Below are 271,654 nucleotides of genomic sequence, written 5' to 3'. Positions count from 1 at the left end.
TTTGGTCAGGGCAGGGTGTTAAATGTTCTCCTTTATGTCTGTCCTCCACTGGACCAGACATCGTTCTGACCTCCAGGCTCCTGTTTGTCCTCTAGAAACAACAAGGTTCCTGATCCTGGATCAGCAGCATCATCCTCCTCCACTGAGCTGACCGTCAGAGAGCTAACCCTGGCAGACACAGCTCTCTGCTACTGCGCTCTGGAAACACAGTGATACAGAGTGGAGAAGAGGCTGTACAAAAACCTGAACACAGATATCTGACTCCTCTTCAAAGAGGAGGGAAGTGGTATTCACAGCTCGGCTTCATATCAGATGATTCTGATCATTCCTGCCTGATCAGAGTCGCTGTGGTTGCAGCTGCTAATCACTGAGGAGCTCAGATCCCTCAGTCACAGGGCGTGTGGGGGAACAAAGACACCGACAGAAATGTGACTCTTCCTCATTCAGTCCAGTCAGATTCATTCTCCTTCTGTAGACCTTCGTCCTGATCATCAGACTACAACAGTTTGAAAACACTTGTTGGGTCACAATCTGATAAATATGTGTATCATAATTAATACCTTAGCATATGTACATTTACAGTCACTGCTCACTTTAAATGTAAAACAGTTTGTTGAGGGTTTGTCTGTCCAGTTTGGATTTATTGATTCAGTTCTTCCTCTGTTTTATCTGCTCACTATGAAAACTGAGCAGAACCAAGAGATTTGCTCTTCTTACAGATCTACGTTTTGTCTTACTATCAACTCTGACAACAGTCACACAGCAGCCTAGAGAGGAAGCAGAACCTGTGGGACAACCTTTACTTCGCTTGGTGTCAGCCCTGAACTGGTTGAAGACCAGCGCTGGACGGTGGAAACCAGTCACTCTGCTCCATCTGCATGGTTTGTAATATTTGATCATCTTTCTACTTAACCAAATCTCATTATTTATCAAGGTGACAGTGAGGGGTTTTGGTCGGGTTGCTGCTAAACGGACCTGGGAGATGAAGATGGGTGAAGCAGCCACATCCAGATTTAAGTCATTTAACAGATCCTGACTGGTTCTGACTGGTTCTGACTGGTCCTGACTGGTCCTGACTGGTTCTGACTGGTTCTGACTGATTCTGATTGGTCCTGACTGGTCCTGACTGGTTTTGACTGGTTCTGACTGGTTCTGACTGATTCTGACTGGTTCTGATTGGTTCTGACTGGTTCTGACTGGTCCTGATTGGTCCTGACTGGTTCTGACTGGTTCTGACTGGTTTTGACTGGTTCTGACTGGTTCTGACTGATTCTGACTGGTTCTGATTGGTTCTGACTGGTTCTGACTGGTTCTGACTGGTTCTGACTGGTTCTGACTGGTTCTGATTGGTTCTGACTGGTTCGGATTGGTTCTGACTGGTTCTGACTGGTTCTGACTGGTCCTGATTGGTTCTGACTGGTTCTGACTGGTTCTGACTGATTCTGACTGGTCCTGACTGGTTCTGACTGGTTCTGACTGGTTCTGACTGGTCCTGACTGGTTCTGACTGGTTCTGACTGATTCTGACTGATTCTGACTGGTTCTGACTGGTCCTGACTGGTCCTGACTGGTTCTGACTGGTTCTGACTGGTTCTGACTGGTTCTGACTGGTCCTGACTGGTCCTGACTGGTTCTGACTGGTCCTGACTGGTTGTGACTGGTCCTGACTGGTTCTGACTGGTTCTGACTGGTCCTGACTGGTTCTGACTGGTTCTGACTGGTTCTGACTGGTTCTGACTGGTTCTGACTGGTCCTGACTGGTCCTGACTGGTTGTGACTGGTTCTGACTGGTTCTGACTGGTCCTGACTGGTTGTGACTGGTTCTGACTGGTCCTGACTGGTCCTGACTGGTTCTGACTGGTTCTGACTGGTTCTGACTGGTTCTGACTGGTCCTGACTGGTCCTGACTGGTTCTGACTGGTCCTGACTGGTTGTGACTGGTCCTGACTGGTTGTGACTGGTTCTGACTGGTCCTGACTGGTCCTGACTGGTTCTGACTGGTCCTGACTGGTTCTGACTGGTTCTGACTGGTTCTGACTGGTTCTGACTGGTTCTGACTGGTTGTGACTGATTCTGACTGATTCTGACTGGTCCTGACTGGTTCTGACTGGTTCTGACTGGTTCTGACTGGTCCTGACTGGTTGTGACTGGTTCTGACTGGTTCTGACTGGTCCTGACTGGTTCTGACTGGTTCTGACTGGTCCTGACTGGTTCTGACTGGTCCTGACTGGTTCTGACTGGTTCTGACTGGTTCTGACTGGTTCTGACTGGTCCTGACTGGTTCTGACTGGTCCTGACTGGTCCTGTCTGGTTCTGACTGGTTCTGACTGGTTGTGACTGGTTCTGACTGGTCCTGTCTGGTCCTGACTGGTTCTGACTGGTCCTGACTGGTTGTGACTGGTTCTGACTGGTTCTGACTGGTTGTGACTGGTCCTGACTGGTTCTGACTGGTTCTGACTGGTTGTGACTGGTCCTGACTGGTTCTGACTGGTTCTGACTGGTTCTGACTGGTTGTGACTGGTCCTGACTGGTCCTGACTGGTCCTGACTGGTCCTGACTGGTTCTGACTGGTCCTGACTGGTCCTGACTGGTTCTGACTGGTTGTGACTGGTTGTGACTGGTTGTGACTGGTTCTGACTGGTTCTGACTGGTTGTGACTGGTTGTGACTGGTTCTGACTGGTTCTGACTGGTTGTGACTGGTCCTGACTGGTCCTGACTGGTCCTGACTGGTCCTGACTGGTTCTGATTGGTTCTGACTGGTTCTGACTGATTCTGACTGGTCCTGACTGGTTCTGACTGGTCCTGACTGGTCCTGACTGGTTCTGACTGGTTCTGACTGGTCCAGATTGGTTCTGACTGATTCTGACTGGTCCTGACTGGTCCTGACTGGTCCTGACTGGTTCTGACTGGTTGTGACTGGTTCTGACTGGTTCTGACTGGTTCTGACTGGTTGTGACTGGTCCTGACTGGTTCTGACTGGTCCTGACTGGTCCTGACTGGTTCTGACTGGTTCTGACTGGTCTTGATTGGTTCTGACTGGTTCTGACTGGTTCTGACTGATTCTGACTGGTCCTGACTGGTTCTGACTGGTCCTGACTGGTTCTGACTGTTTCTAACTGGTTGTGACTGGTTCTGACTGGTTCTGACTGGTTGTGACTGGTTCTGACTGGTTGTGACTGGTTCTGACTGGTTCTGACTGTTTCTGACTGGTTCTGACTGGCTGTGACTGGTTCTGACTGGTTGTGACTGGTTGTGACTGGTTCTGACTGGTTCTGACTGGTTGTGACTGGTCCTGACTGGTTCTGACTGGTCCTGACTGGTCCTGACTGGTCCTGACTGGTTCTGACTGGTTGTGACTGGTTGTGACTGGTTCTGACTGGTCCTGACTGGTTCTGACTGGTTCTGATTGGTTCTTACTGGTTCTGACTGATTCTGACTGGTCCTGATTGGTTCTGACTGGTTCTGACTGGTTGTGACTGGTTGTGACTGGTTGTGACTGGTCCTGATTGGTCCTGACTGGTTCTGACTGGTTCTGACTGGTTCTGACTGGTCCTGACTGGTCCTGACTGGTTCTGACTGGTTGTGACTGGTCCTGATTGGTTCTGACTGGTTCTGACTGGTTCTGACTGATTCTGACTGGTTCTGACTGGTTCTGACTGGTTGTGACTGGTCCTGACTGGTCCTGACTGGTTCTGACTGGTTCTGACTGGTCCTGATTGGTCCTGATTGGTCCTGACTGGTCCTGACTGGTTCTGACTGGTCCTGACTGGTTCTGACTGGTTGTGACTGGTCCTGACTGGTTGTGACTGGTTCTGACTGATTCTGACTGGTCCTGACTGGTTGTGACTGGTTGTGACTGGTCCTGACTGGTCCTGACTGGTTCTGACTGGTTCTGACTGGTCCTGATTGGTCCTGACTGGTTCTGACTGGTTCTGACTGATTCTGACTGGTCCTGACTGGTCCTGACTGGTCCTGACTGGTTCTGACTGATTCTGACTGGTTCTGACTGGTCCTGACTGGTCCTGACTGGTCCTGACTGGTCCTGACTGGTTCTGACTGATTCTGACTGATTCTGACTGGTTGTGACTGGTTGTGACTGGTTCTGACTGGTTGACTGGTTGTGACTGGTTCTGACTGGTTCTGACTGGTTCTGACTGGTTGTGACTGGTCCTGACTGGTTCTGACTGGTTCTGACTGGTTCTGACTGGTTCTGACTGGTTGACTGGTTCTGACTGGTTCTGACTGGTCCTGACTGGTCCTGACTGGTTCTGACTAGTTGTGACTGGTTGACTGGTTCTGACTGGTTCTGACTGGTTCTGACTGGTCCTGACTGGTTCTGACTGGTTCTGACTGGTTGTGACTGGTTCTGACTGGTTCTGACTGGTTGACTGGTTCTGACTGGTTCCGACTGGTTCTGACTGGTCCTGACTGGTTGACTGGTTCCGACTGGTTGACTGGTTCTGACTGGTTCCGACTGGTTCTGACTGGTTCTGACTGGTTCCGACTGGTTCTGACTGGTCCTGACTGGTTCTGACTGGTTCTGACTGGTTCTGACTGGTTCTGACTGGTTGTGACTGGTTCTGACTGGTTCTGACTGGTTCTGACTGGTTGTGACTGGTTCTGACTGGTTCTGACTGGTTGACTGGTTGTGACTGGTCCTGACTGGTCCTGACTGGTCCTGACTGGTTCTGACTGGTTCACTGGTTCTGACTGGTTCTGACTGGTTCTGACTGGTTCTGACTGGTTCTGACTGGTTGTGACTGGTCCTGACTGGTCCTGACTGGTTCTGACTGGTTCTGACTGGTTCTGACTGGTTCTGACTGGTTGTGACTGGTTCTGACTGGTTCTGACTGGTTCTGACTGGTTGTGACTGGTTCTGACTGGTTCTGACTGGTTGACTGGTTGTGACTGGTCCTGACTGGTCCTGACTGGTTGTGACTGGTTCTGACTGGTTGTGACTGGTCCTGACTGGTTCTGACTGGTTGACTGGTTGTGACTGGTTCTGACTGGTTCTGACTGGTTCTGACTGGTCCTGACTGGTTGTGACTGGTTCTGACTGGTTCCGACTGGTCCTGAGTGGTTCTGCTCTGATGTCTGTAACAACCCACAGCAGGCGGTACCAGCTGAATGCTGCATGGGATTTCTGACTGCAAAGGATCAACCGATCAGTGAGTGATCAATTTTACAGCGAGGAGCAGAAACGACAGTAAAATGGAGAGAGGAGGAAGCTGTAAGGCTGCAGGAGGAAGTAGAAATATGAAGGACTTCAGAAAGGGAGGGAGCAGTAAGGCTACGATTAACTTTGGATTTATGCAGGAAGTTTTGATGTGTATTCTGAATTTAAGCAGAATAAGGCTGATGAGGTGACCAGGCTGAGGACAAGAGTGGATGTGGATTAGTGACGAATCCTCGTTGGGTGTGTGGAACGTTTCCCAAACTGTGTTGAAACTCTCTTTAACATGGTCAGGAGAAGGAAATCAGCTGCTTTCTGCAGAGCTGCCATCGTTATTGGTTTCTCTTACAGTCCAAATCAGTAACTACCTTCTACCACAGTGTTGTTGCTGCTGCCATCTTCTTTGCTGCTGTGTGTTGGGAAGCAGCATCAGAACCAGCGACTCTATCAGACTGGACAGAATCATCAGGAAAGCTGGTTCTGTACTGGGACTAAGGCTGGAGTCCCTGGAAACTGTGGTGGAGAGGAGGACACTGAGGAAGGTTCTGTCTATCATGGACAATAAACAGAACCCTCTCCACCACAGAGTGGACAGACAGAGGAGAACCTTCTCACATAAACTGCTGCAGCTCTGCTGTCGTAGAGACAGAAACAGGAAATCCTTCCTGCCACATGAAATCTCACTGTACAATAAAAGATAAATCATTGTTCTAAACTAATCAGCCCAGTTTTGCACAACTGCACTGTGGCACACTTGCTGTACATATATTACATATACATATCTGCATTTTTTGAATCTGTAAGGACTGCTCTTAAGTTGCATTTTATATTTTATATTTATTTTATTTTATCTACAACTAGTTGTTACTGTGTCTTGTCTTTATGCTGGAACTGTGAAGTAATTTCTCTGCTGGGATGAATAAAGTACTTCTATCCTATTCTATTCTAATAATTGACTTTTTTAATTTTAACTTTGAGGAGCAAATGTGTGAGCAGGTCTCTGTGATGGATCGTCTCACATTAATGACCAAACAGAAAATGCAAAGAAAAATCCTCCCCATTTGCAGTAGAAATCTCCTCACTGGCTGAACCTCACCTTCAGCAACAACCAGTTTCTCTCTGGCTCCTCCCACCACTGCTGAGCTCAGCCAATGAGAAGGCTTGTCTCTGCAGGGTTAAAAGCAGCTTGATGATGATGATGAAGGTCTGTTAGTCTTCCTTCTGCTGCAGTGGATCATCTCTGTAGATCTGCTGTCTGACCTGAACTCCTGGAACATGTTGCTTTACCTCCTGCTCTTCTCTCTCTACATCGGTGAGTATCAGAGCAGAGAGAAGCTCTGGTTTTCTCTCTGAGTCTCACTGCGACCACATGTGGATGGAAGAGCCTCTGAGCCTCCTGATTCCTGAATCTGCTGCAGACTGACTGACATGAACTTTCATTTTACAGCCCTGGGCTCCATGAACACCGTCACACAGGAGCAGAGGGAACACGTCGCTTCAGAGGGAAGCCCCACCAGTTTGAGCTGCGGATATACTGGTTCTATCTATAATGTCCAGTGGTACCGACAGCAGCAGAGATCCAGACCAGAGTTCCTGCTCTACGTTTCAGAGTCGGGATCGATCCATCCAACTCGCTCCGATTTCTCAGCTCACATCAATAAAACTCAGAAACGAGGAACTCTGCTGATCTCCTCTGCTGCAGTGACAGACTCTGCTGTGTACTACTGCGCCGTGACGCCCACAGTGACAGGAAACACCAGAACCCTGGACAAGAACCTGCAGTACTCCACAGCAGCCACTAGAGGGCCTCACTCCCTGGTTGTTGAGTCCTTGGGCTGAAGACAGAGAGATCAATCAATCAATCAATCAATCAATCAATCAATCAATCAATCAATCAATCAATCAATCAATCAATCAATCAATCAATCAATCAATCAATCAATCAATCAATCAATCAAACTTTATTTGTATAAGACATTTCAGCATCAAGGCATTTCAAAGTGCTTCACATCAAATCAAACACAAAAACACAATGCAACATAGAATCAATAATCAAAACACATTAAATCAGATTCCGTCAATAAATTTATAATTGATTACGTTTCTAATAAAACTCTAAACAAGTGGGATTTTAGTGGAGATTTAAAGGAAGTCAGTGTTTCAGCTGTTTTACAGTTTTCTGGAAGTTTGTTCCAGATTTGTGGTGCATAGATGCTGAATGCTGCTTCTCCTCGTTTGGTTCTGGTTCTGGGAATGCAGAGCAGAACCAGAACCAGAACCTGAGAGTTCTGGAAGGTTGATACAACAGCAGCAGATCTTTAATGTATTGTGGTGCTAAACCATTCAGTGATTTATAAACTAACAACAGTATTTTAAAGTCTATTCTTTGAGCTACAGAGCCAGTGGAGACTTTAAAACTGGTGTTATGTGCTCTCCTGGTTTTAGTCAGAACTCCAGCAGCATTCTGGATCAGCTGCAGCTGTTTGATTGATTTGTTGGACAGACCTGTGAAGACGCCGTTACAATAATCAATACAACTGAAGATAAAGGCATGGATGAGTTTCTCTATATCTGGCTGAGACATTAGTCCTTTAATCCTGGAAATGTTCTTCAGGTGATAGAAGGCCGACTTTGTGACTGTCTTTATGTGGCTCTGAATGTTCAGGTCAGAGTCCATCACTACTCCCAGGTTTCGGGCTGATCGCTGGTTTTTAGTTGTAATAACTGAAGCTGTGCACTGACGCTAGATCTATAGCTCTAGATCTATAACTCTAGAATTATAACTCTAGATCTATGATTCTATATCTATGACTCTGTTCTATATGTTCCTCTTTAGGTCCAAAAATAATAACTTCAGTTTTGTCTCATCCACACATTTATCTGTTCTAAGCATCTGTTCAGTGATTGGATGGGGTCAAAGGTCACCTGGTGACATCATAATGTAGAGCTGTGTGTCATCTGCATAGTTATGGTAGCTGATATTATTTCCTGTAATAACCTGAGCCAGTGGGAGCATATAGATATTGAATAAGAGGGTCCTTGTCAGGATTCAGGTTGGAGTGATCTCAGAGACAGCTCGATTGACAACACCTGCTGATTCCGAATCTGTGCCTTCTTGAAGCGGAGGAACCACCAGCCATCGCTTTGATGTTACCACTTGTTGGTCAAGTCAGCCTTATGGTCTCAAACCAAAGTCAATCAAGCCAGTCATAGTAATTCATGTCCTTTCTCTCTGTACTTCACAGACCTGATCTGTTCAGAGCCAAGCCTGGATCTTCACTGTTGTCTAATAAGCCGTTCAACACTGTTTGAGGACCTACCTGGACCCTCGTTCTCCTGCAGAAACTCTTCCTTTCTGAGCAATCATTAATGATTAAAGACTATCATTATTTCACAGTCTAGTTCTTGACCTGCATGTCAAGAAACTAAATCAGCATGACAGTCCTAGGATTGAACCTTGGGGTACCCCACATGTGACCTTTGACCTCTTTGATGAGAAGTTTCCAATTGAAACAAAGAAATCCCTGTTCTTTATGTAAGATTCAAGCCAGTTAATCTCTGGACCAAACTCTCCAGTCGATTCAGTAATATGTTATGGTCAACACTGAGGTCCAACAGAACCAGAACCAGCACTGTGGTTCTCCCACAGTCTGTATTTATATGGATGTCATTGAACACTTTCTACAGTCTCTGTGCAACCATGGAAACCAGACTGGAAGGAGTCAAAGCAGTTGGTTATTATTAGGAAGCTATTTAACTGTTTACACACGTCTTCAATAACTTTACTGATGAATGGGAGGTCAGAGGTCGGAGGTCAGCCTGTAATTCTGCAGTCGTGATTTGTCTAGATTGTTATTTTTTATCAGTGGTTTGATTCCTGCTGTTTTCAAAACCTGATGAGAAACGATGAGTTACTATTTGGATCAGATCAGTAGCAACAACAGGCAGAACTTTCTTAAAGAAATGTTCTAGAGTTATAGATCTAGAACATCCAGACAGCAGGAACTGGAGCTTAATTGACTTATAATTTCCTGTAGGGTTTTATAATTAACTAGTTGAAATTGGGTAATTTTTCCTGTATTTGTTTTGTTTGGGTTCAGTGTTGGTTCTGACTTTATAGTGGATGTGCAGATTAATCCTCTGATTTTTTGAATTTTCTCTGAAAAGAAACTGGAAAACTGGTTGCAGGCAGCAATAGACTGAAGTTCAGGTGGTAACGTGATAGGAGGGTTTGTGAGTCTGTCAACTGTTGCTAATAAAACTGGAGCATTGTTAATGTTTTTGTTTATGACATCTGCAAAGAAAACCTGTCTTGCATGTTTGAGTGTTAAATGATAGTAACGTAGATTTTCTTTATAGATGTCATAATGAACGTGAAGTTTACAGCAGAGTTGTCTTGCAGATCTAACTGTTTGTGCATTTCTCCATGGAGATTTCTTCTTACCAGACACAACCTTCATTTTAATGGAATCAATGAAATCTGAAACTTTAGACTGAAAATCTTTTACCAACTTATCTACGTCATTACAGCTTAAGAGTGAGGAAGAAGAGTAGATTTGATGAAATGTTTCTGCTGTGTTTTCAGTGAAGAACGTTTTGTGATGGTTGCTGTTTGTCCAAGTGGATTAAAGGATAAACAACTTTCAAAGATAACAGGAAGTGATGTGACATCAGTTACAGAGACATTGGAAATATTCACACCCTGACTGATAACCAGGTCCAGTGTGTGTCCTTGAGTGTGTTGCTTGTTTGACATGTTGTGTTCGACCAAAAGTCTCTAAGATATTAGAGATTTTTATCCCCTCTGTCTTAGGGTTTGTCAACATGAATGTTAAAATCACCAACAATTATTAAACATTCATAATTAATACATACGAGAGATAGAAGTTCATTCAACTCAGTAAAGAAATTTTCCACATATGTTGGAGTTTTGTATAAAGTTAGTGTTAAAGTCCGTTTGAGGCCTTTAATCTCAATTCCAAGAAACTGAAAAGAAGTAAAGTGACCCAAAGAAATTTTACTACTATTTACTGTTTTCTTAAATATTGAAGCCACGCCTCCTCCTTTTTTATGTTTTCTATTCTCACTTAAGAAATTGTAGTTAAGAGTCGCAGATTGAATTAGTACAATGAAACAGATCAGCAGACACTGAGGACTGATGGCCGACCCGTTTTCAAATGTTCTGTGCTGTTCTTGGTTCTGAACCAACCATCATCTTCCTCTGGGCACAAGATAATCAGTCCAGTTGTCAGCAAGACTTCACCTCTGAGTAAAAACAGGTGAAGTGTCTCGTGTTTCTTGAGTCTGAAACACAAGAACGTCACAGTTCTTGTGTTTCAGACAATGAGAAACTTCATGAGTTTGATATTTCTGAACTTATTCACTGAGTTTAAGAGAAAAAATGTTTCTAGAGGAAGAAAGCAGCTGAAGGAGAGAGGAAGAGGAGGAAGAGGAGGAAGAGGAGGAGCTGATCTGTTCCTGATCTCTATAGAAACTCAAACTTCCTCCTTCAGTTCAGTTCAACTCTCCAACATTAACTCTGATCAACATGGACTATTATGGTCTGTTTCTGCTCATCGTCTCTCTACTAACAGGTCACACTGTCTCTGTTTTTCAAAAACACATTTTAAAGTTTTGTTAATGTTAATTTATTTCCAGCAACTGAAACTAACAGATTTCTCTTCATCTAGGAGTCGGATGCCAACAACTCACTGCACTTCAGAATCAAGAGTTCGCTGTAGAAAACAGCAAAGTTACTCTGTCCTACACTTACTCCAAACAAGCTACTGGAAGTGATTATTTCTTCTGGTATCGACAATATCCTGGAAAACCTCCACAGTTCCTGATCTCTCACTCAGGAACAGGAGCTCCGATGTCAACACCGCTTCCTGGTTTCTCCTTCAACGTGAGTGATGATAAAACCCAGATGGACCTGCTGATCTCCTCTGCTGCAGTGACAGACTCTGCTGTGTACTACTGCGCTGTGAGGCCCACAGTGACAGGAAACACCAGAACCCTGTACTAAAACCTGCAGTACTCCACAGCAGCCACTAGAGGGCCCCACTTCCTGTTAATCCACTAAGTAATAAAAGAGTAACAGGTAACAGAACAGTTAAATAATTGTGATTAATTCACAAACATCCTGAGGCCCCAACCAGATTTTTTTTAAAATAATTTGACAGCCCTAACAATTACGTTTGCTGTTTTATTTGTATTAATATTTGTGTGGTCGTTTTTACTCTGAACATTTTGTTCCGATACACTGAGCAGCCTTCCTCGGTTCTGCTCAGCCATTCAGATCCACTAGAGGGCAGCGTTACCAGGTTCTGAGCTCTGCTGTGGTTCTGTGTTCAAGCACTCGTCACTCCACAGACCAAGTCCCATCAGGTGTTCTTGTCTCCCCGGCAGAACAAATGAGAAACATTTATCCTGTTGTTGAACAGCTGCAGCGTTCCCTCCAGATCCTGTTCTGAATCATTCCGACTGGTTCTAGCAGTTTGGAGTTTGGACTGGTTTTAATGGGACGGCCCGTCACCAGGCTCAATGAGGGGAGGAGCTCAACTCTGAGAGACTTTGTGTTGGAGCTGAAGAGCTGCTGCATTCTCTCTGTTCTTCTGTCAGTACCAGGGAAAACGATGCTGCTGCTGCTTTTCTCCTGCATGATGATGATCTTCTGCCTTCAGCCAGGTAAGACATCTAAAGACGCAGCAGGTGGAGAAGAAGACAGAAGGCAGGAAAACATTTGGAGCTTTGAGGTTGTTAAAATTGAAATATCAATCTGCTGTTTGCAGGATCCTCTGAGGATTTACTGACACCATTTAAAGATGATCAACTGGATTTGGAAGGAAACAACGTGACTCTGTCCTGCAACTATTCAGGAACAGTAAACCTGCTGCTGTGGTACCGACAGACGTCCAGTTCATCTCCACAGCTGGTCACCTCAGGATATTCAGACACAACAGGAAGGCTTTCTTTGAGACACGAGAAAACAAAAACGACGTTTCATCTGCTGATCTCCTCTGCTGCAGTGACAGACTCTGCTGTGTACTACTGCGCTCTGCAGCCCACAGTGACAGGAAACACCAGAACCCTGTACAAGAACCTGCAGTACTCCACAGCAGCCACTAGAGGGCCTCACTCACTGCTCTGCTTCTATGGTTTGTTAGGTTTCAGTCTGATTGTTTATGAGACAATAAAAAACTGAACAGAGAGAGAAAACAATCCCTCTGATAAGTCGGTCTAGTTGGAGGACATTTGCATAACTATTTCTATGAAATATTTTCATTATTGATCACTGGATCAGCTCCATATTTTATAATCAGCAGTGTTTTATTAATTGCAAGATGCTATAAAGTTGCTGCTGGATACCTGCATGGCATCTCCATCTACACTGTAAAATGTAATAAGTTCACTTTACTTAAAAAAAGTTAGGAAACCGATTGCCTCAAAATCTCCAAGTAAAGTAGCTAATTCATTTTAAGGTGTTCTTGCTATAAATAACTATGTTTAGACCACTCAGATAAAGGCAGTAAACCTGGTGGTTAACTCAAAATCATTAGTAAAGTTGACTATAAAATGTCAATTATGGCGACTTCAAATTGTGAGTTATGTCAATTAAGCATTACTCATAAAAATAAGTTATACTTGTTTAGAGTTCACATTACTTGGAAAATATCAAAACCAATTGCCTTGTATGTTCAAGGATGAATCAAAGTGTTAAGTTATTGGAACGAAGTCAACAGACAGTTTGAATGAAATAAATGTTTAATAATTAAACAAGTTTATCTTAAATACAAGGTTCTCAAGTGTGTTTACATACACTAACCTGGAAACAAAGTTTTCCATGACTTTTTTAGGGAAAAATGACGACCTGAGGTAGCCTTCAATCTAATATTGAATCCTACATGGCCCTCAGTCTTTAAAACTTTGAGAATCCTGCTTAAATGTCTTTGTTGACTGTGAAACAAACTCAATTCTCAATACTAGAGAACATTCATCCTTAACATTGATAAAGTAAATAATGTAGTGAAGTGAAGTAATGTTTCTCCTCATTAACATAAAACCATTTAGTAGTCTGCAAATGCAATGATGCTCTCTCCAACAAAAAAGAATCAAACAAGAAATAAAATCACTTTTCCAATAAGTAAAAATTATCAGCGTTGATCCATAATGTCATCACATTCCTCATTGCATCAGTTTTGAGATTGAAAGCGGCAGAAACAAAAAAAGCTGTCAGAAAACAAAACGGAAAAGGATAAGGATAAAGATGTTGGCGTTAAAGCCGCTGTACTTTAAAAAGGCTTATGATGAGTAGACTGCCATAGGTGGTCTGTAAACTGTGGAGAAGCAGCCATGATGAAGAGTGTTATGTTGATATGTAATTGTGTTTATTGTTGTTAGGACTACAAGACAGACATTCTCACACATTGGGATCTGACCATCATTCCTGAGGACAGGCTGCCTCCACTGACTCCTGCACCTCCAGTCTTCAAGTACTGCCATCATTTTGGAAGGAACTTGTTGAATGATCTTGGAATCTTATGCCATGTGCTCTTTGGACTTATTTTCTCTGAATTTGGAGTATCAACAACTGAAGTACATTTGACTTCATCCAAAGGGTGCTTCTCTCAGGATATAAATCCAACAAAAATACAATCACTCAAAATCTTCTGATGCAATGAGTGAATGTGATGTGACATTATGGATCAACGTTGATACCTTTACCCTTATTGGAAAAGTGATTTTTATTTCTTGTTTGATTCTGTTAGAGAGCATCATTGCATTTGCAGACTACTAAATGGTTTTATGTTAATGAGAGAAACATTACTTCCTTCACTACTTCATTATTTACTTTATCAATGTTATGATGAATGTTTCTAGTATTGAAAATTGATTTTGTTTCACACCAGTCAACAAAGACATTAAGCAGATTCTCAAAGTTTTGACTGACATTTGAAGGATTCAATATTAGATTGAATATGAAAAAAAGTCATGTCATTTTTCAAAAAAGTCTATGGAAAACTTTGTTTCAGGTTTAATGTAAAACACTTGAGAACCTTGTATTTAAGGTAAACTTGTTTAATTATTAAACATTTTTCCATTCAAACTGTTGTCTGTTGCTTAGTTCCAATAACTTCTTTTGATTCATCTTACTTGAACATATCAAGGCAATTGGTTTCTGATATTTTGCAAGTAATGTGACTAACAAAGTATAACTTATTTTATGAGTACTGTAATTGACATAACTCACAATTTGAAGTCGTCATAATTGACATTTTTATAACTTTACTAATGATTTTGAGTTAACCACTCAGGTTTACTGCCTTTATCTGAGTGGTCTAAACATAGTTATTTATAGCAGAACACCAAAATGAATTAGCTACTTTACGATTTTGAGCAAGTTTCCTAACAAGTAAAACAAACTTATTACATTTTACAGTGTAGGTGTTTTCCTTCACATCTCTGAGATGTTACAGACAAATCCATATCCACTCTGTCAGAATCTGTTGATAAAATCAAACAAATTAGTATGACGTTTTGCCCTTAAAGGTTCTGATAAGTTAGAAAATGGGGAAAAATCCTGTTCAGCTGCAATAGTTTAGAAAATGTTAAGGATCAGATAATCTGATGTTTTAGCACCTAAGTGTGTGTTCAAGAGTGTGTGTGTGTGTGTGTGTGTGTAGTCTTGTACTTGGTGCTCAATAAGGACCATTTCACTATGTTGTTGTGACCGAGTTGTTGGGATGTAAGTCCAGTCCACAGGAAGTGATGTTTAGAGTTGGGCTGGAAATTTATGTAAAGCCTCTGCAAAGACAGAGAAACAAATTATGTGTGTGTGTGTGTGTGTGTGTGTGTGTGTGTGTGCTGGTTTAGGTATCGTTATGAGGACTTAATCTTGACAAACGACTAACATTATGTGGACATTTATAGCTGTGAGGACATTTTGTCATGTCCACACAATAAAAACATTATTTTTGAGTTAGGAGTTGGGAATAAGGTGGGAATGAAATGGCTCAGGGGAAATATCAAGATTAGTTAAAGAAATGAATACAAGTGTGTGTTTGTGTGTAGTTCAACAAATGCTTACTCAGGCATGACTTGGCTGTGAAGAGAACAACAGTCCGACTGAATGTTGAACATCAGCTGCTTTCTCCTGCTGATTTAAACCTTGTTGGACAGATGGAACATTGGCTGTGGATTATTCTGGCTGCTCTTTTCTCTGGTAAGATACAAAGATCAACATGTTTCCTCTACATGGAGTACAAGTCTTTAAAGCTGCTGATTGTTCTCCTTTAATCAATCATCTTTATTTATCCATCTCTTCCTCTGCATGTTCTGTTCTTCCCCAGAGTGTAAAGGAGATTCAGTGAAGCAGACAGAAGGAGAACTTGTTGCTGCTGCAGGACAATCACTGACTCTGGGATGTACCTTTAAACCCAGTGGTGGAAATGATGCCTTGTTCTGGTATAAACAAGATAAAAACAGTTTCCCAAAGTTCATGCTCAAGCAATACTTCACATCGAGAGAAAAGGCTCCAGAGTTCAACAACTACAGATTCAATGCAGAGATCAATGACAAATCCTTCAACCTGACGATCCAGGATCTCCGTCCGTCAGATTCTGCTGTGTACTACTGCGCTCTGCAGCCCACAGTGACAGGAAACACCAGAACCCTGTACTAAAACCTGCAGTACTCTACAGCAGCCACTAGAGGGCCTCACTTCCTGTTATATCTTTACATTCAAGATTAAGTCTGATTTTGTATGTGGGGATAAAAATGTGAGAGAAAATGATTTCCTTCTGAGTAAATCCTGTTCAGTTTTCCTTAATGCTTCAGAATCAGATTGAGTTTGTTTCCACTGCCAATAAACACATTCAGCTGCTACAAAACCCTTTTTGATGTTATCATGCAAAAATAAATAGATAGAATATGAAACATAAAGAAGAATTATCCACCTGCAGAGTAGCAGGAGGATAATGAGGCAGTTGTTTCGGTTTAATGGCTGAGACACTCTCATTTTGTAATGTTTTAGTTTCAGACCATCAAGACTAGAACCCAAAGTTAATTACAGCATTAAAGTCTGTTTTCTCTGTTTCGTTTGTTTGGAGTTAATACAAAGTTCCTTTTTGTTCCAACTTTGTCATCATAGAAACAAAGCATCAAGTTTCACTGTTTAATATGAGAGTTTACAAAAAATCATGAAAATCACATGTGACTTTCACAAAATTTACATGTGAATGATGTGAATCACACACATGAATCTGTGATTTTGAATGTTTGTGTAAAATCACCTGATTTTCATGGGATTTTTTTAAATTTGACAAAAACTGTTTTGTCTCACACACACACACACACACCCACACACACACACACTCACACACACAGCTAAAGATTCTCTCTCATACACACACAGAATACTAAAATTGCACATATACTCTGCTAAATTATCACACACACAAACCATACAGACAAACTATTCTGAATCGTCGGTCGAGAATGAATGAATTAACACAAGCTCAATGAATGAATGAATGAATGAATGAATGAATGAATGAATGAATGAATGGGGATAAGACTGATCTCTGTGAGTTGTCCCAGAAGAGGCGGGGCATAATTTGGAGATCAGGCGTTTACGTCTCACTCAGTTGCTGGCGCCATCTTTAAAGACAGACCAAAACAAACTTTATTCGGTGTTTTATTGTGTTACCAACTGCATTGAAGTTTTTCAAGTTGGATATTGGATTTTTGCTCCATGCAGTTCAGCTCAACGATCCGATTCATGATTTCTCTTCCTGCCAGGTGTTCTAAATCGCTCCTCCTCAACTCTCAACTCTCTGTCATTCTCAGCAACACTTATTACTTTAACTTGTACTTTGTAATAATTAAATATGTTATAGAGCTATTTGCATAGATTATTAGTGTGCCTCTTGTCTAGATATTTCTTCTAAAAGTGGTTGTAACATCAGAATGATTTCTGTAGTTTCAAATGTTGTAAATCTTAACATTTAATAGAATAGAGTATAGTTTATTGATTGCAAAGAGGAAACTGTTTATATTTCAGATCTTTGAATATTCTCAGTCCTAAAACTAAATGGATCCTTTGATTTGTCAGTCCTCTGCAACATCAGCGTGAACCTGACAGTAAACCCACTGAATGATGGAGATCAATGACAGCAAAGTCTAACTATTCAGTAAAAACATCCCATAATCCAACGAAGCTCCTAATGGTTTCTGCAAACAAAATAAAATCTACCTCTAAATATTCTACCTGATAATGCTGAAGCTGAGAGGAAGAGGAGGAAGAGGAGGAAGAGGAGGAGCTGATCTGTTCCTGATCTCTATAGAAACTCAAACTTCCTCCTTCAGTTCAGTTCAACTCTCCAACATTAACTCTGATCAACATGGACTATTATGGTCTGTTTCTGCTCATCGTCTCTCTACTAACAGGTCACACTGTCTCTGTTTTTCAAAAACACATTTTAAAGTTTTGTTAATGTTAATTTATTTCCAGCAACTGAAACTAACAGATTTCTCTTCATCTAGGAGTCGGATGCCAACAACTCACTGCACTTCAGAATCAAGAGTTCGCTGTAGAAAACAGCAAAGTTACTCTGTCCTACACTTACTCCAAACAAGCTACTGGAAGTGATAATTTCTTCTGGTATCGACAATATCCTGGAAAACCTCCACAGTTCCTGATCTCTCATTTAGGAACAGGAACTAAACTCCAGGATCCAGTTTCTGGTTTCTCCTTCAACGTGAGTGATGATAAAACCCAGATGGACCTGCTGATCTCCTCTGCTGCAGTGACAGACTCTGCTGTGTACTACTGCGCTGTGAGGCCCACAGTGACAGGAAACACCAGAACCCTGTACAAGAACCTGCAGTACTCTACAGCAGCCACTAGAGGGCCTCACTTCCTGTTAATCCACTAAAACCTGCAGTACTCCACAGATGAGGATGCTGCCTGGACCCCCATGAAGAGATGCAGAGACTGTAGCTCTTTGGGAAACTCTCCATTAGCTTTGTTTCCTCCAGATTGTGCACCGGTCTGTAAAATGGGCTTGTGTTTAATAAAAATGTTCTTTTTATTCATCTTAGTCTTCCTGTAGGTGTTTTCACTTCCACATCTCACAGAGGGATGTTACAGACAAATCCATATTCACTCTGTCAGAATCTAGTTGACCTAAAATCAAACAAATTAGTATGACGTTTTGCCCTTAAAGGTTCTGATAAGTTAGAAAATGGGGAAAAATCCTGTTCAGCTGCAATAGTTTAGAAAATGTTAAAGATCAGATAATCTGATGTTTAAGCAGCTAAATGTGTGTTTAAGAGTGTGGGTGTACGTGTGTGTGTGTATGGGTGTGTGTGTGTGTGTGTATGGGTGTGTGTGTGTGTGTGTGTGTATGGGTGTGTGTGTGTGTGTATGTGTGTGTAGTCTTGTACTTGGTGCTGAATAAGGACCATTTCACTAACATACTATGTTGTTGTTGTGACCGACTTGTTGGGATGTAAGTCCAGTCCACAGGAAGTGATGTTTCTGAGTTAATTTAGAGTTGGGCTGGAAATTTATGTAAAGCCTCTGCCAGTGTTGTGAAGCACTTAAGTACAATCTTCGTGTATCTGTACTTTACTTAAGTATATTTAATAATGGATACTTTCGACTTTTACTCCACTACATTTTACAGTAAGTATCTGTACTTTCTACTTACTACATTTCTACAAAACCGTCCCGTTACTCGTTACATCCAAGTGCATTCTTTTTTTTCCCGTTAAAATATGAAGTTCAGGGACTTAACAAGGCGCTGTAAATCCGCAAACTTGACCTACTAATTACTGTCGTCACCCATCGCCTCCTCCTTTCAGTTGCGCCTCCCAGACATGCGCAGTGGTTTCCACTAAGCGGAGATGATTGTGTCTAATCGTCAGTAATAGAATTTGCTACATAAATCATAAGATTTGGCAACATGTAAAATCAGCAGCTTCACTTTCTGACGGTGGAAACTTCGTCCAACTTTTAATCACTTGAAAAAGCAGGAAGGTAAGCTAAGTGGACGGATGTTAGCAAAGCTAGCTGTACAGAGACACATGTGGTGCATCTGCGATGACAAACGTTGTCAGTCATGCGTTTAATTATTGTGAAGTGTTGTTTTGTGCATATATGGGACAGCTGCTGACCAAAATCTGCTATATAGTGATAGTGATCATCCGATTCTTCTGGACGGATTTACTAAGTCCTATAGGACTGAAGCCTCACAGACGTTCTTTGTTCTTGTGGCTCTGCACACTGCAGTAGCTATTATTATTTTATTTAATTAAAAATATATAGATTTATTTAATTGGCCAATAAACAAAACAGAGTTCAGAGCTCATTGCTCTTTGATTGTGTTGGTAACATGGTGGCAGACAGGGTCAGAACCGTCACTGTCCTTCTGCTTGGTTACTTCTTGCTTCTTGCACCTTGGACAGTATTCATAGTTGAGTGTTGTTTACCATTGGGGCATTGCCTTAATTTCTATGTTTAATGGAGCAGACAGTTGTGGTTTCTGACTTGGGTGATATGGGCAAACGTCCAGGGCGGTAGCTTTTAGGGATGGTAGGAGACCTCCTCGGATTGCCACAGAGATGGAAGCAAAGCAGAATGAAGAAGGTTTGAATTGATAATGATGCTGGTTAAATTTCAGCTCTCAGTATTTAATATCAGGTGTTTTTATGGGAATGTGGTTTTCAAATCAATTTGAGAAGCAGTTTTGAAAGGTGCACTTCATTTTATTGTGTCATGTAGCACAGGGTGCTGGTCTTTGTCTTGACTACAACACTGCTATGTGGCTCCTTGGTTGCATGTTCTCCCTCATCCACCTTCTTTCCATCCCCTTTCTGTTGGATTTCTTTAAAAATAAATGCCATTAGTGGCAAAAAAGTGAAGTTCATGCTATGTGAGGACAGGAGATGAGATGTTTCCATCCCTGAAATCATGATGCATAGAATCACAAATCTAAATCGTCACAGAGTAAACACAATAAAAACATGCTCTATCTGTGGCATTGTTCATTAAAATGGCACATTACTGATGTATTAAAATTAAATATGATAGGCACGCTTAATGATATTGTATTAGAAATTAAGTAATGCATTCAGGAAGTACTTTTACTTTTAATACTTAAGTATTTTTAAAAGCCAGTACTTTTTTACTTTTACTTTTACTAGAGTACATTTTTGTCCATGTATTTGTACTTTTACTTAAGTACATTTTTTTAGTACTTTCTACAACACTGTCTTCTGCAAAGACAGAGAAACAAATTGTGTGTGTGTGTGTGTGTGTGTGTGTGTGTGTGTGTGTGTGTGTGCTGGTTTAGCTATCGTTATGAGGACTTAATCTTGACAAACGATTAACATTGTGTGGACATTTATAGCTGTGAGGACATTTTGTCATGTCCACACAATAAAAACATTATTTTTGAGTTAGGAGTTGGGAATAAGGTGGGAATGAAATGGCTCAGGGGAAATATCAAGATTAGTTAAAGAAATTAATACAAGTGTGTGTTTGTGTGTGGGGGCGGAGTTCAACAAAGGCGGTGCTTACTCAGGGCGGCATGCACACTGGAGGCGCCACTGGCTGTGAAGAGAACAACAGTCAGACTGAATGTTGAACATCAGCTGCTTTCTCCTGCTGATTTAAACCTTGTTGGACAGATGGAACATTGGCTGTGGATTATTCTGGCTGCTCTTTTCTCTGGTAAGATACAAAGATCAACATGTTTCCTCTACATGGAGTACAAGTCTTTAAAGCTGCTGATTGTTCTCCTTTAATCAATCATCTTTATTGATCCATCTCTTCCTCTGCGTGTTCTGTTCTTCCCCAGAGTGTAAAGGAGATTCAGTGAAGCAGACAGAAGGAGAACTTGTTGCTGCTGCAGGACAATCACTGACTCTGAGATGTACCTTTAAACCCAGTGGTGGAAATGATGCCTTGTTCTGGTATAAACAAGATAAAAACAGTTTCCCAAAGTTCATGCTCAAGCAATACTTCACATCGAGAGAAAAGGCTTCAGAGTTCAACAACTACAGATTCAATGCAGAGATCAATGACAAATCCTTCAACCTGACGATCCAGGATCTCCGTCCGTCAGATTCTGCTGTGTACTACTGCGCTCTGCAGCCCACAGTGACAGGAAACACCAGAACCCTGTACAAAAACCTGCAGTACTCCACAGCAGCCACTAGAGGGCCTCATAATTCAGACTGCATTAACATGAGCGGGCTGCACAGTGGCGCAGTTGGTAGAGCTGTTGCCTTGCAGCAAGAAGGTCCTGGGTTCGATTCCCGGCCCGGGGTCTTTCTGCATGGAGTTTGCATGTTCTCCCTGTGCATGGTGGGTTCTCTCCGGGTTCTCCGGTTTGATCCCTGATCCAAAACATGACTGTCAGATTAATTGGTCTCTCTAAATTCTCTCTAGGTGTGAGTGTGTGTGTGAATGGTTGTGTGTCTCTGTGTTGCCCTGCGACAGACTGGCGACCTGTCCAGGGTGACCCCGCCTCTCGCCCGGGACGCAGCTGGAGAGGAACCAGCAACCCTCCCGACCCCATCAGGGAAGAAGGGTGTTCAGATAATGGATGGATGGATTAACATGAGGTGCAGCTGCTGGAACCAAACTAACTTGAAGCATCATAATCTTCCCCTGGCTCCTCTCCAAGTGTTCAAAATGGGAGAAGTCAGTGGAAAGCAGTGGAGCCAGTTAGGCCACAGGTGTCAAACTCCAGTCCTCCAGTCGCCGTCCCGCAGGTTTTAGATGAGCCACTGGTACAAAACCCTGGAAGGAAACGTCTTAATGACCTCCTCCTTGTGTGGATCAGTTCTCCAGAACCTTAATGACCTCATTATTCTGTCCAGGTTGTGCAGCAGAGAATCTTGAAGTTGCAGGCATCGAACCTCCGGGACTGGAGTTTGACCCAGTGAGGATGACCAGCTGGTTAGAACCCACTGGTCCTAACCAGCAATCGTTTTGGAGATAAATGTCCGTGTATTTATAAATTGTTTTAATGATTAATAATTTATTTTTTCTTCCCTATGGGGTGAACTTGGGTTCACCCCCTCTGGTAAGGTGCTTACCCTAGCACCTTAAATAATATGTATTTGCATTATTATTATTACTAAGCCAAGGTAAATGCTGCAAAGGCCTATAGTAATTGTAATTGTCACTTAGTGATTATTATTATTATTCCATCTCCTAAAGTGGCCTTCTGGAGACCTTAACAAATTAAAATACTCACTAAACTTCATTCACAATCGTCCCCCTTGTGAAATTTTCAGACTCCAGTGGAATCAAAAGTTGGCTTTAACACACTGCTCTACAGCGCCCTCTGGTGTGAGCTGGACAAACCGTACATCATAAAGACCTAAAATTCAGTATGTAGGTAGGGCCACCCAAATCACGAAAAAATGTTTCTTGGAGGTGTGTCCTAAAATGTAGCTGGAGTTTGCCATTTTGGACCAAAGGGCAAGTTTTGGCCATATTTGATATTTAAACACCTCGAACTTTAACAGACTCCTCCTTCCCTCAGTACAGGAAGTTACTTTTTTCTTGGAAAGCTTCATCTCTGACCCCCTTTTACCTAATCAAGGTGATCTTGTGTTAGAAGACAGATAACTAGTTGGGCTCACTTGCTTTAATGCTCAAAGAGTTTTTGGTGGAGGTTGTGGGTGTGGTGGCGGTGGCGGTGTGGTGGAGTCACTATCATACGTTTGAGTCTGAATTCCACATATTTTAGCTGAGCTAACTAGCATTGATCCTAGTCCACCCCCAATACAAATCCACTCTAATATTTGGTGGGCGTGGCCTAATTCCCCCACAGCGCCCTTTAGAAACCTTTGAAAGAAATCAACCCCAAGCCATGGTTTGGCCGAGAATTACATAATTCCGTACACGTTTATCTTTTAAGGAGAAACCAAAAAGTATCTTGTAGTTGTGGTCCAAACCTCACAGGAAGTTGGCCATTTTGGATCAAAGCTGCCATTTTGTCTCTTCTACACAGAAAGGAACAAACTCCTTCTACAGCTTTTGAGAATCGCTTAGCATTGTGTGATGTGCTCAATACATGAAGGTTAATAGTTATCAAAAAATGTGGGCGTGACCAAGTCTCACAGTCTGACCATGAAACATCGAAGTCTGGCTGCTGGCAGGAGCATGTGGGCGTGGCAGAGCGGCGAATTAAATCCCTCACTGTTTGCGTACGATTGACCCTAAATCACACATGCATCATCTGATTTGCATCAAATTTCACATGATTGACCTTTGTTAACCTCTAAAGAGGCCAATAGCATTAAACTGAAATCTGACTCCACTGCGCCCCCTGGATTGTTTCAACAGCTATATCTCTCTCCCTAATACATGAACTGATCTGCACCAGATTTTCTGTGCATCTCTAGGGAACATTGTTCAACACATTGATGTGCACCGCCTAGTGGACCGGTGTGAAAATTACGTGAGGGGGTTGGTGAGTGGGTGGCGTAGCTGGAGCTCACACGGTCGCCATGACGACGGAGTGGCGCTGAGCTACTCATCATAGCTGTATTTGGTTTGTGGATTTGTAGTGAGACTGCTGGCTCTCTCCTTTATGTTGTTAGGTACTGATCCTGTACCCATCTACATGAAGGTGGAAGACTTTATTTTTAAATCGGAGATCCTCTGACCTCTGTGTGTGTTTTCTTTTGGCCTCCCTGTTATTCTTGGCTCTTATTTTCTCTTTCACCTTTAAGTTAGCATTCATTTTAATGTTGGCTGTTTTTCCCCTCTATACTTGTTTTCTTGGTGTTTAGTTTTTCATATATTCTGGGAAATTATACATTTTCTTTCTGTTCTAATTCATCTCTCCTCAGGTTCTTAGTCCTGTTCTCTCACTGCTAACATGCATCGTTTTCATTTACCCACCTGAAGCATTTCCAGAAAGTTTTGCCATTACCTGCTAGGTTATTTTCTTTTCTCACAATTTCTGTTGTGACTTCAGTTTTTAGGTGTTTAAGATTTATGCACCTAGAACATAAAAATACAGAAGCAAGGAAGGACAAGAGAGGGTTAGTTTCTTTAAACTCACGAGGAGAAACGAACAGAGATGTATTTCCGATTACAAATCTCATACCGCTCTGAAAACACATTTCGCCGCACCTCGCTTTTTATTGAAAATCATTCCTAGTTACAATGCACGTTTAAGCTCTTATCAAAACATATGCAGCTGCAACATGATTGAGTTTCATAAGATAAACCAGAACACTTACTACAAACAGTAAGTAAATGTGCTGAATAAGGCTAATCAGCACCATTAAGCTACTTCTTGTTATAAACATCCATCCATCCATTTTCTTTACACCCTTCTTCCCTAATGTGGTCGGGAGGGTTGCTGGTTCCTCTCCAGCTGCGTCCCGGGCGAGAGGCGGGGTTCACCCTGGACAGGTCGCCAGTCTGTCGCAGTGCTATAAACAGGAATTGTCTGATTAGAACAAGCTGTCTCTGAATCCTTCAACATACTGATTAGTATTTATATAGGTTATTATGTTAATTCTATCACTGCTTTGTAGTTGAACACCTTGTTAACTGGCTGCCTGCTAGTCTGTATTTGTGTCCCACTGAGAAAAATATTTGACACGTTTGTAACGTATTTCCTAAGACTGCACATAGAAACAATAAGAATCCAAGTGTGACACCCTGGGGTGGATTTTCTTTGTTATGAAACCCAAATGTTAGATGTTAAGGTTAATATGGGAAACCAACAACAATGCAACAATGTTTACAAGTCAGCAGAGGAATGAGGACAATGGAGGAATCTCCATACACCGAGGTCCTCCCTGTGTTTGAAACTATAAAATTTAAATTACTTTCTCGTAAACATTCCTTTAAAAGAAAATTCCCCAAGAAGCAAACAAAACCATGAGTCTGTTAGCCAGGAAGAAGAGGAGGAAGAGGAGGAGCTGATCTGTTCCTGAACTCTAAAGAGACTCAAACTTCCTCCTTCAGTTCAGCTCAACTCTCCAACAGTAACTCTGATCAACATGCTGTCTCTGCTCACATCTGGATTCACTCTGCTGGTTCTGATCTCTGGATCAGGTTGGTTGGAGTCTTTCAGAGAATAATCTGATCCTTCTTGTTCTTCACTTATATCAGTTTTTTCTTCCTTCAGGTGTAAACTGTCAACAACTCACTGCAGGAAAGACTGAGGAGTTCAGTTCAGAGGGCAGCTCTGTTACTCTGACCTGCAGTTACTCCAACAAGATAGCTCTTGGTGATGATTTCTTTTGGTATCGACAAAATCCTGGAAAACCTCCAGAGTTCATCTTGTACATCTCAGGACTCAACAACTCAAGATCAGCAGAGTCTCTGAAATCATTAACGAGATTCTCCACTTACCTGAGAGGAGAGAAACAGATGGACCTGCTGATCTCCTCTGCTGCAGTGACAGACTCTGCTGTGTACTACTGCGCTGTGAGGCCCACAGTGACAGGAAACACCAGAACCCTGTACAAGAACCTGCAGTACTCCACAGCAGCCACTAGAGGGCCTCACTCACTGCTCTGCTTCTATGGTTTGTTAGGTTTCAGTCTGATTGTTTATGAGACAATAAAAAACTGAACAGAGAGAGAAAACAATCCCTCTGATAAGTCGGTCTAGTTGGATGACATTTGCATAACTATTTCTATGAAATATTTTCATTATTGATCACTGGATCAGCTCCATATTTTATAATCAGCAGTGTTTTATTAATTGCAAGATGCTATAAAGTTGCTGCTGGATACCTGCATGGCATCTCCATCTGGACCTCAGAGAACAGAAAGACTCTGGCTCTTTCCAAGCTCCCAGCTCTCAGTGCTTTGGTACCAAAACCCAACCTGGGGATCGGTTGGACCACCAAGACTGGCACATCGGACTCCTGCCAGTACCAGATTTTGAAAGGTGCCATGAACAGACAGCTTTCTTTTACACGCTACTTAAAACCTGGAAAGAAATCTAACACCTAAAAAACTTTTCAAAAGTAAGGACTTTTTAAAAAGTCCTGTTTGTTATCTGATGGACAAACATTAGAATAAAGAAGGAACATGTTTATTATCCCAGACCCCAGACAGGACTCCTACCTGGACTCTGGCAGCCTCACCTGACTGCAGCTTACCAACATGCTGACAATATTTTAGTAGTTTATCACGAGTTAATTCCTGGGAGAAGTCAGAGTCTCTCTCCAGGGAAAAGGCCAATATTTAAACCATGAGGCTGTTTGTGAACAAGCAGCAGATCACTTTTTAAATGATGATGAAGGTGATAAGCTGAGCTGAAGATGCTGCCTGGACCCCCATGAAGAGATGCAGAGACTGTAGCTCTTTGGGAAACTCTCCATTAGCTTTGTTTCCTCCAGATTGTGCACCGGTCTGTAAAATGGGCTTGTGTTTAATAAAAATGTTATTTTTATTCATCTTAGTCTTCCTGTAGGTGTTTTCACTTCCACATCTCACAGAGGGATGTTACAGACAAATCCATATCCACTCTGTCAGAATCTAGTTGACCTAAAATCAAACAAATTAGTATGACGTTTTGCCCTTAAAGGTTCTGATAAGTTAGAAAATGGGGAAAAATCCTGTTCAGCTGCAATAGTTTAGAAAATGTTAAGGATCAGATAATCTGATGTTTTAGGACCTAAGTGTGTGTTCAAGAGTGTGTGTGTGTGTGTGTGTGTGTGTGTGTGTGTGTGTGTGTGTGTGTGTGTGTGTGTGTGTGTGTGTGTGTGTGTGTGTGTGTGTGTGTGTGTGTGTGTGTGTGTGCTGGTTTAGCTATCGTTATGAGGACTTAATCTTGACAAACGACTAACATTGTGTGGACATTTATAGCTGTGAGGACATTTTGTCATGTCCACACAATAAAAACATTATTTTTGAGTTAGGAGTTGGGAATAAGGTGGGAATGAAATGGCTCAGGGGAAATATCAAGATTAGTTAAAGAAATTAATACAAGTGTGTGTTTGTGTGTGGGGGCGGAGTTCAACAAAGGCGGTGCTTACTCAGGGCGGCATGCACACTGGAGGCGCCACTGGCTGTGAAGAGAACAACAGTCAGACTGAATGTTGAACATCAGCTGCTTTCTCCTGCTGATTTAAACCTTGTTGGACAGATGGAACATTGGCTGTGGATTATTCTGGCTGCTCTTTTCTCTGGTAAGATACAAAGATCAACATGTTTCCTCTACATGGAGTACAAGTCTTTAAAGCTGCTGATTGTTCTCCTTTAATCAATCATCTTTATTGATCCATCTCTTCCTCTGCATGTTCTGTTCTTCCCCAGAGTGTAAAGGAGATTCAGTGAAGCAGACAGAAGGAGAACTTGTTGCTGCTGCAGGACAATCACTGACTCTGAGATGTACTTATGAAACCAGTGATACAAATCATGCTGTGTTCTGGTACAAACAAGAAGGAAACAGCTACCCAAAGTACATGCTCAAGCAATACTTCACATCGAGAGATAAGGCTTCAGAGTTCAACAACTACAGATTCAATGCAGAGATCAATGACAAATCCTTCAACCTGACGATCCAGGATCTCCGTCCGTCAGACTCTGCTGTGTACTACTGCGCTCTGCAGCCCACAGTGACAGGAAACACCAGAACCCTGTACAAAAACCTGCAGTACTCCACAGCAGCCACTAGAGGGCCTCACTTCCTGGTATATCTTTACATTCACTTCCTCTGTTCCTCTGTTTTGTTGGGTTTCAGTCCCATCCTCTGTCAAATCAGGTAAATTTTTATTAAGGAATATTTTATATGATTCTTTGCTGGGATCTGAATCAAAACAACTTTTGAGTAAAAGAGGAATATTTAAAATAACAGAAAATCTAAATACACATTTAATTTTAGGTATGAAATAAAAGCTTTACAACGCTAACAATTTTAAAAATTGCAAGAATGTGTAATTATTGCACAAATATTCAAATAAATTATATTTTATTACTGTCATATCAGACATGATTACAGTTCATTCAGATCATTCATACACTGCAAAACCTCACATATAATGAAGTGCAAGATTGTTGCTTCTATGTAAAATGATCACAATATGCAATAAACCATTTCAGCGAAAACACTAGAAGCTTTTATTCTACGCTGGTTTGATTGATGGGGTCAGAAACACCCAGTAATAATTTAATAAAATAGTTCTATACATCACGACTGTTGTAACTGATGGTATCAGATGTTCAGTGTTCTCATCTCATGTGTCCAAACAGAGCAGGAATCCTGCAGAACCTCTGGAGGAAACGCCCACAGTGTTTGTGTCTGAATTAGCAAAGCTCAACTTTGCAAGGCAAAAGTAAAGGGCAGACTGAATAGTAAAACTTTTCATTTTTCTATTACTCTTGTACGCTTCACACCATTACAATTTGGTTAGATCGTAATTTTACACAATCCAATTGGATCACAATGGAAAAGGAAGACTGCAGCCATTATGAAATTAGCGCTCTTATTCTGTCACCAACAGCTATAGATGCCTTGGCATACAACAATAACTGCATCATCCACAGTACTATACGTTTTTGGAAACAGATAAAATCCCAGTTTGGTATTGAATCTATTTCTACCTTATTACCAATAACAAAGAATCCTTCATTCGTTCCTTCCACTTTAGATTCAGGTTTTACACACAATGGAAAGATTTAGGCATCAGGACTATTAGTAACTTGCTGGTGGTAATTTTGCCTCTTTCTCTCAACTTCAGGCCAAATTTGGTCTCCATAAACAATCATTTTAGATATCTACAGGTCAGAGGTTATGTCAAAAAACACACGCGCACTTTAGAGAATATATTACCTAATGAATTTGACGAACTCTTTAAGCTGGGTGGTGGAGAAAGACATCTAATCTCCCAGATTTATAAAGTGTTATTGTCCAGATCCTGTCTGTCCATGCAGGCCTTAGATCAGGCTGGGAGCAGGAATTAAAAACAGAGATAAGTGACAAACTCTGGAAAGCTGCACTGGAGAATATTCACAAGTCTTCTGCCAATTCTAGACACTGTCTTATTCAATTTAAAATTATTCACAGGCTTCATTACTGTAAGGTGAATGTGCATAAATTTTCCCTAATACATCCCACTGTGTGACAAATGCCATATTGCAGAAGCCACAATTCTCCATTCTTACTCTTTGTGTACAAAATGAACCCCATTTTGGTCGGGCATATTCAAAACTTTATCAGATTTACTCCGTATAGAGTTGAGGCTGGACCCATTTCTGATTGAAGATGATTTGTTTTGATTATCGGTGTGATCAGATGTAAGTCCCAGGAAAAGGGGAGGAGGTTGAGAATGTCCTTGTTTATTTATGTCACTCTTGTATTTCTTTATGTTCACATAAAAAAAGAGAACAAACATGTATTGTTGAGGTTGTAATTCTCATGTCTGATTTCTCAATAAAACTGTTTGACAACAGAGTGTTTGTGTTTGTTATAACATTTTTGTTACATCAAGTTAAAGAAGAGAAAGAAGCAGCTTTGGGGAACCAGACAATCTAACCAGTTTTGTTTTTATGTCTGGTGCTGGTAAATATTATCTGCAGTTTGAATTAGTTGTCTTGTAACTAAGTAGTAATAAACAGTGTTTTTTTTCATGTGAAAGGTTTAAAGCAAAGCTGTAAAAATTAACCCAAACAAGCTGAATTTAGGACACACATCATGAAATCACACATCAGATGAATCAAACCTTTTCTCCAGTCACATAAACCCACTGATGAAGGTTTTCTATTCATCCCATGTGTGAATCACTACAAACAATAAAGTTTAAAATGCACTTAAACCCATTTAATAAAGGAAATTACTTTAAACTAAACATGTAGATGAATTATACAGTTGAATGTTTCAAAACTTTTCTGCTTTTATGATTTTTCTTTTGCAGTGAAATAAGTCATAAAAACATAACAAAATTAGAAAGTTGCATCACAAGAATAAAACTATGTTTAATGCAGAAATGGAGTTTTAGTGAAATATGTTTAATGCCAGCTCAATTATCAATAATATGGTGTTACGTCCCCAGGGCAGTCTAGGGGTTTTGGGAGGGGAGCTGTAACAATGGATAAACCCAGGAAAAAAATGAGGAGACAAAACCAGGAGGGTAAGGTTAAAGGTTTATTGTTTAAGGGGGATGGGAAGACATCTCCAAAAGTGAAAGAAAGAGACCCTAAAAGGAAAAAAAAGAGGGAAAATGACAACCAAACCAGGGTTTCCAGCAGAAGAATCCTCCAACACCGGTATCACCAAGCTGCAGCACACATGCTGCCCAATTGGCCAAGAGGCCCCGAACCTCAGTTTCCCAGCCAGCTTTATACTCTGCTGATCAGGAGGCAGAGTGAAACCAGCTGGGCCTGCTTAACCTGCCGGAGCTCAGCAGCAACCTAATTGGGGGGGGACTCCCACATGCAGCCACCACTGCATGTAACATATGGTAATTTATTGAATGTGACGTAAATAACTTTGGGCTCTCCTGATCTGAATGGATCCGAATCGTTAAGCTGCTTGTAATCAAACGTCTAAATCAGGTCTCAAACTGCAGTCCTGGAGGCCCGCTGTCCTCTGCTGCACCACCTGAAGAGAATAATGAGGTCATTAAGGCTCTAGAGAACCGATCTACACCAGGAGGAGGTCATTAAATGGTTTCTTTCCAGAGTTTTGTACCTGTGGCTCATCTAAAACCAGCAGGACAGCGACTGGAGGACTGGAGTCTGATGTGATCTAAAGGGTTTGATGTCAATCCGGAGCATGAACAATGCTAAATGCACCATGGTACCCAAAGTTTTGAAATCAGGGAACATTTTATTTTACTTTGGTTACCTCTGTACTATTTTAAATTATTTGAAATCCCAGATTAATTAACATAAGAGCAACTCAGAGGAGCAAAACCACAGTAAAAGTTGAACATCAGTGACTCTCCAGAGAACATGAAGCTGAACTGGGGAGGGTGGGAGGGTCCAGGCCAGCCTGCAGCAGTGAGGCAGAGCAGGGATGTGTTGAGGTCAACCTGCCAGTAGGGGGAGTACCACAGGGCTCCTATCAGCACATGAAGACTGAGCACAGAGCTGCCAGCTCTGTTTCTGCTCACTCCTCAGATAATGGCTCCTCTGTTGTTCTCAGTGCTGCTGGCTGCTTTCAGCCTCGGTATGAACTCAGCTCTTCATCTGACATCAGAGCAGATTGTTGTTGAGCTGACACTGATCCTGTTGTTGGTGTTTTACAGAATGCAGAGCGCAGACCGACAGCGTGCTGCAACCAGAGAGAGACGTGATGGCTGTAGAAGGAGGCAGTGCAACACTGAAGTGTCTCTATAACACCAGTGCATCCAACCACTACCTCTACTGGTACAGACTGGAGGGAGGCAGCAGCCCTACGTTCATCCTGAGTCGCTTCAAGATTGGAGACGGGAAAACGACAGAGAAGAGATTTTCCTCCAGCCTGGACGCCACTGCAAGATCGGTTCCTCTGACGATCCAGGATCTCCGTCCGTCAGACTCTGCTGTGTACTACTGCGCTCTGCAGCCCACAGTGACAGGAAACACCAGAACCCTGTACAAAAACCTGCAGTACTCCACAGCAGCCACTAGAGGGCCTCACTCCCTGTTAAACCATTAAAACCTGCAGTACTCCACAGCAGCCACCAGAGGGCCTCACTCTCTGTGTTTGGTTGAATTCAGTCAGTGAGTTTGGTGAATCATTAAAGTAAAAAGATATTCTAAAAGAATCAATGAATTTGACTTGAAATCCTATCAACAATTTCTGAAAAATGTGACCTTTTTATGATAAAATATCATCCATTGTGTTGTATGGAGTCTTTCTGCTGTCGAATTAATACTGAGGGATGAAAAACAAACCGCTCATCCTCGCCTGTCCTCTGTCAGGGCAGGGTTTGGTCAGGTGTTTATGTCTGTCCTCCCTTTATGTCTGACCTCCACTCCTGGTTCTGACCTCAAGGTTCCTGATCCTTGTCCTCTAGAAACAACAGGTTCCTCATCCTCCTCCACTGAGCTGACCGTCAGAGAGCTAACCCTGGCAGACACAGCTCTCTGCTACTGCGCTCTGGAAACACAGTGATACAGAGTGGAGAAGAGGCTGTACAAAAACCTGAACACAGATATCTGACTCCTCTTCAAAGAGGAGGGAAGTGGTATTCACAGCTCGGCTTCATATCAGATGATTCTGATCATTCCTGCCTGATCAGAGTCGCTGTGGTTGCAGCTGCTAATCACTGAGGAGCTCAGATCCCTCAGTCACAGGGCGTGTGGGGGAACAAAGACACCGACAGAAATGTGACTCTTCCTCATTCAGTCCAGTCAGATTCATTCTCCTTCTGTAGACCTTCGTCCTGATCATCAGACTACAACAGTTTGAAAACACTTGTTGGGTCACAATCTTAGAAACTGTCGGTTATCATCTAAATAAATGATTGTTTCAATAAGACAGAGGGGAAAACATGTTTCACACTCAACAGAGGACAAACTCTACAAACATTTCCTGTTGGAGTCGCCCCATCTGACCTCTGTCTGTTATTTTCAAACGATTTCCAGAGAAACTATTTTTAAGGAGAGCACAGCTGAAACTTTTCGATCATATCTACTCTTTCCTCGCTTCTGTCCTGAAACCCAGAGAACTGGTAGATATTTTCCAATCATATTTGACTCCTTTGCCCCATTAAACTGAAGGGAGTGAAATAAATCTCAGTGGAGAATCGTAAACCCTTCTCCGAGTTCATTATGAAGAGACAGAGAAGTTTCGGTCCGGACTGAAACAAACCTGGGAAAACCATCAGCTTGGTTCCTGTTTGCCATACTGACCAGCAAACCGTCCAGAGACGGAACCACCTGAAGTCCAACACGGCAAATTTACAAACTTCTTAACTGAGAAAATGTAGAAATGCTTTTTCTCACATCAACAACAAATCTGATGTCAATGAGACAATTCTGTCAACTCCACCATGGAAACCCAGACTTTATGACTGACAGGTTTCCATGGTTACCACAGTACTGAGGCTGGCCTAGTCAAAGCCTTCAATGACATAGATACAGACTGTGGAAGAACACAGTGCTGGTTCTGTTGGACCTCACTGTTGACTATGACACATTACTGAACAGCTACAGATCTCTGGTTCTGGGTCTGGACTGGTTCCGGGTCTGGACTGGTTCCGGGTCTGGACTGGTTTTCCTGGACTGAGTTGGAGGCTGACTGGTTCCGGTCTGACTGGTTCCGGTCTGGTTTTGACTGGTTCCGGTGACTGGTTCATCTGACTGGTTCCCACTGGACTGGACGGTTCCGGAGTCTGAGACTGGTTCCGACTGGTTTGACTGGTTATGCACTGGTCTGGACTGGTTCGGTCATTTCTTTTCAGTTGAACTGAAGGGAGATTGTTTAATGTTTTTGTGTTTCTATTGTCTGGAAAACTATAAATAGGATTTTAGAACCCCCCCCCCCCCCGGCCCCCACAGCCTCCAGGTTCTGCGTTACGGCCCTGTGTCTGCTGCCACAGCACAGAGTAACGCAGCTCCTCCTGTGACTCCACAACTCAGATGGCTGCACAGATTTGTGACATTAATCTTAATCTTAATAATTATAACGGCGTTTAGTCACAACTTTACCGACTCGTTCATTCGTGGCTGTTTTCACGTTTATTGTTGTTCATATTGGTCTCCATGTTTGCAGTTTTCTGGAGCTCAACGTGAAGCTCGACGTCATTCAGAGGTTTTATATTAACTTGACATTAACAAAGACGCAGCGGGACGGATCATCCAGGAAACGATGGACAGAGAGAATCTAAAACTCACTGGATGTCAGACTAATTCTGGGTTTATGTCTGATTATTTCCAAGCCCAAAAACTGCAACCCGCCACTCATTAAATCTGCAAGTGACTTTAGAAAGAAAGAAGCCCAAAGCTGCTTCTAAAGATCAGACTTTACGACAGAAACTGAAAATAGTTCCTGTTTTTCTACCAACAAAATGAGCATCTCCCTCCATTGTTTACATTTCTGTCGCATAGAGACGTCGGTCACTCGACAAGACGAGTAGAGGAAATAAAATAAAATTACAAAAGAAAATAGTAACAGTAACGCAAAGTGATTTTGATAAGTAACTGTTGTCCGACTACTGGACTACTGGTTACTGATAAAAGGAACTGACCTCACTGGACCTCAGCCAATCACAGATGGTCACAGATAGATGTGTGGACGTGTTTACGTGTCTCTCTTCATTCTGCCGTTTCCATCCGGTTGTCATGGAAATAGTGAACTTTAATGTGTCACAGAGAACAGAAAATGTGATTTAGATCTTTCAGTTTCCTGGTTTGGAGCGAATCGACCGGGTTCTGTCAGGTGTTCATGTTATGAACGGCTGTAACAAACAGGAAGCTGAAGCAGCAAACCAAGATGGACAACAAATCTAAGAAACACGTCGTGGCTCTGGTAAGGCCCAGACCCACCAGAGGAATGGCAGCTTTTGCTGCAGCAGAACTTATTCTGAAAACTTGTTTCCATCTCCCTTTAGGACAGGGTGTCAAACTCCAATCCTCCAGAAACGTTTAGACTCTCTGCTGCACCACCTGGATAGAATAATGAGGTCATTAAGGTTCTGGAGAACCGATCCACAATCATTAAGACGTTTCATTCCAGGGCTCATCTAAAACCTGAAGGACTGCAGTTTAACATCTGTGCTTTAGAGCATCAAGTCCTTTAGAAAAGCCAATGATAATAACAATGAAACTGAGGAGCTAATTTTGAAAGTCAAACTGTGCATAAAAACTGTTGAAGGAAAATCTGTTGGCGTCTCTCTGCTTTGTCTCCTTCATGGTGATAAGTCACGTTATTTGGCCAAACAGACTTCAGAATCAACTGAGACATTTAAGGAGGAGTCTTGATTCATTTTAAAAATTTCTGAAGTTGTTAAGCTCTGCTTTTGGTTTTCTGTGCTCTTATACCTGTGACTGAAACCCATCTGAACGCGCACCAATAAAAGGAAGCTGTGGCGGTTCACACCAAGCAGAGTTATGTTTCTCTGCCATAAACTGCTTATTGGTTCTTTAAATGGCTTTCATGTGGCGCCCCAGGAGGCAAACATATTTCTATCTTGGTTTATCTAAACAGACAGAAAAACAAGAAGTGAGGTCAGGAGAACATTAATTGTTTTACTAAACCACCTTTAATCAGCTGGAAGGAGAATTTAAATCCATCCTCTGGACTAAATCACAGAATCTTAACCATTTCCTGCTGAACATGCAGACTGGGTAACTTTTTTCTAAGATTTGTAACAAGCAGGAAGTGCAACATTTGATCCACCATCATTCTAGCCAAACTTGTTTCCTCTCCACCAGGGGGCGCCATGCTCCAGTAGGCGGCGCTCTCCTGGTGCTCTGTGTTCCAGCATTGTGTCAATAAGAAGTGGTGCTGTGAAGAGAACAACAGTCAGACTGAATGTTGAACATCAGCTGCTTTCTCCTGCTGATTTAAACCTTGTTGGACAGATGGAACATTGGCTGTGGATTATTCTGGCTGCTCTTTTCTCTGGTAAGATACAAAGATCAACATGTTTCCTCTACATGGAGTACAAGTCTTTAAAGCTGCTGATTGTTCTCCTTTAATCAATCATCTTTATTGATCCATCTCTTCCTCTGCATGTTCTGTTCTTCCCCAGAGTGTAAAGGAGATTCAGTGAAGCAGACAGAAGGAGAACTTGTTGCTGCTGCAGGACAATCACTGACTCTGGGATGCACTTATGAAACCATCTCTGTGACGCCTACATTGTTCTGGTACAAGCTGGAGGAAAACAGTTTTCCACAGTACATGCTGAAGCAACAAACATCAACAACTTATAAAGCTCCAGAGTTCAACAGCAGCAGATTTGATGCTGACCTCAATAAAACCAACAAATCCTTCAACCTGACGATCCAGGATCTCCGTCCGTCAGATTCTGCTGTGTACTACTGCGCTCTGCAGCCCACAATGACAGGAAACACCAGAACCCTGTACTAAAACCTGCAGTACTCCACAGCAGCCACTAGAGGGCCTCACTTCCTGTTATATCTTTACATTCAAGATTAAGTCTGATTTTGTATGTGGGGATAAAAATGTGAGAGAAAATGATTTCCTTCTGATTAAATCCTGTTCAGTTTTCCTTAATGCTTCAGAATCAGATTGAGTTTGTTTCCACTGCCAATAAACACATTCAGCTGCTACAAAACCCTTTTTGATGTTATCATGCAAAAATAAATAGATAGAATATGAAACATAAAGAAGAATTATCCACCTGCAGAGTAGCAGGAGGATAATGAGGCCGAGTTGTTTGTCGGTTTAATGGCTGAGGGAACGAAACTCTCATTTTTGTAATGTTTTAGTTTCAGACCATCAAGACTAGAACCCAAAGTTAATTACAGCATTAAAGTCTGTTTTCTCTGCGTTTCGTTTGTTTGGAGTTAATAACGCAAAGTTTCTTTTTGTTCCAACTTTGTCATCATAGAAACAAAGCATCAAGTTTCACTGTTTAATATGAGGAGCTGCCCTTACAAAAAAATCCCATGAAAATCACATGTGACTTTCACACAAAATTTACATGTGAATGATGTGAATCACATGTGAAAGCACATGAATACGTGTGATTTTGGAATGTTTCGTGGTAAAATCACCTGATTTTCATGGGATTTTTTTGTAAGGGTGTTTAGGACAAAAACTGTTTTGTCTCACACACACACACACACACACACACACACACACACACACACACACACACACACACACACAACTAAAGAATACTAAAATTGCACATATACTCTGCTAAATTATCACACACACAAACCATACAGATAAACTATTCTGAATCGTTGGTCGAGAATGAATGAATTAACACAAGCTCAATGAATGAATGAATGAATGAATGAATGAATGAATGAATGAATGAATGAATGAATGAATGGGGATAAGACTGATCTCTGTGTGAGTTGTCCCAGAAGAGGCGGGGCATAATTTGGAGATCAGACGTTTACGTCTCACTCAGTTGCTCGGCGCCATCTTTAAAGGCCACAGACCAAAACAAACTTTATTCCGGTGTTTTTATTGTGTTACCAACTGCATTGAAGTTTTTTCAAGTTGGATATTGGATTTTTGCTCTCCATGCAGTTCAGCTCAAGGACGATCCGATTCATGATTTCTCATTCCTGCCAGGTGTTCTAAATCGCTCCCTCCTCAACTCTCAACTCTCTCGTCAATTTCTCAACCAAACACTTATTACTTTAACTTGTACTTTGTAATAATTAAATATGTTATAGAGCTATTTGCATAGATTATTAGTGTGCCTCTTGTCTAGATATTTCTTCTAAAAGTGGTTGTAACATCAGAATGATTTCTGTAGTTTCAAATGTTGTAAATCTTAACATTTAATAGAATAGAGTATAGTTTATTGATTGCAAAGAGGAAACTGTTTATATTTCAGATCTTTGAATATTCTCAGTCCTAAAACTAAATGGATCCTTTGATTTGTCAGTCCTCTGCAACATCAGCGTGAACCTGACAGTAAACCCACTGAATGATGGAGATCAATGACAGCAAAGTCTAACTATTCAGTAAAAACATCCCATAATCCAACGAAGGAAGAGGAGGAGGAAGAGGAGGAGGAAGAGGAGGAAGAGGAGGAAGAGGAGGAAGAGGAGGAGCTGATCTGTTCCTGATCTCTATAGAAACTCAAACTTCCTCCTTCAGTTCAGTTCAACTCTCCAACATTAACTCTGATCAACATGGACTATTATGGTCTGTTTCTGCTCATCGTCTCTCTACTAACAGGTCAGATTTACTTTGATTTCACTAAAATAATGATAAAAAATTAAAACCTGAGCCACTCTGGAAAACGTCTCTTCCTTTAGGTGTGAACTGTAAAGACCTTGTTCCAGTTCAGGAGGAAGAGTTCGCTGTGGAGGGGAGAACAGTTTCTCTGTCCCACCCTAAAGACTCCTCTGGGACGTACTTCTTCTGGTACCGACAGCTTCAGGGAAAATCACCAGAGTTTCTCATTTCTCACTCGCCTTCAGGAGAAGTAGGGCTGCAAAGAACCACTGGGCTGAAGATCCAAGTGGACAAAAATGAAATAAAGCTGCTGATCTCCTCTGCTGCAGTGACAGACTCTGCTGTGTACTACTGCGCTCTGCAGCCCACAGTGACAGGAAACACCAGAACCCTGTACAAAAACCTGCAGTACTCCACAGCAGCCACCAGAGGGCCTCACTCTCTGTTAATCCACTGGTTGTTGAGTCTCTGGACTGAAGACAGACATGAAGCAGTAAAGATCAGAGCTGCTGAGGAAGCAGAAAACTGTGATAATTCATTTATTACGTTTCTATATTTATTTTGTTGACACAAATAACTTTATTGAGTTATTTGTTCAGGTTACCATTTCTTGAACCTGACTGAGGTTTGATCCAGTCAGTAGAGCGAAATCCTGTGGGGTCCTCTGGACCTGATGAAGCACAGGAAGTTTAGCACCACCTGCTGGTGAGGAGTTTGGACCAAATGTGACCCAAAGAAACTCGTATCTTTGTCTCAACAAACAGAAATTGACCTGGTAGCTTTTCCTTCTTGAGTCTTTCTGAAATTAATCACCAGATGTAGTTTTGGCTGTAATTGGTTGATACATGAATCCAAATAAAACATACAACAAATATACCCCCATTGATTTATTGATTATTTACTGTAGTGAGTCATGATGAAGTGATGCAAAGTTTCACACAGCATCAGCATGCAGAGCCTGCCAAGAGGAGGATTTGTCCCCTTTCATCAGCAGCTCTCTTTAGGTGTGTTTTGTTAATCATCTCATTTAATTGAAGTAAAAATGGAAGAAAAATCTTTATTTTTAAATGTCAGAAAGTCTATTTTCTAAAATAACATGTCTGATCATCCCCTCCATAGAAATACAATCTGATAAGACAAGTTATTAATATTAACTCGGTTTAATCTCTGTCTTTAACTTTATACATATTGCTTTCTCTGTAATGCTAAGAAATGCAAATACAATGTAAGAGGGTTAGGATACATTTATTTACATACTTAACAGGTGAGAGTGAGAGATGGAGCAACACTGGGACGTTTCAGTTCCAGTTTCCAGAAATGAAAGTAAAATGAGTGAAGAACAGCAGAGCTGCAGTCAACACTAATTTCTCTCTGTGTTCATTTCTTCTTTCTCAACATGCGACTCAAACAGCGGCGAGTACAGCTGATATTATTCACTGTTCCTATTTGCAGCAAACTGGGAAGAATCTTCTCATTGCTTTCAGAAATACAAATTTTAATCTAATCATTTATTTTCCATGTTGTTCTTAACCAACATGAAAACTACATTGTTCATGTTGTAAAAGTGGATCCCACTATTTCATTCCAACTAAAAATAAAGAATTTTCCCATCAGCAGTTCAAATGTCAGTTTAATTTAGCTTCAGTTGATGGAATAAGGAAGTGGAAGTGAGGATACAGTGAAAGAGCAGCTAAGAAGAAAAATGGTAATGAAGGCAGAAGAGGCCAAACAAGGAGAGGAGCAGTTAGGATGAAACATGGAAGGCAGTTGGTATAAATGGGAACCTGTTCAATAAGATCAGAGAGAGTGAAGAAACACCTGGAGGCTGGAGGAGGAGTGTGCTGGTGCCAGTTTTCAGGAACAAGGAAGATGTACAGAGTTGGTGAAGCCAGACTGAGGTTTGAGGTCTGTGAGCAGCAGTAGCATTTCATATCAACAAAATGTTGTATAGATTCAATTTTTGCTTTGTGGATGTTGATAGAGATGTCCAGAGATTGTCAGAGGAGCTGTGTTGTGTTTTATTTTATCTAGAAATGACAGGATTTCTAGAGAGGGGCTGTGGTTCTGCATGAGGAAGTCTGGAGTAGGAGAGAAACATGATAGAGTGGTGAAGGTCATGTATGTAAGACTGTGGTGAGGTGTGCTGTAGGAGGGACAGAGGAGAGCGAGGTGGAAGTGGGACTTCACCAAGGATCGGCTCTGAGCCTTTCCAGTTTGCTGTGGTGATGACAGGAAACAGGTGTAACCTGATCCACCTGATGGACGGGTGGATGAGGTTAGACAGGAATCTCCATGGACTGTGATGTTTGCAGATGACACTGTGATCTGTGGTGAGAGCAGAGAACAGGTGGAGGAAAATCTCAAGAGATGGAGAGGAGTGAAGGTTAGATGCATCAGGACAGAATACGTGTGTGAACGAGAGGGTCTCAGGTGGAGAAACGGTCACATGGAGACGGTTTGACCTCCGTGGCCTAAAGGGAAAAGCCGAAAGGAAAAGAAGAAAGAAGACTGAGCTTCAGTTGATAACAGGAAGACTCCTCCCAGTTTAAAGGTTACAGAAAGACTCTCCCTGTTGGAATAATCACAGTAAATAATTCTGATGAGATAAAATGTTATTTTATGATATATTAGACACTTTATTGGTACAGACAGAAGGCCAGTCATAGCAATCATATCGCAGAGATAAAGACTGATTTATAAAAACAGGGAAAAGAAGTCAGACCAGCCAACTAAGAGTCCAAAGAATTATTGTCATTTTAGAATTGCCTTTGACAAAATAATTAATTTTCCTGAATTTTAGGAATACAAAAGAGAGTACATAGCTTTGATGGAAAGATATTTGTGAAAATGTAAAGACCCCTTATGATGAATTGAACCATTGGAAACAGTGTTTCCTCACCCAGACAGGGTCACCGGGGCCCCTTTCTGGAGCCAGGCCCCGCCTTCTTGGAGTCCCCAGGATGGGGTGCTGGAGAGTTCCCCTCCTGGGGACTCCCTTCCTCTACTGAGGGACTTCTGCACTCACTTGGGGAATAGAAATGAGCCCTGGGAGGGCTGTGTTTGGGAGGATCGGCCCCCCGGATCTGAACCAGTGTTGTTCTGTTGTTGGACTTCTGTGCTCGCCAGGGACTGACTGTAGGGAACGCCACATTCAGGCATAAGGTTCTCCATACGTACTCTTGGCAATCCTGCTCTTCGAGGGCTGGTGTCCTGCAACTCTAAGATATCTGGTCCAACACACTTCAGTTAAACAGCCGAATCACCTCCTAAGTGAACTCAAGTTCTCCAGAGCCTTGAGAATGACCTCATTATTTGACTCAATATTTGAAGTAGAGACGTATCATATCTAAAGGTTGCAGGGCCTTGGCTCTTGCAGCCTGGACTTGCACACTTCTGCCCAATCCACAGAGATTTTCTCTGTTTCCTAATGTTTTAGGACAGCAGAGTTTCTCTTCAGGCAGATTTTACTTTGAGGTTCAGGTTAAAGGAAAGACTAAATGGACTTTAGGAGTGGCCAGAGAATCCATCAACAGGAAGGGAAACATCAACCTGAATCCTCAGGACGGTTTCTGGACTGTTGGGTTGAGAAATGGAAATGAGTACTTGGCTGCTGCTGGACCTTCAGTCCGTCTCCATCCTGGTCCTCAGAAGGTGGGGGTGTTTGTGGATTATCAGGAGGGTCTGGTCTCCTTTTATGATGTAGATGCTGCAGCTCTGATCTACTCCTTTACTGGCTGCTGCTTCAAGGAGAAACTCTACCCATACTTCAGTCCTGGTCTTAGTGATGGAGGAACAAACTGTTCTCCTCTGATCATCTGTCCTGTTGACCAGGCTGGTTGTTGATCTGATGAATCTCAAGAGGTGAGCTGGGAAACATCCTCAGTTCAGATCATTTTCTGCAGCTCTTTCTGATTCTGTTTCTGCAGTTTTTATCTTGTCACTTCAGATTTCTAAAACTACCAGCTCATTATTTCTTCTTGGATTTTTCATGTAAGAAGTTGAAAGTGCCAGTTTGAGTTTGAATCTTCTCTTTGTTTTGTCTGCTGACTGATGATGAGATGCTGCTGCATTCAAAATATTTAATCTGGAGATTAAGTGACTTTAGAATCCGAACTATTAATTTTCATTTTTTAACTATTTCTTTCTAATACTCATTCTGATCTATAAAAAGAAAACTACTAAGATTTTATAAGACTAATCTGCTGATCAGAGTTGTGGTTTGGAATGTTTTGGGTCTGAAATAAAATGCCATATAATCCAACTGAAGTTCATTTAATCTTAATCCTGTAAATTTGCAGCTGTAGAATCTTCAAAATGCAGATCAAGATGAAGAAGCAACTCTGGGAAAAAGGTGCCAAATTATTTTGGATCACTGACTTTTCAGTTCGTATGACAAATGGACAGTCACAGCTTTAGGTCCAACACTTTGGACCTAAAGGGGATGTTGGATCTCCAGTTTACTCAAATGGACTGATTGGGCTACATCTGCCAGCATTCATTGCACTGGAAGCCATATTTATAGATTTGACAACTACAATAAATGCCATAACTGCAGAGTTAAGGTTTTCTTTTGGAGAATCTCCAATGAAGACATCTGTGTGTAACTTGTTTGTAGCACTTTCTGTCATCTAAGCTAGATTTAACGCTTTGGGTCCATAAAGCTAACGGTAACACCCCATGGTCCTGCCAGTGAAACTGAGTATGTCTGACCCAGAAATAAGGACACTTTATAAGGATAAAGAATTTATTTACTAACTCAAGAATGGAAATTAAACCATACCACAGGTATCACTGTGGGAACCATATTTAGACCCAAATGTCTTTTTGTTACCCTTACAAATATTAACACAAATAACAAATAAAAGTACACAAGGTTTTATCCACCTACAGGTTGATAAATAGGGACTCTCCCTCTGTGTTAAACACCTCAATAGTTCGGAAATAACTTATTTATAACATTCCGGAACACTTATGAGTTCTTAATTATAATAACATTGTGCATACCATAATTGGCAGTGTTTAATTGGTGGGCCCACCAATTAGAAAACAAATAAAGGCCTGCAAAATAGTCATTAACACCCCCGTTGCAGGCCTGTTGTTGACGCCACTCACCCCGGGTCCTCAACCCAAATGATGAAGGTAAGTTCTGTTAAGAAAGAGATTTCAAGTTAGCTTAATTTTGGAAAAAAGCTTGGCTCTCTCTTCCTTATGGTCCCGGGTCCTCTCAGCAGGCGGCGTGAGTCGACAAGAAACAACGATGCGTGATGACGTCACAGAGTTACAGAGTTTATTTCCCAAAACAAAGCAGAACAACAGAGATACAGATTCATTATCTGAGACAAAAGAATTAAGAAAGAACAATGACAGAGAAAGAAAAGGCAAAGACATGTCTTTGGAGAAAGCTGATGCTGAAAAAGGCAGAATAGGGCAGCCATCTGAATTATTATTATTGTGGATGCACTCTCATAGTGGTGGTGTGTCCTTCCTTTTTAATGTATTCAATTAAGGCGTACCTCTGTTTGACCAACCAGAAGCTACCTTAGACACTCAGAAAAACTTAGAACTTCCCCTGATTTCACGCCAGAGATCAAAGGCCATTTTGGTCTCTGGTAGAACAAAGGAGCAAGCAGCTGCATCCTGGTTTTCTGGGCTCTAGGGCCACCTGGGCAAATAAAACCATAAAATAAGACTTCACAAATACCTGTGAAATTCGGAGCGTCTCCCGTTATCTCAGAACAACTTAAATCCGGTAATTTGGTTCAAGGAAAGATTACCTTCACAAAACCTAGTTTTTGCTCATCTGCACTCAGCATCTCAAAAGATTTGAATCTTTGCCTTATCACATAAATCCTGAACAATTTTCTAATACTAAACAACACATTTTCATTCAAACAATTTCCATTTGATTCAGAAATTATCACAGATAGTACAATTTTCAAATACATTCATCATTTACTATTCTAAACTTAGATAATACCCTCCGATTCAGCTCACCGAAACGCGTCGCTCTCGGTCCTTCAGCGGTCCTTAGTCGGTACAGGTGAGCAAGCTTTTTTTTTTTTGCACAACTCTCACCCAAAGTCCCAGCGGGACTCCGCCAAGTCTCCTCGTCGACGTCCTCACCTCACGCTCTCCCCAATCCTTCTTCTTCTTCTTCTTCTTCTTTCGCTCTCCTGTTGTCCCGCCCCCGAGCCAATCAGATTTCAGGAGAATAGCAATTACCCAATAGCAATTGTCCACACAGCATCCTTGTCTGTCACACCTCGTGTTGAGGTGTACTTTCCATATAAACTACACCATATTTGTTCTCTCGTAAAGAAACAGAACACCACATTTTAACAACACATATTAACCAGTTTTTTACTTTACTCTTTTTAACTTTTTAAGTTATTTTTCTCCCACCATAAGTCTTGGAAATTATTATATCTTACTTTAAGATATTAAATTACATACATTAAATTTGTTAACCTTGTCATTTTTAAAACAACAATAACACACACCTTTCTGGGAACCCAGAGGGTTACTTGTTCTTTGACCTTTTGGGCAGAAAACGACATTTAGACCTTCAAAGTATAACCTGATCAGTTTGTTGCTGTTTGTGCCTCTGGCATTTCTCAGTTCCCTAATGGTCCAATGGACACACCTGAACCACCTGCCCTCCATGTCCAGCATGTCATGGAGGATCATTTGAAGCGGCGTTTGCATAGTTGACGTTGCAACCCAGCAACGGTCAATGGCTCCAGCTGTTGGAGCCATTGACCTGTTCTTCTGGACATTATTCCCAATCTGAATGGGAGACTGATGGACTCACAGCAGGACAGGACTTTCTTTGAGTGTCTTGGCAGAAACAAATCAGTTTGAAAATAGTGATTCTTGCATTGTTTCCTATGTTGCTGATTGTATGTCGATCAGCAGTCAACAGGCCAGTGGCCTACTTCCTGAAAACTTCTGGCATCTGTGAGATGGCGCTGTGTGAACAAACACATTTCACAATGGCTTTTTATTGCATCCAGCCTGACGCACACCTGTGCAATAATCAACACAGGTAGCAACTGGTATACAACTGGACAGTAGACGACTGACAGAAACGACACCAAATGAGACGAGGAACAAAGAACACAGTGGGGTTAAATACACTGAGGGTAATCACGGAAACAAGACACACCTGGGAACAATCGAGGGAGACAGGACAACACGGAGGCAAAATAAACATAGAAAAACACAGATCATGACAATTTTGTATTTATGAAAATGTTTTAGATCCAAGAGTTCAGCTGATGAAGAATGGAGAATGAAGAAAGTGTTACATTTATTTTATGTTCAGATTTGAGAAAAAGAACTATCTGATCAGCAGAAACATATCAGAATACAAAATGATTTCCACTGTCAGGTGAATTCAAGAAGCCATGCTTACAGAACTGAAATTTTGAGGAAGATGTCACAGCATTTCTGGGTCACGTTTCCTCTGTCGTCACAATCGTTCTTAAAACAGGAACAGTAACTCTTCAACAATTCATTTGCTAGAAATCCCTGGAATAAGAAGCACCAATGTGATCCACTTTAGCAACATTTTTCACTTCTTTTAGAAGTTAATTGTGAAAAACTCACTGCAGTCCAGGATGAAGAGACCTGTTGAGAATACAGCAGCTGATCATCTATTCTGCCAACAGGATCCAGTAAAACCAGTAAAACCAGTTCCTCCTCAGCATCTGGTCCACTGCCCAGCTGCTGCAGCCTCGTCTCCTCTCTGGTGAACGGCACCTCTCCTCTCCACCAGGGGGCGCCATGCTCCAGTAGGCGGCGCTCTCCTGGTGCTCTGTGTTCCAGCATTGTGTCAATAAGAAGTGGTGCTGTGAAGAGAACAACAGTCAGACTGAATGTTGAACATCAGCTGCTTTCTCCTGCTGATTTAAACCTTGTTGGACAGATGGAACATTGGCTGTGGATTATTCTGGCTGCTCTTTTCTCTGGTAAGATACAAAGATCAACATGTTTCCTCTACATGGAGTACAAGTCTTTAAAGCTGCTGATTGTTCTCCTTTAATCAATCATCTTTATTGATCCATCTCTTCCTCTGCATGTTCTGTTCTTCCCCAGAATGTAAAGGAGACTCAGTGAAGCAGACAGAAGGAGAACTTGTTGCTGCTGCAGGACAATCACTGACTCTGGGATGCACTTATGAGAGCAGTGTGAGTGTCACATTGTTCTGGTACAAGCAAGAAGAAAACAGCTACCCAAAGTACATGCTGAAGCAGCTGTCATCATCAAAATATAAAGCTCAAGATTTTGACAATGACAGATTTGATGCTGACTTCAATAAAGACGAGAAATCCTTCAACCTGAAGATCCAGGATCTCCGTCCGTCAGACTCTGCTGTGTACTACTGCGCTCTGCAGCCCACAGTGACAGGAAACACCAGAACCCTGTACTAAAACCTGCAGTACTCCACAGCAGCCACTAGAGGGCCTCACATCATTGTCTAGTTCTTTAAATTCCTAGGATTGAGTCTGGTTCTGGTTCTGTGTCAGTTTCTGGCTGGTTTCCTTTAGCAGTGTTTCCTTTGTGCTGATTGGTCCGTGTCTTCATGTCCACCTGTTTCTAAGCATTCAGACCTGAGACTGTTGAGTTTCAGCAGCTGCTCTGTTCATCAGACGCTCCTCCAGGAAGCAGCAGCTCTTGGTTCATCACGATCCTCTGATTCTCCAGTAGTTTGCTTTCCCAGCGGCTACAGCTAAAGCAGTCAGAACAAAACATTTGCTGTTTCACTCAACATATTTACTATTCTAACTTGGTCCTTGGTAGTTTTCTACCATAGATTGAACACTGTTTATAATTCTACAATCTTAGTAGATCTTTATGTTTAATAATTTTAGGCATGAAGAAAAACTAAAACCGATTCACTCATGTAGTAAATCTGGATGGTAGAAGGAGAAAAACCTCAAACCCAGATCTGCAGAACCCTGAACCTCTAACTGACCTGATCACACACTGACCAGAACCAGAACCAGAACATACTGGAACATGTCGGCTGGTTTGTGGGTCGTTCAGCAGGTTGGATCATAATTTGGTGAACCTTCAGAAACTCAGCTGCATTGTGAACAGTAACTCAGCCTGGTGGTGGCAGCAGCATGATGTGGGACTGTTGTCATCGTTTCACCCTCGCAGTCGCCTGACCATTTCTGACCATTTCTGACCATTTCTGACCATTTCTGACCATTTCTGACCATCTTCATCCCAGTATGACCACAGTGGATTCATCTGGAGGATATTTCACACTAAGTCATCTGATGTCAAACTGGTTCCTAAACTGGGAGGATCACCAGTTCACTGGATCTTAGACCATCAGAGCCGCTGAAACCTCATCCTCATCACCATAATCAGTCTCAGTGGTTTCTGGTTCTCTGCAGCACCGACTCAATAACTTTAACTGGTTTCTCAGTCAGAAATCTCCTCACTGGCTGAACCTCACCTTCAGCAACAACCAGTTTCTCTCTGGCTCCTCCCACCACTGCTGAGCTCAGCCAATGAGAAGGCTTGTCTCTGCAGGGTTAAAAGCAGCTTGATGATGATGATGAAGGTCTGTTAGTCTTCCTTCTGCTGCAGTGGATCATCTCTGTAGATCTGCTGTCTGACCTGAACTCCTGGAACATGTTGCTTTACCTCCTGCTCTTCTCTCTCTACATCGGTGAGTATCAGAGCAGAGAGAAGCTCTGGTTTTCTCTCTGAGTCTCACTGCGACCACATGTGGATGGAAGAGCCTCTGAGCCTCCTGATTCCTGAATCTGCTGCAGACTGACTGACATGAACTTTCATTTTACAGCTCTGGGCTCCATGAACACCGTCACACAGGAGCAGAGGGAACACGTCGCTTCAGAGGGAAGCCCCACCAGTTTGAGCTGCGGATATACTGGTTCTATCTATAATGTCCAGTGGTACCGACAGCAGCAGAGATCCAGACCAGAGTTCCTGCTCTACGTTTCAGAGTCGGGATCCATCCATCCAACTCGCTCCGATTTCTCAGCTCACATCAATAAAACTCAGAAACGAGGAACTCTGCTGATCTCCTCTGCTGCAGTGACAGACTCTGCTGTGTACTACTGCGCCGTGACGCCCACAGTGACAGGAAACACCAGAACCCTGGACAAGAACCTGCAGTACTCCACAGCAGCCACTAGAGGGCCTCAGACTGCATGAACCCGAGGTTTCTCTGTAGAAACTCACTGAACCTCATGACAAAGCTGCTCCTGCTCCAGTTTGTCCAGCAGATCTAAGTGAATGGGAGGAACCGTTGTAAGCTGCAGGCTGATGAGCGTCTGGACGTCCGCTGGTTCCCACAAGCTGCTGGATTAAGACAGAAACTTAAACCTCAAGACATGTTACCAAAATTAACTTTGCTAAACTTGGTATTTAGATTCTTTATTAGAAATACCAATAATTAAAATTAAATGCATTTTTTATCTAAAATTTTATGCAAACTGATGGTTTTTTGTTTGTTATGTTTTCCTAAAGTTTAAACAGAATCCAAGGTCTCTTAATGTACTTGAGGCCATTTTTATTCAGTTTCTAAATCATGTTTTAGCAGGTTAGTCTCCTCTGTACCTGTGTTGGTGTGTTCATTATTTCTCTTCTATTTACCATATCATATTTAAAGTGGGTTTATGTATCTGTGGTTTTATGATTTGCATTCTCTGTTTTGCTGCTGTTGGGCAGATTCATCTTGAAAAAGAGATTTTTAATCCCAGTGAAATTTAGTTGATTCAATAAAACAGACAGAATGAAACTCAACCTATTCTGTTATTTGAGCTTCATGATAAATTATGTCCCATATTTAAATATAAATCATTCTGACCTGTGAAAACAACATGAAGCCTTACGATGAATAAACAAGTAAATGATGTTTGATTCTGAAACATAAATTCTGATTCTAGTTTTAATCTGTTTGTCAGGTTCAACCTCAATAAAAGAAGAAGAAAGACGAATGAATTGGATTTTACTGGTGAGGAGAGCAGAGAGGAGCGTCGGATTGTCATCGTCTCCAAACTGGCTCTGAGAATCCTCTCTTGCTTCTCCTCCTTTATTTTGCCCTAATTTACATTTAGCCACCAGTTGGTCCTGAAAGGGTGGAGAACAAAACCCAGCTGCTAACACACAGTCATAAATCTTCTCTATACAATGAATCTCCTGCCTTAAGTACATGTGAGGGCATCTAAACAGTTCCTGTATCTTGGGGTCGCAACCTTTGACCCTTTAGCCTTTGGTGTTTTCCTGCCAGGTCAGTTCTCAGTTTGGCAAACTCATCACTTCCTGCAGACATCTATTCCAGAAACAGACATAGAATCCAACAGTCCTTAAATATAATAATTAGTATTTATATAGGTTGTTATTTTAACTCTATCACTGTTAGCATGAAACAACGGCAGAGAGTTGACTGGCTTGTTACTCTAACCAAGCTCACTAGGGACAAAATGACATTATTTATGATTTGGCGACCAGTTAGTATCGTTTCACTACTGCAGAATTACAGGCCGACCTCTGACCTCTGACCTCCCATTCATCAGTAAAGTTATGGAAAAAGCTGTTTAAACAGTTAAATAGCTTCCTAATAATAACCAACTGCTTTGACTCCTTCCAGTCTGGTTTCCATGGTTACCGCAGCACAGAGACTGGCCTAGTCAAAGTGTTCAATGACATCCATATAAATACAGACTGTGGGAGAACCACAGTGCTGGTTCTGGTTCTGGTTCTGGTTCTGTTGGACCTCAGTGTTGACCATGACATGTTACTGAATGGACTGGAGAGTTGGGTCGGACTCTCCGGTCCAGAGATCAACTGGTTTGAATCTTACATAAAGAACAGGGATTTCTTTGTTTCAATTGGAAACTTCTCATCAAACAGGTCAAAGGTCACATGTGGGGTACCCCAAGGTTCAATCCTAGGACCCTCTTATTCAATATCTATATGCTCCCACTGGCTCAGGTTATAACAGGAAATAATATCAGCTACCATAACTATGCAGATGACACACAGCTCTACATTATGATGTCACCAGGTGACCTTTGACCCCATCCAATCACTGAACAGATGCTTAGAACAGATAAATGTGTGGATGAGACAAAACTGAAGTTATTATTTTTGGACCTAAATAGAAACGATCTAGAATTACAGATCTAGAATTACAGATCTAGAATTACAGATCTAGAGTCATAGATATAGAGGTATAGATCTAGAGTTACAGATCTAGAGGTATAGATATAGAGGTATAGATATAGAGTTACAGATCTAGAGTCATAGATCTAGAGTTACAGATCTAGAGGTATAGATATAGAGGTATAGATCTAGAGGTATAGATCTAGAGTTACAGATCTAGAGGTATAGATATAGAGGTATAGATATAGAGGTATAGATGTAGAGTTACAGATCTAGAGTCATAGATCTAGAGTTACAGATCTAGAGGTATAGATATAGAGGTATAGATCTAGAGGTATAGATCTAGAGTTACAGATCTAGAGGTATAGATATAGAGGTATAGATATAGAGTTACAGATCTAGAGTCATAGATCTAGAGTTACAGATCTAGAGGTATAGATATAGAGGTATAGATCTAGAGGTATAGATCTAGAGTTACAGATCTAGAGGTATAGATATAGAGGTATAGATATAGAGGTATAGATGTAGAGTTACAGATCTAGAGTCATAGATCTAGAGTTACAGATATAGAGGTATAGATATAGAGTTATAGATATAGAGTTATAGATATAGAGGTATAGATCTAGAGTCATAGATATAGAGGTATAGATCTAGAGTTACAGATCTAGAGGTATAGATATAGAGGTATAGATCTAGAGTTACAGATCTAGAGGTATAGATATAGAGGTATAGATCTAGGGTCATAGATCCAGTCCTGGTTGTCCTGCTACCTGTAGATGTTTCTCCACTTCAACACACCTGAGTCCAATCATGAGGTCATCAGCAGAACTCTGGAGAACCCGACTGAACTGAGGAGGAGATCCAGGTTGTTGGACCAGAGAGACTCTAAGAGCTGCAGGACTCTGACCCCCCAGGACCAGGACTGCCCCCCCCTGGGCTATATATTCCCTTACAATATGATTAGAAGATTTGTTACATGATTTCTTGTTGATTAGATTCATGTCAGAGTATAATGGCGGATCGGTTTCAGCATCATTAATCCTCAGATTATAATTTTGTACAGAAAAATAGCAAATGAAACAGAAAGGCCTTTCTGAAGAAACTCAGGGATTCACAGATGTTTATAGTAAACTACTTTAACTCAACAGTTCAGTCATAAGAGGGTAAATCAGCTGACATGGGATATTTTTCTGATGAATTTAACTGTTTTTTGTTGTTGTTTTGTTGTTGTTTTAGTTTTGTTTTCCCCACCAGGGGGTCCCTTTTGTGGGCTCCAGTGTCCCCTTTTTCATAGTGGGCTGACAGGGAAGGGGGAAGGAGAGGGGGGAAGACATGCGGCAAATGTTGTCGGGTCCGGGATTCGAACCCGCAAGGGCCGCGTCAAGGACTGAGGGCCTCCAAACGTGGGGCGCGCTGACCTCTACGCCACCGGAGCACGCCCCAAATTTAACTGGTTAAAAACAAGCAAATCCAAATTAAATCCAGGTTAAATCCAGGTCAGGTTGTCAGTGGAAGCAGAGCTGACTGTCTGCTGAAGAGGAGGAAGAGGAGGAAGAGGAGGAAGAGGAGGAAGAGGAGGAGCTGATCTGTTCCTGATCTCTATAGAAACTCAAACTTCCTCCTTCAGTTCAGTTCAACTCTCCAACATTAACTCTGATCAACATGGACTATTATGGTCTGTTTCTGCTCATCGTCTCTCTACTAACAGGTCAGATTTACTTCGATTTCACTAAAATAATGATAAAAAATTAAAACCTGAGCCACTCTGGAAAACGTCTCTTCCTTTAGGTGTGAACTGTAAAGACCTTGTTCCAGTTCAGGAGGAAGAGTTCGCTGTGGAGGGGAGAACAGTTTCTCTGTCCCACCCTAAAGACTCCTCTGGGACGTATTTCTTCTGGTACCGACAGCTTCAGGGAAAATCACCAGAGTTTCTCATTTCTCACTCGCCTTCAGGAGAAGTAGGGCTGCAAAGAACCACTGGGCTGAAGATCCAAGTGGACAAAAATGAAATAAAGCTGCTGATCTCCTCTGCTGCAGTGACAGACTCTGCTGTGTACTACTGCGCTCTGCAGCCCACAGTGACAGGAAACACCAGAACCCTGTACTAAAACCTGCAGTGCTCCACAGCAGCCACTAGAGGGCCTCACTCCCTGTTAAACCATTAAAACCTGCAGTGCTCCACAGCAGCCACCAGAGGGCCTCACTCCCTGTTAATCCACTGGTTGTTGAGTCTCTGGACTGAAGACAGACATGAAGCAGTAAAGATCAGAGCTGCTGAGGAAGCAGAAAACTGTGATAATTCATTTATTACGTTTCTATATTTATTTTGTTGACACAAATAACTTTATTGAGTTATTTGTTCAGGTTACCATTTCTTGAACCTGACTGAGGTTTGATCCAGTCAGTAGAGCGAAATCCTGTGGGGTCCTCTGGACCTGATGAAGCACAGGAAGTTTAGCACCACCTGCTGGTGAGGAGTTTGGACCAAATGTGACCCAAAGAAACTCGTATCTTTTCAAATGACTTTGTCTCAACAAACAGAAATTGACCTGGTAGCTTTTCCTTCTTGAGTCTTTCTGAAATTAATCACCAGATGTAGTTTTGGCTGTAATTGGTTGATACATGAATCCAAATAAAACATACAACAAATATACCCCCATTGATTTATTGATTATTTACTGTAGTGAGTCATGATGAAGTGATGCAAAGTTTCACACAGCATCAGCATGCAGAGCCTGCCATGAGGAGTTTTTGTACCCTTTCATCAGAATCTCTCTTTAGGTGTGTTTTGTTAATCATCTCATTTAATTGAAGTAAAAATGGAAGAAAAATCTTTATTTTTAAATGTCAGAAAGTCTATTTTCTAAAATAACATGTCTGATCATCCCCTCCATAGAAATACAATCTGATAAGACAAGTTATTAATATTAACTCGGTTTAATCTCTGTCTTTAACTTTATACATATTGCTTTCTCTGTAATGCTAAGAAATGCAAATACAATGTAAGAGGGTTAGGATACATTTATTTACATACTTAACAGGTGAGAGTGAGAGATGGAGCAACACTGGGACGTTTCAGTTCCAGTTTCCAGAAATGAAAGTAAAATGAGTGAAGAACAGCAGAGCTGCAGTCAACACTAATTTCTCTCTGTGTTCATTTCTTCTTTCTCAACATGCGACTCAAACAGCGGCGAGTACAGCTGATATTATTCACTGTTCCTATTTGCAGCAAACTGGGAAGAATCTTCTCATTGCTTTCAGAAATACAAATTTTAATCTAATCATTTATTTTCCATGTTGTTCTTAACCAACATGAAAACTACATTGTTCATGTTGTAAAAGTGGATCCCACTATTTCATTCCAACTAAAAATAAAGAATTTTCCCATCAGCAGTTCAAATGTCAGTTTAATTTAGCTTCAGTTGATGGAATAAGGAAGTGGAAGTGAGGATACAGTGAAAGAGCAGCTAAGAAGAAAAATGGTAATGAAGGCAGAAGAGGCCAAACAAGGAGAGGAGCAGTTAGGATGAAACATGGAAGGCAGTTGGTATAAATGTTCAATAAGATCAGAGAGAGTGAAGAAACACCTGGAGGCTGGAGGAGGAGTGTGCTGGTGCCAGTTTTCAGGAACAAGGAAGATGTACAGAGTTGGTGAAGCCAGACTGAGGTTTGAGGTCTGTGAGCAGCAGTAGCATTTCATATCAACAAAATGTTGTATAGATTCAATTTTTGCTTTGTGGATGTTGATAGAGATGTCCAGAGATTGTCAGAGGAGCTGTGTTGTGTTTTATTTTATCTAGAAATGACAGGATTTCTAGAGAGGGGCTGTGGTTCTGCATGAGGAAGTCTGGAGTAGGAGAGAAACATGATAGAGTGGTGAAGGTCATGTATGTAAGACTGTGGTGAGGTAGGAGGGACAGAAGAGAGCGAGGTGGAAGTGGGACTTCACCAAGGATCGGCTCTGAGCCTTTCCAGTTTGCTGTGGTGATGACAGGAAACAGGTGTAACCTGATCCACCTGATGGACGGGTGGATGAGGTTAGACAGGAATCTCCATGGACTGTGATGTTTGCAGATGACACTGTGATCTGTGGTGAGAGCAGAGAACAGGTGGAGGAAAATCTCAAGAGATGGAGAGGAGTGAAGGTTAGATGCATCAGGACAGAATACGTGTGTGAACGAGAGGGTCTCAGGTGGAGAAACGGTCACATGGAGACGGTTTGACCTCCGTGGCCTAAAGGAAAAGCGAAAGGAAAGAAGAAAGAAGACTGAGCTTCAGTTGATAACAGGAAGACTCCTCCCAGTTTAAAGGTTACAGAAAGACTCTCCCTGTTGGAATAATCACAGTAAATAATTCTGATGAGATAAAATGTTATTTTATGATATATTAGACACTTTATTGGTACAGACAGAAGGCCAGTCATAGCAATCATATCGCAGAGATAAAGACTGATTTATAAAAACAGGGAAAAGAAGTCAGACCAGCCAACTAAGAGTCCAAAGAATTATTGTCATTTTAGAATTGCCTTTGACAAAATAATTAATTTTCCTGAATTTTAGGAATACAAAAGAGAGTACATAGCTTTGATGGAAAGATATTTGTGAAAATGTAAAGACCCCTTATGATGAATTGAACCATTGGAAACAGTGTTTCCTCACCCAGACAGGGTCACCGGGGCCCCTTTCTGGAGCCAGGCCCCGCCTTCTTGGAGTCCCCAGGATGGGGTGCTGGAGAGTTCCCCTCCTGGGGACTCCCTTCCTCTACTGAGGGACTTCTGCACTCACTTGGGGAATAGAAATGAGCCCTGGGAGGGCTGTGTTTGGGAGGATCGGCCCCCCGGATCTGAACCAGTGTTGTTCTGTTGTTGGACTTCTGTGCTCGCCAGGGACTGACTGTAGGGAACGCCACATTCAGGCATAAGGTTCTCCATACGTACTCTTGGCAATCCTGCTCTTCGAGGGCTGGTGTCCTGCAACTCTAAGATATCTGGTCCAACACACTTCAGTTAAACAGCTGAATCACCTCCTAAGTGAACTCAAGTTCTCCAGAGCCTTGACAATGACCTCATTATTTGACTCAATATTTGAAGTAGAGACGTATCATATCTAAAGGTTGCAGGACGCCGGCTCTTGCAGCCTGGACTTGCACACTTCTGCCCAATCCACAGAGATTTTCTCTGTTTCCTAATGTTTTAGGACAGCAGAGTTTCTCTTCAGGCAGATTTTACTTTGAGGTTCAGGTTAAAGGAAAGACTAAATGGACTTTAGGAGTGGCCAGAGAATCCATCAACAGGAAGGGAAACATCAACCTGAATCCTCAGGACGGTTTCTGGACTGTTGGGTTGAGAAATGGAAATGAGTACTTGGCTGCTGCTGGACCTTCAGTCCGTCTCCATCCTGGTCCTCAGAAGGTGGGGGTGTTTGTGGATTATCAGGAGGGTCTGGTCTCCTTTTATGATGTAGATGCTGCAGCTCTGATCTACTCCTTTACTGGCTGCTGCTTCAAGGAGAAACTCTACCCATACTTCAGTCCTGGTCTTAGTGATGGAGGAACAAACTGTTCTCCTCTGATCATCTGTCCTGTTGACCAGGCTGGTTGTTGATCTGATGAATCTCAAGAGGTGAGCTGGGAAACATCCTCAGTTCAGATCATTTTCTGCAGCTCTTTCTGATTCTGTTTCTGCAGTTTTTATCTTGTCACTTCAGATTTCTAAAACTACCAGCTCATTATTTCTTCTTGGATTTTTTCATGTAAGAAGTTGAAAGTGCCAGTTTGAGTTTGAATCTTCTCTTTGTTTTGTCTGCTGACTGATGATGAGATGCTGCTGCATTCAAAATATTTAATCTGGAGATTAAGTGACTTTAGAATCCGAACTATTAATTTTCATTTTTTAACTATTTCTTTCTAATACTCATTCTGATCTATAAAAAGAAAACTACTAAGATTTTATAAGACTAATCTGCTGATCAGAGTTGTGGTTTGGAATGTTTTGGGTCTGAAATAAAATGCCATATAATCCAACTGAAGTTCATTTAATCTTAATCCTGTAAATTTGCAGCTGTAGAATCTTCAAAATGCAGATAAAGATGAAGAAGCAACTCTGGGAAAAAGGTGCCAAATTATTTTGGATCACTGACTTTTCAGTTCGTATGAGAAATGGACAGTCACAGCTTTAGGTCCAACACTTTGGACCTAAAGGGGATGTTGGATCTCCAGTTTACTCAAATGGACTGATTGGGCTACATCTGCCAGCATTCATTGCACTGGAAGCCATATTTATAGATTTGACAACTACAATAAATGCCATAACTGCAGAGTTAAGGTTTTCTTTTGGAGAATCTCCAATGAAGACATCTGTGTGTAACTTGTTTGTAGCACTTTCTGTCATCTAAGCTAGATTTAACGCTTTGGGTCCATAAAGCTAACGGTAACACCCCATGGTCCTGCCAGTGAAACTGAGTATGTCTGACCCAGAAATAAGGACACTTTATAAGGATAAAGAATTTATTTACTAACTCAAGAATGGAAATTAAACCATACCACAGGTATCACTGTGGGAACCATATTTAGACCCAAATGTCTTTTTGTTACCCTTACAAATATTAACACAAATAACAAATAAAAGTACACAAGGTTTTATCCACCTACAGGTTGATAAATAGGGACTCTCCCTCTGTGTTAAACACCTCAATAGTTCGGAAATAACTTATTTATAACATTCCGGAACACTTATGAGTTCTTAATTATAATAACATTGTGCATACCATAATTGGCAGTGTTTAATTGGTGGGCCCACCAAACAGAAGAAAACAAATAAAGGCCTGCAAAATAGTCATTAACACCCCCGTTGCAGGCCTGTTGTTGACTCCACTCACCCCGGGTCCTCAACCCAAATGATGAAGGTAAGTTCTGTTAAGAAAGAGATTTCAAGTTAGCTTAATTTTGGAAAAAAGCTTGGCTCTCTCTTCCTTATGGTCCCGGGTCCTCTCAGCAGGCGGCGTGAGTCGACAAGAAACAACGATGCGTGATGACGTCACAGAGTTACAGAGTTTATTTCCCAAAACAAAGCAGAACAACAGAGATACAGATTCATTATCTGAGACAAAAGAATTAAGAAAGAACAACGACAGAGAAAGAAAAGGCAAAGACATGTCTTTGGAGAAAGCTGATGCTGAAAAAGGCAGAATAGGGCAGCCATCTGAATTATTATTATTGTGGATGCACTCTTATAGTGGAGGTGTGTCCTTCCTTTTTAATGTATTCAATTAAGGCGTACCTCTGTTTGACCAACCAGAAGCTACCTTAGACACTCAGAAAAACTTAGAACTTCCCCTGATTTCACGCCAGAGATCAAAGGCCATTTTGGTCTCTGGTAGAACAAAGGAGCAAGCAGCTGCATCCTGGTTTTCTGGGCTCTAGGGCCACCTGGGCAAATAAAACCATAAAATAAGACTTCACAAATACCTGTGAAATTCGGAGCGTCTCCCGTTATCTCAGAACAACTTAAATCCGGTAATTTGGTTCAAGGAAAGATTACCTTCACAAAACCTAGTTTTTGCTCATCTGCACTCAGCATCTCAAAAGATTTGAATCTTTGCCTTATCACATAAATCCTGAACAATTTTCTAATACTAAACAACACATTTTCATTCAAACAATTTCCATTTGATTCAGAAATTATCACAGATAGTACAATTTTCAAATACATTCATCATTTACTATTCTAAACTTAGATAATACCCTCCGATTCAGCTCACCGAAACGCGTCGCTCTCGGTCCTTCAGCGGTCCTTAGTCGGTACAGGTGAGCAAGCTTTTTTTTTTTTGCACAACTCTCACCCAAAGTCCCAGCGGGACTCCGCCAAGTCTCCTCGTCGACGTCCTCACCTCACGCTCTGCCCAATCCTTCTTCTTCTTCTTCTTCTTCTTCTTTCGCTCTCCTGTTGTCCCGCCCCCGAGCCAATCAGATTTCAGGAGAATAGCAATTACCCAATAGCAATTGTCCACACAGCATCCTTGTCTGTCACACTCGTGTTGAGGTGTACTTTCCATATAAACTACACCATATTTGTTCTCTCGTAAAGAAACAGAACACCACATTTTAACAACACATATTAACCAGTTTTTTACTTTACTCTTTTTAACTTTTTAAGTTATTTTTCTCCCACCATAAGTCTTGGAAATTATTATATCTTACTTTAAGATATTAAATTACATACATTAAATTTGTTAACCTTGTCATTTTTAAAACAACAATAACACACACCTTTCTGGGAACCCAGAGGGTTACATGTTCTTTGACCTTTTGGGCAGAAAACGACATTTAGACCTTCAAAGTATAACCTGATCAGTTTGTTGCTGTTTGTGCCTCTGGCATTTCTCAGTTCCCTAATGGTCCAATGGACACACCTGAACCACCTGCCCTCCATGTCCAGCATGTCATGGAGGATCATTTGAAGCGGCGTTTGCATAGTTGACGTTGCAACCCAGCAACGGTCAATGGCTCCAGCTGTTGGAGCCATTGACCTGTTCTTCTGGACATTATTCCCAATCTGAATGGGAGACTGATGGACTCACAGCAGGACAGGACTTTCTTTGAGTGTCTTGGCAGAAACAAATCAGTTTGAAAATAGTGATTCTTGCATTGTTTCCTATGTTGCTGATTGTATGTCGATCAGCAGTCAACAGGCCAGTGGCCTACTTCCTGAAAACTTCTGGCATCTGTGAGATGGCGCTGTGTGAACAAACACATTTCACAATGGCTTTTTATTGCATCCAGCCTGACGCACACCTGTGCAATAATCAACACAGGTAGCAACTGGTATACAACTGGACAGTAGACGACTGACAGAAACGACACCAAATGAGACGAGGAACAAAGAACACAGTGGGGTTAAATACACTGAGGGTAATCACGGAAACAAGACACACCTGGGAACAATCGAGGGGAGACAGGACAACACGGAGACGCAAAATAAACATAGAGAAAAACACAGATCATGACAATTTTGTATTTATGAAAATGTTTTAGATCCAAGAGTTCAGCTGATGAAGAATGGAGAATGAAGAAAGTGTTACATTTATTTTATGTTCAGATTTGAGAAAAAGAACTATCTGATCAGCAGAAACATATCAGAATACAAAATGATTTCCACTGTCAGGTGAATTCAAGAAGCCATGCTTACAGAACTGAAATTTTGAGGAAGATGTCACAGCATTTCTGGGTCACGTTTCCTCTGTCGTCACAATCGTTCTTAAAACAGGAACAGTAACTCTTCAACAATTCATTTGCTAGAAATCCCTGGAATAAGAAGCACCAATGTGATCCACTTTAGCAACATTTTTCACTTCTTTTAGAAGTTAATTGTGAAAAACTCACTGCAGTCCAGGATGAAGAGACCTGTTGAGAATACAGCAGCTGATCATCTATTCTGCCAACAGGATCCAGTAAAACCAGTAAAACCAGTTCCTCCTCAGCATCTGGTCCACTGCCCAGCTGCTGCAGCCTCGTCTCCTCTCTGGTGAACGGCACCTCTCCTCTCCACCAGGGGGCGCCATGCTCGAGTAGGCGGCGCTCTCCTGGTGCTCTGTGTTCCAGCATTGTGTCAATAAGAAGTGGTGCTGTGAAGAGAACAACAGTCAGACTGAATGTTGAACATCAGCTGCTTTCTCCTGCTGATTTAAACCTTGTTGGACAGATGGAACATTGGCTGTGGATTATTCTGGCTGCTCTTTTCTCTGGTAAGATACAAAGATCAACATGTTTCCTCTACATGGAGTACAAGTCTTTAAAGCTGCTGATTGTTCTCCTTTAATCAATCATCTTTATTGATCCATCTCTTCCTCTGCATGTTCTGTTCTTCCCCAGAATGTAAAGGAGACTCAGTGAAGCAGACAGAAGGAGAACTTGTTGCTGCTGCAGGACAATCACTGACTCTGGGATGCACTTATGAGAGCAGTGTGAGTGTCACATTGTTCTGGTACAAACAAGAAGAAAACAGCTACCCAAAGTACATGCTGAAGCAGCTGTCATCATCAAAATATAAAGCTCAAGATTTTGACAATGACAGATTTGATGCTGACTTCAATAAAGACGAGAAATCCTTCAACCTGAAGATCCAGGATCTCCGTCCGTCAGACTCTGCTGTGTACTACTGCGCTCTGCAGCCCACAGTGACAGGAAACACCAGAACCCTGTACTAAAACCTGCAGTACTCCACAGCAGCCACTAGAGGGCCTCACATCATTGTCTAGTTCTTTAAATTCCTAGGATTGAGTCTGGTTCTGGTTCTGTTTCAGTTTCTGGCTGGTTTCCTTTAGCAGTGTTTCCTTTGTGCTGATTGGTCCGTGTCTTCATGTCCACCTGTTTCTAAGCATTCAGACCTGAGACTGTTGAGTTTCAGCAGCTGCTCTGTTCATCAGACGCTCCTCCAGGAAGCAGCAGCTCTTGGTTCATCACGATCCTCTGATTCTCCAGTAGTTTGCTTTCCCAGCGGCTACAGCTAAAGCAGTCAGAACAAAACATTTGCTGTTTCACTCAACATATTTACTATTCTAACTTGGTCCTTGGTAGTTTTCTACCATAGATTGAACACTGTTTATAATTCTACAATCTTAGTAGATCTTTATGTTTAATAATTTTAGGCATGAAGAAAAACTAAAACCGATTCACTCATGTAGTAAATCTGGATGGTAGAAGGAGAAAAACCCAGATCTGCAGAACCCTGAACCTCTAACTGACCTGATCACACACTGACCAGAACCAGAACCAGAACATACTGGAACATGTCGGCTGGTTTGTGGGTCGTTCAGCAGGTTGGATCATAATTTGGTGAACCTTCAGAAACTCAGCTGCATTGTGAACAGTAACTCAGCCTGGTGGTGGCAGCAGCATGATGTGGGACTGTTGTCATCGTTTCACCCTCGCAGTCGCCTGACCATTTCTGACCATTTATGACCATTTCTGACCATTTCTGACCATTTCTGACCATCTTCATCCCAGTATGACCACAGTGGATTCATCTGGAGGATATTTCACACTAAGTCATCTGATGTCAAACTGGTTCCTAAACTGGGAGGATCACCAGTTCACTGGATCTTAGACCATCAGAGCCGCTGAAACCTCATCCTCATCACCATAATCAGTCTCAGTGGTTTCTGGTTCTCTGCAGCACCGACTCAATAACTTTAACTGGTTTCTCAGTCAGAAATCTCCTCACTGGCTGAACCTCACCTTCAGCAACAACCAGTTTCTCTCTGGCTCCTCCCACCACTGCTGAGCTCAGCCAATGAGAAGGCTTGTCTCTGCAGGGTTAAAAGCAGCTTGATGATGATGATGAAGGTCTGTTAGTCTTCCTTCTGCTGCAGTGGATCATCTCTGTAGATCTGCTGTCTGACCTGAACTCCTGGAACATGTTGCTTTACCTCCTGCTCTTCTCTCTCTACATCGGTGAGTATCAGAGCAGAGAGAAGCTCTGGTTTTCTCTCTGAGTCTCACTGCGACCACATGTGGATGGAAGAGCCTCTGAGCCTCCTGATTCCTGAATCTGCTGCAGACTGACTGACATGAACTTTCATTTTACAGCTCTGGGCTCCATGAACACCGTCACACAGGAGCAGAGGGAACACGTCGCTTCAGAGGGAAGCCCCACCAGTTTGAGCTGCGGATATACTGGTTCTATCTATAATGTCCAGTGGTACCGACAGCAGCAGAGATCCAGACCAGAGTTCCTGCTCTACGTTTCAGAGTCGGGATCCATCCATCCAACTCGCTCCGATTTCTCAGCTCACATCAATAAAACTCAGAAACGAGGAACTCTGCTGATCTCCTCTGCTGCAGTGACAGACTCTGCTGTGTACTACTGCGCCGTGACGCCCACAGTGACAGGAAACACCAGAACCCTGGACAAGAACCTGCAGTACTCCACAGCAGCCACTAGAGGGCCTCAGACTGCATGAACCCGAGGTTTCTCTGTAGAAACTCACTGAACCTCATGACAAAGCTGCTCCTGCTCCAGTTTGTCCAGCAGATCTAAGTGAATGGGAGGAACCGTTGTAAGCTGCAGGCTGATGAGCGTCTGGACGTCCGCTGGTTCTAACAAGCTGCTGGATAAGACAGAAACTTAAAACTTAAAACTTAAACCTCAAGACATGTTACCAAAATTAACTTTGCTAAACTTGGTATTTAGATTCTTTATTAGAAATACCAATAATTAAAATTAAATGCATTTTTTATCTAAAATTTTATGCAAACTGATGGTTTTTTGTTTGTTATGTTTTCCTAAAGTTTAAACAGAATCCAAGGTCTCTTAATGTACTTGAGGCCATTTTTATTCAGTTTCTAAATCATGTTTTAGCAGGTTAGTCTCCTCTGTACCTGTGTTGGTGTGTTCATTATTTCTCTTCTATTTACCATATCATATTTAAAGTGGGTTTATGTATCTGTGGTTTTATGATTTGCATTCTCTGTTTTGCTGCTGTTGGGCAGATTCATCTTGAAAAAGAGATTTTTAATCCCAGTGAAATTTAGTTGATTCAATAAAACAGACAGAATGAAACTCAACCTATTCTGTTATTTGAGCTTCATGATAAATTATGTCCCATATTTAAATATAAATCATTCTGACCTGTGAAAACAACATGAAGCCTTACGATGAATAAACAAGTAAATGATGTTTGATTCTGAAACATAAATTCTGATTCTAGTTTTAATCTGTTTGTCAGGTTCAACCTCAATAAAAGAAGAAGAAAGACGAATGAATTGGATTTTACTGGTGAGGAGAGCAGAGAGGAGCGTCGGATTGTCATCGTCTCCAAACTGGCTCTGAGAATCCTCTCTTGCTTCTCCTCCTTTATTTTGCCCTAATTTACATTTAGCCACCAGTTGGTCCTGAAAGGGTGGAGAACAAAACCCAGCTGCTAACACACATAAATCTTCTCTATACAATGAATCTCCTGCCTTAAGTACATGTGAGGGCATCTAAACAGTTCCTGTATCTTGGGGTCGCAACCTTTGACCCTTTAGCCTTTGGTGTTTTCCTGCCAGGTCAGTTCTCAGTTTGGCAAACTCATCACTTCCTGCAGACATCTATTCCAGAAACAGACATAGAATCCAACAGTCCTTAAATATAATAATTAGTATTTATATAGGTTGTTATTTTAACTCTATCACTGTTAGCATGAAACAACGGCAGAGAGTTGACTGGCTTGTTACTCTAACCAAGCTCACTAGGGACAAAATGACATTATTTATGATTTGGCGACCAGTTAGTATCGTTTCACTACTGCAGAATTACAGGCCGACCTCTGACCTCTGACCTCCCATTCATCAGTAAAGTTATGGAAAAAGCTGTTTAAACAGTTAAATAGCTTCCTAATAATAACCAACTGCTTTGACTCCTTCCAGTCTGGTTTCCATGGTTACCGCAGCACAGAGACTGGCCTAGTCAAAGTGTTCAATGACATCCATATAAATACAGACTGTGGGAGAACCACAGTGCTGGTTCTGGTTCTGGTTCTGGTTCTGTTGGACCTCAGTGTTGACCATGACATGTTACTGAATGGACTGGAGAGTTGGGTCGGACTCTCCGGTCCAGAGATCAACTGGTTTGAATCTTACATAAAGAACAGGGATTTCTTTGTTTCAATTGGAAACTTCTCATCAAACAGGTCAAAGGTCACATGTGGGGTACCCCAAGGTTCAATCCTAGGACCCTCTTATTCAATATCTATATGCTCCCACTGGCTCAGGTTATAACAGGAAATAATATCAGCTACCATAACTATGCAGATGACACACAGCTCTACATTATGATGTCACCAGGTGACCTTTGACCCCATCCAATCACTGAACAGATGCTTAGAGCAGATAAATGTGTGGATGAGACAAAACTGAAGTTATTATTTTTGGACCTAAATAGAAACGATCTAGAATTACAGATCTAGAGTCATAGATCTAGAGTTATAGAGCTAGAGGTATAGATCTAGAGGTATAGATATAGATGTATAGATCTAGAGGTATAGATCTAGAGGTATAGATCTAGGGTCATAGATCCAGTCCTGGTTGTCCTGCTACCTGTAGATGTTTCTCCACTTCAACACACCTGAGTCCAATCATGAGGTCATCAGCAGAACTCTGGAGAACCCGACTGAACTGAGGAGGAGATCCAGGTTGTTGGACCAGAGAGACTCTAAGAGCTGCAGGACTCTGACCCCCCAGGACCAGGACTGCCCCCCCCTGGGTTATATATTCCCTTACAATATGATTAGAAGATTTGCTACATGATTTCTTGTTGATTAGATTCATGTCAGAGTATAATGGCGGATTGGTTTCAGCATCATTAATCCTCAGATTATAATTTTGTACAGAAAAATAGCAAATGAAACAGAAAGGCCTTTCTGAAGAAACTCAGGGATTCACTGATTTTTATAGTAAACTACTTTAACTCAACAGTTCAGTCATAAGAGGGTAAATCAGCTGACATGGGATATTTTTCTGATGAATTTAACTGTTTTTTGTTGTTGTTTTGTTGTTGTTTTAGTTTTGTTTTCCCCACCAGGGGGTCCCTTTTGTGGGCTCCAGTGTCCCCTTTTTCATAGTGGGCTGACAGGGAGGGGGGAAGGAGAGGGGGGAAGACATGCGGCAAATGTTGTCGGGTCCGGGATTCGAACCCGCAAGGGCCGCGTCGAGGACTGAGGGCCTCCAAGCGTGGGGCGCGCTGACCTCTACGCCACCGGAGCACGCCCCAAATTTAACTGGTTAAAAACAAGCAAATCCAAATTAAATCCAGGTTAAATCCAGGTCAGGTTGTCAGTGGAAGCAGAGCTGACTGTCTGCTGAAGAGGAGGAAGAAGAGGAAGAGGAGGAGCTGATCTGTTCCTGATCTCTATAGAAACTCAAACTTCCTCCTTCAGTTCAGTTCAACTCTCCAACATTAACTCTGATCAACATGGACTATTATGGTCTGTTTCTGCTCATCGTCTCTCTACTAACAGGTCAGATTTAGTCTAAATGCTTCGATCTACTGAAATGTTCATAAAAACTTTTGTAACTGAACAGATTTTCCTTCCTCCAGGTGTCAGATGTGATCAACCGACTCCCCGGCAGAATGAAGTGTTCGATTCAGTCGGCAGCTTTGTTCCTCTGAGCTACACTTTATCCAAACCAGCAGCTGTTAATGATTATTTCTTCTGGTACCGACAATATCCTGGAAAACCTCCGCAGTTCCTGATCTCTCACACAGCAAAAGGAGGAGAATTATCTCAGCCGCTTCCTGGTTTCTCCTTTAGAGTGAATGAAAATCAAACCCAGATGGACCTGCTGATCTCCTCTGCTGCAGTGACAGACTCTGCTGTGTACTACTGCGCTGTGAAGCCCACAGTGACAGGAAACACCAGAACCCTGTACAAGAACCTGCAGTACTCCACAGCAGCCACTAGAGGGCCTCACTCACTGTTAATCCACGGGTTTTTGAGTCTGTGAAGACAAACAGTGGCATCATGTTGCGACTGAACTTGGTGCAGAAATACTCCAAGAAGTCTGCAGACATGAGTAACGCCTGACATTCTGCATCCCAGTTGATGCAGAATGTCAGAACATTATGGATGAAAAGCTCTGCTAGGCAGAGAAACACCAGAGTTTTATACCAGAGATAAAGAATTAACAACAAGTGGAGAGACAGTCTGGTTCTGATGCAGCTGTAGAAAAACAACTTCCAACCTTCTACATGAAACCCAAATAGTTCTTTTGGTGAGAGTTCATAAACATTTCATATAACATGACTAGCAGATGTCTTTCCTCTTCTGTTGTCTTTTGTCATGTGTCCCTTCAGGCATGCCGTATGGAGAAGCTGGCTACCTTCATGGGCCATGAAAAGGATTTCAGGAGATTCTATCTTGATTGCTGAATTGACTATCAGATCACAGAGGCATCAACACAGGCAGGTTGCATTAATAAAATATCAACGCGGGTTTCAACGTTTTAGACTTTTTGCATAGACATGAGTGTGAATGTGTTTCTGGTTGAAGAGTGAGAATATTGGTTGCCTGGAATTGCAAAAATGTGACCAGGAAGAGATTAACAGAAATCTTGCAGCATGAAGTCCAAGAGCAGCCAGAAGCAGTTTGGCGTTGGATCCTGGAGGCAGCAGGAAGATTTGATATGAACTGGTTCAGGTGGGCCAACAGGAGTCTCACCAGAACCTCCATGATGTGGGTTGTCATGGCAACAGATCTGCAGTCATTGATGACTAAAGTCCATCAGAAAGCAGCTGAAGGTGAGAGGAAGAGGAGGAAGAGGAGGAAGAGGAGGAAGAGGAGGAAGAGGAGGAAGAGGAGGAGCTGATCTGTTCCTGATCTCTATAGAAACTCAAACTTCCTCCTTCAGTTCAGTTCAAGTCTCCAACATTAACTCTGATCAACATGGACTATTATGGTCTGTTTCTGCTCATCGTCTCTCTACTAACAGGTCAGATTGGATCGAGATGCTTTGAATTGTTAAAATTTAAACGTTTCCCTATAAAAACCTTTGCAACTTCAAGACTGAGAAATATTTCTTCTTTAAGGTGTCAGCTGTGATCAACTTACTCCTCTTGATAAGGAAGTCTTCAGATTAGACGGCAGCTCTGCTAAGGTGTCCTATAAATCTTCAAAACAAGCAACAACTGATTATTTCTTCTGGTATCGTCAATATTCTGGAAAACCTCCAGAGTTCCTGATTTCCCACACAGGAAATGGAGCAAAACTCCTGAATCCGGTTTCTGGTTTCTCCTTCAACGTGAGTGATGATAAAACCCAGATGGACCTGCTGATCTCCTCTGCTGCAGTGACAGACTCTGCTGTGTACTACTGCGCTCTGCAGCCCACAGTGACAGGAAACACCAGAACCCTGTACAAGAACCTGCAGTACTCCACAGCAGCCACCAGGGGGCGCCATGCTCCAGTAGGCGGCGCTCTCCTGGTGCTCTGTGTTCCAGCATTGTGTCAATAAGAAGTGGTGCTGTGAAGAGAACAACAGTCAGACTGAATGTTGAACATCAGCTGCTTTCTCCTGCTGATTTAAACCTTGTTGGACAGATGGAACATTGGCTGTGGATTATTCTGGCTGCTCTTTTCTCTGGTAAGATACAAAGATCAACATGTTTCCTCTACATGGAGTACAAGTCTTTAAAGCTGCTGATTGTTCTCCTTTAATCAATCATCTTTATTGATCCATCTCTTCCTCTGCATGTTCTGTTCTTCCCCAGAGTGTAAAGGAGATTCAGTGAAGCAGACAGAAGGAGAACTTGTTGCTGCTGCAGGACAATCACTGACTCTGGGATGTACTTATGAAGCAAATTCCTTTTCAAATCCATATCTGTTCTGGTATAAACAAGAAGAAAATAAACTCCCAATCCATATACTGTCACGTGTTAAAGGAACAGGCGTGAACTCTAAGCTGTTCAACAAAGACAGATTTGATGCCAGTCTTGAAGATGCTTCTATTCCTCTGAAGATCCAGGATCTCCGTCCGTCAGATTCTGCTGTGTACTACTGCGCTCTGCAGCCCACAGTGACAGGAAACACCAGAACCCTGTACAAAAACCTGCAGTACTCCACAGCAGCCACTAGAGGGACTCACTCCCTGTTGAGTCTTTGGACTGAAGACAGAGAAGAGATGATGTGACTGAGCTTAGTCTCAACCATCATCATTATCTGCTTTAGACTATGGAAACTGGACAGGATGAAGACAAAAACAATAAGAAAACAAAGTTCTACAATAAAAGTCTTTGCTGTTAATGTTCAACAGGTTGAAGGTTCAGATCCATGAGCTTTAGTTGCTTTAATTAGAAGATTGTGAAAGTGTTTGACCAAATATCTCAGATTCCCTCAGTACATAGACTCAGAGGAAGAAGATTAAATAACATGAACTTTATTTAAAGAGGTAGAAATTACAGACCAGATGAGTTTTGGTCTGCAGCAGTGAAGTTTTGTTGAACAGTTGATAATGCATTATAATCTGCAGTGACTCTTAGAGGGATGAATATAAAATGAACAGAAACCTCTGAAGTGTGTGTGTGTGTGTGTGTGTGTGTGTGTGTGTCCTAGGGTGACCATATTTTCATTTGGGAAAACCAGGACACCTTGGAGCGGGGTGGAGGGGGGGCCTACAATAACATGATTTCGCTTTACCATGTTGTTGGCGTATTGACAGCCATGCTATCTATCTTCTGATTAAGAACAGGGCTGCCCGCACTGACGCGGCTCAGGGATTACGTCACACGCAGCGCCGTGCGCAGGGCCCTAGTGCCTGTAAATTTAATGGTCCAATGGAGGTAATTTAAAAAACAGGATATTTCCTCACTTTCTAAAAAAAACCCGGGACGCCCGGGACGCCCGGGACAGGACGTGAAATACGGACGTTTGGTCACCCTAGTGTGTCCATACTGACAGCATTAAATGAACATTATAACTGATTATGTACAGAAACGTTTCCTAATGTTCATCCTGCAACTTTTAGATGCATCTCTGCTCCATAAGATGATGGATGGATGGATGAACAGATGCATGGATGGATGATGGATGGATGGATGAACAGATGGATGGATGGATGGATGATGGATGGATGGATGATGGATGATGGATGGATGGATGATGGATGGATGGATGGATGGATGGATGGATGGATGGATGGATGATGGATGGATGGATGATGGATGATGGATGGATGGATGGATGGATGAACAGATGGATGGATGGATGAACAGATGGATGGATGATGGATGGATGGATGATGGATGGATGATGGATGATGGATGGATGGATGGATGGATGGATGGATGGATGAACAGATGGATGGATGATGGATGGATGGATGGATGGATGGATGGATGGATGGATGGATGATGGATGATGGATGGATGGATGAACAGATGGATGGATGGATGGATGGATGGATGATGGATGATGGATGGATGGATGGATGGATGGATGGATGGATGATGGATGATGGATGGATGGACGGATGGATGAACGGATGGATGATGGATGGATGGATGATGGATGGATGATGGATGGATGGATGATGGATGATGGATGGATGGACGGATGGATGAACGGATGGATGATGGATGGATGGATGATGGATGGATGGATGATGGATGGATGGATGAACAGATGGATGGATGATGGATGGATGGATGATGGATGGATGGATGAACGGATGGATGATGGATGGATGGATGATGGATGATGGATGATGGATGGATGAATGGATGGATGGATGGATGATGGATGAATGGATGATGGATGGATGATGGATGAATGGATGATGGATGGATGGATGAACAGATGGATGGATGGATGATGGATGGATGATGGATGGATGGATGGATGGATGGATGAACGGATGGATGAACGGATGGATGATGGATGGATGAACGGATGGATGAACGGATGGATGATGGATGGATGGATGATGGATGGATGGATGGATGGATGGACGGATGGATGATGGATGGATGGATGAATGGATGATGGATGGATGGATGGATGAATGGATGGATGGATGGATGATGGATGAATGGATGATGGATGGATGATGGATGAATGGATGATGGATGGATGGATGAACAGATGGATGGATGGATGATGGATGGATGGATGAACAGATGGATGGATGGATGATGGATGGATGAATGGATGGATGGATGGATGATGGATGGATGGATGAACAGATGGATGGATGGATGATGGATGGATGGATGATGGATGGATGGATGGATTTTTAATGGATGGTAAGCTAGCTGTCTAGCACCGTGGTCAGCAGCAGCAGAGGTCAGAGGTCAAACAGAAAGTTCATGTTCTCTGGTTCCTGGAGAACTGAAAAGTGATCTCAGTTTGTAACATTTACTGATTAAATATTTAGAAACTTTTGACTTAATTAATCTGGAAATGAACTGCAGTTTAGTCAAATATTTTATAAAATTAATCTACAGACAAACTTACTAGAGATTAATGAAGCAGAAGAAGAACAAGATGAAGGTTTGGTGATATTTAATAAAACAAAAATAAATCATTTCAATGTGGGGAATCTTTAACGTAATAAACATTTGATTCCTCTGTCGGAGCAGCAGGTGAAACAGATCAGCAGACACTGAGGACTGATGGCCGACCCGTTTTCAAATGTTCTGTGCTGTTCTTGGTTCTGAACCAACCATCATCTTCCTCTGGGCACAAGATCATCAGTCCAGTTGTCAGCAAGACTTCACCTCTGAGTAAAAACAGGTGAAGTGTCTCGTGTTTCTTGAGTCTGAAACACAAGAACGTCACAGTTCTTGTGTTTCAGACAATGAGAAACTTCATGAGTTTGATATTTCTGAACTTATTCACTGAGTTTAAGAGAAAAAATGTTTCTAGAGGAAGAAAGCAGCTGAAGGAGAGAGGAAGAGGAGGAAGAGGAGGAAGAGGAGGAAGAGGAGGAGCTGATCTGTTCCTGATCTCTATAGAAACTCAAACTTCCTCCTTCAGTTCAGTTCAACTCTCCAACATTAACTCTGATCAACATGGACTATTATGGTCTGTTTCTGCTCATCGTCTCTCTACTAACAGGTCAGATTGGATCGAGATGCTTTGAACTGGGAAAATGTGTCAATGAGTCACGATGAAAACCTTTATAACTAAACAGATGTTTCTTCATTTAGGTATCAGCTGTGATCAACTTACTCCTCATGAGGAGGAACTCTTCAGTTTAGAAAGCAGCTTTGTTAATCTGTCCTATACATTTTCAAGACGAGCTGCAAATGATTATTTCTTCTGGTATCGACAATATCCTGGAAAACCTCCACAGTTCCTGATCTCTCACTCAGGAACAGGAGCTCCGATGTCAACACCGCTTCCTGGTTTCTCCTTCAACATGACTGCTGATAAAACCCAGATGGATCTGCTGATCTCCTCTGCTGCAGTGACAGACTCTGCTGTGTACTACTGCGCTGTGAGGCCCACAGTGACAGGAAACACCAGAACCCTGTACAAGAACCTGCAGTACTCCACAGCAGCCACTAGAGGGCCCCACTTCCTGTTAATCCACTGGTAGTTGAGTCTTTGAAGACAAAGTCAACAGACATGAAGCAGTAAAGATCAGAAAGCTGTCTGATTGGTTGAGTAGAAGTGGCCCCGCCCCCTGACCTTCAGCTCATTCAATGACATCATTTCCTCCTTCTGCTGCAGTGGAAGAACATTGTTGATCTGCCGTGTGGCTCTAAGGACCCAAAGACATGTTGCTCTGCCTGGTTCTGCTTCTGTCTCTCAGTAGAGGTGAGTTTAGGTTTTTTCTTCTGCTGCATTAATTAATAATCTTTTCACCAGTTAATTTCGTTGAGCAGGTTGATAGAATATTACTGTTCATGGGACATTTTTCCACTTTTTCTTCTTCTCTCACCCTCATGGACGATGTTTGTCTAATGGCTTCATTTTTTCCAGGTCTATCAGCTCAGGGTCAAGACTTCATCTCTGCGGTTGTTGATAAAGTCACCGGGACAGAAGGACAACTCGTCTCATTCAGCTGTAGCTATAAGACGGGTTCTGAACATGCCTACCTTCACTGGTACAAACAAGTTTCTGATGTTGAGGCTCCTGAGTTCCTGCTGTGGAAAGGAGCAAATAACCGAAGTGAGATGGAATATGTTACCAACGATCATTACAGATCAGTAACAACAGATTCATCAACTGAACTCCGGGTTGAAACGGCGACTCTGGCAGATTCAGGTTTCTACTACTGCGCTCTGGAAACACAGTGGTGCAACATGTAGAGGAGGCTGCACAAAAACCTGACCACAGACACCAGACCCAGGTTCAAAGATAAGAGAAACCACAAACCACCGCTCCTCATCCAGGCTTTCTGCTTCTTAAGAAATGGAAGTTCACCTTCTGAGTGTCGAGGGAAAATCCACAAGTTTAACTCCTGACAATTTTAATTTTCAGAATTAAAAGAACAATAAAAGTTAACTATGAGCAAGAGAACATTTTCAGAAAAGTCAACCATTTTCTAGTGAGGCTTAAAAGTTTTGTGCAAAGAGATTTTATAGATTTAAGAAATTCTGCAAATAATTTATCACCTTATTTTCAACATTCTGATTTCAAAACTTAGAAAAATTTACATCTGAAACAAAACTTCAGGACGACTCAGCATCAGAAACCTGCAGGAGCAAAAGGTCAATAGAAAATGACCAACAGCCACTAACAAGACCGAAACAAGATAAATTTATTCTGAATGAAAGTTTCAGTGTTTCCTCCTTCAATCAGGAGAGAAGCTGCAGAGTTTCAGACTGAAATGTTTCATTTCTGATGCCACAGAAAATCTATCGACTCCAACCTGAGAGCTTCAGCAAAACGTTGAATGAAAATAAATCCAAAATCAGATGAAACCCGAGGAGTGGGTTTCAGGAAACAAAAAATAAGTTTCCTGCTCGTTTCCAGTGAGAGTTGGACTCCGCCAGGGCTGCCCTTTGTCACCGATTCTGTTCATTACTTTTATGGACAGAATCTCTGGACCAGCCAAGGTGTTGAGGGGATCCGTTTTGGTGGCCTTAGGATCAAATCTCTGCTTTTTGCGGATGATGTGATCCTTTTGGCTTCATCAGGTCGTGATCTGCAGCTCTCACTGGAGCGGTTCGCAGCCGAGTTGAAGCGGCTGGGATGGCGATCAGTGCCTCCAAATCCGAGGCCATGGTCTTGAGCCGGAAAAGGGTAGAGTGTCTTCTCCGGGTCAGGGGGGGTGTCCTGCCCCAAGTGGAGGAGTTCAAGTATCTTGGGATCTTGTTCACGAATGGGGGAAGAAGGGAGTGAGAGATCAAGCGGGCGCCGTACCGGTCCATCATGGTGAAGAGAGGTAAGTTACTGGTGGAGCAGATCCGAGATTCTGGAAGAAAACCTGGTGAAAGTTTCATATCGATATTTCTTCTTCTGGACCCGACAACATGCAGGAGGGCAGCTGCAGCACCGGGTCGGAACCCATCTCTGAACCCATCTCGGATCAGAACCTCACTGCTGGCATCGGCTCACCTGTTCATGGGTCCACAGCGCCATCATGTGGTGAAAACTCTTGCAGTCATATTTTCTGTTTCAGGCGTTTCAGCTGCAGCGTTTTCATATTTGATTCATGTGATCATAACTGGACCGGTTCCAGATCATTTCTGCTTTAAAAGCTCCTGAGAGCTTTAATGTTTCAACAGGAGAAGTTTTAAACATCACAGCTTTACTTTTACATCCAGTAGTTTTTCTGTGTCCTTTTCAGTTATTCAGTGTATTTTATGTTTATTGTTGTTATTTTTATGGATTCTTTCAGATTTCCTCTGTTAGGCCTTCAGTCTCCTGTTGACTCACCTGGTTTACAGAAATATTGTTTCTTTTAAAGTTTGTTTTTTATTCAGAGCTGATTTTTCATCCCTGTTTTAAACGTTTCCTCTGATTTCATCCCCATAATGTTTATTTTTATATTTGAACTGAATTTATTTGACATATTTGATGCCTTCAGATTTAATGGATCTGCCCTGGACAGCAGATGCTTCAGTACCAAAAGCGGCCAGTAGGTGGCGGTGGCGCTGCATCTTTTAATAAGTTCAACGAAGCAATAACCAATTATTATTGGTTATTGCTAAACAACAAACATTTCATCCACTACTAACTGACTCCACTCAGTTCAGTCCAAGTCAGATTAACGGCTCCAAGCTGAACTGGTTCAGATCTGAATCCTGTTCATACTGTGAGTCTTAAAGTGAATGAAGAACATGAAGGAACCATCTGGATGTCTGGGAGTAGAAACTGTTTTGTCTCCAGCTCTCCCTTCACACCCGGAGCCCAAATGACCATCCGGACGCCGTGATTGGCTGAATGCGTCATGTGACTGATGGTTCTGCAGTAAAGGCCAGATTTTACAAACTGGGTTACAAACATTTTCATAAATATATAATCAACATTGAAGCTGGTGACAGTCTGGAGGAACATTTGGCAGGAATATGTGTAAAGAACAACAGAGATGATCAAAGTGTGGCGACTCCTCAGCGTCAGACAACGTGTCTCTGACCAGATGAGGGTCACTGTGAAAAAGTCACAACTTCAGGTCAATATTCACATCTCTGGATCTCAGCAAATATGATGCTGGATTAAAGGCAGATGAAAAATCCATGAAAAGCTTCTGCGCCACTTTGTGCCACACTAAGTGCTGCAGCAGCACCAACTTCCTGCTCTGGAACTGGAGCAGATCCAGAAAATAACTTCCCATTTCACAAAACGTTTCCATTTTAGAACAAGTCAGAACTTCAGCCTGAAATCATTTAGATCCTCATCAGATTTGGGCAACAAATATTTCCAGATGTTTGTCACTTTGTGGAGCGCCAAAGATTTATGGAAAATGTAGCAGGTTATACCTGCTGGTTGCTGCGGTCAGGTTCTGATCCGTCGACCAGCCGAGCGTTTCTCTGATTGTCTTCAGTTATAAACAGGTTTCTGTGAGCAGGAGGGAAACAGGCAGTTCATCCTAAAACGTTAAAACAGTGAAAAAAGTTTTTCATTGAAATCTAAATCAGACACATCAGTAACAACTCCTCTTTTCCTCGTGGTTTTTACAGCGCCCCCTGCTGGGCAGGAGTTTCCTGAGGGAGTTTGTTGGAAACATCCGTGTTGGTGGTTAAACTGGAAGTTTTTATTGAGGATCACTTCACCTCCAGTATCATTCTGGTTATTAGAAAATCATAAATACATCAAATACAAGCAGAAAACAGAAACACTGAGCAGTTTCCATCCCTCCGCTGAGCTGCAGTTCTTTAAACATCCACTTGATGACGCTGTTGTCCAATAAAACAGAAAAACAGCCAGCATGAAGGACGCCACCTGCAGGAAGCAGGAGTCCTAGCAGCCGCCTTCAGATTCCATTGAAATGATTTGATTCAAATCATAAATAAAAACACAGAAGAAAGAAAACGGAGGAATTCTGGGATGTTTTCATTTCTATTGGTTTATTTCAGGTCCAGATGTTTCAGTTCAGATCATCAGATTCATCTCTGTATTCTTCACCAGCTGTAATGAAAGGATGATAGAAACGATGTTTTATTAGAGGAAATAAAAACAAATATGTTTATATTTAGAAACTTGAAGAAAGAGAAACAACCTGAGCTTCTGTAGATCGGCTTTATTTGTTCTGATGGATCTTTAAATTATTTTAATGTGAATATTTTGTATTTTATGATCGTTGGAGCTTTAAGTCGACTCACCTGGTGATCCAGACACTTCTGTGTTTTGTTGCTGCTGGTTTGTTGTTTCCAGTCTGAAGGCGGCTGAGAAATGTTTCCGTTGACCTTTAGAGAAACCAGAGCAGAGAATCGTCTCGGGTTCAGGAAACTCTGCTGCTCCTGATGTGACTCAGCTCTGAAGGTTCTGGAAACAGAAACATGATTCAAATAATCGGATCATTTCATGACTGAAATCAATCGTCTCGTTTCTCTGAACAGGAAGTGACTTCAGACTTCATTAGCAGGAAATCCAGAGAGGATCAAACCAGTAATGTGAAACCACAGGGTGAAACATTGACAGAGTTAGCTAGCATTGCTACAGTTACATCCAAAACTATCCAACTACAAATTAAAATTAGTTTCATGTTTTTCAGGTTTCAGAAAAACGTTTTGTTTTTTTAAACGTTTGGTCAAAAATCAGCAGAAAACTTGTTAATTTCACTGATTACTTCCTCATCGGGTCACCTTCAGGGATTTCTGTCTCAACTTCCTGATTCAAATCAATGAAAGAGTTCCTCTGATGCACCAATCAGAGCCTCCGTACCTGCATCAGCTGGTTCACCTGGACAGGTGAGACAAATGATGCCAAACATTCAGAGACGAGTTGAACTCCAGGAGGAACCAGGAAAATTCCTGCAGATCCGCCAGGAATCATTACAGGATCCACAGCAGCTCCCCCTGCTGGCAGGACGGAGACATTACAGCTGAGAGCAGCAGGACCGTCATCTGTCCACCGAGTCCATCTGTCCACCGAGTCCTTCTGTCCACCGAGTCCATCTGTCCACCGAGTCCATCTGTCCACCGAGTCCTTCAGTCTGTCTGTCCGTCCGTCAGTCAGTCTGTCTCTCAGGGTCATGGCGTCCTGAAGACGAGGTTGACCTCTTGACCTCCAGCTCTGTTCTGATCCCTGATCGTGTTTTCCAGCTAAAATCTTTAAATTTTTGAGTTTCTGTATAAAAACTCATTTTACCTCCAAAAATCAGAAATTTTCTGGGTTTTAATTAAATTCCTTCTTAAATTATTCAAAGTAATTAAAAGTTTCCTTTTTACCACGAAGCAAACTGAATGAAATCATTTTAATGTGTTTATGAAATCATATTTTATTAATCCCAGTTAATCTGGGAGAGGCCCCTTCTCTGTCCACTTTTAAAGCTCGTCTTAAAACCCATCTATTTAACTTGGCTTTCAACACCAGTGAGATCTAGTTTAAAGTGTATGTCTTTGTTTTTAAACTACTTTTAATTATAATTATTCTTATTTTGTTGTGTTTTTGTTTTTGGATTGTACAGCACTTTGTATCAACTGTGGTTGTTTTAAAGTGCTTTATAAATAAAGCTGGTATGGTATGGTATGGTAATCTGATGAAGGCTGATTGATTGGATCTGATTAATCTGATCATATTTGATCCTGTTCTGTTATATTTCATAAACATTAAATTAATATTTACAGTAAAAGTTGCTTTTGTCTGTTTATTGTTGACTCTGCGGCTCTGAGGTCAAAGGTCATCCAGATGTTATTTAATCTAGATTTACTTCCTGCCTTAATAATTCTGGTTCCAAACTGACAGTTTTAATCCAGATTATAGATGTGAATGTGTAGCGATGACCAGCTGCTGCTGTGGTTCATGTTGTCATATTTAAACTGAATGAATGATTCTTGTTTCCTGGAAGTTGCAGCTGCAGGTTTTTTTTTCCGTCGGAAACTTTCTGTGGTCGAGTTTCTCTGGTTCAACCGGATGTTTGTCAGATTCTGGGTCGACCACGAGGCTGCAGCGCTGCTGCTGCTGCTGATGATGATGATGATGATGATGATGATGATGATGATGATGATGATGATGATGATGATGATGATGATGATGATGATGATGGTGATGATGATGATGATGATGATGATGATGATGATGATGGGCCTAGTCAAAGCAACAAACAGCTTCTGCTGAGCCTCTGACACAAAAACAATTAAAACTGATTTCTGTAGTTTAATGGCTGCAGCTGCTGCTGCTCAACCTGGGGAGGGTCAAAGGTCATCTCTGAACCAGCCCAGCAGTTCAGAGTGTGAAGCAAGCCTCAGTTAGCAGGTCGAAGGTTAAAGGTCATGGTACTGATGGTATCCAGAAACAAGATGGCAGCCGGATCTGAAGAACATTGTCGGCTGGACCAAAGTGTGATGTCATCAGGGTTAACCCAGCTGAAGGCTCGGTGGTGGAGGAGTGATGCTGTGGGCCCCAGACTGACCAGGACCTGCCTGTTAGCTTCCTCTGCGTTGGTCTTTTCTTCATGTTGAGCTTCTCGTTGCTCTAATTCTTCTGGTAAATTAATATTTGAACATGTTTGTATTAAAGTCGTATTTGAGGAAGAAGCTGCGGCGACCTGGTTTTGGCCCCTGCGCCTCATGTTTGACAGCTGGGCTCCAGATGAAGTTTTAGTGTTTATAGAAAAATAAAATAAAAGGCTGTTGCCCTGCAGCAAGAAGGTCCTGGGTTCGATTCCCGGCCCGGGGTCTTTCTGCATGGAGTTTGCATGTTCTCCCTGTGCATGGTGGGTTCTCTCCGGGTTCTCCAGCTTCCTCCCACAGTCCAAAAACATGACTGTCAGGTTAATTGGTCTCTCTAAATTCTCCCTAGGTGTGAGTGCTTGTGTGTCTCTGTGTTGCCCTGAGACAGACTGGTGACCTGTCCAGGGTGACCCCGTGACCCCGCCTCTCGCCCAGAACGTAGCTGGAGAGGAACCAGCAACCCTCCTGACCCCATTAGAGTGAACAGAAAATGGATGGATGGACTATAAAATATAATAATAACAACAAACAGCAGCAAACCCGACTGAATCGCCTAGACTTTGACTAGGCCATCGCCTCGTCAAAGTCGAGATGTCAGCCACAGACTGAGGCAGAGCAGAGTGGACCTGATGGTTCTGATGGTTCTGATGGTTCTGAGTGACTTTATGATTGTTTGGATCCAGACGAAATTAAACAAAGTTATTGATAAAATATTTTAATTTGATATTTAAATATTTAAATATTTAAATATTTGGACCTTAAAACCATAAAAGTATCAATAAGTTAGTTATGGATCTAATCAATAATCAATAAGTATCTGCTGGTTCTTCCAGTTATTTTATAATTTTAAAAATATTTTTGCTGTTTGACAATTTCCTGTAGTTAGTTTTTCTTTTAATGATCAAATACATACAAACATTATAAACATTATAAATATTATAAATATTATAAATATTATAAACATTATAAATATTATAAATATTATAAATATTATAAACATTATAAATATTATAAATATTATAAATATTATAAATATTATAAACATTATAAACATTATAAATATTATAAATATTATAAACATTATAAACATTATAAATATTATAAATATTATAAATATTATAAATATTATAAACATTATAAATATTATAAATATTATAAACATTATAAACATTATAAATATTAGAAATCGTATAAATCGTCGCATCATTATAAATATGATAAATTTTATAAATATTATAAACTTTATAGATATTTTAAATATTATAAATATTATAAACATTATAAATATTATAAATATTATAAACATTATAAACATTATAAATATTATAAATATTATAAATATTATAAACATTATAAACATTATAAATATTATAAATATTATAAACATTATAAACATTATAAATATTATAAATATTATAAACATTATAAATATTATAAATATTATAAATATTATAAATATTATAAATATTATAAACATTATTTCTAATAATATTTATATTAATGTTCAGAATTTTTATTCTTTATTCTGTTTAATGTTTTTTATTTTCTATTTGTTTTGATTTAATCGTCACTGATTGATAATAAATTAAGTTCTAATTTATTCTAATTTATAAAATAATATGTAAATTATTATGATATAAAGTATCTGTAGAATTTGTTTTTTAAATTATTCGGTTTGAATCACTAAATTGTTTATTTATTTTATAAAACCAGAAATGATCATAAAATGTGTTTTATTCTCCTTTATATAACGATGACTGAATGAATGAGTGAATGAATGAATTCATGTGCAGGCTGGTGTGACCTCTGACCTCTGCTGCTCCACTGTGGCTCTGAATGTTTCCTGGATGTTTCTGCAGCTGCTGATCGTTCGCCTGCTGCGTTCTCACCATGTTGGCGGCGGCAGGAAGCGTGTGACCCGCTCCGGTTCTGTTCTGGCCCGGTTTCTCAGCCCCGCCCCGCCGGCTTCCTGTCCCAGCGGGCTTTGAGGCGCCAGCCGCAGCCGCCCTCGCCTGTGACGCTCAGCGACCGCATCCTGTGGAAACTGAGAGCAGAAGATCCTCAGCAGCCAATCAGAACGCAGATCAGGCGCCCACGCCGTGACATCACAGGCGCCACAGGAAGTCTGCAGCTTCAGGTCACGATAACAAGATTTTACATGAACTTAAACTATTGATTAACATGAAAACATCTGGATTATTTAGACAGAAATGATGTTTTCACATTTTGTAAAAAGTAAAATAAAATAAATTTTATGTTGATTCAAGTTTATGATTTCAACCTTTGAATGTTTTTATTCCTCTGAATGTAAATAATCCAAGAACCAGACAGAATAATAATAAAGATAATAATGGAGCTTTATAATGTCGTATAAGGAACAAACTGACTGTTATGGATCAGAGAATAAGTAATAATCAATACTTTGATTGATTGATGATCTGCAGGGATTCTCATGTGAGGAAGTTATTATTATAAAATAATAATTTATGTTTCTTTAATGAACCTTCATTAATTTAATTCAATAAAATCCAAATTAAACATCAGATTGAAAACCGATCAGAACCTTCAGCAACTGGATCAGCAGCCAAATGGTCGACCCGGAACCGTTTTGACCCGGAACCGTTTTGACCCGGAACCGTTTTGACCCGGAACCGTTTTGACCCGGAACCGTTTTGACCCGGAACCGTTTTGACCCAGAACCGTTTTGACCCGGAACCGTTTTGACCCGGAACCGTTTTGACCCGGAACCGTTTTGACCCAGAACCGTTTTGACCCAGAACCGTTTTGACCCGGTCCGGTTTATTTTAGCTCCTTGAGGTTGAAATACTGTATAAAATGTCCGGTTCTGGTCAGCTGGTTCTGTTGGGTTCTGCCCCAAGTTCAATCATTCAGACGTTGGATTTAAGCTTTTATAGAAGAACCGAATCTGTCCTGATCAGAACCAGAACCAGAACCAGAACCAGGACCAGAACCAGAACCAGAACCAGAACCAGGACCAGAACCAGAACCAGGACCAGGACCAGAACCAGAACCAGGACCAGAACCAGGACCAGAACCAGAACCAGGACCAGAACCAGAACCAGAACCAGGACCAGAACCAGAACCAGGACCAGGACCAGGACCAGAACCAGAACCAGAACCAGAACCAGAACCAGGACCAGAACCAGAACCAGGACCAGGACCAGAACCAGGACCAGAACCAGAACCAGAACCAGGACCAGAACCAGAACCAGGACCAGGACCAGGACCAGAACCAGAACCAGAACCAGAACCAGAACCAGGACCAGAACCAGAACCAGGACCAGGACCAGAACCAGAACCAGGACCAGAACCAGGACCAGAACCAGAACCAGGACCAGAACCAGAACCAGAACCAGGACCAGAACCAGAACCAGGACCAGGACCAGGACCAGAACCAGAACCAGAACCAGAACCAGAACCAGGACCAGAACCAGAACCAGGACCAGGACCAGGACCAGAACCAGAACCAGAACCAGAACCAGCATGAAGCAGGCCAGACGTCTGAACTGCAGCAACATTTATGAAAATATTTAACACCAAAGCAAAGAAGAAGAATGAAACTGGAGTTCAAGTCAGAGGTCAGAGGATCCCAAACCTCATAATTAATTTAATCAGCCGATCAAAGTTATAGATCAGATAAAATGAAACAAAATAAAAATATAAAATATGTTCAGATGTTTAAATAAAACTGTTTGTAATAAATGAGATTAAAATAATGAGGCCATGAATGATCCACAGATCTGAACTGAGTGGAAAACAGGTGGATCACACACACACACACACACACACACACACACACACACACACACACACACCCAGCTGCTCTGCGGGTTTCCATGGTTTCCATTCAGTCTCTCAACAGGAAGTGATGAAACTCATCAGATTCATCGCCTCACAGTCGGGATCTGGATTCTGCCAGGAAACCACAGAAGAAGAGCGCGGCTCCTTCATCGCCTCCTCCTCCTCTTCCTCCACCTGTTCAGAACCGCCTTCAGGACATCCTGGAGTTTTTGGGTCAGAACTCTGAGCAGCTTCACATCCAGAACCGGGTCAAAGTCTGGCCTCAAATTATTTCAACTAAACGCTGAATATAAAATAAAACCTGATAAAAAACAAAATACTGAAACAGGCAGGAGGGTTGATGCCCCCACCTGTTTCTGAGTCCTGTTCAGACAATATTCTGATATTCTGATGATATTCTGATGATATTCTGGTTATTGTGGTGTGAAAAAATGTTTTCATTTGGCCCAAACTTCTCAATCTGAACCTGGAGACTCCAGACCGTTTAGATAAACGACGTTTAACCAGGAAGAACGAACCGTTTCCATCTGATGGAAGTTTATAACAGACAAACGGGTCGTTAAGGGATGAGTGATGGTAGAAAGATCACAAGACATCACTGGCCGTCAAAGTGCAGCGATTCTATTTATAGTTTTCTCCTCTGACCTCATCAATCACTTATTAATAATCACAAAATAAACATGAAGTCTAAAACCAAACTACTGCAACAGACTGAATGTTCTGCTCTCTGTAGTATTTCAGAGTTTGTTTTTGTGGCGTTGTTGTCGGTTACTATGGCAACGAGTCTGCGTAGCTGCGCTGATACAGAGAGCAAGAAAGATGGTTTTGAGTTTTAATTTAACGAGCCTGAAATTAATAACAGTTATTCCACAGCGGCTGTGATGACATGTAGTAGAAAAATGTTTTGTCCTCATGTAAACAATAACCTGCAGCGGATCTATATTTATAAATATGATTAAATCAGAGCGCAAGCAGCAGGACGGAACCAAAGCAGTCATTTTACTGCAAACTGAGAAAAGAAGACGGAGACGAATGGCAGCCATTTATCACCATCATGTACGCCGCTGGCCGTCGGCGTCGGCGTCGGCGTCGGCTGGCGCTGCTCTCTGTGAGCAACATCCCACAGGACAACAGGAACCAGCAGAACCCAAACTGGGGAAAACCATCACAGTCGCTCTGATCATTAACAACGTCCATCATGGCGCCTCAGTGTGGTCAGGAAGAGTCAATACCTGTTTGCCCTCAGAGGTCAGAGGTCACTGGAGGACAGTCTGGACCGATCCGGACTGTCTGTGTTCCAGTCAGAAGAAACTGGAGGATCCAGAAACATTCAATCTCCAAGTAAATGTTAGAATTTATTCTTTCATTTGATACAATTTAATTTAATAATTCTGTGGATTTAAGATCTCAGAACAAGATGAGAAATAAAACATGTTAATAAAACATTAATAAAACATGTTAATAGAATATGTTAAGTATATATGTAAATGGACTTTTTAATGTAAATGTTTCTGTCACCAAATCCAAACAGAACCAGCTGAACGGAACCAGTTAGGATTTTTATTTGTGTTTTCTAAATTTGTTTCCCTTTAATTTCTCATCATTTTGATACATTTTGTCCTTCATGGTGTTTTAATCGAATCATTTCCTCCAGTTTCCTGCAGAAAGGAGCTGGTTGGTTTCTGCAGCATCAGAAACTGTTTCACTGATTTCAACATAAAGACATTTATTCTGGTTCTTTAGTTCTGGTTCTGGTTCTGGTTTCTCTGACCCGGTTCCGTGCCGGTTGTTCCCTCCTCACCCAGCTGTCTGAATAAACACTTTCGTCTCTCAGCTCTGCAGGTTTTGCAGCAGAACAAACAGGAAACCACAGAAACATCCGCAGCTTGTTGCAGTTTGAGCCGCTCTGCTGACAGATTACAGATTACAGATTACAGATTATCTCTGTCTTCACTTTGGTTATATGTGATAAAATGACTAGGAATCAATACCTCAGGTTGATTTTGCAGCTGAAAAGTTTCATCAAACATTTCATAAAAACCACCAGATGGTCTACAAAGCATACAATAAAATCTGGTATTGCAACACACTTTTTAAAAGAAAATACAGAAATTTATGATCGGAATGAAATAGCAAATGAATTCAATCATTATTACGTAAATGTTGGTCCAAGACTTGCTGCTCAGATACCAAAAGATGATAGCGACGTTACCCAAAAAATTGGGAGTTGTCCAAACAGCATCTTTCTTGGAGAAACGGATGAGAAAGAAATACTGAGTATCGTAAACAAAATGGCGAATAAAAAATCAAAGGATTGGGTAAATATGGATATGAAATTTGTAAAGGAAATTATGTCTTATGTAATTAAACCATTCACCTATATCTGTAATTTGTCATTCTCATCAGGAAAATTTCCAGACGCCATGAAAATAGCAAAGGTAATTCCCATTTACAAAAATGGTGAGAAATGTATGTTTAGTAATTACAGACCGATATCGTTGTTACCACAGTTCTCAAAAATTTTGGAGAAACTATTTGTAAATAGATTAGATACATTTATAGATAAAAATAATATATTAAGTAGTAGTCAATATGGATTTAGAGCCAGAAATTCGACATCAATGGCCCTTATGGAACTGACAGAACATATAACAAATGCTATTGATCAAAAACAATATAGTGCCAGCATTTATGTCGATCTAAAGAAAGCATTCGATACGATTGACCATAGCATTTTACTCAAAAAACTTATTAAATACGGGATTAGAGGGCCGGCATTACAGTGGATTTCGAGCTACCTGGAGAATAGAAAACAGTTTGTACAAGTACATGATACTAGATCCGAATTTTGTGAAATTACATGTGGAGTTCCACAGGGTTCAGTACTTGGACCAAAGTTGTTCATCTTATATGTAAATGATTTGGTAAATGTATCAGGGTTTTTCAAATGTATTCTATTTGCGGATGATACCACTTTTTTTTGTCAGGGCAATGATATAAAAGGGATGTTAAAAGAAATGAAAATAGAATTTATGCAAATACATAAATGGTTCAAACTTAATAAATTATCTTTAAATTTGGACAAAACAAATTATATGTTATTTACAGGGAGACAAAGAACTGTAAACACTCCATTTAAAGTTGATGGTGTAGAGATTTGTAGAGTTAGTGAGGTGAAAATTTTGGGTGTGAAAATTGACGAGAAATTATCATGGAAATCCCATTTGAATTATTTAAGAACAAAATTAGCAAAATCAATTGCAGTGCTTTATAAAGTACGGGATTTTCTGAATGATCATGCACTGTTTATGTTGTATAATGCACTAATTGTTCCACACTTGGTTTATTGTGTTGAGGTATGGGGAAAGGCATGTTATACTAGTACAAAATCTGTTTTTGTTTTGCAAAAAAGGGCAATAAGAATTATTGCTCGAAAACATGGTAAATATCCAACAAATACATTATTTTGTAATTTGAGGTTTTTGAAATTCAATGATTTAGTTGATTATAATATTTTGTTGGTTATGTATAAGGCACATCTAAAAACATTACCCTTAAACATCAAAAAAACTTTGAAAAGAGAGAGAGTAGTTATAACCTTAAGGGGACACAGATTTTTAAGAAACCTAAATTCAGAACTTGTTTGAAAGAACGATGTACTTCGATACAAGGAGTCAAACTGTGGAACGACCCACAAAACGATGTTAAAAATGTTAAATCATTACACGTGTTTAAAAGAATGTTAAAGATTGTTTTTTTGAAGAAGTATGAAATAGTATAAAGTCAGAGTATAGTATCGTTCAGTTGAGATTGATAATAGATCTTGTTTCTTTGTTCTTCCTTTGTTTTCTTTTTTTTGTCACATAAGACAAATCAAAATTTTTTTATTTTTTTTTGTTTTTTTGTTGTTTTGATCCATAGTTGAGAAAAAGGGGCAGATATTATAAGATTATTTTCTTCTTTCTGCTACCTTTCATTTCATTTTTTTTTATTAATTTTTTTTCTTTGTATTGAATGAAATGAATAAAGATTTAATTAAAAAAAAATAAAAAAATAAAGAAACTTTTATTGAGCAACAGCAGGAAGTTGAGTTGTGTCGGAGTAAAGATGGCCGCCGCTGCTCCAAGGTCGGCCATGTTTAAAGGTTCTGGATCTCACAGGACGTTCAGACCGACCCGTTCTCCTCTGACTGCTTCTTTAACTGCTGAGGTTCCACAAGGTTCTGATTTAGATCCACTTTTGTTTTCCTGTTTCATCCAGTTCAGATTACTGACCTGTATTTTCATTTGGATCAAATCAGTTTGTCCAGATCAGAGCTGGTTTCTCCAGTAACTGGTTTTAAACTCCAGTAAGACAGAAACTGGTTTTTGCTCCCAGTCCCAACTGGACCGTCATCCTGTTGGTGAAATGGGAGCTAAAACTCCAGAGTGTTTTGACGACCCCCGACCCATCCTCGTCGGGCCGCGACCCGCGACCTGCGACCCGACCCACAGGTATTTACCCGATGGTAAATAAAAACCCGCGACTCGTCGTTGTCGGGCCGCGACCTGCGACCTGCGACTCGTCGTTGTCGGGCTTTGACTCTCCTTCAGGCCGTTTGAGTTTCATCACAGAAACTTTTCTACCATCAGACAGACGAGCTGATCTGGAGGAAATCCTTCATGCTTTAGTCTCACCTGGTCTGTTACTGTAACGACCTTTGACCTGCTGGACCAATCCTTGGTTTCTGGTTCGGTATGAATGCAGAACGCAGCAGCCAGAAGAAATCCTGTCGGTTCTGTTCTCTCCACTGGTCGCTTTAGGACGGGTTAAAGTTCTGGTGCCGACCTGCAGAACGTCACATGAGCAGGCTGCCGGTTCTGCTGCCGGTTCTGCTGCTGGTTCTGCTGCTGGTTCTGCTGCTGGTTCTGTAGTAACAAAAGTTCTGATGGTTCTGATGGTTCTGATGGTTCTGATCAGGTTTGTTTCTCAGATTTAAGGCGGATTTTCAACATTAAGGTCATAATAAAGTCGGACATGATGCTGCCATCGCCGCTTTATGTTTTAATAACAGGAAGTAATCTTGGACCCGTTCTCTTTGTTTTGTCTCAAAGTTCCAGTCGGTTCTGGTTCTGGTTCTGGTTCTGGTTCCTTCTGGTTAGCAGAGAGTTTTTCTCTCCACTGTCGCCTCATGCGTGTCTGTTGGGACTCAATGATTTAACATGAATCCAGTTTCAGGTGATTTTAGTTTGGAATCAACTTTAAATAATTAAACTGAATTTAATTTAATATTTTAATCTGAACTGTTTTCTGTGGTAGAAAATCCTCATAATTAATAAAAAATAAAAGTTTGAAGACAATAAACTGTTTAAATAATCTAATCTGATCTGAGAGGTTTAATTACTGGAATAATTGAACTTCAATAAATATTCTCGTTCATTGAATATTAATAAATGAGAATATAATTTTTAATAAACGTAAATAAAAACCATCAGGTCTCGTTTATTTTGGGATTTTATTTTGAAGGTCCACACAGAGTAAAGTACATATTTCTGATTTACATGAAACTAATATTTACACAAACAAACAATAATTCATTCATCAGGAATAAAACATTAGAAATGACTTTAATAATCTTTAGAACTTCATATTCGCTCCGTTTCCGTTTTTAACAGGAACTTTTATCTACAGATCCTCCAGGTCCGGTTCGGTCCGGTTCGGTCCGGTTCGGTCCGGCTCGGTCCGGTTCGGTCCGGGTCGTTTCCTTCATCCTCAACAAATCCTGAAAAACAAAAAGAAAAAATATTTTAATTGATTTGATCTGAACCGGATTTATCAGAACCAAGTCAACATGAATCTGGATCTGAGAGGCGATCACCTGGACACCTGGACACGTCCTGCCTCTGGTCCAGGTGACCGGGACAAAGTTCTGTCTTCATCAGAACCCGGGTCCAAAACATCAACCAGCTCTAACTTTCCTCATGGCGTTTTGGACCAGAAGGAAGTTTATCACCGACCGACCGGGAGGTTCTGATGGACCTGACGGGTCTGAACGGGTCTGAACGGGTCTGCTTCTGGTTCTGACAAGTTTTGATGGGTTCTGATGGGTCCGGTTATGGTTCTGAACGGGTCCGGTTCTGAGTCCAGATCCTGAACTGAACCTTTAGAACTTTTTTAATTCTCTGACTTCGTTTCGTTTCCTCTGAATCAGAACCGGGTCAGAAAACCCAAACCGGGTCAGTTGGTCTTCATGTTTCTGTCATTATGAAAATATTTACTGTCATCATAACTATTTATTTCCATCTGCTGTTTCCTGTTATACTTTCAGAATAAAAGCACTCTTAAGAGTTTTAAAGGCTTTTCAAATTAAAACGTTTTTTTTTCTCTGGACGAATCAATAAACTGGAGTTACTCCAACGAAACCCGACAGGTTCTGGTTGCGGTTCTGTGAGGTTCTGGTTGTGGTTCTGTGAGGTTCTGGTTGCGGTTCTGTGAGGTTCTGGTTGTGGTTCTGTGAGGTTCTGTGAGGTTCTGGTTGCGGTTCTGTGAGGCCCGGTACTCACATTGACTCGTCCACAGCCGCAGCGTCATCAGGACGTTGAAGGCCACCGTCTTGATGAAGATGATTCTCAGACCGAAGATGGTGATGGAGGCCAGATTCACCATCTCATCTGAAACAGCAGCAGATGACATGGTTAAACCAGTTTAAACCAGTTTGAACCAGGTTAAACCAGTTTGAACCAGGTTAAACCAGTTTGAACCAGTTTAAACCAGTTTAAACCAGGTTAAACCAGTTTGAACCAGTTTGAACTCAGCAGAGTCCATTGAGGTCACTGGGTTTAACGTACCTGGTTCCAGCTCGGCGTCACACTGGTCTGGTTTTGTGATTTCACCTGAACAGAACCAACAGAACCAACAGTCGTCAGTAAATGAGGAAACGTGACGGAGGAAACTTTCTGCTTCAGACTCACCTTCACCTTGTTTTTCGTTTTCACATTCTTCTCCGTCTTCCTGAAAAGCCACCTGGCTGTAGAAACCAGTTGGTTCCCCCTTGTGATCCGTTATCTGGCTGGCCGATTGGTTCTGAAACCCGGGTGTCATCATTGTTGCATTGAGTCGGGTAAACCCAGTTGCCAGACAGACTCTGGTTCCGTCGTAATCCAGATTGTAATAATCCGGCTCAATTTCATTTTCTGAAACACAGAAACAAAAATCATGAATATAAAACATTAAACATTTTCCAGAAAATCGTCGAGTTCTTCATGAGTCCGTCCAGTTCAGTGGTTCTGATCCGGTCCTGCCAAACCCGACCAGAACCAGAACCTCAGATAAATGATGATGGTTTCATTAATTCACCATTTTTACAGATTTTATTGTTTTTGTCGAACTTTGAAATCGTTTCTAGTTTTGGTTTAAAAAATATTCAGTTTTTTGTTATTTTTGATCCTCATGAAGATTTTTATTCATCCAAACAAAAATAAAAATATAAAGAAAATAAAAATATAAAGATAATAAAAATATAAAGATAATAAAAATGTAAAGATAATAAAAATATAAAGAAACATAAATCTAAATGTTTTATGAACTCTGGTAAATAAATCTGAGGATTTTCTTTCAAATGATTCCAAACTGTCATTTCCTAAAACTTGATGGTTTTATTAAAGCTTCATATTTTCTATAATTTTCTGTTATTGGATCAGAACCAGAACCAGCAGCTGCTACCACAACCAGCCAGACCGTCACAAAAAGGACCAGAAACTTTCAGCTACAGTTTTAATATTTTTAAACTAAATTAAAAATGTTTTTATTAAGATCTAAATAAATCTTTTTTTCTGTTCAGTATTTTTTACTGGATATTTATTTAGATGAATTATTATAATTATTCATTTGAAACTGAACTTGAATAAATAACTCATTAAATTTAATAACAATTTAAAATATTCTATCAAATCCTGCAGCAGATTTTAGTTGAGAATCATTTAGTTTGTTTGGGATTTTTCATAAATATTAAATGTTGGGAATCAAACAAACAGTTTGAGTCCAGATCCAAACGTTGTTGTTCACACCGGAGTGGAACCAGTAAGAGAAACCAGTTTGATGTTTGTTTGTTTGTTTGTTTGTTTGTTTGTTTGTTTGTTTGTTTGTTTGTTTGTTTGTTTGTTTGTTTGCTGAAAAAATGAAAGTTTTGAGTTGAATTAATGAAAATGTGGAACTGGACTCACTTTGCTCCACCGACAGTTTGGATCCGGATCCAAACTGGATTTTATTGAATCCAGTTTGTGTCACACAGCGACTCGGCGTCAGACAGAAACATTCCTTCAGATTATCCAGATTATCCATCAGATTAAATCAGATTATTTTAGCTCAAAATCTGAGAAAATATGATAATAATGAACAATATTTACATAGAATTAGGTGAATTATTAATGTGTTCCCTTTACTATAAAATGATGAATTTAATGTGATTCTGAAAAGTTGAAAACTTCTGGATTATGTTGAAATGATCTGAATGTTTTCCAGATTATTGATCTGAATCAAACTGAGTTATTAATCAGTTATTGTCAGAAATTGAAGAGTCAGCTAGTAAATAAAAGCTGAAGTTGATTTTGTGTTTTTGGATCATTTGAAGGTTTTAAAACTTTTATATTTGTGAGGTTTTGAGTCTTTATTAAATTACATTTTGCTTTGAAAATATTGAATTTCTGTGAAAGTCCCTTCATGATAAACGGTGTTGGACCGGACTCACTTTGCTCCACTGACAGTTTGGTTCCGGGTCCAAACTGGATTTTGCCGACTCCGCTTTGTGTCACACAGCGACTCGGCGCCAGACGGAAACCCGACCGGTTCTGATCCGTTTCTTCTAGATTTACTCTCAATAAAATCCTGAATGTTGGTGAAACTTAGAAGAAGTAAAGTCTTGGTTCTGTGAGCTGAAACCTTTTATTATTCAGATTTATGATTATTAGTTACAAAAAGTTACAAATGGTGAAAACTTGAAGCATCAATTTGTGCTGCAGTGATGATTAAAGTTAATTTAAATAAATCTGTAAAACTGGTCAATATTTCACAGGCTGAAAGTTTCCGGGTCCAAACAGAACCTTCAGTTTGGTTTAATCTGATTCAGTACAGAAATTGTTCTGGATGAAATCTTAACGATCTAAAATAAACTGAGAATTTTATTGTTTTTCAAAATAAAAGCACCGACTTAAAGAACAGAAATGTGATTATTGCATAATAATAATTATGATAATAAGAATAAAAGTTTGATTCAAACATTTCAGTTATCAGACTTTTCTGATTTATTTATGAATATTTTTGTGGTTTTGACCTGAACTCACTCGTTTCCATGGTAACTGAAACTCCAGAGCCAAACAACATTTTCAGATTTCCAGTTTGAGTCTCACATCAGAAAAAAGTCCAACAAGAACCGAACCAGCAAACGTTTGGTCATATTTAATCAACCCAAAATTAAATGAAAATCAATATTTAAATGATAATCGATCATCTTCAGTCGATTTTAGAGTCAACAGTTTCGGACTCTGATGTTTGTTAAACTTTAGTTTCTTACGGTTCTGAACCTTTAGCTCGGTTCCGGACCCAAAGCGGATCTCCCAGGTTCCGTCATTCACACACCGACATCCTGCTCAGCAGAAACCGGCTGGTTTTAATCTGAATCAGATTAGAACCAGATTAAAATCTGTAATCTGGCCATCAGATTACAGATTTAAGACGATTTTACACTTTTAGAGCAAAACGTTTGGATTCTCTTTAAAGCCTTTTCATTAATAATGTGCTGCTCTCTGCACAAAACAGAATCAAATCCAAGTCAAATAAACAGTTAATATGTTTCCTCAGATGTTTATCTAATAATAATTGATTTATTAATGAGCAAAATGATTTGGAGTCTAAAGTGTAAATTATGTTTTTGTCAAGTTTCTGACTTCAGATTAAAAATGATCATTGTCAAAAGTTTTTAAATGATTCTGGAGTTGAAACGATTTATTAATCTGTCAGGTTTATCATGAAGTTTCATAAATTCAAATATCACTTCAGACATAAACGTGAAATTCTCACTGGACTGGATGAAAAGTTTGACTCCGCTGCCAAAGAGGATTTTTCTTGCAGCGTCGTTCACACAGCTCACATCGTCAACTCAGAAACCCGACAACTTTCAACATCAACAACTTTCCTCTCTGCGCCAGAAAGTCTGAATAAAAATTATCAAAATACTTCATTAGGCATTTAAATCAGTTCTTTGTATCAAAGCGTTCGCCGATGATATGAAGGTATTTTAACCCTAAAATGTCATAAATGGTCAAATTATTTTATTAAAACGTAACAAAGTGATTAATCTTTGAGGTCTAAAATGAAAATATTTGTGTTTTTAAAGATAATATTTACTCATTGCAGACCAAACAGGAGGTTCTGGAGTCACACTGACTGATCAATAACTGATATTGATACATTATCAATAACTGATTGATATGATCACTGGTCTGATTCCAAGCAGATTTCCGTGTTTGAGTGAAACAAACTTCAACAATAAAAGCATTAATATTTATTTTCCATCGTTTTTCTGATATTTGGTGGATTTTGTTGCAGTTTTGTGTAAAATTATTATTTATGATGGTTTGTGTAGCTTTACGTTAATAATCTTATTTTTAGTTATTTCAGCTCAGTTTCTGGTCCAAACATCATTATTCCAGTCCCACCAGTGACCCACTGGGAGCCACTGGGAGCCACTGGAACCGGACAGGAACAGAATCTGAGCTGGGATTATAATCTGAGCTCCAGATTAACGCGGCGCGTTCAGGTGTCAACAAGAATAATCTGGAGTCCAACGAATGAATCCAACACCAATAAAACACGAGACATTAAAGCTTATAGTGAGAATCTGCTCCCAGTACAACCAGTTTACCAGTTTAACTGGTTTCCAGTGAAATAAAGATACAATAAATGTTAAACTGTTACTGGTTAAATGTGCTGGTCTTACTGGTTTCTACGTTTAGACTGGTTCCAGAACTGAAGTGGATCCTGACTCCGTCATTCACACTGTGGAACCCGACCCGACAAAAACCTGTCAGAACCACCAGAACCACCGAGCGGGCCCGGTTCTGTTCTTCATGTTTTAATGGGCAAACTGGTTCATTACCAGTTATACTGGAACTGGGTATATTATGTGTAATATTTAAGTTTATTTGATTTTTATAGTTTAGTTTTTAGTTGAAATTGAGTTTTTACAGTTAAAATGTTTGTTAATTTTTGTAACGTTTCTGATTTTGAGCCGATCTGGATGCGAGAGATTTTACTGAAATATGAACTGCAGATTATAAACCAACGATTAAATGAAAGTTTATGAATGAAAATGTTTCTGGATCTGATTTAAAACCATAAAACATCTGGAGTTGAATAAACTCACTGATCTCCACCATCAGTTTGGTTCCGTCGCCAAACAAAAGTTTCCGGCCGGATCCAGAAGCAGACACACTCTGCATCTGAGCCGACCAAAAACCAGCTGACTTTTTACAGTGTAACATTCAGCAGCTGCTCTAAAACTAAAAACATTCATTAAACCGAAAAATCACTTTTTCTTTTTCAGTGAGGCGACTTTAGTTCAGAATAAACTAAATATGTTTGTTTTCAAAATGTCTGCGGTTAAATATGATAAATAATAAATGATTCTCATTGGAATAGAATATGAGTTTAACTCTTTTACCATAATGTTTGTTTATTTACTGTTTCTATTTCTATAATTTTCCATGTTCTTCAGATTAATTTGTTTTTTACAAAGTCACTCAGAAACCGTTTTATCTCACAGATGAAATATTCCTCATTTATTGATTATTTTCTCATAAATAATAAAAACTTACTGGGTCCAATGTTTAGTTTGGTACCAGAACCAAACAGCAGCTTCGTGTTGCTGCTCGTTTTCACAGATGATTCATAAATCCATCAATAAATGTTCATGGAAAGAAACAATTTTAATATTTAATCAGGTTCATTAACTTCGTTTTGCAGAAGTTGCAGTTTAATAGTTTAAGTAAAATAAGACACTAAATATAAACTAGATGATTATAGATTCCATATGAATGAATGAAATATTTTATTGATGAGTTTTTATGACGTTTATGATGATTCTGGTTGCAGCAACATGTAAAATGTTTTAAAGAATAAAAACTCACTTGATTCAACCGTCAGTTTGGTTCCTGAACCAAAAATGAACTTTGTGTTTCCAGACACACAATCTGACAACCAGCAGCAGAATCTGACAGAAATATGATCCAAAGAAATTCAGATGGAAAATAATAAAATGAATTATTATTGGTGAGTAAAAACCCAAAAGCTTTTGAACAAATCAACACGATAAGATCCAGAACCAGAGATCCAGAACCAGAGATCCGGAACCAAAGATCCGGAACCAGAGATCCAGAACCAGAGATCCAGAACCAGAGATCCAGAACCAGAGATCCAGAACCAGAGATCCAGAACCAGAGATCCGGAACCAAAGATCCGGAACCAAGGCCGGTTTTGGAGTTTCCAAAAGCAGAACGTCGTCAGCATAAACTCTGATTTCTGATATTCTAGTATTAAAATATTACTGATATAATTCATCTGATGAAAACCATTTTGGTGAAAAACTTTTTCATCAAGTGTAAAGTTTGTATATTAAATGTGTATTCTAACCAAAATGTGACATCATAGTTGAATTTGTAAATAAAACGTACTTGGCTGAACGATCAGTTTGGATCCAGAACCGAAGACGGTTTTTGAGTTTCCATATCCAGACACACAGTCAGAAAGAACCACTTTAAAACTCAACTATTTACAACATTTTAATAACCAAATAGGAATAAAATTATTCTTTTTACATAATCAATAAATCCTGGAAACGTTGGTTTTTTATCTGTGAACCAATAATCTGAGGTTTTATGATGTAATTTTAAATTATTCGTGGTGTAAAAATAAACTGATAAACTTACTTTTCTGAGCCGTCAGTTTGGTACCAGAACCAAAGATGAATTTATTTCCATAATTATTCACACAGCAGGAGAAACCAGAGCAGAAACTCTGAGGATGAACTTTTCATTTCATATCAATAATTCAGATTAAATCTGAGGATTAAATTAAAATGAATCCATTTCATGTCTTTGACTTTATCTTCAATGAATATTAACTTTTTGTTCTACAACAGAAATATTCTGTCATGTCCTTCTGATGTCCTTATTAAAGCTTTATTAAAATTTTAATCTATATAATATATTAAAATCAAACTTTTATGTTTTTGTCCATAATAAAAATTAACCTTTAATTTCTACTCACGTTTCTGAACTGTTATTCTGGTTCCCGTCCCAAAAAATATTTTCCAGCTTCCAGATCCAGTCACACTGTGCTGCACCGCCGAGCAAAAACTACAGCAAATAAACTACCAAACTACAGCAAATAAACTACCAAACTACAGTAAATAAACTACCAAACTACAGCAAATAAACTACCAAACTACAGTAAATAAACTACCAAACTACAGCAAATAAACTACCAAACTACAGCAAGTAAACTACCAAACTACAGCAAATAAACTACCAAACTACAGCAAGTAAACTACCAAACTACAGCAAATAAACTACCAAACTACAGCAAATAAACTACCAAACTACAGCAAATAAACTACCAAACTACAGCAAATAAATTACCAAACTACAGCAAATAAACTACCAAACTACAGTAAATAAATTACCAAACTACAGCAAATAAATTACCAAACTACAGCAAATAAACTACCAAACTACAGTAAGTAAACTACCAAACTACAGCAAATAAACTACCAAACTACAGCAAATAAACTACCAAACTACAGCAAATAAATTACCAAACTACAGCAAATAAACTACCAAACTACAGTAAATAAATTACCAAACTACAGTAAATAAACTACCAAACTACAGCAAATAAACTACCAAACTACAGTAAATAAACTACCAAACTACAGCAAGTAAACTACCAAACTACAGCAAATAAACTACCAAACTACAGTAAATAAACTACCAAACTACAGCAAATAAACTACCAAACTACAGTAAATAAACTACCAAACTACAGCAAATAAACTACCAAACTACAGTAAATAAACTACCAAACTACAGTAAATAAACTACCAAACTACAGAGTTTAAAGTTTTACTCCCAGTGGATTCAACATATTTCCCAGATTATTAACACATTTAGTTTTAGTGACCATGTTGATGTTTTATTGTATTTTATTGTGTTTTATTGTGTGAAATGTCGTAACTTTATGTAGTAAAATATTGTTCAGGTGAAACATAAATACCTGGACGTGATGAATAATAATCATCATCAGCGAATCGTTTGACCTTCTGGCTCTGAACTCATTTTAACTAAAACATTCAGAAAATGTTTCCTTTTGCTTCAAATCAGAACTAAATATTTTTTACTCACTGTTTTCTATCGTCAGTCTAGTTCCTTCCCCAAAGATCAGCTTTCTGACTCCTGATGTTGTCACACAGTAACTCGGACCTGGACTTTAACTAGACCAACATCTGTTGGTAAAAATAAAACCTTTAAAACTATCAAACCTCCAGATTTGGTTTCATAAAATATTATTTTCTAGACAAAAGTAGTCGTGATATTTACAATAATCAAGTAAACTTTTATTATTACTCTTGATCTTATGATTTACTTTGGTGGGAAATATTATAATTATTAAATACTAAATACAGCAGGTTAAAGAATAATATTTATGTAAAGGTTGAAAACATTCAGTATTTAAACAGTTAGTGGATTATTTTAATCTAAATATTAACAAATCTTATTAAATCTCACTCAGGTATTATTGAACTCATTAATAAATAAAATAATATTTTCTATCAGGAGTTTGGTTTCTTTAAAGTCTCAGATCAGCTGCTGTTCAGATTATTAGATTTATTAAATCCATAAAAACGTCCTGATTGTTTTAATTACACTTTATGGTTTTCATCTGTAATGATGGAAATTAGTTTATAGTAACGACATAACGGCTGGATGTCATTTATTAAAGCTCTTCTGTAACCTAACATCTGAATTATAACATCAGATATAAATATTGTTTTTGTTTTGGTCTCCAGCCTGCTGAGGAATATTAAATCAAATCAGAAATGATAAGTTTGGTTCCAGACTGAGTTCTGCTGATTAATTCATCATTTTTTAATAAAGCAAATTTACATTTATCTTCATTTTTAAAATGCTGTTTAGTTAATTAAAATCATTTCTTATTTTTAATCAGATTCAAAACCAAATTTTACTGCAGATAAAGTAAAAGATGTTCACTAAACTCAAAGCTTCAGTTTCTAATTTCTCCAAATGATGATAATAATAAATTCACTGGTTGCTATGGTTACCGCGGCTCCTTTTCCGAAGTTCAGTTTATGGTTTTCAGATGAAAGAGTCACAGTGAAACCGACCTGAAGGCGACCTGGTTATTAACACTAACTGGTTATTAACACTAACTGGTTATTAACACTAACTGGTTATTAACACTAACTGGTTATTAACACTAACTGGTTATTAACACTAACTGGTTATTAACGGTTTATTTGATGGTTTCTATCAACCATGTCAGTTTGACTGATTAAAGAATAAACTGTAAAAATAAAACGGTTGTTGTTACATGAATCTATGGGGAGTTTAGTTCCTGAACCAAAAACCATTTTAGCTCCAAACGCAGCGAAACTGATTCAACATCAAACTGTTAGAAAACCTGAACTAATTCATGTTTCATTATTTATGGAAATATTAGAATCAGCTGAGAGAAAAACAGTTTTTAATAAAATGTTTCTGTTTATCCGTCTGAGCTGAGAGACAGAATCACATCATCTGCATATTGTCAAAGTTTTCCAACATTTTAATGAAAATCAGATTTTAAATCTGTAGATGTTTTATTATAACATCATTACTGATTCATACTCACTGATTTCTACTCTCAGTTTGATTCCGTTTCCAAAAACCAGTTTCCAGTTTCCAGACGAAGTCACACAGTCAGCGAGACGGAAACAATAACCCATAATCAGACGATCCATCGATCCATCGATCGATCAGCGGAGAGAAAACCGACTGAATCTCAAACAATAAATTATACTGAAACAACTTCTGAAGTTATTTTGGGTTTTTTCTTAGTTAAAATTATTCAGGGATTTTGACCAGATTAATTTTTACTCACGATGTTCAACAGTGAACTTTGTTCCTTCACCAAAAATCATTTTCCTGTTTCCAGATCCAGACACACAGCGCCGCCGCTCTCAACAAGAACCAGCAGAACCAAACAGAACCAGCAGAACCAGCAGAACCAGCAGAACCAAACAGAACTGAACAGAACCAAACAGAACTGAACAGAACCAGCAGAACCAAACAGAACCAGCAGAACCAAACAGAACTGAACAGAACCAGCAGAACCAGCAGAACCAGCAGAACCAAACAGAACCAAACAGAACCAAACAGAACCAAACAGAACTGAACAGAACCAGCAGAACCAGCAGAACCAAACAGAACTGAACAGAACCGAACAGAACTGAACAGAACTGAACAGAACCGAACAGAACCGAACAGAACCAAACAGAACTGAACAGAACCAGCAGAACCAAACAGAACCGAACAGAACCAAACAGAACCAAACAGAACCGAACAGAACCAAACAGAACCAAACAGAACTGAACAGAACCGAACAGAACCAAACAGAACCGAACAGAACCAAACAGAACCGAACAGAACCAAACAGAACTGAACAGAACTGAACAGAACTGAACAGAACCAAACAGAACCAAACAGAGCTGAACAGAACCAAACAGAACCGAACAGAACCGAACAGAACCGAACAGAACCGAACAGAACTGAACAGAACCGAACAGAACCGAACAGAACCGAACAGAACCGAACAGAACCGAACAGAACTGAACAGAACCAGCAGAACCAAACAGAACCGAACAGAACCAAACAGAACCGAACAGAACCAAACAGAACCAAACAGAACTGAACAGAACTGAACAGAACTGAACAGAACTGAACAGAACCGAACAGAACTGAACAGAACCAAACAGAACTGAACAGAACCAAACAGAACCAAACAGAACCGAACAGAGGCCCCCATAGGATTATTTAAAATAGATTTGTTTACCCAGTTTACATTTTATAACATTTAAATATTAAAAGTGTTTTTATGATTAGTTGGGATTTAAAAATCAAAATGTGGAGAATTAAAGTTTACAGTAAAGGAGCTGCTGGCAAATCGATGAACAGATTAAATGTAATTTTGGATTAAAGTAAACATTAATCCAGATTAGATTAGAAACCTTCTGATGTTCAGCTTTTATTGATCTGAATATTGAAACTCACCTTTCTGAACCATCAGCTTCGTTCCGGGTCCAAATAAAACTTTATAGTTTCCAGTCACACAGAGAATCAGTTCCTGTCGAGAACCGGATCGAGACGGAGAACCAGAACCAGAACCAGAACCAGAACCAGAACCAGAACCAGAACCAGAACCAGAACCAGAACCAGAACCAGGACATTCGGAGCAACAACCAGTGGGTCCATTTAGATCTTCAGTCAGAATCTATTTAATAAACATTTTATCTGATAATAAATTCATGGATGAACATAATGGCTGCTGGAAGCTGTTCAGGTTTTCACTGAATCATTTTAAATCTTTTGCTTTTAGATGAGAATAAAAACTGAATTTAAACATTAAAATCATATTTGGAAGAAAGAACTCTCTGCTCTCTGTGGTGGTTCTGGTTCTGGTTCTGGTTCTGGTTCTGGACCCAAACACCAGTTGGTCCCAGTAAACGTCACACAGGAGCCACTGGGAAAAACCTGAGCTTCAAACTGGTTTGATCTGATGAAGAAACTAAAGGTTTAAATTTATTTGTTTTGTTGTGAAAATCAGACTTTTTACCTGAATAAATAAATGTTTTGGTTTTATTCCTAATTTAAGATGTTTTATGTCTAAAACTGATTTTAATCCATAATTTGTCCAGTTTATTCATCTAATCCTGTTTATGAAATGGAAACATGGAGGATTCCATCCATTTAACTTTTTACGACAAAACGAAACAACAAGTTTAAACGTGATGTTTTGATCTGAATGTTATTAAAAATGATTTAATGGAATTGAATCATTTGGTTCTGTGAAGGTTGGATTTACGGATCTTGTTTTCCGCCTGATGAACGGAACCGACTCGGATCCAGTTTGACTCCAGATCCAAACCTCATTTTAGCCGAAACCAGAAAAACCTCCAGTTTTCTTCTGATGGAATCCTTCAGATGAAAAATGATCCACATTTCCTCCTGACTGGTTTCTGCTCTCAGATTTTATTGATCAGGTTTTTAATAAAAATCAAATGTTTAGATTCCTGTTTGGTTGAAACTGTTTAAATCTTTTTATTAATTTGCTTGAGCAGAAAAATGAAAATATTTCCACTTACTGGAATAAACCAGCAGTTTGGTTCCTTTCCCAAAGATAATCTTGTTGGCGTTCACACAGCGATCGGAACCGGATCACAAAGTGAGTTAAACTGAAGATTTAATTTCTGTTTCTAAAGTCCTGAATTTAAAGATTGAAACTGAATTTAATGATTTCTGACGTGATTCCATAATTAACCAGAAAATAAAGATTAATAAAACTGATTTCTGTTTTAGTTTTTACAGTGCAACATTTCACTGTAAAACCTGCTGCATGTTTTTATACTTTAATTTAAATTAATACTCAATTAATACTTCAACGATTCATTTTGTTCCAGCAGCAAACGTGATCCAGCCTGCAGCTCCGGAACCAGAACCGGGCCCAGTCAGGTTCTGTTCAACCCGGTTCTGTTCAACCCAGTTCTGGTTCAACCCGGTTCTGATTAAATTGACTGCTTATCTGTTTGTTTCAGATTATTTAGTTAAAATTCTATCATTTATTTTTAAATTAAAACTTTTGGATTCAAACAGGAAATATTATTTCTGACGTGTTTTTACAGAAAATTGATAACAGATTTCTGATTATTGATTTCTGATTATTGATTATTGATCAGATTAATGACTCAGTGAACTGAATTAATCCAATAATCTCAGATTAACAGAAAATGTTCAGAAAGTTCTGATTCATATTTTCAGATGTTTTCATTTCAACAGAACTGGAAGCTTACTGGGTTCAATGGTCAAACTGGTTCCAGTACCAAACAGGATCCTAGTAGACGTCACACAGCATGAAGCTCCAGAACCAGAACCGGGTGATCAGAACCGGACCTGAGGAAGCTGAAAACTGAATATGAATATGGGTTCTGATTATTTCAGCTTCTATTGGATCTTTTGTTCCGGTCGACCAGAACCTTTACATGAACCAAGGGAGAACCTCAGAACTTACTGGGTTCGATGGTTAAACTGGTTCCAGTGCCAAAGATCATCTTAACTCCACCGGTTCCAGTCACACAGCCTGAAGCTCCCCGACAAGAACCCGGTTCTGACTGGTTCTATACTGGTTCTGACTGGTTCTATACTGGTTCTGACTGGTTCTGACTGGTTCTGTACTGGTTCTATACTGGTTCTATACTGGTTCTGTACTGGTTCTATACTGGTTCTATACTGGTTCTGTACTGGTTCTGTACTGGTTCTGTACTGGTTCTGACTGGTTCTGACTGGTTCTGTACTGGTTCTGTACTGGTTCTGTACTGGTTCTGTACTGGTTCTGACTGGTTCTGACTGGTTCTGTACTGGTTCTGTACTGGTTCTGACTGGTTCTGACTGGTTCTGTACTGGTTCTGTACTGGTTCTGTACTGGTTCTGTACTGGTTCTGACTGGTTCTGTACTGGTTCTGTACTGGTTCTGTACTGGTTCTGTACTGGTTCTGTACTGGTTCTGACTGGTTCTATACTGGTTCTGACTGGTTCTGACTGGTTCTAACCAGTGAAACATAAAATTTGTTTCCTTCATTTTTGCATGAAATAATTTTATTTGGTTTGTTAATTTGATTTTTTTTTAATGAATGAAATTTTATTTTATTTATTTTCTGTTTTTTTTATTAAATAAAAAAAATATGAAATAAAAGTTTTAAATGTTTCTCTGAATAAACAGAAAATCTTACTGGGTTCGATGGTTAAACTGGTTCCAGTACCAAACAGAATCCTGGCAGCACAGCAGGGAGCTCAGGGACGGAAACCCACTGGGTCCAGGACCAGAACCAGAATCAGAACCAGAACTAGGACCAGAACCAGAACCAGAACCAGATCCAGTGTTAAGTCTTTCCCACAGCTTGATGACAAAAACCAGATTAATATTTAGATTAAAATATTTTAACTAAATAAATGTTTTTAGTTTAAACTCATTAAATTGATGTCAAAACTAAAACAATAAAATATTTTTATTCTTTCTGCAGGTTTCAGAACCTTCCAGAACTAAACATGATAAACTGACATTAGTTGGTCAAACAGAACCTTTGGGTCGGGCTACCGGTCCAACAGAACCAGTACTTTAATGGTTATCACTGAAACAACCATTTGAAATGGAAAAACTTACTGGGTTCGATGGTCAAACTGGTTCCGGACCCAAATAAGATCTTGTATCCGGTTCCAGTCACACATCATGAAGCTCAGTACCAGAAACCCAGCGGCCGTTTGGACCAGCTGGTTCTGATATTTGGGCCATAAATTCAGCTTTTTTAAATTTCATTTTTACATCTGGTTCTGGACGGGAAGACGCCACTGCACTGTAAAAAAATAACTCCAACTTTAATTACTCATATGTTTCTGATTCCATCAGAACTTACTGGTTTCAATGGTTAAACTGGTTCCAGGTCCAAAGCTCAACCTGACAGAACCAGAATTCACACAGCATGAGGCTCAGTGGCACAAACCGGACCGGACCGGACCGGACCGACTCCAGTCAGAAGTGACAATTTAAACTTTCATTATTCAAAAGTTCTAAGTTATTATTTTATCACCTTTAAAAATGTTTTATTTTAATACATTTATAGCAAAATATCATTTTAATCATCAAATTAAACTGAAGATTTTTTACAGCGTAAAGAATAAAATGTTTTTAAAATCCCAGTTTGACCAGTAAGAAGATCAACATCATCACTGGTTTTTCACTGAATCTAAACGAATTTATGATTCAATATTTAAGATGCTGACATCATTAAACCAGATGAAAACTGGTTTCACTGGTTTCACTGGTTTTTAGTCAACATGTGTCCTGGGGATCAGAACTTACTGGGTTCAATGGTTAAACTGGTTCCAGTACCAAAGATCATCTTATATCCACCAGTTCCAGTCACACAACCTGAACCTCCCTGACAAGAACCAGTAATTACTGGTTCTAACTGGTTCTAACTGGTTCCTACTGGTTCTAACTGGTTCCTACTGGTTCTAACTGGTTCCTACTGGTTCTAACTGGTTCTAACTGGTTCTAACTGGTTCTGTTTTGAATTAAATTTTATTTGATCTATTTTCTGTTTTTGTTGATTAAATAAAAAAATAGGAAATAAAAGTTTTTTAAATGTTTTTCTGAATAAACAGAAAATCTTACTGGTTTCGATGGTTAAACTGGTTCCGGTACCAAAGTAGATCTTTAATCCACTATCAGTCACACAACCTGAACCTTCCCGACAAGAACCCGGTTCTGATCGGGTTCTGACCGGTTCTGATCAGAATGAAGAGTAAAACATAAAGTCTGATTTATTAAAGCAAAATTCTAATTTCATTTGGATTAAAAAATAATTTTATCTTTTGATTAATTTTCATTTTTCTGAATTGAAAAATTCTGAAAAATGTTTGAACTTTTCATAATTTTTGATTTTTAAACTCAAATAAATAAAATCTTTAATAATTTAATCTGAAGTTTCTCTTAATGATTCATGAAAATGGATTTGAAACGATTTTCCTGAGAAACAAATAAAAATATTCAAACTTACTGGTTTCAATGGTTAAACTGGTTCCGGAACCAAAGAAGATCTTCTGCCCAGCATTCACACAGTCTGAGGCTAAAGGACCAAAACTCAGCTGGTACGAACCGGATCAGAACCGGATCAGAACCGGATCAGAACCGGATCAGAACCGGACCAGAACCTCTCCAGTACCAGGAAATAAATTATTTCTGAGTTTTAAATACTTTTATTTTGAAAGTTCAGAATAAATATTAAATATTTTTTGATTCATTAAAAAAATTTATTTGTTTTTTTTTTATTTAAATTTTCTCTTTCAGAACCAGAACTTTTGGGACAACTGGATCTCTCCTGCAATGACTGAATAGAATCAGAACTTACTGGTTTCAATGGTTAAACTGGTTCCAGAACCAAAGTAGATCTTAAATCCCCCTGCATCATTCACACAGCCTGAAGCTCCAGAACCAGAACTATCAGAACCGGCCCGGTTGATAAACTCTGGTACCAGAACTGATGAGATTAAAATCTGATTATTAGAATAAATTTAATCTATAATCTGGATTATTTTCTGAAGCTGGACTGATTACAGAACCAGTTCTGTTACTGGTTCTGATGGGTTCTGATCGGGTTTTTATTGATCTGATTCTGTTTTATTAATTTTTAAAATCTGAAATAAAATCACAAAACATTTGGATCAGAACTTACTGGTTTCAATGGTCAAACTGGTTCCGGTACCAAAGATCATCTTCATTTGATTCACACAACATGAAGCTTCTGATCACAAACTGGGCCGAGCAGAACCGGCCCGGTTCTGCTGGAAACGTTCACCAGTATAAAATATTGATTTGAATAAAAGGCAGAATTTGTTTTAATTTTAAATATTTAAAAATTATAGAAGAAATAAAAATGTAACTTTATAAAAATGTTGATAAATTGATCATTTTAAATCTTATGGTTTCTGGTCTGATCAGAAAGTTCTGGTTCCGGTCCAAACAGCATCAGAACCAGAAAATCATTCAATCATTTCACATTTATTCAGCAGAACTTACGGTTCTGGACGCTCAGCCTGGTTCCGGTACCAAACAGAATCTTGAACTGGTTTCCACCAGAATTCACACAGCATGAGGCGCCCTGACATTAAGCTTCAGAACCAGAACCAGAACCAGAACCAGAACCAGACAACCTGGCAGAACCTTCTGGATTCTTTAAATTTAGTTTCTCAGGTTTTAGTCTCTGCCCGGTTCTGGTTCTAAGGCCCGACGGGTTTGGTTCCGTCTCCAAACCGACTTCATCAAAACCAAACTGGAGCTACGAATGATCCAAACGGGCCGAGGACAGAACTTACTGGTTTCAATGGTTAAACTGGTTCCGGTACCAAAGATCAACTTCTGCCCAAGATTCACACAGCATGAAGCTCCAGAACCAAAACTCAGCCGGATCAGAACCGGGTCAGAACCGCTGCAGTGTCAGGATTATTTCCAAAAACTAAATTATTATTTCAGATTATTAAGCAAGGCTTTTATTTTGAAAAGTAAATATTCAATAAAAATAATTTTTGTCTCAATTTCAGTTTTAAAAAAATCTAATAATTTTTTTTGACTTAATATTTTATTTTATCAGAACCGGTTCTGGACCCGGTTCAGATGAGGTTCTGGGACCAAACAGTCACAACTCCAGAACCATGGACATCTGGATCAGAACTTACTGGTTTCAATGGTCAAACTGGTTCCGGTACCAAAGATCATCTTCATTTGATTCACACAACATGAAGCTTCTGATCACAAACTGGGCCGAGCAGAACCGGCCCGGTTCTGCTGGAAACGTTCACCAGTATAAAATATTGATTTGAATAAAAGGCAGAATTTGTTTTAATTTTAAATATTTAAAAATTATAGAAGAAATAAAAATGTAACTTTATAAAAATGTTGATAAATTGATCATTTTAAATCTTATGGTTTCTGGTCTGATCAGAAAGTTCTGGTTCCGGTCCAAACAACATCAGAACCAGAAAATCATTCAATCATTTCACATTTATTCAGCAGAACTTACGGTTCTGGACGCTCAGCCTGGTTCCGGTACCAAACAGAATCTTGAACTGGTTTCCACCAGAATTCACACAGCATGAGGCGCCCTGACATTAAGCTTCAGAACCAGAACCAGAACCAGAACCAGAACCAGAACCAGACAACCTGGCAGAACCTTCTGGATTCTTTAAATTTAGTTTCTCAGGTTTTAGTTTCTGCCCGGTTCTGGTTCTAAGGCCCGACGGGTTTGGTTCCGTCTCCAAACCGACTTCATCAAAACCAAACTGGAGCTACGAATGATCCAAACGGGCCGGAGGACAGAACTTACTGGTTTCAATGGTTAAACTGGTTCCGGTACCAAAGATCAACTTCTGCCCAAGATTCACACAGCATGAAGCTCCAGAACCAAAACTCAGCCGGATCAGAACCGGGTCAGAACCGCTGCAGTGTCAGGATTATTTCCAAAAACTAAATTATTATTTCAGATTATTAAGCAAGGCTTTTATTTTGAAAAGTAAATATTCAATAAAAATAATTTTTGTCTCAATTTCAGTTTTAAAAAAATCTAATAATTTTTTTTGACTTAATATTTTATTTTATCAGAACCGGTTCTGGACCCGGTTCAGATGAGGTTCTGGGACCAAACAGTCACAACTCCAGAACCATGGACATCTGGATCAGAACTTACTGGGTTCAATGGTTAAACTGGTTCCAGGTCCAAACCGAATCTTGTTGCCACCAGTCACACAACGAAACGATCCAGAACATAAACGGGTTCACCAGAACCAGAACCAGAACCGGTTCTGGTTCTGGTTCTGGTTCTGGTTCTGGGTTTTTCAGATAAATTATTAAATTTTTCTTTACATTTTAAAAGGTTTTAAAAAAATTTTCAATTTTTCCCTGAAATGTAAAAATGATCCAGTATTGATCTTTATTTTATGGAACCGGATCCGGTTCTGAAAAGAACAACTACAACCAGAACTTACTGGGTTCAATGGTTAAACTGGTTCCGGTACCAAAGATCATCTTAAATCCACCATCAGTCACACAGCCTGAACCTACCCGACAAGAACTGGTTCCGACCGGTTCTGATCGGTTCTGATCGGTTCTGACCGGTTCTGACCGGTTCTGATTGGTTCTGACCCGGTTCTGATTGGTGAAAAATAAAAGTTTTTATCTAAAGTTTAGAAAAACTTCGTGAGCTCTGAATGTTTTTCTGAATAAACAGATCAAAACAGAAAATCTTACTGGTTTCAATGGTCAAACTGGTTCCGGTACCAAACAGGATCCTGTTCCCAGTAAACACACAACATGAATCTCCTCAACAACAACTGAGCAGAACCAACCAGAACCAACCAGAACCAAAACAGAACCAAACCGGGTCAAAAGAATCCAGTTTCTACGTCTCAGGTTTGATGTAAATGGTTGAACTGGTTTCCATTACAGATTTGATTTTTACTGGTTTTATTCACTTTGGCTTGTTTATTTTTCCATCAGTGGACGGATCCAAAGTACCAGAACTGGGACTGTTTAGGTTCTGAAACTTTGGATCTGAATCGTCTCCAACTGGAAAAGATTATTTATAACAGAAACACTAAACTGGTTAAACTGGTTCTACTGGTTAAACTGGTACAGACTCACCCAACAGAACCCGACCCAGTAAAAGAACTTTTTGATTTAAAGTTTGAAAAGTTACTCCAGAACATTTTAGGACCAAATGTTTCCATTTCCAGAACTGGAACCATTAAAGATCTGGATCAGAACTTACTGGTTTCAATGGTTAAACTGGTTCCGGTACCAAAGATCATCTTGGTTCCAGCATTCACACAACCTGAAGCTCCAGAACCAAAACCCAACCGGTACCAACCGGATCAATAAATTATTTCACATTTTCCTTTTTATCTATTTGGACCCGGTTCTGGTTCTGGACCCGGTTCTGGTTCTGGACCCACTTCACTAATTCATTTTGTTCAGTTTCAGCTTAAATCACTCGAGGTTCTGAACAGAACCAAACCTTCCCGTCTACAGAACCTCGGACCGGAACCAGGAAACATTTGATCAGAACTTACTGGTTTCAATGGTTAAACTGGTTCCGGAACCAAAGATCATCTTCTGCCCAGCATTCACACAGTCTGAGGCTAAAGGACCAAAACTCAGCTGGTACGAACCGGATCAGAACCGGATCAGAACCGGATCAGAACCGGACCAGAACCTCTCCAGTACCAGGAAATAAATTATTTCTGAGTTTTAAATACTTTTATTTTGAAAGTTCAGAATAAATATTAAATATTTTTTGATTCATTAAAAAAATTTATTTGTTTTTTTTTTATTTAAATTTTCTCTTTCAGAACCAGAACTTTTGGGACAACTGGATCTCTCCTGCAATGACTGAATAGAATCAGAACTTACTGGTTTCAATGGTTAAACTGGTTCCAGAACCAAAGTAGATCTTATATCCCCCTGCATCATTCACACAGCCTGAAGCTCCAGAACCAGAACTATCAGAACCGGCCCGGTTGATAAACTCTGGTACCAGAACTGATGAGATTAAAATCTGATTATTAGAATAAATTTAATCTATAATCTGGATTATTTTCTGAAGCTGGACTGATTACAGAACCAGTTCTGTTACTGGTTCTGATGGGTTCTGATCGGGTTTTTATTGATCTGATTCTGTTTTATTAATTTTTAAAATCTGAAATAAAATCACAAAACATTTGGATCAGAACTTACTGGTTTCAATGGTCAAACTGGTTCCGGTACCAAAGATCATCTTCATTTGATTCACACAACATGAAGCTTCTGATCACAAACTGGGCCGAGCAGAACCGGCCCGGTTCTGCTGGAAACGTTCACCAGTATAAAATATTGATTTGAATAAAAGGCAGAATTTGTTTTAATTTTAAATATTTAAAAATTATAGAAGAAATAAAAATGTAACTTTATAAAAATGTTGATAAATTGATCATTTTAAATCTTATGGTTTCTGGGCTGATCAGAAAGTTCTGGTTCCGGTCCAAACAGCATCAGAACCAGAAAATCATTCAATCGTTTCACATTTATTCAGCAGAACTTACGGTTCTGGACGCTCAGCCTGGTTCCGGTACCAAACAGAATCTTGAACTGGTTTCCACCAGAATTCACACAGCATGAGGCGCCCTGACATTAAGCTTCAGAACCAGAACCAGAACCAGAACCAGAACCAGACAACCTGGCAGAACCTTCTGGATTCTTTAAATTTAGTTTCTCAGGTTTTAGTTTCTGCCCGGTTCTGGTTCTAAGGCCCGACGGGTTTGGTTCCGTCTCCAAACCGACTTCATCAAAACCAAACTGGAGCTACGAATGATCCAAACGGGCCGGAGGACAGAACTTACTGGTTTCAATGGTTAAACTGGTTCCGGTACCAAAGATCAACTTCTGCCCAAGATTCACACAGCATGAAGCTCCAGAACCAAAACTCAGCCGGATCAGAACCGGGTCAGAACCGCTGCAGTGTCAGGATTATTTCCAAAAACTAAATTATTATTTCAGATTATTAAGCAAGGCTTTTATTTTGAAAAGTAAATATTCAATAAAAATAATTTTTGTCTCAATTTCAGTTTTAAAAAAATCTAATAATTTTTTTTGACTTAATATTTTATTTTATCAGAACCGGTTCTGGACCCGGTTCAGATGAGGTTCTGGGACCAAACAGTCACAACTCCAGAACCATGGACATCTGGATCAGAACTTACTGGGTTCAATGGTTAAACTGGTTCCAGGTCCAAACCGAATCTTGTTGCCACCAGTCACACAACGAAACGATCCAGAACATAAACGGGTTCACCAGAACCAGAACCAGAACCGGTTCTGGTTCTGGTTCTGGTTCTGGTTCTGGGTTTTTCAGATAAATTATTAAATTTTTCTTTACATTTTAAAAGGTTTTAAAAAAATTTTCAATTTTTCCCTGAAATGTAAAAATGATCCAGTATTGATCTTTATTTTATGGAACGGATCCGGTTCTGAAAAGAACAACTACAACCAGAACTTACTGGTTTCAATGGTCAAACTGGTTCCGGTACCAAAGATCATCTTAAATCCACCATCAGTCACACAGCCTGAACCTACCCGACAAGAACTGGTTCCGACCGGTTCTGATCGGTTCTGATCGGTTCTGATCGGTTCTGACCCGATTCTGATCGGTTCTGATTGGTTCTGATCGGTGAAAAACAAAAGTTTTTATCTAAAGTTTAGAAAAACTTCGTGAGCTCTGAATGTTTTTCTGAATAAACAGATCAAAACAGAAAATCTTACTGGTTTCAATGGTCAAACTGGTTCCGGTACCAAACAGGATCCTGTTCCCAGTAAACACACAACATGAATCTCCTCAACAACAACTGAGCAGAACCAACCAGAACCAAAACAGAACCAAACCGGGTCAAAAGAATCCAGTTTCTACGTCTCAGGTTTGATGTAAATGGTTGAACTGGTTTCCATTACAGATTTGATTTTTACTGGTTTTATTCACTTTGGCTTGTTTATTTTTCCATCAGTGGACGGATCCAAAGTACCAGAACTGGGACTGTTTAGGTTCTGAAACTTTGGATCTGAATCGTCTCCAACTGGAAAAGATTATTTATAACAGAAACACTAAACTGATTAAACTGGTTCTACTGGTTAAACTGGTACAGACTCACCCAACAGAACCCGACCCAGTAAAAGAACTTTTTGATTTAAAGTTTGAAAAGTTACTCCAGAACATTTTAGGACCAAATGTTTCCATTTCCAGAACTGGAACCATTAAAGATCTGGATCAGAACTTACTGGTTTCAATGGTTAAACTGGTTCCGGTACCAAAGATCATCTTGGTTCCAGCATTCACACAACCTGAAGCTCCAGAACCAAAACCCAACCGGTACCAACCGGATCAATAAATTATTTCACATTTTCCTTTTTATCTATTTGGACCCGGTTCTGGTTCTGGACCCGGTTCTGGTTCTGGACCCACTTCACTAATTCATTTTGTTCAGTTTCAGCTTAAATCACTCGAGGTTCTGAACAGAACCAAACCTTCCCGTCTACAGAACCTCGGACCGGAACCAGGAAACATTTGATCAGAACTTACTGGTTTCAATGGTTAAACTGGTTCCGGAACCAAAGATCATCTTCTGCCCAGCATTCACACAGTCTGAGGCTAAAGGACCAAAACTCAGCTGGTACGAACCGGATCAGAACCGGATCAGAACCGGATCAGAACCGGACCAGAACCTCTCCAGTACCAGGAAATAAATTATTTCTGAGTTTTAAATACTTTTATTTTGAAAGTTCAGAATAAATATTAAATATTTTTTGATTCATTAAAAAAATTTATTTGTTTTTTTTTTATTTAAATTTTCTCTTTCAGAACCAGAACTTTTGGGACAACTGGATCTCTCCTGCAATGACTGAATAGAATCAGAACTTACTGGTTTCAATGGTTAAACTGGTTCCAGAACCAAAGTAGATCTTATATCCCCCTGCATCATTCACACAGCCTGAAGCTCCAGAACCAGAACTATCAGAACCGGCCCGGTTGATAAACTCTGGTACCAGAACTGATGAGATTAAAATCTGATTATTAGAATAAATTTAATCTATAATCTGGATTATTTTCTGAAGCTGGACTGATTACAGAACCAGTTCTGTTACTGGTTCTGATGGGTTCTGATCGGGTTTTTATTGATCTGATTCTGTTTTATTAATTTTTAAAATCTGAAATAAAATCACAAAACATTTGGATCAGAACTTACTGGTTTCAATGGTCAAACTGGTTCCGGTACCAAAGATCATCTTCATTTGATTCACACAACATGAAGCTTCTGATCACAAACTGGGCCGAGCAGAACCGGCCCGGTTCTGCTGGAAACGTTCACCAGTATAAAATATTGATTTGAATAAAAGGCAGAATTTGTTTTAATTTTAAATATTTAAAAATTATAGAAGAAATAAAAATGTAACTTTATAAAAATGTTGATAAATTGATCATTTTAAATCTTATGGTTTCTGGTCTGATCAGAAAGTTCTGGTTCCGGTCCAAACAGCATCAGAACCAGAAAATCATTCAATCATTTCACATTTATTCAGCAGAACTTACGGTTCTGGACGCTCAGCCTGGTTCCGGTACCAAACAGAATCTTGAACTGGTTTCCACCAGAATTCACACAGCATGAGGCGCCCTGACATTAAGCTTCAGAACCAGAACCAGAACCAGAACCAGAACCAGACAACCTGGCAGAACCTTCTGGATTCTTTAAATTTAGTTTCTCAGGTTTTAGTCTCTGCCCGGTTCTGGTTCTAAGGCCCGACGGGTTTGGTTCATCTCAAACCGACTTCATCAAAACCAAACTGGAGCTCTGAATGATCCAAACGGGCCGAGGACAGAACTTACTGGTTTCAATGGTTAAACTGGTTCCGGTACCAAAGATCAACTTCTGCCCAAGATTCACACAGCATGAAGCTCCAGAACAAAACTCAGCGGATCAGAACCGGGTCAGAACCGCTGCAGTGTCAGGATTATTTCCAAAAACTAAATTATTATTTAAGGCTTTTATTTTGAAAAGTAAATATTCAATAAAAATAATTTTTGTCTCAATTTCAGTTAAAAAAAAAATCTAATAATTTTTTTTGACTTAATATTTTATTTTATCAGAACCGGTTCTGGACCCGGTTCAGATGAGGTTCTGGGACCAAACAGTCACAACTCCAGAACCATGGACATCTGGATCAGAACTTACTGGGTTCAATGGTTAAACTGGTTCCAGGTCCAAACCGAATCTTGTTGCCACCAGTCACACAACGAAACGATCCAGAACGTAAACGGGTTCACCAGAACCAGAACCAGAACCGGTTCTGGTTCTGGTTCTGGTTCTGGGTTTTTCAGATAAATTATTAAATTTTTCTTTACATTTTAAAAGGTTTTAAAAAAATTTTCAATTTTTCCCTGAAATGTAAAAATGATCCAGTATTGATCTTTATTTTATGGAACCGGATCCGGTTCTGAAAAGAACAACTACAACCAGAACTTACTGGGTTCAATGGTTAAACTGGTTCCGGTACCAAAGATCATCTTAAAGCCACCAGATTCCCGACAAGAACCCGGTTCTGACCGGTTCTGATCAGAATGAAGAGTAAAACATAAAGTCTGATTTATTAAAGCAAAATTCTAATTTCATTTGGATTAAAAAATAATTTAATCTTTTGATTAATTTTCATTTTTCTGAATTGAAAAATTCTGAAAAATGTTTGAACTTTTCATAATTTTTTATTTTTAAACTCAAATAAATAAAATCTTTAATAATTTAATCTGAAGTTTCTCTTAATGATTCATGAAAATGGATTTGAAACGATTTTCCTGGGAAACAAATAAAAATATTCAAACTTACTGGTTTCAATGGTTAAACTGGTTCCGGAACCAAAGAAGATCTTCTGCCCAGCATTCACACAGTCTGAGGCTAAAGGACCAAAACTCAGCTGGTACGAACCGGATCAGAACCGGATCAGAACCGGATCAGAACCTCTCCAGTACCAGGAAATAAATTATTTCTGAGTTGTAAAGACTTTTATTTTGAAAGTTCAGAATAAATATTAAATATTTTTTGACTCATTAAAAAAATTAATTTGTTTTTTTAATTTTAATTTTCTCTTTCAGAACCAGAACTTTTGGGACAACTGGATCTCTCCTGCAATGACTGAATAGAATCAGAACTTACTGGTTTCAATGGTCAAACTGGTTCCAGAACCAAAGTAGATCTTATATCCCCCTGCAGCATTCACACAGCCTGAAGCTCCAGAACCAGAACTATCAGAACCGGCCCGGTTGATAAACTCTGGTACCAGAACTGATGAGATTAAAATCTGATTATTAGAATAAATTTAATCTATAATCTGGATTATTTTCTGAAGCTGGACTGATTACAGAACCAGTTCTGTTACTGGTTCTGATGGGTTCTGATCGGGTTTTTATTGATCTGATTCTGTTTTATTAATTTTTAAAATCTGAAATAAAATCACCAAACATTTGGATCAGAACTTACTGGTTTCAATGGTCAAACTGGTTCCGGTACCAAAGATCATCTTAAATCCATCAGTCACACAGCAAGACGATCCAGAACATAAACGGGTTCAGCAGAACCAGAACCAGAACCGGGTTCTACAGAATAACGGGTTTCAGAACATTCATATTTTTAAAAACATTTTTAACATTTTTTTCTGTACTAATTTTTTACAGTGAAATTTAAATGTTTATTCCAGTTTACTTACTGGTTTGAATGGTTAGTCTGGTTCCAGAACAGCATCCAGAACCAAAAATCATTCAATCAGCTTTCCAACATTTATTCAACCAGAACCTCCAGAGCATAAACCGGGCCGAACCAGAACCAGAACCAGAACCAGAACCAGAACCAGAACCAGGACCAGAACCAGGACCAGAACCAGAACCAGGACCAGAACCAGAACTTTTTCTAACTGCTGGTGAAAAACTTTCTTTGTTTTTCGTTTATTTTAATTTGCTGAATTTTGGTTCTCAGTTTGGATTAAAAATAATCTGAATTTATTTTCTAATCAACATTTTCTCTCATTTTCATGTTTTTCCTGTTGAGCATAAAATGTTCTGATGGTTCTGGTTCTGGTTCTGTTCGCAGGTCCAACATGAAGCTTCATGAATCAAAACCTGAAACGTTTAAAACTTGGAGGAAAATTTTCTCTGGAAAATTATTTAATATTTTCATTTAAATTTCATCTGAAAATAATTTGATCTGTTTATTTTATTAGTTGGTCTTTATTATTTTATCTTCTCTTTTTTATTTTTATTAAATTCACAGAAAAATTTAAAAAATCAGCAGAAAGTTTCTGACAATAATAAACCCAGTTAAACGTTCTTACTGGTTTCAATGGTTAAACTGGTTCCGCTGGCGAACAGAAGCTTCCTCTGGTCGGAACCAGTCACACATCATGAAACGGACCGACATAAACCAGTTCAACCAGTTCAACCAGTACAAACCAGACTCAAATACCATTGTACTATTGTGTATTTATATTTATATTAATATTATTATTAAATATTTATTTTGTTTAGATTTATTTGTTTTAACGTCTTTGAGTTGAAAAACTTTTAAAAACAACATTTATAATTCTTTACTTACTGGTTTCAATGGTTAAACTGGTTCCAGGTCCAAACAGGATCCTGTTTGTGTTCACACTGTGTGAAACATCATGACTGAATCTGGATCAATAATCCATCAATAACTGATAAGTGATGAGCTCCGTTTCATTAATAGTTATTATTAACGTTAATAAATGTTTATTATTCTGATTTAAGGAACAATTTAGATCAGAATTAAAAAATTTTTTAAATTTGGAATTAAAACTACGAATAATTAACCTGAAATTTAAAATCCAATAAAAACATTTAATATTTAACAAGATGATTTATGAATAAATAAAATTGATCTGAACTGATTAATAGTTTTTGCCAATAATCCGGTTTGATCAGTAAAAGTTCTGGTTCCGGGTCCAAACAGCATCATAACCAGATTCATATAAAGTCCAATAAAATGATGGATGTTAATCAGAACTTACTGGTTCTGATGGTCAGACTGGTTCCGGTACCAAAGAAGATCTTGTAGCCAGAATTCACACAGCATGAAGCTCCATGACAGTAACTGGGCCGATCCGGGCCGGACCAGAACGCCTCCAGAACCTCACTGTTCTCAGGATTTATTGATAATCAAACTATTTTCAATAAACTCCAGAAAACAAATTTCACTTTTATTTTGGTTTTTATCTAAAAGTTTTTTATTCAAATCAAATTTAGAAAAAAAAAAAAAGTAAAATTTCAGAGAAACTTTATTTTGAGTCGATTCTGAGAACTGGACCAGGCGATGGTTCTGAACGGGGTTCTGGTTTGAGCCCAGTTCTTCTCCAGATGAAATGTCAGAACTTACTGGTTTCAATGGTTAATCTGGTTCCGGTACCAAAGACGATCTTAGAAACTCCTCCAGAATTCACACAACCAGAACCTCCAGAACAAAAACCCAACAGAACCAACAGAACCATTTCTAAAGATGAGCTTCTGCTGGGATTAAATTACCATTGTTGACAATATTAATAGTTTAATCTGACAATAATGTGACATAATCTAAACTGGGATTAATATTCTGGTTGCTGCGGATTTAAAATGAGAAGCAGAAACTTTTATTTATCGATTTCTGATTAAAAAACTTAAAAAATCACTGAAGGAAGCAGATTATTAAATATTCTGAGTAAAATTAACAGATTATCACTGGGATTATAGATTATTACAATCAAACTAATCAGTTGGTTTATTTTTTTCTGTACTAATTTTTTACAGTGAAATTTAAATGTTTATTCCAGTTTACTTACTGGTTTGAATGGTTAAACTGGTTCCAGAACCAAAGACGACCCGGTTCGCAGCTCCAACATTCACACAACCAGAACCTCCAGAGCAGAAACCGGGCCGAACCAGAACCAGAACCAGAACCACAACCAGGACCAGAACCAGAACCACAACCAGGACCAGAACCAGAACCAGGACCAGAACCAGAACCAGAACCAGGACCAGAACCAGAACCAGAACCAGAACTTTTTCTAACTGCTGGTGAAAAACTTTCTTTGTTTTTCGTTTATTTTAATTTGCTGAATTTTGGTTCTCAGTTTGGATTAAAAATAATCTGAATTTATTTTCTAATCAACATTTTCTCTCATTTTCATGTTTTTCCTGTTGAGCATAAAATGTTCTGATGGTTCTGGTTCTGGTTCTGTTCGCAGGTCCAACATGAAGCTTCATGAATCAAAACCTGAAACGTTTAAAACTTGGAGGAAAATTTTCTCTGGAAAATTATTTAATATTTTCATTTAAATTTCATCTGAAAATAATTTGATCTGTTTATTTTATTAGTTGGTCTTTATTATTTTATCTTCTCTTTTTTATTTATTAAATTCACAGAAAAATTTAAAAAATCAGCAGAAAGTTTCTGACAATAATAAACCCAGTTAAACGTTCTTACTGGTTTCAATGGTTAAACTGGTTCCAGAACCAAAGATCATCTTCCCTGATCCTCCTCCGTAATTCACACAGCAAGAGAGCTGATGTCAAGAACCGGACCGGACCAAACCGGACCCGACCAGAGCAGAACTGGACCGGATCAGAACCGAACCGAACAGAATAAACTCAACAGCGTTTTTAGTTTTAAATAATTCTTAAAGTTTTTCTGTCAACTAAATCAGAACCGGCACCAAACGGACCCAGAACAGAACTTTGAGGTTCTACTCTGTACACTTACTGGTTTCAATGGTTAAACTGGTTCCACTGGCAAAGATCATCTTATTCTGGTTAGCACCAGTCACACAGCATGAAGCTGCCCAACATAAACCAGTTCAACCAGTACAAACAGTACAAACCAGACTCAAATACCATTGTACTATTGTGTATTTATATTTATATTAATATTATTATTAAATATTTATTTTGTTTAGATTTATTTGTTTTAACGTCTTTGAGTTGAAAAACTTTTAAAAACAACATTTATAATTCTTTACTTACTGGTTTCAATGGTTAAACTGGTTCCACTGGCAAACAGCAGCTGGTTTCTATTAGCATTAGTCACACAACATAAAGCTCCACAACATAAACCAGTACAAACCAGTTCAACCAGTACAAACCAGTTCAACCAGTACAAACCAGTTCAACCAGTACAAACCAGTTCAACCAGTACAAACCAGTTCAAATAAAACTTTTGGATTAAATTTAAACATTTTCTTGGGAACTGAAGAGTTTTTCCTTTAAAAGTTTATTTAATTTATTAAATTCAATCAGATTCTGTTTTACAGTTTTATACAAACTTTAAATAAATGTTAATATAAAACAAGTTTTTGATACGTACTTTGAACCCGACTGGTTCAGACTGGTTCTTCAGACTGGTTCAAACTGGTTCAAACTGGTTCAAACTGGTTTCTATCTGAAGGCCTTTTAATGGCAAATCTAATCAGCACTTACTGGTTTCACTGGTTAATCTGGTTCCACTGGCAAACAGCAGCTTGCTCCTGTCTGCACCAGTCACACAGCATGAGGCTGCCCAGCATAAACCAGTTCAACCAGTTCAACCAGAATCCAACTAAAACCTGATCTCAGGATTTAAATTAGAAACAGAAATTTGAATATTTTGAATATTAAACCAGATTAATATTTAATATTATATTATTATCATTTTATTTAATATTTACTTTAATATTTAATTAGGAGTCATTTTTTTACTCTATTAAATGTTTTTATGTTTTTGAGTTTAATCTTTGTTAAAATAACATTTATAATCAGCACTTACTGGTTTCACTGGTTAATCTGGTTCCACTGGCAAACAGCAGCTTGTTCACACTGGTTCCAGTCACACAGCATGAAGCTGCCCAGCATAAACCAGTTCAACCAGTTCAACCAGTTCAACCATGAAACAATAAAATAAAATCAAATGAATTAAATAATCTGATCTTTTTAAATAGAATTGGATCCTGGAAATTCTATCGTAAATTATTTTCTATAATGTTGGCGATGAATTTAAACTAATATTTTCAGAAGCAACACACTACTGGTTCAACTGGTTAAACTGGTTCAACTGGTTAAACTGGTTCAACTGGTTCAGCTGGTTAAACTGGTTCAACTGGTTAAACTGGTCCATGCTCAACAGATAATTTAAATTCATGAAACAGTTAATATTTATGATAAATATGTTGACAGTAAATATTAATCTAAAAGTTAAACTGATAATAATTTAACTAAATATTAAAATGATTAAATGAAGGTTTTTAGAAATGATATTTCTGAACTTACTGGTTTCCACCATCAGACTGGTCCCAGTTCCAAAGTAGATCTTATACTGGTTGTTAGTCACACAGCAGGAGGAACCAGTACAGAAACCAGTTACCCCATTATAACAGTTTTATGAAAATTCATATTTTTATCTCTTTTTTTTCTCCAGTTCAGTTTAAGAAACAAAACTGTAAAAAATTAAATTAAATTAAATTCTGAATTTGTTGTAATTTTTGTCTTGGATGATTTTTATTAAATTTTATAATTTTTTTTCAGGTTATTTGATGACAAACTGTAAATGTTTAAAATCATATTTGAACTAATAAACATTTCTGAACTTATAATAAAGTTACAGATTATTTTTTGCCCCAGTTTGAATTTTTTTTAAAAAAAGAAACAAAACATTCAAATCTGATTTTGGATCATTTCAATATTTGATGAATTTATCAGGTTTTCTGATTGTTTTTTAATCACATTTAATAAAATTCATATTTCTGAACTTACTGGTTTCCACCATCAGACTGGTCCCAGTTCCAAAGTAGATCTTATACTGGGAACCAGTCACACAGCAGGAGGAACCAGAACATGAACTGGGAGCTGCAGCAGCAATACAAATGATTTTATCGATCAGTTATTGGAACTCATTAAGCGGTTCTGGTTCTGATCCACTGAGGCTCAAAGATTATTTCAACTTATTTGAACATTTAGAACCAATACTGGTTTCAGAGGATTCTCCACTTACTGGTTTCACTGGTTAAACTGGTTCCAGGTCCAAACAGAATCTTCCTCCCATCAGTCACACAGCAAGCAGCTCCTCAGCACAAACCAGAACCAGAACCAGAACCTGCAGGTTCTGGTTCTGGTTCTGAAGTTTCTGTTCTCACTGGTTTCAACACATCATGAAGGTCCAAACCCAAACAGAACCGGTTCTGATCCGGATTGTAATCTGAACAGAACTGGACTTACTGCTGGTCACCAACAACCTGGTTCCGGATCCGAACAGAACCCGGTTCCCTCCAGAGGAATAAGTCGCACAGCCAGAACCGTCAGAACAAAAACCCCAACCGGGCCTGGATCCAACAGAACCTTCAGACACAACCAGCAGAGCCGGTCCGGTCCGCTGAGGAGCAGAACCCTGATGATCCATCAGAACCATCAGAACCTCCAGAACCATCAGTACCACCACTCTGAAAGACTGAGCTGAACAGAACCACAGAATCGGACCCTGAGGAGCCGCTGACCAGAACGATGCCAAGGTTCTGGTTCTGATCCGGAACTCAGCAGAGGAGACATTTAATCTGGTTTTATATTTAATCTGGTTTTAATATTTAATCTGGTTTTAATATTTAATCTGGTTTTATATTTAATCTGGTTTCATATTTAATCTGGTTTTATATTTAATCTGGTTTCATATTTAATCTGGTTTTATATTTAATCTGGTTTTATATTTAATCTGGTTTCATATTTAATCTGGTTTTATATTTAATCTGGTTTCATATTTAATCTGGTTTTATATTTAATCTGGTTTTATATTTAATCTGGTTTCATATTTAATCTGGTTTTATATTTAATCTGGTTTCATATTTAATCTGGTTTTAATATTTAATCTGGTTCACAGTTTTCACATCCAAACACTTCAAAACAGAATCGTTTGATTTTCTTCATCAATTATTAAATATGATGAAAGTTTAAATTCATCTCAACGTTTCTGATTTTATTTTATTTCTGAAAATATTAAATTCTTCAGGTTTAAGTTTTAAAACAATCATAAATATTTCACATTATTCTAATTATTATATTTAAGATCAACATCAGAACTTACTGGTTTCACTGGTTGAACTGGTTCCAGTTCCAAAGACGATCTTTTCAAAACTTCCAGTCACACATCAGGAAGATTCATAACAAAAACGAAAAACTTTTTATTCTTCCATGATCCGATTTTAATCAGTAATCAATAATCAGATTTTTATTAAAAATGATTCATTTTAACTGATTCTGATTATTTTACAGTTAAACTTTAGGATTATTTACTACAGTAAAATAATTTATAGAATTTATGATTTTTAATCCTTCAGCTGATTGTATGTAAAGGTTTTTCATCTCTTACTGGTTTCGATGGTTAAACTGGTTCCAGTTCCAAAGACGATCTTTTGAGAGTTTCCAGTCACACAGCAGGAAGATTCATAACAAAAACAAAAAACTTTTTAATCCGATTTTTATCAAATTTTCAAGTTTTCATTTGATTAAATTGCAACAAATTTTTAAAATTCAGAAAATTTTACTGAAATTTTAGTGATTATTTTACAGTTAAACTTTAGGATTATTTACTACAATAAAATAATTTATGTAATTTATGAGCTGATTTTATTTAAAGGTTTTTCATCTCTTACTGGTTTCGATGGTTAAACTGGTTCCAGTTCCAAAGACGATTTTATCAGAACTTCCAGTCACACAGCAGGAAGATTCATAACAAAAACAAAAATATGGATTTAATCTTTGATCATTTTTTATTAGTAAAAAAGTTTTTATAACATTTAAAAAAACTAAATTTTATGTTTTTATCTCATTAAATTTAATCAGATTTAAAATTATTATTTTACAACAAAAACTTTAATTTCTTTTTAAACTTTAGATTTGTGGCAACAATAAAACATAATTTATTATTTTTATCCTTCAGATGATTTTATTTTCATCTTTAAAGGTTTTTCATCTCTTACTGGTTTCACTGGTTTCACTGGTTCCAGTTCCGAAGATGGTTTTCACACAGCCAGTCAGATTAAATCCAGATTAAATCTGGAATTTAATTGAAAACATTGAAAGTTTTCATGTTTTTGTTTCTATTTTCAGATTCTGGTTCTTTTCATCATTTTCAATATTTCGGCGTTTTGATCATTTTTTACTTCCTGTTTTCGGATCTCTTACTGGTTTCGATGGTTAAACTGGTTCCGGCTCCAAAGAGCAGCTTCTGCGCTCCAGTTTTCACACATCATGAAGCTCCAGGACAGAAACTGCCTGGATTATTTTCTAATCTGGATCTAAAATCTTTTAATCCAGGATTAAATATGAAACTTATTTTAAGTTTCTTTTTGGTTTCAATAAAACTTCAGTTTCATATTTACATGAATTCAGATCAAAATGTTCAGATTGTTTCTAGAACCTACTGGTTAAACTGGTTAAACTGGTTAAACTGGTCAAACTGGTTAAACTGGTTAAACTGGTCAAACTGGTTAAACTGATCAAACTGGTTAAACTGGTCAAACTGGTTCGGATTCTAAGAAACAAACTGGTTTGGATTGAAGTTATTTCTTAATTTGGATTTTTAACAACAATAATTCTCAGAACTCACTGGACCCGACGCTCAGCTTGGTTCCGGACCCGAACAGAACTTTATCGCCGGCTCCAGATTTCACACAACAAGAAGCTTCAGAACAAAAACCGCTGGGCCGAACCGGGCCTCTGGTTCTGGTCCAAACAGCAGCTGGATTCTGAACCGGCAAGAAAATCTGAACTTAATCCAGCCCAAAAGGTCCGGTTCTCCTGGTTCTGAAACTGTCCATGTTCCTCCAGAACCAATAACAGAACCGCTAACAGAACCGCTAACAGAACCGCTAACAGAACCTGGTGCCGTTCATGGTGAGTTTAGCTCCAGGTCCAAACAGGCTTTGGACCCGACCAGAACCCGTCACCCAGCCTCACACAGAACCCAAACCGGTTCTCCCAGCCGACCGGGTCGGTTCTGGTTCTGACTCTCAGAGAAGCTGAAAACCCAAAGCGGTTCTAGAGGAGAACAAACTCGGAACCGTTTCATTGTTCAGACAGAAAACCCAAAATTCTGAACCAGAACCTTAACTGGACCTCAGTCCAGAACCAGAACCAGAACCAGAACCAGAACCAGCAAAACAGTTTCTGCTCATAAATAAACCCAACAAGCCCAGGTTCTGATCGGGTTCAGACAGAGACCCGGTTCATGGAGCAGTCCGGTCCGTCTGACCAGAACCGGATCATTTTACTGGAAATTCAAATAAAGTTCTGACCCGGTTGGACTTGGAGCAGAACTCCGACTCCAAAGAGCATCTTGTCGTTTCCTCTTGTCACACAGTGAGAGACGGCCGACCCAAAACCCAGAACCAGAACCAGAACTAGAACCAGAACCAGAAGCAGAACCAGAACCAGAACTCAGGTCCGTTTGGACTCTCAGAACTTCATCATTTATTCACCAAATTTAAAGTAAGAAATTTAAACTCAAACTGACGGCCGGACAACCCAGAGGTTCTGGAGCAGCAGAACCGGACCCAGATCAGAACCGGACCCAGATCAGAACCGGACCCAGATCAGAACCGGACCCAGATCAGAACCGGACCCAGAAGTTTAAACTTCAAGCTTCTGTTGCTAAAATATTTGGATCAAAATGTTCCAAGTCCAGAACAGAACTTACGGTTCTGAACAGTGAGTCGGGTTCCGGGTCCAAACAGCAGTTTCCCATAAGCAGAACCAGAATTCACACATCAGGAAACAGCAGAACAAAAACGGACCGGGTCGAGACGCAGCAGAACTTCAGTTTGATTAAAATTTATATTCACAGGAAATTGAATTTTTTCTAGAAAGTTCTGGTGAAATTCTTTAAAACATTCGAATTTATTTTTATTAGTAATTCGTCAAACTGAATCTGACCCGTAGCTCTACTCCAGAACCAGAACCAGAACCGGATCGGGTCACTTTGGACCTGAACCGACCTGAAGCGACGACGAGTCGGGTTCCTGCAGAGAACAGCAGCCTGCCAGCGGTTCCCTTCACACCGTGACTGAAGCCAGAACCAGAACCAGAACCAGAACCAGAACCAGAACCAGAACCAGAACCAGAACCAGAACCGCTCCAGCTGGACCCGGTCCGTTGTGGTTCTGAAATGGTGATTTACATCTGGATGGTTCTTAAAGCCTGAACTAGTTGATATTTTATGATTAAAAATAATAATAATAATAATAATAATAATAATAATAATAATAATAATAATAATAATAATAATAATAATAATAATAATAATAATAATAATAATTTTCTGAATGTTTCCAGGTTTTCATTATTTTTAAAATCTAAAATCTGTTTCGTTTCATTTCTGTTGCTCAGAATATAAACTGAATCTCTGTGTTTAAATTATTTTTATTAAAGACAGAAACGATTTTAATAATTTAATAATAATAACTGAAACATTCAGTTTTTCTCACCGGACCGAACCAGGAGTCGGGTTCCGGGTCCAAAGATCAACTTCTCATCGTTTCCCCTCACACCGAGACAAAGAGCTCAACAAAAACATCAACGATTCTCATATTTATGATATTATTATTATTCATGTTTATTATTTACTGGGTAAATATGAAAAACTCAGTCGAGTTTAAAAACACAGAAAAGTCCAAAATATCGGCGCAGTTAAAAGTTTTCTGCTTTTCTTTGGTCTAATAAATGAATAAATTAATATGTAATAAATAAATTCATATTCCTGAGATGAATTCAGTCAAACATCAGAACTGATCGTTTTCACTGATTTAATAAAGTTATAAAACTTCAAACCAACTTCAGGTTCAAATCAAAAATCTGAAGGAAAATTATTTTCTCAAAGTTTTTTCTTTAAAGCAGAATAATAATAAATTTAGTTGAAGTTTAACTCACGGTTCTGGACAAACACTTTGGTTCCTTGTCCAAAAACGGTTCTGTACCGACCCTGATCGGTCCCACCGAGACGCACGGCTCAGCAAAAACCAGTCCGGACTGGGAACCAGTTCAGACCTCAGGACCAGCTGGGATCTGAGCGTCAGGCTGAACCCGGTCCTGAACCCGGTCCTGAATCCGGTCCTGAACCCGGTCCTGAACCCGGTCCTGAACCCGGTTCTGAACCCGGTTCTCATCGGGACTCTCTTGGTTTTCTCTCTCTGTATTTTAATTTTTGTAATAATAACAATAATAATAATAATAATAATAATAATAATAATAATAATAATAATAATAATAACAATAATAATAATAATAAATCTTTTTCTGTTTGGATTATTTTGATTGGATTTGATCGTCAGCTGATCAGAATATTGTTTTAATATTCCATGATTTCTAATGAAGCATCTTCAGACATTAATAATTCATCTGAGATCCAATGTTTGCGTCTCACCAGCTTCAGTGTAGAGTTTATTTGCTCTGCTGAGGGAACCTGAACCAGAACCTGATCTGGTTTTATTCATTTAATAATCATGTTTATTACTGGGAAATAAAATGTTTGTCAGATTTTCACCTTCTGTTGTTAATAGTTTAGTTTCCATTATTAACACATTAAAAAACTCAATAAATGACCAAAATAAGAAGTGACCTAATCCAGCCGAGGTTATTAAAATAATCTAATCCCACCTGTTGCTTTATTCTCCAAATCCTTCATTTATTTATCCTGCTGCCTGATCTCACATCTTTTTCTCAGTTCTGCTTTCATTTTCTACTTTGTTTCTGTTGATCAAACATCTATAGAGCTGATAAAAATAATCAATAAATCTATAAGATGAGCTGCAGTTCAGTGTGATCAGGATATGTTCTCTTACGGTTCTCTGCTCTCAGTTTGGTTCCTTTTCCAAAATACATTTTTTCAGCTCCTTGATTCACACAGAAATAAAGACGGAGACAAAAACTGCTGTGACCTTCAGAGGCCAATAATCTGGATTATCTGCTCCTAATCTGTTCCTGCTGGAAGATTGAAAACATTCAACTTGTCCAAATCTTCACAGTTTGTTCATTTATATTTTTATATGTATTTTTGTTTCAATGTTTTAATAATTTCAGAACCAAGTTTCTCATTAGTCATAAATTCTGTTCAAAACTTCAGTTCATAAATTTACATTTTTCTTCACCTTTTCATAAAATTTAAATAAAAATAAAAACTGACCTGCATCATATCTTCTCCAGAACTCCAGAACATCGAGGCGCCGAACCGACAGTTAAAGTCCAAACGGACCAGGATGAACTGATGGGGGCGCCAGCGAGTCGTGAGCCCATCAGGCTGGTCTCTGCTCTCAGGCTCCGCCTCCTTTAAACTGGTGAGGCCTGGAAACGACTGGACAGAACCAGGATCAATCGGACCGGACCGGACCGGACCGGACCTGTTGCTGCCTCAGCTCTTAGTCCAGTCCTGGAAATCCTCTCTACATTAAATACAGCAACAGGCAAGAAGGACCTGGAAGGTTTCCTGGAATGTTTCCTGGAACTTCCAGGATTTGTCCCAGCAGAAAATCAGGCTGTAAGTTTCAGAAAGCTGGAACGTTTTTTAAAATCTGTCAAAAGGTTTTCTGTGAAGCTTAAAGAAAATCTGACATTAATGTAAATTCAGAAAGTCTGAAAATCGTTCATCAGTTTTTCCAGACAAACTGTGATCTGAGACCCGTTATTGTTCATTAATAACTTTCTAAATGAGGTATTTCTATGAAGATGAGCAGCCTGTGAGCGGTCGGTCTGCTCAGGTTCTGGATCAGAACCAGGATCAGTTTTACTGTTTTCTGCTTCCTTCAGTTTGTGCTGGAAGGCAGGAAACTGATGAGACCCGGTTCTGAACCCGACTTCACCTGCAGCCTAAAAAACAGCACCTGCTCAGCGGGGTTCTGACCCAGAAGGTTCAGAGCAGCAGAACCGCCAGAGCAACACGACTAAAACAGGAAGGCAGCATTTGGGTCGGCAGTTGTTCTGTATGCAGGCGGTGGAACCAGAATCCGTGGTAACAGTTTGTTCTGGATCAGAACAATAACTGCTGCAGCAACAGAAACTTCCACACAAAAGTTCTGAGTTTCCATCCGAGTGTCGAATTAAAACGTGAAATAAAAGAAAGTAGAAACTCTCTAAAGTTTGGAGCAACCAGTGAGGCTCCGGTTCCGGTCCACTGGGTCAGAATGAGACGCAGGAAGCAGCAGAACCAAGAGGAGGCGCTGCAAGCTCCTTCACTGTCGCTAAGCAACCACCCCAACACCGTCGCTAAGCAACCACCCCATCACCGTCGCTAAGCAACCACCCCAACACCGTCGCTAAGCAACCACCCCATCGCCGTCGTTAAGCAACCAACACCGCGCTACAACCACCACCCCAACACCGTCGCTAAGCAACCACCCCAACACCGTTGCTAAGCAACCACCCCATCATCGTCGCTAAGCAACCACCCCATCGCCGTCGCTAAGCAACCACCCCAACACCGTCGCTAAGCAACCACCCCATCACCGTCGCTAAGCAACCACCCCAACACCGTCGCTAAGCAACCACCCCATTACCGTCGTTAAGCAACCACTCCTTCACCGTTGCTAAGCAACCACTCCATCACCGTCGTTAAGCAACCACTCCTTCACCGTTGCTAAGCAACCACTCCTTCACCGTTGCTAAGCAACCACTCCATCGCTTTTCATCCCTGTCAAATGGCTCCAGGCTCCATCAGTTTGATGTACGAATCCAAAATCCAACAGAAGCTGTTTTAATTCTCACCATAACTGATGTGAGTTGATATAACAATGAGGGAAAAAAAATGTAATAAGCTCACATTTTTCTAAATTCTTTGAATGTTTTACTTGGCTGACCTTTTCTCTGATTAGAAATGAAAACTGTGCATGATTTTCTTTTCTATTCCTCCTTCATCCTGTTGCAAAAATAATCATTTCTCATTTTCAAACATCTGCTGCCAGATGGAGCGGCCCAAAGCGGTTCTGATCGTCTCTTTAAACCAGAATAGAGACGATCTATTCCCTATAATCGTCTATAGAGAATCGTCTCTTCTTAGCAGATGTTGCTCGTTGTGTCTGAGGCGCAGCACTGCCCCCTGTCAGCGAGGGACGGTACTTCCTGCCTCATGGCCGATCAGAAAGACTAAATGTGTCAAACATTGTTCAACATGTCCGACTGTGAAATGTTAGAGTAGAAAACCTAATTAAAGAAGAACATTGGTGATATGAAGACAGACATGAACCACCGGCCTGCTTCATTCAGTGACACAGCGCCCCTAGAGGTGAGGCACAGCACTGCCTCATCCTGTCCTGTCAAGTATTTCAACAATCTGTGAATTCAGAAACTTTCACCATAAGTTGCTGAATTGACCAATAAGAAAACTCCTCTGTATTGACTTGAAGTGGAGAATTATTCTGTAATGTGTTCAGCTCTACAGCTGAGGTTCTGCCCGACCCGACAGCCCGTCACTGCAGGCTGTCGGGTCGGGCAGCTCAGGATGCTGAAGGTTGTTCCTCCTTTGTTGTGACTGAAGCTCTGCACCTGTTGCAGTTGCCCTGGAAACGTCTAGAAAACGACTGAAATGGAACCAAACTTTGGAGCGTCGTGGCCAGACGCCATCTTGGAAATGTTCTAAACCCAACGGGTCAAAACGCCGTCAGGATGTCGGAACCAACAAGCAGAACCAGAAGAACTGAAGAACTGGTTCATGTAGAGAAGTGATTCTTGGTTCCCTTCCTTAGACCTGAACCCCAGTGTGACCTTTGTGTGACCTTTATGTGACCTGATCGTGACTCTTCTTTTGATCAAACCTGGATTTTCATCCATTCATGAGGAAATAATGAATCTAAAAGCAGAACAAGATTTTTAACCTGAAGATAAAAGTTTAAAGTTTCTGATTTTTTTTTCAGGTTTTTGTGTTTCATTTATTAAAGTGTTTAATAAATGAATTGATTTCTATTCATTAAACATAAAAACAGTGAAGCAGTTTGTTTTTTAGACTTTTATTGAAGCTGTGAAGTAAAACATGAATAAAGTCAGAAGGAGGAAGTCGATGTGAAACCTGCAGCCGTTTTTGGTTCCATCTGCAGCTTCAGCTTCCTGCTCTGCGGTTCCAACCGACCAAACTGAAGACGCTCGGGTCCAATTCAGAACAACAAGGAGTTCATCAACCTCTGCTGCACTTTCAACAAGATTCAATCCAAGAAAGACTGAAGAGTTGGTCTGAGAGCGTTTCACACGTTCATCACTAACCTGCTAACATCATTCATTCATTCATCTCAACAAACAGATCAGAGGCTGAACTGAACTGAACTGAACTGAACTGAACTGAACTGAACTAGTTCAGTCAGAATATTCTGAACTTTTCTGTCATTAAAACCTGAAGCTGGTTGTTAAAATTCTGCCAAACGTTTCTGATCAAACCAGGAAGAACATCGAATTGAACCGTTTCCTTCATTTTTGTTTCTGTGAAGACAAAAGAATTAAAGCAAAAAGATAAAAAACTTATTTTCATAAACAGAAACATGCTGCTAAATTTAACTTGTGCTTAATAATAACTTTATTTCTTTTGCAAACTTTGTTTGGAGGCGTTTTTGTAAGAATCAAACAAAATAATAAATTTAGCCGATAAAAACAGGAAACATTTTATTTTTATTTGATCAATTTAAAACAAACATTTCACTCAGTTTCTCCTCCTGATTCATTTCTATACAATCTGAGTGACGCGTTTCTACGTCCTGCAGGCGGTTCGGACGGCGGCCCAGACGGGTCACAGGGTCAAGGTTCTGACGGTCAGGATGGTGTTAAAGGTCACGGCTTTGGCCAGGATCAACCGGACGGCGCTGATCAGCAGAACCCAGAAGTTCTGCTGGGATTTTTCTGGATTTACAGACAGAACCAGAAATCAGAACCAGAGAAACATCGAGAGAGAGAGAGAGAGAGAGAGAGAGAGTGTGTGTTCAGTGTGTGTTCAGTGTGTGTGTTCAGTGTGTGTTCAGTGTGTGTGTTCAGTGTGTGTGTTCAGTGTGTGTGTTCAGTGTGTGTTCAGTGTGTGTTCAGTGTGTGTTCAGTGTTCACTACCTGGATGAATCCCTTCAGGTTGATTTCCTGTTTGAGAGACAATCAGAGGTAAAAATGTCGTCCAGAACCTCCTGATCAGAACCGGAACCTGAATTCTGCCTCCAGGTGTTTCATACCTGTTTCCCCGCCCCCGGACGCCGACTGGCCGCCGCCGGACGCCGACTGGCCGCCGCCGGACGCCGACTGGTCCAGGCTGCAGGAGCGGATGGTGTCGTCGCTGAAGCCGGGGTAGTAGTAGGTTCCGGTGATCGGCGACAGACGGGCTGCACTCGTTTTCAGGGAGATCGGACCCCCCGTGGTTCTCAGAACCATGTCGGCCCCCTTTGGACGGAAACCTGCAGCCAGACAGACGTTTGGACCCGACGGGGACCCGACGTTCTGGGAGGAACCGGCGGGCTGCAGGGGACTGAGGAGGAAGAGGGTCGGACTGACGGGGGAGTCATCTGAACGGAACCAGAACCGGGTCAAACATTCAAACAGAAACCAAAAGACTGGACTTAAAAACACTGCAGGGGATTTTAGTGAAGTTATTAAAATAAACTTTCATAATTCAACAGGTTTGAACAAAACCAGTTCATTCTAGAACTAATTAATAATTAAACATTCAAATCTTCTACAAAACATCAAAATATTCAATTAATTCAACTTATTTCTGATTTAATATTTTAATTTGGCATCACAGCTTCAGTTGAAAAGGCAAAAAAAACTAAATATGAAGGTTTGATTTATTGACTTTGTGTTAAATTATCAGTAATAATCAGTTTTTATTTTGCTAATATCAGCAGGTTTTTATTTGAAAACATTTTTCACTGTTTTATGTTGAATATTGAAGGTTTTGCATTAAGATTAAAAACAAACAATTTATGATTAAAAAGTGATTTAATGGACAAACTGGATTTATCCATAAATTTGATGTTTGTTCACAGATTGAATTAATATTCAGACAAACAAGAATAAAAACTGTTTTCCTTCTTTCTGCCCATCAATAAATATCAATATTTAATATGAAGATATTAAATATTGATATTTATTTATTGGTTACATTTTATCAGTTTATAGAAATATTATGTTTTCAGATGTTTTTCTCACTGATGAACTTTTATCTTCTAAACCATTTTAAAAGTTTTAGATATTAAATTACACACTTTATTATATTTAAAAGTTTGATTTCTTAGAATGTAAATTGATTCAAGTTATTCTGTATTTGTTTTTCAGAACTGTGAAGAATTTCAGGTTTAAGTTTTTAATTTCATCTCTACAAACATTTAGATTCAACATTTTGACTTTTATTTTAACACATTTCTGATTTAAACTGTGGATTTTAGAAACAACTCAATTATTCCAATAAACCAAATCAACATTTTTCAGATTCAAAAGTCAAAATCTAAAGTTTCTGAAACATTCAAAGATAATTCAGAGGTTTATTTTTATTTAATACTGGAAACGAAAAACTTTGTTTCTTACAGAAAACATTTCATAACTTAAAGCAATGATTTATTCATCACAACATAAATATGTTTTTAAAACCATGATGTCGTTAAAATCAGAACGTCCCTCATTTCTGTCCATCGGGTCGTTTTGCTCTTATTTACAGAGAAACAACATTTTCCTCCTCGACTCATTTATGCATTTGGAAAATAAAACATTCAAGTTTGAATCTAAATTTGCATCCCAGCAGTGAAGTTTGTATTTCTGAAGTTTTTCTTACCTTTAGGAGAGACGGTGAGTTGGATCCGCTTTCCGAACGTCAGAGCATCACAGTGATACGACCTCATACAAAAACCTGAAGACGTGTTGAGAGGAACCCAACCAGGACAAAAATCCTGGTCCACCTCAGAACGGAGCAGCCATGAAACCTGGAGCATGAAAGGAGATCCGGTTGGATCTGAAAGGAGGATTTCACACACAGCAGACTTTGATCAGACTTTGATCAGAAGCAGAACAGAAACGTGAGCCGAAGGAAAGAGAAGGAAAGTTTCAGGTTTTCTTTATAAAGGAGCATGTAGAGAGCTGACCTGAAACACAGCTTGGTTCCGGTTGTTTGGGTCTCCGTGGAGGTTTTAAGGGTTTCCCAGGTGGATCAGGAGAGCCTGGAGGTTTTTGTTGCGCTGTGTGTGCAGGTTCAGTCAGAGTGGTACCCCAGTTAACACAGTGAGAAACCGTCCAACAAAAACCTGCAGCAGGAAACCAGCTGAGCCACCAGGCAGAACGGAAAACGTCTGCAGCTTTTCCTCCATCATCATGAAGAAGAACTAGTAAAACTGAACTGTGATCTGAAACACAGGTTGGATTTTCATCTGTACCAGAATATTTAAACATCCAAATAATCAAAACTGATTTCAGAGTTAACCGTCATAAAACTAATCCCCAACCCTGTGGGTTAATCCCCAACCCTGTGGGTTAATCCCCAACCCTGTGGGTTAATCTCTAACCCTGTGGGTTAATCCCCAACCCTGTGGGTTAATCTCTAACCCTGTGGGTTAATCCCTAACCCTGGCAGTCCACCAGGCTTGGCGTGGCTTATTTCACTTTTTAATGTTTGCATTTTTAAGACTTTATAGCTGGTGTTCAGATATTAATCTTCCAATAACAAATAATCAAGTGAAAACCCCGTTGGGTGGCTGGATGGATGACTGAGCGCCCAACCACCGGGGTTAGCACGTTTTTATTGTTTGTCTTCAGGGTTAAAGGTCAGGTTAGAGGTTTGGCAAATGCATGAGCGGTTTCACAAATATGAGTTTTCGCTGTGAACATGAAAATAAACGTTTTCTGTGTAGATGCAGGGAAAAACGGTCTACATTCCTGTTTTAGGCCTAAAATGAGCATCAACAAAACGGAGCAACGCTGCAGGAAGTGGTGCAGTAGCTATGCCAGGCCACTCGGGGCGCTGTAACGCTGCTATCGAAGGGCCAGAAACACTCCAAACTGCCCCATGGCTGTCATTTGAGAGAGAACGGTGCAAGTTCAACACACATGGAGCTACAACCTGTGAGTGAGCTTAAGAATAAAAAAAGAGGCATGGAGTTCATGCAAACAGGAAACGCCGTTTTGAAATGAATCCACTCTGGGACCCATCAGAACCATCAATTCTGGGCTCCAAGATGCTGAATCCATGTGGACCAACAATTCAAACAAACATTTTCACTTCCAGGTGAGGAAAAGGTTCCGATGGTTTGAGGAGATTCTCCAGCGCTGGGCAGATGAGGCTTCCTGCAAGACGTTCTGGACATCGCGCCAAGAAACATCTCAAGGTGTCAAAGTTAAATCCCCATGGAGCCAAATGGTTGCAGACATTTTGAAGAACATTTGCCCCAGAACTGTTTCAAAGTGTGTCTGTATCATGATAAGTTGTCACCTGGGATGCTGATGGTGGTAGAAGTTGGTTCCACAGAGTGGGTTCGATTCCCCTCCACCTGCCCCCGTGTCCTTGGGCAAAACGTTGCACCCGCTTTGTGGGTCAGAGGGGCCCCGTGGTGCCGATGCATGGCAGCCTCACCTACTATGCAGTAGCTTGCCATTAGTGTGTGTATGAATGATTCTTCCACTGAGGAGGTTCTGCAGAGACGGAGCCGGTCTGCACTGTAGAGAACCACCTTGGTTTATGAGTGACCAGAACTGGACGTGGCACCATCACATCAGAGACGATGTTTGGATTTGTACTTGGGTGCCTGCTGGCACTTAAGTACAGAAGTTGCAGTCGCTGGGTTGTTGGTGTTCATCTTCCTCAGGGTGAGGACCTGAAGGAAGGTCCTGCAAGCCCACAAAAAGGATCCTGGTGTACGTCCCTGATTCATCGATATAGTAGCTGTCTGCATAATCTCAGCAACCTGTGAAGTTCTCCAGGGGCCTCAAGTTCTCTCAAAAGACTTCAGGATCAGAGACACCAGGAATCACATCTGCTGTCTGATGACAGCAGGAGGGAACATCAGAAATATCAGAAATATCTTGAAAATCAGAGTGAAGATGAGGATCAGTTCGTCAGCTCAAGCCTTTAGCTCTGGGATGGAAAACCCGCGGCTCCTTGACCGGTTCTATGTGGCTCCTTGACCGGTTCTATGCAGCTCCTTGACCGGTTCTATGCAGCTCTTACATTCATATAGTCGCATTCTGCCAGACGTGCAATAATAACAAAAATAATCAAATGAACTGTCAATTATTGACAACAGCAGCACCATTCCTGTTGGCCGTAACCAGCAAAAACAACACAAACTAAAAACAGTCTTTGTTTCTCTTGCAGCCTTACTCTTGCCAGTCGTTGGCCATCTGCTCTCACAAACCTCCGCTCACCCCTCACTCTCTCATCCATCCTGATGCATTCAAGGACAATGGGAAATCATACGCTCTAATTTTAATCTCTAAACAGCGTAACATCCAGTAACATTTAGCACATCCTGTAGGGTCGCTATAATATCCACGTTTCGCTTCACTTGAATGCAATACGGTATTTTCGTTAAATTCGCATGTGTGCAGTTTTTCAGTAAGAGTAAAATAAAAAACCTTTCACGTTCAAAATGGCAGGGAAAGAAAGTCCCATTAAATAACATGTAATGCACATAATAAAAGGAAAAATGTATTGTAAATTGTTCTATTATTGTTTGTTTATTTGGTTAAACAGTTTGTTTGCACAGTGTTCATTGTTGAAAATGTCTGGTCTGTTAAAATATTGTGTGAAATTTACAATAAATCTCAGGAAGGGATGGTTGGTGTTCATGTGTGCCCATGCATATGATGAGGCTCTTGGTCTTTGTCTGGTTGGACACCCCTGGTTTAGGCCATGGGTGGGCAAATCCTGGTCCTGGAGGTCCTGGAGGGTCCTGGAGGTCCTGGAGGGTCCTGGAGGTCCTGGAGGTCTGGAGGGTCCTGGAGGTCCTGGAGGGTTTCTCTACTTCAACACACCTCAGTCAAAGGTCATCAGCAGAACTCTGGAGAACCCGACTGCACTGAGGAGGAGATTCAGGTTGTTGGACCAGAGAGACTCTAAGAGCTGCAGGACAGCGACCCCCCCGGGCCCCCCAGACCCTCCAGACCCCCCAGACCCCCCCAGACCCTCCAGGCCCCCCAGACCCTCCAGGCCCCCCAGACCCTCCAGACCCTCCAGACCCTCCAGACCCCCCAGGCCCTCCAGGCCCCCCAGGACTGACCCCTCCTGGTCTCGGCAGAAGACAGAATAAGATCAGGTGATCTGGTTTTTGACATTTCCTCTTCTTGTGATGCTGAAACTCTTCAGTGATCTTTAGTGCAGCCAGAGAAAAGACTGCAGACTCGACTTGGACTAGGCCGTTGCTCCTCGTCTGCCACGTTCCTCTCAGGTCAATGTGGCTGGACTTTGGAAGTATGGAGCTTTATTTTCCTTCGGATCATTTGGTTCCTGTGAACCTGCAGTCGGGTTGATGCAGTTTTCACTGGCCTGACAAATTTCAAGAGACAACTGAAGCCCTTTAAGATTCATTCTTTGGATTTTGTGCGGTTTGGCAGGTGAAGTGGTTCTGTTGGGTCTTCCAGCAAGAACAGAACCAGCTTGTACTTGAATGTTTAAAAGTCCTCTTTGGGTCGAACCGAGTCGCGGTGGCCGAGTTTCAGTGTCTCTGGCTTTTGGAACAATGAAGCAAAATGTCAAGATGAGAAGTTAACTGTAGTTGAAGGACAGATAAATACTATAAATAAAGTGTTAAACGATAAATGGACAGATGTGGATGGTAATTCCTCTGCCTAAAACCTCTTCAGCAACATTTGACCATTTCTGCAGCCAGTGGTCTCCGAGACTCTGGGCCAGCAGATGAACTGAACGTCTTTCCAAGCTGCTCCTGGTGCTAAAAATCGACTCCAGCAGCAGAAGAAACGTTTAGTCCTCAGTATCTGTATTCTGCAGCAGACGGAGCCGTTTTAAGTTGTAATATTTAGTTTTTATGTAGGTCAGAACCAATCGGGTTTTAGTGGTTCTGTCAGTGACAGTGTTGACTAGAGACGGTTTGGAAACTAAACTGTTCTACAAACATAATAAGGATCAGAGGAAGCAGAGCTTCGTGTTGAACATTGGATCCATTCATCGTAAGGCTCAGAGGTTTTTGTCAAACGTTCAGGCTGGTTCAGTCGCTGTGGTCCGTGAACACGGTGAGAAACTCTCGTACAAAAACTGTTGAACTGTTTCTCTATGGGAGCGTCGCAGCAGCAGCTGAAGGTGGTTTGAGGTTTTCCATGTCGGATCGTTGTGGTTGGATTGAAGGCAGGAGGATCGTAATCTACTCCAGCTTATCACACTGCAAAAACTAAATCTCACCAAGTCAGTTAGTTTCTACAGAAAATAACTTCCAATAAGATTAACTAAAAAGTAACTTTTCAGCTAGAAAGAGGAGCTGGTTTCAAGAACAATTCCTTCATATTGGTGAAAATGAGTTCAACTGGCAGATAAATTCACTTAGAACATGGAAAAAAGTCTTGATCCAGTGAAACTAAACCTTTTCATCAATAGAAAGGGATTGTGTACTTAAATCAACGCCTACTTCTTGATGAAGTTACTTGTAATCTAGATTACACTTAAAATAAGACATTCACACTAGAAATTAGACCAAAAATACTTGGTAAGACTTTGTGTTTTGCAGTGCTGGATAATAAAAAATTTTAAAAAGACCGACAGACCGAACAGACAGACGTCTTCAGCGGATCGATTCCCTTCTGGAGGAATCAGGAAGTTTCTACAATTTTCAGGCAGTCAGTAAAAATCTTCAACAATAAAGAAGTTGATCATAACAGGACGGCTGCAGGTTCCAGGTCAGACTCTAAGGAATGAAATCTACACTTTAAAAACGTCGCTGACCAGCAGGATACCTGCAGCGTTCCTGTTTCTGCTCCGGTTAACGTTCCTCAGATCAGAGATCCTACCTTTCAAATACTCCATGGTGTTTTTCTTCAGTGGAGTTTTGTGCTTTTAATGCATCGACGGTTTGGTTGTAATCATTTCCTTGATCTGCTTCTGAATCTTCTCAGTCCAAAAGCTTGCGGTGTCGACCTCAAGATCCGTCACCAGGCAGACAACATGCCAGACGTGGGACCAAGTCTTTATCCTCAAGTCCTGAGTCAAGTCCCAAGTCCTTCAGAGTCTTTTTTAACAATGTTGCAATTCTATGTAATAATGGACCTTGTGTTCCTTCTTAAATCTGTTTATTCCAAATCTTGATCAAATATGTTCAGCTGAACACAAAGTATAAAAACCACCGTTAACCTTTCAGTTAAACTGGGCGGCACTGATCGTCATATTTGATCATTTTACAGAAGAAACTTTGAGCAACAGGCCGTGGATCCTCTAATGGACCCGGTTCAGCTTGATGATGGATTCAGAGAGAAACTCAGAACCTGTTTCTGCTCCGGACCTCGGATCACGGATTCCTGCAGCATGACAGACATAGCACAGAAATGAAAGCTAAGCGTATCATCAACGTAGCCCGACGTTCACTAGACTCAACAACCTGCCAGCGATCCGCCTCGCAGCAAAGGAATAGAACCACCAACCTCTTTGTGGAACTTTGTCTTCTTGCAGGTTTTGCATGTTGCTCTCTGTTTGTAGTTTATAACTGATGAACCCAAAAGAACTTATTCACAGGAGCATTTCTGCTGTAAGCGATCTTTCATAATGTGTGATCCGTGTGGCGACAGTGGGAACTAATAACTTGTCTGTAACAGGAAGATTTCCAAAACAAGTCAACACTGCACCAGTTAATTAAACTGGTTAATCAAGCTTAAGAAATGTCTCACGTTGAGGATCCATGTGGCGACAGCAGATCTGTGGCGTCGTCCAAAAGAAATTAAATCGCAAGAAGCAGTACATTTTTTTTGGGCACAAAAATTAGTTTTTATGTTTAAATTCAACACAAATAAAATTTGAGTTTTTGAAATATTAAAGTATGAACCTTGTTTCTGAAATATTTTGATTACATTTCAAGTATTAAGTTGATATAAAAATAAAAAAGTATATATGTTGACATGTAAAAGGTCTTATTTTCACCCAAATATTTGATAATTTTCATAGAAAATCATCTTAATGTAACCATGTTAATGTCAACGCAGCCACATTACTAAGACTAAAGTTAATCACTACTTCTAGCCCCTGTATTGGCAGCCATCTTTCTTTCACATCACAACTGACCGTCAACTGTGAACTTCTGATTCAAACATGCTAGCTGCACCTCAACAGGTCAAATAACTGCAGCAACTGCTGCTTCAAACAGCACAAAAACACCAAAACAGAAGATTTTCAGCAGCAGAATCATCCAAAGCCCAAAGACTCTCAGCTCAGGCCTTCAACAGCGTTAGCATCAGCGTTAGCATATCATCAAATCCGCAGCAGCCCCTACCCTGAGAAGTCTTCTGGACCTAGCCTACCTTTGATTGGTCAAGCGGATCCCCCAGGCAGCTTGAAGCGATCCTCGGCTAGATTATCGATCTGCTGCTAGTTCCAGACATTTATCTCCAGCAGCCAAACAAATCGCAGCTGAAACGCCATTTCCGGTCGGTCGCGCCTCTTCTGCTTCTTTAAGTACAAAAAGTGGCTTCAATAACTACATTAGAGAAAACAACTTCGAATGGTTTCCGAAATAACTTACCAAATAACAAACGCAGCAATTTCCAACATGGCGCTGCTGCGGCCTGCTGCTCTCCCTAGCCCATGGTCAAATACCAGGCGCTAAGCTAGTAGGCTGTTTGACACCGAGGCGACTTCAATCCACAAAAGCTTTGAGTCATTTGGTCAGGGCAGATCATTTTTAATCCGGGTTCAAGACTGGATGAACATCAGACGCCAGTTTCACGTCTCCGCAAGCAGCGTCTTGTTTTAAACGCTCATGTTGAAACTGCGCCATATTTGAAGAACACCTCGCTGCAGCAAACAGGAAGGGGCGGAGTCAGACCACACGGCAGTGACGTGGCAGTAAATGAAGACGCGAAATTAACTGAAAATCCAATCCTTTGGATTACAGAGGTTAGTAGGGTCCGGTGGTGACATCCGGTTCTACACAAGTTTATACTCTGCAAATTATCTTTTTTATTTTATTTTATTTTATTAAGTTTGGTTACTCACCCCACCTCTGATTTCTTAACTCAATAGAGAACAACTATATTTTAACCCAAAGATGCGATAAACATCCTTACAGTTCATGCTAAAGTCACCCTGAGGTCACAGCTTCATTTTTTAAAGGTTTAAAGTAAAGTTTTATTTGCTGAACCTGCTGTTACTTAGAATATTACAGGAGTATTTTGCATTGGCTCCAGCATAAAATACAATAACTAAAATACAATAACTAATAGTCTACTGATTTTTAATTTGATAAAACCTGTTAGTGGTTCGTTCACCGCAGTGAAGTTAGTATCAGGTTGGTCCGGCTCAAGAACGCTAATCTCGGCCGGTGTTCTGTCAGATAGCCATACATTGTCAGATCGTCATACGCGTATGACAAACTGATGGCTATATCTGTCAGATCAGCATACGTTTGCATACGTTTCAGCATACGTTGTCAGATAGTCATACGCTTAGCTCAGACATGTATACGTTGTCATTACCATATGATTTTATTTAATCAGCAACATAGAATCATGACGTAGATAAGGATTTTTTTCAAAAGTGAAACACTGGTTTTGCCCCAGTTTCAGTGTGGGTAAAAATTGCGTTTTCATACACGACATGCTATCCAAGTTAGCAGACATGTTATCCAACCCAAAAATATTAAGGAAGTGGGGGACGTGAATTTAAACAGGGCGTGTTTTAGGACGTGTTTTGTAGTTTACTGCAGCTGCAGCAGCATTAAATTTAATTTATTTAGTTACTTTTTATTGTGTCTTCTATGACAAGCTGACGACTCCTCTCAATATGGCGGACCTCCTGCAGAATGCGCATGCGTGCGCATGCGCTCTTACCATATGTATGCTATTCTGACATGTATGGCTATCTGACAGAACACCGGCCGTTGTTGACTCTCCCTCCTCTGGACCGCGGAGGTTCGGTTAGGGACCGTCAACAAATTCCCAAACCAAACACTGAGAAGCTAAGTGACCATCTGACACACAAAAAAATGCTAATCCGTGTTACTACATGAGGCACACTCACTCTATGAATGTAAAGTCATTAGAAATATTTTAAATAATTTCAATATGAAAATAAATATCGTATATTTTTTTCCAATAGCTTCCGGGTCATGTGACCCCTTTACAAAATCACTGAAATTATTCTACTAAACTGGATGAGGCAACGTCATTTTGTGCCATCTGAACCTTTTTACATTTTTCAGCTAATTTTATGAGAAACTTAAACATGTTTAAATAAAGAAGCCGAGTCGAGGGAAAACACAGTCGACATTTATTTAAAGGCTAATTCCAGCAAATCTGAAGGTCTACAGAGGCAAACACAAGAAGTCAAAGGTCAGACCTGAACCAGAACAGCAGGCTGACGTTCCAGCCCAACGGGTCCAGAACCAGTTCTGGACCCGTTCCTCTGACGGCCTTCGTCCTCAGGTCGGCTCGTCTTCAGAGGAAGCAACATGAAAAGCACGATCACAGAAAGTCTGAAGAAAACCTCCCAAGGTTTGTTTCCAAGAGAGTAGCTGAACGCTGGTCTGAACCGGGTCCAACTGGATCCAACCGGGTCCGCTCTGACTGGATGAACCGAGCCTTGAACTGCAGAACTTTCAGGACTTCAGATTAAAACCTAAAGTCCAGGTGATTTCAGCTGGACTTTAAAACGAAGCGAGCAGAAAACAAACTGATCAAACATTATTCCTGATGGTTCCTGGAACTGTTCAGACTGAAAGAATCACTTCAATAAAAAGACTCAGCAGATCAATAATTAATGATCCGCTGAGCTTTCAGAACCGTCTGATCATCTGATTATTTTTTAGATATTTTCAAACGAAAAGTCACGTGACAAAAACTGCACCTCATTTTTTCATAACTGAATATTTACAATACTGTAACAGTTAAATAAAGAGTGATGTTTAAACGATAACAGCTGCAGACGTCTGAAAGCTTTTAGGTTTTTTATCCTGCTGGCGTCTCAGAGCTTCATCCTACTTAGAAACGTTTCTCCAAGGATCCAGAACCAGAACCAGAACAAGCAGCAATCCTGACTGACTGCGTTAAAATCACACTGACTGCAGCTGCAGAGTTCATCTCTGTCCACCAGATGTCGCTGTTGAGCTCACAGGCTGAAGATATTAAAACATGGATCGTCTAATCAGGACAAAAACTGTTGATGTTTTACGATTCTGGATCTTCCTGGATCTAAACCGAGTTTCTAGCTGAAACATGAATCTCCTGGTTTTGGGAAACTTTCTAATAAACTCCAACAGGATCTGATCAGGGAAGCTTTTCAAACCATTTTGTTCACATCATGCGATTAATTTCCTCCTCTTTTCTAAAGCAGCCTGACTGAAGCTTTTGTGTTTTTGGTGGTCAGCGAGACGCTGCGGCCCGGTGGACCGGTGGACCGGCGGCCCGGTGGACCGGCGGACCGGCGGCCCGGCGGACCGGACTCACAGCAGCTGCTACTAAAACGAGGCAGAACAGGAACAGAAAGTAAAGGAGCAGATGCAGGTTCAGTAAGCAAGCAGGTCACACCTGGAGTATTTTTTCTTCGTCAGGTAGAGGCAGGAAACCCCGGAAGTATTCAAGCAGGAAGCTAACGGATGACGCCGTTCACCTGGAGGGTGAGAAGCTAAAACTGCTACAAACAAATCACAAAATACAGTTTTTTCTTTTTCAGTTATTATCTGGAATCTCTGTAAGCTAACAGTAACACTACTGGGCCGCGCTAAGCCCCGCCCACTGCGCCGCAGTCAGGTGTGTGAACCCTGGTTCAGCCCACCAGCCCCCACAGAGCAGCTACACCCATATATAATCAGTAGGTATTTAAAGAGCCTTCCTCCTCCTCCTCCTCCTCTTCCTCCGTCACTCCAATGAAAATGAAAGGAGAGTCAGAAAGTCCAGTCTGGTTGCCGCCCCCGGCGCTCCACCTGGCCTCCCCTTAAACCAGAACACCAGGCCGCCCTCGCCCCCCGTCTGCCTCAGGACCAAGCAGACGTCCAGGAGCTCCAGCCGTTTTCCCAAGAAGAAACCAGATTTCTGGGTGAGGGGGGGCGTCCGTCTGAATCAGGGGGTCCGAGGTGTTGCAGGGGGGGTTCCTCAAAGTTCAGGTTCCCGCCGGTCGAAGGAAGCCGGCGGCGGCGTGGCACCGCGGTCGCCCTCCGATGCGGGCGCCACCGCTCCTCGAACAGCCGAGAGGGGTGGGGTGGTGATTGAGCCTCGTCGGGGGGTCGCGTCGCGTCGCCTCCCCAGCCTCCACCGCTCCTCGCCGCTTTAATTTTTTGTGTGTTTGGTTCTCTCCGTTCCTCCTGGTGGTTCGTCCAGACAAAAGCGCCGCCTCGCGCTGCCCTTCAGTGCGGCGGGTTCATGGCGCCGTGACCTCGCTGCAGCTTCTGCTTCTGCTGCAGGAGGAGCTGCTCCAGCGCCGACGGGCCGGGCTGCATCATGGAGCTGGACCAGATGGACTGCAGGGGAAACAGCAGCAGCCATCAGGACGCATCGCTGGACTCATTAATATCACGATGCATGAGAACGACAACCACACAATAAAACCTGGACAAGGAACGTATGGTCACCTATTGTCACAACTAGATCAAACCTGAAATTACATTTCAGTTTTATATTACACACACACACACACACACCTACACACACACACACACACACACGCTGCTCAACATGAGGCTCTGCTGCACTTTGATGCGTTTCAGTGAACATTAAGCCGACCTTCATACCGTCTGACAGATCAGCTGATCAATACGCTGCGATCAGTCGATCACTTATTGATGGTCACAAAATGAACAGGAAGCCAACAGACTGAATTTTTTCAGTCTGTTGGCTGAAAAAATTCAGCCAACAGACCGATGCGACCGCGGTCGCCCTCCGCGGTCGCATCGGAGGGCGACCGCGGTGCCACGCCGCTGTAAAAAAGTTCAATAAAAGATCAAAACTGGACCAACTGTCTCATTCATTCACAGAACACTGAGATTTTTATCAATTAGTTCAAAACTTCATGAGATTAAATTGTCTAATATAAAAGATACATTTGTTAAATATTGACAGAAGGCGATTATAGATTTACATCCATGGATAATTTAGGTTTTATGTTTTCAAACATCTGCATTTTTTTAACTGAAATCACAGTTTATGGAAATGTGATAAGAAGTAAAGTCCATCCTGCGTCAGAACCGTCTGGTTTTATGGACGTCACTCGGTTTGGAGCAACGGCTGCATTAGCTTTAGCGGCTAACGGCCGTCCCATCCAGGAAGCGAGTGATGTTGTGGTCAGAGGAGAGCCGGTACCTTCAGGCTGTCCAGCAGCACGGTGGAGGACGACTCCTCCATGGGAGACTCCTGATTGGTCCAGGAGCTCCCCGCCGAGCCGGCCTGGTGCCAGCTGGAGTCGGGCGCCACGGCGGAGGCAGCAGCTGGGAGGAAGTCCAGGCCGAAGCCGGTCCCTGAACGCAGCATCACAAACACGTTAGGAAAGAAAATAACCTCATTTTCCCACAGTGGAAGAATCAGATAAACACATCACAGCGGAAACGAAGCTAAAGTAAAACTATTATAACAGACAGAAGGAAGAATCAAAAGTAGCACTTTGGTCCAAAGGAACGAGTTTATTACAAAATCTGGTGATAAACCGTCATTAGAAAAGAGTAAAACTGGAAACAGAAGCTGAACTCATTCACTGATCAGATCTCTACGCCTCTAAATGTAGAAGAAAACTAAAACTTTTTGTTGATTTCAACAGGAAAACTGGTTCACTGCAGAGCCTCAGATCGCCACTGGGGGTCACTGCAGCGCCGCAGCTCTAAACATCAACATCAGCCTGATGTTTGCAGCCTCAGCAGAGACCCGGAGCAGCAGGCTGCGGTCCAACCAGAGGACGGGAGCCTCATGTTTACCCTCAAACTCACCCGGTTTCTCGGCTTTCCATCGGTCCACGACCCGCCGGTCCCGGCTGTCCGGAGTGCCTATGGGCCCGAAGTTGGAGAAGGACGCGGCTCCGTGGTTGTGGGTGGGGGGGGAGGAGGGCAGGCTGCTGGGGTTGGAGGAGTGAGGGGATTGGCTGGCCGGGGTGGAGTGGTCTGCCAATCAGAGAGCAGCGTGGTTAACGGCGCCGCAGCATGGCTGGAGAACACCTGGGCGGCCGGACCGTACCTGAGCTGGCAGGGAGGGAGGGGGACCAGGGGTTTCCCTCGAACAGGGAGTACAGGGAGGGCTCCTGTTGCATCATGGGAGCGTCGGCCTTGGAGCTGGGCGGCAGGTTTTTACCGTACGCCTGACTGAAGATGCTGTTCTGGGTGAAATCCTGCAGAAACACGAAACATGAACAAAGTTAGTTTACAGACCAGGAAAGTTTTTATTCCTTCTGTAAAGTTCCAGAAATATTCTGAACCGGTTCAGACTCGTTGCTTTCTGATCTGTTCCTGTAGATCAGGGTGTCAAACTCCAGGCCTCCAGTCGCAGTCCTGCAACTTTTAGATGAGCCTCTGCTGCACCTGAATAGAATAATTAAGGTTCTGGAGAACCGATCTACACCAGGTGGAGGTAATTAAGACATTTCATTCCAGTGTTTTGTACCTGTGGCTCATCTAAAAACTGCAGGACTGGAGTTTGAGACCCCTGCTGTAGATCCTCCGATTCGCAGACGGTTCATGTGACTTGATGTCGTCAGACGGCTTCAGTTCCAGTTTTTCTATCTTCTACAGGTCAGAAATGTTTTATTTATTGATTCAAAGAGTTCTTCCATTTAGGAAGAGAAACTGCTGCTACGCATCTGCAAAACAGTTTGTCAGGTTCGACACCAGAGAAACGCTACATTTCTGCTGGGAAAGTTTTCTGGAAGGACGACCTGCTGAAAACCCAAATAGGAGGAATCACCCTGCTGCTGGACAACACGCTGGAACAGTTTCAAACACTAATCCTTCTGAGTCCAAAGGTGGAACCTGAGACTGACCCAAACACAGAGAGCCAGAAGCTGGTTGGATTTTATTCAGAGTTCGTTTGATGGGCTGAAACATTTTGGCTGTTCAGACGGCGGTCCTGACCTGCATGGGGAAGCCGGCGATGGGCAGCAGAGAGGACGGCTGGCTGACGGCCTCCTGGCTGCTCTCCATCCTGCTCTGGCTGGGCAGCTGCAGAGACGGAGGGCAGACTGAAAACCCAGCAAACAGGAAGTGACACGTTCATCGGATTAACAGATCTAACGGGTCTGGATGTTAGGAAGACCGAGGGAATGAAGGAGAAAATCAGTTTCAGTTTCTAGATCTAAAACAGCCTGGGGGGAAGGGGGGGGATGCTGAGCAGCTGGATGAGGAAGAGGAAGAGGAAGAGGAAGAGATGGCTACATACAAAGATATTTGGTCCGGGAGCAGAGCTAAGAGGGCCGGCCAGGGCCTGGAAGAAATCAGGAGGCTTAGCAAAGATCAGCTCCTCGTCCTCCTCCAGGTCTGCTAGAGTTTTTAACAGGTCAGGAGGGAGGAAGGGCGAGCTCTTGTCCTGGTGAGAGAGGGAGCCAGGAGAGGAAGAGCAGGATGAGGAAGAGGGGAGAACAGAAAGAGAGCAAGCCAGTAAGAACAGTGGAAGGAAGGAAGAGTTTCACTGAGCTGCAACAGAGACTCTCAGTGTGCAGTTCCTAAACTGACCAGCAGGCGGCTAACGCATTCTGACAGAGAGAGAGAGAGAGAGAGAGAGAGAGAGAGAGAGAGAGAGAAAGAGAGAGAGAGAGAGACAGAGAGAAAGAGAGAGAGAGAGAGAGAGAGAGAGAGAGAGAGAGAGAGAGAGAGAGAGAGAGAGAGAGAGAGAGAGAGAGAGAGAGAGAGAGAGAGAGAGAGAGACAGAGAGAGAGAGAGAGAGAGAGAGAGAGAAAGAGAGAGAGAAAGAGAGAGAGAGAGAGACAGAGAGAGAGAAAGAGAGAAAGAGAGAGAGAAAGAGAGAGACCCCCAGAAAGACAGCAGGGTCTTCTCTCTGCTGACCTCGAATGCAGGTCCACGGGGCCCCGCGGGCCCCTCCGGCTCTGCACACATCCCAGCAGGCGGGGCCCTCTTCATGCGCTCCGCCATCAGGGCCAGCCCCTCCCCCATCCGGTCCATGCAGTACCCCGGCTCCCAGTAGAAGTCCTGCATCTTAACGTCGGGGAACTTCATCTTCTTGTCCATGTTGGAGATGTGAGGCTGGGGGCCCGGCAGCTGCTGTTCGTACAGCTTCAGGGCGTCCGGGGCCCCCAGGAAGAACTGCTGCTGCTGCTTCATGGACATCTGCAGCGGGGAAAGCTTCTGCAGCGCCGCCTGGGACTGGCTCCACATGGCGGCCGGCTGGTCCTGGACCTGCATGAACTGTTCAGAGAGGAAACATTCAGGAAGCCGCAGAAACCTGCAGAGTCTCAGAACAGAGTTCACCTGAAAACAACAACATTACTGAGACGGCCCTGGTGCTACATCGTCCTGTAGCTGCTGCACAGTGAAGCGCGCGGCGGGTGGAGCAGAGACGCATGCAGATAAACAGAGAACGACTGGCGCTCCGCTTTGCACCGCAGGTTTATAAAACACACAACTTCATGGACAAACTGCAAAATAAATTCTTTCATACGATAGGAACCCTACCCAGCTGACCCTGTTGGGGTAAGTTTAGACGAATCCCAAAAACTCACCCTCTCCTTCACTAAATCAAAGTAAATTTTTCCCATCAAGTATTTTCTATTTTCATACAAGTCGATAAAATTCCTCCAGGCAGCCCGGAGTTGTGCCTATTTGTGAACTATGAGTGAATTTGCTTTAATAGTTTAATTAATGCAGGGATAAATTAAAAATAAGCGTCACTGGTTCAGCTATGATGTCAGCAGTTTCTGAACGCGCGGCCCGTCGGCCCACAAATCTCACACCGTCTTCAAACGAGCTCCAGTCAACCGCTGAGGACAGCTCAACGAGGATTTCAAATCGGTTTAATGCGTCATCTGACCCAGCTCTGACTCAGGTCAGGAGCAGCCGTCCCTACCTGCTGCAGCCCTGGGTGGTGCGGCGGACTCTTGCCCATCTGCCCCGGCTTGGTGGGGGATTGCTGCTGCTGCTGGCCGAGGGCCTGGACCTGCAGCTGCACCGACTGCTGCAGGGCCTGCTGGGGGGACGGCTGCTGCTGCTGGGCCGAGGGGACCTGGCTCAGGGGCCCCGGCCCCTGGCCTGAGGCCCCCGGCCCCGACGGCCTCTGCTGGCTGTAGGGAATGTGGGACTGCTTCCCGGCCTGGCCGCCGGCCTGCTGGTGGACGGCCGACTGCAGGAAGGAAGCGGGGACGGACACGCCGGCAGGGAAGGTGAAGCCCGGATTCACCTGGATTCCTGGGAACGCCACCGGGGGCGGGATCACGTAGGCCGAGGGCGGGAAACCTACGCAGAGACAGACAGGAAGTTAGAGCTGCTTTCCTTTCACTGTAAAAGCATCTAAAACGTCCTGACCAGCTTTCATCACCCTGAACAGACTTCAGGATCTCTGCGACCCAGTTCTGTTGGGCGACTGAACCGGGCCCAGACTCAACTGGTCTCAGGTGAACCTTACTGGGTCTGCTGGGCAGCGGTGGGAAGGCTCCAGGGTGGTGGATGGGGATGAACTGGGACGATCCGGTGGTCTGGGTCTGTGTGACTGGAGTCTTCTTGACCTCTGACACCGGAGTCTTTCTCAGCTCCGTCTGAGCCTTCACCTGAGGGGGAACAGCGGTTACTGCGTGGACCAGCAGCCGGGCCGAGCGGCAGAACCGGGTCGGTTGTGGTCCGACCTGCTTCCCGATGTCGGCTGCTTTCTCGTGCGCGGCCTTCTTCGCCTCGCTCTTCCTCTTCCCGTCCCTCTTGGGCTCCATCTTGGCGGCGGCCGTGCCGTTGCCCTTGGGGAAGTCGCGGCGCTCCTTGCTGAGCTCTTTTGGCGGCTGGTTCCGGCCCGGTTCCCGGCTCTGCTCCCTGGGCTTGATGTTCTCCTTGAAGGTGACGACGGGCCGCTCGTTGCCGTCGGACCAGGAGCTCTGGGTCTTCCCGGCGGACAGCACCGACTTCAGGCCCGAGTTCCCGCCGTCGTTCAGCGTCTGCTCGCCGTTGGACGACTCCTGCAGCACCGGGGCCTCCTTCTCCTGCGGCTCCTCGATGGCCTCCTCCGGGATGTCGGTGAGGAAGAGGAGCAGGCCGTCCTCGTTCACCTGGCACCGGATCAGCCTGCCGAGACGGGACACGTGTTCGGTTCTGACCCGTCTGGGTCTCAGAGGAGCTAAGAGGCGAGTCTCACCCCGGCTGGCTGTCGGCGACCCACTTCCCCAGGGCGACGAGGCGCTGGTGGCGAGCGTGGACCGGCAGGCCGTCCCGGTCCACCAGGATGCCCTGGTGACCTTTGGTGAAGTCCAGGCAGCGCAGAGCCGGACGCAGCGCCAGGAAGCCCTGCAGCTCAAACTCCTCCGGCAGCGGCAGCGCTGTGGGCGAAACAAACGCACCTCAGAACATTCACCGCTCCAACATTCAGAGCCATGGACCGAAGATGAAGCTCTTCATCCTGGACGCACCTGAGGAAGAGGACAGGTCTTCCTCCCTGGGCTGGAAGCTGTTGAGGATGGAACCAGGCCAGACGGGGGACACAAAGGACACGGGAGGGGGACATCAGTAACAGGAAGCTGGACTCACACGAGGCAGCTTCCTGGAAGATGCTGGTCCTCAGCTTCAGCCAATCCAGAGACAGCTTGATGGCCGGCAGAGGACACTCCCCCATGATGTCCTCCCCCCGGGTCTTATTGAGCAGAATCCGGCCGCACATCACACCCAGGAAGGACACTGAGGAGACGAGAGGGACACTGAGGGGACGGGGGGGACACCGAGGGGACGGGGGGACACCGAGGGGACCGGGGGGGACACCGAGGGGACGGGGGGGACACCGAGGGGACGGGGGGGACACCGAGGGGACGGGGGGGGGACGGGGGGGGGACACCGAGGGGAAGGGGGGACACCGAGGGGACGGGTGTGACACCGAGGGGACACCGAGGGGACGGGGGGGGGGACACCGAGGGGACGGGGGGGACACCGAGGGGACACCGAGGGGACGGGGGGGACACCGAGGGGACGGGGGGGACACCGAGGGGACCGGGGGGACACCGAGGGGACGGGGGGGACACCGAGGGGACCGGGGGGACACCGAGGAGACGAGAGGGACACTGAGGGGACGGGGGGGGGGACGGCGGTTCTTACTGAAGAGTCCGAGCAGCTGGAACCAGCTGACCTGCTGCTCTGCGCCACTCGGCTCGGCGCCGTCGGCCGTCAGGTCTCTGAGGTGATGCAACTCAAACAGGTTGATGACGGTGATGTGGACCAGCTGCTGGGAGCTGAAGGCTTTCTGCAGGATCAACCTCTGCACACAGAGAGGGAGAGAGGCAACGATGACCAGCCGGGTCTGGACCCGGACCCGGACCCAGCTGGTCTAGGTGCAGGTGTGCTACCTGGAACTGCTCCTCCAGTTTCTCCCGCAGAGCGTCCAGCTTGTCCAGACTCTTGCTCAGGTAGACGTGTCCGTGGAACCGGATGAAGGCTTTGATGAAATCAGAAACGCTCCACTTGGTTTTCACGTCGTCGCGGCTGCAGAGACACAGAGGAGCGGTTACACAGTATTGATGCGCAACGTCAGAGCCGGGTTCGGGCCAGTACCTCTCCAGGGCCTTGGACAGAGCCTTCTGCAGGTTGGTGGAGGCAGCAGGGAAGGGGAACTTGACGGCGATGCTGCGGCAGTAGTAGAAGATGGTGGTGAGGTGATCGCCTTTGGAGGAGGCCAGGATGGCCAGCTGGTTGTAGGGCTGACCTGCAGACCGAGCACAGCCAGAACGTCAGCCAGAGACCACAAACATGGCTGCCAGAGACCACAAACATGGTTTGCTGGAGGCCCGTTGGGTTTCCAACCAGCAACCCAACATTCCTAAACTAACTGGATCCGGATCAGGGTCACAGAAGAAATGGAGCCAAAGGCTGGGTTCATCCTGAACGGGTCAAAAACTGATACCGAGTCGCTGTGCTGAAACAGAGAACACCTCAATGGTACCAGAAGACCAGCAGAACCGAGTCGGTCTGGGGTGGACCCAGTGCGACTCACCGTTGGACGGAACCAGCTGGGCCGCGTGTCGGTAGTACGACTCCGCCTGGCTGGTCTGGTTCCGGTAGCGAGCTGAAAGACAGAAACACGGACCGGGTCAGAGCGGATCAGAACCAGATGGCGAGCGGCCTGGCCGAGGTTCTGCTGACCGATGTCTCCCAGGTGGACCAGGCAGTGCTGGCAGATGTAGGAGCAGGAGCTGGGCTGCGGCGTGACGATGGCGCCACCACCGCCGCCCTGCCGGTTGCTGATGATGCCAAGCTGAGACGATCGGACCCGGCACGGCAGGTCCACATTGAAGACGGTGCAGAGCTCCTGCAGCAGCTGCAACACAGCAGCAGCCAATCAGACGCAGCCACTCAGCACCGGAACTGGAACCGGAACCGGAACCGGGTCGTACCTGGGTGTAGAAGCCGCTGGCGGCCTCCAGGAACAGAGACAGGTTGGCCTGGACCTCGCTGCGGTTCGGGTTGGCCCGGTTCTTGGCCTGGCTCTGCAGCGTGGTGATCTGGTTCTTGAAGGCGTGGTTCCACCTGTAGCAACAGCAAACCAGAAAGGTCAGAGGTCACCAGAGGACAGAGACAAACCCAAAGATGGCAAAGCCTAACCCTAACCCTAGCTCATAGAGAGAGAGCATAAAAACCTTCAGCTCTCAGTTCAACGGCTAACTGCTGCTAACCGCTGCTAACTGCTGCTAGCCGCTGCTAACTGCTGCTAGCTATTGCTAACTGCTGCCAACTGCTGCTAGCTGCTGCTAGCTGCTGCTAACTGCTGCTAACTGCTGCTAGCTGCTGCTAGCTGCTGCTAACTGCTGCTAGCCGCTGCCAACTGCTGCTAGCTGCTGCTAACTGCTGCTAGCCGCTGCCAACTGCTGCCAGCTGCTGCTAACTGCTGCTAGCTGCTGCTCACTGCTGCTAAATGCTGCTAGCTTCTTCTTCTCTGGTTCTGAACGGTCGTCATGTTTCCTGGTGATCAACCAGGTGAGGATAAAACAAACTTTTCTCATAACTCATAAAACTTCCTGCTCCTGAACTTTAAACTGAGTTATTTATTTTATTTTATTAAAAACTTGTTGGTGGTTCTCAGTTTTCTCATTGGCTCATTCCGTCTGCTTGGAGCGCCAAGCCCCGCCTCCTCACCAGGTGACCACAGGTATGGAAGCTGCAGCGGCCAAAACAGACAGACCGCTGTCAACATGAACAAAGTCATAATGTTGGTGTTTCAGACAAATATAATGATATAATAACACAAGAACACATTCACTAAGAACAAACTTTAAATTCTCATGAACATTTAAAACAGGAAGACATTTTAAATATCCAAAATAAAAAAAAGATTTTATCACTCAGTTAGTGGAGGGAAGAGAAAAACAGAAAATAATGCAAATGGAGATTATTGAGTTTAGTTTAATTTATCATGTGGTTAATTGATTCAATGTGACAGACCATGTGTGTGTGTGTGTGTGTGTGTGTGTGTGTGTGTGTGTGTGTGTGTGTGTGTGTGTGTGTGTGTGTGTGCAGCAGCAGCTTACAGGTCCTGCTCCACCTTCTTGTCCAGAGCGTACTCCAGGTCCGTCACCAGCATCTTCTGGTAGAGGTCCTGCAGCGCCTGGCGGGACGTCCACACCTCTGCTGCCCCCAGCTTGGAGTCTGGACACCCAGACAGGAAGAGGAGGGAGCTGAACTCAAATCGGACCAGAACCGTTTCTGAGGATGTTCTGATCGGTTGGTGAAGATCGACTCCAGCCTGAACTTTTCCTCCAATTCACTTAAATCAACATTCAAAGTTGAGTTTCTGCACATTTACAACTTACATTTTTATTGAAACCTGAATTATTTTTAGTCCTCAAAACCTTAAATAAAAGAAATATTAAAAGGGAAACGAGTCGTTTCATTGGTTGTCAGACATCATGTGACTGTGATGTAAACAACAACAACTTTCCATGAGTTCAATGAAACTGGGTTTGATAGAACCCATCCGGACCTAAAGGTCCAGTAAAGTTCTGACCCGAGTCGGACTTCAGCTCAGAGCAAACAGCTGCTGCTTCACTGAACGGCTCAGTCTCCACGGCTTCAGCCAGAATAATCTGAATAATCTGTAATAAACCTGAGATTTGGCAGAAAAATGTCCACCAATAATCAAAATGTTGAACAGATTACTGAGCCATAATGCAGCAACAAGCTCAAAGTCCATCAAAAGAACCAAACAGAACCTGAACCGACTGGGCTGAAGGGTTCTGAGGAGCTACACTAAAACTGAACTGGTCAGGTCAAAGGTCATCAAAGGAAATCCAGGTCATCTGTCTGCAGAACTTTAACTACAGGAATCTTCAGAGAAGTGAATAAATTAGATAAATGTCTGTACAGAACATGTAATAAACATGTTTATTACATGTTTATTACATGTTTATTACATGTAATAAACATGTTTATTACATGTTTATTACATGTTTATTACATGTAATAAACATGTTTATTACATGTTTATTACATGTAATAAACATGTTTATTACATGTTTATTACATGCCTCTGGCAGCCTCCTAACAGGTCAGACTGGACACACCTGCACCTGTAACATGTGGCTCACCTGAGGGTCACCAGCAGAACGGACAGTCTTTATTCTGGGTGAAATCAGATTAACCAATCAGAGACCAGAACCAGATAAAAAACTGAGAAACTGGATTATGTGTAAATGAATAAAAAACATTTATCCAGAAATACTTTAATTAAAACTTCTCTCAGTAAAAACCAGATAAATGTCAAACAGATCAAAGGACATTGATTCCTCTTTTTAACCAGTTTTATTCTATATAAAGTATAAAACAAGGAGAAAACATCAGAATCAGTCCAAGAACCCCGCGTGTTCAACCGGTACTAGCAGGTTAGAGGTCAGAGGTCAGGAAACTGGGTAATGGTCAGTGAGCCTGATGGTTCATCTCATTCTGTTTGTTTTGGTTCTGATACTTTTCCTCAGGTCTTCACCATTAATCAGTTCAGGAATTAAACGTTTCACTGCATTCAGACTTCTGATGGGTCCAAAATTACTGACTGATCGATTCTCAATAATTAATTAAGCCCATCTGATGGTCGTTATGGTTATGTCACAGACTCTAGGCTCCATTAAGCTGTTTAAACCTGCTGGACTAAATGATGTGGAACCAAACGAAGCCCAGGAAGTAGACAGAGCCCGGACAGGTGTGAGTGTGACGTAGCAGACCTACCTGTCATGTCAGCCTTCAGGGCCTCAGCCTGGCTGCTCGGATGTAAACAGAGAGGAGAAGAAAGTTAGAGACACACAGCAGGACCCCGGCATTCACATCTTCATCACACCTGCTCCTCTTCCTCCTCACTAAAACATTTAACAGCTCAGATCACATGTCAACATGAAGCCACGGGGATCCGGCTACTTCCTGGGTCTAACCCTAACCATCCACACTGTAAGGCTTCCTAAAGATGAAACTCTTCCTCTCAGCTGTTATTAACTCTGACTATGAGCAGACAGAGACTCTGACACGACGGGTTTCACCTTTAAGAGGCTCCAGTCCAGTAATTACCCCATAGATGTAGCAGTATTTATGCTAACCTGACAGCCGCAGAGAGAAGCTAACAGGCTAACAACAAACAAACCGTTTATAAAAACTATTAAACACAAATTAATAAACCTGTCTGCCTCTACACAGATTAACTCAATAACCAACATTAGTGGCTGAGAATAAAAGCTGTTGCTGCATCTGATCACAAATATATGAAGCTAACAACTCCTAATGCTAGCTCAGCTAGCTCCAGGCTAACAGCCGAGCAAAACAATCCAGCAGCGGGGAGAAACCTGCTCCCCCAGAACCTCTAGAACCTCCGGAACCACCGGAACCACCGGGCCTTGACACGGAGCCCAACTCACCGCAGGTACTGGGCGCAGAGGTTCATTCTCCCGGGTCAAAACCGGTCCTTTATACTACGACTGGTCCCGAAGCTAACTCTCCTCCAGGCGCCATAATGTTCCTGTGTGACCTGCAGAGGGCCCGCGGAGCGGGGGCGGAGCAGGGGCGGAGAGCCGGGGGGCCTGCGGGGGCCCGAGTATCAAGTACGGTTTACTATTTAGTGAAAAATACACACGCGCACACACACACACAAACATATACATACAGGTGCTTTGTGGTTCTGTGCTGTTTTGTGAAATTATTTGCTTAAATATCATATCCTCCAGACCCCACTAGTGACAAGGGTGTACAGAAAATGGATGGACAGATAAATATCATATCAGTCAAAATGAACAATTCTAGTACATACATCGATTCACTGCTTGAGTCATTACAAACATAAATGTTTCACCAGTTGTCAATATCCATAAATGATGGAAGAGGTTGGATGAGGATAGTTGAGGTTGGATGAGGATGGATGAGCATTTCTTTATCATTCTTAGCAGAAAATAATCCAGATTGAACAATTTCTTTCAGGTGAATCTCAGTTTTCATTGCTGCTGCTGTTGTCATAAACGTGGCATCGGGACGTTTCATCCTGTGACGTTAGAGATGCACTGAAGTGCCTGAAAAAATATGCACCCCAAAAATCCCCACAGTCTGCAGAACCATCTCATATTAAGCTGTTTAAATATAATTTTACATTAAGAGATTGTAGCACTGTTCAAAGTAAATCATAAGAATCCAGACAGACATACAAGGCTGAACATATGGAGACAAACGAGGCTTGTCCATTTAAATCTCCCACATGTTCACTCTGCAGTGTCTGGAGCTAAACTCACTCCAGTCACACTTAAAAACCAGAATAAAAACATATACTTTGAGAACACAGCCCAGGCAGGAGATCAAAGTCCCGATGGGAAAGAAGAGGTTCTGTTTCTGTCCAGCAGGGGGCAGCAGAGGAGCAGCTCTGCTGAATCACTTCCTGTGATTCAGTGAAACTAGAGTCTGACTGAACAGTGGAGGTATTCCTGCTTTTGCACAGAACTCTTTTGAGGATGAAAATAAAATAAAATAAAATCAGGGTAAAATCAATGAAAAACATGTTTTATTTCATATATTTGAGTCTGTTTCTCTGTTTTGAAGGTAAAGGGAGGAGCAACACTGAGCCAACAGATGAAAACATAATTTTTACAGAAATGAAAGTGAAAGGTATTCCTGAGTTGCTGTGGAGGAAAACGTCCCGGTTTTCTTCTGAAGACAAATGAAGTTCATGTTTCTCTTCTGGTCCTGGTGAGTGCAGCAGAAAACTGCTTTACTGTTTAAGTTTGAGTCTTTTCATCTGGACTCAGATCATCTGAAGGGAAGAGGAAAAACTTCAGAATTATGAAGAAACTGTAACATTCAACAACTTTACACTCATTGTTTGAACTGAAGTTTTCCTGATCCGTCCTCAGATTCAGACATGTCTTCTGGCAGCAGCCTGCGGTCTGAGGATCAGTTTCTTTGCTCCATCTGTCTGGATGTGTTCACTGATCCAGTCAGCACACCATGTGGACACAACTTCTGCGAGACCTGCGTCACTCAGCACTGGGACGGAAATGTTCCCTACAAATGTCCTCTGTGTAATGAACATTTCACCTGCAGACCTGAGCTCAGAGTCAACACCTTCATCAAAGAGATGTTTGATCAGTTCAGACGTGAAGCTCAGCAGGAAGCCAGCAGCAGCTCAGAGCAACAAGCTGCCAAACCAGGAGAAGTTCCCTGTGACGTCTGCACTGGACCCAAACTGAAGGCCCTGAAGTCCTGCATGGTGTGTCTGGCCTCCTACTGCCAGACTCACCTGGAGCCTCACCTGACCGCTCCACGTCTGAAGAAACATCAGCTGATGGAGCCGGTGGAGAACCTGGAGGACAGGTTGTGTCTGCAGCACGATAAACCTCTGGAGCTGTTCTGTAGGACCGACCAGACATGCGTCTGCTTGGTCTGCTCTGTTTCAGAGCACAAGAACCACGAGCTGGTTCCTCTGAGAGAAGAATCTGAAGGAAAGAAGGCAGAGCTGAGGAAGACGGAGGCTGAAGTTCAGGAGATGATCCAGGAGAGACGACTGAAGATCCAGGAGATCAGAGAGTCGGTGAAGATCAGTAAAGATGCTGCAGACAGAGAGAAAGCAGAAGGTGTTCAGGTCTTCACGGCTCTGATAGAGTCTGCTGAGAGAGGCCTGAAGGAGATCCTCAAGGAGATCCAAGACAAACAGGAAACTACAGAGAAACAGGCTGAAGACTTCATCAGAGATCTGGAACAGGAGATCTCTGAGCTGAAGAAGAGGAGCTCTGAGGTGAAGCAGCTCTCACAGGATGAAGATCACCTCCACCTCCTCCAGAGCTTCTCCTCCCTGAAAGATGCTCCACCCACCGAGACCTGGACAGAGGTCAGAGTTCATCCACCATACTATGAGGAGACTGTGGTGAAAGCTCTGGCTCATCTGGAGGAGACGATCAGGGAGAAGAAGATGAAGAAGCTCCTAGAGGTTGAGCTGAAGAGGATCCAGCAGTTTGCAGTGGATGTGACTCTGGATCCTGATTCAGCTCATCCTGACCTCATCCTGTCTGATGATGGAAAACAGGTGGGAGATGGAGATCTGAGGAAGAATCTTCCAGACAATCCACAGAGATTTTCTCTGTTTCCTAATGTTTTAGGACAGCAGAGTTTCTCTTCAGGCAGATTTTACTTTGAGGTTCAGGTTAAAGGAAAGACTAAATGGACTTTAGGAGTGGCCAGAGAATCCATCAACAGGAAGGGAAACATCAACCTGAATCCTCAGAACGGTTTCTGGACTGTTGGGTTGAGAAATGGAAATGAGTACTTGGCTGCTGCTGGACCTTCAGTCCGTCTCCATCTCCATCCTGGTCCTCAGAAGGTGGGGGTGTTTGTGGATTATCAGGAGGGTCTGGTCTCCTTTTATGATGTAGATGCTGCAGCTCTGATCTACTCCTTTACTGGCTGCTGCTTCAAGGAGAAACTCTACCCATACTTCAGTCCTTTTCTTAATCAAGGTGGTACAAACTCTGCTCCTCTGATCATCTGTCCTGTTGACCAGGCTGGTTGTTGATCTGATGAAGATGATGATGAACTAAATGGATAAAAATGTCTAATCTAAGTGACTTTAGATGAAGTCACAGTTCAGTTCACTGCTGGATTTTTTGCTGCAGTTTTTCTTCTTCTCTGTTTCTGATTGATCATAAAGTTCAATCAAAATGTTTTCAGATGGGTCATGCTCCGGTGGCGTAGAGGGCAGCACGCCCCACGCTTGGAGGCCTCCAGTCTTCGATGCGGCCGTCGAGGGTTCGATTCCCAGACCCGGTGACATTTGCCGCATGTCGTCCCCCTTTCCTGTCAGCCCACTGTGGTATAAGGGACACTAGAGCCACAAAAAGACCCCTGGTGGGAAAAAGAAATGTTTTCAGTTTATTTCATTGATCTACTGATTGTTTGGGTTCATGTTGGTTTTATCTGAATGTTTAATAATAAGTGAAATGTAAAGTGACGGACGGTTGATGAATAAAAATGTGGAATTGACCTGTATTTAGTTTCCTTGTTAAAGGTTTTAATTTCTATCTGTAAGGTTTTATTACAGAAAGAATATGAATCCCACGACCTTATATTAATTAAAATAGAGCAGAAACTAAAGATTAATATTCAATAGTCTCAGTGTCCAGAAAATAAAAGTAGTTTCTTGTCATAAAATTAAAATCGGACATTTTAACCACAGACCCTTCAGAAATAAATGAAAATTTTAGAGAATTCTATAAAACCTTGTATAAATCTGAATATTCTGGAAACGAAGAAGCACAAACCGCATTTCTTAATCAGTTAAAATTCAAAACCCTTTTAGAGGAGAAAACAACTCTTGATAGTCCTTTAACAGTGAAAGATCTATCTGAAGCAACAGACAGCATGAATAGCAGTAAAACAGCAGGTCCTGATGGACGTCCAATAGAAAACATTTAAAAATAAATGAATCCCACCACTTCTCAACATGTCTGAGGAATCATATAAAGCTGGAATATTCCCAGAATCACTGAGGTTAGATACAATAACTCTTTTGCTAAAACCAAATAAACCCCCGACTGAATTCTCCTCTTATGGAGGAATCAGTCTTATGGGATGTGAGACAAAGATTTTGTGTAAAGCATCTCTAGGAGATTAGATAAATATCTTCCCAATTTAATAATGGAGGATCAACAAAGACAAGGCTACCAGAATATAAGACGGGTTGTTAATGTATTGCATGAAAAACATAATTGTAAAAACACAGCGATGTTATCATTGGACACATCAAGCTTTTGATAGAATAGAGTGGAATTATCTGTTTAAAGAGCCCCAAATATGGATTTGGAGAAACCTTTCTGAAATGGATAAAACTACTATTTACTGATCCCACAGCACAAGTTTTAACCAATAATAACATGTCAAAACCTTTTCATTTACAGCGGTCAACCAGACTGGGTTGCCCCGGTAACCACTGCGTTTTGTATTGGCAATAGAAACTCTGGCGACGGCTGTTAGAGTAAATACAGAAACATCAGGAATTAAAACGTCTCATTTCCTTGTTTACAGATGACATCATATTTTTCATAAGTAATTTGAAGATCAGTATTCCCAATTTATTAAATCTAATACAAGAATTCGGTGAATTTTCAGGATATAAAATTAATAATTTTAATCAGAGTTAATGTTTCTTACTGAAGATGAAAGGAGAAGTCCTATTGTGGTCACTCCATTCAAAACAACTACAAAAGGTTTTACATACTTAGGCATTAAGGTCACCCCATCCCTCAATGAAATAAATGCAGCAAATTATGACCCCGTTGTGGAAAAAGTCACAGAAATGTTAAATCGATGGTCAAATTTGCCAATATCCATGATAGGTCGAATAAATTTATTAAAAATGACAATTTTGCCCAAATTTTTGTACTATTTTCAAACACTTCCATTGCCACTGTCAGATTCTTTTTATGACAGTTTGGACAAACTATTTAATCATTTTATTTGGAGTAATAGAAAAGCAAGACTCCGTCTAAATCTACTCTATCTGCCCTATGAAAGAGGTGGACTTCACCTCCCTGACCTCAGATGGTGTTATATGGCCGCCCAATTAACATCAGCTACTCATTACTTTTGTCCAATGGCGCCTCCAGCTTGGCTACACATTGAACACAAATCTGTTCCAGGTTTCCCCTTAAACACCTTCCTATATTCTTCAGATATAAAGACACTTAAAAAAACACAAAGAACCCTTTCTTAAAAAATACAATTATAACTTGGCATGCAGCACATAAACATGTAGGTGACCGACCAGAACTATCACAATTCACCCCGATTTGGGGTAACGAAAGGTTCACCCCAGGAAAAAATGATGGAGGATTTAAACTATGGAAAACCAAAGGCATTCAGAAAATTAAAGACCTATATGCCAATGGCATGTTGCTTACATTTGATCAGTTATGCAAGAAGTATTTAATACCCCCAAAACATTTTTTTAAATATTTACAACTGAAAAATTATATGTCATCAAAACTGAAACGAATAGTTGACATTCCACCCTTAACAAAAATAGAAGAGGCGTGTTGGGGACTCAAAAGGGAAAGGTTTTCTTTCAATGTTCTATAATTTGTTGATGCTTTCCTCAAAGGATTCAGCAATTGATAAGTTAGAGGCTTGGAGAAGAGATACTCTTGAAGATATCGATGAGGAAGACTGGAATCAGCACAAAAACAAACCATGAACACGATTTAAACTTCTGCAATATTAATGGCTTATGAGAACCTATATAACCCCAGTTAGGCTTCATCACATGTCCAGTGATATTCCAGACACTTGCACTAAATGCTTATTTGAAAAAGGAACTCTTCTCCATTGTTTGTGGGAATGTCGTAAAATCCAGAAGTTTTGGAGGGAGGTTATTAGATGTTTATCTGAATTGTTTAAGGTTAAAGTCCCATTAGAGGTTAGAATCTGTGTTCTAGGAATAAACCCAGTGGAATTTAAACAATCACAGACTAAAACTAAATTGATCGATTATGGACTTCTTCAAGCCAGAAGATCTATTGCATTATGCTGGAGGAGCATGGACGCCCCATGTGGAAGAAAGAAATTGCAAATTCACTCGGACTGGAAAGACTAACGTACATCTTCAAGGGCAAACAGCAGGACTCTGAGAACCTCTGGGAGCCAAATATGAGGATCATAGGGACTGAAGGCGGAGCTCATTAATGGGTGTCTTAAATAGATATCTTGACTACAGTTTTTATTTTCATATTGTCTTATTATTTTTATTTATTTTTTCTGTCATAATCTAAAGTGTTTTATATATATTATAACAAATGCAGGTTTGAAGGGTGAATGCGTGAGTGAATGCAAGTGTGTATAAGTACGTGTTTACAATGTTAAGTTTGTTTGTAAATGTCCTAAAAGAGAAAAATCAATAAAATATATTGGAAAAAAAAAGTAGTTTCTTGTGGAAATTTAAGAATTTCTTAAATTTTTCCCAGAATTTTTCTTGGTCAGATAAAAGTTATTCAAGAACATCTCAGGCCTTCAGAGCCGCTGATCCGACAAAACGTTAGAAATAATGAGAAGGAACTTTAATGAGCCGAAGACTCTGGGAAGACGAACAGAAAGAAAAATTCAGTAAAACGACGGAGCTCTGCCAGCAGCAGGTTCTGCATCCTGATGCTGGAGGAGGGAGAGTCGTCATCCTGACCCAGTTAGGATGGATGAGGAAGTGGTGCTGGTGGATCCTGGTGGTTCTCCCAGCAGAACAGGAATCAGATCCTTTAGTCTCAGCCGACCAAACAAACGATCCAACTGGTTTGATGTATTGAACCCGGTGGAAGCCGCTGCATCGTCCCTCATTTATATACAAATAACCTCCAATCTGAATTTTATTTATTAACATTTTTAGTAAAACCAAGGAGGATTTCTCTCCATCGTTGGACTTAGCAGGTTTTCTGGGGGAAACTCAACTTTAGTAACTCAGTTTTTCAAAGTAATAATTAAAGTTTAGATAGTTTTTACAAACAGTCACCCCAAAATAAAGTTTGTGCGCAAACAAAATGTCTGACTCTTGGATAAACTGTCGGTTAAAACCTGCTTGGAGGAAAACAATCCACTGAACCGGACCGGACCGAACTGGACCAGACCAGACCAAACTGGACCGGACCGGACCAAACTGGACCGGACCGGACCAAACTGGACCAAACTGGACCAGACCAGACCAGACCAAACTGGACTGGACCGGACCGAACTGGACCAGACCGGACCAAACTGGACCAAACTGGACCGGACCGGACCAAACTGGACCGGACCAAACTGAACCGGACCGGACCGGACTGGACCGGACCGAACTGGACCAGACCAGACCAAACTGGACCGGACCGGACCAAACTGGACTGGACCAAACTGAACCGGACCGGACCGGACCAAGTCCAACTGGACAAGAGCAGAAACAGAAGCTGGTCCTGAACAAAGATGGACTCTGACAGGACAGAGATGCTTTCAGACAGTTTTATTCTCAACATAGGACAGCAGACAGGTGTGACCTTTGACCCTGGTCCTTCAGAGGTCTGTTCAGTAGATCAGCAACGGGACGAGAACAAGGAGGAATAAATTAAAGCCCACAACAACTCGTCAGGTAAAAAACTAAATTCAGTCAGAAACATTAAATCAGGAAAAAAAAAACCTCAAAGCTTCAAACTTAACAACAAAAACTAGAAGCTTCAAATAAAAACCATAAAAAAGTCGGTTAGAAAACGTTCAGATTCTGTTTTTGGTTCGTTTCTTTCTCACTGTGCTTCTGTGGCGCCGCAAACCTCCAAACACACACATATACACACACACACACACACACAACCCCACACACACACACACACACACACACACACACACACACACACACACACACACACACACACACACACACCCACACACACACACACACACACACACACGCACACACACTTTCTGTACAACAATCAGCTCAGCCTTCAGTATTTACACCAGAAATCGGTTCTGTCTCTTTAAACGTCCACAGAGTGTCACAGAACGGTGGGCGGAGTCAATCGCAGGCTCCGCCTCTGGATCTGCGTGGGCCAATCAGCAGCTGCTGTTCTTGAACTCCCCGTTCTCAGTGATGGACAGCTTGGTGGGGTTGCTCGGCGACAGGCCGTTGCGGACGCTGGGCGCGCTGTAACGCTCCTTCACCTGCGTCAGCGCCGCCATCAGCCGAGAGTTCGCCGCGTCCAGGGAGTCGATCCGCTTCTCCTGATTGGACAGACACAGGAGGGGGAGGGGCTAGAAGTCAGACTCACACTGGTGACTTTCAAAATAAAGGTTTGTGAGGGGCTGATAATAAATGTTATTGGGTCAAAACCACCCGGTCCGTCTCAGAGAAGAAAGAACCAACAGTTTCCACCAGGTTTTAAACGTTTTGTCACGTAAAACTGTCAATCAGAACCTTTTAAACCCTCAGTTAACTGGAGGACCAACGCAGTGGTTCTGACCCGACAGCAGCAGCTTGAAGGCAGCAGCCAAATTAAACAACAAGCTGAAACACAACATGAAGGTTTCCTCCTCCACGCCGCCGCCGCCTCGACCTGAGGAGGAGAAGCTCTGGTGGGTCAGGGGTCAGGGGTCAGCAGCCAAACCGAAAACAAACACACGCCAACACGCCTGCATCACGGAGAACCTGCTGCTCACTGCAGACACAGGATGGAAAACAGGAAGGTTCTAGAACAGGGGTGGGCAGTCCTGGTCCTCGAGGGCCGATGTCCTGCAACTCTTAAATCTCTCCCTGGTCCAACAACCTGAATCCAACAGCAGAATCACCTCCCAAGTGCAGTCGGGTTCTCCAGAGTCCTGCTAATGACCTCATTATTTGACTCAGGTGTGTTGAAGTAGAGACACATCTAAAAGTTGCAGGACACCAGCCCTCGAGGACCAGGAGTACCCACCCCTGTTCTAGAGCCTGGTTCTGATAGAATGTTCTGATAGGTTCTGAAAGGTTCTGAAAGCTGAAACATCAAAGGGTTTCAACAGGAAGTGAACTGAACTCTTTCTAATAACTGATGACAGTTTGACATTAAATCTGTTAATAAAGTCTAAAGAATAATTTCAGTTCTGACCAAATCAAATGAACTGAATTCAGTCGGATCTCAGTGATGTGCAGAAACTTTTATCAACATTTTGATCCGTTTATGTTTTGCTAAATTATGTAAATTATGTATTTATTGTTTGTCTTCTTGATATATTAATCAATGTGAGATTTTTCTACAGAAAACTTTTAACCCAGTTCTGGTATTTATGCAGAGCTGCAGTGACCGATGACGACCCAACAGATTTCATCTTCCTGGTTGCCATGGTGATTCCCTCCCATTCTGATCCCGCAGCATGACTGTTTTCATGAGAGAAACTATCCGCTGGATTCTCCAGGTTGAGACTGGAGGAGATCCGACAGAACCATAAAGACCTGCTTGGACCTGATGGACCAAAACCGGACCAAAGTTCTGCAGGTCCGGTTTCCTCTGACTGGTTAAATCTGGTTCAGACTTACTGGAAGCACCAGAAGAAGAAACAACCAACCAATGAGCTTCAGTCATTTTAAATCTCATTAATTAGTTAAAATCATGAGGTCAAAGTGACACTCAGGTTTACTGGTTTATTCCCAGAGTTCCCAGTAGGAAAACCAGCAACAGTCAGTGTTCTGACTGGGAAAGTCACAGTTCAGCCGGCCAGCATCACTCAGTCACCTGAACTCATAACTAAGAGAAACATCAGGTCACAGGAAGACATGGGCCTGGAAGCAGGTCTGGTGACAGACCAGTTACAGACCAGTGACAGACCAGTGACAGACCAGTGACAGACCAGTGACAGACCAGTTACAGACCAGTTACAGACCAGTGACAGAACAGGAATCCCAGCATGAGCCTCCTCTGAGCTCTCTGATTGGCCGGCTGCGCTCTGGAGGCGTGTTGGCAGTAAGTTGTGAACGTGTGAAATCAAACCAGTAAAAACAGAAAGGTGGTGGAGGTGGAGGGGGCGGAGCTACAGTCACTTGCCTGGTTGGTTTATTTCACTTCCGTTACTGACCTGAAATCAGTGAAGACACGTGAGAAGAAACCTAAACGCCACCTGCTGGTCATGTGATGCAGCAGCTGCTTCATGACCTGACTGGCTTCAGCACCTGGTGGTGATGATGATGATGATGATGATGATGGTGTTTCTGTACCTGAGCGTCGATGATCTTCTGCTTGGCTTCGATCACCGCCTGCATCTCTGCGTGGTCCCTCTTCAGCTCCTCCTCCACCGCCATCAGCCTGCACGAACGCATCATGACGCTGCGCACTGCTGAGTCTCATCCAGGTGTGCTGCTCAGGTGAGGCTTTACCTGCAGATGATGCTCTTCATCTGGCAGTCCTTCTCCTCCTGCTGCCTGCGCAGACGCTCCTCGCTGTCCTCCAGGCGGTTCTTATATTCCAGCAGGAGCTTCTGCATCTGCTGCTCCTGAGCCAGCAGTCGCCGCTCGTACTCCTCCAGACGGCGACCCGACACGCGCAGACGCTCCTTCAGCCGGGAGATCTCCAGCTCGTACTGCAGACCAGTTAGAGACCAGTTAGAGACCAGTTAAACACCAGTAACAGACCAGTTAAACACCAGTAACAGACCAGTTAAACACCAGTAACATACCAGTAACAGACCAGTAACAGACCAGTTAAACACCAGTAACAGACCAGTTAAACACCAGTTAAACACCAGTAACAGACCAGTAACAGACCAGTTAAACACCAGTTAAACACCAGTAACAGACCAGTTAAACACCAGTTAAACACCAGTAACAGACCAGTAACAGACCAGTTAAACACCAGTAACAGACCAGTAACAGACCAGTAACAGACCAGTAAGAGACCAGTAACAGACCAGTAACAGACCAGTTAAACACCAGTTAAACACCAGTAACAGACCAGTAACAGACCAGTTAAACACCAGTAACAGACCAGTAACAGACCAGTAACAGACCAGTTAAACACCAGTAACAGACCAGTAACAGACCAGTTAAACACCAGTTAAACACCAGTAACAGACCAGTAACAGACCAGTAACAGACCAGTTACCTTCTCCGTGTTCCGGCCTTCCTCTCTGCTCGTCTCTCCTCCCTCCTCCTCCTCATACTGGCCGTTGTTCAGGACCCACGCCGCCGTTCTCTCCACCGGAGACATGGCCGCCGCCTCCACTGGGGTTCCCACCTGGATACAGACAGTGACATCATCACAGGCCCTCAGCCAATCAGAGAGCAGTAGTGCAGTGCCGTTACTTTATCCAGGTGAACAGAAACTAAAGATAAGTTATTATCTTTGCAGAGATCAGGTTTCCAGCTGGAAACCAGAGATCAGGCTGAACCTGGGAGTAGTGGTGACCTTTGACCTGAACCTTCAGAGCCACGTAAAGACAGTTACATAGTTGCTTTTATGAGGATTGTTTTGTGTGGTTTTGGGAACTGACGGTCTGACGGCGCCTCTACCTCCCAGTTGTCCGACCGTCACATCTGCCGTGCTCCTCCTGAGCGTCGTACTGCCTAAAACCAAAGCCTTGCTGGAAAGTGCTGAACAGATAAACGTGACTGCGTACCTGAGGCGACGGCTTGGCGGCGCTCCTGGAGGGCGGAGTCAGGTTCTCCAGGGCGCTGGTGGACGGCTGGCGGGTGGAGGGCGTCGGCTCGGTGTTGGTGCTGCTGCTGCTTCGCAGCGAAGAGCTCTGAGGCTGAGAGCGCGGCGTCCTGGCCCCGCCTCCTCCGCGGCTCTGCTGCTCAACCTTGACGATGTGGGCGGTGCCCGCCGTGGCGGTCTGGCGGGGGATGGCAACAGCGGTGGCGGCGCCCAGCGGCAGGTCGGGCGGCGGGTGGCGGCGTGGGGTGGAGCACTCTTCGCTCTGGGTGCTCCGCCTGCTGCCGACCTCGTCCAGGCTGCTGTTGGACGCCACGCGACCTTTGCCCCCCACCTGGCTGCCGAAGTCGTCGGAGTCGCTGCAGCTGTTGCGCGAGCTCTCGGTGCTCAGGTTGTCGGAGCTGGAGTCGTGCAGGGAGTGGGCGGAGCGAGTGGCCAGGCTGTGGGCGGCGTTGCTCAGGTGGTAGACGGGGTTCTGGAAGGACAGCGGCTGCAGGCTGCGCTGCTGGACCAGCGACGGCGGCAGCGGACGCCTCACCTGCGGCGCGCTCTGCGGCTGGCCGTCTCTGGGCGGGGCTTTGGATTGGTGCGTCGCCGGCTGAGGGGTCACTGGGTTGGAGTGGGGGTAAGTCACTGGGGGCGGGGCGGGGCCCACAGAGGCCTGGGAGCCTGCCCTACTGAGGCGGGGAGGGGCCTCGTGGGGCGCTGGGGGCCCTTTGGGGCCACGGAGGCTCTGAGAGTCCTGGAGGTCCACCAGAGAGACGCTGCGGCCGTTGGGCAGCGGGCCGTCCGGCTCCTCCTGATCCGAGAAGCCGGTGTGGGCAGAGGGATGCTGCTGAGCCAGCAGGGGGCGCTGGCTGCGACCGTAAGCCTCGGCCTGCTCAGCGACCGGAGACTGAAGGCTGCGGCTGCAGAAAGTCACAAACACAGACGTCAGAGACAGAACGCAGCTGCTTCCTGTCTCTAATAATTGCTGGTTTTTATAATAAAATTTATTCATAATCCTGCAGAAGGAATCTTTGGACTACAGTTTCCACTAAATGGCCGTGGACAGACTGGCGGCCATTCCTCTGACAGCATGGCAGCAAGGGCCTAGCTCAAGTCCAGAGCCAGGAGGACAAGCTTCACCGCAGCCCGATGCTAACCAGAGCTAAACATTAGCCCAACCGCAAGCTAGCATGTTGTAACCAGACACAGCTGAGCAGCTAACCGGAGCGCCGTCTTAGTGAGCAGGACCAGAGAGCTGAGGAGGATCGATCCTCTGATCACATAGATCCTCTGATCACATAGATCCTCTGATCACATAGATCCTCTGATCACATAGATCCTCTGATCACATAGATCCTCTGATCACATAGATCTATGTGATCAGAGGATCTTGTGATCTCCCTGCTGCAGCCAGCAGGTTGTCTGCACAGACACATTTCAGTGTCTGATTGTGTTGTTGATTCCTGCAGGTTTATAAACCTTCAAACACTTCCTGCTGTGTCATCAGGATACTGACAGATGAAGATTTCTGTCTTCCTGTTTTCAGGAACGTCGTTCACATTAATGTTACACCAAACATAACGCCACTTCCTGTCTAACTCAGCAACCTGGTTATCTGGTTTCTGATTGGTTACCTGTCGGCGGGGTCCTCAAAGATGCGCTGCAGTCCCGACGACACGCTGCCGCTGGAGTTGTGGGCGGGGCTGTTGTCCTGGAAACGCCTCAGCTGCTGCTGGACGGGCGTGGGCGCCGACAGACAGCGGGAGATGTCTCCCAGAATCCTCGGCAGCGGGCCCAGCTTAGCTACGGTGGCCTGCAGGAATGAATTTTCACCCTGCGGTCGCCGTGTGTTTGAGTGCAGACGGACGGAGAGGAGCGTCGGGTGGAGGCGGGAAAAGCAAAAGATGGAGGCAGGAAGTGAACAGAAAGAGGAAGATGGGGGAGAAAACATCGTCATGGAAACCAAAACGAACTGGATCATCATGCTTCTACTGAACAGAACCAGAACACAGCAGAGCCATGCTGAGAGCGCCTCCTACAGGTGAGACGGGTGAGGGGGTGAGCGCAGCAGGGCCGGGGGGGGGCGGGGCATGCTGTGGCGGTCGGTCCGGCGACGTTAATCGGGTTATAGGAAGTCCACACAGACACACCAATAATCAATAATCACACTTAATAGACAGATAAATCCTGGTTCATTTGATGAATCGGTTTGACCTGCAGTTTATTAAAACTGGAAATCATTTCCTATAGATATAAAGTATCTGATCTGTTGATGATGAATTAAAACCTGCTGGGATTCAGAACAGAATCATAAAATCACCTGAAAACAAAAACGTCCAGTTTAAAGGTTTCATCTTAATGTTTGTCTGTCCAGTTTGACTGGAACATTTGAAGCCGTGGTGAGAAACTGTCCTGCAGACGGTTTGACTTTACGTTTCCAGATCGTCTCTGGATCACAGAAACCGAACAGATTCACCTTCATTTCATCACCACCCACTTTAAAGATCTGAGCGCGTTTCTGCAGGAAACGCCACAGACGTCTGACCAATCACACGCCACAGCGGAGCCGCTGGACCCGGCCCGTTGTCATGACGACCACCGTTTAAAGGCTCTTCAGCGGTGGGTCACATCACACATAAAGCTTTCTGTAGATCATCTCACATCACTTTGTGGGAATAAATAAATCCAGGATTTATAAATACATCCAGGATTTTGTACAACAACTAAAATGTGGGACCTGAGGAGAGACGGTTCCAGAATCCAAACCGATTCCAGATGGAATATTTTCATGTGGTACAGATTTAATCCACAGGGATTACTGGTTTTCCATTTGGCCCAGATTATTCTCCGTGATATAATAGTTTCTGTAGGATGTAAATATCCTGAATGATTCTGATTCATCGATCAGCAGCTTTTGATCACTGATGGATTTGATGTTCCAGGGTCCAAACAGAACTTCATGTTTACTGGGTCCAAAGTGACCACAGACCTGCTGCCTCAGCAGTTTAATCACCAGAAAACACGACTGCAGTTACTGAATCATGACTGGGCTGACGGGCCCCACAAGGCCCCTCAGGTCCTAAACAGGAACACACACACACACACACACACACCTTGTCGAGCTGGGAGACGACCTCCCACAGCAGGGCGTGCAGCACCGACAGCTCGCGGCCCAGGTCGATGTAACCCTCGAAGCCCGGCGTGTTGGACAGAGTCTCCGGGTTGGAGATCTCCGACAGGAAACGCATCATCCCGGCCCACTCGTGCTCCAGGAAGTCGTTCATGAAGGCCATGTACTCCTCCTTGTTCCCGAACCTGCTGAGGAGGCCGGCGTCAGTCCGAGGAAAGACGGGCCGGACCCGACGGATCGGCTGCGGAGACTCACTTGGTGAAGTTGGCGAGGTTCTGGATGACCTTGGCGATGAGCGTGAGCGTCCTGGAGGTCCGGTCGTCGGGATACTCCTGCATCAGGTTGAAGAGCGACGGCGACATGATGGCGGGACACAGGAAGCGCAGGAAGAGCGAGGCGCTGATCAGACGCTTGCTGATGTCATGAGGATGGCCGCGGGCCGCACACTGCTGCTTCCACGACGCAAACACTTCCTTCAGCTCCCGAGGGAAAACGCTGCAACACAGCGGGACGGACCGGACCGGTCACACGGAGCCCACACAGGTTCTACTGGTCCTACCGGCTCTACTGGTTCTGGTCCAACTAACCGCTGCAGCACCAAGTCCAATATCAAAACCAAGAAAACACGACGACCAACTGGGCTGCAAATCATTATTATTTTAGTTATTAATGATACAGAAATGTCCCATCCTGCTGATTTATAAAAGTAGAAACATTAAATCAACGATTCCTCCAGTGATTCCAGTTCCTCCATTATTAAAAATCCTCCAGGAACATTTACCTGCCTTGAAGCTTCATTATTTAATCTTTCAATATTTAGCCACCGTGTTCCAACCAGGACATTATTTGCGTTGCGCGGAGCTCTGACTTCCTCCTCTGAGTTGTCGACCAAAGCTAAGTGTTAGCAGCATAACGTCCAGTGTTCAAGTTCGGCCCGAGGGGATTTTACTGACTGGTGATGACGCCCGGGGGTTTCATGGTTTTTGGGGACCAATAAGCATCTTTACACTGACCGGCTCCATGCCTGGAGAACGGCAGCCTTTCTCCTCCAGAGCTGCAGGTTCAGAGCTGCAGGTATTTACACAGGTGAGCCGATGGACTGAACACGGCGGGCGGCCGAGCAGCCGATGGTTACAGTGGAAGTGCAGCTTTACGGACGAACCGCACAATAAGTTCATATGATCCCGGTGTGAAGAAACGGCCGGCAGAGCCTGGTGGCGGTTCGTGGCTGTAGACGAGTTCCTGACTGTGACCAACTAAAGTATCATCAACATCCCGTATCGATCCCCCAGCTCTTACACTCCTGCTCTGTTTCCTCCCATCTTACGTTCACCTGCCCCCCAAACTCCAGGTGACATTTCCTGTTTTCTCAAACCCAGAGCTGGTCGGGTTATGGGGCGAGGTCAGAGGTCATCTATCAAACATAAACATAAAGATGAAGACAGAAACTAACAGCTGGAGCACAGAGGTTTTTTAGAAGTGTATCTGTGAGGCTCTTTATTATGAAACTGAATATAATTTCAGATCTTTGTTGAACTTCAGGTTAACTTAGAAAGTGAGCTGTTATTGTTACAGGTTAGTTTTCTAAACTACAGGAAAGTTTCTGTTAGAGAAGCTAAATATGAAAACCTGGACTGATGTTGGGATCTGATAGTAACTCTGGTGTGATGCCAGACTGACCAATAGTTTATTTGATCATTTTTTATACGATTACTCGATTAATCGGAAGACTAATTGATAGATTACTAAAATATTTAATTACAGCAGCCCTACAATAAATAAATAAACAGATTTTAACAGAAATAATGAAACTAAAACTGAACCAGTAATTGGTTCAGTTTTAGTTTCATTATTTTATTATTGCTGCTAATTAATTATTGATTTTATTCTTCCAGCAAAAAAACTGGAAGAATTGATTCTCCTCAAATCAATGAGGAGAATTTCAATAATCGATTGGTAACAAGTCACAGTTTCATTCCTAAACCAGCATCTGTTCCAGAACCTCCAGAACCTCCAGAACCTTCAGAACCTTCAGAACCTCTAGAACCTTCACAACCTTTAGAACCTCTAGAACCTCCAGAACCTTTAGAACCTTTAGAACCTTTAGAACCTCTAGAACCTCCAGAACCTTCAGAACCTCTAGAACCTTCACAACCTTTAGAACCTCTAGAACCTCCAGAACCTTTAGAACCTTTAGAACCTCCAGAACCTTTAGAACCTCTAGAACCTCTAGAACCTCCAGAACCCGCGGGTCGGCGCCGGCTCACCAGTAGGAGTTGATGATCTTGCAGAAGGCGAGCTCGCAGCACATCTTCAGGTTGCTCTGATGGTCCGACAGGTCGGTTCCGGAACATCGGCTCGGGTCCACTTCGCAGTTCTCGTCCGACTCGTACAGAGCCTTGATGAACTCCCCTGGGGAAACACAGAACCCGTCAGAACCAGCAGGACCTTCTGACTGGCGAGGCGTTCACTGTCAGCACAGAAGCTGGGATTTTACAACTTTAACGGGCCGCTCAGTGAGCCGGAACCGACCCGACCCGCTGGGGGAGTTAATATTTAATAACCGCAGCTGAAAATAAAACAGGAGCGCCGAGCCGCTGCAGCATTCAAGCCCAGCAGAACCGACCCAAAGCGGAGCGGGTCCAGAAATAGATTTACAGAAACGCTCAGCAGGATGTTAACGAGCCGCAGGGCAGGAAGAGGAGGAGGAGCTTCATCGTTCAGAGAGAAACAGACCAGAAGACCTGGCAAGCAGAAAGGAAAGGTGGTAAAGAAGTCGTGATCGGACCCGGCCGGACTCACCCAGGGCGTCGTGGAGGTACTTCTGGCCCACCAGCTTCAGGAACTCCTCGATGGCCTTGGTGGCCAGCGTGTTCTCCCTGAAGATCAGCACGTCGTGGTCGGCGCAGCGGTCCACCTCTGACATCACCAGGTCGGTCAGGAAGTCCTGAACAGAACATGAAGGTCACTGACCTGATGAGGAACCGGAACCAGAACCAGATGGGTTCTGAACAACTGAAAGTAGCAGCAGAACCTCAGCGGCTCGAGGCGTTCCTCAGGGACGGATCCTCGGGTCACAAAGGTTCATGTCAGAAATAAATCTACAGGAATTCCTTTTCCAAGAGATAAAAGTTCAGTAAAGTGAAAAGTTTCAGATTTTAAATGTTTTAAACTCCAGGTTCTGTAGAATTCGTTCTTGGTGAATAATTATCGATGTTTCACTCTGCAGCTTTAAAACTCATTAAATGATTAAAGCTTCACTTCCTCACTAACTGCTTCATTCATGTGTTTCATGTGTTCATCACGCCACCAGAACCAGAGGATCAGAACCTGGAGGTTCAACAAGAGCTAAATGAAATGAACGGAGTGTTCTGCACCTGCCAGCAGGGGGCGCCACACCTCCAGCCTCAGCTTGGAACAGGAAGGAAGAGATTCTTCCAACCCAGATGTTTGTGTCCGTGTTTATCTGACCTGAGCGGAGGCAGAGTGCGGTGCTGGTTCTGACCTTGGCCCGGCCCGTGCTCTGCAGGATGTGCACCAGGGCGCACGCCATCTCCTCCTTGTTGCGGACGCTGATGACGGGTTCCAGCACGGAGCACAGCATGCCGTAGTGGTTGGTGACGAACTCGGCGAACTCCTTGTACTGCTCCATGGGCAGGATGGAGATGGTCTGGAAGCGGGACTTGATCCGGATGGACGGGCCGCCGCCCTTGGCCTTGCTGGCGGTGGGCGTGCTGACCGGGTACCACTTCTCCACGAACTGGCGGCCCGTCACGCCGGCCACCGGGATGTTCACCAGGCCCACGTAGTTGTTCTTGTCCTTCTTCTTCTTCTTGTCGCCGTCGCGGTAGATGTGCACGGTGATGCTGCGCACGGTGGGCAGGCTGCAGAAGTCGAAGTGCTCGCCCCAGAACAGGCTGTCCAACCGGGCCTTGCTGGTGGTCCGGGCGTACAGGACGTCGTCCAGGCACAGCTCGCAGAAGTACCGCTTCTTCGGCGCCAGGTCTTTGGCCTCGATGATCCACAGGCGCAGCAGGTTCTCCGCCCGCCGGCAGTTGTCCTGGAAACGAGCAAGAACCCGTTCAAACGGCACCGACAGAACCAGAACTCCACAGAAGGTTCTGCACCGGACCCGACGGATACAACCGACCAGAACCGACCAGAACCAACCAGAACCGACCAGAACCGACCAGAACCGACCAGAACCGACCAGAACCAACCAGAACCAACCAGAACCGACCAGAACCGACCAGAACCGACCAGAACCGACCAGAACCGACCAGAACCAGGGCGCGGTGATGCAGCCAATGATTATTCTATTATTCTAGATCTATTTTCATAAAGTGAATTTTACTTCAATCTTCCTTCTGGTTTGAATTATTAATTATGAGAATAAAATCAGAACATTTACTCTACAGAATCAGAACTTGGTTCTGATCCACCAAGGAGACAAAACAAGATCAGCTGACATCAATAATCAATAAACATTCAAACCTTTTATTTCAAATCTACTAAAACATTTGGACTAGAAACATCAAATGGTAAAATTTTAATGAGAAATAATCTTATAAAGATGTTTCAGAGTTGATAATAATAATAATAATAATTATTATTATTATTTAATATTTGACAGAAGATAAAAAGTCTTTAACTGTAAAACTTGAACTTCCTGATTGGCTCCAGTTTTCTGTTCACTTTGGTTGATTTTACTTATTTTAATCAAATATGAGATCTACCTCTGCGCTCTGGTTCACCTCAATCCACCTTAAATAAACCTTCTGGTGGAACCAGAACCGGGTCCAGAACCGGGTCCGGTACCGGGTCCAGAACCGGGTCCAGAACCGGGTCCAGAACCGGGCCGGGCCTCACCTTGTTGGGCTGGACGGTTCTCCTCAGGTTCTCCATCCACTTGTCGCGCTCCGAGGCCGAGGTGCAGCTGAAGCACTTGCTGCCTCCGGCGTAGGTCACCTGGGGGCGAGAGGGCAGGTGAGCGACCCGGCGGGCGGAACCGGGCCGGGACCGGGCCGGGCCTCACCTCGAAGCAGAACTCCTGGCCCAGGACGCTGCTGTGCAGAGGCTTGATGAACACGTCGTCCTCCATGCTGAGGTCCAGAGCCTCGGCGCCGCTGGGGCTCAGCAAGGACTCATGGGAAACCGCCTCCTTCAGCCGGGGCAGCCCGCGGGCCCTGCAGCAGAACCGGGCCAGAACCGGGTTAATACTGGGCCAGAACCGGGAAGGAAAAGGATCTTGATTGCTGGGATGGGTTTTGTTTCAGGGTCGGTCCAACAGAACCAGAATCAGTTACAGAATCTTTTCTTCTTCTGGTTTCTGCAGCCGTGTTTCAGCTGGTTCTGATCCGGTCGGAGGCGATCTGAACCACAGCCAGAACTTCCTGGGTTCTGCTGATCCAACCCAAATGTTCTGGTTGCGGTTCACTGAGACGACACCGGGTTCAGTATCTTACAGCTGAACAAACCTACAACTTGTGATCAGAACCAGAACCAGAACCAGAACCCGTCTGCATCATCAATGAGTTCATTCACAAACAGACCAGTGGTTCTGGTTCTGGTCGGGTTGTGAGCGGAGCGGTACCTGTCCGGGTCGGCGGGCCGCAGCGACGGCAGTCTGAAGCTGGTGTTCCGGTCCAGTTTGGTCTGGCTCTTGGTTCTCTTGATGGAACCTTTCAGACGTTTGCTGAAGAAGTTCTGAAAGAGAAGCAGAACCCGGTCAGGCCCAGGCAATGACCTCTGACCCCCCCAGCTGTCCCAGTAAGGGAATCTTTTCCTCCCACTCAACTTTCCCTGAGTCTGAGTCCAGCTGCTTCAGCCCATCAGAACCGGGTCGCCTGGTTCTGCTGCTGACCCGGTCAGAACTTTCAACCTGCAGCTGGTCTGTCACTACAGAAGCAGAGCGGCCTCGTTTCCTGAGATATCACTGTCCTCAAACGCATCGTCAGACGGCAGACTGATGCTGGGAGAACATTAACTTGGAGGAACTCCAAATGGATTTGTCTTATTAGAACTTGGACCAACGCTACATGTTCTAATAATGTAAGACAAGACATGGACTAGTCTTTTGCCAAGTCCTTCAGATGACCAGGATGTAACCTGTAGTTGAGAAACAGCACAACTAAACTAAGGACTTGGTTTTCTAAAGAACGGACTGGAACCTTCTCACGACTCCTTTGTCTCATTGAGGCGTCCAGAATCAGAGCAACTTCTAAACCGGACAGGGAGGACTTGGAGGATAGGGAGGACTTGGAGGACATGGAGGACTTGGAGGACAGGGAGGACTTGGAGGACATGGAGAACATGGATGACAGGGAGGACATGGAGAACAGGGAGGACTTGGAGAACAGGGAGGACTTGGAGGACATGCAGGACTTGGAGAACAGGGAGGACTTGGAGGACATGGAGGACATGGAGGACTTGGAGGACCTGGAGGACTCACCGGCACTTTGAAAGGAGAAGAGTTGGGATTGTCGACCGCGAGGTTCTTCTCTGAGCTGCCCAAACCAGAAATGCTCCTCCTCCTCGGAGAACGCTCCGAAGACACTTCTGAGGAGAGAGAGAAACAATAAGTTCACATCAAATAGAGCAGCCTGTTTATTTCCTGATTATTCCTGTTTATTTCCTGATTATTTCCTGATTATTCCTGTTTTTCCCACTAATGTCCGTCTGTCCTCATCTGGACGGACGGCCTGCTGTCATTCAGAGACGATGGAGGACAAACAGGATGGAGGACGGATGGACGGTTGGATGCAGCTGGTTCCAGCAGGAAGAGGAACCTCACAGATCAGAGCGATCTGTGGATCGTGGAGCTGAACGCTCCACTGCTGAAGGAAACTGCTGCAAACCTGCAGGAACTAAACCGATCTGATCTGATTCCGAAGTGTCCAATCAGCAGCGAGCGCCGCCGTCATGATGTTTACATGCGATGGAGGTTTCCTGCAGCAGGAACGTCGGAGCTGCAGCGAACGCAGCATGCAGCAGCAGCCGGGCTGGAGGACGCTCGCCGCTGCAGCAGCGCCGCAGCAGGACCTTTCATGCACACACACAGAAGCAGCTGGGGGGGGGAGCGGCGGCGGTCCCAAACGCAGACGCCATCGCCGCTCTGCGTCCCAGACAAAGTTCAGGCAGCATGCTGCAGGAAGTGAGACGGCTCGGTCACATGACAGAAACATACCTCGATCGCAGCTGTTCCCCATCATCTGAGGAGGACACACACACACACACACACACACACACACACACACAGGGTCAGATGGGATTGGACGGAGCAGCCGCCGTCAGCCAGCCAATCAGCTCCAGCTGCAAACATCCGTCTGCGTCCCGTCGACATCCTCCATCCTGCCTCTCCCTCCTCAGCATCATCACTCAGCAGTAACTCGATCCTCCAGGTTTACCGCATCTATCCAATCAATCTGCAGCTTCCTCCTCTCTCTCCTCCTCTTCCTCTCTACCCTCCTCTTCCTCATCATCTTCCTCTTCCTCTCTCTCTTCTCTCCTGTCCTGATGTGGGATGCCGCTCTGGGCGTCGTTATCCCAGTGGCTCAGATTCACCGTTTCCTCTCCCACTGCAGCTCTGAAGCTTCCTGACTGAGCCGGCTCTGGGTCAGAGGTCAGCTGACGGTTTGGCTCCTGAAGGCGGCTCAGCTCTGGGTCAGAGGTCAGCTGATCTCGGCTCCAAAGAGCCAGCAGCTCAGCCTGACAACACTCTTCAGTGTGGATGTTCCTGCTGCAGGAAGCTGTCCTTTGTGTGACCAAGCCAGAGGAACCAGAGAGAGTCGGGCTGCGACAGAGCGAGAGAGAGCAGGACTTCACACAGATAACAGGAAGGTTAACCAGCTGCAGCCTGTTTTCTGTCATTAAATCATCTGGAGTTTCATGTTTTCCTGTTTTGAGTTTTTGCTGCTGTGAATCTTTCCAAACGTTAAAACACAGTCAATAATTACTGCACAGAGAAAATTACAAACCCACATATTGTGACAACTTCCTGCGCCAACATGGACGCCGTAATGCTAGTTGCTAACCGCTAACACAAAGGCAGTGTAAATGGGAAACTTGCAGCCATTTGGACTTAATTAGTAAATCTCTGTTTAACAGCAACAGCAGCCACACACAGTGTGACGTCACCTCCGGGGAGAATATGAAGAACGTAAATGTTCCCAATGACGTTCTGTAATAGGATGACCTTTGACCCAGAGCAGGAGGACATCATCAGGTGAACAACGTTCCCCACATGTGAATCAGTGTTCGCATCCCTGCTGCACATTTACTGTTTAAAGGAGAATCATTACAGAATAATCAGTTTATTATTATTATTGTTTGGTTATTTTGAGTGAAGCTGCAAATCCTGATGCTGTCGCTTCAACCGGATCAGAACGTTTTAGAAAACCGGGCCAGAACCAAACAGAACCGGACTTCAGCTTCTGTCACCTGAAGGTCTTATTGTTTCCAGTCGTCTGGGTGACGGCGGTATCGATTGGACCCGGCTCGGCTGACAGAGGCGGCCTGACCTTCACAGACTGGGTCAGAGGAACTGGGACAGACTGGAGCCCAGCAGCAGCTCCAGTTTCTGTGTAACCTGCTCCAGTTTTCAGAACCAGCAGGGCCCGTTTGGGTCGCTGCCGTCCTCAGAGCTGAACGGATCGGAGTCGGCGCCGGGAAGACCCAGAGAGACCCGGAGAGACACGGAGAGACAAGGAGAGACACGGAGAGACAAGGAGAGACACGGAGAGACCCGGTTCTTCTGCAGGACAGCTGCTGGTTCTGAAGAGCTGCAGTTCAGGTTAAACTGAAGCATTTTTCCTGCAGCAGAGTGATGGATGGGAATGGGATCCACTCCAGAACCAGAACCCGAACCAGAACCAGAACCAAATGTTTCTGACTGCAGAAAACCCAAAGGACCCGAGCAGATTCTGCAGAACTCTGCTGACCCGTTCATTAAAGCAGGTGAGTTTCAGCAGGAAGCTGTAGATCCTGAATCCTTCCATAAACATCCCAGAAACAGTTGAATCGGAACCAGAACCGGGTCAGAGCGGGTCAGCAGGTGCAGCAAACCTGTCATTACTTTCCCGCCTGCTCTGGAAACCAACTGCCAGAAATAACTCCAGACTCCATCAGGTGGTTTTGTTTTGGGACGGTACAGGAATGCAGGTCCGAAACCATCGGGTTCAGCTCTGCCGGTCCAGAACCGCTGCCTTCAGGTCCAACTCAACATGCTGGGACAAATCTCTGCAGCTGAGCAGGAAACAAGCTGAGGCGGATCCGTTCCTGGGAATGCTCCGGATCATTCTGGGTCGTAAAATGAACCGGCACGTTTTTCAGTTTTCATTCTGAATTCAGGTTCTTCCTGCGAAAACCGAAATCAACGGAACCAGAACTTCAACCAGGAAAACACACCTGCCGACCGACTCCACCTGTCCGGACCCGGAGAACGTCTGACACATCTGCCTCTGTTCGGATCGAAGCTTCCCATGAGAAACTGAACTTTCACCTGTTAACCCTTTGACCCCGGAGGTGGGCGGAGCCGTGCTGCAGACGGACTGAAGGTGAGGAGTGATGTCATCAGAGGAGTGATGTCATCAGAGGAGTGATGTCATCAGGAATGCTGGGAATGTCTGAGACGCTCCTGTTGGTTCATTCAGGATCTCAGACAGGAAACAGCTGCTGACTGAAACCTTTGTGTCGTTGGGTGGAGCTCAAACAGCAGCAAACCTGAACACCTGAACGCACCACAGTCTGAACGCACCTGAACGCACCACAGTCTGAACGCACCAGCACAGTCTGAACACACCTGAACGCACCACAGTCTGAACGCATCAGTCTAAACGCACCTGAACGCACCACAGTCTGAACGCACCAGCACAGTCTGAACACACCTGAACGCACCAGTCTGAACGCATCAGTCTAAACGCACCTCAACGCATCACAGTCTGAACGCACCTGAACGCACCACAGTCTGAACGCACCTGAGCGCACCACAGTCTGAACGCACCAGCACAGTCTGAACGCACCTGAACGCACCACAGTCTCAACGCACCTGAACGCATCACAGTCTGAACGCACCACAGTCTGAACGCACCAGCACAGTCTGAACGCACCTGAACGCATCACAGTCTGAACGCACCTGAACGCACCAGTCTCAACGCACCTGAACGCATCACAGTCTGAACGCACCACAGTCTGAACGCACCAGCACAGTCTGAACGCACCTGAACGCATCACAGTCTGAACGCACCTGAACGCACCAGTCTCAACGCACCTGAACGCATCACAGTCTGAACGCACCACAGTCTGAACGCATCAGTCTAAACGCACTTGAACGCACCACAGTCTAAACGCACTTGAACGCACCACAGTCTGAACGCACCTGAACGCACCACAGTCTGAACGCACCTGAACGCACCACAGTCTGAACGCCCCTGAATGCACCACAGTCTGAACGCCCCTGAATGCACCACAGTCTGAACGCCCCTGAATGCACCACAGTCTGAACGCCCCTGAATGCACCACAGTCTGAACGCCCCTGAATGCACCACAGTCTGAACGCCCTCACTGCTCCAGAGGCTGAAATCTTCTCACTGCAGAACCAGTCGGTTCCTTCAGTTTTCCTTTGGTTCTTCTGACTAATGAATAATTTAAAGAAAATATATTAAAGAGGAAAATTTTACTGTTTCACATATAAAAATACCAAAGACAAACGTTAGAGAGAAAAGATTTAGACCTTAATGAACATTTTAGCTAAAAATGTCTTATATTTTTGGAAATAATTACCACTCAGTTTTTATTAATATATTACATTTTTCAAGCTTTTAGGAAATTATTGTAGAAAATCCCCTTAGCCAGAGATGTTAGCATTAGCATGCTAATGGAGGCGCTCTAACTGCTTTGTCTGCACCATTTTTAAGACGATGTTAGCATGCTAATATTTATTTGTTGTAGTGATAATAACTACATTTCCTGTATCAGTACCACCTTTGTATGCTAACATCAGCTTGCTAAATGTTATACGAGTGTTATTTTTAATATTATTATGCCATTACTAGCATGCTGCTATCTAAGCTATATTTTGTATTTTTCAAGTTAACCGGAAGACCAACACAGTATGCTAAATATTTTGTTTCTGTCATTTTCACAGTAATGTTAGAAAACAAGATATTTTTGGTCTGTTTATTGCTAATGCAGCAAGCTAACCATGTCAGTTAGCATGTTTCAGGCTACGTTCATGATCTTAGCACCTGACTTGTGTCAGCACTGGTATCACTTTCATGAATGTTGTCAGGATAAATATTTTGTCTAAATGTGATAGTTTGATAAGTTTAAATGTAATTTAGAAAGCTGGTTGGAGGGAAAACAGAAAAACACCTGCATGAGGTTTTCAGGTGAGATTTTCCTCAGAAGCTCCTGAGGAATCCATCCAAAATGGCGGCTGTCCGTTTCTTCATCTCTGATGTTTCCCATGAATCTTGGTGAACTTTCTCCTGAAACAAACAGCAGCTTCGTCCCCGACATCGTCACAGAGCTCAGCTTTCACAGCAAATATTCAAGGAATGGAGGAACCGGCTCTGCTTCTGCCTCCGCCGGCATTCCTCTGAATTTATTAACAGAGCCGTCGGGTCGGGTCGGGCTGGACCGGGACCAGCCAGGACCCAAACGAGAGCGCCGAGCTCCAGAGCCGACCCGCAGCATCACACAGCCCGGGTCAGAACCGGACTGATCCGGGGGACGTGTGGGACAACGTGACCCACTTCTCCAGAACCGGAACAGGACTGTTAAAATGAAGAGCTGGGCTGGTCTTGGATCAACTCCATCAGCTGAATTAACATGACCGGCCCTGAACGCAGCACGCAGTTTAACCCCAAACTGACCTGCAGACAAGACACACCTTGCTGCAGCTGACATCATGAAAGCCCTGCTGTGATTGGCTGAGAGCAACAAGGATTCAGGTTCTGAAACTCGCCTGGCCAGAAATCAGCTGATCGGGATGTTGGACCCGATCACCGGCGGCAACAGTCAGCAAAACCAGCAAACTCACAAAACACAGAAAATCAACAGAAACACAGAAAATCAGCAAAATCCCCAAATTAAATCAGCATGAAACTCGGTTCTGGGTACCAAACGTTCTGGTTCTGTTGGATCCATCACAGGAGGAGGTCGGGTCAGCATTTTAATTCTGTTTCTGAGAGTTCTTGGACTTCCTTCACAGCTCATTTAGTTTTTATTAAAATGGATTAAAAAAACAGAGAATTTAAACTAGAATTGAACCGAGACAAAAACCTTGTGCCACGAATCCAAACGATGATATTTAGAAACAAAAGATGCTCCTGGACACGAGAACAACCCGAGAGTTCAAACCGAGACAGAGCAGAACCCAACAGAACCACAATGAAACCTGAGTCAACACAAACACAATGGAATAAAACCAGAATAATGCAGATAAAATTAGAACCCAAGTAGAAAAACCCATAAAAATCAGAGCAAAACTAAAATAAAAACACCTGTCATAAAGCAAGATGGGACCGAATAAAATTAGATTTAAACTGGTATTAAAAACCAAACAAACTGGGAGGAAATAGAACCGGAGCGGTTCTAAATAACTCAGAACCAAAACAAAAAAGAGGGAAAAAAATCAGTGACAAAAATAATAAAAACAATGTAAAAAATATGGGATAAATTTAGTTTGAATCAAGATAAAACTGGACTTCAAAACAGAAAAAGCCCAGATGAAATCAGAATAAAATACAGATATGTATTATATTTATATTTTTACTATAATTAGTACAAAAATAAACCTGATAAGGAAATGGGGTAAAAGTGACACATAACTAGAATAAAATCAAGGTGAAGTGAAAATAAAACCAGAATTAAATCAGAAAAATCTACATAAAACCAGGACTGAAACTGGACCAGAACCAGATTGAAACTGGATCAAATCTGAATAAAACCCAAGAACGGATTCAGAAATGGGATAAATGTGGGCCGAATCAGCAGAAAAGTGACTGGACTTGATAAAACAAATTGAAGCGTTAAAACTGAAATGTTTATGGACCCAGATCAGGATTATGAAAACATCATCAGAACCAGACCGGGAAATTAAACATTTATTTAAACCGAACCGACCGGTTCACTTTCTGATTCGAACTGTACTCCGTTTGAATAAATCCAGCCGAACCGGACCTGTTTAGTCAGTTACTGTCAGATTTTTGGGTCGAACCTGGAAAACTCCACTCATCTCAACAGATTCCCTAACGGACCGAACACGAACTCAGCAGTTCTGGTTCCGAAGCTCGGATTAAACCTGGAGTCCGGTTCTGTTCGGGATCGATAAGTGCTGGTTCAGACTAGCTGCGCTTTAATGTAAACCCTGACCGGTACCGGCTCAGTTCGGCTGGAAGCAGCAGGTTCCTGCAGCCGGACACCAACTACTTCAGCGGTGTTTCAGAGAGCAGAGAGCCGGAGGACAGAGCCCCGCAGCCGGCCACAGAGGCTGCCCGCGCTCCGGTGACCAGGCACCGGGCTCGGAGCAGCGAACGGGACGGGACTCACCTACGAGGTCCATCAGAACCGAGGTCCGGACGTGTCCCGAGCCGGAGACATTTTCATTCAGTCTGAGAGACTCCGCCGATTCAGCACACTCACTTCCGCTCAGACCTTCACAATAAGAGCCCGGCACTTCAGACCGAGGTGAGCACGTGAAGGATTTCTGCTATTTCTCCTTTACCTTTCAGACAGTTGCTATGATGCGCTACCATGGCAACAAGGCATTGTTTTTACAACAGGAAGAGGTTGATTAGCATCTCAAAAGCTCAAATAACACCTGAACTTTGACCCCAAATCGCAGAGGAGTTGAAAAAGAGGCTTCATGGATGCAGCAGAGAGAAGGAAGGAATCAAATCCGACACCAAACTGCCAAGCAGAGAGCTGAAGAGCAGCAGCTAAAGCAAATGAGGTGGATTAGCAGAGCTAGCTAACAGCTGGTGGAGCTGTTAGCATGTCAGGACATTCATGGCACTTCAGTTACTACTTTTAGTTTCTCTGTGGGATAAATTAATGGTTTCACATGTGGGTTGAAAAGCAGAATATTTACAGGAACATTAAGAACAGCTGAATCATAACAGTTGGAAACACTATTGAGTTAGTCATGGTGTTGCATCCTGGGAGGAAGGATCTGTGATTACGCTCCTTTATGCACCAAGGACGCACCTCTGCCACCTGCTGGACCTTCACAAAAGAGCCCATCACCTCCAGGTGGAGATTATTGTGTTTCTTTACTGGTTTCTGCATGAAAAACTTGTCAGTTTTACGGACAGAAACTTTTATTTATGACTTAATGAACTGATTAAAACACAAATCTGGATTATTTAGATCTGAATGGGATAAAACTCTAAAAGTTCGGAGATTATATTATAGTTAGATTATTTTTAAATAATTTGATTGGAAATTCATTTGTTCGTTTTATTTTATTCCTCTTTTCAAATATAACATATTCAATGTAGTTTGTTAGAAATACTGATTGTAGTGAAAAGGTTTCATCTTTGTACAGCTAACTTTTATTCTGAAGACTTCAGACTACAGGATGCTTTTATTTTGAAGGTGAGGGCAGCAACAGGAAGTGGGGAGACGGGACAGGAGCAGGACCACAGAGGAATGCTGAGATGTCTGAGCAGCACTGAAGCAGCCACTGGGGTCTTCATCCAGGAGGAGGAAGAGGAGGAAGAGGAGGAAGAGGAGGAGGAGGAGGAGGAGGATGAAGAGGAAGAGAAGGAGGAAGAGGAAGAGGAAAAGCAAATCAAACCCATCAGGGTTTATTATTAAAGCTGAATAAATGTGACATAAAGAAGCAGGATGGTCCTCCCACCTGCAGGGGGCAGTAAGCATCAATCTGTCCAAAACAGAAAACGTTCATTAAGCTAAAGCTTCTAAAACTAATCTGGAAACTTTTCCAGGTTTCCCAAAGATCCCAGAGCAACTCGTCCCAGTTTTCTCTCGTCCTGGGAAAACTTTACTGATCTATTTAAAGATTTAATCCCCCAGATTAGTCTAATTTCTGGTGATCCAGTTCACCCAGTCACAGGAAAAGATGGCGGATGATCTTTGGGATATTTCCACACAGGAGCCGTGTGGAAAAAAGGTTTAGATTCCCAAACCGGATTGATGTGTGGACACAAAACAAACTGGGATCAGAAACTAGTTTAAATCTCAGATTCTTTCATTAATTTAGCTCCACATTCAGATTTCATGATTCAAAAATCCAAACAGTTTATTTTCCAGATTCTTCGTCGCCGTTAAAGGATTGAACCTCCAACAGATTCCCAGATGTTTTCCTTTGGACGGCGAGGAAGAGGAGGAGGAGGAGGAGGAAGAGTGTTTGTGGCGGGACAGTCAGACGGTCAGACGCTGTAATTAGACCGAGCCGGGAACTGAAATTACACCTGAACTGACAGGAGGAAGAGGAGGAGGAGGAAGGTCAGTTCTGAACTCCCAACGCTCCAATTAAACCAGTTAAACCAGTAAAAACCAAAACAAGCCAGAATCAGTCAAAGCAGCAGGAACCAGAAGACATTTCAACCAGTGACCAGTCTGAACCGCCCATTAAAACCAGTAAAACCAGTAAGCAGTCTGAACTCACCACTAAAACCAGTGACACAAGAAGCCATATTCCCAGTATGAATTCAGTTGGAAGCCACTTTAAAACCAGTTTAAAACTTGAACACTTCCAGCAGGAAGATGTTCATGAAACTGGTGTAAAACCAGTGACTCGCCCAGTATAACCACGGCTTCAGTATGAACTGATGCAACAGGAGGATTATTTCCAGTATTCCCAGTTAAGTTTGTTGTGAAACACAAAGGAGTTAAAAATCCACCAAACCCAGTCCAGTTCATACTGGTGGAAAGGCCCAGTTGGTCCCAGTAAAGCTCAGAACCAAATTGAGTAGAACCCAGTCTGAACCAGTCAACAGAACCAGTATGAATCCAGTTTAAATCCAGTTAAAACTGGTTGTTAAAGGTCAGATTAACATATAAATGCCCCTCAGAGATCAATGACCTCATCACGGACTCAGACCCTCCCAGTGTTCCCAGTTAAACCGGGTCAGGACCCCTGCAGCTCTGCGTGGGAATCCCCTCGGCCCGCCGTCTCACAGGGGCGGGGGTCAGCGGGGCGGGGGGCGGACAGCGGACGCTTTGTCCTCCGACATTCCTCTGTCCACACACACTGGGAAGAACACGCTGCACCCAAACGCCTCATGGAGGGAAACCTCCTCTCAACGCGCTGCACCTGAACGCCTCATGGTGTGTTTTTATCATGCAGGATTTTATTTGTTCCCCTCATGATGGTTAAACATCAGCAGCTGCTGAGTCACGACTAAAATGCTGAATCATCAGTTGCCATGGAGATCGATCAATTTAATTTTATTTGTAGCTCATTTCAGCATCAAGGCTTTTCAAAGAGCTTTACATCAAATCAAACACAGAAACACAAAATGATGCAACATAGAATCAATAATCAAAACACAACATTAAATCAGGTTCCGTCAATAAATTAGTAATTGATCACGTTTCAAATAAAATCCTAATCAGGTTGGTTTTTAACCCCAGATTTAAAGGAAGTCAGTGTTTCAGCTGTTTTACAGTTTTCTGGAAGTTTGTTCCAGATTTGTGGTGCATAGATGCTGAATGCTGCTTCTCCTCGTCTGGTCTCCATGGCAACTACCTATAAGGTAGAGTGATGCTGTGGGTGAAGCCCTCTCCTTCCAGCAGACAGGAGAAACTTCTGCAGTAGTCAGAACCTTAGACAGAACCTTGTTCAACAGAACCAGAGTTAGAACCCAGAACCGGCTGCAGAGGTTCTGGACCCGATCCAGATAAACTCCAGAATATTGCAGGAATTGGGATTAAAAGAAGCATCTGACAGATTTCTGTGACTGAACAGCTCTGACCTCAACACACACACACACACACACGCACGCACACACACACACACACACACACACGCACACTCACACACACACACACACACACCAGAAACCAACTGCTCTCTGTTTGGAATATCATCACATCCGCCTCTTTGTTCCCATTAATCCCAATAATCTGCTGGGTTTGGCCACACACACACACACACACACACACACTCAGTAATCTGGTTACACAATCACCCTGCTGCACCGGCAACACCCCGTTACCATGGTAACCCAGCTCCTACCCAGCATGGCAGCGCCCTCTGGCTGAAACTCTGGGAACTGTCCCTCTGACGGGACGCTGACGGTGCGGCGGAGACTCCGGGCCCTGGAGGGGTCGGCCTGGGAATCCTGGGGGTCCGCGGCCTGCAGAGGGGTCAGAGGTCAGAGCGTGGCGGGGGGAACAGGAAGGTGAAAGGTCAGAGTGGGACAGACCTCCTCGTCCTTGTTGAGCAGGATGAGCTGGCTGTCCGTCAGGATGCAGAACCTCCGCTCCCAGGCGGCGCCGTCCGAGTACGGGCTCTGACCGCACGAGAAACGGTGGGCCGGCGGGCCCTTCACGTCTGGAGAGGAGGAGGGGAGGAGGAAGAGGAAACACAGAAACTCATAAATGTTTGCAGATGATTCATTTCTTTAGCGTCTCATTCTGATCCTCACAGGAGAAACAAATGAAAATCTGATATTTCATCAGTTGTCTCTTAATATTCCAAATAATTTCATGATTTTCAGCACAAAAAACTAAGATTTAATAAATATGGGAAATTAAAATTAGCCAAAAGCCTCAAACCAAAATGTTTAGGAGTTATTATTGATCAGAAACAAACAGAAAAAGTTTATTTTAGTAACTATTCTGTTCATTCAGTTTCATCCGTTCATTTTCTAACACCTTGATCCCAAACGGTCAGGAGGAGCCGCTGCCTCTACAGGTGATGTTTGGGGCGAGAGGCGGAGTCACCTGGACAACCTGGACAACCTGGGCAACCTGGACAACCTGGACAACCTGGGCAACCTGGACAACCTGGGCAACCTGGACAACCTGGACAACCTGCGCAACCTGGGCAACCTGGGCAACCTGCACAACCTGGGCAACCTGGGCAACCTGGACAACCTGGACAACCTGGACAACCTGGGCAACCTGGACAACCTGGACAACCTGGGCAACCTGCACAACCTGGGCAACCTGGACAACCTGGGCAACCTGGACAACCTGGACAACCTGCACAACCTGGACAACCTGGACAACCTGCACAACCTGGACAACCTGGACAACCTGGGCAACCTGGACAACCTGCACAAACAACCTGGACAACCTGGGCAACCTGGACAACCTGGACAACCTGGGCAACCTGGACAACCTGGACAACCTGGGCAACCTGGACAACCTGCACAACCTGGACAACCTGGGCAACCTGGACAACCTGGACAACCTGGACAACCTGCACAACCTGGGCAACCTGGACAACCTGGGCAACCTGGACAACCTGGGCAACCTGGACAACCTGGACAACCTGGACAACCTGCGCAACCTGGACAACCTGGGCAACCTGGACAACCTGGGCAACCTGGACAACCTGCACAACCTGGGCAACCTGGGCAACCTGGACAACCTGGACAACCTGGACAACCTGGGCAACCTGGACAACCTGCGCAACCTGGACAACCTGGGCAACCTGGACAACCTGGGCAACCTGGACAACCTGCGCAACCTGGACAACCTGGGCAACCTGGACAACCTGCACAACCTGGGCAACCTGGACAACCTGGGCAACCTGGACAACCTGGGCAACCTGGACAACCTGGGCAACCTGGACAACCTGGACAACCTGGGCAACCTGGACAACCTGCACAACCTGGACAACCTGGACAACCTGCACAACCTGCACAACCTGGACAACCTGGACAACCTGCGCAACCTGGGCAACCTGGACAACCTGCACAAACAACCTGGGCAACCTGGGCAACCTGGACAACCTGGACAACCTGGGCAACCTGGACAACCTGCACAACCTGGACAACCTGGACAACCTGGGCAACCTGGACAACCTGCACAACCTGGACAACCTGGGCAACCTGCACAACCTGGACAACCTGGGCAACCTGGACAACCTGGACAACCTGCACAACCTGGGCAACCTGGACAACCTGGGCAACCTGGACAACCTGCACAACCTGGACAACCTGGGCAACCTGGACAACCTGGACAACCTGCACAACCTGGGCAACCTGGACAACCTGGGCAACCTGGACAACCTGCACAACCTGGACAACCTGGGCAACCTGGACAACCTGCACAACCTGGACAACCTGGACAACCTGGGCAACCTGGACAACCTGGGCAACCTGGACAACCTGCACAACCTGGACAACCTGCACAACCTGGGCAACCTGGACAACCTGGGCAACCTGGACAACCTGGACAACCTGGGCAACCTGGACAACCTGGACAACCTGGGCAACCTGGACAACCTGGACAACCTGGGCAACCTGGACAACCTGGGCAGCCTGGACAACCTGGACAACCTGGACAACCTGGGCAACCTGGACAACCTGCGCAACCTGGACAACCTGGACAACCTGCACAACCTGGACAACCTGGGCAACCTGGACAACCTGGACAACCTGGACAACCTGCACAACCTGGACAACCTGGGCAACCTGGACAACCTGGGCAACCTGGACAACCTGGACAACCTGCACAACCTGGGCAACCTGGGCAACCTGGACAACCTGGACAACCTGCACAACCTGGACAACCTGGACAACCTGCACAACCTGGACAACCTGGGCAACCTGGACAACCTGGACAACCTGGGCAACCTGGACAACCTGGACAACCTGCACAACCTGGGCAACCTGGACAACCTGGGCAACCTGGACAACCTGGACAACCTGGGCAACCTGGACAACCTGGACAACCTGGGCAACCTGGACAACCTGGGCAACCTGGACAACCTGGACAACCTGGGCAACCTGGACAACCTGGGCAACCTGGACAACCTGGACAACCTGCACAACCTGGACAACCTGGACAACCTGCACAACCTGGACAACCTGGACAACCTGCGCAACCTGGACAACCTGGGCAACCTGGACAACCTGGACAACCTGCACAACCTGGGCAACCTGGACAACCTGGGCAACCTGGACAACCTGGACAACCTGGGCAACCTGGACAACCTGGGCAACCTGGACAACCTGGGCAACCTGGACAACCTGGGCAACCTGGACAACCTGGACAACCTGGGCAACCTGGACAACCTGGACAACCTGCACAACCTGGACAACCTGGACAACCTGCACAACCTGGACAACCTGGACAACCTGCGCAACCTGGGCAACCTGGACAACCTGCACAAACAACCTGGACAACCTGGGCAACCTGGGCAACCTGGACAACCTGGGCAACCTGGACAACCTGGACAACCTGCACAACCTGGACAACCTGGACAACCTGCACAACCTGCACAACCTGGACAACCTGCACAACCTGGACAACCTGGGCAACCTGGACAACCTGGGCAACCTGGACAACCTGGACAACCTGGGCAACCTGGACAACCTGGACAACCTGGGCAACCTGGACAACCTGGACAACCTGGACAACCTGGACAACCTGGACAACCTGGACAACCTGGACAACCTGCACAACCTGGACAACCTGGACAACCTGGGCAACCTGGACAACCTGGGCAACCTGGACAACCTGGACAACCTGGGCAACCTGGACAACCTGGGCAACCTGGACAACCTGGGCAACCTGGGCAACCTGGACAACCTGGACAACCTGGACAACCTGGGCAACCTGGACAACCTGGACAGGTCACCTGTTTGTCGCAGGGCAACACAGAGACAAACTCTATTTCATCTAAAATATTCAAATTGATTTAAAATGAACCGATCCGTTCTACAGGTTCTGGTTCGGTTCTGATTGTCGTCGCAGAAGAACATTTGTTTCGGCTCATTAAACACGTCGATGTCGGTTTTTAGTTTTTGAACTTCCAGAGTTTGGAGCCTTAAAGGAGAAACGCAGCGGCAGAAAGAATCGATGAACCTCTGAGGATTCAAATCCATAAAATCAGAAACACGGAATAAACTGGAAACATTTCAGTACCGGCGGGTCCAGAACAGATTCCACTGGTTCTGATGGCAGAGATCCACTGGTTCCCCAAACGAAACATGGAAACTTAGCAAATCTGACCACAAAATTTTAAAGTCTGACTTTTATTTATTAATATGCAAAAATCCACAGAGTCAAACGGCGACATCAGGAACCAACCCGACCCAATCTGGCCGGGTTTCTGTCCGACATCTGGACCCAAACTGCTGCAGATGCAGCTATTGGTTCCACATGTTCTGCTCATCTGGACCAGGCGGTTCTGGACCAGGCGGTTCTGGACCAGGCGGTTCTGTTCTGCTTAGAGCAGCACAGGAAGCTGCAGAGCTGCAGTTCCTCCAGCAGAGGGCGCCGCCTGATCAAAGGACGACGGTGATGGAAGGCGACGTGTCACAGCCCCTCAGCAGAGGTCAGAGGTCACAGGGTTACAGCAGCAGGGAGACCAGCTCCTGAGGACGGGCTGGCTGGCCGGTTCTGATGGTTCTGATGGGCCCATTAGACTGGAGACACTCAGGAGCTTCACAGAACCAACTACTGCAGGTTCTGGTAATCAAACAGAACCGGACAGAACCAGACAGAACCGGACAGAACCAAACAGAACCGGTCCAACAGGAACTGATAGAATCTGGTTTAATTTCTTTTCATTTAATTAAAATCATTTAAACTGCTGGACCCCAGGAACTGGTTCTGGACCCGGCCGGTCCGCAGCTGGGTCCGCGCGGTCAGCTGGTTATTTCTGGCTGAGCAATAATTCAACCACACCTGCTGCAGCTGGTACCACCAGAACCCAGAACCCGCTCCGGTTCTGCCTCCTGGGACTCCGGCCCGGATGATTAGCGGCTCCAAGGTCCGGTCCGGTCCGGTCGCAGAGCCGAACAAAGACAGGAAGGAGGACGGAGCGGCTTCCTGCTGCTGAGACGGACCGAACCAGGTCCGATTCATCTGCACCGGGTCAGATTCTGGTCCGATTCATCTGAACCAAACACTGGCTGCAGAACAAAGCGGACCGGCTGTTGTTTCTCTGCAGTCGGGTCGGAACCGCTGGCACATAAAACGTGCCGGTTAAGCCGCAGCGTTCCTCGGTCCGGAGGGAAACCGGACCCGGCCGAGCCTCCAGAGGGAATGTTCGGACCGGGCCGCCCACCTGTCCCCTCCGGGCATGTCTGCTATTCCTCTGAAGCCGCATGTCTGTTTATGTTTACATGAAACTGGACCGGCACCAACTGGCATCAGGTTTTGGTTTCATTACCAGACAGAACCAGAACCGGTCCGTACACCTGAGGCGGAGGAGGTTCTGCTGCCGCCTGCAGGTCAAACTGAGGGAATAAAAACCTTCACCTGCAGCAGGGAAGCAGCTGCTGCTGGGTTTACCGGGTTCTGGTTCCGGTCCGTCCGATCCGCTCCAGGTGTTACCCGGCTGCCGGTAAACCTCCCAGCAGGATTCCCAGAGCGGACCGGAACCGGAGAGGAGTTCCCGAAGGGTTAATGGCTGCTGCACAGACGGGACAACAGAGAGGCTCTGTCTGCAGACCTGCACGTCGCCATGGCAACCTGTAAACACCGCAGCCCCAGCCAATCAGGGCGCAGCTACATCACGTCACCGCTTTATCAAGATGGGACCATTGAACTGGAGGCGGATCGTCTCACACACACACACACACACAGAGCTGCTGCAGTTCTCTGATGAGTTTCAGAACCAGTCTGAAGGTGAGGTTCTACTGGTTCTGGTCCGGTGGTACCTGCAGGTTCTGCTGTCCACCAGGAGCTCAGCCTGTGACACCCGAACATGACCGGGTGTAACAGTCCTGCTGAATGTCCACTGGGCCGGTTCTGAACGCCCACACACACCTCTGAGACGGTTCTGATCCAGAACCAGATCCAGGTCCATCCATCTGTCCATCCTAACATTCAGCAGGATGGACAGATCCTACTGTAGGACCATCCTCCTGACAGTCGGGTTGACCCGGTTCTGCTGGTCGACCGGACCACCTGCAGCTGCTGCAGTTCTGACCCAAACCAACCTGTTCCCCTCCTGGCCTGTGGGGGCGCTGCACCAACAACCACTGAAGGAAACCACACAAAAACCTCTGAAGACACTGAGAGCAACTTCCTTCTTCACCAGATGGAAACAAGATGGAGGCGTCAGATTTTAGTGTTGGAGGATTTCTCTTTAGTCTTTGGCTGAAGACCAGAAGACATTTCTGCTGCTAGCGCTAGGCTAGCATGTTAGCTTTGGTTGGATTTACCCAGAATGCCTTGTGTTGTAGTCCACTTCCTGGTTTTGGAGCGGTCTCTGGTCCACTTGGCGTTCACATTCAAACCGAACCAGAGTTCAGTTCAACTGAACCCAGACTGAGGACCAGAGGTCAGAGGTCGGTTAGCGTTCACACCTCACCAACCGGACCGGAGTTTGTAGGTGAACGGACTGGAGTCGGTTTGAAGCAAAGTGAAGCCTTAGATCAGGGTCCAGTCCTCGAGGGCCGCAGTCCTGCAACTTTTAGTCTCTGCTGTGTTACGGCCCTGGGCCTTATGGGCCGAGTTGCAGGTCCCTTGTTGTCGGTCTTTGTGCTCCTCCCCTTTACAGGTGCTGCTGATTTGTTCATTTGGAGCACAGATCATTTAAACCTGGCCGTCTTCACCTTCTGGGTCGTCTTCGGCGTCCACTCTGCCGCTTGACACTCGTTGTGTTTTGGTGCCAGGCCTCAGCTCCCCTCCTTCTGCACATTTGAGTTTGTCTTTGTTTTTGCACTTCAACACTTCCATATGCACTCATACATCACATCCAAGCATTTGCATTACACCACTGATACCGACATTCACAATCCATTGTTGTTTTTGTTAATAAATATTCTTTGTTAAGCACTTTAACCACTGCATGGTCTCCCGTTTTTGTTATGACCTTGAGCCAGTCGTAACAGCTGCAGCACCTGAATAGAATAATTAAGGCTCTGGAGAACTGATCTACTGGCTCTACAGAACTCAGACCAGAACCAACCAGAACCCACCAGGAAGGTTGTTCGCCAAATGATGAGACCACAACAGAACCTCTGCCTCTTCAACAGAACCAGGTAAACTGAAAGGTTTCTTCATGAATATTTCAAGCAGAACAAATATCAGAACCTTTTCCAGCGGTTCTCTTTAATATTTAAACCTGCTGACTGCAGCAGCGTCTGCAGACCCGGTTCTGCCCCTCGGCTGTCAGTCACTGGATGGGTGGGGGCTGGGGGGGCTTTCAGGGGTCAGAGGTCAACGGTGGCGTCGCCTCGGATCAGGCTGATGGGGGCGGCGGAGCAGAGAGAGCGCCACAAAGAGCCGAGGGAGGTCAAGCAGAACCGGAGGCCACAGGACGGAGAACGCTGGTTCTGATCCGTTCTGGGTCCAACAAGCTGAGTTCTACTGGAGTTCAGACTGATCCGCAGTCAGTCTGAGGAACCGGAGACCAGAGAGGAACAAACCCGACAGCAGGAATCCCAACGTTCCCACCGAACGTTCCCACAGCCTCCCTTTGTTCTGCACGAGCTTTTATTCTGAAAGGATCATTTACATACAAAAGGAGGAGTCACTCCTGGCTGGAATTCCCAAACACTGCAATTCCTGCCAGCATTCCCAGCTCTTTACAACCAGAACCCAGAGTTACCAGAACCCGGTTCTGAACCCGGTTCTGCTCGGTCAGCTCTGTCTCCAGGTTTCTCATGAAAACAGCAGCAGCTGACTCAGGCTTCTGTCTGTGAGAAGTGAGAACTCTGTGGTTTTTATTACCCATCATGCACTGCGGCAGCCTGGAGAAAACTCACTGAGCGTCTCTGTTCACATGTTTACTGGAAGCCGACCCTGTCTGACCTGCTGCAGGTTCCTTACACTGATCTGGATCAGAACCAGAGGTTGTTGCTGAGCGGAGCAGGAGCCATCATCATGTTAATGAGTGAAAACAGGTCAGAGTCCAGGACGGACAGCGTCCAGCCAGACTGACCGCCATGACGGTCTGCCTCAGCCGCTCCACCCGACATACAGATAACAACAAACCACAACATCCTCAAAGTGCTCTGCATGTTCAGAACTTATCGCAGTCTTCACCACATCGCTGACCCGCTGCGTTTCCTAACACCCCCAACACAACCTCCACCAGTTCAGTCTATTTATACTCAGCAATGTGAAGCTACTGTCCAATGACACTGAAGACAACAGAGTTAGCATGCTAACACAGGCACCATCAAAGACAGCAACACGATCCTCACGTCAGTGGAATAACATGCTAACATTAGCATGGAAATACCCGACTGAACACGTCTAGTTCGCTAGAAGAATAACAAACAAGTACCAAGAACCAGAGCCAGCCCTGAATTAGCCAGAGAAAATAGCAAACAACACAGTTAGCACACTGACATAGTATGGAGATGCTAGCATACACAAAAGAAAACAGCATGCTAATATTAGTGCACCAAAGTTATCATCAAATACTAAATACTGCTAATGATAGCTAGCATCAGTGAGCTAATGTTAGTAACCGTTTGAACGAGACGTCTTCAGAAAGCAGCCAACTGCGACGTGACAAACGTCCAAACAACCTGTGAGCATGTTGACGTCTGTAGAGCTTTTCAAAACAACAGACTGAAATATTTCATTTAGTCCATCTCACTGTAATATGAAGGATGCTGTGCAGCAGGCTGGAAACTGGAAAGGATGCAAAACTTTGGATGAGTAGAGAAGTTGGTGATGGACAGCAAGGAGCCGTCAATCACAAGGACTGGCAGGCCTGGGTGTATTTCTAGATTTGCAGTGAATACTTTTCCCAAGATAAGAAGATTAATGTTCATAAACCTTATAGGTAAGTAAGATTAGCAATGAAATGATTGCATGCTAACATTAGCATAATCATTTTAACATGAAACGATCCAGGATGACAGTTAGCTGCAGCTAACTGATCCAGGCTTCAACATCAGTTACAGACTGATGTGTGCTGAACTACTTTGAGTTTACAACCATGCGCTCAATGACCAGTGATGAAACACATTGATATTTGTTTTACATTTTCAGATTGTCAACAATAGTCTGCAGGCTCCATCCTTGTTATGAAAGCTCACATGAATCCAACACATTTAAGAGCCTCCTGATTACAGCCTGCAGTCTCTCTCCCAGTAAACACAAACATCGTTCAGCTCTGCGTCTTTCATGACTCATTCTAGGAGTTTAGCTTATCCAGAGCCACCTCTGTAGTTATGCTGCTACAGGCTCAGGCAGCTGCACAACAAACTGACCACTTTTTCATAGGAAGGCTGCCAACAGTCAACTGTTTAGTGGAGAAGACAGTAAGGTCCAAACAATCCCAGAATGCAATGCAGTGTGCCATTTCCCTGGTGAAAATATGAAAGCAATGCTAATGTTAGATGGAAAGTATAACACTTATAACATGCTACTATTACCAGGCTAATATAGACATGAAAGAAAGAATGTCTACACAGTAGGCTAATGTTAGCATAAACAGCTAGCATGCTATCGTTAGCATGAAAAGTTCTGGAAATACTAGAAATAGTTCTAGAAATACTACAATGTTGATCTAATCCACCAGGAACACAGAGAGCTGCAGCCATCCACTACAGAAAACCAGCAGAAAGTCTGGAGGACCAGTATGGTGGACCAGTATGGTGGACCAGTATGGAGGACCAGTATGGAGGACCAGTATGGAGGACCAGTATGGTGGACCAGTATGGTGGACCAGTATGGAGGACCAGTATGGTGGACCAGTATGGTGGACCAGTATGGAGGACCGGTATGGAGGACCAGTATGGTGGACCAGTATGGAGGACCAGTATGGAGGACCAGTATGGTGGACCAGTATGGTGGACCAGTATGGTGGACCAGGGAGGACCAGTATGGACCGGGTATGGAGGACCAGTATGGAGGACCAGTATGGTGGACCAGTATGGAGGACCAGTATGGTGGACCAGTATGGAGGACCAGTATGGAGGACCAGTATGGAGGACCAGTATGGTGGACCAGTATGGTGGACCAGTATGGAGGACCAGTATGGAGGACCAGTATGGTGGACCAGTATGGTGGACCAGTATGGAGGACCAGTATGGTGGACCAGTATGGAGGACCAGTATGGAGGACCAGTATGGTGGACCAGTATGGAGGACCAGTATGGAGGACCAGTATGGTGGACCAGTATGGTGGACCAGTATGGAGGACCAGTATGGAGGACCAGTATGGTGGACCAGTATGGTGGACCAGTATGGACCAGTATGGAGGACCAGTATGGTGGACCAGTATGGAGGACCAGTATGGAGGACCAGTATGGAGGACCAGTATGGTGGACCAGTATGGAGGACCAGTATGGTGGACCAGTATGGTGGACCAGTATGGTGGACCAGTATGGAGGACCAGTATGGAGGACCAGTATGGTGGACCAGTATGGAGGACCAGTATGGTGGACCAGTATGGAGGACCAGTATGGTGGACCAGTATGGAGGACCGGTATGGAGGACCAGTATGGTGGACCAGTATGGTGGACCAGTATGGTGGACCAGTATGGAGGACCGGTATGGAGGACCAGTATGGTGGACCAGTATGGTGGACCAGTATGGAGGACCAGTATGGAGGACCAGTATGGTGGACCAGTATGGTGGACCAGTATGGAGGACCAGTATGGAGGACCAGTATGGTGGACCAGTATGGTGGACCAGTATGGAGGACCAGTATGGTGGACCAGTATGGAGGACCAGTATGGTGGACCAGTATGGAGGACCAGTATGGAGGACCAGTATGGAGGACCAGTATGGTGGACCAGTATGGAGGACCAGTATGGTGGACCAGTATGGTGGACCAGTATGGTGGACCAGTATGGAGGACCGGTATGGAGGACCAGTATGGTGGACCAGTATGGAGGACCAGTATGGTGGACCAGTATGGAGGACCAGTATGGTGGACCAGTATGGAGGACCGGTATGGAGGACCAGTATGGTGGACCAGTATGGTGGACCAGTATGGTGGACCAGTATGGAGGACCGGTATGGAGGACCAGTATGGTGGACCAGTATGGTGGACCAGTATGGTGGACCAGTCCTACAGCTGGAACTGAAAACATCACCAGTCCGACTTCCTGTCTGCTGCAGTTCCATTAAAACTCTTCAGCATGTTGTTCTATTTCCTGCTGTCATTTATGAGCAGCTTTTCTACAGAGCTTCCTGCCTCCACAGTCAGAGCTAACAGAAGCTGTAATGTGGGTTCTTTCTGCCGGAACTGGACCGAACCGGACCTGCAGTGAGAGAAGCTTGGATCATGTTGAGGTTGAAGTGACTGAATCTGTTCGTCTCCCTGCAGAGAACCGTCACATGAGGAGGATCCTCACATGGCGGCAATTAAACCTTCTTCCAAATCCTCCACCTAACCGACGTTCTTCCTGAAGGAAAATCATCCCTCCGACTGAAACTGTTGGGTTGACCACATCCTGGATCCGGGGTCAGAGGTTAACCAGAGGAGGAGTAGAAGCTGGAAGTTTCAGGGCCAGTTTTGTGAAACTCATCAGCCTCTGATCTGCCTGAACTTGATGATTTATGCTTTGATTGCAACCTGCAGAGCGTGAAGGGCGAACAATGAGCTGATTTAAAGGGACAGTGTGCTCTGGCAGGTAAACACCACTGAGGGGTAGACAAACAGAGCCGCAGGAACACGTTCTGCCTCCAAACCTTCACGAACAGCTAAACCAGCCAATGATGGTGAAGAACCTAAAATACAACGTCCCACACTAACTGGTACCTGAACAGACCAGGAGGCGAGTTGGGTGGGTCTCAGTGTGTCCAACCTGAAAGAGGTGAAGCTATGTGACGGTTAAAGGTCTGGATGGATCCCAGCATCCTGGAGTTCCTGTGTAAAGAGGGGCTCTGGTGGGTCCCACAGGACTCTGTGGAAAGATAACAGCCTCTTCTGGTCTGCAAAGGCGTGGTGAATGAGACGGACGGTGTTAATGGAGAGAGGACCCAGGTGGGCTTACAGACCACTGGGGCAATGGTTGGTTCATCTGCACAGATGGTGGGATCCGGTTCGAAGGACGAGCTCAAACACTCGTCTGTCATCAATCAAATCTGTCAGACGTCAGTGTTTAATTTTGACATTATCGACCAAAATGTGTTCAAAGTGGGGAAAGAGAAAACGCCAATGAGAAAGAAACTCAAACTACAGAGACGGTAACATTTTACCTCAATGTCTCCAATCTGGAAACATCCAATATTTAAGAGAAAGTTGGTGAGTTTTTTTCCTCTTTTATGTGAATTTAAGTCTTTTAACTATTACTGATTCTGCCACGTTTCTAGAATAGAATAGAAATATATATAGAAATATAGTGAAATTGTGGTTCACTACAGCAAAGTGACAGGAAGTCAAAGCAAGTAGATTCACACAAAGACAAAAATATCAAATATCCATGTCAAGACATCCACTTTGCTGGGAACAGGGATGTTTTAGAGACTATCAGCTGCTGGGAGGAAGGATCTCCTATACCGCTCCTTTGTGCACATAGGATGCAGGAGTCTGTCACCAGCTCACTGAGTTTACAATAAAATAATTTCCAGGCAGAGCAGCAGGTTCTATAGATCAGGTTATATAAATCACCACAGTGTCATCTGCATGCTGCGTGACTTTCAATAGAAAATATAATTTTGAAGAAATTATCTTCTATTTTCTATGTTTTAGGAGGAAATAATGTAGAACATGGACAGATTGTGAAGGTCCCAACCTCTGCAACCCGGCTTGGTTCTGGTACTACGAGTCGAGGATGTTTGTTTGGGCTTAACAAGGCGATCATGTAAACAGGAAGAGAGGAGAACCAATCATCTCTGCTGATTGGTTCTCCTCTGATCGTTACATAAACAGCTAAACATGAAGCAGCTTCTTTCTCCTACCGGACTCTGGTTCCGGCTCGTCTCTCAGAACCCGGCTGATCCGGCGGGACAGCGTACTGATGAAGCTGCTGACGGAAGGTGCTCTGCGCTCTGCGTCCGATCCGGCTTTCCTGAGCGGCGTTCTGTCCGAGCCGCCGGTGGCACCAGGTTCTGACATGGACCGGAAGAAGGGAATGATCCTGCGCAGAGATCCATGCTTATCCGGATCCTGGTTCTGGTTCCGTTGCCGGGAAAGGGTGCTGGTTTTGAGCAGGCCGAACAGCTGAGGGCGCTCCAGGTTCTGCTCTCCAGATGTTCTCCACTGGTATCGGTCCAATGGCTGCTCAGAACCAGGCTCAGGCTCAAACGTTCTCCAGGGTTTCCTGTAGAGGTGCCTGCGGTACGGACCGGGCTGAACCGGGCCCTCGAGGCCCTCAGGGAGAGTTCCACTCCCACTCATGGTCCAGACCGGATGGGCTCGGTACAAGGCGCAGCGACTCCGCCGGTTCTACAGCCGGGTTCTAGATGGGTCATAATTCAAACCCAACAGCAGGGTTCTGGTCCAAACTCGACGGCGCTGGGCCCTCAGGTCGTCGTCATGCTGCCGTTTCTCAACAGGCAGCGAGCGAACGAGCGTCTTCCTGGGAGGAAGTCAGTCAGAGGAAGAGCGAGCCTCAGCCAATCAGACGGCAGCAGACTGTAAACCAGCAGACTGTGGTTTCCTGCCTGAAGAAAATCTGGTTTATGGCTCTGCAACCCGATCAGAACCTCTCAGGCTCTGAACTCCAGGGTCCAGTGTCTCCCTGGTTCTGGTCCACAGAGTCCGGAACCAATGAAGAGCAGGGCTTCCACAGGAAACCACAAGCCAGGGTGCTTTTACCTCAGCAGCAATGGTTTCGTCACACCACCACGTCTCCACTGATCTGCTGTGTGAAAGTGTGTGTGTGGGGGATTATTAATAAAACAGGAACCGAGAGCCGACACACATCTGATGACCTTCTTTATTTACACACATGTATCATCTCAGTCCCTCTGCTGCTTCTCCACAAGATTTTTCTTGAAATGAAACTGGATTTAGAAACCACAGTGACTCCAGTTCAGCCAGCAGTCTCCAGCCGACCTCCACCTGATACCCGAGGGTTGGCCAGAGAAGTCCTGGTGTGAGGCGATCAGAGCCAGCGGCCAGTCCATCAGGGTCTCCATCCATCAGGCTCTCCATCCATCAGGGTCTCCGTCCATCAGGGTCTCCATCCATCAGGCTCTCCGTCCATCAGGGTCTCCGTCCATCAGGCTCTCCATCCATCAGGGTCTCCGTCCATCAGGGTCTCCGTCCATCAGGGTCTCCGTCCATCAGGCTCTCCATCCATCAGGGTCTCCGTCCATCAGGGTCTCCGTCCATCAGGGTCTCCGTCCATCAGGCTCTCCGTCCATCAGGCTCCTCCTGCAGCTCAACCTCCTGCTTCACTGTTGGCTCCAAAGGCCAATTGGAGTAATTGGGCAATCATTGCCTCTGCTTCTCATTCTTTGACAGTTATTATGATGCGTAACCGTGGTAACAAGGTACTGTTTATACAACTGGGTCTAGTTTGTATTAGCATCTCAGAACGTCAAATAATTCCTGAACTTTGACACCGAGTCCCAGAGGAATTCGAAAGGATGCTTCAGGGTGCAGAGAGTGAAGGAAGAAGTTCAACTCATCTCAGAGCGTATCCCCTACTCCAACATCTCTCTGCCTGGCTTTCTAAAGGCAGGGCAGAGATTTAGAGCTGTTAGTCATGTCATGCAACTGTCTTCAGTCAGAGGCCAGTTCAAATTCACCATGGTACTGACTGCTACATGAGATCCATACTGCCGACAGCATCGCCATCTACAGCAACTCTTTGTAGACACATTTACTTTCCGATTGGGTTAAAAAAGAGTTTATAAATTTTATTTCTTCACATCAACATCATGATAGCTTTTAAGAGCAGAACATCTAACATCTCATGAAACTGGGGTGGAATAACTGCAGCTTTTAAAGGTTGAAAAGAAGTTCTGAAATATTTGAGGAGATATGAGGAAGGAGCTCTCGCAGAGATCCAGACCGGGGTTTCCCAACTTTCCCTCCAGGAGTCCCAGTTGACCCTCCAGGTGTCCCAGTTGACCCTCCAGGTGTCCCAGTTGACCCTCCAGGAGTCCCAGTTGACCCTCCAGGTGTCCCAGTTGACCCTCCAGGTGTCCCAGTTGACCCTCCAGGAGTCCCAGTTGACCCTCCAGGAGTCCCAGTTGACCCTCCAGGTGTCCCAGTTGACCCTCCAGGTGTCCCAGTTGACCCTCCAGGAGTCCCAGTTGACCCTCCAGGTGTCCCAGTTGACCCTCCAGGTGTCCCAGTTGACCCTCCAGGTGTCCCAGTTGACCCTCCAGGAGTCCCAGTTGACCCTCCAAGAGTCCTGTGGGGCTGGAACAGGTGGAGCTGTGAAAAGCTCTCTACTCACTGACCCACATTGGGAGCTGATGGGATCAGGAAGTGGCGGGTGTCCTGGACGGCGCCGTTGCATCTGGGTCAGCCCTAAGACCCGGTGATGATAATCCCAAGAATCCGAACCAGAGCCAAGTCATCCCGGCGCTGCTGCCCAGGAGGAGCTCAGGGAGTCAGGAGGGTCAGGATGTTTATCTGCTTCATCCAACACCAGGAAAATCATGAGGTCTTCAGCTGATAAATGATTCATGGAGACAGAGGAACGCAGGGAAGCAGAAGAAGTCGCCGTCACATCCGACATCATTTATTAATGCTCCACTCTAAAGATGAGACAGAACCGTCCTCCATCAACTGGAGTCCACTGGGAACAGAAACCTGACAGAAATCAATCCCACCTGAGGCTGAGGAGTTTCACACCTGCAGCCTCACCTGGGAACAAACTGGGAGCAAACTGGGACCAAACTGGGTCAATCAGCCAATACTTCCCTCCTCTGCGGCTCCAGAACTGGATTTTCGGATTATTCTCCTGATCACTAAACGAGCCGCTGCTGCAGCTTGTTGGTCTTTGGGTCTGACAGCAGGTGAAGTTCGAGACGCTGTCAGCTGTAAACTGGGATCATCGTTCATCCCTTTGTTCGCTCTGAGATTCAGAATAAGTTTTATGCATTTACTAAAGATCCTGCAGTCATAATTCACTGCTGAAATGCTACAAATAAATCTGTGAGTCAGAGAATCTGAAGCAACAAGTATCAAAGTTTACAGAAATTTTAATCAACTTTCAAAACAGCTACATTTGTCCAGGGCTCCACTCCTGCAGTTTAAGGTGCAAAACTTTCTTCAGCTGGAAGTAACAGCCAGTAAAGCAGCACTGCCCCTTCCCCACACATTGCTGCACACTGCCAACCAGCTGGCTGAAAGGAGACTCATACATCTTTGTCAGACTTACAGAAAAGTTCATTTCAGCTTTTTGGAAAAATTTTTCCACCACCAAAAGCTATAAGAGCGCCCCCTGTGGTCTCCAGTCAGACTCTAAATATTTATACTGAAACTCTAAAGCTGTTTTATTTTTACTCCAGATCACCGGGTCTTCACAGAACCAGAAGACCCGGTTCTCTGGTTCTGATCCACTCGGTCGTTTTCCCTGCGTGTGAAAACTTCAGAAATATTCTCATGAACTTTCTGATTTCTGCTGGTTTAAAGCCTGTAAATGTGAGCTGGCAGCAGGATGAGCTGTAATGTGAAGGAGAAGTGATGTCACTTCCTGGAAACGGAGTAAAAATACCAGTGAGTCAGACTGGACCAGTAACTCCCTCCCAGCACCGTCTGAACTTCTGTTTTACTGGAAACATAAAGTGCATGGGAACTGCAGCGAGTTCACCTGCTGGTTAAACCACAACTCCTGTTTATTCTGCAGATTCTGGTTCTGACCCGACCGGACCCGGCCCGAGCTCTGCTTCATCAACACCCAGACAGGCTCACCCCCCAAGCCTGACTTACGACTGGAATACCATCCATTTCCCGGCCGGCAGCCCGGAAGCCAAACATTCCAGCCCGTAAAAATCACCGGGCCAAGAACCGGGCCAAGAACCGGGCCGGAGAGGAAGGCAGGGGAAGGAAACCTGGCCCAGAGGAGGACACGGAAACATGCCAAACATTCCAGACACAAAACCTGGAGGACAGCAACTCAGAGGGAGGAGCAACGTTCCCGTTTCATCCAGACACAACAGGAAAACCCGACCCGGACCGCCGGGCCGCACGGCCAGCGCTCAGCAAACTTTCATGGTTCAGTCTGGAAAATGTGACAAACTGAAGCTGGGAAATGTTTTCTTTCAAACCATAAAAACCGACAAATAAATCCAGAAATTCAGGAACTCTTTACTTCAAATATCTCTGATTTCAGTTCTGTTGGGTTTCCAGAACTTCCAGGTTTCTTTGCTAGAAAACAAAAAGTCAAAGATGATTGGCAGCGCTAAGCCCCGCCTCCTGGCTGTGATTGGTGGTTTCTCCAGACGGCAGCAGCTCAGTTGGATCTGAACTGATGCAGAGAAACAAGTTTTGAAAAATTCACTCTGCAGTTTTGATGCAGCCGGACGGTTCTGATCCGGTCTGCAGCTCGATGAGGTAATGTTCCCAGTCCAGCACCTGCCTCACCTCACAGTCACTTCCTGTTTTAGTCACCGTGTGATGATGTCATGGATTAGGTCATCAGGCTGGTGGAAACCCGGTTCTGGTTCTGGTTCTGACCTGAGGCCAGCAGGGAGGAGGATTCCACGGTCCAAACTTCAGGAGGAAACTGGTCCGACTTTTAGGAACAGTTGGAACCTGGACCCGTCTCGGATCTGTTCGGGTCAAAGGTCAGAGGTCGGATCCAGAAGGAGGAAGCTTTCAGAGCAGAACGTGAAGAGGAACAAACCCGTTCAGTTCCTCTGCAGAACGTTTCCTCTCCTGCTCCGAGGCCACCGCCGACACCCCGGAAGTAATCAGATTACTTCCTGTCCGGCCCGCTCAGGAATGTAAACAAAAACCCGGATTCCTCCAATCAGCTGCAGGGAGGAAACAGGAAAACTGCTGCTGGTTCTTCCAGCCAGCAGAACCGACCCGGTTCTGAGACAAACAGGAAGACGCTGCTCCTCTTGGCTGAGAGACCTTGAACTAAACTCCAGATCAAATCTAGATAAATAATTATGAACATAAATCATTTCCAGATTTCAGTTCAGATCATCTACAGACTCTGAAGTTTGTCTCAATAATCACATTACAAACTGACGCTTTGATCCGGTACCAGAACCGGTACCAGACCTGGGACAGAAACCAGTTCAGTCTGGCTCCCAGGAACCAGAACCAGAACCAGCAGCGTTCTGGATGGTTCTGTTCTGCAGAGGCGGTCCGGTTGGGTTTTTCCACTCCGGGTCCAGAAATAGAACCGGACTTATTTTGGGCCGGCGCTGTTTGTCCAGAGAGGAAATCCTGGCCTCCCCCCACCGGGCCGGGTCGGGAGGAAATGGAAAGTTCCTCCCGACCCGGTTCCATTGTCCTACAGAACCTGCAGACTGGAAGGACAAACAGGCCGTCTGGGTCCAAATCCAAACAGCACGGTTCTGGTTCTGGTCCTAACCAGCCAGGACCCAAAGGAACCAGAGTCAGAACCAGACTGTCTGGACCGTTCTACTGGGATCAGTACTGGTGGAGGAGATCCCAAACTGGGTCGAAACCGGGTCACTGCATGTTAAATGGTCCGGTTCTGGTTCTGGACCAGAACTTTGTCCTGAGGATGAAGGATCAACCGACACCTGACCAATAAAACCTGAGGAGAACCGGGCCGAACCGGCCCTGGAACCATATAAAAGTTTTTATCTTGACCCAAACAGAAACGATCCGAGAGAAACCAGCAGGTCCGGCAAAACCCAGAACCAGAACGTCCTACAGAGAAGCTGACCCTGAAGGCAGCATGGCACCGGTCCAGCAGGGAGGATCCGGTACCAGCGCCAGAGTCCAGCCGGGTGAGATCAGTTGACAGAACCGGCTGCTGACATCACAGCCTGAGAGGGTTCTGGTGATGCATTCAGGAACTGTGGGATAAAACCCTGCTGCTGATCAACATGCAGTCACCACCAGTCAGAGGCTGGAAGCTCCTGTTTCCTGTAGGCAGTGAACCCATCACCCAGAGCTGTCAGCAGAACCAGCAGACCGACAGCAGTGAGGCGTTCAGGTGACTCACGTCGCCGTCAGACTTCTGAGTCACGATGCTGAGCCTTGGTCAGAACCCATACGGGCCGACCCAGTTCTGAAACATCTGCAGGCCGGTTCCAGGTCACCTGGATGACATCACAGGTCACATGATCTGCTTCTCGGCCCACCTCCAGGTTCTGTCCAGGTCCGGTTTGGGCTTCAGCCCGTCAGAACCCGTCAGAACCCGTCAGAACCCGTCAGAACCGGCCTCCAGCTCCTGCAGCTGATTTAGCGGTGAAACATTTGAACACCATGGATGACCTCTGACCTCCACCTGGAGAATCCCTCAGGAGTCGGTTGTCATGACAACGTGAAGACTAAAGGCTCCAACCGGGTCGGGTTTAAACATCACAGATTATTGATATTAAATATTCTGACCAGATTATTGACGATTAATCTGAAGAACCGGGTCGGTTCCAGCACAAGAGTTCAGCCCAGAAGGTTCTGAAAGGTTCTGGGTAACGAAAGCTTCTGGCCTGGAGGTCAACACCTGACCCAGTTCTCAGTCTGACCCAAACTGCTCCAACACAACCTGAACACTGGTTCTGACCCGGAAACTCCTTCAACTTTACAGGGAACCCAACAGGTTCTGGATCTCCACCGTGGTTCTGTTCTGGCTGAGCAACCTTCAGGACGGGTTCGGAGCAGTTCGGCCTCAGAAACTGGATCCTGGCTCGGCTCAGGACCAACTGGGTCTATTTTTAGAGAACCGGTTTCAGGGTCAAACCTCCATGAAGTCCAGCTGCTGCGGGTTCTGACCCTCCTGGACCGGACCGTGTCCCGGTACCGGCCGCCCCTCCCCCTGGGTGAGTTCTGCTTACCGTAAACCCGGAGCCATCCCTGCTGCTGGGACACGGAGTCCCCCAGGATCCGGTCCACCAGCGGATCCAGGAGACCCAATCCGCCCTGGAGGGAGTCCGGGTCCGCCGGTACCAAGTCAGGCTCCATGTCCGCCGAGGAAACTCGCAGTGCCGGGGGGAGAGGCTCCGGAGGGGCGCGTTAAGCCGGGAGGAGAGTGTGAAAGTGGGATAAAGTGAGAGTGTGATCCCGCATGGAGGCTCCGGGGCTCTGGCCGCCCCGCTGCTCCCTGCAGGCCGCTAGCTGCTCCCGCTGCCGCCGGCGGCGCTCCGGCTGGCCCCCCGGTCCTGCCTCATGGCTCCAGTTCTGGGAAAAACGGTCCAAACTTCAACCAAAGCTGCAGAAACAGGAAGCCGGGAACCTTCCCTGTCCTTCCCGCTGAATTACTCCCCACAGTCCGGCAGGCGGAGCGCAGAAAGCGGCTGGAAGTCCGGGATCCAGGCGGCGGACGGAGAGTCTCCGGCGGGCTGGAGGTCTGAGCTGCTGCCGCTCCACGGGAGCGCGCAGGGCAGCGGGGCTGCGCTGCAGCGTGCCAGGCCCCGCGGGAGCGCGCAGGGAGATCCGGGAGGAAGACGAGGAAGACCAGGACTTGATGAAGGCCGAGCAGAACCAGAAGAGTCAGGGCCGAAAGGGGACAACCCAGATTATTATTATTATTATTATTATTATTATTATTATTATTATTATTATTATTATTATTATTATTATTATTATTATTATCCTGAAAGTCTCAGCCGACGGTTGGTTCAACAGTTCTGACTGATGGTTCTGACGGCTCTGTGGTTCTGGAGCATGAAGACTTTTCAGGGTCAGAGGTCATGTTTTAAATGGAGATGAAGGGTCTGGAGGAAAGAGTCATTATGATCACAGATTAAAAATATTTTATCCTAAACAATAAAATGTTCTCATAACTGAAATGATCCAAGTGTCTTCAGTCTTCATGGTGCTCAGGATCTCCACCAGCAGTCAGTGCTTCAGTGACACCTGAAGAGGCCTCTGACTGAAGACTGTAGCTTTAGCATTCTTATGACACGCTAACAGCTCGACATCCACAGATGAGATTTCACAGTAACATCAGTTGCTGCTAATCCACCACCTTTGCTTCAGAAAGAGTCTGAGATCTGATCCCTGATGGATGGAAGAGAGGAATTCAACGTTCTCTCTTCCTGGGATCTGGGGTCAAAGGTCAGGAGTTATTAGAGCTGTTCCCGGTTGTGAAAACAATACCACATTGCCATGGTTACGCATCATAACAACCGTCTGAAAACAGAAAGTATCCAGAACCAGGAGGAATGAAAATCCAAACATTCAACCAGAACATGGAACATCTGGAAACAGATCCAATCAGAACCAGTCAGAACCAGTCAGATCCAATCAGATCCAATCAGAACCAGTCAGAACCAGTCAGAACCAGTCAGATCCAATCAGATCCAATCAGAACCAGTCAGATCCAATCAGATCCAATCAGAACCAGTCAGAACCAGCAGGGCTGCAGGGCGCTGTTCTGAAACCTGATCCTGTTGGGCCGCAGCATTCTGGATGTTCTCCTTGGTTCTCTTTGGTTCTCTTTGGTTCTCTAGGGTCATCACTGGGTCGTTCACGACTCAGGCAGAGTTGGATCATGGTTCTGTTTTAGAACCAGTCCCACAGTTGGTCCAGATTGAGTTCTTGTTTTTGTCCTGGGTTTGGTTCTCTCAGGTATTTGTCTTATTTTGGACCTTTTCTCTCTGTGATGAATTGATGTCTATTTTGGTCCTTTCTCTGGTTCTGGTTCTGACCCAGTCTGTGTGTTTGGCCCTGACCCAGTGCTCTGTACCTCTCAGGGTTCGGGTAGAGCAGGTCCAACTCCATCGGAACCTGACTGGTGTTCTGCAGGCAGCGCTCTGCCTCCCCCTGCTGGTCTCTGTTGGTACCGCAGTACTCTATCAGTTCGGGTCCGTTGTAAAAGTTTCCAATTCTTTAGAACTCTGAGAAAGAACTGTTCAGATGAATAATTCCGTTTCAGTCAATGTGAACTGAAGTCTGAACCGGTTCTTCTGGGGAATCAGTTCTCCAGTCCACAGTTTGACCAGCAGGGGGCGGCAAAGCCCCAGTAAACTCCAACATGCAGGACAAGGAAGAACATCTGAAGGCTGCAGGAGCCTTGAAGGATTCAGTGAGAACTTTACCGCTAGAGATGATTGGTTTGGTGACACCAGGAAGGACAATCCGTCCAAATCAACTTTATTATCCCCAGGGGGCAAAAAAGATGAGTTTTGTCTTTACAAAATGACTAATGTACAACTGAAGCGTTACAAGATGTAATGCTTGTTGAAATGTGCTATACAAACAAACTTTACTGCTAAATTGTGAACCTGGAATTGACCATGTGAGCAGCTGCTGGAATAAAAGATTTTCAACAATGTGGCTTCTATAAGGTAATTAATCATTCTGCCCACAGAGGAAGGAAGGCCTTCGTTAAACACCGAGCCTTACAGATTTTACTGCAGACCTTGAAAATACTTTGGAAGCAAATCTTATTTTTGGTGGAAAGTGACCCGTACCAACCGATGAAAGCAAAAGTAAGAACGGATTCAATAAAGCGAGATTAAAACGTAGTAATGAAAAGAGAGCTGCATGTGGGAGGACTTTCCTTTCTACACAAACTACCTGTGACTCAACACTGGACAGCCTGGTCATTCACCGCTGGACAGACTGATGTTCTGCCAGGACGGACCGGAGGCTGAGCAGACAGACACAAATACCGGAACACAAGAACCGGAGAAGGAGAACCTTCTGTTTACCAAAGAAAGAACATTCCAGCAACTTTTTATTCCGCTGTCAAAGCAGGGTGAATAAAATGTTTAGCAGATGGGATCAGTATCTCAGTCGTTTCTTATCTAGCTAGTTGTTAGCATAACCCTCAGTGCGGCCAGGTGAGCCTCCTCGTCCTCATCCTCATCCTGATCTTCATCCTCATCCTGATCTTCATCCTGATCTTCATCCTCCTCCTGGTCTCGTTTTGCTCCACGGGTATAAAATCTTTGTTGTAACTTTTAGAAACAAGTTTTCCGGTTCATTGCGGCCGGTTGTGAGTTCAGGTCCCGGTAAGAGACTGATTAGCTTTCTACTCACCAAACCGGAAAACTGTTTGACCAAATAAATACATATTAATAATAAATAAATTGATTACTGTTATTTTTGATAAACTGGCGCCGTTGCAATGTAATATGATTACTCACATTTCTTTTTAGCATAAGTTAAATTTTATTTATGTCCTCCATAACTTTACAACTGATTTCTAATTTAGTTGTATTTTTATTATATTAAAAATGCCCTTTGGCCTTTTGAAAGACATTAATTATAAAGGTAGAGGTGGAAATGCTTCTTCTCCTCCATGAGTTTTATTTGGTTTGGAAAACATTACCGCCCCCCACCGGTAAGGAGCATGGACCCATGACCAAAACAAATTAATAAAATAATACTAATAATAAAAAACAGAACCTGATATCTTCTGCTTCCCCAACCTTTCTAATATAAATCAACCATGTCTAATTTAATTTTCCTATTACAAAGATTCATAACTTGTTTTGTGGGCAAAAATATCCATCATGTCTGAGGCTCAACAGAAAAGATCCAGAAAAAGTTCTGAAAATATTCTGCTGATGTTGCATCTCTGTGCAGTCAGTGAGGAGAACCAGGAGCTCCAGCAGCACATCGTCCTCATGATCCCAGCTGCTCTGCAGAATGTCTTCAAATCTGGCCTGGAAATGTCCAATTGATCAATTGATCAGTTGATCAGTTGATCAGAACAGCCACTGACCTGACAGGAGTGAAACCTGACAGAAAGTCGACTCAGACACCAAGTCCTGTAGTAGTTGGTTTTTATTACTCAAATGTTAGGTTTGGGTTTACAGGCAGGAGTGAACAGAGATGGAAACAGAAACCCTGCAGGCTGAGCAGCTGCAACATGGCCACCGACATGAAGAACCACAGCAGATCTCACCACAAACGGCCCGTATAACTTAGAATACTGATCACAGAGCTGCACAGGCTGCAGGCTGCAGGCGAGTCGCTGAAACAGACGGCATGAGGACATTCTGGGCTCTGGAGGTCCAGGATCGTCTGCGTGAATCTAAAAATGATGATGGGCTCAAAACCTCCTGAAAACCCACAAAGAATCAACACACAGTGATGGTGAAGGCAACAGCTCTCAGCCCTGTATACAAGCAAGCAGAGATAATAATAATTATAACAATCAGAATAATAACATACCACAGACGTTATGATAGAGGATATATTTTCACCTGGAGGTTTCAGTTGATTGATTGTGATCAGACATAATGGGGCTGCTTGGATAAAATCAGCCAATCACTTATTTACACGCATAATAATAAACTCCTCGCTCTAACTCATAATAAAAAACATTCACTCAAAAATAAAACATTTGTAATAATTATTAGCACCAGTGTATCAGATAAAACTCTCGCTACGCAGAATGTACAAAGTTGCATAGTGTTTGGATGTGGAGACCAAGGCGAGGCGTCGCAGCGTGGGAACGCACCGGTGAGCCGAAGCTGCCAAAGTCCAGGGGTCACTCAGGGGTCACTCAGGGGTCAGAACGGGATTTTACACACAAAAACAATCCACCAGGGGATCTGCCACGCTCCATCATTAGAACAGCATTTCAGCTTCAGGTCGTTGGGATCAAATCATCTTTCAGAGGTTTCCGCCACAGACAGAACTCCTGATTCACCGCTCAGCTTCTGATCTTCCTCCTGAACGGTCGTCCAGACTTTCTGAAGTCCAGGATCTTCTTCTTCTGAAGAGAAACTCTGAGAGCTTCACAAAACCTGGAGACTTTGATGGAAAGGTCCAAACGCTGCCAATCAGACCAGGACGTTAACTTTAGGTACTGCTGTTTATCTGGAGCCAACCTGGGAAATGTTCCTCTATGAAACATTAACTGTCATTTATTGTGGTCAGAAAACAGATTTGTGGACTGAACCGTTGAAGCTGCTTGTTCTTAATCACATTTAGTTTCTGTCTGTGACGGAGAACACAGCTTGTATCAAGGCTGAAATGTGGAAAATAGTAAATGAGGAAGAGTTTGGCTCTGGGACTTTGGCAGCTTCCCTGCAGGAGTTAATGTGACTTTACAAAACACTGCCACCTGCTGGAGGTGTGAATACTGCAGAAGAGAGGACTTGAAATGTTTCCCTGCTGTCCGAGTCGAGAGCGTAGCTTCAGGAAGAGGATCTGAGAATTCCTTCACGTGTTCTGAAAGGTTGAAGACAGAAATATGGCGAGGCACCAGCGGGCTGCAGTCACGTTGGGTTTATGGTTCTGGTTGTCTCTCTGAGGCTCGTCCACCTCGCTGCCCAGCGTCTCTGCACCGCACAGTTCACTGAAACGACACCGCCGTCACCAGCAACTGCCTCTCTACTGGGCGAGCTGAAAGGTTGGCAAAGAAAGAACTGTTTTGGTAAAAGTCGGCAGCTTGCCGGAGTGTTAGATGTGAGCGTGGGAGGAAACGGGGCGGCTGGGCGATGTGGGCGGGGCTAAGGCTGCTCCAGCGACGGCGTGTTGAAGCAGCCTTCGGGTAACGTTGCCTTGATGTCGTTCAGGTTGTTGATGTCGCTGCGAATCTCTCGGATCTGCCGGTCGTAGTCGTCGATCATCTGCTTCTGTGTGCTGGCCACTTCATTCAGCTCCCTCAGCTTCTTGTCCAGCTCGCTGCCGGCCATCTTGTCCTTGGCACGTTTCAGAGACTCACCGATCCTGTTCAGTTTGCTCAGATCCACTTTATCAATGTTTCCTGCAGAAACACGTGACGGTTAGTCTGAGTCACAGCTGACGGACAGAGACGGGTTCTGGACCTACCCAGCTGATCCATCAGGTCCGTGATGATCTTCAGGACCGTCTTCACCGTACTCTTGGCCTTGCGAGCGTTGTCCTCAGCCTGTTTGGCGGTTTGCGACGCCTGCAGGACAGATCAGCAACGCTGTTCTTAATCAGCTCAACACTTCCTGATAGATCGGAGCATCAGTTCGTACCATGGAGGCCATCATCATGTCGCTGTCAGCCTCAGCCTTCTTCTTCTTCAGCTCCTCCTCCGCGGCGCTCAGCTGATCCATCATGTCGTCAACATCTTTGTCCAGCTTGTTTGTGTCCTGCAGCGCCTTCTCTGCTTCCTCTTTAGTGGCAGCCGAGCCCTGCCAGGACACCATGCCAGGAGACGGTGAGCGGACCAAGAGGACGGGACCACCCATCGACCAGCAGGGGGCGCCTCCTTACCTTCTGAACGTTTCCTGCGATCTTCTCAGCCTCTTCAGCTTTCCTCTTGGCTTCCCCAGCGTCGCTGGCTGCATTACCAAGCGCCTCCTTGGCCTGCCGGGTCTTCTCGTTGGCGGCCATGATGGTGGCGTTGATGACGGGGATCTTCTTCATGGCTTCCTCTGCTGCTGTCTTGTTGTCGTTGACCCTCCTGTCAAAGTCTGGAAGAGGGTTGGAAATTAATCGAATGATTTAGAAGGAAAACATTTACAATAAGTGGGAAACTAAAGCAACATTGTCTCCATATTTATTTTTTTAAGAAATATTTTTATTGAATTTTATAACAAAAGAAAGAGCAAGTGACAGTGATACACTTAACCCAGATTCTTATTAAATAACTTGGTCCCCAAAGCAAACAAACAAATAAACAATAATAAACAATGAGAAAAAGAAAAACAAACCAAACAAAAAACCCCCCCAGCATTCTCTGTACATTTCTCTTAATGTCCTTTGTAACGTCTCCATATTTAAAGTCCTGCAACAGTTCAGCAACATCCTTTCAATTTTCTGTCAGACAGGAAGTTGTTTTAGTAAAAGTTCTGCAATGGTTACAATTTTTTAATGCACAGATTGATAAAACGTAAAACTGAGAATCCCTGAAATGTTCTTGTGAAAAAAGCTGATTGTTTTTATCCCAGCATTGCAGCAGCTGCATGAAGCAGAGTCTCTCTCTCTCTCTGTGTCTCTCTCTCTGCCCCCCCCTGCCCCCCCAGGCTGAACAGCAGTGTTGGACAGGAAGTGGTTTCAGTACCTCGGAGGTCCTCCAGGATGCTCTGTGCTTCTTTGAACGTTGACTGGCCTTTCTTCGCCGCCTCCTCGGCTAGAGCTTTGGCGGCGTCGGCTCTGGCCAGCAGCTGGTCTGCAGTCTGTGGAGCAGAAGGAGGTTCAACGTCTGGTTGGTCAGCCGGAGGAGAATCGGGTCAGAACCTGAACTCACCTGCTGCTCACTCTTCCCTTTCTCCAGCAGCTTCCGGACCTCCAGCTCTTTGGGCTTCAGGTCGTCTCGCAGCTCGTTGTACTCCCGTTCCGTCTTGTCAATCAGGTTGTCCAGATCGGACGCCTCCTTCTTAATCTTTTTGGCATCATCCTGAGAACAGGCGCATCATCAAGAAGTTTTACTCCTGGAGCAACGCGTGTCTTTTCACCTCGCTAACATTTACCTCCAATGTCTTGGTGTCAAACGGCGGCAGGCTGGTCAGGTTGGCGAACAGCTTCACAGCTTTGTTCCCGGCGTCCTCCGCCTCCGCCTGCACCTTGTGGGCCTGTTTCTCCAGGTCCTTGGCCCGGTCCTTCGCCTCGTTGTACCTGATCAGGGGGAGGAGTCAGAAACTTCAAACAGACTTTATACACAAACTGACTTTAACAAACTGAACACAAATGGAATGAAATGTGGCACGAAGCAACTAGAGACACAAAACAGATTCCAAAAACTGAATCTTTGTGTTTCTGTCCCTTTAAAACCGTTTTCATCCAGACAAACTGAAATGAGACCCACATCTTGTTGAGCTTGTCGATCTCGTCAGCCATCTTGCTCTCGCCGTCGATGCTCTTCAGCAGCAGGTTGTACGCTTTGGCCGACGTGTCGTTGGCATCTTTGGCGATCTTTTCGATCTGATCAGCATCCATCTTGTGCCTGTAGGAAACAGTTCAGAGATTCCTGTCAGCTGTCCTGGATGGATCCAGTTGGTCTGATCAGTTCTCGGTGTTGAAGTCTTACTTGTCGGCGAGGCGCCGCGCCTCCTCAGCCAGCAGCGTCATGTTGTTGGGTTCTCCGCTGCCATCGCTGGGTTTGATGTCCTGTGAAAAACGTGGGCTCAGTCGTCCGCCGCTCATCGATCCGTTAAACATCTGGACAACTCCGACTTCACTCACCACTTTGCTGACGGCGTCCTTGGCCTTGGCCAGTTCCTGCCGAGCTCGTTCTATCAGGCTCTCTGCATCTCGGACCCGGTCCCGCGCGCGGTCGGCCTGAGCGCTGGTGTCGTCCACCGAGTTGCGGATGTTCTGCAGTCGGTTCCACTGGGTGGTCAGGGTGACGTTCAGGGTGTTCAGACGGTCCAGCAGACCTCGGTCTGCGTCTGCAAGGACCCGGTCAGGCAGTATGTGAGCACACCGCCACGCTGAGCTGACCGTTGCTTTAATAACATCGTCTTCTGCTTTACCTTTGCTACTCTGAGCCTCGTCCAGCAGCTCCATGATGACCTTCTCTGCCTCCTTCAATCTGTCCTCGAAGGCCTTATCGCTGACCGCATCCTGGCCGGAGCCCAGATTGTCTATCAGCGTCTGGAGCTCCTGGAGCTTCTGTCTCTGCTGGTTCACCTGGACGCCATTTCAGAAACCATGTCAGTCTGAACAGGTGTGAAGGAGAGAAGCTCCGACCAACGAGCGCTCACCTTGTCTCGGACCAGACCGTAGCAGGACGGACACTGCTGGCAGCCTGGCACTGACCGGTTGTAGAAATAATTCTCCTCACACATGTCGCATCGAGCGCCGACGAAACCGGGTCGACACTCGCACCGGCCGTCTTCCTTACACTGAGCCGACACAGAACCTTCACGGTCACAGTCACACGCTGAGAACAGAACGACAAGAGTTCAGAGGTTCTGCACAGCTTTACTGATCTGCAGCTGTAGAATAACTCAAACTCAAACTTCTTCAGAACTACAAGGATTGGACCTTGGATACGGCAGAGATCCAAAACCCAACTGTAACTTTAAAGTAACTAAGTTACAAGTCAAAGTAACTTGTTTGGGTTTGTCCTCACGTTTGCATCCAGAGGAGCTGAAGCCGAAAAAGTTGACCTCACAGCGGTCACAGTGCTGGCCGGCGACGCCGGGTTGGCACTCGCACTGTCCTGAGACGATGTCACAGTCGCCGCTGGTGGAGCCGATTGGGTTGCAGCTACACCTGCAGACACACAACCAGCAAACTGACTCATCACATCAACCCTCCGCTGGATCTCTGCTTTCAAACTTCCAGCCCTGATCTGTTGAGCCACGATGGAAGGAATGAAAAGACTTTGTGTGATGATGAATAAACAGCCAAGCTCTGAAACGTGGAGGGGAACTCACTCCTCACAGCCGTTGCCGCTCTGCAGGTTGAAGAATCCCAGCTGGCAGGCGCTGCAGTCGCGCTGATCCACGTTAGGGAGACACTGGCACTGACCGGTGACCGGAGAGCAGCTGGTCTGCTGGTCCACTGTGCCCAGCGGAGAACAGGAGCAGGCTGGCCAAAACACCGACAGGAAACACTACGGTCAGTGCTGTGAGTCACAGACGAGCCCCAAACTGGTTACCTGAAAACCTGGTTAAGAACTGAGGCTGCAGCTCATCTGAGGCTACATGAGCAGTAAAACGAGGGCTGCAGCGTCGGTCAGTCGCTGGGAGTCAAACCTGTTCCTGGTCGTCCACAGACGGAGGTTTACCTGCACACTTCTCAGCAGGGTTGGAGGCGTTTGGGTCTCCGAAGAAGCCCGCCTTGCAGCGGTCGCAGAAGAAACCGTCGGTGTTGTAGATGCACTTCAGGCATTCTCCTGTCTCGCGGTTGCAGTTGCCGACGGCGTTGGGGTCGATGTTATTGCTGCACTGGCAGGAGCGGCAGGGCCGGGCCGGCCCGTTCTGACCCAGAGGGTCCCCAAAGAACCCGTCGTCGCAGAGCTCACAGCGCTTACCTGCACACAGGTTGACATGACCTGTTGATTCTACTTGTACTGGTCCTAGCAGATGTTTAAAAACATGTCAAAGCAGCTGAGTTTGTCTATTTTCTCCTGGAAGAAGCGAGACGTCGCTCGGTGTCCAGTCCTCTGGTACCTGTGGTCCCGGCAGGACAGTTGGTGCAAACCACTTCTCTGGTGTTGGGGACGACGGCGCAGGTGGCCCCGCCGGGGCAGGGGCACGGCCGGCAGTCGCCCGCCGAGCCCTGAGTGGCGTCGCCATAAAAGCCGTCCTTGCAGCGCTCGCAGCTCAACCCGGCAGTGTTGTCCTGACAGTCACAGGCTCCTGGGAACCAGAGACGATTTCACTGCTGACAGCCAGATTACCACCAACACAGAGCACAGCCACAGAGACGAGACTTCCTCAACGTCCAGCTGGGAACAGACCGACGGTTCCTGCAGGATCCCAAACTAAAATAAACCCGGATCCAGTCAGAACCTCAAGGAACCAGTTAGGAACAAACCCAAGATTCTGTCTAAAACCGGAAAAACACCAAACAAAGTCCCTGTGACCATCAACCCTCCACTCCCAGTGTTCCCAGTGTTCCCAGTCTTACCAGTATCAGGGTGGCAGGAGTCGCTGTGACCGTGGCAGTTGCAGACTTCACAGGAGCTGAAGGGTCCGAGCTCCCGCTGGGCCCGGCGGTATCCCAGGGTGCACTGCTCACAGTGCTGACCCTGGTACCCCGGCGGACAGGAGCACTGCTCCACCCAGCGGGCCGGCGTTCCCGGGCCCCTCCTGGCCGTCACCAGGGCGACGTTGTCCAGGTGACCAGCACCTGCAGACCCAGAGACGGTTCATGGCAGAACGGCGGTGGAGGAGGAGGAGGAGGAAGGTGATGAAGGTGAGAGGCCTACTGCGCTCGCTGTAGGTGCCCCGGATCTTGATGGCCGTCAGGTTGTGGAGAAGTTTCTGGAAGTCGGAGTCACTGATGGTGGGCCTCCAGGGGTAGCCTGGCTGCTCGTGGAGCCTGAACCAGAACCAGAACCAGAACCAGAACCAGAACGGTTTCATTTATTCAAGACCGACAGAGAGCAGAGGAATCTTCAGTGAACAGGAAGGCCTGGTCTCACCTGAACACAAAGGTCTGCATGTTCTCGTTGGGGTAGGCGTTGCCCTGGGCGATGAGCGGCACGGCCAGCCTCCGGCCCGCCCCCTCCAGGATCAGGTCCTCGGCCGACAGCCGGGCGTCCCGCCGCTCCACGCGGAACGTCATGCTCAGGTTCTGGCCATAACTCAGCATCTGATTCCTCAGGAACTTCTCTGTGGAGCAGAAAACAGCAGCAGTGAGTCTCTGAGGGGAACCGGAGGATCCCGGCCGGATCGGGTCCAGATCGGGGCCGGATCGGGGCCAGATCGGGGCCGGATCGGGGCCAGATCGGGGGCCGGATCGGGTCCGGATCGGGGTCCGGATCGGGGTCCGGATCGGGGTCCGGATCGGGGACCGGATCAGGTCCGGATCGGGGCCGGATCGGGGCCAGATCGGGGGCCGGATCGGGTCCGGATCGGGTCCGGATCGGGGTCCGGATCGGGGTCCGGATCGGGTCCGGATCGGGTCCGGATCGGGGGCCGGATCGGGTCCGGATCGGGGCCCGGATCGGGTCCGGATCGGGGCCGGTACCTGGGGCCACCAGGTACAGGGGCTGGTAGTCTTCAGACACCAAGGACACTTCCTGTGCGGTGGGAGACCACTGGACAGAGACGGTGGCTCCGTCCCGCGTCTGGCCGCTCCACTCCTCTGTACCTGCAAACAGGAACAGGAAGTCAGAAGCCGACACTAGAGGGGAAGCGTGCCCAGAGTTTGGGCTGCAGGCGGAGTTCACCTCTGTCGAAGGTGGAGCTGATGGTGTGGACGCTGTAGCCTTCGGCGCTGTCGCACACTGACGAGTGCTGGAAGCAGAAACAGGCCGTGCAGCCCTGGGGGTTGTTGGGGTCCAAGTTGAAGTAACCTGGTTTACATCTGGAGGGACAGACGGGTCGGTATAAAGACCGTCTTAACGAGGAACAGAACCTGAGTGCGGCCCTTACCTGTCGCAGCTGAAGCCCTCCACGTTGTCTTTACAGCGGCACTGACCCGTGTTGACGTCACACTCCTGGGTGCTGCCTGACGGCGAGCAGGTGCAAGGCCTGGCAGACAAGCACAGGGTCAAATTTACCCACAAAGCTTTGGGAGACAAAACAACCCAAACTCAACGACGCGGCCAGCAGATGGCGCTCAGACGACACAGTTCCTGAGGCAGAACAGATCAGTGGACTCATTCCTGCTTTTCAGAAACTAACAGTTTCCCTCTCTGTCATGTTCTCTTTCACTTTAAGGCAGTTTGTGTTCAGGTGATGTGAGGTGGCGGCGGCGGCGGCGGCGGCGGCGGCCTACCTGCAGCCGGCCTCCGTCAGGCTGTGGAACCCCGGCTGGCAGCGGTCGCACTTCTCCCCAGTTACTCCGGGTTTGCAGGCGCACACGCCTCTGTTGTTGCACTGAGGAGACTCAGAACCTGCAGACCAACAAACGGCCGTCAGCTCGGTGACCTTTAACCTCCCATAGATAGTTAGAGTCAATGAAATTAACAGAGAGGCTGGAATAGAGCAGGAAAACCTCATTCCACACACAAGCAGGTTTACAGGAAGTTTCTCTGAGAAAGAACAGAGGATACATTCAGTACAATGATGCAAACTGCAAAGAAATCCACAAACTGTTCCCACAAAAACACATCAAAATATCAAAGCTACCAGAAAAGATGTCAAATATGCCAGAAAGGAGCATCACATTATCATCAGCAACAAACCCTTTCAGCAGAACACAGAGCTGCCACGGACAGAAAGAATAAATGGGAAGTAAAATGACCAGCAGGGGGCAGAAAACACAGGAAACCGTCTGTTTTCTGTTCAGTTCAAGGCTTTTAAATCAAGTTTATGACCTTCATGTTTCAGCGTTTGGTTTTATATTTATTAACTGATCTGCTGTCTGAGCCGTTTTGTGTCAGGTTATAGTTGATACAACAGTTTCTGTTTCTCAGACTGGAAATGAACCGGTTGACCTGTCAGACATGAGCGTGGGCGTAGCAGATTCATGCTTTCATCCTTTCACTCCCAGGATGAAAGGATGAATTTGCTGTTTCTGCAGCCAGCTGCCGGGACTCACCGATGGAGTTGCAGTTGCAGGGCAGGCAGCGGTTGCCGCTCTGGTCTCTGTGGTAGTTGTCCAGGCAACGCTCACAGTTGGGCCCGTCGGTGTTGTCGGCGCAGTTCCTGCAGTGACCTCCGTGACCCGTGGCCCGGTACAGCTCGGCGTCGAAGTAACAGTCTGAGCTCTTCCTGTTACAGTCGCAGGCTGAAACACAGAAACAGCAACAATCCCTGAATGCATCCAACATCGGTTAAAAACCGAGACAGAGTCAAACTCAGAGCTGGAAACCCTCGACAGAAACCACAGTCTGTCTTCGTGTTGTTTCAATGTGGACAAGCTGTTTTCTGTTTCCTTGGCAAAATAAAAATCTGTTTTAACAGAAAAATGAGACAAAACCGCAGCAGGCCTCCTGAATATGAAGAAACGCATCAGTCAGCGTCATAATGCTGGTCAGAACAGGAGCAGACATGACAGCGCAGCCAGAACGCCGCTGGTCATTCCTGACTCAGGTGAATAAAGACACAGAGAGCTTCTACATCCCTGGGCAGGGTGCAGGTTTGTTAAGTCTCCAATCTCTCATTCCCATGTCTTCCTCCTCACTGGGAAACTCATCATGTCGTCCCATTAAAACCAGCAGAGCTGGTTGTTTCTAAACCACTGCGTTCTGCTTTAAGGTCTGAGTTTCCAATCAAAACCTCGTCACTCTTCTGTTTTCCTTTTATATTTTCTTTCTAATTCTGGATTTTAGTTTTGAAACTAAAACAATTCATCAACATAACAAATGGGGATTGCTGGCCTTGGAAAAGTTTTCCTGCCTCTCATGTTTCCTGCAGTGTGGGAGAGTGAGCACTTCATCATGCCTCTGCATTAAACAGGAACTACAACTCCCACAATCCCCCAGAGACCTGGCCAGAGGCCAGCGCAGCTGTCCGCTCTCTGGGCCGGTTTCAGGCGGTAACTGGTGACTCACGCAGACACTCGTTGGCGCTGTCGGCCGTCGCCCTCATCCACGGCCGGTCGTTGAAGAAAGCTTTGCACACGCTGCAGTCCACGCCCTCCGTGTTGTGTTTGCAGTCGCAGACCAGCCGGCCCCCGCTGTTCCTCACACACTCGCTGGCGTGGCCGTTACACTTACACCTGACGACACACACACACACACACACACCTGTTACACCTGGATGACACACCACTCAGCACATCACCTGAAAAAGAAACAGCATTTCATCATCAGATGTGAGGTCTGAACGCAGCCTGTCGGTGTGAAATCTGTCATCGGGTTTTTAGCCGCTCATCTGGGGAGAGTCTGTTCCGCTGGGTGATTGAAGGTTTGCTTCGACCTCCTCAGGAGGAAGAATGGCTCCGACAGGACGCCGCTTGTTCAGCCTCTCCGGTGTTTCCTGGCACAGAGCCGTGGAAACTCTGGCAGCAGACAGACCTTCAGAGAGCCTCGCTCGTCTGGAGCTCAGACCCCACAAACCTGAGCTGCACAGGTTTCTGTCATCTCAACCAAACACACATCCAGAGAAAAGATGCAAACAGAGACTGAAGAAAACAACCAGACAGAATCACCAATCACAGCCAGGACCGACGGAAATCAGGAGGAAACAGTCTGAACGGACGGACGGACGGACGGATGGATGGATGGATGGATGGATGGATGGATGGATGAACGGACGGATGGACGGACGGATGGATGGATGGATGGATGGATGGATGGACGGATGGATGGATGGATGGATGAACGGATGGATGGATGAACGGACGGATGGATGGATGGATGGATGAACGGACGGATGGATGGATGGATGAACGGATGGATGGATGGATGGATGAACGGACGGATGGATGGATGGATGGATGAACGGACGGACGGATGGATGGATGGATGAACGGATGGATGGATGGATGGATGAACGGACGGATGGATGGATGGATGGATGAACGGACGGACGGATGGATGGATGGATGAACGGATGGATGGATGAACGGACGGATGGATGGATGGATGAACGGATGGATGGATGGATGGATGAACGGACGGATGGATGGATGGATGGATGAACGGACGGACGGATGGATGGATGGATGAACGGATGGTCCATCCATCCCATCTCTCCTATTTTTCAGCTAAATTAGTTTTTATCGTTTCTCTGACTATTAAAGTATCATTTAAATGTCAACTAATGTTAGAAATTAGACATGATTTTAACTTTAGGCAACATAAACATTTAGCAGCTAAGCTACAGACTGTTAGCTTAGCTGAAGCTAGCAGGTAAACTTTGAGATTTAACTACATTTATTAAATTTATAAAATTATTTTTGAATCATGTTAAAATTGCCACTAGGGGCGTGCTCCGGTGGCGTAGAGGTCAGCGCGCCCCACGTTTGGAGGCCTTCAGTCCTCGACGCGGCCGTCGCGGGTTCGATTCCCGGACCCGACGACATTTGCCGCATGTCTTCCCCCCTTTCCTGTCAGCCCACTATGAAAAAAGGGACACTAGAGCCACAAAAAGGACCCCCTGGTGGGGGGGAAAAAAAAAAAAAAAAAAAAAAAATTGCCACTAAATGTGCATTTATTTAATTTCTGTTTCTTGAGTCATAAACTAATGATTATCAGTGATTTCACCAAATCTAATTTACAAAACAAAACAGCTCTAAAGAAGTTTGTTCGCATTAAATCATTTTGCACATCATCCAGTGAATATTGGTGTTAAACTGAACTGGTTTACATTAAACCAGTTCAGTTTAAGGAGGTAATAATCTGGACCAGGACTGCAGGGGGTTTCAGAACCAGTTCCTGGATCCTGGTTAAAGTTCAACCAGCAGCATAAAGGTGAGCAGGACCGGCCCGGAGGAGCCGGGGGGGTAAAGTCCGCTCAGGGGCCACGCCTCGGTAGGAAAAGCCTCTGCGGGCCCCTGACCCGCCCATCCCCGTTTCCCTGTAATCCGGCCCTGCCAGCCAGGAATGTCAGGAATGCTGGATGTGTAATGGAAATCTGCTCTACATTTCAAACAGATTATGGCTGCAGAGGCTCTGTGTTCAACACTCTGGTAACGGCTGTCCTCTCCGCTCTGCCCCCAGCCGGGCGGGAAATGGAGACCCCATGTAAGCGTTGAGGCAGGCGTCGGGGCAGCGGACCACACAGGGGCGGATCAGGACCCATAAATCCACCTGACCCCACTTCTCCATTCACTGGAGGCCTCTTTTGTCTGAGCGGGCCGGTGAAACCCGGCCACCAGATGAATGTTTAACTGCGTGTTTACCTTCCTCCCACGGCGAAGTCAGAGATGGCGTAGTAGTAGGACTTGAGGACCTTGGGATCGTTGAAAACTTCGTCTCCGAACGTGTTGAGCCTGTTCAGGGTCACTCTGATGTCTGTGGCCGTCACCCAGTCCTAAACGGAGACGACACGGACGATTAGAGCAAACATGCAGGCTGCAGCTTCGGCTCAGAGCGTTTCAGTGGGAATGAACAGAACCTTATCTAAAAGCTGAGAGTGTGAATAACGACCGGCTGAACAATCCCCCAAACGCCCCGTCCTGTTCAAGCATGCAGGCAACATGCAACATGGAGGCGGCGAGCCACAGATGCTAAAAGTGATAAACGTCTGAGGCTGGAAAATGAAATAAAAGGAGTTTTTATCAGAAACGACCAGGAAGGTTTTCTGGACTCCTGCAGGGAAACGGCTTCAGTCTCTGATCAACATATTGAGACTAGAAAGTTACAGAAACCTTGAAATTTATCTTGGCTGAAAGCAGCAAGAACCTGAGAGACGATCGGATCAGGAGAGGTTCTCCAGCTTCAAACTGGTTTACTGACATTAAACTGGTTTACTGACATTAAACTGGTTTACTGACATTAAACTGGTTTACTGACTTCAAACTGGTTTACTGACTTCAAACTGGTTTACTGACTTTAAACTGGTTTACTGACATTAAACTGGTTTACTGACTTCAAACTGGTTTACTGAGTTTAAACTGGTTTACTGAGTTTAAACTGGTTTACAGACATTAAACTGGTTTACTGACATTAAACTGGTTTACTGACTTTAAACTGGTTTACTGACTTTAAACTGGTTTACTGACATTAAACTGGTTTACTGACTTCAAACTGGTTTACTGACATTAAACTGGTTTACTGACATTAAACTGGTTTACTGACATTAAACTGGTTTACAGACATTAAACTGGTTTACTGACATTAAACTGGTTTACTGACATTAAACTGGTTTACAGACATTAAACTGGTTTACTGACATTAAACTGGTTTACTGACTTCAAACTGGTTTACTGACATTAAACTGGTTTACTGAGTTTAAACTGGTTTACTGACTTTAAACTGGTTTACAGACATTAAACTGGTTTACTGACATTAAACTGGTTTACTGACTTTAAACTGGTTTACTGACTTTAAACTGGTTTACTGACTTCAAACTGGTTTACTGACATTAAACTGGTTTACTGACTTCAAACTGGTTTACTGACATTAAACTGGTTTACTGACTTTAAACTGGTTTACTGACTTTAAACTGGTTTACTGACATTAAACTGGTTTACTGACTTCAAACTGGTTTACTGACATTTAACTGGTTTACTGACATTTAACTGGTTTACTGACATTAAACTGGTTTACTGACATTAAACTGGTTTACTGACATTAAACTGGTTTACTGACTTCAAACTGGTTTACTGAGTTTAAACTGGTTTACTGAGTTTAAACTGGTTTACAGACATTAAACTGGTTTACTGACATTAAACTGGTTTACTGACTTTAAACTGGTTTACTGACATTAAACTGGTTTACTGACTTCAAACTGGTTTACTGACATTAAACTGGTTTACTGACATTAAACTGGTTTACTGACATTAAACTGGTTTACAGACATTAAACTGGTTTACTGACATTAAACTGGTTTACTGACATTAAACTGGTTTACAGACATTAAACTGGTTTACTGACATTAAACTGGTTTACTGACTTCAAACTGGTTTACTGACATTAAACTGGTTTACTGAGTTTAAACTGGTTTACTGACTTTAAACTGGTTTACAGACATTAAACTGGTTTACTGACATTAAACTGGTTTACTGACTTTAAACTGGTTTACTGACTTTAAACTGGTTTACTGACTTCAAACTGGTTTACTGACATTAAACTGGTTTACTGACTTCAAACTGGTTTACTGACATTAAACTGGTTTACTGACTTTAAACTGGTTTACTGACTTTAAACTGGTTTACTGACATTAAACTGGTTTACTGACTTTAAACTGGTTTACTGACTTTAAACTGGTTTACTGACTTTAAACTGGTTTACTGACATTAAACTGGTTTACTGACTTTAAACTGGTTTACTGACATTAAACTGGTTTACTGACTTTAAACTGGTTTACTGACTTTAAACTGGTTTACTGACATTAAACTGGTTTACTGACTTCAAACTGGTTTACTGACTTCAAACTGGTTTACTGACATTAAACTGGTTTACTGACATTTAACTGGTTTACTGACATTAAACTGGTTTACTGACATTAAACTGGTTTACTGACTTCAAACTGGTTTACTGACATTTAACTGGTTTACTGACATTAAACTGGTTTACTGACTTCAAACTGGTTTACTGACATTAAACTGGTTTACTGACATTAAACTGGTTTACTGACTTTAAACTGGTTTACTGACTTTAAACTGGTTTACTGACTTTAAACTGGTTTGCCAACGTTATTTAATAACTAAACAAAATTTTATGTTGTAATATCCCATTAGCAGTGATGTCAGTAACGCGTTAATTTGTAACGCGTTACTGACGTCGGACCACTTTTTTCAGTAACGAGTAATATAACGCGTTGCTATTTCAAATCGAGTAGTCAGACTACAGTTACTTATCAAAATCACTGTGCGTTACTATCTTCTTTTGTTATTTAATCGTATTTCCTCTTCTCGTCTTGTCGAGTGACCGACGTCTCTATGCTGACAGAAATGTAAACAATGGAGGGAGATGCGATTTTGTTGGTGGAAAACTGGAACTATTTTGAGTTTCTGTCGCCAAGTCCGATTATTATAAACGGCTTTGGGCTTCCTTTTTTTTAAAAGTCGCTTGCAGATTTAATGAGCGGCGTGTTGCGCCTTTTTTGGCTCGTTTTTGAACGTGAAGTTACTCATTTGGGTTTGGAAATAAGCAGACTCATAATAAATCCCAGAATTTGTCCGTCATTAAGGTAGTTTTACTCAGTCTCTCCTTGTCCATCATTTCCCGGATGATCCGTCCCGCTGTGTCTTTGTTAATGTCAAGTTAATATATTACCTCCCAGAAAACTGCAAACATCGAGACCAATATGAACAGCGCAATAAACGTGAAAACAGCCACGAATGAACGTGTCCGTAGTTGGCAATGATTATAATGGCAATTTAACGCCACTATAATTATTAATATTAAGATACGGACTTTAAATCTGTGCAGCCATCTGAGCTGTGGAGCTGCAGGAGGAGCTCTGTGCGCTGTGACACCAAACGCAGGGCCGTAACGCAGAATCTGAAAGTGGGGGGGGGGGCTTTACAATCCTTCTTTGAGTTTTTCAGACAACAATCGACCACACAAATTACTCAGGTTTTTATTTTTTTGTACTGTTTTTTCTACAATCTCCTCTTCAGTTTAACCTTATCAGTGGAGACACATTGTTGATGTTACCATTATAAAATAGCTTACAATTAAGTATTGGCAAAGCTCAATGTGATTTTCACAGGAGGCAGAGCGTTGTTGTTAACAACTGCTGAAAGTAACTAAAAAGTTACTTTTAGTGTAACTTAGTTACTTTCCAAATCAAGTAGTCAGTAATATAACTAAGTTACTTTTTCAAGGAGTAATCAGTAGTCCGATTAAAGTTACTTTTTCAAAGTAACTATGCCAACACTGCCCATTAGGACACAGAATGCTGTTCTTGATTCTGTTGTTCTACGAGGTTCTGGATCCTCTTTAAGGTTCTGGATCCTCTGTAAGGTTCTGACAGGAAGTTCTGCAGCTCTGGGAAACCGATGGAACCAAAGTCCAATAACTGTTTTTACTTTCTGCTCCAGGATTTAAACGCAGGACGAAGGAATTCGTCACGACCAGCTGCCGGGTTTCTCAGGGTTGCTCAACGTCTGGCCGGAGCCTCGTGGGAAAGCGGGCCGGTACCGGCGGGAGGCGAATCGGACCTAGAGGTTCAGAGTGGGAGCTCTCAGCGTTTCTGCGAACGGAACCCAGGTTCTGGACGGGTTCTGCTTCGCTCACTAAACTGTAGTAACTCGGTCCGGATGCGACCCGGTGAAGTTTTGCTGCTCGTCTCAGTCTGAGGCGGTTCTGGTTTTGATCCGGAAGTTCTGGGAAACATTTTTCCAGTCAGTATTTCTGCTCCAGAAATAATCTGATCCGAACAAACGAAGGCGGTTCTGAAGCTGAACAGGAAATACATCAACGTCGCTTCTGTAAGGATCAAACTTTCCCGGCGAAGGTCAAAGGACCCGCAGAGGTCAGAGGTCAGGGGGCACTCGGACTTCCTCATGTCCCGGCACGGTCGGCCCAGTCAGGAGAAACTGGCTGGGATTCCCGTCCTCCAGGGAGCCGGAACCGCCATCAGCTGAGTCAGCAAAATCTGACCCAAAATATCTGATCCTGAAGCAGGAAGGAGTTCCTGGACCTGGACCTGGACCGGAACTGGACCCGGACCGGAACTGGACCTGGATCTGGACCTGGACCGGAACTGGATCTGGACCGGAACTGGACCTGGACCGGAACTGGACCTGGACCCACACCCGGACCCGGACTAGATTCAATGATCTGGACTCGTGTCCTCGTTGGCCTCCAGTTCATCTCCAGATAAAATAAATAAAATAAATTCGATCTTCTAAATGATCAAGATCATGAAAACCATCTGGACTCGGCGGATCATGGAGGTGAAGTGAAGAACTGAAACATGGTTTGACTCGGCCCAAACTCTGAAGGCGACTTGGTTCTGGCAGCGACTCGGCGAACCGGGCCCAGGCGAACCGGGCCCAAACGAACCGGGCCCAGGCGAACCGGGCCCAAACGAACCGGGCCCAGGCGAACCGGGCCCAGGCGAACCGGGCCCAGGCGAACCGGGCCCAGGCGAACCGGGCCCAGGCGAACCGGGCCCAGGCGAACCGGGCCCAGGCGAACCGGGCCCAGGCGAACCGGGCCCAGGCGAACCGGGTCCAGGCGAACCGGGCCCAGGCGAACCGGGCCCAGGCGAACCGGGCCCAGGTGAACCGGGCCCAGGCTGGTCTGCTTCTTGTTGTCGACCTGTCAGGATTTCTGCAGAACAAGCCGGCAGCTGCAGGTCCAGACCGGTTCTGAATCAACATTTGTTCTCCATCCGTCACAAGCAGAGAGGAGAAAATCTTGCAGGAACCGTAAACATTGAGCCGGGCCGAACCAGAACCTCTCTCTGCCTCCAGGAACCATCATGTGCGGTTCTCTCTGTAAGCATCCGGTCTGTTTTACAGGAACTGCAGATCCCTGATCGGTTTCACAGCTGGGAGGATTCAGGAATCCACTTCCTGTCTGGAAAACCTCCCAGCTGCAGCCGGACCCGTTGAGACGCAGCAGGGATTAGAACCAGCAACCTTTCCTCTGGTGTCTCTCACATAGCAAAGGTCAGGCTGGAAACTGAAGGACTTTTAACAAACCAGAAATATGATTCATCAGTGTTATCATTTTAACTTGGAAAGTTCTTTATGAATGAATGAATAAGATTTCACTGAACGGATGAAAAGCTGGAACATCTTTTCTGGCTCAGCTTTGAATTATTGGATTTTTGTTTCTTTGAACCAGAAACTTCAGACGTTTCATCATAAACTGACTCATGTTGTTACTTTAGATTAATCGTCTGTTCATTAATCCCACATTTATGAACTAAAATGTTCTTATTGAACTGATGTAATAATCTCATCTTAACAGTCATAATTATCAGAAATAAAACTTTGGTAACATCAGTGTGAATTAATCTACGGTTTCCCTCAGATTAGAGAGTTTCTGGAATAAATCATTTCTATAACTTATTGATATATTTATTTATTCAACTAACTGATCAGAACTGCAGTAAATGTATCTTACATCTTTACTGTTAGCAAACTGATGCTAACATCGCTGTTAGCATGCTAACACCAACATTAGCATACCGACAGAGCTTATTGTTGTGAATTCAAAATTATTCTACAATCCCAAATCATTATAATTCAGCAGATGCTTCATCGTCTAATGTTGAGATTTTGTGAACCAAATGAACTTAAAGTGACTTTAAGGTTTTAACCTCAGTAATCAGTTTGGAGTTTTACAGTGCGTTTTCAGTCAAACGGGTTAAATTGATTTAAGATTGAAGTTTTGATTCCCCAGCATCCTGAAAACATTTATCTATGCACCATGAGCCAGTTTGGCCCAGCTGGTGTTTAAATAGAAACCATGACAGAGACGGCAGGGGAACATTTAAAGCCCAGCTGTGACGTCCAACATCAATGAAACCGATGCCAAAAATGTCCAACTGTTTCATACAGAACCGAGAAATTAAATTAAGATGTCAACATTTCAGATTGATTATCGACCCGTCGCTATATAAAACACCAGTAACTGTGGCAGGCTGTGACCTTTCAGACGACCTCTGTGTGATCTGGGAATGTTTTATTAAAAGTAGAAACCTGTCGTTCGTCCGCTCAGCTGTTTTAGGCTCAGCTGTGGAAACCAGAGGCAGGAACTTGAAACGTCTGGGTGAGTTTATGTCTGAGGAACTTCATTCTGAACGCCTCCAAGGAACAAATGTAAACTTCAGACCCAGTTCATCTAAACCTGAGCCCAGTTTGACCCGGTTTCAGGCTGTAAAATGGAGAAATGTTGGACTAATGAAGCAGAGCTCTGATCCGTTCGTCAGGCCTTCATGTCTCTGTTCTGCTGGGAATTGAACCAGCGACAGCGGCTCTGCGTCCGCCGGAGGGTTAAAGAGCCGGCAGGTCAGCTGGTGGTTGTTTCCCAATCCGGACCCGGAGACGACAGACGGCAGGAATGTCACTGAGCCGCCGGCCGACCGACCGACCGGCGCCACAGGAAGAGTCCAGGATCGATATAAATAGATTCAAACCAAACGGGTCAAATAAGGAGCAGAAACTGAGCAGCAGAACTAAATCTGTAACTAAACCAGAACCAGAACCAGAACCAGAACCATACAGGACAGGGGTCCAGAACCAGAACCAGAACCAGAACCATACAGGACAGGGGTCCAGAACCAGAACCAGAACCAGAACCATACAGGACAGGGGTCCAGAACCAGAACCAGAACCAGAACCAGAACCACACAGGACAGGGGTCCAGAACCAGAACCAGAACCAGAACCACACAGGACAGGGGTCCAGAACCAGAACCAGAACCAGACCCACACAGGACAGGGGTCCAGAACCAGAACCAGAACCAGAACCAGAACCATACAGGACAGGGGTCCAGAACCAGAACCAGAACCAGAACCAGAACCACACAGGACAGGGGTCCAGAACCAGAACCACACAGGACAGGGGTCCAGAACCAGAACCAGAACCACACAGGACAGGGGTCCAGAACCAGAACCAGAACCAGAACCAGAACCATACAGGACAGGGGTCCAGAACCAGAACCAGAACCAGAACCAGAACCAGAACCAGAACCAGACCCATACAGGACAGGGGTCCAGAACCAGAACCAGAACCAGAACCACACAGGACAGGGGTCCAGAACCAGAACCAGAACCACACAGGACAGGGGTCCAGAACCAGAACCAGAACCAGAACCAGAACCAGAACCAGAACCATACAGGACGGGGGTCCAGAACCAGAACCAGAACCAGAACCACACAGGACAGGGGTCCAGAACCAGAACCAGAACCAGAACCAGAACCAGAACCATACAGGACGGGGGTCCAGAACCAGAACCAGAACCAGAACCACACAGGACAGGGGTCCAGAACCAGAACCAGAACCAGAATCAGAACCATACAGGACAGGGGTCCAGAACCAGAACCAGAACCACAACAACACAGGACAGGGGTCCAGAACCAGAACCAGAACCAGAACCACACAGGACAGGGGTCCAGAACCAGAACCAGAACCAGAACCACACAGGACGGGGGTCCAGAACCAGAACCAGAACCAGAACCAGAACCATACAGGACAGGGGTCCAGAACCAGAACCAGAACCAGAACCACACAGGACAGGGGTCCAGAACCAGAACCAGAACCAGAACCAGAACCATACAGGACAGGGGTCCAGAACCAGAACCGGTCCAGAACCGGTCCAAGGTGACCTTGGACCATGAACTCATCTGTACCAAAGGTTTCTAACAGCAGAAGCGCGACCCAAACCGGGTCATCAACAGAACCTTGACCCAAAACAACAGAACATGTGGGAAAGAAATGGATCATGGTGCCAAAACGGTCCAGTAATCTCCAAACCGGGTCACAGCGAGTGAAGCATCCTGGACCTTCAGAACCAATGAGACAAACAGACAGTTGGTCCATTAGTTTCCTCAGAACCGAATGGACCAGAACCAGTCGGTCCGACCCATTACATGTTTCTGTTTACGTCTCGTTGGTTCTTTGAGCTGCGAAGCCAATAAACTGGATTCACATCAAACCGTTTCTTCGTTCTTTAAACCTCATGGCAGCAACTGGAGGAAAAACAAACTGCTGCAGGCTGAGAAGAGTGGAAACGTTTCACAACATGGTGAGACAGAAGAACGAAAACAACCTGCTGTCCAGTTATGAGGCAACAGCAGAGAGGAGGAAGAGGAGGAGGAGGAAGAACGATAGCACTGCTCCAGCTGCTGGCGAGGAGAGCCAAACGCTCCGGTGGGAAATCTGGGGGAGTCACCTGGTAGCAACACTGGCTGGCTTGGAACCAGCAACCTCAAAGCCCTGGCAACCTCAGGAACGTAGAGTTACAACGCTCAGATCCGGTTGGATACTCTATGATCCCTTTGGAGATTAAACCTCATGCTGGTCTGGAGACAGAAAGTCCACCTGGTGGAACCGTTACAGCTGTAGGCCAGTCCAGGACCAGAACCTGAACCAGAACCTGAACCTGGTCCTGGACTGGCCTGGTGCCGGACCAACGTCTTTCTCTGGACTTTACATTCAGGAAACGGGTTTCCTTTCCTTTCCCCAGCAGAACCTTTGGTCCCCTTGGTTCTGCTTTTCCAAAGGTCCTGACCCCCACCATGCCGCCTGGGTCCAGAGACGGGCTTACGTCATGTCAACACCCTGGAAACTCGTTTTCATGATTGATTCATTTCTGCCCACAGAGATGTGAATAATCCCAGATTACGTCGCCCCTGCAGCAGATTAGCCTCTGTCTTCTTCCAGGCCCAGTAAAGTCTGCTGAGGTTCGTATTCCTGCTGCAAACAGCTTCATCGGCTGCTTGGTTCTGGTACCAGAAGATATTCTGCTCTACAGCGGAGATGGAGGGAAACCTTTCATTGCTTTCTGTCAGGTCAGAGATCTTCTTATTCCTGTGATCAAAGTGGAGATGATCTTTGATCCTCAACTTCAGGATGAAACCCTGCTTTGAATCAACCTGCCCACATCTTAACCCTGTTGTTGCGTTATGAGTATTTTCTGGTTTTCAAGGAATTTTTCTTTTGAAGCTGAAGTTTTGTGTTAACTTCTTCTGCAGCTCTGAACCAACAGCAAAGCTAAAATCATGTTTGAACAAAATTAGCTTCATTCCTCATGAATAATTTGATGTTTTCAGACTTTCAGAAGCGCCGACTCTGACCTGGAGGACTGGGCTGTTGTCGAAGTTGTAGGCGCTTGGTCGGCCCTCCAGCGTGGAGAAGGCCACGTTTCCTCCAGTGAGCGGCGAGATGTCGCTGAAGTCATCGGTGCAGAGCGCCTCCTGCTCGTCGCCGCCGGTCTGGATGAACCCACGGCTCGGCTTCCTGTAGGTCTTCTCGCAGGAGCCGCTGTAGTACTGGTAGGGCACCCAGGGGCCGCCCTCTCTGCTCCGCTTGTAGATGGCGAAGCTCTCCGGACGGCTGGTGTGGAACTTCAGCCGAACGTAGGTGATGTCGAAGGCCTTACCTGCAGAAAGACACGGAGGCAGAAAGGTAACCCAACAGGAAGTGAACAGCAGCCTCCAATAAAATGAAGGTAAAATGATTTTACAGACATCAGGCTGATGTTATGTGACTGACTGGAGAAACATGAAAATATGTCCAAATAATTGCTAGACATGTTGGCTAATTTTATTAGATATTTTGTTTCAAATTACGGCCCAAACCAGACAACTGAATTTACCAAATTTACCCAAGAACAGAAAAAGGTTTTTAAAAACTGAATTTATTTGCTTCTCTATGTGATTTGTATTATTTATAAAACTGTTAAAGCTTGGTTCTTCCACGATGACGTTCATTCTGCCTGGTTCTGGTTCTGGTTCTGGTTCTCTCAAAGAAAATCCTGAACATCTCGTCAGTAAAAGTTAAATATGTAAATATCTCATATCTCTCTATTCATTTAGTGTGAAATGAATTTATTTTAAGTCAGTTTTTTGTTTCAGAAAATGTTTGCAAGATTCTTTTGGACCTTCCATACAGATCCGACTTTTGCTGGTTCTGAACCGGGATGAATCTTTGACTGGACTCGTTTCACGTTCAGTGAAATCCAGCGTCACCAGATTTCAGTTTAAATCTAACAGAAACCCGAGACCCGGATCGCTGCAGCCGGCCCGGTTCTGAGCAGGAATGCAGGGAGCCGTCGGAGCGTGACGAAGCAGCGGACTGGGTCAGGACGGTCGGTCCCGGCGGGTCTGAGCAGGTCCAGCCGCCTCCGGGTTGCGGGCGATGACTGCAGGTGGTTCAGCTGTTTGCTCAGCCAAAGAATCTGTTCTGTCAATAGAGAGATGACGGCCCCTGGGGGCCCCTGGGGAGGCCGGGCCCCTGGGGGCCCCTGGGGGCCCCTGGGGAGGCTGGGGGAGGTTATTTCCATCAACTGCAAACAAAGGTGAAGCAGCTGATAGGACGAACAAAGGCTTCAGTTTATGACAGGAAACCATGAAGAGCTGCAAACAGCCAGGGTCCTCTCCCCTGAGCGTGTGCACGTGAGCGTGTGCACGTGAGCGTGTGCACGTGAGCGTGTGCACGTGCCAGCAGCCCTCTGGTAAGCAGATGAACTTTACGGGTCAAGGTTAACAAGAAGGATTTAACTGCAGGCTGGATCCTGATTTACTGCAGACACCAGTTAGATTTTATCAGAGTGAAAAGATGAAGGGACCAGAACCAGAACCAGAACCAGAACCAGAACCAGAACCACTTTGCAGCTGTTCCACCATTAATGACTGAAACTGCAGCTTCACGTTCGCCACAGAACAAAGCAGAAAACCAAATTCAGACATGAAATGTTCTTCAGGTCAAGCAGAACGTTTCTCTTCCTGTTGGGATCAAACAGCAACAGGAAGCAGAACACGGGTCGAGCAGAACCTCCGGGATAAAAACAAACCCAACAGCGAGGGGCTGAAACGTGATCTGAGAGGAAACCGGGACATGAGACACCTGAAGGCAGAAGGTCCTATTTAAAGTAACGGAGGGAAAACCTCTCCAGCCCAGAGGAAGGAGTCGTTTCCAATTCCTCAGACAGATCAGGAAGTCCGCTCCGATCAGAACCAGAACCTCTGAGGAGGTCCGGAAGAAACGGCACCAGATCTAAAACCAGGAATGAACCAACAGCAAGTTTAAAAACAAGCTGCGGTTTGAAAACTTTAGTTTTTATTATTTTAATGAAAAGTTTAATCCTGAACAGTTTCCCTGAATGTTATAAATGTTTGGCTGAATCTGAAACTGGAGGGAAAATATTAATATTAATAACATGTTAATATGAATTAATGTCAATAATACATTAATATTACTATATTATTAATTACATTAAGACTACATTATTAATATATTAATATTTAAAACTTTAAAACCTCATGGCTCCTGATTGACCTCCAGCAATTGAAGCTCTTGGTCGTTTTTACAGAAACAGGTAAACAAAGTTTGTTCCCATCATGCACTGCGTCGGTTCTGGCACTAAACCAACAGTGGCTGACGGAGGGTCGGTGAGCGAGCGGCATCGCTCCGTCACCAAACGCCTCCATGTCCTCACAGGTGGACAAAAGCTTCTGCCAGCAGGAGACAAACACCAGCGAGGACTCAGGCGGTCGATTGGACGACCAGCAGGAAGACACCAGCTGACCTGGCTGCTGTTCAAACATCATGTGGAACGGGTCGGGATGAGTCCAAAGAGACCGCAGGGATTCCTCCTCTTCCTCCTCCAGAACAATCAGCATGTTCACCAGAGGAAACGTTTCACAGCTTGGAAAACAAAGAGCGTCTGTCCAGCCTCACTCAGCAGACTGCAAGGAAACACTGACTCGGAAAGCATTGTTCCCGCCAAAATAAAAGCTGAAGCAGCAACAAGAACATCATTTTATAAAACTCATAAAGATCAGCAGAAAAACCCGGTGGAGGACCCGGCGGACTAGAGGACTAGGCAGACTAGAGGACCAGACTGACTAGAGGACTAGAGGACCAGGAAGACTAGAGGACCCGGCAGACTAGAGGACCAAGTGGACAAGAGGACCAGGCGGACTAGAGGACCCGGCGGACTAGAGGACTAGGCAGACTAGAGTACCAGACTGACTAGAGGACTAGAGGACCAGGAAGACTAGAGGACCCGGCGGACTAGAGGACCCGGCGGACTAGAGGACCCGGCGGACTAGAGGACTAGGAAGACTAGAGTACCAGACTGACTAGAGGACTAGAGGACCAGGAAGACTAGAGGACCCGGCGGACTAGAGGACCCGGCGGACTAGAGGACCAGGCGGACTAGAGGACCAGACTGACTAGAGGACTAGAGGACCAGGTAGACTAGATGACCCGGCGGACTAGAGGACCAGGCAGACTAGAGGACTAGAGGACCAGGCAGACTAGAGGACCCGGCGGACTAGAGGACCCGGCGGACTAGAGGACCAGGCGGACTAGAGGACCCGGCGGACTAGAGGACCAGGCGGACTAGAGGACCAGACTGACTAGAGGACTAGAGGACCCGGCGGACTAGAGGACCAGGCTGACTAGAGGACCCGGCGGACTAGAGGACCCGGCGGACTAGAGGACCAGGCGGACTAGAGGACCCGGCGGACTAGAGGACCAGGCGGACTAGAGGACCAGACTGACTAGAGGACTAGAGGACCAGGCGGACTAGAGGACCAGGCGGACTAGAGGACCCAAGTGGACTAGACCCAAGGACTAGAGGACCAGGCGGACTAGAGGACCAGGCGGACTAGAGGACCAGGCGGACTAGAGGACCTGGCGGACTAGAGGACCAGGCGGACTAGAGGACCAGACTGACTAGAGGACTAGGCAGACTAGAGGACCCGGCGGACTAGAGGACCAGGCGGACTAGAGGACCCGGCGGACTAGAGGACCCGGCGGACTAGAGGACCAGGCGGACTAGAGGACCAGACTGACTAGAGGACTAGGCAGACTAGAGGACCCGGCGGACTAGAGGACCAGGCGGACTAGAGGACCAGACTGACTAGAGGACTAGGCAGACTAGAGGACCAGGCGGACTAGAGGACCAGACTGACTAGAGGACCAGACTGACTAGAGGACTAGGCAGACTAGAGGACCAGGCGGACTAGAGGACCAGGCGGACTATGGATCTCTGAACACTTCCAGTAAATCTTCAGTTCTGGATCTGGAGCAGGATGGGTTCTGACCTGATCACACAGGAACGTTTTCTGATCACAGCTGGAGGTTTGAGGTTCTTCTTCCTGTTTCATCCTCAACAGGAAGTGGCTCTTCAATAAACAGGAAGTGGCTCTTTATTGAAGATCGGATTAAAAACAGCCAACCTTAAAGAGAAAGAGCAGCTCCTTGGTTTAACGCCGACATCGGCAATTAGCCGGTGGAGCTTTAAGCCCCGTTGACCCGCCTATTGAGGAGCGCTGACCCCTCAGGGGCCCCAGGGGCCTCGTGGGCCGGATTCCCGTCTGGACATGAAAGGAGGACGCAGGAAGAAGCTTTTCTCTCTCCGCCTGAGGGAGGAAGGACAGAGTGACACGGCGGGACAGAACCGGCTGGAACGTGTCTCCATCAACGGGAAGAGGGACAGGAGGACAGCAGGACGGGTTCTGGTGTCTTTAGGAGTTGGCTGCTTGTCAGAAACCTTCAGACTGATGAAACCCAGAACCAGAGCAGATCAGGTTCTGGTTCTGGTTGGACCAAGCGGAGCCGAGGGGTTACGGTCCAATTAAGTTTCCTCCCATGACCTCATCGCATTCTTCTGTGGGACGGAGAACAATGGCTGCTTTGACTTTAAAACAAGTGGGCCGGACCGGACCGGATCGGGCCAGAGCGGGTCTCAGCCTGCAGCAAGGAGAGCTGCAGAGTAATCTGATTACTCAGAAGCAGGTTGATTACTGATTACTTTTAGTAGATGACTTCAGTTTAAAAACTGAGTCTGTTTATTGTAAATGTCAGTCTGATAAAATTCTGATTTCCCGAACTGGGTCAGAACCGGGTCAGAACCGGTTTGACATCAGGCCGTGCAGGTTCTCGGATCGGCGGAGCATCCAGAGAGGATCTGATCGTCACACGTTAACGGGCCGAGGTGCGGTCCACATGGCAACACCCAGAACTCAGAGCAGAACCCTGGATCATTCAGGTCAAAGTTCACATGCAATCCAGTCACAGAGACGCCTGTCCTGCTCCAAACTGTGAAAGATGAAGATGAAGATGAAGATGAGGTCACCTCCAGATTCTGTTTGATAAACAGACCAGCAGGCGCTCTGATTGGACGGTGTGTCTCTGTGTGTGTGTGTGTGTGTATGTTTCTATGTGTGTGTGTGTGTGTGTGTGTGTGCCTGGGTGTGTGTGTGTCTCTCTGTGTGTGTATATGTTTCTATGTGGGTGTGTGTGTGTGTGGTCTCCTATAGAGATAAGAGCCGCAGTGTCTGAAGTCTTTAATCAAACTGAGGAGCTCAAAGAAACTCATAAATATTGAACTGTCAGAAATTATCAAGTAAAATCTGAGATGAAGAAAATAAAAACATCAAACTCAGACGGCGCGCCGCCAGGAATCTTGGTCCCCAGGACAAAATATTTAATTGGGCCCCCTTCACAGCTGCTGTTATAATTTCCTGAGTCTATCTGACCGATCAATTTTAAAGTCTTGCAACTGTCTGGCTTTCGTTGGTCCAACACTGATACTAACACGATATTTACTGCTAGTGAATTTTTTATTTTTTTTCCCCACCAGGGGGTCTTTTATGGGCTCTAGTGTCCCCTATACAACAGTGGGCTGACAGGAAAGGGGGAAGGGGAGCGGGGAAGACACGCGGAAAATGTCATCGGGTCCGGGAATCGAACCTGCAACAGCCGCGTCGAGGACCAGAGGCCTCCAAACGTGGGGCGCGCTGACCTCTACGCCACCGGAGCACGCCCTGCTATTTGCATACACATACTGTATGCAAATAGGTTGCTTAATTTTTTTTATTAATAGTGTTAACTTATTGAAATGTTTCTCCCCACCAGCAACAGTGACAGGCAACGTGCAAAATATACATAAAGCGATCCAGACTTCTCATAAAATGCTTTGTAGTTGCTTTCTATTTAAGGGGCAGAATATAACTTTTTCTCCATATTTGTGAAAGCTATGAGCTATGAATCTGTGAAGAAAATCACTGCTGTGAAAAGAAATGAACCAAAACCAACCAATCAGAACCAGGACTCACTCACTGCTAAGTCTGCAAATGGAAGATTTTATAAAGATTGTTTGAATTTCTGAGAGTAATAAATAAATTGTTTTTATTGTGTAACTGTAAAATGAGTAGAGAGACAGGAAAAATCCACATAGACTCCCTGGAATGATGCTAACTAGCTTATCATTGAACACAGTATTGCTCATCTTTTTCACTGGGACAGGGGTTAAAGGTTATGCTGGTACCGGGGTAGGAGCTGCTGCTGACTCACTGACCTGTTATTAAGTGTGGTAAATGGTCGAGGGACAAGTTAAATATATGAATATGTTGTTAATTTATTCCCTTCATTCATTAGATGTTAGTGAAATGGAGGCAAACTGTCTGTAGCTAAGCTAACTATGCTAAATGGTTGATAATCTCACAGTCTACTCACCTCTCTTGGAGTAAAACTGTACAAATTGAAACTCTTGTCTTTTTCTATCTCTGTTTCTTTATATTTTTAATTTTTTTAAATCTGACTTTATCATTTTTCTTAGCAGCAAAGTAACCGTTAAAGTCGATCTTGTTTTCTGCTGACTGCTGCTGAACACCGTCAAACAGGAACGAACCATTTCATGATCCAGGGGAGTTCAGGGCAATGGACCTTAGCAAGCTCCGCCCACAACCGACCCACGTAACCGCAAGTCTGAAATTTGGTTTGATGACCTCAATATGGTTTGTTGAGGTCAAACCATATTGACCTCATCAATATGGTTGATGAGGTCCAGTAGTCTGGATGTAGACTACAGACCACTGGATGTAGTCTGTAGGATGTAGACTACAGACTACATCCTACAGACTGATAGGAGGAACCAAAGAGTTCTGTAAAGGTAAAGGCAAATCTTCTATAATTGGGATATAACTCATTTAATTTCGCATAATTATTGCGGTAGAAGCCATTTGTTTCTTAAAATTTAATGAAATCTGTTTGTTTTATGTGATGTTTGTTGTGAATGACGTAAACTCACAAAGGAACGAGGTAATTAGTCCAACGTTTACAAACTACAGCGGCTGTAATGAGCCACAGCAAAGGTAAACAAAGGTAATATAACCCGAACAGGTGATCAACTCAAAATCACTCCTACCTTTTTACTCTCTCTCTCTCTTTGTGGTCTAAGCACATCTGTTACCATGGCAACCACCTGCACCCCGCAAGACGAGCAAAGATTACGTTAATCAGCGCTTCCCTGAACACAGTGATGGTTGATTGATCAGTTTAGCTAACGTGAGACTGTGTAGAAGACAGACAGACTACAAAGTGTAGAAGTTGTATCAGTACCATTATGTTGTACTTAGCTAACGGGAAGCGTGTTTGTGAGACGGCCAATCACGTGACCACGTAGAACGGGCATCAGCCAATGAAAAGCGGCCCTGTGATAAGGTCCATTATGGATGGTCTGGGAGGGGGAACGTTTAATTATTACTGCTAAAACAATGTTAAAAACACTATATGATTAATTTTGTAATTCACAGGCCCCCAATTTTTTTCAATTTCTATAACAACATTTTTTTTCGTCCTAACTTTTCCCTGTACAGCGACTCTGAACTGAGAAAAAATGTTTTGAAAAACATGGGAAACTTTTAGTCTTACTTTCTTAGGAAATAAGTAGATATATAAGATGATTCATCAAAATGCAATAAATTAACCAAAGATTATAACTAATATCTGCCTAATGCATGAAAAAAAATATTTTAATGCTACAGTAAATTATAGAATCTCCATTTATCCATTAAATTATTTTAAAAAGTAATAAATAGAAACTTTAACATTATCCAAAAAGAAAAACAAAAAACAAGTAAATTAATTAATATATTAGGTAATAATGTAATCTTTAATCTAATAAAACATGATCCACTCATGTTCAAATGTTTGCAAAACTTTCACATAAACATGAAACGTTAATATTGTGAGTTTTTCTTGGTTAATCCTTTTAATTCAGCGCAGCAGAAAGTTTAATGATGTTTATCTGTCATCATGTCTGAGCTTCAGGGAAATTGCAGCAACAGTTCAGCAGCAGCGACTCAGCTGCTCTTCAGGACGTTTTCATGTTTGTGCATCAAATAAATCAAAGCAGAAGATTCTCTGATCAGGAGCGTGAAGCCTGCAGAGGATTCCCAGTTTAGAGGAGGAGCTCTGATCTAATCACAGGACGACCCCCCAACACACACAGACACACACTTCCGACTCCAAACATCTCTCTGTTTGTAGTAGATTCACAGCAGAGACCACCAAGGAAGCGGCCGCCCTGCCGGAGGTGTCGCCTCACCAGGACGCCAGGAGCAAACGACCCCCCCGTCACCCCTCCATCATCACCAGGAGCAAAACGTCCCCAGCAGGACGCAGCAGCAGGTCCTCCCCCCCACACACTGCAGACATGGTGAGTAAAGCCTGAATCTGGGGCCAGAGACTGAAAGCAGGGCCGCTCCAGCTCTGTAAGGGGCCTCAGGGCCCAAACTTGCTGCTGGGCCCCCTGCAGGAGGAGCCTAAACTTTTCAACTACAGCTGGGCCTCAAAATTCATTAATTAAAAATCCAAAAATTAAATCTATGGGGTCTTGATTATTATATTTTAAGTTACATCTGCTCAATTCAATAATAAATACATTTTAAAGTAAAAATCTTTGTCCTCCAGATGGGGCTAATATTAGCAGCGTATTGCTAACAATAAGGTTAGCGTGCCAATTACAGGAATTGTTCATCTGAACCTGAATTTAAACCCAGGGATTTAAACATTCACCACAGAAACCCGAATCAGGTTTTCTTTTAGCTCTAAATCAGAAGAAAAGACCCAAATGTTGAAAACGTGTCAGAATTCAGTATCTCTGTAATTAGCAGACATGATATCTAAAACTGTTGTAGGGAGTGAAATGTTTGGTTTCTCTGAGGTAGTCTTCTTTCAGGTGTAATATCCATAAGCTGAAGGCTGTTATAGATTTATGTTTGGTGCTTCATGACATGAACAGTTGGTTCCTTTCAGTGATAGTTTTCTTGACTCCAGCAGGTTTATGGCTTTTCTGCTCTGTGAACCTTTGAGTTGTAGAGATAATAAATGTTAAGCAGCAGCTGCTTCTGCTGAAGCGACTCGAACAGAAACAGAGAAGTTCAGGTGTTAAAGTCCAGAGGAACCCGGTGACCTCGAGACGTCGCCTGGTTCTGTTACAGAACCAGAACCAGAACCTGGTACTGTAACAGAACCTTTTAGCTTCTCTTCAAAAATAAACAAATCAGACTCATCTGAACATTAAAACAGACAAACTGAGAAAGCAGAAAACTAATTTATAACTAAATCTTCATGTCGGTATGAGAACCTGAAGGATCAACAATGTCTTCCTGATTTTGATTTTGCATTCATAAAGCCGAGGCTCTAACTGTGGAGGATCAAGCAGCAGTCAGTCCTCCAGGTGAAATGCAAGCAGAGGGAGGAAAAAGATAAATACGAGCCCACATCAGTCGGGCGTCTCTCTCAGATCTGCGAGACGTAAACAAGACGAGCGCTGGAGGAACCTCTTCAGATACAATCTGTTCATCCGATTATTAAAAAGCTCAGATCCTGCTGACTGATCCGAGTCTGCTCAGAGGATCTCTTCCTCTGTTTCACAAATAAACAATAATCTGCCTCAGTTTGTTTCTTGGAGCTGCTGCTGGACGGTTTGAGCTCCGACTTTAATTTAAATCCTGAACGTCTGAGCCGAAGAGCCCAAAGATCTCTGCAGACAAAACAGGCAGAAAGTCTTCAAACGTCTGAGTTTTCCACATTAAAAGGAAAAAACTCTGAGTGTTGATGAAACTATGAAAGCCGAGGAAGTTAAATGACTTTACTCTTTAGTTAGGATGCTAACATTAGCATCTCACATGCTAACTTTAGTGGAAAAATTTCTTTCACATAATTATGATGTCAACATCAAGAATATGAACACCAATATTAAATAGTAAAGAGTAAATAGTTAGCATGTTAAAGTTAGCATGATTATGCTAACAGTGATCAGATGCCTTAGCAACGCAGCATGCTAATGGTAAAATGTTTAACAATCAGAGAGGAAATAAATCAACAGAACAGTAATCTGTTACTGGTAGTGAAACGTTTCTTTACTGGGAAGATTTGGGAAAACAGCTTTCAACAAATGAATGTATGTTAGCATATGTTAGCATGCTAATAGCATAAAAAGATACCAAAGACGACCCAGTTAGCATGCTAACACCAGTGCTCACAGCTAATTTTACTTCCAAGCTCGTTGAAAACATGGAGCAACTGTATGAATGTTTTCATTTTGATGTTGGTAAGGAGGAGAATCAGCTGAAGCTGCGTTTAAACGCTGCAGCCATTTTGTTCATGAACACTTTTCAGGCAGCAGCTCTTCATCCAGTTTAACCAGCTCAGGTTGAGATGAATGGAGGTTAGAAGTTAAACTGCAAACTGTTGAAGGTTGACCTTTGACCTACAGAGCCTCAGAAGGCGGTGGTGGCAGCGGCCCGGTTTGCAGCCGAAGCTTCGGTGCCGCTCATTAATCCGTCCACACGTCTTGTGTTTACCCCCCCGCCAGCACAGCTAAAATTACCCTGCATGCATCTGCTTGTTCCTCTAAAGCACGGCGGCTCGCTCAGACTCCTCGCCGTCGGTAACGGCCCCGCCCCCCGGAGGCCCCGGGGCCACGGCTTCACTTCCTGCCTAAATCACAGAGCAGAGCGGCGGCTCCCGGCCTCCACACGCCGCTCTCATCTCGGGTCAAAGCTGCTGCTTTTTCCGTCCCGCGCCGTTCCCACCGTGACGTCGGCTCCCACCAGGGAGCAAATATTCAGAGCCGGCTTACGGTGGGGTCAGAGGTCAGCGCTGGGAGGGAGCTGGTTCCCAACTGAAGCAGAAAAACAGCAGCTGAAGCTTTTCCAACAGGAAACCATCAATTAACTGGTGGAGGAACAAATGATGGGATCATTCAGAGACGATCCCTGAGAGAGTTTACTGGAGTTTACTGGAGTTTATCGGAGTTTACTGGAGTTTACTGTAGTTTACTGGAGTTTACTGGAGTTTACTGGAGTTTACTGGAATTTACTGGAGTTTACTGGAGTTTACTGTAGTTTACTGGAGTTTACTGGAATTTACTGTAGTTTACTGGAGTTTACTGGAATTTACTGGAGTTTACTGGAGTTTACTGGAGTTTACTGGAATTTACTGGAGTTTACTGGAATTTACTGGAGTTTACTGGAGTTTACTGGAGTTTACTGGAATTTACTGGAGTTTACTGGAGTTTACTGGAGTTTACTGGAGTTTACTGGGATTTACTGGAGTTTACTGGGATTTACTGGAGTTTATCGGAGTTTACTGTAGTTTACTGGAGTTTACTGGAATTTACTGGAGTTTACTGGAGTTTACTGGAATTTACTGGAGTTTACTGGAGTTTACTGGAGTTTACTGGAGTTTACTGGGATTTACTGGAGTTTACTGGGATTTACTGGAGTTTATCGGAGTTTACTGTAGTTTACTGGAATTTACTGGAATTTACTGGAGTTTACTGGAATTTACTGGAGTTTACTGGAATTTACTGGAGTTTACTGGAATTTACTGGAGTTTACTGGAGTTTACTGGGATTTACTGGAGTTTACTGGGATTTACTGGAGTTTACTGGAATTTACTGGAGTTTATCGGAGTTTACTGGAGTTTACTGGAGTTTACTGGAGTTTACTGGGATTTACTGGAGTTTACTGGGATTTACTGGAGTTTATCGGAGTTTACTGGAGTTTACTGGAATTTACTGGAATTTACTGGAGTTTACTGGGATTTACTGGAGTTTACTGGGATTTACTGGAGTTTACTGGGATTTACTGGAGTTTATCGGAGTTTACTGGAGTTTACTGGAGTTTACTGGGATTTACTGGAGTTTACTGGAGTTTACTGGAGTTTACTGGAGTTTAATGGAGTTTACTGGGATTTACTGGAGTTTACTGGGATTTACTGGAGTTTATCGGAGTTTACTGGAATTTACTGGAGTTTACTGGAGTTTATCGGAGTTTACTGGAATTTACTGGAGTTTACTGGAATTTACTGGAGTTTATCGGAGTTTACTGTAGTTTACTGGAGTTTACTGGAATTTACTGGAGTTTACTGGAGTTTACTGGAGTTTACTGGAGTTTACTGGGATTTACTGGAGTTTACTGGAGTTTATCGGAGTTTACTGGAGTTTACTGGAGTTTACTGGGATTTACTGGAATTTACTGGAGTTTACTGGAGTTTAATGGAGTTTACTGGGATTTACTGGAGTTTACTGGAATTTACTGGAGTTTAATGGAGTTTACTGGAGTTTAATGGGGTTTACTGGAATTTACTGGAGTTTACTGGAGTTTACTGGAGCTGAATCACAGGATGGAGATCGTCTCCTGATCAGAGGAACCAAACGAAGGATGAGAAAAGCAGCAAATCATTTGTTTCTCTCTTTGTGGTTCTTGCTGCCATGTTTTCCCAGCATTCTTTGCTGCAGCAAACCGTCTGCTGATGGTTCAAATGTTGATCCGAGTCTGAACCGGATCAGTAACGTCCTGCTTCTCTACTTCCTGCGGTGGCCTGATCCTCCACAGAAAGCGCCGCTGATAAGAGACGTCTGCCCCGCGGCGGCGTCAGCAGATGGTATCTGAGCTCAGGGTGTTTAGTCTGAGCCGACACGGTTCTGTTCATTCACGTGTCTGATCCCACAGCCGGCGGGAGGAGGAGGCATCATGCTGTGGGCCTCGTCAGAGCAACCACTCAATAATACCATTTATAGATTTATAAACTAATCCAGGGTTCAGAACCTTTGCAGTTTTTTCATGGATTAATTCCAATAAATTTACAAAATAATCAATAAATATATGAATAATATTTATTGTTAGATTAGAACAACTGCTGAACTTTCATCAGTTTCCACATATGAAGAATTATTTGAAGAACATTTTCCAGCACAATAAATAAAAAAATCTAGAGCAAATTCAGAGCAATGATTAATCATGTAATAATGAACCGGGCGTGAAAAATGAAAACAAAATCAATAATATCCATTTTAATGATTTTCTCTTTCGACCAAAAACTGGATGATAAATTCTTCAGTTTGATGTTTTGGTCTCAACTAAACTTTATTTTGAAGAAGAATTTGTTTACAGAAACTCAGAATTCATTTATTTGTTTAAAATGTTTTTTTTTCCAGTTTCAAAGTTAAAAGTTTATTAGAATTTAAAGTTTATTGATTGTTCAAAATGCGCCAGGATTTGTTTACGTTGGTCTCTTAGCAACAATATTGTGTCCACATTTATTTAATAACACTGTTGATGTTATTAATCTGATGGTAAAATGGATCTGGACTGTAAAGGTTCAGATTTCTGGTTGGAGCTTCATCTTCATCTTCATCTTCTCTCTGGCTGAGGAAGAGGAGGGTCGGGCCCGCAGACCCGATCAGAACCGTGAAGGTTCTGGTTTGATGGATCTGGCCCAGAGGTCCAGCTGATGAAAAAAGCAGCTGCAGCAGGAAACCTCCATGATGAAGAAGATGAAGAAGATGAAGATGATGCTTTCCTCTGAGGAAGCGTGGAAAGTGTCGGCGCTGTAATTACCACTTCCTGCGTGTTTATGGCCTCATGATGGCGGTTTGATCCAGATGCTTAATCACAGCCTGGAGAGGAAGACGAGCTGCGACACGCCGAAGATCCCTGGGATCATCTTCATCCTTTCTCCTGGCTTCATCATCATCATCACTCACTTTTAAACATTTTAGTTTTGAGTTTAGTTTAAAGTTTTAAAGAAAAAGTTCAACCAAAGTTCAGAGAAAGACCTTGAGGAGCTTGAAGAAGAGCTGAGAGGAACGACACTGCTCAGGGTCCCTGAACGCACCGCCGGCTTTTTAATTAACACGGCAACAAGAATGCAGCAGCTGAGCTTCAAAGCAACGAGAACAAACAGAGCGGCAACTTCAACACGCCCTGCAGGGGGAGAAGAAAGGAGCGGCTGTTTGTTGAGGCGGAGGGCAAACAGAGAAACAACTACTTCCTGTTTCACACGTTCAACTCCGACCCGACACAAATCCCATCATGCACTGCGTCGGCTCCTGGATCTGAATCAACGGTGGCTGGTAAACGGTTTCCTCCACCGTAAGAAAGTCTCACCAGCTGAAACCAACCAGAGTTCAGCCGAACCCAGGAGGACCAGAGGTCAAAGGTCGATGAGCGACCGGACCGGACTCTCTGGACGGGCGGAGGCTGGCTGCCCTCCAGCTGATCTCAGGTCGGATTGACCTCCGTCAGGTTCTTCATATCTGAACCTGGAGGCAGGTGGACATGTTGGTTCTGATCTGGACCCATCTGGTACCGACCAGCAGGTTCTGACCACTGAAACCCAAACCGAGCTCAAGGATGAACCTGGAAGCTTTCTGTGGCAGAAACCAGAGTTTGTGTTTCTGTTTTGTTCCTCAGGAAGTCGGTGAAAGGTCACGGAGCGATGAAGATGAAGCTCTTCCTCTTCCTCACTTCGCTCCAGTCAGGAGGACTGAGAGCCTGCAGGCCTCTGATCTACAGAGTGTGTGTGTGTGTGTGGGTGTGTGTGTGTGTGGGGGGGTTCCTCCAGGTCCGAGGAAAAGGCTGAATTCCTGAAATGACTCGAGCCGAAGACGAGGAAGACGAGGAGGAGGAGGAGGAGGAGGAAGGTGAGTCAGAGCTTCGTTTTCAGACAGAGTGAGAGGTCGCCTCAGGCTGTCTCATTAACCGTCTCTGCCGTCATCGGATCAGCTGAGCTGCTGTTTTGTTCAGCTGGAAGCAAGAAAATCTGCAGCTGATGGCGGACCGAGTCAAGATCCGCTTCCCGGGAGAATCAGAACCAATCAGAGAGGCTCATCCTGTCGCAGCTGTAATGAATAATGAACAGAGTGATGCATCCCGTTCAGAGATCCTCAGTAATCAGCAAAACCTTCCCAGCTGCAGGAAGGTCCAAACAGAGTGACGGCGACCCGAACAGAACCTGGAATGAACCAGAATGATCCACTGGATAAAGATCAGAGTGAGACCTCTCTGTCTTTAATCTCCTCTCTGCAGGAAGGAGTCGCCTTGACCTCCAGCTGGAGACGCCAAGGTCACCGAGATAAACCGGGTTTCTGGGTCAGAGTTCTGTTTCTAACGGCAACAGAACCACATCTACTGCTGGACTTCTGGTCTGAACCCCAGGACCGACTCAGAACCAAAACCAGAACCAATCAGAACCAGGATCAACCAGAACCAGAACCAGAACCAGGACCAGAACCAGAACCAGGACCAATCAGAATCAGACCCAGAACCAACGAGAACCAATCAGAATCAGAACTGTCCTAGAAGTTACTGCAATAAACATTGATGTTGTTTCTCCCAGTAATATAACAACAATAATAATAATAATAATAATAATAATAATAATAATAATAATGTTAATAATAATAATAATAATGTTAATAATAATAATAATAATAATAATAATAATGTTAATAATAATGTTAATAATAATAATAATAATGTTAATAATAATAATAATAATAATAATGTTAATAATAATAATAATAATAATAATAATAATAATAATAATAATGTTAATAATAATAATAATAATGTTAATAATAATAATAATAATGTTAATAATAATAATAATAATAATAATAATAATAATAATAATGTTAATAATAATAATAATAATGTTAATAATAATAATAATAATGTTAATAATAATAATAATAATAATAATGTTAATAATAATAATAATAATAATAATAATAATAATAATAATAATAATAATAATAATGTTAATAATAATAATAATGCAGGAAGTCTTTGTCAAAAATCCCTTTAAACTCTACTGAACTTTTGGACATTTTGAATTTCCAAAATAAAACAACCAATAGATAAATTATGAATTCTCTGTAAACAAAAGGTTGTTCTGTTTTCCTCCAGTTTTTAGTGGAAACATGATATGATAACTAATGCACATGGAAATTAATGAGTTTGTTTGGATCCATCGTGTTTTTAACTGATTTGTTGTCACAGACCTGAAATGAAAAATAAACTATAATTTTTGTTTTGGTTCCTGAAGGATTCAGGAGTTTATTGGATGATTTCTGTCTGAATTAATAAAAGTCTTTATTCTTCAAAACATGTTTATTGTTTTCATTTTTGATGATTTTGTAAATAACTAAAGTTAAAAACCCAGATAAAGTCGTGTTTAGAAAGATTCCCGTGTTTTCCGGTGAGCTGCCGGAGCGTCATGTGAAGATTCCAGATCATCCGAACTGGAAGTTTATTCGCTGCTTTGAAGTCTGAACTTCTGACAGACAAACAGAACCTCCTCAGACGGGTCAGAACCACAACACCGGACCTCGTTTCTAAAAGCTGGGCTCATCCTGAATCCTGAGCGTCGGGAAGCTTCAGGCTGGAGAATCGTTGTTCTCCTCAGCTGAGCGACGCCGCGGCTCCAGCTGTGCCGGCCCAGTAATCTCCACACTTCCCAGTTTCCCACGCTGAGCTCATTCCAGAGCCACTAAACAATGCCGAGTCCGGAGCAGATGACTCCCGGCCGCCCCCTCCCCCGCCGCCCTGGGTTCGCTCTCAGATTGGTGTAATTTACAGCAGCTGGCAGGAAAACAGGGCTGGTTGGGAAACACAGTTTTCCCACACAGATCCAGGGCTCCTGAAGGGGTCGTAGATCCAGAACCGCTGGATGAGTTCTGCTCCATTTGATGGAGAATCTTCAGATGTGAGACTTTATTCACTGAAACAAGTTTATTATTTCCTTTTTTGAGCTTTTTGCAAACTGTCAAAGCCGTGTTCTCCTACACACGATACAGACCATAAACGCCTCATCAATTATCCAGATTGTCCTGTGACGTCACACAGAAACATGTCTGAATAAAAACCTGCTTTTGTTCCCTCTAAGCTTCGTTTTACCGTTAAGATCTTTATTCCACCATCTGCTGCTTCCAGGTAAAAACATCGGATTATTCTGTTTCTGCCGATCTGCTCAAATATCTGCCGCATTGACCTGTTTTCTAATTTCATCACCGCCTCCTCTCTGCTGATCAGCTCGGCTCCACTGGACCTGTACAGGAAGTAAAGAAAATCTAATCTAGATCTGTAAACGTCTCCATGTTTAGTAACTGTCTGGTCCCGACATAAAGACTTAAAATAAATGCTTCAATCTGATTTGTTGTAATCAGGAAGTTATTTCTGGGCACAAGGAAAACAAGAACATCATGACCGACTTCTTCAAGTGTCACAGTTGCTAAGCGGACTCCACAGCCGGTCTTCTGGTTTCTAATCCTCGACACCGACGACAAACTGTTGATCAGAGAATAATCTGATCCAACACCACAAACTGAACATCAAACCAGAGTAAAGCTTTGATTTGGATCTTTTAGGATTCAATGACTAAAGTTTTTTCTTATAGGCTGTAACCCTGAGTTAAAAATATAAAAAAGAAAAGATGAAACATTTGACAGAAAGCCAACTGGGCTGAAACTGTGAAGTTAGTTCTGTGATGAAGAGGAAACGTCTTCAGGCGTCCGACCTGCTCAGAAAACGCCTCTGATCGTTTTATTGGCGTTCTTCTACGCCGACGACAGAACTCTGTTCTACCACAACCTACAAACTGGAAATAAAAAGCATCAAACTCGTTAAAAATATATTCAGATCCTGAACTCTTCAGGCTTCATGACTGATCTTTAGTTTTAGAAAACAGAAACATTTAACAGTGGGACATAAAAATCCAAATTATGTAGAAAGAGGATGACATCCTCATTTCTGCTGCTTCAGCATTATTTTCTCTGTAGAAACATTTTATCTGGCAGTTCTCTACGCTGACGACACATTTCTGTTCCACTATAATCAAATAAAGGGTCTAGTCAAAGAAAACAGCATTTTGATGAAAACTAACTCAGAAATATGAAAAACATCCAGAAAACATGAAACATCCTGCATGACGTCTTCTGGTTTTTCCTGCTGTGCTGGAAGCAACTTGATCAATATGGACCTCGGTTCGGTCCGATCCGATCAGACTTTACTGCTGCAGGATTTCATCGTCTGAACGTCTGAGTTCAGGTTTTTAGACCGGTTCCTGCTCCTGTTAGGAGTTTCTATTAGACTTTGGTTGTTTTTCACACAGTTTAGATCCAGATCTAGCGTCTGCGTCTCTTTCTGCTGCAGACGGTCCCAGGTTCTGGTTCTGGTTGTCGCTCCTTTTCCTGTCTGAGCTTCAACCAGATCTCAGTCCTGGTTCAAACTAACTGCAGGTTTTCAGCTGCAGAGCGCCAGGCCTCCATTCCTCCTCCTCCTGCAGGTTTTCTTCTTTGTGGTGCTTTCATGTGGCCCCGGGGCCCGACTCTGCACAGTCGAGTCAGAACACGTCGCCTTCCTGCCGCACTTCAAAGAGTCCAAACACACCAAGTTACAGGGAGCCTGAGCTCACCACGGGCTTCCTGAGATTACGGACGAAGCTTTGTCCTCCTCTGAGGACAGCCGTCCAACGTCAGGACCCGACCCGATCGGGTCGGTCTCAACCAGAAGGACCAACAAACCGTCAGACTTTGGTTTATAGCGTTGGGCTGGTTCCTCCTGGTTCTGGTCGGAAACAGCTGGAGGTTCTGAGAATAAACAGATTCAGGAAGAAAAGCGTTCTTCCACGACCGAGTCAGAACCCAATAAATCTGATTCAGAGTCCCGACTGAGAAACCAGGTCAGACAAGGTCAAAAGGTCAAGATCCACAGAAGAAACAAAGTAGAGAAATGTTTCTTTGGTTTCAGACAATCAGAGATTTTTAGACATCAAACAGATTCAGAGACAAAACATCCAACTGAGACGAGACAACGAGGAAGACAACGAGGAAGACAACGAGGAAGACAACGAGGAAGACAACGAGGAAGACAACGAGGAAGACAACGAGGAACTGGATCCAGCTGCTGGTAAAGGTTCAGTTAGTCATCAACAAACACCTGGAGCATTAATAACCAGATTAAACATTAATAACCAGATTAAACACTAATAACCAGAAAAATAGAGAAACCATCCAGTTTCCACCAACGAGTCGCGGCTGAACCCGTCAAACTCCGGTCACCATTAATCGACACCAGGAAGTTCAAACATCTACGTTTATATATTATCATCATATTTTGTTGTTTTCTTTTTCTTGTTTAATTTATTTCATTCAGGCTCTTCAGCAGAAACATCTGCAGCATCACAACCCAACATTTACACCCAAAGATCTCCTGAATCTAACTCCAGATGATGCGTTCAAAGGTGACTGGTACATCAGAACTCTGCAGGTCTAGCTGAGCAGCAACTGGTCTGAGCCGAGCCCCGGGTCAGAACCACCCAGAACCCCAATGAAGAAACTCCTGAACACAAAGGCCCAGAGATTCATCACAGCCTGCAGATTTAAATGATCTCAGGTCAGAATGACAACGTTCCTGACCGTCACCCAGACGTCCCTAATCTGCCCCAAAAGTCCTTAATCTGCACCAAAAGTCCTTAATCTGCACCAAAGTCCCTAACCAATCAATCAATCAATCAATCAAATTTTATTTGTATAGCACATTTCAGCATCAAGGCTTCTCAAAGAGCTTTACATCAAATCAAACACAGAAACACAAAGTGATGCAACATAGAATCAACAATCAAAACACAACATTAAGTCAGATTCCATCAATAAGTTAGTAATTGATTATGTTTCAAATAAAATCCTAATCAAGTTGGTTTTTAGTGGAATTTGTTCCATATACACTCCTCCTGTATTATATGGAACAAAATAAATGTTGCTGTTTTTATTCACTCAGTTTAAAATCATGTAAACAACCTTTCAGCACCAGGCTCCGTTCTCCTCTTTCGCTCTGGGAATCTGCCGTCCCTCACAGATTTTTGTGCAATTGCAACATAGAATCAATAATCAAAACACAACATTAAATCAGATTCCGTCAATAAATTTATAATTGATTACGTTTCTAATAAAACTCTAAACAAGTGGGTTTTTAGTGGAGAGTTAAAGGAAGTCAGTGTTTCAGCTGTTTTACAGTTTTCTGGAAGTTTGTTCCAGATTTGTGGTGCATAGATGCTGAATGCTGTTTCTCCTCGTTTGGTTCTGGTTCTGGGGATGCAGAGCAGAACCAGAACCAGAAGACCTGAGAGTTCTGGAAGGTTGATACAACAGCAGCAGATCTTTAATGTATTGTGGTGCTAAACCATTCAGTGATTTATAAACTAACAACAGTATTTTAAAGTCTATTCTTTGAGCTACAGGGAGCCAGTGGAGGGACTTAAAAACTGGTGTTATGTGCTCTATCTTCCTGGTTTTAGTCAGAACTCCAGCAGCAGCATTATGGGTCAGCTGCAGCCGTTTGATTGATTTGTTGGACAGACCTGTGAAGACGCTATTGGAATAATCAATACAACTGAAGATAAACGCATGGAAGAGTTTCTCTAGATCTGGCTGAGACATTAGTCCTTTAATCCTGGAAATGTTCTTCAGGTGATAGAAGGCCGTCTTTGTAACTGTCTTTATGTGGCTCTGAATGTTCAGGTCAGAGGTCATCAATACTCCCAGGTTTCGGGCTGATCGCTGGTTTTTAGTTGTAATAACTGAAGCTGTGCACTGACGCTAGATCTGTAACTGTAGATCTATAACTAGATTGTTCCTCTTTAGTTCGAAAAATAATAACTTCAGTTTTGTCTCATCCACACATTTATCTGCTCTAAGCATCTGTTCAGTGATTGGATGGGGTCAAAGGTCACCTGGTGACATCGTAATGTAGAGCTGTGTGTCATCTGCATAGTTATGGTAGCTGATATTATTTCCTGTTATAACCTGAGCCAGTGGGAGCATATAGATATTGAATAAGAGGGTCCTAGGATTGAACCTTGGGGTACCCCACATGTGACCTTTGACCTCTTTGATGAGAAGTTTCCAATTGAAACAAAGAAATCCCTGTTCTTTATGTAAGATTCAAACCAGTTAATCTCTGGACCGGAGAGTCCGACCCAACTCTCCAGTCGATTCAGTAATATGTCATGGTCAACACTGAGGTCCAACAGAACCAGAACCAGCACTGTGGTTCTCCCACAGTCTGTATTTATATGGATGTCATTGAACACTTTGACTAGGCCAGTCTCTGTGCTGCGGTAACCATGGAAACCAGACTGGAAGGAGTCAAAGCAGTTGGTTATTATTAGGAAGCTATTTAACTGTTTAAACAGCTTTTTCAATAACTTTACTGATGAATGGGAGGTCAGAGGTCAGAGGTCGGCCTGTAATTCTGCAGTCGTGATTTGTCTAGATTGTTATTTTTTATCAGTGGTTTAAATACTGCTGTTTTCAAATCCTGGGGGAAAAGCCTGGGACAGTGAAAACCAATTTTCAGATTTTTAGTGACTAAGGTTTCCAAACGGCGCAGTGGAGCAGCGTGTTTAGACGCAGTGCGTGTTTTGGGCCCGCAGCCCGGGCTCTTACCGAGGTGTAGGGTGAGGTTGATGGAGTTGGGGTACTGGATCCCCGCCAGCATGGTCTGACTCTGCCACCAGGTGGCGTCCTGCTGGTTGTTGTAGTCGGTCAGGTACGCGGCGTTGTGGTGGTTCCGGGGGTCCCGCGCGTCACAGATGTGGCAGGACTTGGTGACCCCGGTAGCGCCGGTCTGGACGCAGTACTCCTCCGGCGGGGAGCCGCAGGTGTTGGTGGCCTCCACCGTCACGTTGAAGGCCGCGTTCACAAACTCCGGCATGCAGCGCAGCGGTCGGTCCTGCTCGTCCTCACATTCATCCATGGCTCCGCGGACGCACACCGCGGCCACCCAGCTGCACGCCACCAGAGCCCGGATCAGGTTCTGCATCCTGCCCGCCCGCTCCGTCCTCCCGATCGGCCGCAAAACTCCCGTCGGAGCTTTCCCGGAACTTTCCCAAAGTTTTTCCCGACAGTTTCCCGCAGGAACTATCCCGGACTGGAGGATCCTGAAAAACGAGGAGCGTCTGGTGGCTCCGGCTTCCCGGCGTTCTGCTGCTGCTCTCTGGCTGTCCGAGGTCGCTCTCAGCTCTTTGTGTCCGCCGCCATGCACCCACAACTCCAGCAGGAAAAGACGGGAGTCCAGACTACACCCAGTCTGCTACTGCGCAGCTCCGAGGCGCACAGGCTGTGGAGAAGAGTCCGCCTCTTCCTCCGGAGTCACCAAATCACCGCAGAGCCGCTGCGCACCCGCAATCACTGCGCAAACTTAAACATTCGGCACACTTTTCAAAGTCCGGTCTGCGCCGAATCACGTGTTTAATATTTAGATCAGATTTGAAGTAGCTGCTGCGTGGAAAAACTCCCAGATTTAGGAAAACCAGAGCAGGAAATCCCGGAGATAAACTTGGTTTGATAAACATAAAACTGATCCTGGAGCAGATTTAGTTCCTGCTGGTCTCTGGGAAAAACTTCCCTCACAGGAGGAAAAGCGGGCTGAAGAGCTGGAGGACAGAGACCCCCAGTGGACAAATGAAGTACTGCACAGGATTTCTGTTATTCACAATATTCAGGATATGGATCATCCATCCATCATCCATCCATCATCCATCCATCATCCAACCATCATCCAACCATCAACCATCCATCATCCATCCATCATCCATCCATCATCCATCCATCATCCAACCATCATCCAACCATCAACCATCATCATCCATCATCATCCATCCATCATCCAACCATCATCCATCCATCATCCAACCATCATCCAACCATCATCCATCCATCATCCATCCATCATCCAACCATCATCCATCATCATCCATCCATTATCCAACCATCATCCATCATCATCCATCCATCATCCAACCATCATCCATCCATCATCCAACCATCATCCAACCATCATCCATCCATCATCCATCATCCATCCATCATCCATCCATCCATCATCCATCCATCATCCATCCATCATCCACCCATCATCCAACCATCATCCATCATCATCCATCCATCATCCAACCATCATCCAACCATCAACCATTCATCATCCAACCATCATCCATCCAACATCCAACCATCATCCATCCATCATCCAACCATCCATCATCCAACCATCATCCATCCATCATCCAACCATCATCCATCCATCATCCAACCATCATCCATCCATCATCCATCATCATCCATCATCCAACCATCATCCACCCATCATCCAACCATCATCCATCATCATCCATCCATCATCCAACCATCATCCAACCATCATCCATCCATCATCCAACCATCATCCATCCATCATCCAACCATCATCCATCCATCATCCATCCATCATCCATCCATCATCCAACCATCATCCATCCATCATCCATCCATCATCCATCCATCATCCAACCATCATCCATCATCATCCATCCATCATCCAACCATGATGGATGGTCCATCATCCATCCATCATCCAACCATCATCCATCCATCATCCAACCATCATCCATCCATCATCCATCCATCATCCATCATCCAACCATCATCCATCATCCAACCATCCATCATCCATCCATCATCCATCATCCATCCATCATCCATCCATCATCCATCATCCAACCATCATCCAACCATCATCCAACCATCATCCATCCATCATCCATCATCCATCATCCATCATCCATCATCATCCATCCACCATCCAACCTCCAAGGATGCTCCATCAACCATCCATCCATCATCCATCCATCATCCAACCATCATCCATCCATCATCCATCCATCATCCAACCATCATCCATCCATCATCCAACCATCATCCATCATCATCCAACCATCATCCATCATCATCCATCCATCATCCAACCATCATCCATCATCCAACCATCATCCAACCATCATCCAACCATCATCCAACCATCATCCATCCATCATCCATCCATCCATCCATCATCCATCCATCATCCAATCCATGATGGATGGTCCATCATCCAACCATCATCCAACTATCATCCATCATCCATCCATCATCCATCCATCATCCAACCAATCATCCATCCATCAACCAACCATCATCCATTCATCATCCATCATCATCCAACCATCATCCATCATCATCCATCCATCATCCAACCATGATGGATGGTCCATCATCCATCCATCATCCATCCATCATCCAACCATCATCCATCCATCATCCATCCATCATCCAACCAATCATCCATCCATCATCCAACCATCATCCATCCATCATCCATCATCATCCAACCATCATCCATCATCATCCATCCATCATCCAACCATGATGGATGGTCCATCATCCATCCATCATCCATCCATCATCCAACCATCATCCATCCATCATCCAACCATCATCCATCCATCATCCAACCATCATCCATCCATCATCCATCCATCATCCATCATCATCCAACCATCATCCATCATCATCCATCCATCATCCAACCATGATGGATGGTCCATCATCCATCCATCATCCAACCATCATCCATCCATCATCCATCCATCATCCAACCAATCATCCATCCATCAACCAACCATCATCCATCCATCATCCATCCATCATCCAACCATCATCCATCATCATCCAACCATCATCCATCATCATCCAACCATCATCCATCATCATCCAACTATCATCCATCATCCAACCATCATCCAACCATCATCCATCCATCATCCATCATCATCCAACCATTATCCATCATCATCCATCCATCATCCAACCATGTTGGATGGTCCATCATCCATCCATCATCCATCCATCATCCAACCATCATCCATCCATCATCCATCCATCATCCAACCATCATCCATCCATCATCCAACCATCATCCATCCATCATCCATCATCATCCAACCATCATCCATCCATCATCCAACCATCATCCATCATCATCCAACCATCATCCATCATCATCCATCCATCATCCAACCATGATGGATGGTCCATCATCCATCCATCATCCATCCATCATCCAACCATCATCCATCCATCATCCATCCATCATCCAACCAATCATCCATCCATCAACCAACCATCATCCATCCATCAACCAACCATCATCCATCCATCATCCATCCATCATCCAACCATCATCCATCCATCATCCAACCATCATCCATCATCATCCATCCATCATCCAACCATGATGGATGGTCCATCATCCATCCATCATCCATCCATCATCCAACCATCATCCATCATCATCCAACCATCATCCATCATCATCCAACCATCATCCATCATCATCCAACCATCATCCATCATCATCCAACCATCATCCATCATCATCCATCATCATCCAACCATCATCCATCCATCATCCATCCATCATCCATCCATCATCCATCCATATCTTTTAGATATAAAGTTTCCCTTTTTATTTATTTTCTCTGCCGTTTATTTTCCATCAGGGTGTTTTTAGTTCAGTTCATCTCAAACCAAACAAACCTTAAAATCAGAGGAAATGTTTGGTTTCTGTGATAATAATAAAAATTTACATTTTAATTTTCACAGAATAAATCATCCTCTAATATTTTTACCACAATGTAAATAAAGACAGAAACATTTTTATTTTTAAATTTGATTCTATTCTCATTAAACTTCTTGAAAGGTTTAAACCTGCCAGAGATGATTAATCTTGATGAACAGTGAGCCGGTTGGTCACTCTAGTGCCTTGCAGCAAAAGGTTGTGGGTTTGAATCCCAGTTCTTTCTGGGTGCTGCAGCTTCCTGCCACTAATGAACTGATGGAAAAACATTTTAATAGAATGAAAGCAATGTTTAAAGTTCAATTCTTAAATATTTAGCATATTTCATTGACTTTTTCTAACATTCTTCCTATAGGGACTTTTTCATGTGCATTAATAAAAATCTGCTTTTATAGTTTAATAATCTATGAAACAACTGGAGCTGTGAAAAACAAAAGGTAAGATCTTCATGTTTTCATGTTGCAGCTGTTTTTCAGCGGTTTTAGTTGTTCAGGACTAAAAGAATGAGCCCTGAGGAGGGAACTGTTCACCAACAGGAACATTTTATGACGTCCGTCAAACATTTTCCTCCTGTTAGAAACAGAATGAAGCAACATTCAGATGTTTTTATATTTTGAACCAAAATGTCTCTGGATTTTGAGTTTTAATACCAGAGTTAATTAAAAACAAAAACAGTCCAGGACGTGTCCAGATTAGAGGATCAAACTTCAAGTCTTTGTCCCATCAACCATCAGCTGATCAACGTCCTGCTGATTGATCACAGCAGGTCAGAACTGCAGGACTCAGCTAGGTCATTAAATGACTAAATGGGATAAAAATAATTTTAAATAAACATCTGAACAGTTTTTACTACAAAACTGAACCTAATCCAACTTTAAATTCATTAAACTTCACCAAGTGTCCCACATTTATTATTGTTATTCTCAGATTTTTTTAAGTTTCTGCAAGAGAAGAATCTGGAGGAAGACAAGACGTCAAACTCTGCCCCCTGCTGGTGCTTCTAGAGAACTACATTCTCTATTTCTGGTCCGACCAAAAGAAGATGATGAAGATGAAGCAGCTTCAGGTGGAAACATCTCAGATTTATTTGAAACATCAATCAAATCAAACATGTTCACTCTGACCAACATTAACAAAGATCTGCTATACGACAGGAGGTCTCACTTTGTTTAATATCCGCCCCTGTACCCCCCTCCCCCTCTGTACCCGTCACCACCTCCTCTATAACCTCCTCCTCCTCCATATCCTCCCCTGAAGCCTCCACCCCTATACCCACCTCCTCCTCCTCCATAACCTCCACCCCCTCGGTACCCACCATACCCCCCACCTCCTCCTCTGTACCCCCCTCCTCCTCCGTATCCTCCTCCTCTGTATCCTCCTCTTCCATATCCTCCTCCTCCTCCATATCCTCCTCCTCCTCCGTATCCTCCTCCTCTTCCTCCGTATCCTCCATCAAAGCGCGCCATCTTGGGAGGTCGCGGTCCGTCCCCCATCCTGCAGACAGACAGCAGACCGTTTAACTGGCCCTCAGCGGGTTGAGGTGTGGGAATCGAACCGACGGCCTCTCTGGTACCTCTGGTTGGTGGCCATCAGGTTGATCCCGGCGGCGGAGGGTTTGGACACCTGTCTGATGGCGTTGAGCAGCTTCTCGCTGTTCTGGTCCAGCTGGTTGATGAACTCTGGGTCCTTGGTGACCTCCACCACCAGAGCCTCCAGGCAGGCCCGCAGGGCGGCGACGGCGCCCGCCACCTCATGGCGGATCTTCAGCTTGATCCTGGAGGAAACCCACCGACACGAGGAGAAGGATCAGGTGAAGCTGAAACGTCGTCTGGTTCTGCTAGAACAGTTTTACAAACGTTTTCAAATGTTTTGGTTTCTGAATATTTAGTTATTTTGTTTTAGTTTGAACTCAGTGAACGATCAAAATAACTGATCCTAATGAACCGAAATGGAACATGCTGCGGTACCGGTCCAAACAGAACCGGGTCTACCGGATCATCAGGAGGGAAACATGTTAAATATTCTGTGAGATCCAGAACCATCAGAACCATCAGAACCAGTGATCAGAACCCACAGGCAGGATTATTTCCCTCTATGATGATATTTGCTGATAGTCTGGTGCTGATCTGGTCCCACACCAGAACCGGACCTCCATCAGAACCGGACCTCCATCAGAATCGGACCCCCAGCAGAACCGGACCCCCACCAGAACCGGACCTCCATCAGAACCGGACCTCCATCAGAATCGGACCCCCAGCAGAACCGGACCTCCATCAGAACCGGATCTCTATCAGAACCAGACCCCCACCAGAATCGGACCTCCATCAGAACCGGACCTCCATCAGAACCGGACCTCCATCAGAACCAGACCCCCACCAGAATCGGACCTCCATCAGAACCGGACCTCCACCAGAACCGGACCTCCATCAGAACCGGACCTCCATCAGAATCGGACCCCCAGCAGAACCGGACCCCCAGCAGAACCGGACCTCCATCAGAACCGGACCTCCATCAGAACCGGACCCCCAGCAGAACCGGACCTCCATCAGAATCGGACCCCCAGCAGAACCGGACCTCCATCAGAACCGGATCTCCATCAGAACCGGACCCCCACCAGAATCGGACCTCCACCAGAACCGGACCTCCATCAGAACCGGACCTCCATCAGAACCGGACCTCCATCAGAACCGGATCTCCATCAGAACCGGACCTCCATCAGAACCGGACCACCATCAGAACCGGACCCCCACCAGAACCGGGCCCCCCCCAGAACCGGACCCCCCCCCGAACCGGACCTCCACCAGAACCGGTCCTCCATCAGAACCGGACCCCCAGCAGAACCGGTCCTCCATCAGAACCGGACCCCCATCAGAACCGGACCTCCATCAGAACCGGACCCCATCAGAACCGGACCCCCATCAGAACCGGACCCCCACCAGAACCGGACCCCCACCAGAACCGGACCCCCACCAGAACCGGACCCCCACCAGAACCGGTCCCTGGATCATCCGTGGTCTCACCAGTCGTCCAGCTCCACGATTTCCCCGTTGGAGCTGATCTTCTTGCAGGCGAACAGCAGCAGCTGCAGAGGACTCACCAGCGTCATCCCCTTAGCCGAGATGGCCCGGGTCCGGATCTGAAACAGAACCAGAACCTCAGCCGGGCGCGTCCGGACCCGCAGGAGTCCGGCGGCGGCGGCGGCCCACCTTCTCTCCGAAGACGAAGAAGGGGGAGGGGTAGTGGACGTCGTGGCTGCTGAAGGGGCAGTTGACGGAGGACTTGTGGATGAGCGCGTTGCGGCCCTCGGTGGTCAGGATCTTCCTCTTCTCCTTGTGGAAACAGACGTTGGGGTAGGAGCCGTAGGTCAGCAGAGACACCACCACGTCCAGGTTGTTGTCGGGTCCCACCGTGTTGAACATCTGGGTCATCAGGCAGCCTGCGGGGGAAACGGACCGTCGTCGTCACTGAGCCGGGGCTCGGCAGAGAGCCGCGGGGCGTTCAGGTACCTTCAGGAAACCCAGAGTTCACCAGGATGTCCTTCAGCTGCACCTTGGCCTCCCAGGTCATCCTCAGGGTGGACATGTTGAGACGTTTGTGTTCACAGAAACGGTTCTCAGCCTCTTCGCCGTTAACCCTGAGCAGAACCAGGACAGCAGCCGGGTTTTGATTAGGCCAACTCATGTTACTGAGTTAATAATGATGATGAAACTGGACAATATGTAATGTTTGTTTCTGGTTTCTCCACTGGTGACTGAATGACTTTATTTTTGTGTATTTTTATGTAATGCACTTTGACCTCTGACATGCAAATAAACCCTGACTGATAGTTGAGACCAAAACATCAAACTGAAGAACTTGGGAAGACAAAAAAGAGAAAATAGAAAAACTAAATCATGCAAGTGGAAATGATTGAGCTCGTTCTATTTTATAATGCCATTAACTGATTTAGTTCTGATGTCAGATCCGACAGAACCGACCGGCGGCGGTTCTGCTGGCTCACCTGACGTCGTCCCAGGCCTGGAAGACCGACAGCAGCGCCACGTGGTCCGAGAAGCGGCTGCCGGAGAAGTTCCTGTGGATGAAGCCGAGGCGCTTCCCGTCGTTGATGAACGGCTCCGGGAAACAGGAAGCGGCAGAGATGGTGCACATGGCGTCTCCGACACTGGGGGGCGACAGAGAGCCGTCAGAGAGCCGGAGAGGCTGCAGAAGAAGAGCGGAGCGGCAGACACCGACTGGAAGATGCAGCCCATGATCATCATCTTCCCCAGCCGAGGCTCGATGGGCAGCCGGGCCAGAATCCGACCCAACGGAGTCAGCTCATCGTTGGAGTCCAGGGCGTCCAGGTCTGGAGAGGAACCAGTTGGACCAGTTAGAACCAGTAGAACCAGTAAGCTGCTCAATGGGACATAAAACTGATATTTTCTTTAGAGGTGATTATTATGTTTTCTGCATTAACTGTAGAAAATGTAAAATCACAATTTAAACATAAATAAGAAGAATTGAATGTTTTTTAATTTGTAAATCTGATCCGTTTGTCTTCAATTAATTTTATTTGAAATATTTTATTTTCCTAAGAAATGTTTTTAAAAATAATTTTTCTCTATATGGTTGGTTCATGTTGCTTTTACAGTGTAATCTGTAATCTGTGTAATCCAGTTGTTTAGGTTTTCAAATTAATTGACATTTAATCACCTTCGTAAAATAATAACTCAGGTCATTTTCTGCCAAAAGATGATTTTAAAACCCTGATTAAACTTTATTTACTCGGCTCTAACATCCTGGGAATCGTTGGAGGTTTATTTACGTCTCCAACATGAAGGTCACCATTTGATGCGTCTTACAGATTATAACATAATCACAGCTGCAGCCCATTAACCATTTTTTTAGTCTCACTTTTTGTGTCAAATATTTATCAGACAACCTTAAACTCCAGTAGAAGTTGGAATCAGAGCAGCAGCCTCCCCACACAGCGCCCCCTGGAGGCTTTCAGGAGAATATTCAGGCCTGTCCTGAGCTGAGTGTCTCACCTCTGAGTGTGAACTCCGCCTCGATGACGGCGTCCAGCGGCGGCGGTTCGATGGCCTTGGACAGGAAGTTGCCGATGCCTCCGAGCCTCAGCAGCTTGATGCTGAGCGCCACCTCGTGCAGCGGCGTCCTGAAGATCTCGGGGGTCATGTGCGTCTCCAGCCTGCGGGGGAACATAAACACATGATGGCGTCCGCAGCGCGCGGCGGTTCCGGATGCGTCCGGGTCGGCGGGCCTACTTGTCGAAGCGAGCGCGGCTGCACAGGTGGAAGCAGAAGCCGGGTCGCACTCGGCCGGCGCGGCCCTTCCTCTGCTCCAGGTTGGTCTTAGAGGCCCAGACGGTGGCGTAGTTGGTCATGTTGTTATGGGAGGTGAAGAGCTTCACCTTCTGCCTGTCGGGACCAACCAGGTTAATCAGGACGGAACCGGGCCGGACGGCAGGAGGTCAAGGGTCAGGAGGTCAGGGGGCGGCGATCTTACTTGCAGGAGTCGATGACGTAGACGACGTCGTTGATGGTGATGCTGGTCTCGGCGATGTTGGTGGACAGGATGACCTGGAACGACGGGCCAGGAGTCAACTACCTGGAGCGGCTCGCGGCGTTTTCCCAGAACTCACCTTGGTGACTCTGTCCGGAACCGGCTCAAACACCCGCCTCTGCTCCTCCCTGGGGATCTGGCTGTGCAGCGGCAGGATGCGGTACCGGCTACTTCCTGGAACCAGAACGACACCGCTGCGTTAGCTCACGCCTGGAGGAGATTCTGGGGCCGGACGGGCGGGTTCCGGTACCGAAGTGCGGGTTGGTCTCCAGGTGGCGCTGCATGGAGTAGATGAGGTTCCAGCCGGGCAGGAAGACCAGAACGGCGCCGGCCACCTGCAGCGTCTCGATGTACTTCAGCAGAGCCTCCACCAGCTCAAACGACGTCTCCTTCTCACTGATCTGAGCCATGGAGCGCTTCGTCTCCGCCGTGTAGTCCGACCCACAGATCAGGTTGCAGTTGGTCTGCAGGGAGGAGAGGTCAGAACCAGAACCAGAACCAGAACCAGAACCAGGCTGGAGGCCCTCAGATCCCCATCAGACTCAGCGTTCTCACGTCATCGTCTCCGCCGTCCTCGTCTTTGTCCTTCTTCTTCCGGTCCATCGGCGGGGGGACGAAGTTGGTCATCTGGATGCAGTCTTCCAGGAAATACTCTGAGACAAACGGGACAACCCAAAATATTTCACATCCAGAACCTCACTGGGTTCAGACGATCCCAGGGGACAGCAATAAAAAATTCAAGATGGCTGCCGTGGTTGTCAGGGAAAATTCATATTTTAACTAAAACTTCTAATATTTATCACAGATGAAAACGTTTTGTACCAAATCGAACATAACTGGACCCATAGCATCATATTTACTGATGATGTTGTAGATTTCTGTAAATGGCCGCCACCGTGATTCAAACCGCCGATTATCTGAACACATCCTAAATATTTCAAACCATAGAAAATATTTTCTTGGTCTTGCGTTTCCCTTTCTCTGGTGGATATTTTTCAAAAATGGCTGCCATGGTTGTAATGGAGCTAATGCTAGCCTTTAAGACGAGCAGGATGACCAAACGTGAAAACAAATGAGACATAAAATTCATCAGACCTCAGGGGTTAGCATGCTAATGCTAGTATCCACAGTTTGTACGGTAACACGTGGCACCGTTGAACCAGAACCAGGTGGATCCGTCTGGGCCAGGCGGGGCTCACCTTGAACAGGGAAGGTCCGGCCGAACACCTCGATGATGGGGCAGTTGAAGAAGTATTCCCTGAACATGGTGGTGTCGATGGTGGCCGACATCAGGATGATGCGGACGTCCGGGAAGGCCTGGACCACGTCCCTGAGGACCACCAGCAGGAAGTCCGTCTGCAGCGGCAGAAACACGGTGAGAAACCTCAGAGCGGTTCCGGTTCCGGTTCCGGTCGGGTGGACTCACGTTGATGTCTCTCTCGTGGATCTCATCAACGATGACGTGGCTGATCCCCCGGATTCCTGCTTCCAGCTTCCGGAGGAGAACACCTGGAGACGGGAACATTTACTCCTCACATCCAAACCTCTAAATAAAATCAATTTAATCAAAATCCAGTCAAACATTTTCTACAACCTCAGCTTGGCCTCATTTACTTTTATGTCAGTAGATTTAAATATGTTTTAGCCGGAAATTATTAGTTTTTGCCTTGGATTTGAGCTAAAATTATTTGCATTTCTTCTCTATTTTGGTCATTTTAGCTCCAGTCTCCACACAGGAAACAGTTTAATGAAACAAATGAACTGATTCGATTTTGGTAGAAATGCAGCTGTAATAAATGTTAGACTCAGTTTTTGAAAGGAAGTCAAACAGTTTTTATCTCAACAACAGGAAAGTTTTTCTGCTGGGACTTGGCTGTCTGTGCATGTCGACAAAATTCTCAAACTGCCGTCAGGAGCCACAGAAAACGGAATTAAGTTTAATTGAACAGAATTAAAAAGTTCTTTTGGGTTCAGATAGTCTGCAGCTCCTCCTCCTCTTAAACTCAGATGAATAATGTGTGGTTCTGGGCTGTGACCTGCAGCAGGGCTCCCCCTGCTGGCGGCTCTGCGTACCGACGGTGCAGAACAGGATGCTGGCGTGCGGCCGCGGCAGGACGGACTCGAAGCGGACGCTGTAGCCGCAGCTCTTCCCCAGCTCCTCTCCTCTCTCGTAGGCGACCCGCTCGGCCACAGAGACGGCGCTGATCCGCCGGGGCTGCAGAGGGATCGGGTCAGAACCGGGTCTGAGCTCAGAGCCATGGAAACGGGTCGGGTTCTACCTGCGTGACCACGATGTTGCAGTCGGAGGCGCGGCCGCCCTTGACGAAGCGATCCAGGATGTACTGCGGGACCTGCGTGGTTTTGCCGCAGCCCGTCGCTCCTCTGATGATCACCACCGGGTTCTGCTCCACCGTCGCCATGATCTCCTCCTCAAACTGCCGGACAGGAAGCTGCGCTCGCGCCGACAGGATCTGGAGGACGACAGGAGACGGGTAAACATTTGGGTCGGGCCGAGACGGCGGCGGAGGATCGGCGAGGCGGGCGGACCTTCTGCAGGTTCTCATCGTGTTCCAGTTGGTACATCAGCTCGCCGTGGAGATCGCTGCTGATCTGCTCCGGAGTGCACTGGGCCGGAAGAACCACAGGTCAGGACCCGGCCGGGACCGACCCGATCCCGGCCGGGGCCTGACCAGAACCTGTCAGATCAGGAGGCGTGAGGGTCGCCTACGTAGGCCAGCGGTCCATCGTCGATGTTGCTGCTGGTCCAGGGGTTCCAGTTGACCTGCGGAGGCGACCAGGGGACGACGCCGCTGCTGCTCTGCTTCTGAGACGGCTCGAAGGCGGCCATCTTCCCCTGGACCAGAGACACCGGGGCGCCGGGGTCCGCAGGCTGAAACCACACGGTTCAGGTGTTTACCGCCCTCTGCAGGCCAGGACGGAAACTACAACCAGCAGGTTCTGCTTTAAAACGATGCAACTTTTACTGAAGGGTTTGATCAGCAGGTTAACGCTGAAAACTCCCACGTTTATTAACGTCAGTGAAGGCATCGGCTGCAGGTTGTCAATAGCTAGCAGAACAGAAATAATCAGGTCACGTTCTGATCAGGTCCAGCAGAACTTTCTTTAGAAGCTGCTGTTTATTTTTTACTGTTGATATGAAACTGATCAGTTCGGATTCAGAACCAGTCACTGAAGAGTTAAAGGTTCTGCTCAGACCCAAATTCATTTCACACAGAACTCACTGTGGTCCGATTAAAGATCATAAACAATCCTCAATAAATAGGTCCAATCAGTCCAGGTCTCTGGTACCAGAGGCCTGGTTCTGGACAGAACAACCCGTTTCCTCTACTGACTCAGATCTGTTTCTTATTCATCGTTCTGAGCCAACCCGGCCCGGCCCATTAGAACCGGACCAGCTGGTTCTGCTGGTTGTGAGGCGGACCCGGTTGAGGGGACTCACAGGCGGGGCGAGGTGGACTCCCAGCTCCTGGACCACGGCGGCCAGCTGCTGCTGCAGGTCTGGAGCCACGTTGACCTCGTAGGCCTCCAGCTGGAACAGACGAACAGAAGGTCAGGTTCTGTTCTGGTTCCGATGGCTGGAGTGGTCCGACCGCAGCTGGTACCGTCTCGCCCTCCTTCTTCTTGGTGACCCCGGAGTACGGCTCAATGACCCCCAGGTGGTACAGCTGCCGGACCACGGACAGAGCGCAGGACTGGGCCGCCAGCTTCTTGTTGGAGCCGTGCTCCCGGGCCGTGATCTCTGAGGGGAACCAGAACACCAGGTTAACCAGAAGCAGAACCACGGACTGGACCGGACCGCTGGTTCTGAGAGGAGCTCTTACTTCTGCCCAGCTGCCTCACAAACAGCTGCATCTCTGCGATGAAGCTCCTGCAACACAAACATCCTGCTTCACTTCCTGTGCTCACCAAAATAAAAGCACATAGCCATTATCATCATCATCATCATCATCATCATCATCGTCATGGTGGTCCGGTGAGGAGCAGAACTCACCTGTGGCGCCAGCAGAGTCTGTTCTGGTCCAGGGGTTCCAGTTACCAGCAGCAGCAGCAGCTCTGGGACGACGCCAGACTGCAGCTCTGCTTCTGAGACGCAGCTGCCATCTTCCCTGCCCCACCAGAGACACCTGCACCCTCCATAGGCTGAAACCACACGGTGTCCCTTACCGCCCCTTGCAGGCCATGGGACTGGAACTAGCAACCATGCAGGTTGTGAGTTCTGGTGTCACCTTGTTTTTAGCAGAGCAGGAAACTAAAGGTCGGGTTCAACCCGATTCACCAGCTAAACATCTGGTACCAACCAGGACCTCAGAGGGGTCACCCTGGACCCAATACGGACAGGTTTGTCCCCTCTGAGTCCGTCACAGTTCTAATCTGTGTTCACCGACCCGAGATCACAGACGTCTACAGCAGGGTACCAAAGGTGAAGCTGGTTCTGGAGTTTGGGTTCTGAGACCGCTCTGGTGTAGCCGACACACCTTGGAGGTCTCTGGGTTTGAGCCGTCCAGCACAAAAACATGCAGAACTTCCTGCTGACCGCCCGGTTTCAGCCCGGCCTTCGAACCGGCCCAGGAGGAAGAGGAGTCCAGCTAGGGTTGGAAACACAGACCAGAACCTCTAATGGGCCGGTTCTGGTTCATCAGGGGTTAGAAAGTGAGAAGCCGGTTCTGCTCTTTCTCTCCTGGATAAACCCACTGAAGCAGAAAGTAATCCTGGATCAGTCCGTTTGCGCCATCTACCGAGCCTGGTTATGGTTCTGTTGGAGGGTTCTTTCTGTTCAAAGTGGGTCTTTTCCTTCTACTGTCACCTTGTGCTTGATCAGGAGGAACTGATGTTTCAGAGTACAGAGAGCTGAAGAAAAGCTTAACTTAGAGTCCGAACAGAACCTCAGACCCAATCCAGACTTCAGCAGAAACATTTCTTCATGCTGAGATCTCAGATTATCAGATTTTTATCAGATTATCATCAGATTATTATCCTAATATTTCTGACTCAGGAGTTCATTCCGATCAGAATCTATGATAAACTGAGAAAACCCGGCCCGGTTCAGAGCAGGTCCGGGTTCCTGTGTCTAACAGCTCAGTCTGGATCTGGTCTGAGGTTCTGCTGCGGTTCTTAGACCCAGCCGGTCCTCTGGTCCAGACCTGTTGTGGTCCGGTCCCACTTGGCTGTACTTATACTCAGCACTGGTTTTCTCCTTCTGGAAGAACTGGTTCAGACGGGCCTTGGCGTTCTCCAGGGTCCAGTTTCCGTGCAGGTTGGCGTTCAGATCCACTTCCTCCGACTCCAGAGTCTGAGAAGGAGAACAGATCCATCAGATGGAACCGGTTCAGCCTCAGAAACCCAGCCCGACCCGAGCCTGGTACCGCCTGGGCCTCCTGCTCGTCCCTGCGGGCGTAGTACTCCTTCAGGTTGGCTCCTCGCTCCCACTCCGCTCCTCCTCCTCCGGAGTAACCCAGTCCAGTTACTCCTGGAACCGGTCCACTGACACCAGTTTCCCCTGAAACATAAACCAGAGTGAGAACTCCCAGAGGTTCTGTGTTCAGTTCTGACCCAAACTGATGTCTGATCGTCAGGACTTACCTTGTTCCTCTTTAACAACCAGGTGAGGAGGCAGGGGGCCGCTGGGAGGAAGGTTTCCGAAGCCGCCGTCTCCTCCTCCTCCGTCCGGCTGGATACCTGCAGGAGGACCGACCTGCAGGTCCAGAACCGACAATTAGCTCCAACCTTTAGAGGGTTCTGACTGAACAATAATAACAACACACTTTATCTGAACGATAAGAGTAAAAATATAAAACGATAAAAAGGGATAGATCAATAAATAACATTAGACAGAATAAGTCAGTTTGAAGAAATGGTCAGATTTTAAGGTTAGATTTAAATAATGACAGAAAATCAGAATTATGGAGAAATTTTGTTCAGTTCAGTTTAGGAAAGTTTTGACCAGCCCATGATTTAATTTCACAGAGGCAATCTGAAGAGAAAGATGGTGGAAGGATGCAGCCGGGTCTCATTAGCACAACAGGAAAAACAAGACCAAGTGGAAGAAGATCCATGATAAACAGCAGAGGACCAGAACCAGAACCCTGAGGTACACCTGGGGTAACTGGGGATGGCTCTGACTTGAAGTTCTTGAGTTGGACACAGGTCTGTTGCAGTAGATCAATGAATCACTTAATGAATTAAAACAAGCTCTATAATTTCCCATTTGCATGATTTTCCTCTCTTCCTACCAGACCAAAAGTTTCATTCTGGAGATTTGCTCTCAACTACAGTTTTCTGAAGGACAAAGTTGTTTGCAGAGAATTCCTGATTCATTTTATTTGTTATTTCTGTTATTTTGGATATTTATCTTTCAGAATGTGACTTTGCATCATTATGCCACTATATCAGTTGAAAATGGTCTCAAAACAACAATATTGTCATTTATCACAATAATTTCTGGGACCATTTATTGTGACAGGACCAAAGTGTCGACGGTCTTCAGGTACGACTGGAACACATTCAAAGAATGAACTTTGTCCTCTTTACACAGATATATACAAAACTAACTAAATGGAAATGGTGACGTGCTTTATTTGAAAAAGGTTATTTTATCTTATTTTCTTTTTTTCTGTCACCTTGATGTGAGTGGAGAACTCGTCTACTTCATTCCTTTGTCATAAGGAAAGTTGTGCAGTTTGATTTACATGCAGAATGAGATGAGAGTCATATAACTGAACAATTTGTTAAAAACCTAATAAATAAAGTTTGAAAAAATAATAAGTAAAGAGCTTTGTTGTGCTGGGTAACCAGAACACCGACCCCTATGGCAGGGACCTCGGCTGCGTTTATCTCTCCGGCCCGGACCAGATAGTTAACGAAGTCCCGGGCAGCGTTGGTCTGAGCGTCCTTCTTGTTGGTGGAGTTCCCCATCCCGATGTAGTTGAAGCTGTCGACTCGGACCTGCAGGAGGAGAGACTCGGGTCAGAACTGATGGGTGGAGCTGCTGCTGAACGGCGACAGAGGACTCACTTCACACATGAACTTCTGCCTGTTCTTGTTTCCTGCAGCTCGGATGTCGTAGCTGGGAGTTAGCTTCTTCTTCCCGCACCAGGCGTACAGGAAGTTCTTGATGTCCGCCATGATGGAACGCCAAGAAGGAGACGGCCCTCCTCTGATCCCACCTCAAAGTTACACAAACCATTCTAATCAAAGTGGCAGTAAATATTTCCACTGAAGTTCAGGGTTTGTCCACTAAGTTCTGTCCAAATGTATGGAGCACTGATCCTGCCAAAATTAGCAGTAAATAAAGAAATAAGTAAATGGATTGAAGTAATGTGCCAAATACTGCATCCAAAAAATATATTATTAAATATAAACATTCACAGTAAATAAAAATGTACTAAATGGATGTGAAACATGAAAAAAAAGAAAATAATAATGCAAAAAAAATGGAAACTTATGAATAAAACAATTAAATTAGAAATTAAATAGAAAATGTGATGAAGTTACATTTATACTATTAAAGTTAGCATTTATGTTACACTTTGTCAACTAAGCTGGGAAAGGTTTTAGTTTTTGGATGCAACATTTGTCAAACAAAATATCAAGCCCTATATTCATTTCTATATTTATTGTCGATTTATTTTGGCAGAATCAGTCCTTCATACAGTTTAGCTTAATTTAATAAGGTAAAAAACAAAAAAAAGAAACATAATATGGTAAAACATATTTTCTACTGAGGTCCAATTTTAAGGATCAAGGTTAAAGCAAACCTGCAGAAACTACAGAGTGACAGACTGTCTGTAGTTTCTGATGCCAGCTGTGGCGGGACTAAAATATGTAAAGAAAAAATAGAGAATACTGGAAACATCCAATTCCATTTGTTAGACTGTGTAAACATGCAATGAGTTGTATGTCTACACTGTTATAAATTAAGTTTTATTTAGCCAGAACTGAGGCCAGAGAACTAAAACTGGTTCCGTCTGGACTGGACTACCCAGCAGAGATTTGAGATCATTTCCCAGGAAACAGTTTGTGGAAAATCTAAGCTGATTTCTGTCTGAATAAATTTGGCCTCATGTACATGGTGACGATATGTGCCTCTCGGTGGTGATGTTCACAAAGTCCAGCTGTTATATTTCACTGCATTAGACGACCTTATTCACTTCTCAGATTATTTATAGAAATTGTTTTATAAACTCCAACTTCAAAACTGGATCCAAGAATGTCGGAACCCGGGATAAAAGAGAGCAAGTCCAGCTACTGTTAACATTTTACCTCTTTTAGTTGTAACTTTGACACATTACGCGCTCATTATAAACACTATTACGCCAGAGAGCTACTTTCGGATTCCTTTTAATTATAACATAAACATTACATTTAACTGCTAGCACAAATAATGCATGCTAAGCTAATATAAGCCGTGTGGTAACAGCAGTTTTGTCTTCGGAGACGCTTACTTACCCTCACAAAGACACAAAACGGGGTTAATAACAAATAAAGCACAATAAACATACCTTTCTTTACTCCCAATGAAGTCAGAAATTAGGACTGTCTCTCCAGAATCCTACAAACTGACAGAAAAATAAGAAAACGTTGATTTCCTTCAAATCCTGCCGGTTGGTAATAAATATGTACCGCCACCATCTGGTCCGGAGGAGGAATTACACTTTGGTGTGTTTTTCGTTTCTCCAGCTACCAGCAGAAGGATTTCTGGTATAGGAGTTGTATTTTTTATTTATTTATTTATTTTACTGTATTTTTTTTTGTCTTTCACAAAAATAAAACAAAAATGTAATTCTGTTTGTAGTATTAAAAATATAATTTATAATCCTATAAATCAATACTGACTGCAATTGACAGTGTTTATAAGTATTGGTTTTAAGAGTGAAAATAGATCAGAAAAATTAGTTAGAAACCACATATATTATGGATACACTATAACATATAAAGACCTATTTCCGTTTTTTATATGTTATCTAAAGAGTGGTAGGTAAAGCAATGTACTTTGTAAATCATAAATCATTATAATTACTGTATCCCTCTTTTATTAAAGCACTTGTTCTAGAATAGCGCCCCTCATGGTAGCACTGTGGTGTAGCAGCTCTTTGTGCTGCCTTTTGTAAGTTAAGCTGGACCAGCGAGGTTGAAAACCGCACTAGAACGCCCCCTGCTGGACATCATTGTTCTGCACTAATCAGCCCAATTTTGCACAACTGCACTGTGGCACACTTGCTGTACATATATTACATATACATATCTGCATTTTTTGAATCTCTGTAAGGACTGCTCTTAAGTTGCATTTTATATTTTACAGCACTTTATAATTTTACAATTTGTAGCATTTTATATTTTATATTTATTTTATTTTATCTACAACTAGTTGTTACTGTGTCTTGTCTTTATGCTGCAACTGCGAAGTAATTTCCCTGCTGGGATGAATAAAGTACTTCTATTCTATTCTATTCTATTCTATTCTATTCTATTCTATTCTATTCTATTCTATTCTATTCTATTCTATTCTATTTTATTCTATTCTATTTTGTTGTGTTGTTTTGGTGACGCTAATAAAGAAAATAGATCCAAGATGGTGGAACGCAACACCGAACTACGGAAAAGGATTTGGGCCACCGAAAAAAAAAAAAAAAAAAGAAATCTGACTTTAAAGTCAGAATTTGTTTTTTTGTTTTTTTTTTTTGAAGATTTTTTTATGATTCCCAGTTCACTCAGATTTCAGT

At 44.1% G+C, this 271,654-nt stretch overlaps 7 protein-coding genes, 3 long non-coding RNA genes and 19 gene segments (V, D, J or C); 22 read left to right on the top strand and 7 right to left on the bottom strand.

Moving 5' to 3' along the window:
* The first annotated feature begins 6,289 nt into the window (after window positions 1-6,289).
* LOC122841424 lies at window positions 6,290-7,012 on the top strand. The segment is given in 2 exon segments: window positions 6,290-6,485; window positions 6,621-7,012. Coding segments are annotated over 2 exon segments (429 nt in total).
* A 3,500-nt stretch (window positions 7,013-10,512) lies between these two features.
* On the top strand, window positions 10,513-11,229 carry LOC122841768. The segment is given in 2 exon segments: window positions 10,513-10,767; window positions 10,864-11,229. Coding segments are annotated over 2 exon segments (381 nt in total).
* Window positions 11,230-11,254: 25 nt separating this feature from the next.
* Window positions 11,255-12,533, top strand: LOC122841752. The segment is given in 2 exon segments: window positions 11,255-11,860; window positions 11,965-12,533. Coding segments are annotated over 2 exon segments (582 nt in total).
* A 2,773-nt stretch (window positions 12,534-15,306) lies between these two features.
* Window positions 15,307-16,002, top strand: LOC122841772. The segment is given in 2 exon segments: window positions 15,307-15,395; window positions 15,523-16,002. Coding segments are annotated over 2 exon segments (375 nt in total).
* Window positions 16,003-17,469: 1,467 nt separating this feature from the next.
* On the top strand, window positions 17,470-18,145 carry LOC122841761. The segment is given in 2 exon segments: window positions 17,470-17,620; window positions 17,717-18,145. Coding segments are annotated over 2 exon segments (438 nt in total).
* Window positions 18,146-20,668: 2,523 nt separating this feature from the next.
* Window positions 20,669-22,129, top strand: LOC122841423. The segment is given in 3 exon segments: window positions 20,669-20,909; window positions 21,037-21,449; window positions 22,064-22,129. Coding segments are annotated over 3 exon segments (522 nt in total).
* Window positions 22,130-25,152: 3,023 nt separating this feature from the next.
* Window positions 25,153-26,705, top strand: LOC122841755. The segment is given in 2 exon segments: window positions 25,153-25,271; window positions 25,345-26,705. Coding segments are annotated over 2 exon segments (504 nt in total).
* Window positions 26,706-27,123: 418 nt separating this feature from the next.
* On the top strand, window positions 27,124-28,510 carry LOC122841422. The segment is given in 3 exon segments: window positions 27,124-27,360; window positions 27,488-27,864; window positions 28,424-28,510. Coding segments are annotated over 3 exon segments (507 nt in total).
* A 2,750-nt stretch (window positions 28,511-31,260) lies between these two features.
* On the top strand, window positions 31,261-31,871 carry LOC122841764. The segment is given in 2 exon segments: window positions 31,261-31,340; window positions 31,420-31,871. Coding segments are annotated over 2 exon segments (438 nt in total).
* Window positions 31,872-35,514: 3,643 nt separating this feature from the next.
* Window positions 35,515-36,191, top strand: LOC122841767. The segment is given in 2 exon segments: window positions 35,515-35,726; window positions 35,854-36,191. Coding segments are annotated over 2 exon segments (381 nt in total).
* Window positions 36,192-37,832: 1,641 nt separating this feature from the next.
* Window positions 37,833-39,091, top strand: LOC122841754. The segment is given in 2 exon segments: window positions 37,833-37,991; window positions 38,072-39,091. Coding segments are annotated over 2 exon segments (534 nt in total).
* Window positions 39,092-45,170: 6,079 nt separating this feature from the next.
* On the top strand, window positions 45,171-47,153 carry LOC122841770. The segment is given in 2 exon segments: window positions 45,171-45,961; window positions 46,089-47,153. Coding segments are annotated over 2 exon segments (378 nt in total).
* Window positions 47,154-47,244: 91 nt separating this feature from the next.
* Window positions 47,245-48,830, top strand: LOC122841765. The segment is given in 2 exon segments: window positions 47,245-47,676; window positions 47,812-48,830. Coding segments are annotated over 2 exon segments (411 nt in total).
* Window positions 48,831-51,679: 2,849 nt separating this feature from the next.
* Window positions 51,680-52,610, top strand: LOC122841774. The segment is given in 2 exon segments: window positions 51,680-51,846; window positions 51,927-52,610. Coding segments are annotated over 2 exon segments (366 nt in total).
* A 7,101-nt stretch (window positions 52,611-59,711) lies between these two features.
* LOC122841769 lies at window positions 59,712-60,372 on the top strand. The segment is given in 2 exon segments: window positions 59,712-59,878; window positions 60,006-60,372. Coding segments are annotated over 2 exon segments (378 nt in total).
* A 540-nt stretch (window positions 60,373-60,912) lies between these two features.
* Window positions 60,913-62,215, top strand: LOC122841766. The segment is given in 2 exon segments: window positions 60,913-61,586; window positions 61,722-62,215. Coding segments are annotated over 2 exon segments (411 nt in total).
* Window positions 62,216-65,623: 3,408 nt separating this feature from the next.
* On the top strand, window positions 65,624-67,124 carry LOC122841751. The segment is given in 3 exon segments: window positions 65,624-66,411; window positions 66,522-66,602; window positions 66,700-67,124. Coding segments are annotated over 3 exon segments (621 nt in total).
* Window positions 67,123-68,057, top strand: LOC122841759. The segment is given in 2 exon segments: window positions 67,123-67,253; window positions 67,381-68,057. Coding segments are annotated over 2 exon segments (462 nt in total).
* A 2,376-nt stretch (window positions 68,058-70,433) lies between these two features.
* Window positions 70,434-71,393, top strand: LOC122841763. The segment is given in 2 exon segments: window positions 70,434-70,723; window positions 70,816-71,393. Coding segments are annotated over 2 exon segments (438 nt in total).
* Window positions 71,394-71,418: 25 nt separating this feature from the next.
* Window positions 71,419-71,901, top strand: LOC122841803. The gene is made up of 3 exons (XR_006372456.1): window positions 71,419-71,428; window positions 71,594-71,717; window positions 71,817-71,901. It is a non-coding gene; the product is annotated as an uncharacterized LOC122841803 (long non-coding RNA).
* A 1,221-nt stretch (window positions 71,902-73,122) lies between these two features.
* LOC122841786 lies at window positions 73,123-79,845 on the bottom strand. Of its 2 annotated transcripts, XR_006372438.1 has the most exons (4): window positions 79,485-79,845; window positions 75,944-76,080; window positions 75,382-75,544; window positions 73,123-75,187 (listed from the first exon to the last, which is right to left on the bottom strand). It is a non-coding gene; the product is annotated as an uncharacterized LOC122841786 (long non-coding RNA). The 2 variants fall into 2 exon arrangements; XR_006372437.1 differs by lacking the exon at window positions 79,485-79,845 and having other exon boundaries at window positions 73,411-75,187; window positions 75,944-76,607.
* Window positions 79,846-86,970: 7,125 nt separating this feature from the next.
* LOC122841757 (M1-specific T cell receptor alpha chain-like) lies at window positions 86,971-136,439 on the bottom strand. Of its 4 annotated transcripts, none has more exons than XM_044135333.1 (5): window positions 135,926-136,439; window positions 88,446-88,667; window positions 88,323-88,367; window positions 88,038-88,145; window positions 86,971-87,256 (listed from the first exon to the last, which is right to left on the bottom strand). In XM_044135333.1, coding segments are annotated over exons 1-5 (393 nt in total). In that variant the 5' UTR covers window positions 135,942-136,439; the 3' UTR covers window positions 86,971-87,254. The 4 variants fall into 4 exon arrangements, with proteins under 4 accessions (XP_043991268.1, XP_043991265.1, XP_043991264.1 ...); XM_044135330.1 differs by lacking the exon at window positions 135,926-136,439 and adding an exon at window positions 97,435-97,558; XM_044135329.1 differs by lacking the exon at window positions 135,926-136,439 and adding an exon at window positions 89,697-90,108.
* Window positions 127,953-137,942, bottom strand: LOC122841749. Of its 4 annotated transcripts, none has more exons than XM_044135322.1 (7): window positions 137,644-137,942; window positions 137,423-137,570; window positions 131,062-131,319; window positions 130,755-130,931; window positions 129,163-129,489; window positions 129,047-129,073; window positions 127,953-128,845 (listed from the first exon to the last, which is right to left on the bottom strand). In XM_044135322.1, exons 4-7 carry the CDS (start codon window positions 130,909-130,911, stop codon window positions 128,736-128,738), a joined length of 621 nt encoding a protein of 206 aa, XP_043991257.1. In that variant the 5' UTR covers window positions 130,912-130,931; window positions 131,062-131,319; window positions 137,423-137,570; window positions 137,644-137,942; the 3' UTR covers window positions 127,953-128,735. The 4 variants fall into 4 exon arrangements, with proteins under 4 accessions (XP_043991257.1, XP_043991260.1, XP_043991258.1 ...); XM_044135325.1 differs by having other exon boundaries at window positions 130,755-130,902; XM_044135323.1 differs by having other exon boundaries at window positions 131,062-131,220.
* A 1,423-nt stretch (window positions 137,943-139,365) lies between these two features.
* smg7 (SMG7 nonsense mediated mRNA decay factor) lies at window positions 139,366-153,265 on the bottom strand. 2 transcript variants are annotated; one of them, XM_044135344.1, is made up of 22 exons: window positions 153,114-153,265; window positions 152,437-152,468; window positions 150,747-150,864; window positions 149,616-149,748; window positions 149,365-149,539; window positions 149,216-149,287; window positions 148,777-148,927; window positions 148,572-148,707; window positions 148,324-148,483; window positions 147,756-147,912; window positions 147,648-147,718; window positions 147,377-147,557; window positions 146,880-147,306; window positions 146,663-146,804; window positions 146,108-146,493; window positions 145,090-145,449; window positions 144,467-144,613; window positions 144,163-144,249; window positions 143,273-143,423; window positions 143,029-143,199; window positions 142,412-142,566; window positions 139,366-141,573 (listed from the first exon to the last, which is right to left on the bottom strand). In XM_044135344.1, the coding sequence occupies exons 1-22, from the start codon at window positions 153,137-153,139 to the stop codon at window positions 141,460-141,462; spliced, it is 3,552 nt and encodes a 1,183-aa protein (XP_043991279.1). In that variant the 5' UTR covers window positions 153,140-153,265; the 3' UTR covers window positions 139,366-141,459. The 2 variants fall into 2 exon arrangements, with proteins under 2 accessions (XP_043991279.1, XP_043991280.1); XM_044135345.1 differs by lacking the exon at window positions 144,467-144,613 and having other exon boundaries at window positions 147,648-147,712; window positions 147,753-147,912; window positions 153,114-153,263.
* An 802-nt stretch (window positions 153,266-154,067) lies between these two features.
* LOC122841693 (E3 ubiquitin-protein ligase TRIM21-like) lies at window positions 154,068-156,711 on the top strand. The gene is made up of 3 exons (XM_044135235.1): window positions 154,068-154,157; window positions 154,279-154,425; window positions 154,590-156,711. The coding sequence occupies exon 3, from the start codon at window positions 154,598-154,600 to the stop codon at window positions 156,242-156,244; it is 1,647 nt and encodes a 548-aa protein (XP_043991170.1). The 5' UTR covers window positions 154,068-154,157; window positions 154,279-154,425; window positions 154,590-154,597; the 3' UTR covers window positions 156,245-156,711.
* Window positions 156,712-160,687: 3,976 nt separating this feature from the next.
* Window positions 160,688-205,625, bottom strand: rasal2 (RAS protein activator like 2). 12 transcript variants are annotated; one of them, XM_044135142.1, is made up of 19 exons: window positions 197,943-198,558; window positions 185,367-185,494; window positions 185,177-185,297; window positions 174,422-174,528; window positions 173,564-173,676; window positions 173,006-173,156; window positions 172,840-172,938; window positions 171,476-172,030; window positions 170,773-170,917; window positions 170,238-170,382; window positions 168,226-168,465; window positions 167,954-168,158; window positions 166,475-166,674; window positions 164,818-165,760; window positions 164,304-164,435; window positions 163,580-163,782; window positions 163,421-163,508; window positions 163,251-163,281; window positions 160,688-161,457 (listed from the first exon to the last, which is right to left on the bottom strand). In XM_044135142.1, the coding sequence occupies exons 1-19, from the start codon at window positions 198,379-198,381 to the stop codon at window positions 161,321-161,323; spliced, it is 4,182 nt and encodes a 1,393-aa protein (XP_043991077.1). In that variant the 5' UTR covers window positions 198,382-198,558; the 3' UTR covers window positions 160,688-161,320. The 12 variants fall into 12 exon arrangements, with proteins under 12 accessions (XP_043991077.1, XP_043991083.1, XP_043991081.1 ...); XM_044135148.1 differs by lacking the exons at window positions 163,251-163,281; window positions 197,943-198,558 and adding an exon at window positions 204,930-205,625; XM_044135146.1 differs by lacking the exon at window positions 163,251-163,281 and having other exon boundaries at window positions 166,475-166,653; window positions 197,943-198,555.
* A 3,187-nt stretch (window positions 205,626-208,812) lies between these two features.
* On the bottom strand, window positions 208,813-253,110 carry lamc1 (laminin, gamma 1). The gene is made up of 28 exons (XM_044135140.1): window positions 252,368-253,110; window positions 230,907-231,211; window positions 221,383-221,513; window positions 219,089-219,255; window positions 218,134-218,322; window positions 217,369-217,486; window positions 217,023-217,121; window positions 216,818-216,954; window positions 216,616-216,738; window positions 216,068-216,257; window positions 215,852-215,964; window positions 215,551-215,772; window positions 215,091-215,279; window positions 214,706-214,951; window positions 214,353-214,506; window positions 214,046-214,188; window positions 213,675-213,853; window positions 213,444-213,600; window positions 213,154-213,359; window positions 212,999-213,078; window positions 212,777-212,914; window positions 212,442-212,586; window positions 212,219-212,368; window positions 212,033-212,147; window positions 211,243-211,442; window positions 211,002-211,160; window positions 210,829-210,928; window positions 208,813-210,763 (listed from the first exon to the last, which is right to left on the bottom strand). Exons 1-28 carry the CDS (start codon window positions 252,741-252,743, stop codon window positions 210,507-210,509), a joined length of 4,788 nt encoding a protein of 1,595 aa, XP_043991075.1. The 5' UTR covers window positions 252,744-253,110; the 3' UTR covers window positions 208,813-210,506.
* On the top strand, window positions 244,110-246,260 carry LOC122841795. Its single transcript, XR_006372448.1, has 3 exons — window positions 244,110-245,239; window positions 245,334-245,563; window positions 245,949-246,260. It is a non-coding gene; the product is annotated as an uncharacterized LOC122841795 (long non-coding RNA).
* Window positions 253,111-257,413: 4,303 nt separating the features above from the next.
* dhx9 (DEAH (Asp-Glu-Ala-His) box helicase 9) lies at window positions 257,414-270,575 on the bottom strand. The gene is made up of 28 exons (XM_044135154.1): window positions 270,434-270,575; window positions 268,947-269,098; window positions 268,737-268,877; window positions 267,516-267,627; window positions 267,299-267,432; window positions 267,077-267,225; window positions 265,757-265,803; window positions 265,538-265,674; window positions 265,375-265,464; window positions 264,643-264,804; window positions 264,462-264,539; window positions 264,194-264,385; window positions 263,988-264,129; window positions 263,341-263,423; window positions 263,114-263,270; window positions 262,470-262,567; window positions 262,165-262,378; window positions 261,994-262,088; window positions 261,858-261,931; window positions 261,617-261,769; window positions 261,380-261,540; window positions 260,586-260,697; window positions 260,353-260,514; window positions 259,859-259,986; window positions 259,559-259,788; window positions 259,373-259,488; window positions 257,926-258,126; window positions 257,414-257,846 (listed from the first exon to the last, which is right to left on the bottom strand). The coding sequence occupies exons 2-28, from the start codon at window positions 269,055-269,057 to the stop codon at window positions 257,522-257,524; spliced, it is 3,804 nt and encodes a 1,267-aa protein (XP_043991089.1). The 5' UTR covers window positions 269,058-269,098; window positions 270,434-270,575; the 3' UTR covers window positions 257,414-257,521.
* Between the last annotated feature and the right edge of the window lie 1,079 nt (window positions 270,576-271,654).

The sequence above is a fragment of the Gambusia affinis genome, linkage group LG12, assembly GCF_019740435.1.
Source record: "Gambusia affinis linkage group LG12, SWU_Gaff_1.0, whole genome shotgun sequence".
Lineage (NCBI taxonomy): Eukaryota > Metazoa > Chordata > Actinopteri > Cyprinodontiformes > Poeciliidae > Gambusia > Gambusia affinis.
This window is presented reverse-complemented; position numbering and strand designations above follow the sequence as displayed.

What these genes read in the sequence shown, in the direction of transcription:
- LOC122841757 (XM_044135329.1), bottom strand. Translation starts at nt 89,814, where the DNA reads ATGGATAATCTGGATAATCTGAAGGAATGTTTCTGTCTGACGCCGAGT. An exon ending in CAAACTGTCGGTGGAGCAAA is followed by an intron (nt 88,668 to 89,696) that starts GTGAGTCCAGTT and finishes TCTGTGTTTCAG; the next exon opens with AAAATGAAATTGAGCCGGAT. An exon ending in TGACGCCGAGCTGGAACCAG is followed by an intron (nt 88,146 to 88,322) that starts GTACGTTAAACC and finishes CTGCTGTTTCAG; the next exon opens with ATGAGATGGTGAATCTGGCC.
- LOC122841749 (XM_044135322.1), bottom strand. Translation starts at nt 130,911, where the DNA reads ATGCTCCAGGTTTCATGGCTGCTCCGTTCTGAGGTGGACCAGGATTTT. An exon ending in GTCCGGGGGCGGGGAAACAG is followed by an intron (nt 129,074 to 129,162) that starts GTATGAAACACC and finishes TCTCTCAAACAG; the next exon opens with GAAATCAACCTGAAGGGATT. An exon ending in ACCTGAAGGGATTCATCCAG is followed by an intron (nt 128,846 to 129,046) that starts GTAGTGAACACT and finishes CTGTAAATCCAG; the next exon opens with AAAAATCCCAGCAGAACTTC.
- smg7 (XM_044135344.1), bottom strand. Translation starts at nt 153,139, where the DNA reads ATGAACCTCTGCGCCCAGTACCTGCG. An exon ending in CTGTCCAAGGCCCTGGAGAG is followed by an intron (nt 148,708 to 148,776) that starts GTACTGGCCCGA and finishes GTGTCTCTGCAG; the next exon opens with CCGCGACGACGTGAAAACCA. An exon ending in TGCTGCTGGACAGCCTGAAG is followed by an intron (nt 141,574 to 142,411) that starts GTACCGGCTCTC and finishes TTTCCCCTGCAG; the next exon opens with TCCATCTGGTCCAGCTCCAT.
- LOC122841693 (XM_044135235.1), top strand. Translation starts at nt 154,598, where the DNA reads ATGTCTTCTGGCAGCAGCCTGCGGTCTGAGGATCAGTTTCTTTGCTCC.
- rasal2 (XM_044135142.1), bottom strand. Translation starts at nt 198,381, where the DNA reads ATGAGTGGGAGTGGAACTCTCCCTGAGGGCCTCGAGGGCCCGGTTCAG. An exon ending in GTACCTCCACGACGCCCTGG is followed by an intron (nt 170,383 to 170,772) that starts GTGAGTCCGGCC and finishes GTGTTTCCCCAG; the next exon opens with GGGAGTTCATCAAGGCTCTG. An exon ending in AGAAGATCATCGACGCTCAG is followed by an intron (nt 163,282 to 163,420) that starts GTACAGAAACAC and finishes CACTGATTTCAG; the next exon opens with GTCAGTAACGGAAGTGAAAT.
- lamc1 (XM_044135140.1), bottom strand. Translation starts at nt 252,743, where the DNA reads ATGCAGAACCTGATCCGGGCTCTGGTGGCGTGCAGCTGGGTGGCCGCG. An exon ending in CCCTGCTGAGAAGTGTGCAG is followed by an intron (nt 214,507 to 214,705) that starts GTAAACCTCCGT and finishes TGTTTTGGCCAG; the next exon opens with CCTGCTCCTGTTCTCCGCTG. An exon ending in AGCGGCAACGGCTGTGAGGA is followed by an intron (nt 214,189 to 214,352) that starts GTGAGTTCCCCT and finishes GTGTGTCTGCAG; the next exon opens with GTGTAGCTGCAACCCAATCG.
- dhx9 (XM_044135154.1), bottom strand. Translation starts at nt 269,057, where the DNA reads ATGGCGGACATCAAGAACTTCCTGTACGCCTGGTGCGGGAAGAAGAAG. An exon ending in CCGGACCTTCCCTGTTCAAG is followed by an intron (nt 262,568 to 263,113) that starts GTGAGCCCCGCC and finishes CGTTTGTCTCAG; the next exon opens with AGTATTTCCTGGAAGACTGC. An exon ending in GAACTCTGGGTTTCCTGAAG is followed by an intron (nt 259,789 to 259,858) that starts GTACCTGAACGC and finishes TTTCCCCCGCAG; the next exon opens with GCTGCCTGATGACCCAGATG.